The sequence below is a fragment of the Diceros bicornis genome, chromosome 8 (assembly GCF_020826845.1).
Source record: "Diceros bicornis minor isolate mBicDic1 chromosome 8, mDicBic1.mat.cur, whole genome shotgun sequence".
Lineage (NCBI taxonomy): Eukaryota > Metazoa > Chordata > Mammalia > Perissodactyla > Rhinocerotidae > Diceros > Diceros bicornis.
Genome location: NC_080747.1, coordinates 49,262,593 through 49,550,950, shown reverse-complemented (window position 1 = coordinate 49,550,950; position 288,358 = coordinate 49,262,593). Strand labels below are relative to the sequence as shown.

Genomic DNA, 288,358 nt, shown 5'->3' with positions numbered 1-288,358 from the left:
AGATATTCAACTGATAACATTGGTTTCTTTCAGACTTGGGATTTGGGTAATTTCTTTTGCTGAGGAGGAATTCTCTTTTAATACTCTCTTACTTTGATTTTCAAATTATGTAAATGATACAAAATAACTGAATAAAATAAAATTAAGAAAGAATTTCAAGCATTTATTTTCCTATGATATAAAAATGTCACCACTGAGGTCCCGCTCAGATGAAATAAAATTTCATGTGAAGAACAATTTTATTAAAGATCATTATATAAGATATTCATGTAGTGAAAAGAGAACAAAACTTGAAATTACAGCAACTATGCTTTAGTTATAGTTTTCTTTAAAAAATTTATGTCTTTTGATGAGTCATGTGATTTATTTTTAAAATAAAGGATGAAGTACAGAGTAGTAGTCAAATGCATAGATTTTAAAATCAGACAACTTAGCCGTGGAATTAGCTTTGTAGTTTCAGTTTTCTGAGTCTTATTTTTCTCTCTGTTAAAGTACAGATAATAATGTATCAACAGATTGTTGTACGAATTAAAAGATATCGTTTACATAAAATGTGTGGTATGATGCTGTATAGAATTATCCACGCAGTCAGCTTAGATCAATTTATGCCATGACCCACAGTCTTGGTAGCAACCACACTCATGCTCGTCATGGGTTTTCTTTCCATTTTCAAAACAAGGCTGTAGGAGCATGTAGGTCTCAGAGCACAGCAAGAAGACAAATGTATAAACCACACAGTGGCTCCTATAATGTGTTCATGACAGTTTACACACACATTTCATTGACCAAAGCAAGTCATATGGTGTAGTGAAAAGACTAATCTTCATACTGGGGCAAGTCTGATTGGGGATGGGCCATGAAAGAGAGCAGTAGGGAATATTTTGACAATAATACAATTTATCATACACAATAAACAAATAATTATTTCAGCACTGTGTTGTATTTTAGACTCTATCATATATAGTCCAAGTTAATAATCTATATATGTGTAGTCTAAATTATGTTAGTTCATTATCTCAATTCTCTCTAGAAGAAATAGGAAATATAAAATAAAAACGAATACAATGGTGAGGATTTTAAAAGTCTATCTTCTAAATTGGTATTGTAGTAGCATAAGATTAGTGAATAACTCATATTGACTCAAACTTTGTAAATGTCCCTGTTGCATAAGCAATGCAGACTTATTAAAACATCTAGTTACGAAAAACTTACCTGTCAAATTCATGAGTTTTAAGAGAAAACACAGTTATAGGTCATGCCTCTAGTGCTTTGCAAAGCATCTACTATTTAATAGGCATGAAATAATGAGAAGGGAAAATAGTCACTGGCACATATGCCCTACATGTAGGTGGAATTTTGGTTATTTAGCCTCTCATTTTTTCAAATGAATTGAGGCAAAATAGAATACTGAATGGATAAAGGAGAAGAAGAAAGACCTGGAAAGGCATAAAGTTTCTGAGTATCTTTCTCATCCTTTTGTTTAAGCCTATAATTAAAGGTACATGGTTCCAACTTTGTTGAGCTCCAAGGACCCTTGGAACACTCTCTTCTGGTTTTTTTCCTACTATACAGGTCTGTATAAGGATGCCCTAGGACACCCAAAATAGAGAAAATATATAGTATGTTTTGATTCTGTTTATGGGGAAAGATAAATTGCCTTCTGGTACTATTTTCATCTGTTTATGTTTATTTCCCATCCTGTCTCATCAAGACTTGTCTCAGGGCTTCTAATTTTATTTCCGTCAATTAGGTCAAATAATATATCAAATATACCTTAGGTTTTGTCTCTAAAAATCCCAACAGATCTGATTTATTTCATCATGCTGTAATGACAGGTGTTCATATTGTGTTATACAATTTTAAAATAAATACATTACATATAATGCCACTCACTAGAAAGCAGATCATAGCAGAACAAAAGACCTACTGCAATTGCTTTTGAATATAACTTATGTTTTGTTTTGCTTTTGTTCATTTGTTTCATATCAGTGGAATACACTCAGCTTCAAATAATATGTAACCTAACCCAATTTCCCCAAAATGTATTGGATCATGTTGTAGTAAGATGGTTGTAGCAATCTTGCTCTTTAATTCCACATATAACATGGCTCATTTTCTGAACCTTAACAAGAACAAAAGTTTGCCAATATTTCTTGGTGAGCCACCACTTTGGACTCAATGGTTTGGGTTACATGATCATTATAAACCAATCATCGGCAAGATGGATAGAATTACTTGTACACCAATCAGACCCACCTCAGGAGCTGAATGTGCAGTCACCTTTAGCTGAATACATGGACTGAGTAAAGCAGAAGCATAAAGTTGAAAAATATTAGCTTTCTGCAGAGAATGAGGAGGAAAGAAGACATGCAGGGCAGACAACCAATAATATCCACTCTGATATGTTTTAAAATATTTCCCGGGGCCAGCCCCGTGGCTTAGTGGTTAAGTGCACGCTCTGCTGCTGGCGGTCTGGGTTAGGATCCTGGGTGCACACCGACGCACGGCTTCTCGGGCCATGCTGAGGCCGCGTCCCACATACAGCAACTAGAAGGATGTGCAGCTATGACATACAACTATCTACTGGGGTTTTGGGTGGAAAAATAAATAAATAAAATCTTTAAAATATTTCCCTTCTTTCCTCACCACTTTTAGTCTGATTTTTATTTTTAATGCTTCCACAGTAAGGGAGAGTTGTGTTATATGAAATATATTAATCCAGATAGTCTGTAGTGTAAAAGGCTGTTAGGTACATTTTAATTGGCCCCATATTTTGTTGTTTAGAGTATCAGATTTCTGTTGAAAACAACTTTTTAAAAGAGCAATCCATCAACCTCTTCTGTACCAGAGGAATGTGCATCTTTGAAAGTAGTGTGTGAGTCATAGTTTTCAATAAAAGGACAGTACAAACGTATATAACGCTGAGATCAGACAACTTGCAATTTCTGCAATGACAGTGACACAGACTTGGTAGAACTATCTTCTCTTGTGTTCCATAAAAAACACTAACAACTGTCTAGACCAGTTATATTACTTGGTTCTCATGAGACATGCACTGTGTCAGGTAAAAATAAGTCAAAATAGTATATTCTGCTTTTTCTTTTCAATACTAAACGTGTTCAGGGCTATTTTCATTATTTGGAAATGCATGTTATACAGCATATATGTAAACACTCTGCACACATTTCAAAGGTACATTAACCCCAAAGCTAATTGCTAAAAATGCTGTGGAAACTGCAGATATGATAATATCATAATTTAAATCAAATATATAATGTGGCATAGCAGGTCATACCAAGCAAATTTATTGACCTAATATCTCAATATTCTTCACTATAGGCCTATGAATTAGATGAGGGTAGAAGATATTATGGATCCCATTTTGCAGGTGCTTAAACAAACTCATATATGCTGAGTTCACATGATAGGTAGGTAAAGGGCTGGGGTTAAAATAATCTTACTTTCAGTCCATCATGCTTTGCAACTAAGAAAGGATGTTTTTGAGGTAACTGATTTTGTTAGAATATATATATAAAAAAAAACCTGAAGTGTGATAAAAATATAATCAATGGCTCTAGTTTATCAAAGTGAATTGAAATAAAAATATTTTGTTTTATGGAGCCTGTATATTCTACTTCTAAGAAGGTAAATGCCCAAACGGTGATTAGGTCAATAACTTTTCTTCTTTATATCAGTCTTTTTAATGATTATTGATATAGCAAATATTCATTAAAAATGATTAGAAAAATGGAGAAAAAGCATGAAAAAGATAGTAAAACCACACAAAATCACTACACCTACACAAAATCACCTTTTATATTTTGGTGTTTTTCCCATGTTATCTAAACATATACAATGCATTTGAATTGTCTCTTTCAACCAGATGTAGTGACTAAAAATGTAATTGGGCATTGCTTTTGTCTTTGGAATTTGTTGAATCAATTATGTCAGATCTTTGAAATAGGATACTTAAGATATTTTAGTTTTCAATTTTATACTTTTTATATTATAAATATTGTACATACCATCATTATTATTTGTGTCTCTGATTATCCCTGTAAAATAAATAATTAAATATGGAATTATTTGTCGTATATATCACTCAATTAGGTTCACAGCAAAATCAAGGGGAAGGTACAGAAATTTCCCATATACTCCCTGCCCTTACACATGCATAGCCTCTCCCATTATTACCATCCTCCCACCAGACTGGTAAATTTGTTACAAGTGATGAACTTACATTGACACATTGTAATCGTTTAAAATCCATAGTTCACGTTATGGCTCACTCTCAGTGTTGTACCTTCTATGGGTTTGGACAGATGCATAATAACATGTATCCACTATTATAGTATCATACAGAATAGTTTCACTGCCCTAAAAATCCTCTGTGTTCTGCCTACTATCCCTTCCCCCACCTCCAACCCCTAGCAACCATTGATCTTTTTTCTGTCATCACAGTTTTACCTTTCCCAGGATGTTATATAGTTGGAATCATATAGTATATAGTCTTTTCAGTTAGGCTTCTTTCATTTAGTAATATGCATTAAAGCCTCTTCCATGTTTTTTCATGGTTTGCTAGCTCACTTCTTTTTAATACTGAAAAATATTCCATAGTCTGGATGTACCCCAGTTTATTTATCTATTCACCTACTGAAAGACATCTTGGTTGCTTCCAAATTTTGGCAATTATGAATAAAGCTGCTATAAACGTCCATGTGCAGGTTGTTATGTGGAGACAAGTTTTCATCTCCTCTGGGTAAATACCAAGGTGTGTGATTGATTGCTGGGTTGTATGGTAAATGTATGTTTAGTTTTCTAATATACCGGCAAAGTGCCGGCACCATTTTGCATTCCCACCAGCAATTATTGAGATCTCATGTTGCTCCATATCATTTGTTCATTTTTGTACTAGATTTCTGATGTTTTACTTAGTGATTTGAAAAAAGATATTTATAAATTCAGGAAGTTATATCTTTGCCTTTTATATGATTTACAGACCAATTATCAAACTTTTTACTTTAGTTTTTGGTTGTTTTTTTGCCATATGGATTTTTTTTTTTACTTTGGTCATATTTTTATCATTTTGTCTTACAGCTTCTAGGTTAAACGATTAATTAGAAAGGGTATTATCACTTTGATTCTATAAAATAAATTTTCTTTTGACTCATTTTTGTATTACCTTGATAAATTTTATTTTAAATAATTAAATCATTAGGTGCTTATCTTGCTCTAAGATGTGCAGTATAAATCCAAATTTATTTTTTGTAGGTATCTACTCAGTTTTTTCAATAGGTGCTTAAATAATTCATTCTTGATGTGGCAAAAGTGCAGTTCTAGAAATTCCATTCATAGGCCTTCATGTGAATAAATTGACCAGCTGTATCTACTCCCAATGTAAAAGAGAAAGGGATGGTAAATTAAGTATATATTTGTCAAAGTGTTAGTGGACATTCAAGAGCAATTTTTTTTTATTCACAACAAATTGTCTGATGTTTTCTATTTTATGGAATTAAACATTTAAAACTTTTGCAGATCTATAGCAAAATGAATGACTGTTTAAGTCATCCTCAATGCCTGTCAAATCATTGCTTTTAAATCATTGTTAAAAAATGATTTAAAAAATGGAAGACTAATTGGTGTTGACATTTGATATTTCTATGGTTTTGAATGAATGTTTTCTGGAAATCTCAAGTATTTAATTTTGATGTGTGTGCTTGTCTGTGTGATGGGAAGGTGATGTGGTTACGATGCCAAAATAAATTAATAATTATAATATTAGAATATGTGGTTAACTAATAATCTGAGGCATGCCAAAATAAGTCCCATGTTTCAGAAATAATTTCAGATTTCTTTTTTAGTAATTCCTTCCAAGAAGAGTCATTGTTTGTTGAGGATGGTGACTGGGAAGGCAGGAAATACTAAAGATGCATCTTCAAAAATGAAGCTTCATCATTTAAATTGTGTATTTTAAACAATACCTTATTTTTCTCTTTAGAATGTAATCTGTGATATCTGCTAAAGCTCACATTTTGTGTTAATATTCATAACCCCCCCACATTTTCAAAAGGCTAACTAATATATTCCTAGAATATGTGAAAACTATGACAACTCTCTTAGCCGTTAGCAAATCTCCCAATTGTGAATATTAACCAGTTAATTATAAAAAAGAAATGTTATTGACAAGTTTTACTCCGTCAATATTTTGTCTGCGAATACTTTTAATGAGACTCTTTGGGAGCATACTGCCAGAAACGTTCTTCAAAAGTTTGGAAAATGAGTGCCAAGTTTACATAATAGTGGTATATTTTGTGACATGATCAATTGTCAGTTTAGAGAAAGTGAAGACAGGCAGCAAGGCTTCAAACACATTACTGATTTTTCCATGAGTGTTGCATGGTTTTATTTCATCGGCCCATATACTTCTGTTCACCAAGTCCATCAGAATTATAGTGGAAATAGAAACAAAAATAATGAATATTTAAGAATCTTTATAGCAACACATGCGGGAAGTGTTCCTGTTCTGGTGGCCAATGTGTGCACACAACACTGGGGAAGAAAGAGAACATTCTGCAATGTCGAAAAAGTGAAGGTTTAGCAAGAAAGATGACATGTGGTCAGTTCATTTCAATTTTAACCATAATGGCACTCATTCGAGAGTTTTATCCATAACAATAACCGTAGTTATTTTCTCCTTCCTTAGAGGAAAATTGTATTAGAATAAAACTAATAGCAAAAGAAAGGATAAGCAAATGATTCTCATATTTATATAAGTCACCAAAGAACTCTGAAAAATAAGAAACCTTTTATTTTCTGTTTTTAGCTTTAGGTTTTCTTTAAAGGTGTACAGCTTAGAAATTGTTTCCAGAAAGAAATGGACTAGGATTATTTTTATCAAACACAAAATAAGAAAAAAAATAAGAACATCACAAATAAGTAAAGTAGTATCTGAGTGGATTAAAAAAAAGTATTTTCAAGATTAATGCAATAGGAAAGATAAGTACATTTTGAAATGATGTTTGTTAACTATGATGGCTAATTTTATGTTTCAACTTGGCTTGGCCATGGTACCTAGCTATTTGGTCAAACACTGGTCTGGATATTGCTGTGAAGATATTTTTTAGATGAGATTAAGATTTAAATCAATAGGGGCTGGCCCTTTGGCTTAGCGGTTAAGTGCGCGTGCGCGCACCAACGCACCGCTTCTCCGGCCATGCTGAGGCCCCCGTCCCACATACAGCAACTAGAAGGATGTGCAACTATGACATACAACTATCTACAGGGGCTTTGGGGAAAAAAAAAAGGAGGAGGATTGGCAATAAATGTTAGCTCAGAGCAGGTCTTCCTCAGCAAAAAGAGGAGGATTAGCACGGATGTTAGCTCAGGGCTGATCTTCCTCACAAAAAAAAAAAAAAAAAGATTAAAAAAAAGAGATTTAAATCAATAGACTTTGAGTAAAGCAGACCACACTTCATTAGGTGGGTAAGCCTTATCTAATCAGTTGAAGGCCTTAATGGAAAAAGACTGACCTTCCCAGTAGAAGAGGAAATTATGCCAGCTGACTGCCTTCAACCTTGAGCTGAAATATCAACTTCTCCCTTAATCTCCAGACTACCAGTTTATCCTGTAGATTTTGGACTCGCCAGCCTCCACAATCACATGAGCCAATTCCTTAAAATCTCTCTCTCCCTCTCTCTCTACACTCACACACACACACACACACACATATGCACACATCCTAGTGGTTCTGTTTCTCTGGAGAACCCTGATTAAAACAACAAGGATGCTAGGAAAGTAATCACTTACTCTTTTAAAACAATTCAAATTATACATTTTAAATGTGAGATAGTTCTGAAGGCACTTGGAAGTTTAATAAGCAAATGTCACGGAGTCCCAGGCTGACTCATACTGACAGGATGTCACTCTTGCCTCAACATCCATGATGTCATGGGTAAATCCTTTTGAAAATTTAATTGAGGTGGGACACATTAATCCTAGTTGTAGATGGCTATAATTTCTAAGCCGGTACTATTTTTAAAGGGATAGCTGTGGGGTTATTCATTCACTCAGTAAGGGGTTCTAATGAGCAGTGGAGAAGGAAAATCTCAGTGGATAGAATTTCATATTTTATATCTCTTAGTTTTTGGTTTACTGCATTTCTTCCTCTACCAAAATACAACTACCATACTGAAGGTGAACTCATCTCTCTTATTTAAGACTGTATCCTTAAGGACTAGATCAGTTCCAGGTAAATATTAAATACTCAGTAAATGTGTGTGAATTGAATAAATGAGTAAAATAATATGAGATAATTTTTATAGAACATCTGGCAAGATTCATATGGAAATACTTCTGTAAGCTTGTTAGTAAAATTTTAAACAAAAAAAAAAATTACACTGATTTGAGTAAGAACAAATGTAATTTAAAAATTCAATTTGAAGAGAGGACTAGCCCATCACAATCTAACAACGTCTCTCTAAATTTTCAGTCCAAACTATCTTTTTGTTTGACTGCCTTAGCTAATCTTTGCAAATATTGTAATGTGGTACTCATTACAGTCTGTAATTATAAATTTATTTCACTGCTCATTTGATCATTCTACTTAACTAGAATATGAGTTCCAAAACTCCCAGGACTATAAAAGTTTTACCCACCAATATGTTCCTAGCTCCTAGCAGAGAGTCTGACACATAATAGATATTCAACAGATAACTTTGAATGGCTGAATAAATGAAATACTTAGTAAATATTTATATATTCGAATAGGCAGTTAGTTATCAAAATGGTTGAAAGGATTGCGCATATGGATCTTTACTACACTATTTATTAATTTTATAACTATTTATATGTACCTTAAATTTTAAGAGAAAGTGGATACTACTTCTCAAATATCTACTGTGTATTAAACAGTATACTGTGAATCACATATACACATATAATTTAATCATTTAATAATCTAGTTTAACAGATATAGAAAAGAAATAAATTTGGACTTCTTTCTGAATATATACAGAAGATAGCTTTCTAATGTTACACACTTCTGTATGCAGATGAGAAACAGTGTTGATTGGATGAACTTTGAACAGGGATAGCATTATAACTGCCCTGACACATTCTGAAAAATCTTCAAATCAGTATTTTTTTTTTTTTTGGTGAACCCACATAAAGTAAAATTATTAATACTATTGGACTTATATTCTGGCAATTCTTAATAACATAGATAGCCTATGCCAGAAAGTATTCTGTTTATTCCTTTTTAAATTGTGGGATACGTGTTAGATGATAAGTGATCTGTAATTAAGTGATAGTAAAATAATCCCCAAAATGTTATATTAAATTTTTGAATACATTTTTGAACATCTGAACATCTCCAGTGTTCAAAAACTAATGTAGTTCTGAGATTATACATTTAATTGTGGGATTATCTCTTCAAATACCCTTTGTTATGATAACCCAAACACTAACTCCTTACTGATGGTCCTACTTCTGTTCTGCAAAGTCACACAGAACAAATCTAAACCTTTTGTACCTAAAGTGGTGTAATATATTTCAAAATGAGTATCATCTTCTTCATGTTAAATGGATCATCATAAATACTTCATTTCTTACATGTAACCTTTAACACTCATTCATCCCTTTATTTACTTTCTTGAAGCAATACTGCCAATTTTCAATGTCCATTTTTAATTGTAATAATCAAACCAAACAAATATTTCAGATATTTCCTGGCCATCAATCTTGTCATTTATCATTTTACACTCACACATTGCTTAATAACAGGGATGTATTCTGAGAAACGTGTCATTAGGCAATTTTGTCATTGTGCGAACGTCATAGAATGTACTTACACAAACCTAGATGGTATAGCCTAGTACACACCTAGGCTATGTGGTACTAATCTTATGAAACCACTGTCATATATGTGGTCCACCATGGACGGAAATGTCATTATGTAGTGCGTCACTGTATTATGTGTTTTGAAACCAATTTATCTGAACAAATTTGTAACACTAGAAAAGTTCAGAATCAACCCTGGTTTAAAAGCTAAGCATATTCCATATCCAACATTTTACATTGAAATCTATGTTGTCACAATTCTGAGGCCACAGAAGTTCCGTTAGCACCCTGCCAAAGTCTTCTAAAGCTAGGAACATCAAAATAATGCATAGCTTTCAAATATTTATATTCATAATCATTGCATAATGCATTATTGAGGATGTCATATTATGAAATTTTAAAATGACTTATTGAGATAAGAAGAAATAAAAAAGTAGAAACTGAAATTAATACGAGAATAAAAAGAAAATTGTCTTAATCTTTTAATAGAAATCGAAATATAACAAAAGTAGATATGGTTCTGTAACTCATGAATAAAAAAAATAGTATCACTCCAAAATTTGCATATACAGCTGCTATGGACTGAATGTTCATGGTCTCCAAAATTTATATATTGAAACCCTAATCTCCAATGTGATGGTATTCGAAGATGAGGCTTTGAGGAGTAATTAAGTCACGAGGGTTGAGGTCTAACGATGGAATCAGCTATAAGAGGAGACTCAAGAGGGCTTGCTTCCTCATTCAATCTCTCTCCATTGTGTGAGGATGCAAAGAGTTTGAAGACAGCTGTCTTCAAACAAGGAAGAGGGTTTTCATCAAATCCTGAATCTTCTGGTGCCCTGAACTTGGACTTCCCAGTCTCCAGAACCATAGGAAATAAATTTCTGTTGCTTAAGGCACCCAGTCTATGGTAGCTTGTTATAGCAGCCTGAACTGACTAAAACAGAAATTGGTACTGAGAAGTGGGGTGCTGCTGTAACAAGCATTTAAAAATGTGGAAGCAGCTTTGGAACTGGATAATGGGCAGAGACTGGAAGAGTTTTGAAGCGCATGCTAGAAAATGCCCACATTGCCATCAAAGGACTTGTAAAGGAGATTCTGATGCAGACTCAGAAAGAAAACGGAAGAGAGCTGTAGAGAAAGTCTTCATCTTCTCGGAGAATACATAATCATGTACAGAATGCTGGTAGAAATATGAAAGTTAAGTTCTGATGAGATCTCAAACTAAAATGAACATTTATTGAACAATGAAGAAAAGACAATCTTTGCCATAAAGTGGCAAAAAACTTGTCTGAATTGTGTTCATTTTCTAGTGTTTTGTGGAAAGTAGAAATTCTGAGCAATAAATTTGGTTATTTAGCTGAGGAGATTTCTAAACAAAGTGTTGAAAGAGCAGCTTGGCACCTCCTGACTACTTTTAATAAAATGAGAAAAAAGATAAATGAATTGAAGAAGAAATTATTAAGCAAAGAGGAATCAGAACTTAAAGATTTAGAAAATTCTCAGTCTATCCACACTGCAAAAAATGAGAAAACGTGTTCTGAGGAGAGCACTAAGGCGTGGCCAAGCAAACATTTGATAAGGAGATTAGTATGGACTTAATAAGCAACCCCAAAATGAAAATTATCAGTTTGAACCAAAGGAGAAGGAGATGGGATGGAATGAAGACGAGCTCTTGGACTTGTTTGATTCTACAGGACAGAATGATAAAACTGTTTGGCTGTGAACTTGCACTATTCTTCAAGAAAAGGGAATAACAGTCTCGAAGATGATTCAGAGATTATCATGGACACTGCCTAGGTTTCAACAAGGCAGGTGGCCTCCAACAGAAGCCGTGGGGGTGGGGCTGCCTGGAGTCATGGGCATGCAACCCCTTCCTGGGAGGGCCCTGGGGCACAATCCTCCCTGCCCAGCATGGGCAAGGCCCTCACAAGCAGTAGGCATGATGTTGCCACCACAGTAGGAATGTCTTTCCTGTGCCTGTCCCACCATTGTATTTTGGAAGCACATAACTTTTTTGGTTTCACAAGTTCACACCTGAAGAGAAATTTTGCCTCAGGATGAATCATGCCTCAAGTCTGACTCATATCTGGTTTAGATGACATTTAGAGGAGATTTGGGACTTGAGAGTTGATGCTAGATTGAGTTAACATATCTTTTGGGTATGTTGGGGTGGAATGAATGTATTCAGCATGGGAGAAGGATATGCATTTGAGGGGGTCAGGGGCAGAATGTTATGGACTGAATGTGTTGCTCCAAAATTCATATGTCGAAACCCTAATCCTCAGTGGGCTGGGCTGGTATTTGGGAGTGGGACCTTAGGAGGTAATTAGGCCATGAGGGTAGAGTCCTCCTGATGGGATTAGCATCTTTATAGGAAAAGACAGTAGAGCTTTCTTTCTGTCTCTCTCCCTTTCTGCCTATGAGGACATAACCAGGAAGAGGGCTCTCACCATGAACCAAATTAGCCAGCACCTTGATCTTGGACTTCCCAGGCTCCAGAACTGAGAGAAATAAATACCTATTGTTTAATCTACCCAGTCTTTGGTATCTTGTTACAGCAAGACAATATGACTAAGACAATGACCTAAAAAGTGGCAATTGTTAAATATTCTAATCCATTGATGCATAAAATAGCAAAGATAGTAAGCAAAATTAAAGTGAAAAGTGAATGATAAATTAGTGAGAAGAGATTCTATTTTCTGCATTATTACAAATTAAGCTGTTAGAGAAGCTAAGTTATTAGCAAATACATATCACATGAATACATATATATCTAAGCATAGCTATGTAAAATAATTTAAAAATAGAGGTAATAACTTCATGGAAGAAATGAGAGCAGTAGACTTTTTGAATAATAAATTATTTGAAATATAATTTTGGAATTATTTCATGGACAAGAAACATGTTTGATACATGTTTCAGATTACAGCTAATTACTAGATTTGTTATGGACATTATTAAGAAATCATTAAAACCAGAAAAACCCTATTAAACTTCATCTTTGACAGGCTTATTTTATTAGCATATTGAGACTAGAAAGATACTGATCAAGTTGTTATCCATGTCATAAATCAAATAAAGATTTGACTCAAGAAGATTTAATGATTTATCTTAAAGGACAATAAAATGATTTAAATTGAGAAAGGCTTGAAGAACTTTTCTTTTGCGACCCCAAAGATGCATGAGCTATTTCCATTACAAAGGAAAATGACAAATATTCTTATATATAGTGAAAACAAAATACTAAATACATTCTTTTTTTGCAGTCATTGCCAAAGTTTGTAGTTACTTGATTCCTGTATAATTTTAATTAGTATTATTTCAAACCACATTTAAGTATATTCATAAAATTTTTTTAAATGTAATTCTGGCTAAAATTTTAATTAAAGTAGAAAAAATGTCAACTAAAATTTTAAACTAGTTTCTAATGAAATGATACTCTTGCAGCAAAAAAGTACATATTATAAAAGGTATTAAAAGAAATAGCATTTCTTGTCATGAAGCAAAGAACAGATTTCTTGATTTCTGGCGAATTAGCTTATTTGAGATCATGCACAGATACATGGCTAAGAATGAAAATGTAAAACAAACTTTAAAATTTTAGGTATTTTTATATTTGTTTACCTTTTTAAGGTTAAAAAAGTAATTAAGTAACATAATTCTTATGCCTTTGAACAAATACATATTTAAAGTATATAAATGAACACAAGGGGTGATAGGGCGTATGTGTACAGGGATAGATGCTAATTAGTCTTTGGGTGGTGAACATGATGTAGTCTACACAGAAATCAAAAAAAAATGAGATACACCTGAAATTTATAAAATGTTATAAACCAATGTTACCTCAATAAAAAAATAAACAAAAATAAACAAATTAACATGAATATTTCAGAATAAGAATATTCTGAGTTTTTCCCCAAACTTTTCAAAAACACTTAAAAGTAAATTATTTCACTCCTTAATAGATAGTAAAATGAAATTGTAAAAATAGTTTTATTTGAATAATAGTTGGCCACCACAGCTAGTTACAGGCCTGAAAGATAAAATGAAGTGGAATGCTTACTCAAGTAGAAAGACTAATAAGTAAACAGTTGTTCAGTTAGGTTGACTAATATGCGGATGTTTCTATTTGATCATTCATTTGTCTCCTCTCAAGTACTTCACTCCTTTGTCTCATGTAACCTGAATTGGCAACCTCTTGCTCTCTGATTATTGTCATTGGCTTAAAGACATGTATTGGTATCATCAATCTTGAAAAAAAAAATCAAACAAAATACAAATAAAATTGCTTTGAGCCTATGCTCCTCCAAATGCTGTTCCATTTTCCTGCTCCTCTTAGTGACTTTAATTATTGTGTTGTTTACTCCTGGTGATTTTATTTCAGCACACTTATTCTTCAAACAATCAAATCTTTTTTCTCTCTACATCAAATTGCTCTTTGTGAAGTCACCAATAACCTGCCTGTTGTGAAGTCCAATAAATATATTTTTTTATCCGCTGGATATGTTCTCTCTCTACACACAGAATTCAACAAGTTGACTAATCCTTCTTCCTTAAAATTTGGATAACACACAACTTTGGTTTTCCTTTTAGATCTGATTTTTCCTTCTTAGTCTTCTGTGCCAACTCTGTCCTCTTCACTGAACTACTAAATAATGAAGCTCTTCAGAGCCCAGTTCTAGTCTCATCTCTTCTCTCTCTCTACTCTATGCCCAGATGATCTTACCTATTTCTAGGAATTTGAGTAACAATTTATCCACTGATGGTATTTAAATGTAGAGCCCCAGGACAAACATATTTATTGAGCTCAGTCATATTCTTAGTGGCTTACTAGATACTTCTACTAGAATGATACAGAAGTATCTCATGTGCTGAATTCTTGATTTTTCCCTCAAGCCTTCTTTAACCCCAATCTTCTTTATTTTGGTGAATAATATCATAAATTTTCTTTGATCCTAGCCAGTAATCTAGGCATTTTATTTAATAGCTTGGTGATTTATTTGTTTACTATTGTCTGCCTCTATTCCATCTAGACCAGAGTTTCTTAGCCTTGGCACTGTTATCATTTGGGCCAGATAATTCTTCATCAGTAGGTGCTGTCCTATGTATTATAGGATGTTTAGCAGTATGCTAGGCCTCCACCCACAAGATACCAGTAGTATCTTCCCTGGTTGCAATAACCAAAAATATGTCTAGATATTGTTAAATGTCACCAGGGGACAAAATTTTCCTGGTTGAGAATTACCACTGAGATTGTAAAGTCCATGAGAACAGAGATTGTTTTACTTCTCCACTGTATCTCCAAAAACCTAGAACAGTGACAAACCAATAATATACTTTATAAAAACATTGCCTAAGGGCCTGCCTAAGGATGGCATAGTGGTTAAGTTTGCGTGCTCCACTTCGGTGGCCTGGGATTCACCTGTTCGGATCCTGGGTGTAGACCTATTCACCGCTCATCAAGATATGCTGAGGCTGCATCCCATATAGAAGAGCTACAACTCCACAACTATGCTACACAACTATGTACTGGGGCTTTGGGGAGAAAAAGGAAAAGAGAGGAAGATTGGCAACAGATGTTAGCACAGGGCCAATATTCCTCAAAAAAAAAAAAAAGATGCAAAGAGACTTCCTTAATTAAAAAAAAAAAAGATTTCTCGGAAAAGAAAAAAGCCTAATTAGTTGTCTAGATTTCTTGACATACTGTTGTCATAACATTGTGTATAGAATATAGAATGTATTTTGATGATCAGTAAAAAGTTAAAAAAATAAAAAAACACAGTACAGTACTAAGTGTTACTTTTTTTTTTTTTTTTACTGTTTTTATGTCCATCTTTACTGGTTTTTCTGTATCATATGCTGCTGGTAGAAATGGAAACATGGGAATTCGGGGGCTTTTCACTGTTGGCCTTAGTACAGTATCTAATGTATGAAGATTTCTCTCAAGGTTAGAACTGTTGGCGCTCACTTGATGATTCAAATACAATCAGTGTACAAAATATTATTTGTAAAACACAATTCCAAGGTACCTTCCCTTCTGTTGCTTGGCAAAACTTCTAAATTATAATATTATTCTTATACTTGTTGTTGCTGTTCCTGCTGACCACATTTTTAGATTGTCAAGAAGCCTCTCAGTCTGTCAGTGAGGGCCATACGTTTCTGCAATATGCCCAGATTTCAGTGTTCACTTTCAAATATTGTCTGACCAATATTTTTACCATTTTATTCTATTTTTAACAATAACAGTAGCTATAATCATAAATTATTATGTCTATTGGAATTAGAAACTATGATTAAAACTTACACAATCTTCACTATAAGCCTGCAAATATTTAGTATTATCCCCAATTTAAAAATAAAGAAAATAAAAACTTATAATGTTAAATGATGGCTGAGCTAGTTAACGATGAAGCAGTTAGTGAGTGATAGAGCTCAAATTCAAACCCAATTCTCTCTGACTTCAAATTCCATTAATCATTATCTCTATACTGCTTCATGTAACTAGGCAGTTTGACTCATGACATCAGGGATATTATAATCAATCAAAAATTCAACATGGCAGAAAAAAATGCCCAACAGCCAGAGACCTTTAAAAATGACTAGTGGAATATGACGTTGCTAAGAATCAGATAGATGAGCAGCTAAAAAGTGACTGCAATATTATGTATGTTCAAAAAAGTTCAAGAAATAAAGAAGAGGAGTAATCACACAATCATCTGAATAGATTCAGAAAAAGTACTGGACAAATTCAATAACCTTTTGTTATAAAAACTCAACAAACTAGGACTAGAAAGAAATTACCTCAAAATGTGAAAGGCCCGCAGATAGACTTCATGATGAAAAACCGGAAGATTAGGAAGAAGGCGAGGATGCTCACTCTCGTCGCTTTTATTCAATATGACACTGGAAGTCCTAGCTAGACCAATTAGGTGACAAAAAAGAAATAAAAGGGATCCAAGTTGGAAAGGAAGAAGGAAAATTATCTGTTTGCAGATGACTTGATCTTATACATAGAAAATCCTAAAGACTCCACCAAAAAAAAAAAAAAACTATTAGAACTGAGAAATGAATTCAGTACAGTTGCAGGACAAAAATTAGCATACAATAATCAGTTACATTTCTTTAAACTAATAACAAACAATCTGAAAAGCAAATTAAGAAAACAATCCAGTTTAGAATAGCATCAAAAAGAATAAAATATTTAGGAATAAATTTAATTAAGGAAGGGAAAAACTTGTACACTGAAAATAATAAAACATTTATGAAACAAATTAAAGAAGGCACAAATAAATGGAAAGAAATTCCATGTTCATGGATTGGAATAACTGATATTGCTAAAATGTCCATACTACCTAAAGCAATCTACAGATTCAACACAATCTCTATCAAAATTCCAATGGCATTTTTTACACAAATAGGAAAACAATTCTAAAATCCATATGAAAACACAAAGAACTCTAAATAGCTAAAACAATCGTGAGAAAGAAACAAAAAGCTGGAGAATCACACTTCCTGATTTCAAATTATATTATAAAGCTACAGTGATCAATACAATATGATACAAAGAATGAATTTGGACCCTTTACTTACACCATACACAAAAATCAACTCAAAATGGATTAAAGACTTAAATGTAAGACCTCAAACTCTAGAACTCCTAGAAGAAAATATAGGGGAAAAGTTTCATGTCATTGGTCTTGGCAATGACTTCTTGGACATGACATCAAAAGTACAGTCAACAAAAGCAAAAATAAACAAATGGGACTCCATCAAACTAAAAAGCTTCTGCACAGCAAAGAAAACAACAGTGAAAAGACAACCCATATAATGGGAGAAACTATTTGCAAACCATATATCTGATAAGGGGTTAATATCCAAAATATGAAAGGAACTCCTATAGCTCAATAGCAAAAAACAAAACAAAACAAAAAACAAACCTGACAAAACCTGATTAAAAAATGGACAAAGGACATGAATAGACATTTCTCTAAAGAAGACAACTGGCCAACAGTTATACGAAAAGATGCTCAACATTACTAATCATCGAGGAAATGCAAATCAAAACTACAATGAGACATCACTGCTTATCTATTAGGGTGACTATTATTAAAAAAAAAAAAGATAACAAGGATTGGCAAGGATGTGGAGAAATCAGAACCCTTGTACACTGTTGGTGGGAATGTAAAATGGTGCAACCACTACAGAAAACAGTATGGAGGTTCCTTAAAAATTAAAAATACAACTATCATATGATCTAGCAAACTCACTTCTGAGTATTTATACACAAGAATTGAAATCAAGATCTTGAACATTGCATTTCCATGTTCATTGCCACATTATTCACAATAGCCAAGTTGTTCAAACAATGTAAACGCTTATTGATGGATGAATAGATGAAGAAAATGTGGTATATACATACAATGGGATATTACTCAGCCTTAAAAAAGAAGCAATCCTACCATTTGAAACATGAATGAATCTGGAGGACATTATGCTTGCTATGTCAAATAAGCTAGTCACAGAAGGACAAATACTGTATCATTCTACTTATATGAGGTATCTAAAATAGCTGAACTCATAGAAGCAGAGAAGAGAATAGTGGTTGCCTGGGGATCGAGGGAGGGAGAAATAGGGAGTTGTTGTTCAATGAGTATAAAGATTCAGTTACGCAAACCGAATAAGTTCTAGAGATCTGCTAAACAACGTAGTGCTTATAGTTAACAATACTGTATTGTACACTTAAAAATTTGCTAAAAGTATAGATCTCATGTTAAATGTTCTTCTTACAGTTAAAAAGAATGTCACGATCCCTTACCAAATTCCTAAACCTGAGACAGTTCTCTATTTAGAAACCATTGACTGAAGAGATGTACCTTGCAAAACCAGGACAAGAATACAGGTAGTGAATCCCTCAGTTCTTCCCACAGAGATCTATGATCCTTTTATCAGATAACAATGCAATGGGGAAAGGAAAATACCCCAATGTTTTGGATAACTGTTGTTTGTAGGGATCAAGTTGCCACTAATACGTGGGATACCAGACTATCATAGTTTTCTGGATAAAGCAGGAGATCAGTTAATAAATAGATTACAGGCCCAGATCTCTATCACGGTGTACACTCTGGGTCCATGGACCTATCCAGTCATTATTTCCCCATTTCCCTAATGTATATTGGGATGGACATAAAAACCATTGAGCAGGTGAAAGGAAAACTTCCAGTTTTGATGGGGTTCCAGAGAAAGAAAGAATTCTGCATGAGACATAAACTATGATAAAAATAACCATGATGTTTTGGTCCATCAGATCCCATGGAACTAGAGTTATTTGTAGTAAGTAAAGATACTGTATGGAGCCTTTTGCAAGCCTCAGTAAGAGAGTCACAGAAAAGAAAGCTTAGTCTTTTGGAGGAAGTTTACACCACTTAGAGTAGAGAACTACATACTGTTTCAAAAAAATAAATGCTTTCAAGCTACTGTACCCGGGGAAAACCTGAGCATCTGACAAGGGATATCAGGTGATCATGTGGCTAATCAACCCACCATGATCTGGGTAATGTTTAAACCAACAAGTCATAATATCAAGCAGGCCCAGCAACAATCCATTATAAAATGGAAAGAGTGAACTCACTAGCAGGACGGAGTAGTAAGCTCCGTAAACAGGAGGTTTGGATGCACTAGTGCCCTATCACTGTTGTACATAAGTTTCTCCCACATCTCAAATCTTTGATATCGTGAAGCATTTCCTCTGAATAAGCTGTTTGAAAAGAAAAATCCAGAGCTTGGCTCTCCAAAGAATCAGCTATATATTTGGGAAAATGCGAAAAAATAAACTCCTTCTGTGCTGCAGTCCCATCCAAGGATGGCCTTAAAAGATGCTTGTGAGGCTAAACACAAAGTTCAAAGCTTTGGATTATGTATCATCACTCACTTTCTGTGAAGAAAGAACTAGCCTTATATGGGGATATTGGCAAAGTTAAGGGCAGTGGTGAATGATTGAGCTGTTTGACAAGGGGCCTGGAAGATGCAGGATTGAAAGATCAGAGGCAAACGGATCTGCAGAAGAGGTATGTGGATGATACTATGGAAGTAGACAAAAGTGTAAGGATCTTTATATCATACGAGAACTTCAATCAGAAAGTATCCACTGCAGAAGAGGCACTAAATAACTAAATGGAGAAGCTGTCAGCACACCTCGGTTATTATTCACCTGAGTATCACATCAACAGTAACGGATGATGGAGAAGATGGAGGTTATGCATAAACCCAATAGCATGGCTTCAGTCTCTCCAAGACTGATCTAGCAGCTGCTTCTGTCATTTGTCTAATCTGACAGTAAAAGGTAACAACACTATCCCAACTGTGACAGTTCATTTTATGTGTCCACTTGATTGGTCAAGAGGTAGCCAGATATTTGGTTCTGGGTACGTCTGGTCATTTGTTTCTAGATAAGATTAACATCTGAATCAGTAGACTGAATAAAGCAGATTGCCCTCTTCAAAGTGGGTGAGCCTTCTCTGATCCATTAAAGGCCTGAATCCAACAAAAAGGCTGAGTAAGAGAGAATTTGTTCTCTCTGCCTGTCTTTGAGTTAGGACATTGATTTTCTCCTGTCTTTGAACTCAGACTAGGAGCAGAACTTACACCATCAGTTCTCCTGATTCTCAGTCCTTGGACTCATATTGGAACTTACACCACATGCTCTCCTGCTTCTCAGGTCTTCAGTCTTAGACTGGAACTATATCATTGGATTTCCTGAGTTCCCAGCTAGCTGATTCCAGACCTTGGAACTTCTCAGCCTCCATATGTTTGTGAGCCAGTTCCTTATAATATATATATGATATATAATATTCGTATATAACTATATAGTTACATATTATATCTAATTATATAGTTATATATATTATATAGTTATATATATTATATATACATATACATAGAGAGAGAGAGAGAGAGAGATTTATATCCTATTGGTTCTGTTTTTCTGAAGAACCATGACTAATATACTAACAAAGAAAAGTCCAGGACCAGATGACTTCACCGGTGAATTCTACCAAACATTTAAAGAACACCCATTCTTCTCAAACTTTTCCAAAAATAGAAAAAACTTTTTAACTCATTCTGTGAAGCCAGCATTACCCTAATACCAAAGCCAGACAAAGACATCTCAAAAAAAGTAGAAAAATATATGACACAAAAAGCACAAGTAACAAAAGAAAAGATAGATAAATTAGACACCATCAAAATCAAAACTTTTTGTGCAGCAAAGGCTATTAACTGGAAAGTGAAAAGACAACCTACAGAATGGGAAAAACATATGCAAATCATATATCTGATAAGGATCTAGTATCTAGAATATACAAAGAATTTTGCAATTCAACAACAAAAAGACAAACCACCCAATTTTAAAATGGGCAAATAACCTGAATAACCATTCTCCAAAGAAGATAAACAAATGGCCAGCAAGCACAAGACAAGATTCTCAACATTATTAGTCATTAATGAAACACAAATAAAAACCATAATGGGGTACCACTTTACACACACTAGGATGGCTATAATTTTAAAAAAGGAAAAAACAAATGTTGGTGAAGATGTGGAGAAATTGGAAGCCTCATACCTTACTGGTGGAAATGCAAAATAGTGTAGCCACTATGAAAAACAGTTTAGCAGTTCCTCAAAATGTAAACATATAATTATCATAGGACTCAGCAATTGCACTCCCAGGTATACACCCAAAAGGTATATAACAGGTACTCAAACAAATACTTGTACACAAATGTTCTGAGCAGTACTATTCACAGTAAACCAAAAAGTGTAAACATCCAAAATACCCATCAGTGGATTAATGGATATGCAAATTGTAGTATGTATATACAATGGAATATTATTCAGTCATAAAGGAATGAAATAATGATACATGCTATAATGTCAATCAACCTCAAAAACATTATTCTAAGGGAAAGATAGCCCAACATGAAATGTCACATATTTTATGATTCCATTTATATAAAATATCCAGAATAAGTAAATTTATAGAAGCAGAAGCAGATTGCTGGTTTCCTGGAGATAGGAGAATGGGGAATGAGGAATGACTGCTTAGTGGGTACAGGGTTTTATTTTGGGGGTGATGAAAATATTTGGGAACTAGATAGAGGAGGTGGTTGAACAACATTGTGAATATACTAAATGCCACTGAATCATTCACTTTAAAATGGTTAATTTTGTTATGTGAATTTCACCTCACTAAAAAAAAAAAATGGAAAAAAAAGGTAACACCAACTCCCTGATATATTTCCAGGTACTGGATGGAAAGTGGATTCTGTCAGACCTATCCCAACTTGGAAAGAGCAATACTTCACTTCATTCTGACTAGTATCGACATATATTTTGGCTATGTTCGTGCTTTCTTGACCCCCTTGCCTCACTCAGTACTACAACCCGAGGGCTCAGACAATATCTGATCTGCTGACATTACCTTAAATCCAAGAATACATTTACATCAGAGGAAGTGTGGTGATGAGAGAGATTCACTGACCCTACTAAATAGCACACCAACCAGATCTGATGGGTTGATAGGGGCAATAAAACAGCCTTTTGAAGGTATAGATGAGGTTCCAGCTTGGAAATGACACCCTACAAGAATGCGACACAATGCTTTAGAATGAAGTATACACTTTATACTAACGATGATCACTAAATGGTGGCCAGCAGGTAGAATACACGAACTCAGAAACCATGGGATAGGAATAAGAGTGTCCCCATTTACCAACACTCTAATTTGGGGAATCTGTCTCCCCCATTCTTGCAATTTTAGGCTCTGTGGGTCTAGAAGCACTAGTTGACTGGTTTAGGGTAGAGGGGCATTTTCAAGAGGAAAGAAAATGAGATTCCAATCAAATCTAAAACTATAGTCAACTTGTTTATTTCATGCCAGTAGACCATCCAGCAAATATAAGAGTTACCATACTAGGAGAGGTAATTGACTCTTCGTAAAGGTTTTGGGCTGTTGCTCTACAATGAGGATATGGAGGAACATATTAGGCACACGGGTGATCCTCTAGGATACCTCTTAGAACTCTAACATCCAGTTTTAAGTGAAAATCAGCAAATACAGCAACCGTTGTCTGATAGGGGGATGGTAACCAGAAATTTAAAGCCTTCAGAGATTAGTCTTGGTCAACGCTCCAGGCATGCCACCTAAACCAATGGAATTGCAAGTTAAGATAGAAAGTTATCAAGAATAGGTAGTAAAGAAGAGAAGTGATGAATATTAGTTAAGGCTTCGGAAACAACTGAAGTACTGGGGTCTATTGTTTGTCTCACTAACCTCTTTCTTGTATATTTCCCCAAAATTGTGGCGAACCATAAATCTGTAAACCCGAAGAAGCTTTGCCTCTGTTGTGTAATTTAGTAGGAGAAGCAAGTGTATCTACGTGATGCAGGGCATGGGCAAGAGTGGGTATTTGTGGTGCTCTGCCCAAGTTCCTTTTACCTGCTGACGCACCTGTCCCCCAGCTGCTTTTGAGTGTTGGCTGATGACAATTCACAGCTGCTGCCTTTTCTGGAGTATAGCCATTAGAATTAGCCAAATGGGAGGCACCGTGCTCATAAGACTATACCCCATACACACATAGTGGGACATCTCTCAGTCAATGACTGACTATCATGAGGTACATAAGACTGGTCATCTCCTGAAGGTGGGCCTTAGTCTTTGGTGCAATTTGCACTCCAGATTATTCCCAGGTGGTCAGCCTGAATATAGTCTCCAGCTGAAGCCACATTCTTGCTTGGTTTCTTACCTGGCCCTTCCACTATTTATTTACTCAACTTCTCCTGAAGGCACTCCCCCAATACATTGCTTAAACAAGAACCCTAATCTCAGGCTCTACTTCTAGGGAAACAGATCTAAGACAGGGTTAATAATGGTATGAGTTTAGGAAGACTAAAATCTTGTTTGTGACATATTACAAGCAAAATTTGTAGTTCATTTTATTACTGTGAGTAATGAGGTATGTTTTGAATGATGCTTGTTCATGGATTGTCTCTTCCCCAACATGAGTGTTACATTTGTGGTTACTGCCATCGAGTCAATTCCAACTCCTAGCAACCCTGTGTACAGCAGAGCAGAATGCTGTCCAGTCTTTGGCATCATCCTCTAATCTTCCCAGCACTATATCAGACAATGCTCCACTGCTATTTACAGAGTTTTCACGGCCGATATTTTAGGAAGTGGGTGACCAGATCGTTCTTCCTAGTCTGTCTTAGTCTGGAAGCTCTGCTGAAACCTCTCTACCGTGGATGACCTTGCTGGTAATTGAAATACCAGTGACATAGCTTTCAGTATCACAGTAACCACAGTATGACAACCGACAGATGGATAGTGTGGGTCCCTGACCAGAAATGAACATGGGCTGTGGCTGTGAGAGCAACAAACCTTAACCACTAGACCACCAGAGTGTTATATAATCTCCCTTTATTTCTGTTAGAAAACTATCAGTGCGGGGAAAAAAAATTAACCATGAAAAAAATGGAGGTTAAATAAAGGTAAATAGCTTACTCTGAAAGGTCAGTGAGTATTGCTGATTAAATATTGATAGGAATATCTTGAGATGAGATAGGGTTTGTAAATGAAATGAGTAAGCAGCAAAATACATTTTATGCATCATCCATTATAGGACCTGCCAGGTACTGACAACTTTTTGTAAGCTTGGGTGAAAGTTAATTAGCAATATAAAACAAAAAAATGAAATAAAATTACCTGATGTTTTATTTAGAGGAAATGTGAAAAAGAAAAAGAAATCCTAATACCTGGGGTTAGAAGGTTTGGGATGCTCTGACTGCCAAGTGCTCACAACTCCAGTCAATTCATTTAGCCTATTTTGACCTAGGTCATCATATCTGTAAAACATTAAAGTGATTTTCCTCTGTGGTGCTTTGAGACCAATTCTAGAAGAATAATTGTCATTGTTTGCATGCTGTTTTTAAATTTTATTTAAAATCTTGTGATGCAAAATAGAAAGCTAGCTGGACAGAATGAAACTTTTGTAGTTGGTTTATTCTCTATAGGCACAAACAGAAAATTAAACTTTGGCACAAAGGAAATATGGGGTATAATATTATGTTTGACACTATCTTTGTAGGTCTTAATTTCTAAAAAGATGCACAAGTTACCATTCAATTTTTTAGGCAACAGAAAAAAAGAATAAAATGAATTGTAATAAATTTTCTCTTTTTTTATATCCAAGACTCATAGCTAACCTCAAAATCTTAATTAATACATTTGTTAAGATATTCTTTTCTTTTGAATGTAATGATGACTGTCGATGTATAAAATGTGACAACCACAGTCATAATAAATAATCAAAAGACAAATTAAGCAAATTCAATTTGAGAAACAAATTTAGTTATTTCAGTCACTCTCCACTTGTCACAACCGTCAATTCTTTATCAGAAAAGATATTACTATACTGCACTGGCATAATTAATACTAATGAAAATTCGACGAAGCCAGACAATATGAATGGATTTTCTACACAAAGAAAGCAAGCAAGCTTGTAAAAATTCTAAAGAAGAAAGGAGTTAGGCCTTGTGGATTTTATAGCAATAATTATTTTACTGAGTTTTTAAAATGTCTGTGTCAAAAGTCCAGACATGTACTTTGTAATTTTAAGTGGAATTGGTTCTTAAGAGTAAGATCTGCCATTTAGGTGTAAAACAATAATACTGGGATATCAGAGTAGGTAATTATCTGTTCAAAAACTGTGTAAACGCCTTCCAGTTATTGTGTCAGCTTGTGGGAACAAAGCAAGGCTACCAAAAAGAGTCTAAATTCTAAAGCATGCCCTATTGTTTAGGAGCTACTTTCGTCAAGGTTATATCTTTGTAGATTTTTTTAAGCTAATAAATTGGAGATAACATTTTTTCCTAAGATCTATGTAGATGAAATTTCACCATCTTTTTCCCCAAGGCTTTTCTTTCAGAACAGCCTTCCCCTTGCAACAGTAAGAACAGAATCACACAAACTGCTTAGGAAAAAGTTTTCTGACACCCCCTTTTGAATGGGAAAAAGAAAACACAACTCTCTGGAGTCAAGGTGGTAGAGAAGACCAGCAGAAATAACAATTGTGTATACGTTATCCTGGAGATATATTTGCTGTTACCAATAAAAAATGAGCAGCCGCACTCGTATGAATTGTGAAATTATGTCTAGAGTTCTAATACTCTGAAAAAGTAGTGATAGTGAAGACTCTTGGGTTACACAGTAAAAATCTAAGTGTATTTCAAGATGCCACATTCTGAATATATATTTGATGTTCTCTGGAGGCCCCTTTTCAGATAAAATTTGAAATATTTTCATGCAATGTGTAATATATGAAGGTCTTGTTTTAGTTGGTAAATAGTAAAACCAAAACCTTCACCCCATCGCTGTGTGGTTTTGGTCCTCTGTCTCAACTACACTCCATCTCAGTTTCCTCATTGGCAAATTGAAATTAATAATACTATCCTGCTTTCTTCTTGGTGGTTTTGTAAGGGTAATATAACACATTTTATGTAATTATGTAATATAAAAATGTAAAAATATGTTTAATGAACATTACTCTGCTGTGTAAACTATAAGAATATCTTGTACCTTGAACTAGTTTATCCCCATAGTTTAACTTTTGTCATGGCATTATAATGTTTGCATCATTCTGCTTTTTACAGTTTTCATTCAACAATTTATCTTGGAATTCTTTCTGTGCCAGTCCACAAAGTTTCTATTTTATTATTTTTAATTGTGGAAGAATATGAATACACTGAATTTAGACAACTATCTTACTATTACACTGTTGAAATGAACATCTCATTACTAAGTGAGGGGTAATGATCACTTTTGAATTTAATAGATTATCTAAATTACCATATAATGTGACCATACCAATTTAGAGAATCTCCAATAGCATATGAATACCTGTTTTCCACTCTTTGCCAAAAAAATTGAGACTATCAAAAGTTCAAAATTTTAATAATCTAATGTGTGAAAATGGTCCCATTTTAAAAATATTTGATTGATGTATAAAGTACCTGCAGAAAATTGCACAAGTCATAAGAATTCAATGAATTATTACAAAGTAAGCAAATCCAGGTCAGGAAATAAAATGTTGCCGGCAACTCAGCAGATCTCCAAGAAATAGTCCCTCCCGAACATCACCCTTTCCTCATCCCCCGAAATCAAATTATCTCTTGATATCTTGCAATACATTTTAGTCTGGGCCGTTTACAAATTATTTGAGTGTAAAGTATTTATTCTTGGTTCTGGGCTTCTTTTGTTCCATAGTATGATTGTGCGATTTATTGATATTACTGTGATATCATGGCATTGTTCATTGTAATTGCTGTATAATATTTTGTTGTATGACTATGTGATAATTTATGTATTTTACACCTGAAATACATTTGAATTCATAGATATGCTATTGATTTTTTTGTATTGATCTTGTAACAAGCAAGTTTGAATAAATCACCTAGTAATTCTAAATATATAACTATAAGTTATCTGGCATTACCCCAACAAGTTAACTTGGCACGTTTGTTGAAAATCAATTGAACATATAAGTCTAAGTCTATTTTGTACTTTCTTTTGTGTGATTAATCTATCTTTACACCAGTATGACATTATCTTGATTATTCTATCTTTATATTAAATCTTGTTATCGTGCAGTATATATCCATCAACCATGTCCTTCTGTTATAAGATTATTTGAACTACCCTAAGTCCTTTGCCTTTCCAAGTAAAATTTGAAATGATTGTCAATTTCTCTAAGAAGATTGACAGGATATTTCAAAACAACTTTATATGAGTTGTCTAGGAATTTGGTAGGCTTCTCATTGAATCTCTAGATCAATTTGGAGACACTGCCTTCTACAAAATGTTGTCTCTCTCAATCCATGAGAATGATACTGTCTATGTAGTTAAGGCTTTTAAATTTCCATTTGTGATATTTTGTAGTTTTTCCACCAATGTCTTGCACAATTTTCATTATATTTATTTCCTAATATATACAGAGAATGATAATTTGTCCCAAAAAACAATTTTTCAAAGGATGATGAAATAAATTTTAAATGTTCATGTATTGGGCCTTAGTGAAAGTTCCAATGAATTCCATAATGTAGAAATTAGTCAGGCCATGGCCTAATTGAAGACATACTGTTCATGTTACCAGAGGGAAGGGATTATTTACCAAAGTGTTGTAAAGACCCTGCTAGTATGTACTAGCTGGAATTAGCAGAATATACCTGGGACTGAGTTTTGAGAGTGATAACACAGGTGAGGTGTCAGAGTATTCAAGACTGTATATGGGAGTTTATTTGTTTAAGGGGCACTCTTAGAAATCAGAATTTAATAACCTTCACCTTGTATCAATCCCAATTTGCCACGGTAATTAAAAGCCCAGGGAAGCGAACGTGTTAAATTGTGAAGTCAGAAAATCCACCAGATGACTAACTTTCCAGGGAGAGCAGAGATGACACTCCCTTTACTACAGTGATAAGAAATTTGCTAATGAGAGGAGCAACAGCATTATTGAAAATCTGGTGGTGACTGGTCTCTCTGGGTCAGGATTGACCATAGAGGATGCTGGCTTCACTCCTAAGTACTGGGAATATAAAATCCTGGTGGTCTCACTTGACGTGGGGATTTGTGTCAGTGGTTAATAGATCATGGTCTCTAGGGATGAGATAGATGGGAAGCTATTAAGTGCGTTGCTTAACTTTTATAACCAAAATACAAAGAGTGGGCAAGCAGAGGCTGATATCAATTATAGCAATGGAAAATCATCTGTAACTTAGTTTCCAGACAAGAGCAAGTTCTCAGAGTCAATACCCATTGAAACCAAACACAAAAAAAGTAGTCCCCACACTCCCAGGAAGACTGACAACTCATTAAATCTGGTGATATTAAAAATTGTTTTTAAATTATTTAATCAATCAATGCCAACTTTATAGTCATATTAACAAGTAACAAGTAAGCACCAGAATGGTTTATAAACCAGTGTGATCAATCAATGACAACTTGCTTCAGTAAGCATACCTGCCAATTGGTGCAGCCTTACGCTTTGAACTCAGCCAGAGCAGTAGACACTCCAGTAAACACGTTTCTGAAACCGAAGGTCAGCATACACTTATTTTAAACCAACACTAACACACTTCTCTAGACAACATAAATCATGATTTTAGACTGATGTCAATCACTCTTGTGATTGTAACCAATAAAACCCCAAACACACTCTTTCCCTAACCTTTACGTAGGATCAGCAGTTTGCTTTGCTCAATGACTTTACTTCTGATCAGCTCTCCCTTATTGAAGTAAGCTGAAATCCAACTTCAGGATTTTATATATTGAGACATGTTCTTATGCCTTGACAATTCTGGATGTTCCCTATATATGATATTGGAAACCCTTGTTTTGTGTCATTCCATGGTACCCTCAGATAAGAAGAAACTGAATATATTCTCTAGTCCTCTTTACTCAAATTCCTTTTGTCCTTCCAATTTGCTGCCAAGTGAGATGGTCTCAAACATAATCTTATCTCAGATTTAATTCACTGAGTTCTTAGTGCTGGGTTTATTTTGTTATGCAAGACATTGTCACTAACTAGCAGATTTTAAAACTTGGTTTCTGTTAAAATTATTTGATTTTTGTTTGGAGGTGCATCCTAGTTAAACAATTAGACCTGGGTCTTTGTATAGAACTGTATGTTTGTAAGTGTAGCATTTGGTAAATATTTTTGCTATTTACCTGCTTAATCTAACATTGCTTATCTGGATTTTGCTTTTGTTTGACTATTTGTACAAAGTCAAACCTCTTGTGCTTTAGTTTTGTTTCGAATATTTTTTTTTCTTTTCTTTTTTTGTGAGGAAGATCGGCCCTGAGCTAACATCTGCCAATCCTCCTCTTTTTGCTGAGGAAGACTGGCCCTGGGCTAACATCCATGCCCATCTTTCTCTACTTTATGTGGGACGCCACCACAGCATGGCTTGACAAACGGTGCATTGGGTGCGTGCCCAGGATCCGAACCAGCGAACCCCGGGCCGCTGCAGCAGAGCGCACACACTTAACCGCTTGCACCGCTGGGCCAGCCCCTGTTTCGAATATTTTGATTCTTGAATCTTTTGGATTTTTTTTCTTTCTTGAATACTTTTGCTCCATACAATTGGCTCTGTGGACTTACAGTTGAAGGTCGGCTAGACTGGCAAACAATTTATGCAAAGGTAATTGGTTAAGTTTGGACTTGGATCTCCAAAATACCTTTAAGAAGACATTCCTGTTTAACAAATTTTGAAAGAAGATAGCTTTATTTAGTCTAGCTTTCAGAATCAACAATTGGTAGGTCAATGATCATATTGCCCCTTTCTAGCCTCTGCTCAGTGAGGGAATCCAAAAGAATCTTTCTTTATAAGCATCAATTTTTGAAAGACACTAGTTGCCTCTTTCTTTTTTGTTATGGTTTTATCTACCCGAAATCTGCAACCTACTCCCGGCAGAACTCTTCCTTTCTAGATGAATTTTTAGTATAACCAAACTCTTGCACTTATCTTGGAAAATGGCAAAGTTATATTTTTCTTAGCATAACAATGGTAATTTGGGGGAAGGGTTGATATGTCAAAATTAATGCATTTAAGAATAAAAAAATTAAATAATAAATAAATAAAATATAAATAAATTATAAAAATTCTGACAAATAACATTAAAAAATAAGTAGTGTCTAAAACTTCCAGTACTCTGTTGAATAGGAGTGGTAAGAGTCTAAATCTTGCCTACTTCCTAACTTTAGGAAGAAAATATTGAATCTTTCATTATTAAATATGAAGTTAGTTGTAGGTTTCTTTTGTAGATGCTCTTTATAAAGTTGAAAAAGTTTCCTTCATTTTCTAGTTTTCTGAGCATGTTTATCATGAGTAGGCATTGCATATTGTCAAATGTTTTTTCTTATCACATAATTTTTCTCTTTAGCCTCTTGACATGTTGGATTACATTAATTGTCCAATGTTGAACCAGCCTCACGTACCTCCCACTTGATAATAGTGTATTACTCTTTTTATATATTGTTGGATTTTATTTGCTAATATTTTGTTCAGGATTTTTGCATACAATTTCATGAGTTTTCTTTCTTTGGTTTTGGTATTATCTTTGATTTTGATATCAGAGCAATACTAGCCTTATAAGAAACAGGGTGAGAATCTATTTTCTGGATGAGAATGTGCAATATTCTTTAAATGTTTAGTAGAATTCTTCAGTAAAGTCATGTGGACATACAAATTTCTTTTTTGAGAGCTTTATGGTTACTTACTATCCAGATTGTCTATTTTATCTTGATTTAGTTCTGATAGTATATTAGCTTTCTATTCCTACTTAACAAATTATCATAAACTTAGTGGGTAAGAACCACAAATTTAAGGCCCTCTTCATGGCCTAACGGTTAAGTTAGGCTCACTCTACTTCGTCAGTCCAAGTTTGATTCATGGGTGTGGACCTACACCACTCGTCTGTCAGTGGCCATGCTGTGGCGGTAGCTCACAGACAAAAAGAGGAAGACTGGCAACAGATGTTAGCTCAGGGCAACTCTTCCTCAACAAACAAACAAACAAACAAAAAACACAAATGTATTATCTAACAGTGCATATCACACCTGAGCATGTTGCTTTAACCCATTTACCAGGCAACTCAGAAGGCTGTCAGTTTTACTGTGGGCCATTATATCTGAGGGCTCTTCAGAGAATTCAGGCTGTAACATAAATAGCCCTACACTGGTAGATTCAATGGTGCTATGGATATCTTTAGTGGATGAGAACATCCTGTGAAGAATGCTAATAGGAGAGATTAAACTCAGACCTGTAAGGTTTTAGAACAAAGTTCACACCTTCTGCAGCAGAGAAATCTTCACCATTCAAAAAGCAGCATCTAGAATGCCACTGCACCATAGTACAAAGCAAGCATTAGACCATAAACTATGATGTCATTATGTGACCAGAGCTGTGATCTTACTCTGAGTCTCGTGACCCCCACAAATCATTATTTGGAGCAAGCACAGCAGAAATCCATTGTACAACAGAATCTGGTTTTATTGCATACAGAGGGAACAATATACGTGGGTTCCTGCACAGCAGAGAATAGCTTGGGTGGTTGGCTGAAGGCCTTTAAGAAGCAAGATAAGAAGTGTGGAGACAAAGAATTTTAGAAATAGAAATGGATGATTAGGAAATGAACCTAAACTGTGCATGTCTTTGTATCTTATGCCAATGTCCATATGACAGCATCCACTACTGAGGAGACATGGATTAACCAAGTAGAAAAATCGACAAGTCTCTGTCTTTGCAGACTCTAGTACTTGCACAATGAGTTTATACAAATTTTAGCCATTTTGATAGGAAGGGACATAACATGAGGCCATTAGCATGGACACTATTTTACCAGAACTGATTTATATACTGCTGTGGCTGAATGTCCAACCTGCTCACAGCAAATACTAACACTAAACCACAGCCAAGACTATGCTGCCATGATAATGTATCTTGGCCCATGATCACATAGGAGGAGCTGTCAGTACTATTGTAATAATATGGCTTAAAAACCCACAGCCCCCAAATCATGACCTCTCTCCCAAATATGTCTGGCTTTTCTAGGCTGTAGTTGTTCCTCAGAATGTGATGCTTCATATCTGCTACTGATCCTATTTCCAGGAGTTTTTCCCATAACAGGACTCTGGCACACTTGGCGTGTTTTTAATTTTTTGCATAACACTTGTGGATGCTGTTGTAAGTTAGTTTTCCTTTACTTGTTGCTATATAAAGTCTTAGCTGATACAAATGGCCGAATATAAGGTCAAGTCATAATGATAATTCTTATCTTATATATATCCAACTAATAAATGTAATTAATACATCCTGGCTCATAATAAAAATTTAGAAATATTCACAAACAATAAAGTTAATAAAACGCAGAAGACCTGCTTGAATTATGGTCTATAAAGCTTTATTAGACCTGCATGTGTATGTGCATTTGTGTATTGTGTTTACAACTGTACAGTTTAAAGGCTTAAATTCTATCCAAATTAGCTTGTAAATTCAATGAAACACTGTCAAGTAACAACATTATATTTTATGTAACTTGATAGAGCATCCTCACCTTCATTCGGAAGAGACTGTTTGAAGAACAGACATTGTTTTTTGAAAGAGCTACATTACCAGTTAGCAAAGCTTAGTATTTAGCCAGAATGGTATTAGCACAAGAATAGAAAATATAAGGTCTATACAATAGTTTATAGAATACAGAAATCAATACTATGCCAATGTACTATCCTATCCTATATTATTTTCTATAAAGATGGCATTTAAATTAGTAGAAATAATGATTTGCTCATTGTTTTGAGACAATTGTCTTTTAACTTAGAGAATAATAAAATCTAAATTCCTACTTCACAGGATTTTTAAGAAATGAGTTATAGATGGATTTAAGAACTCAATATTTTAAAAAAACAAACTATACAATTATGGTGGGACGTGTAATGAAAATATTTTATCATTTCTGTTAGGCCTTCCTAAGAAAGGCAGAAAATTAAGAAATCATTAAAGATAGATGACACATAGATGGATGGATGGATGGATGGATGGGGAGAGAGAGAGAGAGATATGATAGACAGACATATTTATAGGTAGATGTATACGGACATAGATAGATATAGTGGTACTTCTGAAAATCATATGTTATATGTGTTCCTAAAAAGTCTTGAGTTCCAAAAATCATGCATTAAAATTACAGAGTTTCAGAGAAACAATTTGTACAATTTAAATGCTATGCTGTTTTGTAACAAAAGTACTAACAAAAACACTATACTTCCATAACAAAGGCAGTACTAGTAATGGAGAAGATAATTTGGACCACCCACAAGACTGGAAATAAACAGAACAGGAGAGTGGAAATTCTGGCAGTGCTTTAATTCAAACAGGGCAGATTCTAAGGCAAGGCAGATGGAGATAGCCCCTAGACTGTGGGGCCATCATTAAGGTGGGCAATTTGGCAGAATACTCTCCCACGGGTCCAAAGCTTCCTAAACTTTACGTAAAAGACTCTGAGGAAGGACTTCTGGAGGCAGGCATGTGATTGTAATTTTCTTAAAATGTAACCCAATCAGTTCCCACTGCCAGTGCAGCAACCTGTTTTGTTGTTTTTTTCTTTCCTAAAGAATAATATAATACGATTTCTGCTAGTCTGCAACTATTGTCTATGAAAAACAGGACATATTTGTCCTGTTTATAATGACATATTTTCCTTATATTCTAATCACATGTGAGCTAATTTATATGGTAGGAAATAGCTATTGTATTAGAAAAGACTGGAAAAATAAAGCCAGAGACACAGAGATAGAGACAGAGACAGAATATATATTTATATATATTATACATATATGTACACACACACGTGTAAGGGTCCCTGAAAGGAATAGATGGCACAACAAAATTGGATAATTTAGGATAACATAACTAAAAACTATTTTTAAATGTGTAGGAAGATTAGAGGAAAGAATAAGGGAGGGGGCAGTAGGCTGACTAGTGAGAGCTGTTCCACTAAAACCCTTAAAGAGAGCAATATGCAAATAGGGCAACCTGACAGAAATGGTCGAGATTTTCACAGAGGGAATAAGACAACCCTTGCCCACCTGACAGGAAAGACGTAGTGAAATGTATAAGTCATCTCACTCTTCCCACCCTCTGATCATCAGCCAGGAGCAGGCTAGTGACTGACGGATGTGGTCCCTCTATGTCAGCCTCACGGGTTACAGAGCAAAGTGGTAGAAGATGGACAGGGCATCATATTTATGGGGAAAATATCTGTGTGTGTGTGTGTTATAAACTTCTTTAAGGATACATATCAAAATGGTAATGATGATTACAACTGAACCTGAGAAATGGGACATTCTTGTAAAAGAGGACTTCCAAATGTTGCCTTCTATACTCTCTATTGCATCATATAGTTTAAATTTTCATAAGAGAAATTAAATGTGTACAACCTTTTACTGTGTTTAAAAACAGTCTTGTATATTGCTACTGAATTGTTTTATATACCCTTGTCCTTGTTTCTCGAAGTTGAAGGTTAGAAAGTTCTTTAACTCATAAAATTAAAGAACTTAGGCTTCAGTTCTTTAGTAAAATCTTTTAAATAGGATAGAGAAAAGGTTTATATACATTATCTAAACTGTGCTTTCCAATACTGTTGCATTTTTTTTTAAAAAAAGGAATTTACTGTCTTTTATGGTTTTGAAACTGTTTGCTTGAGTGAAAAGGAAATCTATAATTTTACTGTTGATGTTTTCAGGAGCATATGCACATTGAAGAAACTCTTTCAGTAGAAATGGAAGCTATAAAAATCTGTCTTACATCAAAGAATTACATTACTGACATCTGCCAGACCCTGATTTTCCCAGCTCTCTGAAACAATTATTGTTCTAAGCACATTATTTCCAGTAGAGACATCAACAAAGAAAAAAATACTTCTTTTTTTATAGAATCTTAGTGTTTCATTACTTCTTCCCAAGTGAAAACAGAAATACTACCTCACTACTATTCTTGCAAACTTCTTATCACAGTATGACAAGTCCATTTGTTCCAAAGACGTTTACCCAGCAACACAAAGAGATTTTTTTGCCACCACATTATCAAAATCATGCCAACTTTTAAACTATTTTATTTAAGGCTACTGTAGGAGACAGGCATTTATATCCTGAAGAATGATCATTGTGTTTGTATATAGCTTATTCAATCTAATCCGAAAGAGGGAAAAAGTCACTTCAATGAACACAAATTTTTGTACAACTGTGTTATTTAATATACATCAGCAATTTTCAGCTTTATAAAACTCCTCAAGATGGTAATAATGACTATGCTATTGCTATTACTTGTGCTGTACTCCCAAGCTACACACTAGTACTCGGGTAGAAAATAAACACCCATAGGTTTAATGAGTCATATACAACTTGGATGTAATAAACATGTAGTTAATTTAGACATTGAGATTAGAATGCACCTATCAATTGACACCCACATTTTTCAATAAAAATATAATGGATGTCTTACTATGTTCAAAAAAATTCAGACTGGAACAAAAATAAGATGTAATTTCTAATCCACTATATTAGTTTGGTGAATTTTAAAATATTCATAAAATCTATTATACATGAAGGTTTTCAGAAAAAAGTACTTTAATTCATTTTCAGTGAGTATATTAATAGTTAAATATGGAAGTCATATTATTATATTTTAAATTTGATTTGACCAGCACTCAAAAAATATAAAATAATAATAATGAAAGCAAAAAATGTTATTATACCTAAATATAATAGGATATAATGGGATTATTTTTTGAGTTTTATCATTATGCATGGTACTGAATAGGGAACATGTTCATGTATACATACACATGTGCACACACACATTGTTTATCAGAGATGTTACCAAATGTGTTATATATTGAGCCCTTTTACCAGAAGCTGATTGTGTATTTAAAAAATAGCTTTAGTATTTATGAAGCTAGGTTACTTTTCCTTATTTTGATATTAAAACTGTAAATTATGATTTATATACCTAAATAATTTGTACTATTAAAATGACTTTAATTTTTATAATTTACTTTTCAACACAAAGTACTATCAATTATATTGATAAAAACATTCATAAATTGCATGATTCCCACTTGGAAGTGGCTGAGGCGAATGAGTGGAATTAAAAGAGAAGAACCTCTAGGACAGATTCCTTACTAACACCATAGGATGTGTTAGAACTGTAAAATAAAGAGAATTATTTTGTGAATTCCAGACAAAGAGAGGGACTATAAGAGGATAGGTATAAGAAAATTAAAGGTTTAGAAAAATGCTAAGTTCAAAGAAACGTTTAAAAAAAAACCTGAAGCTAAATACATAGCTTTGGTAACAGCAAGGTAAGGACGTTCTTATTCTCATTCATCTTTTTCTTTGTGACATGCGAAGGAAGTTCATCTATTGAAAATAAGAGGAGAGTGATACAGGCTTTGAATATTGTGGACCTATAGATTTGCCAGCCCACATGATTCTACATCTAAGGTTTAGGTTATGTTGGTAGATAGCCCAGTAAGTAAAACAACAGCACATTGGGGCAAATAAGTTGATCATATTGACAAGAAACCAATTACAGTTATGAAACGTGTAATCTGTGCTAGGTAATGTCAGTAAGAAAAGAGGTCACAACTAGGGAGAAATTATCACGAGATTTAATGACATGAGGTTTTAAAAAGTAGGTGAAATCTAGTAATATGAAAAAACAGGACATCAAAGAAGCAGCAGCTAGAGAATAGGACGGCTGAATTAACTGTTTCCAAGTGGAAGAGATTCAAGAGAAGACAAGATCTACGCCATTGCTGAGGGAATGGGAGGCGGCTAAATTGAAGTGGATATAAATAAGGAGTCCAAGGAACTGATACAGCTTAATATTGCATTTATCCACATTCATAGAACCACTTAGGGCGATGGACAGACCTGGGTTGGAGAGGAAGATTACAGTTTAAGTACCAAGATATTCAAGCAATGTAGTAGATAACGGTAAAACAAAGGAGGAGATGTTCTATGTGAACTGCCTAAGACATCAGACTTATTTCGTCTTTATTTGTTGTATTCAAGATGGAAGAGGAATGACTAGGCTCAGAAGAGACCTAGATTCCAGAAGAGGTCAGGAAATAAAAGTAACGTTCAGGAAGAAACGGAGATTTTTAAATTTGATATTAATAACAATGAAAGAGGCTTTCCAGATGATGCAATGAAAAGCTTTGTAAAGGGAATTAATGGGGAATTGAGTTAGAAAACAGCAAATCCAGAGTAACATGTGAATGAGGGTAATAGAGGAGATAAATAAAAAGATAGTAGGGATGAGAACTGGAGCAGTTAATACCATCACAGTAAATGGAAATGTAAGGCCTAATGGACTTAGCTGGCTTTAAGATAATTAGTCACAACAGTCCTCTAGAAGATAGTATACAGCGGAGGGAGCAAACAAGTTTCCAAATGGGAGTTTTGAAATGCACAAATACTGTTTAGTTCAAATATGACTTTATTACTCTAATCATTTCTAGCACTGGATGCAGTGTTGCAATTAGTTCAGTATTTGAATAAAGTTTTTCCTTTCTTTCTTTCTGGTATTTAAATTTGTATCCTTTCCACACATCATTAGATTCTGAAGTTACAAGTGACTAATGTTTTCTATTGCTTTTTTTTTTCTCCCAGTTATTAGTATACATCTTCTCTTAGAAGGCCTGGACCTTCATTGTTAAACGCAATTTCTTCGTTTCACCCACCATACTTTAATTGTGTGTTAGGCCATTTTCTAAATCCAAATATATGGAATACTCAACTGAATATTATATTTCATTTGAGAAGATTGAACAAAGCATTTAAGAATATTACATCCTTGCAAAATGTCACACCATCCAGATAGCAATATAACTCGTTGAAATGCAAAAATACTAATAATTATGTCCTTGATTGAAACTAAGATTTGTTTGATTGTCATTTCAAAAAATCTTTGAGTGGTAAGTAACTTAGCATTCTCTAGTTAAAAAAGAAAAAACAGTGGAAGCCCAAGATATCTGGAAGTAAATAATATTTTTCTTTAAGCAGAATATAATGGGTTTAGCAACTCAGTGCTCCATCAGATAAATCACTCTTCCGTGTAACAATACCAAGAATTATATAAAGTGTTATAAAAGGTGGAGATCTAAATGTATTTCTTTTAATCATAGTCATTCATTGGCCATTAATAGCTATTTATTCAACTACTGGCCTGATGATCTTCTCTAAAGAAAATTTAGGTCACCCTTGGTTTCTAAATTTCTCTCTCTCTCTCTCTCTCTCACACACACACACACACACAAAATTAGATGGTATTGCAGAATTGTGAAAATTATAAAATTTTTATAAACAGAAACAATTCATGAATCTAAATCTAAGAAAGGTCCTAAATTATATTTTGGTATAATTTCATATGATTTATTCTGTTAGTACAAATCAATAATAATTCATAATTCTATTTCATAATTTGTATGTTCCCCTCTCATTATATTAACTGAAAATGATCATTTTTAGCTATGTAGTAGTCCATTATTTGGATATTCAGAAATACATGAAGTCATTCTGTTATTGGAATAAAGAGTGTTAGCATGCATTCAATTTTGTAGGAAAAAATTGTGAGAAACATATTTTATTCTCATTAAAATATAATGCTTGTTATTAAAGCAAAATGTGAATAACGGTTTTAAAGTCAAATAATTCTATAAGGTCTATTTTACAAACACAAGCTGTCTAATGCCCTTCCTTTCTCCTCTTTGTCCCATTCTGCACAATCAACCATTTCTAACTTGTTAGCTGTGTTTCTGCATTTCCTTCTGATTTTAGCTAGAAGTTTAAACAACTTAATGATACGATTCTTTTTTGATCTTTCATTTTAATAAATTATCTAAATATTTCTCCTGTCATTCATAGAAGAATAACTGTTGTAATAAACAATCCCAAGACCTCAATATTTTAACAAAATAAAAAAATATTCACCATATTATGCAAAGCAGGATTGTTCAAAAATGATTCTTGGAGCTCAATGTTGGTTGGCTAGGCAAAGAGCCAACTGGGACCCAAGACCCTACTCTTCTTGTGGAATGGGCTGCACTCAAATTTAACTTCTCACACTTCAAAACTTGCTAACTTTGTTAGAACAGTCTGCAACATCCACTCCAAGTCTTCCAGAAACTAAGCAGCTGGATAACCACAGTCAACTCCCATTAAGAGCTAGTATCTTAACCCAGACAGCTTAGATCCAGGTGGTCTGTTTGCACGCCCAACAGACCACTTTGTTCCTATGCTTTTCCATTATGAAGGGAAAGCAAGATGAGGGTGTCAGGGAACAGACAATGACCCTTCATGGACAAATAACACTAAGGTTGCCGAACAACGCCATTTCCAGGAGACTTCTTAGGCTACAGCACGTCTCTTGCAAAATTGTAAGTGTTGAGACACTCACATGTCTCCTCTTGTTGGCCCTAATTGATGAATAACCACCACCACAATTATTTTTTAACCCTTATCATCCGAAGTATTGTCGCATATCACCCGTGGATGGTAAATAATCGTACTCATGCATAGTCCAGATCATATGATCCTAGTTGAATAGATCTCCTGGCTGGTTCTCTACTGAGACATGATCTCAAGCAAAAGCTCAGAAGCCTTTGCTGGGTTGTCTATAAGGCGGGCTACTGAAGGAAGGAAGGGAGAGAGGGGCTGGTAAAGCATGACGAGTTTTTAGGGGCAAGTTCAGGACACGCAGTACATAACTTCAGGCCATGTTCTAAGAGACAAAAATGGTCAACTGACAAAACTGCTGCTTAGCTGTTTTCCAGAAAGAGTATATGCTTAATGAAGATCTAGCCAGCCTCTTCCCACATCCCATATGGAAGGTAAGGACTGAACACTTTCATCAGTCTCCTCATATATGCACACAGATGTCAATCACCCACATTTCCCGATATAACTTGTCACAAAATAATTCCAGTAATCACATAATAGTTGTAAGTAATATTTACAAACAGAATGAATAGGGGACTGTATCAGTTTCCTAGGGCTGCCATAATTAGTTACCATAAATTTTGTGGCTTAAAACAACCGAAATTTATTCTCTTTCAGTTTAGGAAGCCAGAAATCTCAATTCAAGGAGTCAGCAGGATTGATTCCTGCTGAAGGCTCTGAGGAAGAACCATCTCACGCCTCTCTCCTAACGTCTGGTAGTTGCTGGCAATCCTTGGCATTCCTTGGCTTGTAGATGCATTTCTCCAATTTCTATCTCCATCTTCACATAAATTTCTTTTCTGTGTCTCTCTGTGTGTCTTTTTCTGTCTCTTATTAACGACAATTTCATTGGAATTAGAGTCTACACTAATCCAGTATGACCTCATCTTGATCCTTAACTTAATTACATCTGCAAAGACCCTATTTCCAATAACATTACATTCTGAGGTTCTGAGTGGACATTAATTTTGGAGGGAAACTATTCAACCCACTACAGGGGTATTATTGAATTAATTTGATCACATAACTTTCATTTTTCTCAAGTTAATATTGCTTTATATTTTTGTTTTTAGTTTTCTACATAATCATTAATAATTTAGTGCCAAGCTCTCCAACAGTTTCTGAAACATGTCTCCATATGATAAAACACATCAGGTAAATTTTCTGTTTATTTTTACTAGGAGTCATCTCTTTTTCAGCTTCCAGACTCCTAATCCAATTTGGAATGTGTGCTACTTTAGTCATATTGCACTGCTGCATTTCTAGAACTCCTTTCACTATAACCAGGGGAATTCACATGCATGTCACATCTTTTAATTCACTTCCACTATCTCCTATAATGCTTGTAAAAGTGTGTGTAGGAGCAAGTATTTTTAAAATTTGCATATGTTTGAACTACTTTATTTTATCGTCACACTTGATTGATATTTAGCTTAATAGGGACTTCTAGGATGAAGTCATTTTCATTTAGATTATTGAAAGATTTGATATTATATATTTTCAGTGTTGGTGTTGAAATTTCTGTGATTGCAGCTCTTCATTTTTTCTACTGTTTTTTTTTTTCTGGAAGCTTGAAACAGACAAAATTCTGGCAGTTTAATTGGATCCCAAATTAAATCATTCAATATAAATTATTATGCATTTCTCTAATTACTCATATAGGCTAAATTCCCACTTGTGGAATTACTTGGCATAATCTCATTAGAAATCTTGATACTTTATTGCCACATCACTTCTGAATAAGTGTAACAATTTGTACTCCAAAGCTGTGGATATGAGGACCTCTACTTAGACAAACATTGTAACATTGTGTAATATTATTTATTTAAATATTTTTTCATTCAATATATTTAAAACGACGTATGATTTTCTTTTACTTTCTCATGGATGCTTTTGATTACCATTAATGTTGAAGATTCTTTCATATTTTTATAATGTAGTTGTATTTCCATACCGTACATAGGCTGTTAATGTGCCTTTTTTTTAAATCTACTAAATTGGAGTTGAATCTATTAATTTGTATATTTCTTTTTTATTTCTTTTTTTTGGGGTGGGGAGGAAGATCGGCCCTGAGCTAACATCTGCCATTCCTCCTCTTCTTGCTGAGGAAGACTGGCCCTGGGCTAACATCCATGCCCATCTTCCTCTACTTTATATGGGACGCTGCCACAGCATGGCTCCACAAGCGGTATGTCGGTGCACACTTGGGATCTGAACCAGCGAACCCCAGGCCGCTGCAGCAGAGTGCACGCACTTAATCGCTTGCGCCACCGGGCCGGCCCCTTAGGCAATTTTATTGTGCTAACATCGTAAAGTGTACTTACACAAAATTAGATGGTATAGCCTACTATACACCTAGTATATACGGTATAGCCCATTGCTCCTAGGCTACAAACCTGTACAGCATTTTACTGTAGGCAATTGTAACACAATGGTAAGTATGTGTGTATCTAAACATATCCAAACATAGAAAAGCACAGTAAAAATATGGTATAAAATGGTACACCTGTATAGGGCACTTACATGAATGGAGCTTGCAGGACTAGAAGTTGCTCTGAGTGAGTCAGGAGTGAGTGGTGAGTGAATGTGAAGGCCTAGGACATTACCATACACTACTGTAGACTTGATAAACACTGTACCCTTGGGCTACACTAAATTTTTTAAAAAATATTTTTCTTTCTTCAATAGTAAATTAACCTTAGCTTATTGTAACATTTTTACTCTAAAATAATAATAAAAAGTATAGTATAGTAAATACTTAAACCAGTAGCATAGTTGTTTATTATCATATCAAGTATTATGTACAAACACATGAGGAATGCATCATGCTATGATGTTACAATGGCTACGATGTCACTAGGCGATAGGAATTTTTCAGCTCTGTTATAATCTCATGGGACTGCCATAATATATGCGGTCTGTCATTGCCCTAAACCTTGTTATGCTATGTATGACTGTATTGGGCTTGGTGTTTCACCCCCTTCTGTTTTGGGTCCTGCTCTTCATCTGCTCTCAAGGCTGGCTTTTACCTCTGAGTGCTTGCTCCTGGATGATCAGTTAGAGTTACGCGCTAACTGAGCTTCTGTTTTAACCAGTTGCTCTACTCTGCTCCATCACTAATAAGTTTTCAAATGCTTTGACTAATGGCTATTTAGATGAGCTCTTTTCAGATACTGAAAAGGAAAAGTACTTTGCCTTGGGAGAATGTTTTCTTCTTAAACTACCGTTTGTTACTCACACTGAATGTGTTTTATGCATGCCCAAGTTGACTTCACTTGTTGAATGAACAAGAGTTCCATATGATCCATTTTGCCTTTTATTCAATACAACAGTTAAAATGACTTTGAAATCCTTCTCAATTATCATTGATAATTTATGCAAGGCATTTTGCATCATAACTGGTACATAACAACACTCTGTAGATTATTGCTGCTATTATTATTTCTAACTGAATTATATAGTCATCCTTGACAATGTCTCACCATCTCTGTGAATTGAGAGATGGTAAAGCAACATGTGTAGAATGAAAGATATTGCAGTCTGGATTTTGAGGCCTAGTTTTGGATGCTAGTTTTGTCTGTTAATAGATGTAAACTTGAGCAAAAACTTGGGCCCTTTCTTTCCTCATTTCTAAAATGCAGATAGTGATAAATATCTCATAGTATTATTATTTAATTAATTTATTCATTAGTTCATTAATTCACAGATATTTATTAAGTGTTTGCTACATGGGTATAGAGTATACAACAGTAAGGAAATATGGCTTTTGCCATTGTGGAGCTTAGAACCATGCATAAAAAATAGACATTTAACAAATAATCAAAAATTATTTGATTATAGTTGTGATTATTATATTTAAGAAAAATATGATACTGTTTTACCCTAGGTGAAAATACTCAGTGTCACATCTTATGGTGATATTATTTGATGTGTTTTAAGCCAAGCCCAGCACTGCTAGAAGGCAGCTTTGAGTTACAAATACTTATGGAGATAAAATAAAATGGTTTGTTGTGAGAAATAATTAAAGTAATGGATATACTTTGCTCCTAGTAAGTATTAAATAATTTTTATTGATTATTGTTGCTTATTATAATCCAAATAACCACCTCAATAATCTCCATTGATATATGAACATGATCTCCCTTCAAGGATCCCCTTCTAGTGGTATAATTGGGATGAAAGGGATTAAAGGCTTTGTCCTGTGCACATTTCTATATTCTGATCTTTTACTCTCATTCACTCTCCTAATCACCAATACCTGATGACTCCTTGTTAATCCAAGATTAGCATTCTTTGTGATAAAATACGACTACCACTATTTCTTCCTCAAAAGAAAGACAATGACCACTCAAGCATGGACATAAATACTCTTCAATTATTCATAGCAATCTCAAGCCCCATTTGTAATGTTTGTAGTGATTAATAATGCTACATTGAATGTTTACAAAAAAGTAAAATAAATAAAATAAAAAGAAAAAAGAATAAGCAAATAAGGCATGCTAAATGTACATAGCTTATCACTTAGGCAATTATATTAAAATTATCTATTGATAAACCTGCTCTCTCTGCCCTCTCTTGCTCTCTATTAGATTACAGGTTCATGAGGTCAGGAAAGATGATATATTTCTATTTGTAATCTTAGCACATAACAGGTTATCAATAAATATTTAAGTAAATTAAACATCAACCAATACAGGATCTGAAGTGTTAATCCAGTGATTCATCATATGCTTCGTATTTCAAGAATCTCCCCTCAGACTCTCATAGTGATGCTCATGAGATGTGTCACAACGTCCTCTGCTATATCTCCTCTAGCCCGGAACTTTCCCTGTATGCTTTGCTATTGGCAGTCTGCTTTTTATCCCCAAGCTACCATCATTTTATTCCTTCCTGTCTTCCTTTTTACTTAGAAAGTAAAGGATGAAAGAGTTGATTATAAATAGAGCTTTTTCTTTATAGTGCTTTCCCCTAAGTATGATTAATTTCTTCACAGGAAAGAATTGTAGTATATGAGGAATATAGATGTTTTAATACTCATTATTCACATCTATGAAAATCCAAGAGCAACTATTATCTGCATAAAGCAATTATCAGAAAGAAAATTATTCAAGAAAGACATGACTTAGGCAAAGAAAAGACAAGTGATAAGTTGTTTTTAGTACCTGTTTTGAATATATGTGTGTGTGCGTGTGTTTGCAATCTTTATAAATCATTTATCTCAAGTGTTTTTAGACAAAGGAATGGATTAAGCTAAAATCTTTGAAATCATCCTGGAATCTCATTTCTCACACTCTATATCCAATCTAGCAGAAAATTCTCTGGTGCCCATCTTCAAAATATATCCTAAATCTGATATTTTCTCAGCACTTTCACCACTCCCAACATCGTGTCTCACTCTGACTATTGCATCAATAGCTATCATCCAAAGCCTGTTATCCAAAGAGAAACCAAGATGATCCTTTTAAATATAAAGCCAATTTATTTACAACGTTCCCATTCTTAACAGTCTTAGTGTGTTTTAAATCCATACAGCACTATACAGTATGTATTATTGATTGTTACTAAAATGAAGGATTTAGAAAGCCTTGAGACCTACATCAGCCTTGTAGTTCTCAATGGTAACTAAAGCAAACTGAAAAATACTGTAATAAAGATAAAGCTTTACTTTTTTCAGTGAACCATAATGGGGGAAACTGAACAGAGATCAAAAGGGTGCAAGATCTTATAGTTGATACTTTTTATAGTCTGTTAAGAAAGAAAAACAAAGCTAGCAGGAGAATTGGTGTTACAAATCTAGTTAGAAGAGGTGAGGCGGTAAAAGAGACATATTCATTGATAAGATAAATAACTGTGATAATGATCAATTTATTGCCTCTCAGCTGTGCAATTTCTTCTTTGCCAGCTGAAGTAATGTTAAGCTTTGCAAGTAGAGGTGCTGGAGGAGGAAGGGGCTCTCTCTTTTGGGTTCTGGTAACTCCTCTCACCCTGTAGCTTTCGTGGTTCCTGGCTTGGCAGTTAAGGCAGCCAGAACTCAGCAACAAGCAGCTTCCCCTGGCATCCCTTTAGTTTGGTTGACAGCAAATTCTGAGGAGCAGCACTTCCCTGTGTGTGGCTTCTCCAGGCACCCCAGGAGACAGGTTTCTAGCAAGTTCCAGAGGGAGGGTTTCCAGAAAGTTTCTCCGGCACAGCACCAGCACAACTTTTCTGCCATTCAATGAGTCATGGCCATGCCTTCTCTGAAGAGGCCTGGATCTCAGCCCTGGGCTGGGGGTGGGGGCAAGTAAGGAGGGAGCACTACCTTAGGTGCTCTCCCTCAGCCATCGAGGTGGCTGTCTTAGTCAGTTGGAGCTGCTATAACCGAATATCATAGACTGGGTGACTTAAACACCAGAAATTTATTTCTCACATTTCTGAAGGCTGGAAGTCAGAGATCAGAGTGCCAGCATGGTTAAGTTCTGATGAGGGCACTCCTCTGGGTTTCAGACTGCTTCAGACTGCTTCTGTCTTCGTGTGGTAGAGAGCAGAGAGTGGAAGCAAGCTCTTTCCTGACTCTTGTAATATAAGGATATAAGGACTCTCATAATCCCATTCATGGGGCTCCACCCTCAAGACCTCATCTAATCCTAATCACCTCACGAAGGCCCCACCTCCTAATACCATCACATTGGGGGGTAGGGTTTCCACATATAAATTTTAAGGGAGACACAAAAATTCATCCATAACAAGGACAGTAAATGAAGATTGTATTCATAAATTGTGATAATATATGTAGCTTGTTTTAGATAGGACAGAAATAGAAAAATTAATAGCATGTTTTCCAGCATTTATATATGGTACTACTGGTACAACATTCATTATTTCTTAGCTCCTAGTTCTATACAGTTTGTCTTTGATGTTGTACTTTCTGTTTTCACACAGCATTTATCCTTGAGGGTCACCTTGTATTCAGTGTTTTGCCTGAATAGCTGAGGTGGTAGAAAGACATTCAACTTTTCTCTCCTCTGATAAGCTGTGTATCCCCTACAACCTCTGTGGTTCTCATTTATCAATGAACAGATAGACCAGAAGCACTGCAGGATTCAGTGCTGTGGTGTTGGAGATGAGGAAGCATTATTTCCATACAAAGGACCACTTTACTAAGGAGTGGTTCAGGGAAAGAAGAAGCATACCTCAACCCAGCATGAAACAAGGTTGTAAACAACCTAATGAAAATAATTCTTTAATATGATAACATCCCTTGTTTTCACTCAAAAGTATATTCTTTAAAAAATCAATACCTTAAATTTCTTTATTGAACGTTTACTGTAGGCATTGTTCCATATGCTATACATTTTGGCTTTACATTGCATTAATTAAAAATTCTAATAGTTTTTACATATTTCTGATATCTTGATATTAATTATATAAGAATCTCCAAACAAAATTAATATAGATTGATTTTATATTATGAAGCATTAGACAAATTTTATTAATATAAAAATAGGTCCTATTTCTTACTTATATTGGATATCTTGCTATAACTATATTATTCAAATGTCAGAAAAAAATAAACATTTAGATTACCTGGTAATTTCAATTTATTCATATATTCAACAACTATTGGCTAAAGGTTTAAAATATAGCAAATACTATGATAGTTGTATGAAAGAAATTGATAAGAAAAAGAGACAAAAGTCTTCTCATGAAGCTTGCCATTTAGGAGGATGATAGATATTGATCAAACACAGGCAAACTTTGCTGTTTTGCGCTTTGTTTATTGCACTTTGCAGATAGGGCATTTTTTATAGATTGAAGTTTTGTGCCAACCCTGCATCCAGCAAGTCTGTTGGTGCCATATTTCCAACAGCATTTGCTCACTTTGTGTTTGGTAATTCTCACAATATTTCAAACTTTTTCATTATTATGGTATCTGTTATGGTGATCTGTAATCAGTGATCTTTGATGTTACTATTGTAACAGAGAACTTAATAAATGTTGTGTCTGTTCTGACTGCTCTCCAGATCAGCCATTCCTCCATCTCTCTCCCTCTCCTTGGGAGAGGCACAACATTCCATGAGACACAACAATATTGAAATTAGGCCAATTAATAACCCTACAATGGCCTCTAAGTGTTCAAGTGAAAGAAAGTGTCATACATCTCTCACTTTAAATCAAAAGCTAGAAATGATTAAGCTTAGTGAGGAAGGCATGTCTAAAGCTGAGATAGGCCAAAAGCTAGGCCTCTTGCACCAAACAGTTAGCCAAGTTGTGAATACAAAGGAAAAGTTCTTGAAGGAAGTTAAAAGTGCTACTTCAGTGAACACACAAATAATAAGAAAGTGAAGCAGCCTTATTGCTGATATGCAGAAAATTTTAGTGGTCTGGTTGGAAGATCAAACCAGACACAACATTCCCTTAAGCCAAAGCCTAGTCTAGGGTAAGGTCCTAGGTCTATTCAATTCTATGAAAGATGAGAGAGGTGAGGAAGCTGCAGAAAAAAAGTTTGAACCTAGCAGAGGTTAGTTCATGAGGTTTAAGGAAAGAAGCCATCTCCATAACATGAAAGTGTAAGGTGAAGCCACAAGTGCTGATGTAGAAGCTGCAGCAAGTTATCCAGAAGATCTAGCTAAGATAATTAATGAAGATGGCTACACTAAACAACAGATTTTCAATGTGGACAAAACAGCCTTCTATTGGAAGAAGATGCCATCTAGGACTTTCACTGCTAGAGAGGAGAAGTCAATGCCTTACTTCAAAGCTCAAAGGACAGGCTGACTCTCTTGTTAGGAGCTAATGCAGCTGGTGACTTTAAGTCAAAGCCAATGCTCATTTACTATTTCAAAAATCGTAGGTCTCTAAAGAATTGTTCTAAATCTACTCTTCCTGTGTTCTATAAATGAACAACAAAGCCTGGATGACAGTACATCTATTTACAACATAGTAGACTGAATATTTTAAGTCCACTCTTTAGAACTACTACTCAGAATAAAAGATTCCTTTCAAAATATTACTGCTCACTTATAATACACCTGGTCACCCAAGGGCTCTGATGGAGAGGTACAACAAGATTAATGTTGTTTTCATGCCTGCTAACACAACATCCATTCTGCAGCCTATGGACCAAGGAGTAATTTTGATGATGAATTCTTATTATTTAAGAAATACTTTTTGTGTGTGTCCTGAGGAAGATGTGCCCTGAGCTAACGTCTGTTGCCAAGCTGCCAATCTTCCTCTTTTTGCTTTGAGGAAGATCTGCCCTGAGCTAACATCTGTGCCAATCTTCTACTATTTTATATGTGGTTCGCTGCCACAGAGTGGCTGCCGACGAGTGGTGTATATCCGCTCCTGGGAACCGAACTGGGCCGCCAAAGCAGAGCATGCTGAAATTAACCACTAGGCCATGGGGCCAGCCCCCAAGAAATACATTTTGTTTGGCTTTAGCTGCTATAGATAGTAATTCCTCTGATGGATCTGGGCAAAGTCAATTGAAAACATTCTGGAAAGGATTCACCATTCGAGATGTCATCAAAAACATTTGTGATTCATGGAAAGAGGTCAAAATGTTGACATTAAGAGGAGTTTAGAAGAAGCTGATTCCAACCCTCATGGGTGACTTTGAGGGGTTCAAGACCTCAGTGGGGGAAGTAACTGCAGATATGGTAGACATAGCAAGAGAACTACAATTAGAAGTGGAGCCTGAAGATATGACTGAATTGCTGCAATCTCATGATAAAATTTAACAGATGAGGAGTTGCTTCCTATAGATGAACAAAGAAAGTAGTTTCTTGAGATGGAATCCACTTCTGGTGAAGATGCTGTGAAGATTGTTGAAATGACAACAAAAGATTTAGAATATTACACAAACTTAGTTGATAAAGCAGCAGCAGAGTTTGAGAGGACTGATTCCAATTTTTGTGAAAGAAGTCTACTGAGGCTACAATGCTATCAAACAGCATCACATGCTACAGAGAAATCGTTCCTAAAAGGAAGTCAATTGATGCAGCAAACTTTATTGCTGTCTTATTTTAAGCAATTGCCACAAGCCACCCCAATCTTCAGCAACATCACCCTGATCAGTCAGTCAGCAGCCATCAACACTGGGACAAGACCCTCAACCAACAAAACATTACGACTCACTGAAGGCTCAGATGATAATTAGCATTTTTTAGCAATATTATTTAATTAAAGTATCTACATTGTTTTTCTAGACATAATTCTATTGCACACTCAACAGACTATAGTATAATGTAAACATAACTTTTATATGCACCTGGAAACCAAAAAAATTTGTGTGACTCACTTTATTGCAATACTCGTTTTATTGCCATGGTCTGGAACCGAACCCACAATATCCTCAAGGTATGCTTGTAATCATAACAAAAATATAAATAAAAATGATAAATGCTATGAGGAAGCTTGAGAGATACTAAAAATACATTAATAGGCAACTGAACTTAAATTTCATCATTATGGAAAGCTTCTCCAAGAATAGAAATGTTGCTTTTAAATATGAAGGCTAAGTAGGAATTAATTAGCTCAAGAGGGTTCTGTGGATGATGGACACAGTGGGTTTCAGGTATTGGGAAGAACACTGGAAACCTCAAGATGCTAGAATAAGCACTGGTATTTAAGAATCTCAATAACATTATCATTGGAACGTAGAGAGAGGCATAGAGTGAACTGAGATCGGGCTGGAGAGATAAACACAGGCCAGAATCTAGAAGAGTCTGTCACCTGGGATGACCATATTGAAGGCCCTTAAGTATTTTGTTTTTTCTTAAAGCAGTGGGAAGACACTAAAAGATTCTAGCAAGAGAATGACATGATAGGATCTAAAATTTAAAAGATCTTTCTGAGTCTAATGTGAAAAAATTGCTTTGAGGAGAAATTGTAAACGTAGTGAGAATATTTTATTTAGAAGACTGTTAGGATAGATAATCAATAACCTCACTCACTTTTGCTGTAAAAATCAGAAAGAAAGCATGTGGCGTCCATATGCATGCAGTCCTATTTTTGACTAATGTTGGACATAGGGAGGAAAATATTGCAAGATTGACTAAAAAAGAAAAAACAATGACCAAACCATCCAACTTTGAGATCATTTAGTGAGAACAGAAGACTTGAGATCTGTTTTAAGAGTCAAAATTGTGGATACAAATCCATAAATTTCGCTCATATTTTTCGTTAACAAAATGGAGATACTAAGTTCTAATAATTTAATGAGGATATTAGATTTATAAATCAATTTTATATTAATAAATTATGAATGGCATTCATAACCATAAGATAAATTCTTGGCAATCTATGAGTCAGAAAAATTGATTATTTTACTATTAAAAAAATCTCAGTCCCCTTTAAATAAACAGTTTTGTGGAAGGACCCCTTGTTAGTGAAAAACTAACCAAATGCTGAAATAATTAAAAGTGTTTTATAATTAAAAGTGATTTATAGTGTTTTAACAATGGGCTACAAAAATGGAATACATATTAAAATAAATAGAGTGGCTAACTGTAGTTTGGAAGGATTAAGAAAATACTTTTACTTGCATAACAGCATTCTGCTGATAAAAGTATATCTAATTATACCTTTAATTATCAGAGGAAAAACTAATTCAAAAACTTCAATAGTTCATAATATGGTCATTCTAAAGAAATAAAAAATAAGAGATAAGAAAGTTTAAAAAATAGAAAAAAAATCAAAATTTTTTTAAGTGCATTGCTTATAAAAATGATAAAAAAAGCTTTTTGGAAAATATTCTCCAGACTGCTTATTCTAAACAAAAAAGACATCTTTTAATTATAAAATATTTAAATGGCAATAGGCAAAAATTATCATTCTCTACAACCCATTTCTAAAATATATCTATCACACAGCAAGATCAATGAGGCAGGCTGTCTGCAGCTAACACGTAACTGCATGAATTCAGATTTTGCACCACATGTTCAAAGAATTTAAAGATAAGTTGGTGATTTCTAATGAGCTTTTTGGAATAAAATTTTTGGCCAGCTGTGCAATGTATTTGATAATTTATCACAAAAGATATATGCATACTAAGCACATAACTAGGCAAACAGAAAATTTAATTACGTTGTGAATATAAGTTAAGTATCAGAATATATTAGAATCCATATGTTATAAAACTTGGAATTAGGAATTGTTTTACCACTTTTTTCTTTTTTTTTCTATTTCACATAAGTGCTCATTCTGGGAAACAATTACTTAAAGAGAACTTAAGGGCCTACTACCTAATGTTTACTGTTCTTTTGTATAAGAATATGGCTATTGTCTCTACCCCTTCCTTAACTTTCCCATATTAGTGGAGCATTTTATTTCACCTACCTATCCCATGCCATCCCAAAGAAAAGGTCCTGACAGTTGCATCCCCAAACTACTTTCTGAATCTTCCTACTTTGCTCCATTTCTATTAATTCTTCAGTACAAGCCACCATCAACTATCACCTGGATTGCTAGTAGAGTTTCGCAGTTTTTCTCTATAATCCATTCTCCACATGGCATCCAGATGGATTTTTTTATAAAGGTGTATTGAGATATAATACACTATGATGCACAAATATTAAGAGTAAACTGCCATTCTGGTCAATACACAGAACATTCATAGAACACCACAGGGCCCCCCTATAACATATTCTCATCAAACAAGCAGTAGTAGGTAACACTACTCTGACTTCTATCACCACAGATAAATTTTGCCTATTCTTGAAATCTATGTCAGTAGAATTGTGTTGCAGGCACCCTTTTGCATCTTGCTTCTTTTGTCACATATTAGGTATACAAAGTCCATCAACGTTGTTGGGTGTAGCGGTTCTTTGTGTTTATTGCTATATAGTATTCCAAGGAATATACCACAATTGATTTATCTATTCTATTATAAAGGGGCATTTGAGTTGTTTCTAGGAATATACCACAATTGATTTATCTATTCTATTATGAAGGGGCATTTGAGTTGTTTCTAGTTTGGGGCTATTTTGAATAAAAATGCTATGATCATTGTTGTAGAAATTTTTTGGTGGATATTGTCTCTCATTTTTGGGGGGTCCATACCTAGGAGTGGAATTGCAAGGTGATAGGATAGAAGTAGGTTTAGCTTCAGTGGGATACCACAAAAAAGTTTTCCAAACTCTATTTTGTATGATGTACTTTTCGGTGGGTTGTGATGAATGAATAAAGTTGTATGTCTACCACCTCCATTTCATGCAGTTTCAACAACCAAAAATCCCCTTGTGCTAGCCCTTTATAGATAATCTCTCTCTACTTCCAACAAACCTCAATTTGTTTATTTTTTACTGATTAAAGATCATCTAGGATGTTTCTGATTTTCATGGTTGTGAATAAAGTTGCTAAAAATATTTGTGCACAGATTTTTGTGTAAACATAATTTTTCAATTAATAGGTGTGGGATTAAATAGGTATGATTACCTAATTACGTAGGCATACAATTAATGAGTCATATGGTAGATGTATGTTTATTTTTATAAGAAAATGCAAAACTATTTTCCAAAGTGGCTGTACCATTTTATGAGAATTCCCACTGCTCTTCATCCTTGCTAGCACTGGACATTGACATGTATTTTAGACATTGTAATATGTGTGTAGTGATATCTTTTTTGTGGTTTTAATTCATATTTCCCTAATGATTATTAATGTTTAACATATTTCCATATGCTTATTTGCCATTTCTTTATCTTTGGTGAAGTGTCTATTGAGATCTTTTGCTCACTTTTAATTGGGTATGAGTGAATCTTATTATCCTTCCTCTGTAGATTAGTTGGAACTGAATCCACTGTGTAGGCAGTAAACTCACATATTACTACTAGAAGTAAAGCTTAGTATATTCTATAAAGTGTAATTTGGCATATCTAACAAAACTACACATAAATTTACCCTTTGAAACAATAATCTTTCTTTTAGAAATTAACTCTGGTGATACACTCTACCAAGCACACACACACACACACACACACACACACACACACACACGATAAGCACAAAGTCATCAGTGAAGGCGTTATTTGTAGTAATAGAATGTTGGTAACAATCTTAATACTCATCCATAGAAAACTTGTTAATTAAATTATGGAACATCTATATAATAATATGCAGCTATAAAAATATTCAGCTATAAAAAAAGAATGAGAGGGGGCCAGCCCAGTGGCTTAGTCATTAAGTTTGCTGCTCTGCTTCAACAGCCCAGGGTTCATGGGTTCGGATTCCAGGCGCTGACCTAACACACCACTCATCAAGCCGTGCTGTGGTGGTGTCCCACATACAAAATAGAGGAAAACTGACACGGATATTAGCCCAGGGACGATCTTCCTCAAGCAAAAAGAGGAAGATTGGCAACAGATATTAGCTCAGGGCCAATCTTCCTCACCAAAAAAAAAAAGAAGAAGAAGAAGAAGAAGAAGAAGAAGAAGAAGAAGAAATATCACACATAACAGTGTAATACTGATGATATATTGGTAAGAAAAAAATGCAAAGTGGTTAAGTGTAACTATATATATAATAAGCAGTACAAAACCTCTTGTTTTAGAAAGGAGGGGAAATAAAAATATATATGCTTACCTTGAAGAGTGAACATAGGAAAGATAAATCAGGATCAAATGGAAATACTGACATCTCTGCCCTCCTGAGTTTTCACAAAGGCCTGGAGGGCAGTGCCTTTCCCAACCTTTTCCAGCACGAGGGAGTCTTTGAACATGGGAAATTAATCTGTGCACCCCCTTACGATGGTAGTTGCCCTTTTAGTATCGTTTGAGAAAATAGATAACCAAGAATACAGGTTCTCAGACCCCCTGCAATAATTCTGGCTTTACCAGAATTATTGAGAGATAAGACATGAGATAGACATGGTAGAGGTATCTATAATTTTTAATGTAGTTTTTATTTATACATAGTTTTGTCTTTTGACCATGATAATATTTACGTATATTAAAATAAAATTAAATACAAATTCAAATAAAATTAAATAAAAATCATGATAAAGTATACAATTGAGAAAAAAATGATTCTACTTTTATACCAAATTGATAATGTAGCTACACAGAAAAACAATAATTCAAGTAAAATTTGAACCTGGTTGGGCCGGCCCCATGGCTTAGCAGTTAAGTGTGAGCGCTCTGCTACTGGCGGCCCAGGTTCGGACCCCGGGAGCACACAGATGCATCGCTTGTCCGGCCACGCTGAGGCCGCATCCCACATACAGCAACTAGAAGGATGTGCAACTATGACATACAACTACCTACTGGGGCTTTGGGGAGAAAAAGGGAAAAAAAAAAGGAGGAAGATTGGCAATAGATGTTATCTCAGGGCCGGTCTTCCTCAGCAAAAAGAGGAGGATTGGCATGGATGCTGGCTCAGGGCTGATCTTCTTCACAAAAGAAAAAAATTGAACTTGGTGGTCTGCCAGGACACTGAGTATAAATCTATCCTATGAAAAAAGGAATGCAAAATATGTTGCATGTTAATAGCTTCGTTTTTGGTCATAGCATAGCTGTAGTAATTTTGAAATTATTTTGTGTGTATTGTAGGATAAAAGAGATGAGTAAATACATTGATGTTTGGGGGAACCAAGGTTCTTACTCTGAGAAAAGGAAGTTACAGTAATGGAAGTGGGGAAGACAAGGAAGAATGTTGTGATTTTTGTATTTAAATTGGAAGTAGTTGTATGAATTCTTCATATTTTAAAAATATGAAGAAAAAATATTTCTTAGTTTTGTCTTCTGAAAGGACTTGAAGCTATGATTCTCCAGTAGCATATATCACCTCTATAATATTTGTTACCTATAATATTTGTTACCTATAATTCTTGACCAAAAGAAAATCAAGACACTTCAAATGAATTGCAAATTCTATGGCAGAGGCAGGAAACATATAAGATAAACCTGGAACACTTTGTTCTGTCGGAAAGCAAGGAAGTGTTAAAAGACTAAGGAAGAACATGTGAACGACACAGGGAAATGCTTGAACTGGCTCCCAATTTTCAGACAATTTGAGCATTAAGAAAAAAGTGGCATGTGGATTATAACGTATCGGATAAAAAAATCCATGAACTCATGGTGACACGTGAAAATTGGGAAGAGGGAGAACTCTTTACAGAAGAATGCTAGCTACCAAATGTACAAAGAACAAGATAATTAGAAAATCATCAGTTAAACGCTCAAAATTATCACTCTTTCAATTACTGATATATGACAAAGGAAATAAAAAGACACCTTTACAGTAGAGAGCTCGGAGGGATACCACTTCAATCAAATAATCAAATTTAGCATCACTAATAATAAGATAAAATGACATAGTGTGCCTTCCTAATGTGATGCATTGGAGAGTAAATTATATCACTGTAGTAGTATTGCCAGAAAAAAACATGTTTAGCCTGCATGTAATTATGAGCAAAGATCCGTTCAGATTCAGATTGTGGCACTTTATGGCAGCTGGTCTCCTAAAATATCGATGTCATTAAAGACACACATACACACACATGCAGTGAGATACTTCAAGCACCTATATTAAAGGAGATTCAAGAGACATGATAAGTAAATGCAGTGCCTTCATGGGTGGATCCTGGACATGAGGAATAAAAACCACGCATACTGATCATTTTTTTAGGACCATTAAAGATAAATGAATAAGAATTTTTAGAACTATTAAACACAATGGAATAAAGATTTGTGCGAGGCCAAAGATTAGGACGTATAAGAGTAATATAATAAAAAAGTAGATGATGATATTTCTAAAGGGGTTCAGGAGATAGATCTGATTTCTATTTATTTCCCTCTCATTAGCATACATCTGTTTGCTGGAAAGGAAATAAAATTATTTATACTGAAGTTTTCAGAAGTGACTGTATTTGTTTCTAAATTGCTTATGAGTGCTATTGAAATTTAATAACCTAAGAGCTATATTTATCTGTATTTTTGCGAACTAGTCAAGATATGGGGATTTCTAGACTCAAGCCATTCTAGGGAAAATAGAAATGAAAACGAGTGCTCCAAAGGAAAACAGATAAATTAACAGAAATCAGAGAAAACAACTTCAATTTACTTTTATTATATTAGAAAGTGAGAATAGTGTGTACAAACAAAGGCCTTTTTTCCCCTTTAAATGAATATACTTTAATATGGAAAACAGTGTATTTATGTTGACTAATATTACATTCCATAATCTTTAGAGAAAATGAAGAAAATGGTGATGTATCAGGTATTGGCAACAAAATTAAAGGATTTATCAATGTTACTTTACATTAATAAAATAAAACATTATTTCTCAGAATGAATATTATTATCCATTGCTCTCAATTTCAAGATATATATTAGAAACAAAAGGCAAAAATTCAGGGCCATAAAATGGGATCTTGGCTATGTTGAAATATTTGTAAATAACATTAAATAAGATAGAGAGTAAAGATCTTATTATCAAATATACTATATTTTGTTTCTCAAAAACTTCTATTTAATATGAAATAGTGCCAAGAGCAACAAAAATAAAAATTGAAACTAATATTGAAAATGCCAATTTGTGTGTAAAGATTTTAAACAAGATGGATCTTCAAATAAATTATAATTCTCACTTGGATATTAGAAGGAAAGATTTTAAAATGTATGTATCATTAAATAAGAATGTATGAAAGCATGTTCATGTACATCTGTGTGATTTCAGGACACCTCATCTTCAAGTGGCCTGAGCTATGACAAGATCTTGGAATATCCCTCTTAAAATGTTTGCCCTTCCTTCTCTACCTAGAGAATTGCATTCATAAAGCTATAAAATAATCTTCTCTATAATATCTTCTGTGATTCATTCAGAAAAAAACCTGATTACTCTTACTACTAAAGTCTCATAATATTTTAACATATTTTTATTATATCATTTAATACTATCTTGGATTGTTCATTTCAGCTAGATGTCCAGAAGAATAATCTGTGAATTGACGACTAACAAGAACAGTTTATTGAAAAGATGCACAATTGTGACGAGGTAACATTCTCAAGTCATCATAGGGCAAAAACTCTTACATCTGGGCATATCACTAATCTGGGTCCTCAATCCAGTGAGTCAGGCACACATTCTATTGGGTTTTAGTCAACTTGTTTCCTGGAGACACAGACACCTCTGATTGGCGATGTCAAGGCCAGTAGCCCCTTGATGGAATACGTTTCTGGGTGGAACATATTATTTATAACATACCATGAAGATACTATAATTTAGAATATTTCTTTCAGTTCCATCTTGCTTTCTATACTTTCAACTCAGAAGTACTACAATTTCTCAGATATCCACAGTAGCTCTTAATGGACATTAGTTAATCAGCAAGGACAGTATATAGATGGAGTGTCCCATTGTCCAAACTTTATGTTAGACTATAGCATAGGGATGGAGTATGTTTGTATGTGTGTGTGGTTTGTATGCATGCACAGATGCATACTTGTATGGACATGTGTTGAGTGCTAAGTAGGCCTTAGGTGACATTATTTTACAATATTTTATACTTTTCTTCCCCATTATACTATGAAAGTCTAAAAAAAGTAGAAACTATATATTCTTCATTTTATATCCATTGCACCCAATAGTGACAAGTGTAACAATTTGGTGAATGAATGAATAATATTTTTTGGCATCATGACCATGCTAGTTAGTTAGAATATAAAAGTAAGTAAAATGGTTCTAGAGATAGACAACTCAACCTAATATTGTGATATATTTCATTAAAGAGAGCCACAATATGAATATGTTAATTATATCTTCTAAACCCTCCTCTAAGAAATCTGGCAATCTAATGAATATTTATTGCTAACAAGATACTAGAGATCATCTACTTGAAAAACAATTTAACTTTTTAAATGAAGATGCTAAGACTCAGAATATTCAGGAAAGTGCTTAAAGATACATGGGTAAAAAATTGCCAAATCAGAATTGCCACATAGGTCTTGTATCTCTGCAACCCTAAACTTCGAGACCGAAAATATTGAAGCCACAGCTGGTTAAAATGAATGCATTAGAAAATGGCTGTTAAAAGCAGATACACTATTGATAGGAATAAAGGTTGATTGCTAAGAATAAACTGTTAGCAATATCAACCATCAAAGAATTAAAAGTCAAGTTTGTATAATAGAGACAAAGGCATAAATACCACAATACTATCCAAAGACTACATTAAAATGACATGATTAATTTATTTTCAGTGTATTCTTTGAAAAGTAAGGAAGTTATTCAGTGGGTTTTTTTTTTTTTTTTTTTGCAATATTTCAACTAAATATATTTAAACAAATGACCTGAACACTGAAACAAAACGATTCAGTTAACTGGAGAAATACACTTACTTTGAATATCTCATTTTATGTTGAAAACAGATAGCATGACCAGTTAATTTACCTTCCAAAATGACCCTTTTATGAAAATGAAAAGAGGACCCTATTAATAATTATTCAGGGACAACAGGCATAAACCAAGCCTATCCCAGGCCAAATAGGACATATGTTCACCCTAATAATAAATAAATAATTTCTATATACTTTAAAGATGCATAATTTTTGCACATAAACATCTTTAAATTTTAGATTAATCAGTGACAGACAGATTGTTTTTCTTAGTAAGAAACTTGTTTTTAAGGTAAATAATTTTATTTTTTGTTGAGATAGAGATAAGCATCATCCTCGATAGAAATCAGTTTTTTTTTGTTTGGGAAAGTACATTTCCATAAAACATTTGTTTATACCAATAAAAAGCCAAAATTCTATCCCTCAGTGTGAAATATTGACAAACTCCTTTTTATAATATTCTAGAAGAATTTTCATATTGAAAATTCATAAATAAAACATTTTTGCAGAGATTATTAGGTTGATTCATTGCTTGCTTATCAGTCCTGAGACTGTTTGAGTGGCAATAGTTACTGACATATTTTAGGTATTATTCTGTTGTTCCAAGAGACATATATTGAGAATTTAATAAAGATGACATATATGTATGCATATAATCTCTATGCTATGCTCTCTCACTGTCTTCACCAAATGCTTTCTTTGTATAATAAAGGGCTGGTTCTTCTCCAGCCTGCACACAGTGGGGCATGAGTAAGCCTACTTTACAACCAGCAAGAGACTGAAAATGCGAGTTTGAGAAAGAAACTTTGGGCCTGCTACTGAAGTCAGAATATCCTGCGAGAAATTGCCCATTTATTGTCTTTTGGGACTGGCTCTCTCTATGGGTCAAGGTGATACACAGCTCCCCGTAAGACTCAGCCTATGGGAACAAACCCTGTCCAAACGAGTAGAACACTCAGCACTCCTAGACCCTAGAAAAAATAATGAAAGATCCATTGTTTTGATTGATCCTGTTAAGGAACACTTGAACAACTTAGAGGGAGATTCTGGGTAGGGAAATTTTGGCTCTTTAACCAAAATGCAATTGGATGGAATCTGATAAAAATTGCAAACTCACTAAGTCAACAGAGTGTCAGACTGGTTCAAAAGACAGCAGAGGAGCCGGGCTTATGTTTGTGTTAGTATTTTTATTTCACAAACACATGTAAGTACATAAAAACACATATAAGTACATAAAAAGGCACATACTATTTTTAAGGTAAGAGAGAATAGGTATCATGGAAGAAATGTAAAGAAATTGCTATGAGACTTCAGGACATGAGAGATGATTCTAGATTGTAGGATCAGAGTAGGATTCACTTTCAAGATGAAATTTAATTTGAACTTCAATGATAAATAAGAATTGAAATAGGGTTAAGGGGTGGAAAGTGGGACTATTGCAGACAACATTGTCTAATGTGCATGCTCTTTTCCTTCCTTAATAAGAGAGATCAATTTTTTCTTGGGGTGGTGGCCAGCAATGGACAACATTAAAAATATTTAGTTCCCCAGATGCCATTACAAAAAGGGTTGCATATAGAAACCAGTTCCAAATGGACTTCTGGGAATTTTTATCAGATAGGATTTGTGGAAAAGCTATTATTTTCTTGGTAAAAGAGACAAACTCAGCTAGAATGTCCGTTTTGCCTATTTCTGTTTCTTCCTAACTAGAGTATGATTCATGAAGGCACCACCTTCCAAACTTGAGGATAATGACCATCAGTTAAGACTGAGAAGTAGGTGATGAGTTTGGGAAAAATTTAATAGCTAATCTTTGTTAACTTTCTCAAGCAGTAGCACAAACCCTGTACTACCATCCTCAGGCCATCTTGCTATGTGAGTAAAATAAAACTCATATTTTGTTAACAAGACTGTAGTCAAGAACTTGCTACAAGCTATTTGAACCTAATCTTAGTAAATACAGGGCATCAATGAGGATATTCCAAAAAGAGAGAACAGCATGGAAAGTCTATCATGGAAAATAGAATTTACATAGCATCTACACGAACAGGGTAAGTCCTGGAGTAAATGATATGTGACCAAAGAATATGCAAAATAATTTTATAAGAGAAGGTTCTGAGATTACAACTATGTCCTGAAATCCTATAGGTTTACATTTGATTTTGTAGGCCACCGAAGCTCTGGAATACACAATCAAAGCTGTGTTACAGGAAGATCACCCTTGTAGCATTTTCAAGGATAGTTTTTTGATGGGAAAGACTGCTGAAGTGAGTTTAGCTGAGATATTGAGAGCTTGCATTAGGATATTGGCCATGTGGATAGAGATATAAGACAGGCTGCAGCAGACTATGGAGAGACAGAATGGTTTCCTCTAGGCAAAGGTGTCAGACGAGGCTACATTTTATCTCCCAATCTGTTTCATCTGTACACAGAACATATCATACAAAAAACTAGGCTACTGAGACGAAGGAAGAATGAAAATTGGTGGAAGAAATAGCAACAATCTAATATATGCAGATGATATCATCTTACTGGAAGAAAGCAGCAATGACTTGAAAAGATTTCTGATGGAAGTAAAAGAAAAAAGTGCCAAAGCAGGACTACATTTGACCATCAAGAAGACAAAAAATCATGACTACAGAAGAACTACACAACTTTAACATAGACAATGATGACATTGAAATTGTCAAAGATTTTGTTTGCCTTGGTTCAGTCATCAGTTTAATGGAGACCGCAGCCAAGAAATCAAGAGAAGACTATGACTTGGAAAGGCAGCAATGAAAGAATTTGGAAAGATCCTCAAGTGTAAGGGAGTGTCATTAAAGACTAAGGCCAAGATTACCCACACCCTCGTGTTCCCAATTACTAGGTACAAGTGCAGAAGCTAGACAATGAGGAAGGCTAACAGGAAAAAAAATCAATTGATTTGAAATATGGTGTTGGAGGAGAGCTCTGTGGATACCCTGGCTTGCCAGAAAGATGAACAAGTGTGTCCTAGCACAAATTAAGCCTGAACTAACTATCGCTGGAGGCAAAAATGATAAAACTGAGGCTGTCCTACTTTGGGCACATCATGAGAAGGCAGGATTCTTTAGAAAAGACAATAATGCTGGGAAAAGTAGAAGGCAGCAGGAAAAGAAGACCAAATATAAGATGGATTGACTCCATAAAGGAGCCATAGACATGAGCCTACAGGAGCTGAGTAGGGCTGTTCAGGACAGGACATTGTGGACATCACCCATACATAGGGTCGGCAGGAGTCTGAGTTGACTTGACGGCACATACCAACAAGGCAACAGGGTAAATGGAGAATAAGGAATGTGAGCCAGGGAGGAAGATACACTGAGTAGTCAAAAACAACACCAGGAGTATCACTGTGTTATTCACAGACACAGGAAACACACAGTAAAACAAATTTGGAAATTAAGACTAATTGAGGTTTGAATGTTGAAGTTAATGGGGCATAAACTATATGTTTTGTGACATAATAATAAACTACAGCCTATTTTATCAGTAAAAATAAGTTAGAACCAAAGCAAAAGCGACAGGACAAGGATGCGGGTGTGATAACGGGGTAACTGTTCATCGTGGATAGATATTCACTGTAATGTTTCAGAGTAATAGACAGGGCAGGGCTTGAAGTCATTGAAATGCAGAATCAAACTTTAGTAAGAATAAAAGAAAGCAAATCTATTAGTGAAGTCAATCATATTATTTTTTAACATAAACCTAAAACACATTGTTTTGAGTTGCTAACGTTTCAGAATGTGTATTATTGTAACTTTATGACTTTGATCCTTTCAAGGGAATCTTTCTCCTAATAATTACTTCCAATGTAAAGAAGTTGAAATAATTGCTCAGTAAAGCAATTAAATCTGCCAAGAATGCAGAGCACATACACTTTTATTGGTCAGACTCCAGTTGTTGAGAATGTACTGAGACCCAGGCAGGCTGAATTAAAGGAAGGAAGTATAAGTTCAAATTTTGATCTACTTAGAAATATAAAAGTTTTATTGCATACTTGTAAGAGTTTTCTGGGAAAAATTGTTCTCCAATCTACTAGTTTGAAAATAACCTGAAGACCCAGAAAGGCAAGTTTGGAATATAAATTTTAAAAATCCAAACTCAAAGCAGTACTTGTTTATAAACTTTGACAAGGACAAAGAATATAAGATGAAAAGGGCTCCTGTCCAATCTTTCTTGTCCATCTTTTTGCTGGATGCTGTTAAATGGCTAAAAACTAGAAAAATGTCTGCAGTCAAATAAACTTCTGTTTGATTACAACAAATTCCTTCAACTTACATGAAAATCCACAAGATTACATGAGAATTTTCATATTTTATGGCTTTTAATATTTCTTACAAAGTTTAAACTTAACACCATTTACCTAATTTTTTTGATCATGAAAAGTTTTCTCCAAATTTTTAACAAACATTTACATTAGTTCCATTACTTTTATAGAATCTTAATATTTTGCTAAATATCATTTATAAGCAAGGTTAGTCAGGCAAAGTAGAAAAGTAGCAAAAGAGAGGCTATTTCCAAAAACTTTAATGCAATTATTTTTGATACACAAAATGACATAACCAACGGTATTTTCTACAATCACAGTTCCCTTTGCTTCACTGAAGCCTTAATATCCCCGAATATTTCTTTCTCTTGAAAGGCTCATCTTTTCCCTATGATATTTTCAGGACTCCAGTTTTCCTCATGCCTCTCCAGGTCCCTTTCAATGTCTCCTCTTCCTTTAACACCTCCAAAAAGGGACCACTCAAGTTTTACATATATATGAAGTAGACATAAGTATAAAGGAGATATATAGATATATCTATATATCATGTGTATAATTAAATGTATTACTACATGAATATGTCTCAAAATATCTACATCCCCATTTCTCGTTTCCTTAAAGAGCACCAAAGAGTATACAAATGCTTTCTACTTAGTTTTAATTGGCTGTCCAAATGTACCTAAAACCACCATGGCTAAAACTGTTCTCTCTATCCTTTAACTATAGTTATGTCCGTGTGTTTAATCATTTATTCCCCAAACTGAAGAATCCCCTTTGCATTTTCCTTCCCACTACTCTAACATATGCAGTCGTGCCTCAACATCTAAAATTCTGCTCTTCCAACATCACTCACATTTATCACTTCCTTTCCAATCGAACTCTGTTTTTAAGGCATTAATCTCTTCATATCTATATAATTATAGTAGTGTTCTAAATGTTTTATTGACGTCCATTCTAATTTATCACAATGACACTCCTAGATCAGTCTTCATTAAATATCACTTTCATTAAAATTACTACCCATCTCAATGTGATGTTTTCAGTTACCATAGACTATAAGATTAAATTCTTCTCTATAATCTAGTACTTAAAATGAATCACAATCTTATCTCAAGCTTTCTGTCTCACTATACTTTATATCCAACTATTCTTCAACATCACCCTTCTAAAACTGTCTTTATGCTGTTTATTTTCTCCTGAATATGTCTCATCTACATGATTTTTGTACAAGTGGCAATCTAAAAATGATCTGGGACAGTAAATGTTTTGACATTTTAAAAATGTAATAGTTATATATTTACTTATGTATTTATTAAAATCTATACAAACCAACACATTAACTATGATTTTACAGATAATATATTAGATAACTATATTACAGTTCAATTCTCTGGGGTGATCCCAAACACAGTAAAAGCACTGACTGAATTTACATTCTAGATGTTTTGGAGTCTTCCTTTGCATTCTGTTATGGAAGTTCAGCAACAATGATTGTATTCTTGTCTAGATGAAGACTTTTTCTATATTTGTATGCATGGGAATGGGAGTCAAAATCCTCTTTTTTCTGTTTAACATCCTCTCCTTTTACAAATGATAACTCTATTCCTGCTTTCATCATGCTGCCACCTGGATAAAACTCATAACATACATCACCATGGAATTTCCCTCACTTCTTAGCAGTACTCAATCCAGAACTGGCTTGTAATTACTGAATCCCTCCTTAGCCCAGTAAAAGCTCAAAACCCTATAAGAGGCCTGTGTAGTCAGAATAATGGCTCACTCAACAATTTTCACTTCCTAATTCCTGGCACGTATAGGCATATTACCTTACATGACGGAAGGAACTTTACAGATGTGCTTAAATTAAGGATTTGAAGTGAGAAGATAATTGGATTATACAATGTTCCCCATATAACCACAAGGATGTTTATAAGCATGAAGGAGACAAGAGAGTTAGTGTCAGAGATGTGACAACAGAAGCACAGGTCAGAGTGATGTGATTGCTGGCTTAGTAGAGAAACAAGTCACAAGCTAAGGAATGCAAGTCGCCAGTAGAACCTAGAAAAGGCAATCCCATGGATGCCTCAGGAAGGAACACAGAGCTGCCAACACTTTCATTTTAGCCCAGTGAGACCCATTCGGAATTCTAATGTCCAGAAAGGTAAGATAATACATTGTGTTGTTTTAAGCCACCAATTTTGTGGTAATTTATTACAGCAGCAGTCGGAAACGAACATAAGGCCCCTCTCTATCGCTCTTTACCAAGATGTTCCCCTGGTTTCTCTGCAGTGTTATCCCTTGCTGTGGTAGGGAAATAAACCTAGATTTTTTTGACTACACTTACTTTCCTACTGAATTTTTTAGTTAGTCAATTTTATGAAAAGTAGAGATTACACTGGACATGATTCCCATCACTATGGGCCAGAACAATTGAACAAGTGTCCATCTGAGCTCTCTCAAGGCTGCCTTACTCTGATCAACAAAGTAAGTTTTCATTTCATTTATTACATCTATATATTTTTTAGGCTTAAAAAAATCTCTCTAAATTAAAACTCAATTATTTAATTGTTGAAGTTACATGTAGAACATGTAACTTGTTTTAAAGTAGATACTTCTTTTCCTCAAATGTACTGTGATATAAGGAAGAATACCAATATAGACATTAAATTTGTCAGAAATCAGTAACAAATTAGAATAAATATCTGAATCCAAGATCAGAATGTACTACATTTTCTTCTATACTGAATTCACACTGCAGTATTAATTTGGACATGGCTACTTTAGATAGCATCAGTTCAAGTTGGACAAATACTGTGGCTAGTCCTGCCTCTACGTTTACGTGGATTAACATTCTTAAACAAAAATAAGACATTTTGTTTCTGATTATTATAAATCTGTACTTAGCCAAAGTTAGTGATTAGTGAATCAATATGCATTGTCTAAAAAAATTGTGTAACCAGTGTGATAGTCCAATTGGAAAAAAGGAAACTCAGAATTCTGAAACAGAAATAGAAAATGCTAGTAGTCGCCCACACAATATACTTCCTAACTCTGGAACTATGGAGAAACTTCTGTCACACAAATTCTTCTCTTCAAAAAGGAAAGAGGTGTAGCTCATATCTGTGCTGTGCAGAAACGGCCCAGAAGGGGCTTTTTGAAAGAACACATTTTTCCTACACTTTCTATCAGTCCAGATGGAGAATATCATCTGTTTATTCTCAAATATGTCTGCAGAGTGAGTATAATTGCATGGTGTTTTTTCCTTTTACTTTTGTCTCTTCAGATGACCACTCTTGATATATATTTCAATTGAAAGGTAATAGAAATAGCATTAAAAAGTGCAGGTAAGAATATCACATAATATACTAACACTCAGTGTATTTCTCTAAATGGAGTCATCAGATTTTTTTAAAGGAAGTCATTGTATTTATATATCAATGCTTTTTTTTCTTAAGAAGATATACTGAATACAGATAAGAGATTATAAACAGGTAATCAGAAAATACCTGCTCAGAAAACTATTCTCAAATTATTAAAGAAAGTAATCTACTTGGTGAAGTAAAACACATACCACTCATGACCTAACAAGTGTTATTAATTAAATAAATGTGAGAGTAGGTCCATAACATTTAAGTTAGTGAAAGTATTTCAGAACAAAAAATGTATGTTTTGATGTTGTCTCAGAAAATAATAGAAACAAGTGTATTGTCTGTATGTTGTTAAAAACAGTATCCTATTTAAGCAATATAAATATTCCAAAAATACTCCATCCCCTGTTATTGATGCATTATGATGCAATAGATTAATAGTTTCTGTTAAAGAAACAAATATTGAGACCTTTCTTTTCAGGGTACAAGCAGGAATAATCCTGGTTGAATACTGCTAGGTGTTTCTGACCATCAATGGAGTATAAGGGTCATGGTCAGATAATCCCAAATAATAGGAAAAAGAAATTGTATGGAGAAATTGTAAAAATATATATATCCCTACAGATTTACATTCTACTCTTCTTTTCTAAATACCTTGTTTATATACATTGTCTTATACTAATCGAGATTCAGTTTCTCTCGTGTTTTCGTTTCATTCCCTGAATGTAGTCTAAAATTTATATTTATTTATTTATTTTTTGTGAGGAAGACTAGCCCTGAGCTAACATCCAATGCCAATCTTCCTCTTTTTGCTGAGGAAGATTGGCCCTAGGCTAACATCCATGCCCATTTCTTCTACTTTATATGGGACGCTGCCACAGCATGGCTTGACAAGCAGTGCATCAGCGCGCGCCCAGGATCCGAACCTACGAACCCTCGGGCAGCTGAAGCAGAGCGCGGGCACTTAACTGCTGCGCCACCCAGCCCGCCCCTAAAATTTATGTTTTTTCTTTGTCCATCTATTCTCTAAATATAAGTCTTTGGTCATCTGTTCCTTTAATTTCAGCTTCTCTTTTATCATCACTGACTGTATTGGAGATTGTTTGCTTTCTTGTTATACTGATCAATCCATTGCAGAGGCAAGTATAGCCATAAATTAATTGTTATTTATCTTGACTCTGACCATCTGAGGACTAAGATGGTGTACTGTGTAATCACAGTATTTGGAGTTAGACGACTCAGGTTTATATCTTTTACACCTTTATTGTCACGTTCTAGCTGTATTATTTGGGCATATCATTTAAGCTTCCTAATCTCCAGATGTGCTGACTGGTAATAATGCCTAACTCAATGGGTTAGTGTGAATATTACACCTGACAACATATATCTAAGGGCTTAGCATAGTGTTTGATTCATTGAATTTTTTATTGATTCATTAACTACAGAAATTACTGTGACTCATACTAGGAAGTGTTATTTACTCAAGCTCCTTCCTACGAATACAGTTTTGGATGGTAAATAACAGAATTAGCTTTTTCTCTAGCATAGTACAAGTAAGAAAACTATATAACCAAGATAAATAGGCTTTCTTTTTAGAGGATTTTTTTGCTTCTCACTTCAAATAATCTATTTTCCATAGTCACATTTGATAGAAATCAAAGCAGTGCATAGGTCAAGGATTTTGTTTTCTTTAGCTTTTCAGTGTTTTAAAACAGCAAACTCTTTCCTGTTTAAACCACGTGTGCTTGACAGCCAGGCAATGCATTGATAAGAAATACCATTATCATTCATAAGAAATACCATTATCATAAAAAATTCCTAGTAGCATCAGAAAAACGTTTCCCTGCTTATTGGAAAAAGAAATTATTTTCAAAAAGCATCGGGCATACAGAGAATACCACGTCATACAGTTATTTTATTTTTCGAAATTAAAATTTAAAAAATAGAAATAAATCTAGAAATGTGAAAAAAATTTTCATAAAAGACTAATATTAGCGAACAAAATTGTTTAAAATGTCACATCAGGAATATAAACTGCATTTAGCTTGAATGCTCTGCCTGAGTGCTTAAAATAGATGATAGGAAAGTAATGCTGAAACCAGATTTTAGAGAAATTTCACTTAGTCCATGGGAGTCGAAGAAAAGATTTTTTTCATATTAGTTTTCTATTATAATAGAAGACCACACAGGGTTATTAATTTACCTCAATTTTATAAGAGTTCCACTCAGTTGAAGAATTAACTTAGGCTGGACATAAAAATATTTAATTTATTTAGAGAAGATATGCTGAAAATGATTATTTCACTGGTTTCAAATTTACAAATCTATCTGTGATACTTTAAAGTGACAAATTCATATCTTTGATACATTGAGAAAGAATTAATTCTATGTACTTAAAACATCATATCTTAGCCTTATTCTTGACCTAGTCTTACGCAAAGTAAAATTCTTTTCTTACATCTTAATCTCAGACTAGCAGATTCAAAAATAAAAGTGATGGTTTCCTATTGATTTTGGGGGAAACAGGAATTGCAGACGCAGATTTTATTGAAAAATTATGTCGCCTTTTCAGAGAGGTGAAAAGCAATATTTCACTATTATGATGCTGAATAGTAAATACGCTCGCTTTGGTCTTAGATATAATTAACATCTTTCTCTTACATAAAAAGGTTATAGAATATTCATAATATAAAGTTACTTAGGTTCCTAAAGAGTTTTCTATAATCAATTATATATCATAGACCTTAGTGCCCAACTTTCCAGTCAGAAACACTGACAGACTCTGCCCTTTAGTACTGGGCTGGTTGAGAAAAACCCCTCATTCTATTTCCTTCTCTGTGAAATAAGATTTTATTAGCAGCTTCCTCAAACATGACTGTTAAATGAAATATTATATGCAATAGTGCTTACAGTACCAAACAACTTTCTTTCAGTTCTTTTTCCCTCAAAATAGTTTTTGAATAAATGCCTTAATTCTTCAAGGAAAAATAAACTACCGCATAATTGTTTGTCAGGAAATTTTTAATTCAAAATTGGGTTCCTGCTTCCTCTGCCTTTTTCCTTTGGTATCTTCCTTCATTTCAAAACAATCTTATGGAGTCTTTATTTTGGACAATTCTTTATCAGAAACTTGATGAAATAGAATTTACTATTATATGGAAAGTTTAGCAGTCAGGGCCAAGAGAGAAGTTTCTCTATCTTTTCAGACTGTCTTTTGGTGTGGGAATATGTCATTTACCCAACCTTAACAGATGAGATCAAGAGTGAACAAACAGGACTGGATTTTAAAAGTAAAAACAAAAATCAAAGGCAAATTAAAGTGAATAAGTAAATAGATATATCCTGACCAAAAATAAATAATAATAACTAAAATTCTTCAGCATCATTCAATGAGTGTGTAAAGTTAAGGAATTGTTTTTTGTTCTAACACTTTAAGTTCTACCTCATAAATTTACCCTAATGAATCCAGTAGCATGTAGCTCAAGTCTCAACCTTCCACAAAAAAACAAAAATTAAATTGTCAAAAGAAATTCAAAAGCAGCTTAATTTTTTTAGTTTTAAGACTACAAAGGGGATTCAGTTTATGGCCCCATGTTAATATTTTGCCAAACTACTTCCCATATTTACCAGTTCTCCTAACTTCAGAGCTGCTGAGATAGCATCCTCCATAACCCAAGCTACCTTCCACATGCCTCAGTGGACAAGACTGACACCTCCCCAACTCTTTGTTAATCTTTTGTTAGATCAATTGAAATAGTCTCTCCTCCAGTAAGCAAGAGTCTTTCTTCTTTAAGTGAGAAGTAAGGAAACTATGAAGAAAGTAATATTTATTTATTTCAATTAAAATTTATTTTATTAGTGGACAGGCAGAAAGAAGAATGTTTGTCTCAGATAAGCAGGTAAAAAATATTTTTTGAAGGGATGTTTTGGACATTTTTGAGAGAACATTCTTCTTGATTAATCACATATGAGAAAAGTTGGCCAAGAAATCTTACTGAAAACTATGACCGTCTCAAAACATAGTTATAACTCTTGTCTTCTCCAAATATAACAACTTAAAAAAATTGACAAATGCCATGAGACAAGCACTCCTCACCCTGAAAACATAACTATAAATTAATGCAACAACTCTGCATGTGTAAAATATTGTTACAATGTGAATAGTAAGCAAAATTCCACAATTACCTACCTAAAGGAAATAATTAGAAATAAAAAAGGAACTCATATATAGATATTCATTAGAGCATTATTCATAACAGAGAGTGAATAAAAAGTCCTGTGAAATCAGGGAATACTAATTAAGTAATTGTGACGCTTAAAATGGGATTATACACGAATTTTAACAATTGCTGTATAAGGTTTTCATAAGTATTGGGAATTAGGCTAAATTTTAAATGAAAAGCGAATAAGGAGTGATATTTACTATGAAGTTATATTCAATCTTCCCAGTTATCAGAAAACATGACATATATACTCATCTCTAGGTGAAAAAGAAAATACTAAAAAGCTTGGAAAATTCCAATGGTCACAATATAGAGAAATGTAAACGGTGTTACTGTTGGTGAAGGTGTAAATTGGTGCAGCCATTTTAAAAATTAGAGGCAGCAGTTAATAAAATTAAATATGTTAAAATTCCATAAATCCCCACTTATGATTATATGTCAGTGTAACTCTCATACAGGCACAGAAAGAAACCTGCATAAAGATGTTCTTCTCATAATTATAGTATTAAGGAATTGGAGGTAACCTGGGTGCTTAATACTGGATATATAAATTAGCAAAGGTTAAGTAAATCAAAGGAGTATTACAAATCTATCAGAAAGAGTAAATTGGTTTTACAAGCATTACAATTGGGGGGGCCGGCCTAGTGGTGCAAGCGGTTAAGTGCGTGCGCTCTGCTGCAGCGGCCCGGGGTTCGCTGGTTCGGATCCTGGGAGTGCACTGATGCACCGCTTGGCAAGCCATGCTGTGGCGGCATCCCATATATAGTGGAGGAAGATGGGCATGGATGTTAGCCCAGGGCCAGTCTTCCTCAGCAAGAGGAGGAGGATTGGCAGATGTTAGCTCAGGGCAGATCTTCCTCACACACACACACACACACACAAAAAATTGGTAGAACTTAAAAGACATAGTTTTGAGTGTAAAAGTAAGAAGTACAATTATATCTATAGAACAATAATATTTTTGTAAATTAAAAACACACTTGCACATAAAGCATTTTATATTTTCAAATATAACACACATTGAATGACATCTTTAATATACATGGCTCTTAATAAAAGAAATATGAAGAACTTCATTTTTAATTATAGATATTAATTTTTGTAGGAATAAATTATACTTTCTGAAAAATGACAGATGCAAAAGATAAGCGTCATACCTTTTAGTTATAAACCCTTGCTTTGTGGTGCACTTAAAGTTCATATACAATGTATCTTCATCTACTATGTATACATGTAACTTCTTTTAACAACACTTCATTTATGCTTTAACATTCTGTGTTTGATTTATGTTGCCCTACTCTTGGTAAGATACATTTAATTCAGTTTGTAAATGCAGGGATTCTTGCCAAAGCTGAGAACAATTAAGTTACTTAAACTAAGTGATAATTTTCTAATTAATTCAATTAAATACTCATTTAAGTGTATTTGGCTTGGGGGAGGATAATGTTAAAATCTATAGATGGACTTGTAATCTGGCTGTGTGCCTAGAAACACTGAACTGTGATATTAAGTAGTCACATGAGTATCTGGGAACAAACGGTAAGAAAAATTAAGCCATTGTGTCTAAGAGCAAAAAGCTTACACTTTGAGTAGTAGAGTTATCAATTTGTCTTTAACTCACAGTTGTTTAAAAGTGTAACAGATCTGTGAATACTAAGACATAAGAAGTGAGATTTGGCACTTTTCTTGCAGAATAGAATTTCCTGTAGATCAGGTTTGCTGGGAGTCAAACTTGGAGTTAGGGATTTGCATGCAGGGCATTCACCGAGGCAAGTCCTTGGGGTTGACACCTGTGAGGGAGTGAAGGCAGCAGAGGGAGCTCTGGAGCCGGCCTGACTTTACAGAGTTGGTCCCCACTGAGGCTACAAGGCCAGACACTTATATCCCCACACCAACTCGTCGTGGTTGCGGATTATTTAGCCGTGGGCGTTTCTTGGAGAGGGACTCAACTGGGTCCTGGTAGCAGCCGACATCTCCAGGAGCTGGGGGAATGATTGCTGGGAATCTAGGAGGTATGCCATATCTGAATACATGTTTTTAAAAACCTACAGGAGACTTTGAACATAGTGATAACCATTAACAGTTATTTGTGTTTTAAATCAAAAAGTGCTTTATCTGGGTGGGCCCGGTGGCACAAGCTGTTGAGTGTGCGCGCTCCGCTGTGGTGGCCCAGGGTTCGCCGGTTCAGATGCCAGGCGTGCACCAACGCACTGCTTGGCAAGCCATGCTGTGGCAGAGTCACATATAAAGTGGAGGAAGATGGGCACAGATGTTAGCCCAGGGCCAGTCTTCCTCAGCAAAAAGAGGAGGATTGGCAGATGTTAGCACAGGACTGATCTTCCTCACAAAAAAAAAAAAGTGCCTTATCAATTTTTCAAATTTAAAACCTGGTTTTTCTTGGTGTGGCCCGGTGGCACAGTGATTAAGTTCACGCGTTCTGCTCCAGTGGCCCGGGGTTTGCTGGTTTGGATCCTGGGCATGGGCCTACTCACCACTCATCAAGTCATGCTAAGGTGGTGTTCCACATAGAAGAGCTACAACTCTGCAACTATGATACACAACTATGTACTGGGGCTTTGAGGAGAAAAAAGAAAAAAGAGGAAGATTGGCAATAGATGTTAGCACAGGGCCAATCTTCCTCCAAAAAAAAAAAAAACAGTTTTTCTCAAGCCGAAAATTTTAAACTATTTTTTTACTTTTCATAACTCTAGTAAAATAAAAATAATTATATTCAAGGGGCCGGCCCTGTGGTGTATCGGTTAAGTGTGCTCACTCTGCTGCTGGCAGCCCGGGTTCAGATCCCAGGCGCGCACCAACGCACCGCTTGTCAGGCCATGCTGTGGTGGCGTCCCACATAAAGTGGAGGAAGATCGGCATGGGTGTTAGCTCAGGGCTGATCTTCCTCACAAAAAAATAATAGTAATAAAATTATATTCAAATTTTCTTTAATTAAGCATTGTGTTTTTACACCTTTGTCAAAAATAACTTGACCATCTAAGAGTGAGTCTATTTCTGAATTCTCTATTTATTTGATCCACAAGTCTATCCTCTCACTAATACCACAGTGACTTTATTACTATAGCTTTGCTCTAAGTGTCAAAAACAGGGGTATAATTCCTTCAAACTTGTTCTTCTTTTCATATTGTTTGGCTATTCTAGATACTTTGCCTTTATACATACATTTTAAAATTAGCTTTCTTCAAAAAAGCTTACTAAATATTTTGAGTGGGGTTACATTGAACCCTTTTGATCGATTGGGAGAATTGCTATCTTAACAATATTGAATCTTCCAATATATAAACATCTTTTATCTCTCCATTTAATTTGGTATTCTTTAATTTTCCTTGATAATACCTTGTAGCATTTAGTTTATAAGTACAATCCTTAAATAGATACTATGTTTAAATATATAAGTAATCAAAATTATCTATATAGAATATTGGCGCCAAGAGTAGATCAATTTATTGCTTTTAATGTATTTGTCTCCATATTGACCTCTAAAAAGTCAAATTTTTTTTCATTTGCTATTGCATTAAAATTACATGATGTTAATGGCGTCACTCACACATCTTATTCCTCAGCTTGAATCTGGAATGGATAAGATGGCTGACTTCTCTCCCTAAGTGGTCTTTCCACATGGGATCACGTCCTCAAGAAAGGTAGACCAGGTTTGTTGAGAAAGTGGCAGTGTTCCCAGAGTTAAAGCCTTATAAGCTTCTGTTTGCATCGTGCTCATTGATTTCCCATTGGTCAAAGTAAGTCATGTAGCCAAGCCCTGAGTAATCTGGAAGGGAATTGTACAAGGGCCTGGACACCAGAAGGTGTGACTCATTGGCAGCCATTAATCTAGCAATCTTATAGGAAAACAACAAATGACCCCAAATCTCAGTAGCTTAGAACAAAAAGAGTGTTTTCCTCATTCACATTACACATCCATTATGGTATGGCATGGCTCTACTACATGAAAACATCACTCTGGGTATCTAATGGATAGAGTAGCCCCAATCTCAAATTTCACTCATATTTCATAGGCCAAAGCAAATCGCTTGACCATACCTATTTTAACAGGAAAGGGATGTTTTATTCTACCTTGCAGAGGGATACTGTGTAACAAATATGTGTGTACGGTAACACTGTATAACACAGTTTATATTCTCATTAACACTTGACAAGGTCCCATTTATTAATGTTTAGCTATCTAGATGCAATAAAATGGTTTCACACTATGGTAATACTTTGGATTTACCTGATAACTAATAAGTATAAGAGTCTTTTTATAGATTGATTTCCATTTATATTTTCTTTGCTGTTAAATGTCAATTTATGTCTTTTGCCTATTTTAATTAGGCTTTTTATCTTTTGCTTATAAATTCTTTTCTTTATTGTTATTTTTTGTTATGTACTTTTGATATCAATTCTTTTTCAGATATATGGGTTTCTAAATGTCTATTATTTTTCACATTTACTTTATAATGTATTTTATTATTAAAGTTATTCATTTGGATTAATTTTAGTTTATTATTTTTTTATGGCTTGCAAATTTGTTCCCCGTTTACAATATATTTCTGTAACTTGAATTTAGATTGTGAAAGACTGTTTGCAAAAATGGTTACAATTATTCCTCTCCCTGTATCCATGCACTTGCAACATGACTTTGTAATTGCTCCCAAGAAATGGCTGAATGTATATCCCCACTTCTTAAATCTGTGCTGTCTTGACTTGCTTTGTTACTTTGAAAGTGACAATATGTCAGTTCTATATCATCTAGGCAGTAAGAGGCTTTGGATTCCTCTAGTCATTCTCTTGGAATCCTGCCTTTCTGTCATATGAACAACCTCAGGCTAATTGATGGATATTGAGAGTCACCTCCACTTGCCCCAATCAATATCCCCAACCAACCTCCAAAAGCAGAGCCTCTTAGCTGACCAGTGACTGACTGCAAATGTATGAGTGCGTTTAACTAAGATAAGAAGAAACAGCCATTTGTGTCCAGCTCAAATATCTGACAAGAGAATCATAAAACAAATACGTAACTCTTGGTTGAAGCTGCTACATTTTGCTGAGGTTTGTTATGTAGCAAAACCTGACACAAGATCCTAAAGACATTCTTCTATATTTTCACATTAAAATTTTATAGATTGGCATTTTTCACTTAAGTCTTTAATTTAATCATTGGAAACAAAATTTTGTGTACAGTGTTATATAGAGATCTGCTTTTCTTTCCATGTTTCCTACAATCTATCATTAAATAATCAGGAGTATCATACTGCAATGCCACGTTTGTAATACAGCAAGCGTTCATGTATTTCTGAGTCTATTTCTGGAATCTCTGTATTTTTTTGTTGATCAATTTATCTATCCTGAATCCTACAGAGTCTTTTTTTTTTTTTTTTGGCGAGGAAGATTGGCCCTGAGCTAACATCTGCCAATCCTCCTCCTCTTGCTGAGGAAGACTGGCCCTGGGCTAACATCCATGCCCCTCTTCCTCCACTTTATATGGGACACCGCCACAGCATGGCTTGCCATGCGGTGCATCGGTGCGTACCCGGGATCCGAACCGGCGAACCCCGGGCCGCTGCAGCGGAGTGCACACACTTAACCGCTTGTGCCACCGGGCTGGGCCCTACAGAGTCTTAATAAATATGATTATAAAATACTTGAAATCTGGTAGAACAATTCCCCTAACTTTGTCTTTATTCTTCTTCAGGAGTATCTTGGCTAATATTAGTTTTTGAATTTTGTCAAATCCATCCAAAAATTATTGATATATTTGTTTTAATTTCATTAAATTTATAAATTAATATGAGGAGAATTATTATTATAATACTTGGTGGTGAATTGACACCTTTAAATATTGTGTATTCACATCAATGAACATGATATATCTTTCTAAGTATTTAGGGTTCTTAAATTGTTTCTTTAAAACAATGTTTAAATTTCTCCATAAAGGTCCTACAAGTATATTATTATATTTATTCTTGAAACTTATTTTCATTGCTTTTTTAAAGAGTATATTCTTATAAATTTATTTCCTAAGTGCACATAGAAATATAATAATTAATTTTAATTTTAATTTTTATCTAACAAAGTTGTTAATGTATTGTGTTAATTCTAAAAATTTATTTATGCATACTTTTGAATTTCATATGTATACAATCATATCATTTGAAAATAATGAAACTTTTGAATCAATTGCTACAAATGTTATAATTTATAAAATAATCTTGTCTTTCCAAACTGACACTGACTGTTCATGTCATAGTGGTAATATTCACCTTACTTACAATGAAAAGGAAAGGTTTTCAATGTTTCTCTGTTAAATATGATATTTGCTTTAATTATTTACATATTTATTTGCCAGGTTAAAGAGGTCCACTTCCATTCCTAATTGTGAGAGTTTTCATTTTTTATCATAAATGGATATTTATTTTAAAATGTTTTCTATTCTTTTATAAAAGTGGTCATATATATTTTCTCATTTGTGTACTAATAGGTAACTTACATTGATTTTTAAATGATAATCTAATTTAACATAATCTGGAATAACTTGAACGGAGTCATTATGTAGTATTTTTTTCATACAATGGAAGATTTATTTTGATATTTCATTTAAAATTAGAATTTATATTATGAACGAAATTAGCCAGTAATTTCATTTTTAATGCTTTTAATTTTTTTAGTGTGAAATTTATCTGGAATCAGTTAAAAAGTAAATCAAAAAGAAAAAAATCAATCTGTCAAAATAGAAAACAAATTACGCAAATGAACTTAACTATATATTAAGTAAATGGGATAGCTACACAAGTACATAAACTAATATCTAAAACATACTTAATTTCCATTGAAAAGGCTAAAAAATTAATTATTAAGCAGCTGTTTGCATTTCTAGGTCTTAGACAAAAACCTCTAAATATGATTCCCAAATAAAAAGGGTCAAGGATCTTTTAAGAAATGGTTTAATTCAGATCTGGCGAAAAAATGTCCCAGATGGGCATCTTCTTGGACTAGAAAGCAAGAAATCTATCAAACTTTAAAAGTACCATGTCCAAAGAATCCAGGAGACTACTCAAAGGCTCTGCCCCTGGCCCAAGTTGAGATAATCTGAGAATCGGAAAGACTACAGTTGATTTTTCAGAAATTCACAAATTCATAATAATATTAGTAGATACGATATTGGAGGTTGTTAGGGCAGCAATGCATTACACTGGAAACTAATAATATAAGATAGAACCAAGCATTTTCTCATCTACCCTTACTGATTTTATTTCAGCATGACCAGATAGTTAAGGATGGAAATTTTTCTTAACAGAATAATTTATCTAATAAATTCAGAAGGAAAAATAGAATTTGAATATTACCATTTTGCTGCTTATAATGGAGCAATAAATCTAAACGATGATCAAAATGATACTAAATGATTTTTATTTATTTATTTTTTTTTGTGAGGAAGATCATCCCTGAGTTAACATCCATGCTAATCCTCCTCTTTTTGCTGCGGAAGACTGGCTCTGAGCTAACATCTATTGCCAATCCTCCTCCTTTTCTTTTTTTTCCCCAAAGCCCCGGTAGATAGTTGTATGTCATAGTTGCACATCCTTCTAGTTGCTGCATGTGGGACGCAGCCTCAGCATGGCCGGAGAAGCGGTGCATCACTGTGCGCCAGGGATCTGAACCTGGGCCGCCAGTAGCAGAGCGCGAGCACCTCACCGCTAAGCCACGGGGCTGGCCCCTGATACTAAATGATTAAGTGAAAATTTGGTGAGGAATTTTATAGTGGAGTCATCAGGCTGACCGTAGTCTATCCACTGATCAATGTTTTCATTAATAAAAGTGGAACACCCAACATTCTGTGCTTCATAATTCAATACAACAGGAAGCACAAAGAATCATTATTATTCTTGTTCCTAAATGTTGACTATAACTCAATCAAACCTCTAGTTATAATTACCATTTTACCATTCACCAATATGGTGAATAGAGTTATTAAGTAAATGACACCACAAAAAGGCAATTTACCACATCAAATTTGTGTCACTCTACAAGACAAGTAACTTAGAATTTCCAGCAAGTTAATGCTACTTAATAAAAACATGTCTAAAAGAGTTTTTATGTAACTTTTTGCAATATACTTAGAGTCTACATGGAAGTCTTCACTACTTAAACCACCTTATCAAACAAGTTCATGCATTATCAGAAAGACTTGATGTTTTCATGTTAAACCCAGATGAATTTTTAGCAACCACAGTCATGAATAAAGAGATAAGAGAGGAAGTCACTACTCTAAGATCAAATAAAAAAAAATGAAACCACATATCTTATTTTTACTGATGCAATTTTTAAACTTCTGTAAAATATTCTTGCTTATGGGTCAAATAACACAGACTTATAAAAGGTGATTGTTCTCAAGTCTTCAAAAACAGTGCTGGTATGTAACACGTATTCAGCAGATTTTAAAGTCACCATAAATATGTTTCTGTTTCCTATTTTCCTGCAGATTATGTCATTTGGAAACTAATTTTTGACTTATTATATCACAGATCCAAAATCACAATTTGAAAACATAATGGAAAAATAATTAGAACCAATAAAATATCTGGGTTGCATGCTCAGAGACACACGAAAAGTATAGAGTGCTTCCCCATGACAATTGATATCCTTTGTTTTACAAAGATTGTAAATCCCGTTCAGCTCTTACATCAATGACAATAGCAATGCTGAAGAAAAGATGCTGTTTACTGGAAATAGAGCAAAACAGAAAATAGAAGTTGTTCTTCCTCTATTTGCTGACCTGTTTTTAAATTGATATTAGTTGGTAAAAGTCAAAGTCTATTTTTTATATTAACTTTAGGGTACACAGAAATATAACATTTTCTAAAATAAAGTTTTTCTAAGACATCCATGGTCTAATCTGTGTGTATGTACAGTTAGTACTACGTATAGTTCTATACATAAATAAAATGAGTCGATGGAGATTGTGACTTGGCCAAGATCACAAATATTTTACTATATTTTATATGTACATTTATGATGTCAAATGTGTTTATTGCATTTAAAATGTTTCAGGAAATATTTTATGTTGATTTATGAGAAGAATGATCTTTACAGGTAATCTTCTATGGTAGAAGGAGAACAAATGTTGACCTCTCTGAATTGTGCTACAAATGTGTGAATAATACTGAACAGTCAGAAATTGAACTTATGCAGCAGGAATGCTGAGTCACAACTAAAAAGTGATATATGAAACTTTTAATGGCCCTCAGCAAGACTATCTCTTTTTCCTTGTGCCAATAACCCAAAAGATGAAATGTAACTCACTGTGAAGGACGAAAATAAATGTGTCAGATATGATATGTTAGTCCTGAAAATGAGGAAAAAGTGCACTTTTTTTGAATATCATATTAATAAAAATGATTAATTCCTTTCATCCCTTCCCCACCATATCTAGAACAGTAATTCTAATGCATACAAAATCAGAGGTTTTGGCTGGCATCAGTCATTTTTCTTCACATAATGAATTCATCGAAACTGAGTTATTCAGTTTTGGAAGCACTAGTGATTCACCCAATTGTATTTTGTTTACATAATTTTATTTTCATTACTGAAAAGAATGGCGACAACCTAAATTCTTATTCATCATAGGTACTACACACGACAAAATGACAAAGAAATATCAACTCATTGTGTGACCTTGGATAAAGCATTCTTCCTTTTATAAGACAGACCTGATTTTCATAGTTTCCAAATTTAAAGAAAATATGTCAAGTTATATCAAATTGATCAGATATCTTAGGCACTGTTCCATAAATGTACTTATGTCCTATATTAATAGCAGTAGAATAATAGATTAATTAGAACTATCACATGAGAATGTAAATTAACCATAATTAATCCTAGGGCATTTTTCCCCCCTTAATGACAACAATAAAATAGCTTTAAACACAGAGTGAAGAAAGGATTCTGGGAAGACTGTGAGCCCAGATTCTCTCCTTTCCTTTACCCTAAAAACACAATAAAATCGGCCTCTTCTGATTCAAATGACGGTTTGAGCTCACAAGGAAATGAAATCTTGAGTTCTAGGGAAAAAAAGAGCTGGTGTTTTGCTTTCCCCCCCCAAGAGTTTTGGGTAGGTGTCTGGAAAGTAGATTATAGAGCTTTGCCTCTTGTCTATTCCCAATCGAAATTTTAATATTTAACAATAATATTAAGTGGTTTTACTAACCCACAAAAATGAGTTGAATAGGTTAGCTGAATCCTCTCTCTGTATGTAATTCTTGGTGAATGCATGGGAAAGAGAGAGGTGGGAATATTCCTTTATGTACATCTACAAGGGGATACAGTCTACCTTCTTATGGTGATTCTTGCAGGGAGTGCTTGGGTTTCTACCACTGCAGAACCATCACAACTTTAATTAAAATTAAACCCCAATATGTAGGCAAAGAATAATAACAGTTCAAAAAGAGACCAAGAGATAAAATGAGAGATAGTAATACTAGCTTACATAAATATTAATAACAAATTTATAGTAATGGATAACATATCTGTAATGTAGATATTAAGCAAAGAGTCCTTATATTTTGAAAAGAAAAAGACAAAAAAATTAACAAAAGATAATGGTCAAGTGATATGAATAGGAAATTCACCAAAAAAGAAATCCAAATAATCAAATACACTAATATTCAAAAAAATGCAAATAAAGATAATACATGTCGATTCGTTATTACTTTTTTTATATTTTATTTGTTTCAAACTGTTAAATATTTTAAAAGACATAGAAGTGTCATTGCTGTTGGAGATTACCAGAAAATGACACTCTCACATATTTCTTGTAAAAATGTGAATTGTTTTTAAGACAAGCAGTTGACCAGCACAAAATAAAATTTATTAAAATAAATTTTCCTTTCTAACACACAATCCTTACCACAATATCTATTCCATAGAAATAAAGCACCAGTATATAGTGATATATGTATCAAAAGTTTAATTGCAAGCATTGCTTTTAGTAGATGAAAAAATCAGAAATAAAGTAAATGACTCATTTGAAGGATAACTGAATAAATGTGGACTATCTCCACTATAGAGTATTATTCAGTCATTAAAAATAATTAATTGCACATAAACCAGTAAGCATGGAATGATCTCCATAAAGTATTGTTCACTGAAGATAGCAGAAAAGGTCACGAAAATGATTCCATTTAAATGTCATAAGTAAAAAACCCTATGTATTGTCTATATCATTAAAATAGTTAAATTTATAACGGCTTCATACTAGATTGTTTATGTGAGTTATTTGGTAGTGTATTGGTTGGCTGAATGGATAAGAGTTAGCAAAGTCAAAAGAAAAGAAAGACTGTACAAAAATAATCAGCAAGTTTGGTATTTGCATTTATGTTAAATATATATATATATATATATATATATATAAATAATGTGCACAGCCCATGGTTTTGAGATAATTCATTTTTAAATATTTGCTGATACTCATTTGAATAGGCAAGTGTGGAGGTTTCACCTTTTTAAATTCCCAGTATACTTGAAGAATCAGCAAAAAAATTATTTTTGATAGTCAGAGGGGCCATAAAGGTAGAAGGTGAAACCCCAATTTGACTACTTAGGTGGAACTGACCAATAGTGAAATATATTCTCATAGAATTTACAGATATACTCACAATTTTTTCAAAATCATTGAGCATCATTTATGTGAGTCCTAGTCTAATTACAAAGCTACAGACTATTGACAGCCAAGTCACCATGAGGCCAGAAATCCAACCCTGAGGCAGAATAAAAATGAAGAGAAAGACACAAGAGAGTCAGTAGAAAGAAGAAAGGGAGAGATAGGGAACATTTTTAGGTCATCTCTGGAAAGCATTTTTTCTGAAAAGCACAATTGCTTTTCAGAAAAAATTGAAGCCCAATGTGAGTCGCGGTAACTCAAGCTACGATGTGTTGGCCTGGGCTATGATAAAGGTGACTTTGTTTTAGAGAAGAACTTCAGATTTGTTAAAAATAGTCAGTAAGGCACATGCAGAGAGAGAGAGAAGGAGGAGGAAGAGGAGGGCAGAAGAGAAAAGTTAAAAGAAAGTAAGAAATTGTCTCACTGTGGTATCTAAGGTCAGAGTTCTGGGAAACCAGAAAGTGAAACCATGCTGTTAACTCCAGACACCAGGCTCCCTTGGCACCAGTTTCATTGTTAAATCAGAAAACTAAGACCAGATTCTAGATTATGATTTTTGAGTCAAAAAAAAAACATGGTTTAAGATTGGGATTAAGGACCAACACATCCTTCTTGTTAAGTTTAAACAAATGCAGCTAACCAAGATATACCTAATGTTTTTCCTGGATTGAAGAAGTTTTAATAATTTATATGGATGAGTTTAAGGTGGCTAAAGGTTGAGCTTCTAGTTAGATTGGAAAATGTGGGAGGAAGTGAAGCGCACTGCGGAGTCCTTCAAAGGAGATGCAAAGATTTAAATACTCTTTTAATAACAATTTATATAACTTACACTAACAAATGCTAAAATATATTTAGTGCTTGTATGTGAGGCATCATTATAAGCCATTTATTGAACTCATTTCATCTTTCAATATGCCTATGAAATAAGTACTATAATTATCTATATACAGACAAGAAAATTGAGGCACAGTTAAGTGGCGTGACCAAGATCATATACCTAATAATTGATGGCGCTAGAATTCACCCCTAGGCAAACTGGCTCAAAATTCTATGCTCTTCATCACTAAGCTGAATTCTGTCTGCTATGATGGCCCAAAATTGGATGAAGAAATATATTATATTTAGAGAAAGAGTATGATGCAAGAGAAGGACAGGGAAAAACCTCTTTCTGACCAAGATAGTTTATGGGAAGCAGAGAAACAGAGTTGGAGGCGGAGATCAGATCAACCTGTCCCAGCTTCCTCACTTGGGATTCTAAAAAGATATGCAGGAAGCTCAGCAACGTTGGGCTCTGGGAGAGGGACCTCTAAGTGCATTGTTCCTTGCATGTATCTTGTGGATACGCCAGGCTTTCTGGAGACCCGTCACAGGTTAACAACCAGCCTAAGGTGGTGAGAATTGTGTCACTGTGGTGGAGGGAGATGGATGCATAGATGAGACTCAGGGAGTAATTCTGGTTTGCTAAAGGACTGTATGAAACAAGAATAGGATTCAGAAATCCCTGAAGCCTTGGTGAGGGAATAATGAGGTGCTATCAGAGTCAGGGTCCAACAAAAGCCTTAAGTCACAATACATAATGAATATGTCACATGTAGGGAAACCAACGTGAAGACGATCATCAGGGCCAGGGAGTCCAGTGATGGGGGTTAATATAACACTTCAAAAGACAAGATGAGATGAGTCACAATTCAGAGATCACCAGTCCACGAGGATGATCATATCAGCCATTTTCTAACAAAGACTAAACATTCAGAAGATACCACAGGGCTTTATGGTCCTTGTCTCCCTCCACTGCCAGAGGCCTGACCTGTCCATTAAAAGAAAAGAAAGAAAGAAAAATGAAGGAGAGGAAAAATAAAGTCTAAGTGACAGAGCTTTTACCTCAAAGAGATGAATCCATCGATAAGAAACTATTTAAACTAGGAGGCATTAAGATCCTATTATTGCAAAGTTTGAAGGATTGCATTTTCTGTTTCCATGATCTAAATAGCCACCTGTTGGCTCATGAGAATATCAGCATAGTTATGAGCATAGAGAAGCTATATTTATTTTACACATCTGAGTGTAATGTGAATAATAGTCTCAGTCTTGCTGCATATATCTTAACAAGATTAAATTTTAAAATAAACATTTAGGTAAATAAATAATTTGGGGCCTGTGTGTTTAGCAACTTAAAACCAATATTTTCCTCATCCTCCCCAAAGTTAATCAAATAAACAATATTACTGTAAAACTTCAAATTTTGACATTTCAAATTCTTTATGCTAGGAAATTAATAAAAATGATTTCTGTATCTTCACACCAGGATTATCAGCAACCGTGAGAAATAATGATGACTTGACCTCACAGTTAAACCCAGTCTGAAAAGTGCTTAATCCTTATTCCATGCATAATCAGGAAATAAGTGTGTTTCTCATATTCAGCCAAAGCAAGTACAAAGCACTTCTGGAATTCTGAGAAAATGTATGTTCATTTCAGCACATGTCAAGAAGAAAAGTATGTAAATGAGGCATAATATGTAAATAAGGAATAATATCACAGTAAACTTGGATCTATCATGTCTGTATGTCTGCATAGATCATGCATCTGTTTAGGGGAAGGCAACCACACCTCAATATTAAATGTAGGCTGTATATAAAAGCACAGCTGAGGTAAGATGAGGCATGCTGTCAGGTGAAAGCTCATCATCCCATGGAGAGACATTCACAAGCCAGGGAACATTTGGACTCTCTATAGGTTTATTCCAAGAGAAGAACCCCATGTCTCACATTTCTGCACACTTAAAGAACAAACATGAATGCAGCAAATCAGGGGAGTTATATATTTGCACAAGTTGCCTAGAGACCTTGTGGAATTTGGGAGTATGTAGCCCCTCTCTATTGGGGGAGAAGGAGTCCCCTGTTGCCACAAAGAAGAGACAGCATTCAGCATCATTCAATGGAAATCCTCTCTCTACAAGTATCAAAGTCTTATTCTTCCCCTTCACCAAAGCATTATGATATCCCCGTATTTCTTATCTTAGATATAGACAGAAAAAAATCACCTACATTATAACAATGATCAGAAATAGGATGAGTGAATTCCACTCAATAATGGAAAAGGTAACCACATCAGTTTTCCTAATTAAAATAAAACAAAACAAAAAAACTACCTCAAATTGCATTGCAGTTTGTACCCCTAGAAATCTATACCCCTAGAAATGTATCTTGAAGAAAAAAAATTTTTACCACAATTTTTTTGTTTATCAATGTTTTCTTTAGTGATGTTACCACAATAAAAAAAAATTAAATAATAATTAAAAAAAGATTTACTTTGAGGTCATGTATATTGAATATCATTTCATTCACAATGTTTCTGAAAGCAACAAAAAAATACCCATTTCATCCTGTGGGTTTTTTTTTCCTTAATAACTACCACTCCTTCCCAGACTCACCTAACTAGAAGGGGAAAAATAACTGATTTTCACACTATGAAAAATAATTTCAGGATGCTTTACTTATTGACACATTTATGTATTCATTCAGTCAAAAATTACTTATTAACCATTCTGTGCCAAGAGCAGTGCTGGGTTCCATAATTAGAGTAGAGAGCAAGGTAGAATAATCCCTTGTTTAATGTAGCTCAAATTTGGGGTACAAAAAGAGACGTAAAAACAAATCCTGTTTTGTTACAATAATGAATATTACAGAATGTTATGGGAATATTAAAGAGCAAGTTTGAATCTAAATTCTCCCTAAAAAGAAAAGAAAAGACATTTAAGGTGTGACTTGAAGTATGAATGAAAGTTGACTACATAAATGGAGAATGGGAATGAAAAGAGTATCCCTGACATAGGGAGGAAGGACCCATGAGCTAGGAAGAACACTGGTATTCATTGGTATTTCAGAGATCTAAAAGGGTCCCAGCATCATAAAATGGAAGTGAAGAGGTGGTGGGGATGTTAATGATGGAGCTGGAGAAGTAGATAGTGTTTTTAAGACTTTTTGTGTGTGTGTGTGTGTGTGAGGAAGATGGGCCCTGAGCTAACATCTGCCAATCCTCCTCTTTTTGCTGAGGAAGACTGGCCATGTGGTAACATCCATGCCCATCTTCCTCCACTTTATATGGGACGCAGCCACAACATGGCTTGCCAAGCGGTGCGTCGGTGCGTGCCTGGGATCCGAACCGGCGAACCCTGGGCCGCCGCAGCGGAGCGCGTGCACGTAGCCACTTGCGCCACTGGACCAGCCCCTAAGACTTTTTAAGGAATCTGAATTTGTAGTAAGAACAACATGGAAGTTTTGAAGAGATAGGACATGAAGATACATTCTAAAAAGTGGTTCTCTCAACTTGGAGCAAAAGTTGAAACAGAGGAACAAGAATATATATTGTCATAGATGAAGTAAGTCTTTGTGCATTGAGCTAGAGTGGAAGCAATGAAAGTACATCGAGTTGGAAGTTTGCAAGAGACATGTAAGAAGTAGTATTTATAGGGTCAATTGTATGGGAAGTTTGAGTGAGAGGGTATTTTCTTATTTTTGAAATAAAGAATGAATGGAAAATTGTTTAAGAACTGTAAGTACTATAACAAGAAAGGAAAACAACTGCTAACCAGACCAGAAGACTACGTTAGCCGCTACTGTTAATAGAATTTATCTACTTATGCAATATAAAACAGTTGAGACAAGGAGAAATAAGGCTTCACTTCCCAGGAGAGGAACTTTAAAGTAATCAAGCCTATGGGAAATAAGACTCTGCTTCTGATGTAACATTCTACAGAAGAGCGGAGCCAATAAGAAAACCCTATTTCCAATTACAAAAGGAGGTACAAGACCCAGCAGCAAAAATTCTGGATTGAGACAGCTTGTTAGGATGACTTTTGAGACCTAGCTGGGCTCGTTAACTTCTTCCATTTGAATAAACAATTAAGGATAGAGAGAGAGTAGATGTCAAGCCATGGTTCAACATTAGTCACTGACACTGCCAACCACAAGGATTAGCCAGACCAAAATATTAACAGTAATGATAGCAAAAATAATACCTAGACAATGAAAACATACAGCCCTGAGAATATAAAGAATGAAAATATAACTAATGGGAGTTAAAGGTGGTAGGTGGTACCACTAAGTCAGCTCTTGTGGGTCAGTTGGGGCCATGGGCATAACCTGTGTTCTCTATACCCACTTTCCCTCTATCTACCTACCCTCTTAAAAAAACAAAACAAACAAACCAAAAACAACTGTCCTACATTGCCCTTCAGCTACCATTCCATTCTCTGCTAAACTTTTACATCAAAATTTAGATTTGTCTATCCTTTTTGTTAACAATTTATTTCAACATCTTCTCTCTTGAATACACTTGGATCCATATTTTATCCATCTCTCTTCACAAAATCTGAAGCTGTGTTATCTTGTTCTGGTCAGCACTGACACTGATGATCCTCCTCATCAGTTTCCTTGGTTAGATCCCCATATCCTTTGGAGTTCTGAATATTAGAGTGTCCTAAACGTTTGTCACAAAATAGATTTTCTCTTTATAAATTTTTTTATGATTCATGATTAAAACATGAAAAGATGAATGCATTCATAAATGAATAAACACACTCAGTGGTAAATTAGAATAGCTCAGCATATGCTGAGTGTTTTATACAAGATATATCATTTAATTGCCAAAATAAACCTGTAAGGCAAGTGCTATTATGATTTGTCTTTAAGGTTGGCCACTGTAATTGGTACTTGGTTCAGACATATATTAGAATGCCTAAATTCTGCCTTAGCCCAGTTATACCCATTTTTACATTCTCTGGTAAGATATATTTTAAAAAAGCAATGCAGATATTAAGCAAGATACCAATTTATTAACAGCTGGGATTGTACTGGGAGTGCAGGATTAAGTTAAAGGAGAGACTCTCTCACAGAGTATAACATGGCTGATAGATCAAGTGGAAGCCAAAAAAATATGAGGCAGCATCACTCCTGCTTTTGTCCATGTCTAAAAATGAGCGAGTGGAAAAGCAAGATGAGTTGGCCTTTGTCCTCTCTTGGAGAGAAGTATGTGGAAAAGAACGTCTCTCATCTGCGTGCCTAGTGATTCAACTCACACATAGTCATGGTCTAGTTATTGTCTTAAAATCTGATGAAATGCAGATTATTAGCTTTTCCTCTGAGGGAAGAGTAAGAGGTCTTCCTCTTACAATAATTTTTTTTTTTTACTTAGGAGGTTAAGTAACAACTTACATACTTGGTAATTCAGTAATCATACTCAAATCTAGCTGATTCCAGACCTTGGCTCTTTAAATCATTACGTGAAGACAATGGCACACAAAATAAATATTTAAACATCTGAAAGTAGATGATATTTACTATAGAGACATTGTTAAATGAGTGAAGAAGAGGATCTAGAATATAATTCTAAGGATTAGAAGTAATCTAAGGAGTACAAAAATTTAAGGACCAGGTAGAAAGATTAGAGGTGGAAAAAAAGAATCAGCACAGAATAAGTGGTCTGAGACGTGGGAGAAATGCCAGGAGCGAGTGTTGCTCAGGAGACTGGGAAAGAGATTTTTGAGAAGAGTTACCAGCCATGTCAAATAACAAGAAGTCAAACAAGATGAAGATTTTTAAATATTCAGTGGCTTTAAAGTGCCAGAGTTTTTGTTTGGTTTGGTTGGTTTTTTGCAAACATAAGAAATAACGGGAAAAATGTTGGTTATAATAAGTATTGGTTATATAATACCTTATTAAGTTTAAATTCCTATCCCCACATCCTTCAAAATCCAAGTTAACAGTATTGTTTTTCTAAAACAATGCCAATATCTTAAATGTTACCAGTTATTGTAATTATTTAATGTATTCATACTAGTATTCTTATTAGCATTTTAATATATTTTATAGAACAACTTGAGAATATATTGATACAAAACCTAACAACCACCTACTCTTGTACATTATTTCACAAAGACCTGCTTTATTGTTTAGTTCTCTTTGAAATTCCCACATAGAACTATTTGTTTGCTCACTGCATTACAGTCTTAACTATGACAGCATAACATTATCACCTCTCCCACTGATTCTCTCTTATTTATTCTGCTTAAAATTATCACTCTATTATTCTGGAGCTTATCTTAACATTTTAATACACTTAGCTTGCTTTTACATTCCTCACATGTGTATGCACTTCCTCAGTATAGTCAGTTGTCAAAATCTATTTTCTTTACCCAGAAAAACAACCAATAGAAACAAACATAGGAGATTTATTTACTGCTCAACTGAAGAAAAATAAATTTGTCCCAAAATGCAATGTCAGGAGATGGTACAAAAATGCAGTGATCACTGAGATTGGGCACTATTATAAAAATTCCCATGGGAGCTGTAGGTTGAGTTATGTTCCCTTCTAATTATGGCATTCTATTGATTTCCATTTATGTCATCTATATTAAAAAGTCATCTTGCAGAAATTGTTTACTGCTACTTTCATATCCATAACTTTAATAATAGGTTAAATATTTAAAATTCAAAAACACTTTATCTCCTACCTCATTCAGTTAGAGAACAAAATATATTAATATTTGAAGAAGTGAAAATTAATTAGCACCTTCATAAACTTAGTTCCTATTTACCTTCCTTTCACCAAAGTTTTCACCATTTATTTTAAATTACATCTGGGAGGCATTCCTGTGCAGTGAACTCAGTGTTGACTTTAAAGAGAGAGCTGTTCCAACTCTGCTTGTACCATTTTGAGCAAGTTTTGTGACCTCTCTGAGCTTCAAGGTTCACATCTGTAAAATGAAAGTAACATTTCTAACTTATGGTGGACTTAGAAAGCTTAAACTAGATTATTTATATAAAACTGAGCTCTCAAAATATTTGATGAATGTTAGCATAGAGTGAGTGACCAAAAAACTAGGCAGAAGGTTTCATCTAGTAGAAAAGCCAGCAGAAAATTTAGAAATCCCATGGAGCTTCACAAAAAGAAAAGAAAATCAGACTTTCTGATTGCCAAAATAGCCAGAACTTGTGTGGCCAAAATCCCAGGGAGAAAGAAGACACAGGGAAGTGAGTCCAATGCATTGTTGAATCCTTAACCTGTGCAGGTGAAAAATCACAGAAATGAGCAGAAAGTGAATGAAAATTAGAGTGAAGTTTTCAACAGCATCCTAGTCCTGCGGGATTGTTACCGGATACATACCCAGGTTCTTTACCCGCCACACAAGAGAGGCCAAATAAAACTAGAACAGCCGGCTTACGGCGAGGAAAGAGTTTTTATTTCGGGTGACGTCAGCTGGGAGGTGAGAGCTCTCAAATTTGTCCCGTCTCCCGGAAAGATGGGAAGCAAGAGGTTTTAAAGGTTGTGAGGAATGTGGCTGCTGGTAGGGAGGGGGAGCCTGTGGCCTTGCTGGTCGGTGCTTTCCCACCAGTCCGCCTTTGGCCTTGTGAGGCTGCTTGCAGAGAGGAGGATGGCGGATAAGGGAATTGCAGGTGAGTGTCCTTCAACTGTCTGTCTGCCTGGTGGATGGTGGATTCCAGTGCCAGGAAGACAAGGAGTTGAGGTCTGAGAAGCTTTAGCTTCTTGACATCAGTTTCCCTGTAACAAACCTCAAGAACTGGTAATTAGCCAAAACATCAGTGTGAGCCCAGCTTGAGGCCACCTGGGCTTTTAACAATGAGTAACTTCTATCTTCCTCGTGAAGTTCAGGGATACAAAAAAAAAACAATTTTTACATATGAATGTAACTTAGAGAAGCAAGGAAAAAAGATGAGTGCTTTTGGTTTTAACTCCATATATTCCGGGTTTAATGTAGGGGAACTGATATCAGGTCCAGTATCAGAGTTTCAGACTATCAAAGGAGGAGGAGGAGCTCTCAGGCTCTCAACTGGAGAGCTGCATGCCACTGTTGGGAAAGCACCTGTAGACTGAGCCTTACCAAAACCGAAACAAAGCACTAGGTCAACTGGTGAATTGACTGGATTAAAGTAAATTTACTCACTACAGCTGCTTACCAGTGTATAAGGTGAACCTTCTCTGGAGGAAGATAAAATGTATCCACAATCTGTATAATTTTTCATACGCAATGTTAAGCATTCAAACTCAAACTACCAGACATACCATTAAGCAAAATCCAGGGAATACAGATAACATAAATTGACTCACTGATGACCCAAAGATTGTGATTATCAGACACAAACTTTAAAATGAATATCTTTATAAATAAACGTTTAAGAATAGCGATGCATATGTTAGCTTTCTATTGCTGCTTTGACAAATCATCACAGATTTAGTAGCTTAAAACAACATAAATTCATTACCTTACAGTTCTGAAGATCAGAAGTCTGAAATGTGTCTTATGAGGTTAAAATCAAAGTGTCAGCCACTTTCTTTCTAAAGGCTTCAGAGGCTTCTAGAGTTTCCCTCTAGAGGCTTCAGGATAGAATCATTTCTTGCCTCTTACAGCCTCCACAGACTTCTGGCATTCCGTGGTTTGTGGCCACATCACTCCAATCTTTTCTTCTGTTCTCTCATTGGTTTCTCCTCTCTGACTTCCTGTCTCCCTTTTATAGCCTTGTGATTCATTGTGCCCACCCAGATGATCCAGGATAACCCCTCTTTCTCATGGATTTTAATTTAATAACATCTACAAAGTCCCTTTCACCATGTAAAGTAACATATTCACAAATCCTGGTATTAGGACATGAACAACTTTGGGGAGACATTCAGACCATCACAGGTGCTAACATGGAAATTTCTTCTGAGAATAAGAATTTATAAAAGAAAAATAAAATGGAGAACTAAAACTCAAAGATGCATGAATTGGAATTAAAAAATAGAAAATAGGGGCCGGCCCAGTGGTGTAGTGATTAAGTTCCCATGCTCCACTCGGTGGCCCAGGGTTCCCCAGTTCGGACCCTGGGTGCAGACCTACGCACCGCTCATCAAGCCATGCTGAGGTGCTACCCCACATAGAGCAACTAGAAGGATGTACAACTATGACATGCAAGTATCTACTGGGGCTTTGGGGAGAAAAAGGGAAAAAGGAGGAAGATTGGCAACAGGTGTTACCTCAGGGCCAATCTTCCTCAAAAAATATAAAATAAAATAAAAATAAAAAATAGTTGTAACAGCATATCGGAAACAGCAGAAGAGAGGATTAGTGAAATAAAAGGTCAATAGAAAATGTCCAAACTGAGGCACATAGAGAACTAAAAATGGGAGGAAAGTAAATATAAACAATGAGAAGGACTTACATATCTGTAATAAAGGTTGGAATCCATGAAGAGCAGAAGAGAAAATGAAGAAGATGTTTACTTTAAGAGATAATGCCCAAGAATTTTTCAAAGAAAAAAACAGCTACAGATTCAGAGAAATCTATGAGATATATATATAGAAAAGTCATTTCCAGGTGTGTGATAAGAAAACTAGTAAAAATCAAATACAAAGAAATAGCAGTGAGAGAAAATGGAAAATATATTACCTAGTGTCTTGACATGAGTACAGCCATGTTTGGCCGCTCCATTGACCTACAGCCACCAGCACAAAAAGAAACATAAAAGCTGCTTTCTGTGTGGTGGGAACTGGCCCTTCTCCCACGGAGAGAGTTGCAAGTTGTAACATTTCAAGACTCTTGGAGTGTCGTAGCACGGGATGGACTGGCCGTCTGTGCCGGGCTAAGACGATAACCAAAGAAAACAATGCACGTACACAACTACCGGGCTGGGACGTTAGCCAAGGGGCTCAGTGCACGTCCGCCACTGATAACCATTTGTGCATGGGAACACTGGATGCTTGCTCTGTAAACTCTGTAACTGCTTATATAAACTGCTGGAGACTGAGACCCGGTAAGAGTTCCACCTGTGGAAGGGACGCCTTGCCCAGGATGTGTGATTCTTGCCCAGCCGTGTCGATTGACACGACTCTCCCGGCAGTGGGGCGTGGATGTTGTAATTGATTTACTGTGAAGTAATTGATTTGATGTGTTCTCTTTTCAGTCAAGCTGGTGTTTCTCTTTCCGGTTGATTTGTGTCATTTCCCTTCAGTCGATCTGGTATTTCCCTTTCTGATCGATCTGATGCTTTTCCCTCTTATTATATGACCTATTCAGATCTGCTGCTATCTCAGCCAATGTGGATGTTTTCCCTTTCCAGTCGAGCTGGTGTTTTTTCCTTCTTATTATTTGACCTATTCGGATCTGTTTGCGTACTATCGCCTTTACTATCCTCTATATAATAAAATATACCTTCAGTCCATTTGTTTGGAGTGGAAAGTGTCTTTTACGTCTCCGATTGAATCCCCGAACCTCTCATAACACCTAAAAATGGGCTAAGTAAGACGTTACGGTACTTTTAACAAAAAATTATGAACGCCAGAAAAAATGAAATTGAAGTCTTAAGTCCTTAAAGACCAATCTAGAAGTCTATTCTCGCTGGGAATATCCCTCCAATGTTGAAGAAATAAAGAAATTTTCAGACAAAATTCAACATACAATCAAGAAAAAATCATTATTTTTAATCATATATGTATTCAGCATAACTTTATTACTAATATGACAAGCTCACTATATACATATAAAAATATATATTTTATACATATTAAATAAATGTTATATATTTTATACAAATATATTTCATATAAATATATATGATAATTATATATGATATATAGCCATTCTATCTTATGAAAATATTAAGAAAAAATTATGAACAGATTTTTAACAAACTGAATCTAGTTTATCTAAAAGAAAATACATTACAGTAAAGTTTGACATGGTCTCCAAACAGTTTAACTGAATTTTTTAGAAGAGATAGATTTTATTGAACATGACTGGAAAAAAAAATTAATTTTGAAGCAGGTAACAATGTTTTTTTTTCCAGGTATGCATAGACAGATATACATTGATATTATTCATTCAATAAATATATTTACATATTTATTTTCACATTCAATAAATATAAATTGCAGGTATAGTAGACATCGGACACTGTATTCAGTGCTGCATATCTGCCTTAAGCAAGATTCATTTTCTGTCTTTGAGTAGCTTGTAGTGTAGTGAGAATATAGTTGAGGGATAGTGATAGTGGTAAGAAAAGAAAACACAGGGAGGAAAAAACAAAGTGTATTTCCATAAAAGTGAATAAATAATTCCTAAGCAGGTACTAGTAAGATATTAAGTTAGAGTGACTAGTAAATCATAAAGTACTATTATGTTTTATGTTGTGCTGTCATGTTTTTTTGTTTGTTTTTTAAAGAAATACATGGGATTAGGAGATTTAAATATCTTCAAAGAGTAATGATCAGAGTGGAAGATTGAAATGAGGCAGGAGACAAGGATAATATTTAGGTCTCTGGCTTTCTCAAATTTTATTATTAAGCTGTGAACAAGTATCTGGAACATTTGGAGAGATCTTTTATTTCCCTTTTCTTCCTCTGTCATCACATCTAAGACATACTCCACACTTATACAAGCTCTTTTAACTGAGTAAAAATGATAAGAATTCCTATGGAAATAATAATAACAACAAAAATAATAATAGCTATCATTTAAGGAGTACTTTTTATGTATTATGCACTGCACTGGACTTTGTGTTTTACATTATTTAATCTATAAAATAACCTTTTGATAGAGAAATTATTTCTCCTATTTTACGGGAGCCAAGACTGAAATTTATATATATGTCATATATAAAAAGTCTCAAGCTGATAAGTGGCAAGATCAGAATTCAAACAAATATCCTATCAAACTCAGTCTTTTGAATATGTGTTTATATCAATTATATTTCTGGGAAAACACATGGAATCTTCCTGTCTTGGTACCTCTGACCTCTCTACTATTATCTTCTGCCTCCATAATTAGGGCAACATTGCTTGTAACCCTTGTCAAGTTTCCAGGTCTTCTAAAGGATGGGTTCTTGAATCCGGCTGCCTGAGTTCAAATCCTGATTCCTTCCACTTACTGAACTTGAGACATTAGCTGAGTTATCCCTGTGCCTCATTAGCTCATCTTAATGACTGTAAGTTTATTGTAAGGGTTAAATAGTAGCAAAGCATTTAACATAGGATCTGGCAAACAAAAGCTCAGATAGCTGTTTTTGTTTTGTATTAACATTATTCTCACCTTCATGGACCTTTTAAATAAACTACTCAAAGAATTAACAGATCTCCCATTGCACATCATTAATATGATGGTGGGGAGAGTTCAACTTTCCTTTCTCAAATTATTATCACTGGGCCGGCCCCCTGGCTTAGCGGTTAAGTGTGCACGCTCTGCTACTGGTGGCCCAGGTTCGGATCCCGGGCGTGCATGGACACACCGCTTCTCCGGCCATGCTGAGGCCGAGTCCCACATACAGCAACTAGAAGGATGTGCAACTATGACATACAACTATCTACTGGGATTTTGGGGGGGAGAAAAAAAAAAGGAGGAGGATTGGCAAGAGATGTTAGCTCAGAGCCGGTCTTCCTCAGCAAAAAGAGGAGAGTTAGCATAGATGTTAGCTCAGGGCTGATCTTCCTCACACACACAAAAAAAAATTATTATCACTTTACTTTAGGATATTCTGGAAAGATGAGCTTACTAATAAAAGAGTTGACTGTGTAAATCAATACCTTAAATGTGTAAAGTAACATTTTGTAAATCTGACAAATAAGTGAATATTTCAGAATAGTTAAATTGAACAGTTTATAGTAACAGGAAACACTGACATAATACAATATGATAGAGAAAAGGACCTCTCTAAGTGTTTTATATGTGTTAACTAATTTTATCTTCAGCATAAGCCTGGAGGTCCCTGCTATAATTATGTTCATTTTATAGGTAAGGAAACCAAGGTACACAGATGTTAAGTTACCTGACCACAGTCATTCAGCTAATAAATGGCAGAGCTGGGATTCCAGTGGAAGCCCTCTAGCTTCACTGTGCTCTTAACCACTGCACTAACATTAACTATTATTAATAACAATGTATCTTAAATCCTGAATGTATGGACTAAAAATAATAAACAGTTTTCTATATAGCTCAGGGTATTATAAACATCAGTTACCATCCTGAGCTTTAACCCAAGACAATATTATTTTAGCTAGAGAGAGATAAATCTTTAATGGAGAGAGTTAGAGCTGGAATCCTACCCACTAACTTACATGACCTTGGTCACTTTCTCTAAGATATGAGCAAATGCGTCATATAAAACAATGAGTCAAATATACAATATTTAAGACTATGGGATTAAAAACATCTTTAGGTAGAACTCTTAGCCTCTTGATGAGATGGCCTGGATATTGTGATAAAATAGATGACTCCTTCTTTGCCCTATCCAATACAAAGCTTCATATCTCCTTCACTCAACAAACTCACTAATATTGGCTCTTGTTTCTTGGGAAATGTATCTCAAACAAAAGCAATCCCAGGAAGGTCTTATTCCACACATATTGCAGTGAGCATAAAGAATGAGAAAAAAATACAAAAAGGGAAAAAATATCTGAATGGTATATATACAAAACTAAAAGAAATTTTCAAATATTTGAATAAAAAATGCACACAGATAATTTGAAATTCTTTATGTTCATGCAAAATTGTTACATCTAGTACTAAGGCCAGGTTGGGATCTTGCCTTTAGCTTTTGTCCTTAAATGTTCCAACTCCTTGAGGATTAACGGCAAAATCGGGAAGAATTTCTACTCTGGGATCTTTATTTTTCCCATAATATATTCCTCCAAACTGGTGTACTTGCCGGGTTCAGAGGTTAGCTTTTTATCTTATTTTCGTCTCCTGCTATGCTTTCAGAAAGCATTTTTATTGATGTACGGGTGTATTCAAATATTTCTAATTTATTGCTTCTAATTTGCCATGCTCTAGCAAGTGGGGGATAAATAAGCAGGGTATAATTGGGACTAGAGTAAGTATAGTTTATTATGCGTATCTGCAAAATTTTTCATCTGCATTCTGTCTAGATAAAATGGTCTCCTAGGTAACTACCAGATAATTGACACATTTCTCTAGCAGTTTTTGAACATTCCTATAATGTTCAGTTTTTAATAGCATCTGACCGGAAGATAGTTCTCTACCAGAAATCCTAAAGTTTGTTTGCTTTTGAGCTTCCAATCTCTGTGTTTTATAAACTTCAAATGATTTTCAAGACTCCCAGTCTTTTCATTGTTCAGTATGTTATGTCTGCATTGCAAATCACATATATATGTGTATATATGTATAATTATATATATATATTTAAATTATATATATATATAAAATTAAAAGAAAAGTGACCTTGATACATTTCTGTCTGCTCACTTGCAATTAAAAAAATCGCACTGGGAGTCATTTAAATTTGTAAAACCACTTCTCAAAATCATTCCATAAGAGGCAATTTGATGACTACAAAGTAAAATTATTAATATATTTTTCTATTTGAGTGTATGAAGAGAATTTTATTTATATAAATTAACATGACTTGCTCTTCAGGAAAATCAAGTACATCTTTTCATAGTTTATATTTATGCTTATAAAAATAATATTTTGAAATTTTACCTTATTACTAGCAATATTGTTCTTTTCAACCTTAGTTTTAAGCTGGTAAAAAAACAAATTATTCTTTTAAATAAAGGATTTGATGGGAAAATATTCAAGGTCCACAGTTATTTGGAATTCACAAATAATATTGAATCTGGCAAACAGTTAGCCATTGATGATTAGGTAGCTAGGGACTAAAGTTTTTTTCCTTTTTGCAATTACTGGTTATAGCTTTTAGCTGTTTACCCACCATTGTTAACTGTGCTGTGTAGGCAATATGCTCTCTGACTCTCACTAGGTTCTTGTGGATAACATCTCCCTGGAGCCTGGGTCACCATTGTAATGGGTGTTTGAGCTGTTTTTCATGAATTAGAACCCCTTGTCCACTTCAGGCTGGTTGAGACCACCAACCCATCAACTGGGCCCACACAGATTTCCAATAAGCGACCTTTTAGCGTCACGAGGCTAAAAACTCCACCCTCAGGTCATGCTAGCACCACCATTTTGTGAACATGCATCCTATGAAGAGGCGTGAAGTCTGACTACACTTGCACAGATCATCAATTACCTCACGTCTCCTCACCTCCAATGATCTATCTCCACATTTCAGACTACCTTGTCCCCTACCCCATAAATATCCCTGAGTCCCCATTATCGAGGAGGCAGATTTGAGACTCATTCTCCCATTTTCTCACTTGGCTGCCTTGTGGTTAAACCCTCTCTGTGCTGCAATCTCATCGTCTCAGTGTTTGGCTTTCTGGGAGGTGGGCAAAAACAAACCTGGTTTGGTAACAACCAAGTTCTTTCCTCTTCTCTTTCATTAATTGCTCTAACATTCCCCAAAGTATCACAGAAGTAGCGACTGTAGATATTTGCCTCTGAATACAATTTCAACAGTGGGTGGGGGGTTCCCCCACACAAGCAAGCAATGCTCTGACACCAGCTGGGTCCTACAATTCAGCTCAATTCTGACACTATCTACCCAGAGATAGCATCACATTCCACAGGTTAAGGGGTCAGCCCTACAAGACTGCACACCTGCCCCCCCCCACCTCAGACGCCAATCCCAAATGCAGGTTATCACCTGTGCTTCTCACCAACGAGCTATAGAATATAGGTTCCAATGACCTCCTCCTTGGATTTCAGATGCCAGTCACTACCTGTACTTCTGACCAACTGGCTATAAATCAGAGGTTTTCACAATCCCCTCTTTCGGTTCGATTAATTTGCTAGAGCATCTTACAGAATTCAGAGAAACATTTATGGAAAAGATGCATGGGGTAAGGTATGGGGAAAGGGCGCAGAGCTTCTATGCTCTCTCTGAGTGTGCCACTCTACCCGAATCTCCACGTGTTCACCAACCCAAAGCTCTCTGACCCCTTCCTTTTGGGTTTTTATGACGACTTCATCACATAGGCATAATTAATTAAATCATTGGCGCTTGGCAATTCAACTCAATCTTCAGGCCCTCTCCCCTCCCTGGGGAGGTGTGGGGGGTGGGACTGAAATTTCCAACCCTCTAATCACATGGTTGGCTCCACTGGCATCCAGCCCCCCATCCTTAGGTTATCTAAGGGCTTTCCAAAAGTAGCCTCATTAACATAACGAAAGATATCTTTATTGCTTTTATCACAGGAAATTCCCAGGGAACTGGAATTTTTTTAGTTGTTGTTTTTTTAGGAACTGTGAGCCAGGAACCATAGACAAAGACCAAATATATATGAGAAATATATTTTGGTCATCAAATGACCAAATATATAATATATATTTCTTATGAATCATAATATCTCAGATATATAGAGAAAGTTCCATCAGATATGTAAAGCTGGCACTAAAGCTCAATTTCCATGAAGGAAAATTTTCCTATAAATCTCATATAAATCCATACTTAACAACCTAACGCCTATACTTTTAAAATTTTAGATGCTATTATAATGTAACGATATATTGCTCATACACAATGGAACAATTATGACTATCTGAGTTTGCCACTGGGCAGAAACAGTGTGCTTCGGGTAAACCTACTTTCTTTTTGGTAGCCTATGATCTTCGACTTGTGTTCCCTTAAACTGCTGGAAGAAAGAAAGCCTACTACCTTGTAGCTAATTATAGGTTTTATTAATGACAGTAATATCGGGTCAAGACCAGGTTGACATAAGGGAAGCCATAGTGTAGAAAAGAAGCTCTCTTGTAACTTTGAATGACCTTTGACAAACTAACACTGCTGGATACGTGCCCTCCACGAGATCTAACTGCTCTGTAGATTTTACGACCCCTGCCTGTGCATGTACCTCCCAGCTGTGATAAGATGATAGCTTTGTTTTTTTGAGTTCCTTAGGAATGTGAGGACCCCTGAACAGAGAATCTATGGTGATAGCCATCATCAGTGAAAGCTGAAAGATCTGGTGTGGCACTCCCAGTCTGTAACACCAGTCAACATTCCTAACCCCTCCCCAGTAACACAAGGGCCTATATAACTGCTGTAAGATTTCGTGCCCTCTTAAGATGGTTCTTTTGAACATGAATTGGCCATTTTCCCTCTTGCCAGCAAGCTGTAATAAAAAAGTCCTTTTCCTCCTAGCACCTTGCCTCTTGACTATTGGCATGTCTTGCGGTGAGCAGAAGGCCCCACGTTGGGCAGTAACAAGAGCATATTTACTTACAATGAGCTCTTGAAAGAACTTGGTGTGCTTTGTAGATAATCATATCTAAAAAATTCAGATTTATAAGAAAAGGAGACAATTGGCATGTATTCTACATTTTCTCTATATTTATTCAGGGCAAAATTTAACTTTTCAAGTGTCTAATAGTTGGTGTGCAGGGTTTAGAGTTTTTGTGTTTAGTCTGGGTTATTCCTATTCAGTTTGGTATAAGAATTATATCTGCAGGACATTTTAGATATCTTCAATAATAAATCCTCCTGTGTTTTTAATATTATCTAATTTGAAGTGAGCTAATTCTTTTAATTTTTTAAAAATATCTGTTCCAAGTTAACTGAATTGAAAAATGTGGATGCCTGGGGCCAGCCCGGTGGCCTAGTGGTTAAGTTTGGTACACTCCAATTCAGTGGCCTGAGTTCGGTTCCCACACAGGGATTTATACCACTCATCAGCAGCCAGGCTGTGGCGGTGACGTACGTACAACATAGAGGAAGATTGGCAACAGATGTTAGCTCTGGGTGAGTCTTCCTCAGGAAAAAAAAAAGTGAATGCCAGATATATGTCAATAGGAAAAAAACAGGCAAATAACATGAAAAAGATATAATAACCCAAAAACACCCATACAAAAATTATCTATCTATAAAAACACCTCTTCACTGTAAAGGCAAATATCACAGGAATTTTTATGCATTTTGTGATAATACTAATGGGTAATAATCCCTCTGGAGGAAAATCTGCATCATGTTTCAAAAATTTTAAATGCTGATAACCTTTTGATCCATTTGTTCTACTTACAGAAATTTATGAAAAAAGAATAATTAGACAAGTGTAAAAAGATGTATGCACAATTACCCACCCTGGCACTTTTTTTCTAACAGTTAAAAACTGGAAACACTCTAAAAAAGCAATTAATAAGGGATTGGCTAAATATTGGGTGTACAGATGTTAAAAATGTAGTTGCAGATCTCAAACAATTATCACAGAAAAATACTCAAGGATTATGAATGAAAAAGTTAGGTTAAAGATGTTTACTGTGTCTGCTATTCATTTCAATGAATTATATCTTCTTAGAGTGATGAGGAGGGACTACTGAGCCTTGCTGCTCAGGGGGCATTCTGACACATCTGCTGCTGAAGTTGCAACCAGGATGTTTTGTGTGGTGGTCAGTTTTCTCAGCATTATTAGAGTCATTGATTAAGAAAAGTCTGAGTTTTGACCCTCACTAGAACCTCTGAGCCTCCATTGCTTTCTCCATCTCACCACTGGCCCAAGGGGTGCATCAGTCCATGTTGCAGTGTCTGTCTTGGAGCCACTTTTTTTTTTTTTTTTTAACCACAGCGATCATTTGCCAAGCCTAGTGAATTAAACTATAAATTACATTTCGTTTCCTTCAATAGGAGTACTTTCCAATGCCTGCATCCCTTCCTCACCATAGAGCAGTCAAGGAGGATTCAGGGGAGCTCTTTCTACCTGAATACATCAATGTGTCATCCCAATCAAGGGCAGGCCAACCTTATTGGCTCAGGAACACATTGTGAGTTGGTTCCCTAGAAACGCATGGAGAAAGATGAACAGAAACCCCCTTACCGGTTCATTTCTTAACCTATTTGAAATTTTCCATAGCCTACTCTATCTCAAGGGTCAGTAATACTCAGAGGTAGTAGGAATCCTTATTCTTCATACTCTTTTCTTCCTGTGGACTTCTGTGAAAAGAGGGCTTTCCCTTTCACTTCTTCTTGGTTGAGAACTGCTTATATCAACTTCTGAGATCTCAGTATCCATGACTTATACCAAAATTTGGAAGTTCAGATTTTCAGTTTTTCCTTTTGATATGTAACAGAAAACTTATAATTTTCACTCCCAACAATCAAAGATGGATAATATGTTCTCCTTCTCTAAGTGACGAAATTATGGATAGCATTAATATTAATCTGGAAGGTGCTTTTCCAAACAAATCAAAAATAACAAATAGACGGGCCAGCCCCGTGGTGCAAGCGGTTGAGTGCACACACTGTGCTGCTGTGGCCGAGTTCACAGGTTCGGATCCCGGGCGTGCACTGACACACCGTTTGTCAAGCCATGCTGTGGCTGCATCCCATGTAAAATAGAGGAAGATGGGCACGGATGTTAGCCCAGAGCTGATTTTCCTTACAAAATAAAATAACAAATAGGAATCCTGCACAGAGTTTCAGAGAAATATTCAAAAGATTGTTAGATGTATTCTTTTGAACAGATGTAAGACCTCATAAGATTAAAATCTTACATATCTTTTATATATGTATAAGTATATACATATATGTACATATTTATATATGTATATTAAGATTTACATATACCTTTTGCATTTTGATAATACAATCACTATATAAACACAATATAATAAGCTATTACGTAACTTTATTTGTATTTTTGTTTTCTCTGATAAACTCTGAGTTTGTTGCTGGCAGCAAGTAAATTAATTCACATTTCTCTGTCCTAACTGTTCCTAGTTCATAGAAATGAGGTGTTGAACGGATGGTTGTTGAATAAATTACCAAAATAAAAGCTACTAAGTACCACAAAATCCTAACTATTCTTGAAGAAAGAAATCATCTTCTGGTTACATTACAATTTTAATTGGTTAAGCCAAATATGTAGTGGAACTGACATTCAAGATCTAAATGAAAATTTGGGGACTATATTAAAATATATTTTATCAGCATTGGCCAATGGAGCAGCATACTGAAACATTTATCTATTATCTATAGTATAGTGCTATAATATGATATAGGTATGATCAGACATTGGAGATTAGCTAAGTATGGGTTTCATCTAAGACCCATCATTTACAAGTTGGAAGAATATGAACAAACTATTAAACCCAACAGAAACATTCAATTTCTTCATCTCAACATGGGCTAATAACACTAACTTATAATTGTATAGTTTAATAAGATATTGTATAATAAAAATGCTTGTTGTTCACATATTTCTCTTTAACTAGTAATATGGGTATTTTCTCTGTGTTAGGTACCTGGAAGACTAAATAACTCACATAATTGGGGAAATAGTGTCAAAAAATTCAGGATAGCAATGCAGTCTAACTTCATAGTTATAACCTTGAATTCTCCACTATATTTGACTCCGGTATCTTAATAACAAAATTTGAGTCCATGTAAAATACATTAGTATTCTCAATTTTCTAAATTATATATGTTAAATTGCTTGGCAGAAATTTCATATTGATTTTTAAAATAGCCCACCAATTTATGTTCTTCATCTAGAACATTAAATATTTTTATAGGCAATAAACAAGAATTTTTAATTTATGAATAGAATGAGTGAAATAAATGGCTGCTTTTATTTAAGTCAGCATTCCTTCCAGCATCAGTTGCAATTCCACACCAGATAATTAAGCACACTTGATTACTTTGGAAAAGATACAATTTTGTAGTAATTAAATAAATGCAACATGACAGCAAAACATTTAGTTTTGGCAAAGTGTTAACTGTTTAATATTCATTATAAAAATTGAATAAAAATTATTGATATAATCTATCTTTTCATTATCATTTCTTAATGGTAACACTTCATTCCACTTTCCTATGTTAATCAACATAGCAAGGTACAATATTCAAATAACTAGAGGTGTTTTTTCTTTTTGTAGCATTGTACAATGATAATTAGGATTCACTGAATACTTACCTAGTTAAGGAAAAAAGTAATGTGAATTAAAGCTTATGTTATGTAAATGTATTCTATCCATGTATTTTTGGAAAGTTTATTGTAGTTTCTATGGGTGATATCTCCTCTAATACACACTCCAATTTTTCAAAAGTTATGAGACTTTTTGTTCATGGAAAGTAAGGGCAACAAGAATGAGATACCACTACACACATATTAGAATGGCCAAGATCTGAAACACTGATAACACAAAATGCCGATGAGGATTTGAAGCAAGAAGAACTCTCATTCATTGTTAGTGGGACTGCAAAATAGTACAACCACTTTGGAAGACAATAGGTGGTTTCTTTCAAAACTAAACATACTCTTACCATACAATCCAGCAATCATGTTCCTTGGTGTTTACCCAAAGAAGTTGAAAACTATGTCCATAAAAATCTGCACATGGATGTTTATAGAATCTTCATTCATAATTGCCAATACGTGGAAGTAACCAAGATGTCCTTCAGTAGGCGAATGAGTAAATAAACTGTGGTACAACCAGACTACGGAATATTATTCAATGTTAAAAAGAAGTGAGCTACAAGCCATGAAAGACACAAAGGAAACTTAAATGAATATTATGAAATGAAAGAAGCCAATCTGGAAAGGCTACATACTACTGTATGATTCTAACTATGTGACATTCTGGAAAAGGCAAAACCATGAAAAGAGTAAAAAGATCAGTGCTTACCAGGCATTGGGGGGAAGGGATGGATGAATAGGCAGAGCATAAAGGATTTTTAGGGCAGTGAAACTATTCTGTATGATACCATAATGATGATTACATATCATTCAACATTTGTCAAAACTTATATAATGTTGCCTTGACATGAGTACAGCCATGTTTGGCCGCTCCATTGACCTACAGCCACCAGCACAAAAAGAAATATAAAAGCTGCTTTCTGTGTGGTGGGAACTGGCCCTTGTCCCATGGAGATAGTTGCAATGTGTAAAAATTTCAAGGCCCTTTGTGCACCGCAGCCTGGGACAGACTGTCGATCTGTGCCAGGCTGGGACGATAAACAGGATAAACAATGCACGTACACAACTACTGGGCTGGGATGATAACCAGGGGGATCAGTGCACGTACACCACTGATGATAACCATTTGTGCATGGGAACACTGAATGCTTGTCTGTAAACTCTGTAACTGCTTATATAAACTGCTGGAAACTAAAGCCTTGTGCGAGTTCCACCTGTGGAAGGGACGCCTTACCCAGGACGTGTGATTCCCACCCAGCCATGTCGATTGACAGAACTCTCCAGGCAGTGGGGCGTGGATGTTGTGAGTAATTGATTTATTGTGAAGTAATTGATCTGATGTGTTCTCTTTTCGGTCAACCTGGTGTTTCTCTTTCCGGTTGATTTGTGTCATTTTCCTTCAGTCGATCTGGTGTTTCCCTTTCCGATCGATCTGATGTTTTTCCCTCTTATTATATGACCTATTCGAATCTGCTGCTATCTCAGCCGATGTGGATGTTTTCCCTTTCCAGTCGAGCTGGTGTTTTTTCCCTCTTATTATTTGACCTATTCGGATCTGTTTGCGTACTATCGCCTTTACTATCCCCTATATAATAAAATATACCTTCAGTCCATTTGTTTGGAGTGGAAAGTTTCTTTTACATCCCCGATCGAATCCCTGAACCTCTCATAACAAATATACAACACCAAGAGTGAACCACAATGTAAACTATGGACTTTGAGTGATTATGATGTGTCAATATAGGTTCATCAATTGTAACACATGTACCGCTCTGGTGGGGGACTTTGAAAATGGGGAAGGCTGTGCATGAGTGGGGGCAAGGAGTATATGGGCAATCTTTGTACCTTCCACTCAGTTTTGCTGTGAAGCATAAACTGCTCTAAAAAATAAAGTTTTAATAGAAAAAAAAAAAACGCACAAAAGATTATCATAAAAAAAGTAAGAACTTTTTTTTACTGCTGGAAGTTACAGAGAAAATCACATTATATATTATTTACACTTTTCACTTTACATAATTAAACTCATGAATTCCTGAAAACATGTCCTGTTTTGTTTATTTTAATTTTACTTATTTACTCCCTGGTTGTTAATTTATTATTTTTCATATGTAAAAGAATATTATGATGTGAAAATACACCTACAAGTATGCTTTTAAGAAATTGCAAATTTTGTCGGACAATTTAAAATTCTACTTCTTTTTATTCCCTTAAATAATAAGCCTCCATGGGCAAAAGCAGTTGACAGTCTGACACAATCAGTTAATTCCCTCCCAAAAGTGGCCTGGTTTCATGCTTAACTGGTATTCATACAGAAAGTATAACTGGGCTTCTTTGCATAGAAGAATCATTAAAAAGGAGATCAAATATTCAGTAATAAAATATTTAAAGTCAGGTTAAAGCATATTGTTTTCAATCAAGTTCTACTGATAAAAATCTTTTCTTGCTTTTATAAAGTCAACTGACAATTATATAAATATTTATCATATTTACTACAATTTTAAAATGCTATGCAGATGACAGAAAGTCATTAACCTTGTTGATGTTATGCCATTTATATGTACAAAGTAAATTTAACTCAACAAATATAAATGGATGTTTCTGCTATGACACAATATATGTATTCCTAGGAAACCTCTCATTCTGCAGAATTTTGTACTAAAAATGATAAGGGAAGAGTAGTGTAAGAACACACTTCTCAAAACCTCTGCAACTAATTACAAAAGCATTGACAATCTCAACAAAAGAACCTGCAGGTTTAAAAAAATATGTATTTAAATTCCTAATAAAAATGAAATTCCACAAAATAAAAATATATCTTAAAAACTGTGAAGGCAGCTTGATAAAAAGGAATGTAAGGCATGCTTACAAATATTGAGATAGTTATAAGGGCAAAAATTGAAAATAACCACATAATAAACTCTTCTCAGACAGCATGTAACAAACTGAGACAGGAAGGAGAGCACAGGGTGCATGACTTACATACACTGTCCTGAAATCCTTCATAGCGCTCACTTGCATTCACGTAATTTGTGTTCAGTTGCCATTACCTAGTGGTGCAAATATTAACAATGCATACACCAATGTGAGTTTCATGTTATACTGACATCATGTCCATATTTACCTAAAATACACCAGCTATTTTTTTTTTTCATTTTGGAAACTCACATTATCCTAAAACAGACTACAGAGTCCAATCTAGGTGCAAGATATTTTAATAGGGGCTGGGGGATGCAAACACAAAATACTGAATAATGAAACTAATATGGCGTCAATGGAAATTACAATCTAGCTATATACATATATATATCAATATCTATATTCATCTATCTATATGTATTTACTTTACTTTGTTATATCTATGTTTATAACTATTTCTATGTCTATAAAATGCCTTAAGTGACATAAAAGCAGTGCATACAAAGCAATGTGTGTCTAAGAATAAATCCTCTGTTTGTCTCTATTATCCTAATCCTGATTTGGCAGATTAAAGAAGGATGCAAATGCTTTGATACTCCTCCTGTGAGAGGTAGTGTCTATCATCCCTCCTCTTGACTATGAATGGACTCTGTGGTTACCTTGAGTAATAGAACACTGTTGAAATGCTGTTGTGCCAATATTCAGTCAGGCGTTAAGAGACTGGCAACGTCCACTTCCTCTTTTTCTTCCACTGCACTCTTTCTGGGAGCCTTGTAAAGTCTGACTATCCTGCTAAAGAGACTAAATAGAGAGGTCTTGAGGAAAAACGGCTTCCCACTGTCTTCATCAAGGTGCCAGACATGTAAGCGTTGGACCTTCAAAGCCACCAGCTGAAAAACAGCAAGTGATCCCAGTCACAGCCATGCAAGTAATGGCTGAGTTCCTCATCAAAATACCGTGAGATATAATGAAACAGCTTTTATTAAGCCACTAAATTTTGAAATAGTTTGTTATGCATCAATAGATAACTGGAAAACATAAGTTTGGGAAACATTAAGGATGCCAAGGAGCAACCTTGAATAGATTGATGTATTAGGATATTATGGGTATTAAAATAAGACTAGTTATAGTTAAGTTTAATTTTTTGTACATAGAACTAGCTATATAATTTTCAGGTCAGGCCAAATGAAAATGTGGTTCCTCTTCTTAAAAATTATAAACTTCAAAATGACAACCGTAGAGCATTAAAGCAAGCGCAGGGTCCTTCTGAGCAGGGGCCCTTGTGACTGTACACGTCATATGCTCACAAAGCCTGCTTGCAAATAAGTTTTAAAGAATGTGGACATAAAATTATCTAGTAACATAATCATGCTCCCTGTGATACACTAGAAGCACTTTAATTATATTCAATTAATGTTAAATCATTCTTTAGCAGCCAGACAATATATCATTGAATAAATTACCTTTAACTATAATGACCATTTCCTTTTTATATCAATATAAGCCTTAAATTATAGAGGCATAGAAAAAGCCTTCTGTTACAGCTAAGAAAACAAGAGCAGAATTAGAATATAAATCAAAACATGGCAAAAATCATATTGACCAGCCGTGAAAATCACAGGAAATGTAAATTGTGTTTTCTAGGAGAAAAATATATACTGCCTTTGAACAGCTCCATCCACTTTACTTTGAACTATAACTTGGATTTAAATTACATGCAGCCATGAACATATTTAAAGATGCTTTGTCCTTTAAATATTATATTCTGTTATTTTTTATTCAGTATTTCATGATGTCAGAGCAGTGTATTGTGGAACCAAAGGTCTTAAAACTTTGTTTACCCATACTAAATCCCTTTTTTGATTCCATATACTTGTGTTTACTTGCTGTGGTCATTTTATGTTCAGCATCAGCTTTGTCATCAACCCCCTATGTTACTCTCCCAGACTACTCTACCTCTGACGTTAGATTCCGCATAAAGTGAGTTACAAAACAAACAAAAAAACAAAATTAAAAAACATATTATTTTATAGTTATTTGTTTCTTCAGAAAACTTTCTACGTAATCTTTTAGAATTTTATCTATAAAGGGTTCATAAATATAAGTGAGCAATATTAGTTTAAAACAGATCTTTTCTGTTTGGATAGTTGGAAAAAATCTGAAACACAACACTGCTTATTCCACTAAAAGGATATACAGAACCAGCCAGGTAGTCAGAACATTCCAGCACAGATGATCTCCTCCTGTTAATCTGTTTCCTGCTAATTTACTTCCAAAATAGGCAGATAAGAAGGAATCCATATGAGTTATTTTATACTTTTCGCCTCCTGGTTACAGAATTTCTAGTTAACTATCTTTTTTTAATTTAAAACCTTTTTTTCCCCTTAAAATAACATCAAAACCAACATATAAAACCCATGTATACTGTGGAAATACTGGAAAATTGAAATAAGTAAAATAAGGGAAACACCCATTTTTTCATTAAAGTACATTTCAACAATTATTACCTGATGTATATCCTATCAGAATGTGTTCTATGCATATAGGAGTAAATGAATATACTGCTTGAAAACATGTTTCAACCTTATAATAGATTGAGTCCATCCTTAAAAACAAGTGTTCATCCAGCACATAATTTAATGGCTACATATATAAATGCATCCAGTTTATTTAACATATGCTGTTATTCAATGTTTATGTTATTTCTATATTATGAATATTTTAATTAACCTTGTTTCAGCTAATCCTTTGCTAAGAAACACAAGTATATCTTTAGAGTATCTACGTCGAAGTGTAAAAATCTGGGGCAATATATATATAATTTTTTAGCTTTTCAAACACATTACTCAATTGACCTCCAACATGAGTTTTAATTTTTTCTTCTTTTTAAATTTTAAACAGTCATTAAAGTTAAAATTTTGCATACAATTTATATCAACACTGTATATTGTAATCATTTTATATAAATGTCCTTATTAAACTTGTAAAAAACCTATGAGATAGGTATTATTCTTATTCTCATTGTATAAAACTATAGCACAGAAAACTTGAACAATTTGCCCTTGGTTATGTTGCATTGTAATTGGAAAGGGATTTGTGATTTAAATCTATGCAGACTTAATCCAGAATCTATACTCTTATACACTTAGGCATATTTTTAATACATACAATTTTTATATACTAAGATCATGAAAATATTTTAATAAGACACAAACAAGCTGATGTCAGAGCTACCAGAAATGATTACACATTATTCCTAGTGACTAGTGCTCTTACTTCTACACTAATTCAACATCTCTGAAAGAGCAAATATGTTGCTACTAGCTAGTCATTATACTAAGTATTTAAAGTCTCTTAGCAGTTTTGCGATCTAAAGCTTAGGAAAATGACCTTTGATGAATGATAGATGGTGGAACATTATTTCTAATATGAACAGAATGTTTTCTCTATGAAAGTCAAATTTAAGTGAGCATTTTTCCCTCTTGCATGGCATTTATCTCACTAGATTTTTTTATGTTATTATCTGTGTCCAGGTATTTTTTCTCCACTACACTGAAAGCTGCTTAGCGATTAGAATTATTTGTGCTGATCATTGGATCCCCAGGACTTGGCAGACTGCCTCTCAAACATTCATGTTTTCATTTATTGATTAAATAAAAATCTGTTTAGCACCTATTATTTGAGTAAAATATGGTTGACACTGGGGATTAAATAGAGTACAACCAGACAGACCCTGTGTACTCGCTTGTCTTGTGCTTTAGTGGAAATGCCAAATCAACTTATAAATAGTTGAGTTGCCAAGTATATTCTTAGAATGTACTAAGTTGACTTACCAAGTAACTTGGTATCAACAAAATTAGGAAATGTCCTGGGTGTGGCAAAAGTTTGTTGACCAGATGTCCAGACTCAAGGATTGACCTGATATACAGATTATGACCATATTCTAGTGGAAGGGAGATGGAGAGGTGGAGGGGGGCTATTTTAGACGGTACAATCAAGAAAAGCTTTCAAGTATAGCTTTATCAGAGTCCTGTAGCATGATAAGTAGCTCACATGGGAAAACACAGGTAAGAGCAGGCTGCACCAAGGGAACAAAAAGCACAAAAGCCCTGAGGCAGAAGATAGCCTGATATAATTCAGAACTAATAGAAGACAAAAGAGACTGGAAAGTAGTAAACATTTAAGCTTGATGGGGAGATTCATGAGCTGAGGGTTGGTAATGAAGTAGAAACAAATTCATTCAGGTATTTCAAGCTAAGGAATTTAGGGTCTAACAAAAGTAAAAAGACAATGAAAAGTTTTAAGCAGATATAAAAGCCTTGTGATCTAATTTATAATTTAAAAAATATCATTCTGATCTCTCCATTTGAATAGATTGGAGGGAATGCTATTCATTGAAAAGAAGGGCACCATTTGAGAAGTTGTTGCATTCAGCTAGGCTGATGCAATGGCTATTTAAACTAAGATGGTAATAGTGGAGATGGCATCAAAGAGTCTATTTGAGACATATTTTGGAATGAAAAATAATAGAATTTTGTGAATTTTAAATGATTCTTTTGTTCTATATAGATTTTGAGCTTTTTGAAAGACTAGACCATTTTTAAACTATCTTTTAATGCCTCATGTCTATAATAGAGCCTGACCAAAGTGCTCAAAGATTCCTTAAAAAAAAAAAATGAATGTTTTCTTGTAGATAGTAAATATTAAAACTTACCTGTAACTAAAGCTTCTCCTTGGCCCATACATATAAATCTTAACTTCAATTCCCAAATCAGCACATTCTATCTCTTTCTTTCATTTCTGATACCAAACTTACTTTAATTCCAACAGAATTAAGGAAATTCTATATTTCAGACATTATGTTATATGTTGGAACTCAAAGATGAATAAACCATATAGACTTTTTCTCAAGTTCATAATCCCCAGAGAAGAGAAACTTGTAAAATTTAATTGTATATAATTACCTTTCCTTCAGTATCAGACTTGGCTTGCTTCAAACCAAAATTCTCTGAGAAAAGTTGAGCGTTTAACAAAAAAAAAATCTAGTTGAAGGTACTGGACTACTGCCAAAAATGATAGAACTTGCTGAGTGGAAATCCCAGAGAGAAGGAAATCTCAGAGAGGGCCCAATATTTGGTGCTACTTTTTCCCTTGAGGTGTTGGTCTATTCAAAAGCCATGATTAATATGCTGAGAAGCTTAACAGAAAGAAATAGCAGCAGAGATGCTGAGAACCAGAGCAGCCTGAGCACAGCTCTTGTTAGTTTCATGCATCTGGAGGGACAAAAATTGGATTTCAGCGCTTGCCAAGATGGAGAAACGCGGATAAACATCCCACATTTTCGGTTGTGATCATGAAGGGATACACCGTAAGAGTCAAAGCGAACTAGAGACTGACCAGTATCAATTAGTCCTAGACATGTAACAAACCACCCCAAATATTGGTAGCTTTAAACAACAATCGTTCTGTAGGTTGGCAATTTGGTCTGGTCTCGCCTTGGCTCACTGCGGTCAGTGGATGATTTGGCCGGGGCTGCAAGATGTAAGTTGTCCTTGTTCGTTTTTCTGGTGGTTGGTTGGTTGTCAGCCAGGCTGTCTGGGTTATTTTCCACAAGTCATCTCTAATAGGCTACTCAAACTTCCTCACACCATGAAGGTTGGGTTCCCCTCAGCAAGAACAGTCATGCTCAGGGTGCAAGTACATTTCAAGCTCTCCTTGTATCCTATTTGCTAACACTCTATTCGCCAAAAGCAAGTCATATTGCCAAGGCCAGATTCAAAAATTAAAGAAATAGACTCCACATCTTGATGAGAAGAGCTGCAAAGAGTTTGTGGCCTTCTCTTTTTTTCGTAGTCTGCCACATTTCAAAAGATTTAGGTCCAGGTTCAAATCAGGTTGATTCCTGATTTGTTTAAGGTAATCTCCCCAGGCCGCTGGGAATGAGGGTAATTTCTCTCTGGGTAAAGACAACATCATCAGGAAAATAGAATTATCTCTACCATTTTTCATACATGGTATCTGGAACTCCGTAAAACATCACATGACATCAAAAAGACAATAATTAAGAGAAAACCAAAAGGAAAAATTAAGGATAGAAACAGGCCCACAGGAGATCTAAATATTAGTGTTATTACTCAGAGACTCTGAAATAACTATAAATATTCAAGAAGTTAAAATAAATCAAATTATTAAAATTTTAAAAACACAGAGAAAACAAGATACTTATCAATTTTAGACATTCCAGGCAGAATCTGAGGGCAGTCAATAGGTGGTCCTTGTTTCCTGGACTCAGATAAATTGTTAGGGATAGTAAAAACGTTTAGAAAACTATAGAATTAATTTGTAAATGACACTCAGGGCTTTACAAAGTCTCCATGAAAATTCTGTATTTTAGTCCTAATATTTTATGTCTAGTTTTGTTAACTACATAGCAAAAAGGTGTTAATAGTTAATTAATCATATTATAATTAATTAAAATTAAAATTTAATATATTAATCAACACCTCTTTTGCACGCATGTAAATAAAACCAGCCAAAAAGAGAAAAATATCAAAGTAATGAAAAGAATCACAAAATTGTGGAATAACTATATATTTGATTAAATCTATGCCTTAAGAAAGGGAAATAAACCAAAGAAGGAATGAAGAAAAAAGCGAAAGACTGTCATCTTGTCCTCATCTCTCTTGTCTTCCATCATGGCTAACATATCATATCCAAAAACAAATCCTATACAAAACATACTATATCAAATTAATGTTTAAAAAAAATCTTGTATTCTTCAAGCCTTGCATACTGAAGTAAGTCATGAAAAAGAGAAAACGCTTAAAACCTTTGCATCCTGAGCAAAGCTAAGAAAAGAACGTCTTGTCTTCAGTTTTATCAAATCTAATTTAAATTTCATACAATCAAAATTTATAACTTCCATGTAACCAACTTGAGGTTTTGCCTTTAATTTCTGCCTGGGTATTTTAATTCAAGGAACCAGTGCTATAATAATTGATCTCCCTTGCAGGGACTCAAGTAAAAATTTAACTCAGTACTCAAATTTGTCTTTGAGTTTTCTTTGACGCAGGTTATTAGTAAATATTCAGAACAGCACACACAAACCTAGCAGATGCTGCTTCCAAAGTTCAGTAGGGCCTACCAAATATTGTGCTCTTCTCTTACTGGTAGTGAATACAAGATGCATTTATTCACCTTTCACTAAGGGGATCCTCTAACACATCTCAGACCCTAAAAACTTCCCGGAAGTACAAGCCCTTGAAGTTTCATTGGCTTTATCTGGAACCTCTAACATTTTGTATGTGCCTAAGGCATCTATGATACTTGTTTCTTCAAGCTCGCCATATCCTATAAGCAAGATGTCATCAAGGTAACAGACCAGCATGAGGCCTTTGGTCTTGAAAGATGATCAGCTTCCCTGAGAACCAAATTAGGACAGCAGAGGAGTTGACACAGACAGATAGGAGAGTGAAATTTTACTGCTATGACTACTGGGTGAAAACAAACAGTTACTACCTTTTCCTGCTTATTGCTTGCAGAGGGTGGGGGTAGGAGAGGATTGCCAGATCACTGGCTTCTTACCAGTTGTTGTCAGGGATCATTTTAATTTTCTTCATTAAATAAGTAATCATATTTTGAACAGAACTCCGTTTAGAGTGATTAAGTTTGTAATCCAATGTTATTTTTTTTCCTGATCCTTCTGTCCTTAGCTCAGGATAAATCAAAAAATTAAAAGGGAATATGAGGGGAATCACTAATGCTACATGTTAGTCTTTGATTGTGGCACCAATCTCCATATTGCACAATATGGTTTTTGGTTCACTGTTCTGGTAAGGAGAACTAATGCCAGTGCTCTTGTTCACATAGTAGCTGTCACTCCATTTGTCAGAAGTGGTTTGCCGCTGATGTCTATTTCAACTGTTTATTCAACACTTGGAAACATAATCACAAGACTGGACCTGAAGGATAACACATGGTGAAATAGTTTTGGTGAAAACCCCACTTATTATCTGATCCCTGAGCTCTAATCTGAAGCATTCTATGTCTCCAGTTCAAGGCAGCGTCCCATAGATCCTGAAAGTTCTTATGCCATTTTCTCTAGTGTACAATTGCCCTAGAACATGACTGCTGGAATCTTTGGAGGAGACTTGGAGGAAGATTTACAATCTTCTAGTGGAAACAATACTCAGTATGTCCACAGGGCGATATTGACCCCAGGCACCGGAATTGCATCCTTGCCTTCTCCTCTTCTTCCAGATCCTAGCCTTGAGGTTCCTCATGGGTTTTGATGCTTTGATGCTTTTAAGAGCATATTTTCATATATTTTGTCCTGATTTTTTTCTAGTCTTTATCAAGATCTTAGTTCAAAACTATTAAATTTACTTAAATCTAAATTAACTATTGGTCATTCCAAGGATTTTTAAATCGGAATACTAATTAGAATTTTTAAAAATAAATTAATATCAGAGGATCCAACATATATGTACTATATCAAATCCTCCCTTTAAAATCAGTCTATCTCCACGTGGACTTTAGAGTTTTAACTTTTTCAATAGATCTTATAGTTTTATATATATAAAACCTTTCCTCATGTTTCTCAATGGTATTCTTTGGGATTTTAGTTTAATTTTCATGAAAGGTATCTTTTATTTTTACTATATTTTGTAAGTAGTTTTTGCTTTTACAGGAATTATTTTATTCTCTCTTTACTAAACTTTATTTAGGATAGGAGAATAAAATTTTATCGTGTTATATTAATTTATGTTAAAATGGGTTATAGTTTGGACTGTAAAAAAAGGCATAAAAGAAATAGAAGAAAATATGAATATATATTTAATTTTAGGATAGAGTAGGCCTATTTATTCATACAGGCAAAGGAAAAGTTGGAAAAGGAATAGATTTTGTTTATATAAAACAACAGCATTCCTTAAAGAAAAAAATGAGAATGAAGATAAGTCACATGAATTCAACTTATGTGATCAGCAGCAAGAAAATGAGAGAGGAAGAGATTAAAATACTGTGAATATTTTCCCTTTGTTCCACTTGAATATTTTCCCTGGAGGGTGAGATCTGAGGTATGAGTTTAGTGTTCTCTAGTGCTATGGCTCAAACGTTTGTATTCCCCCAAAATTCATATGTTGAAATCCTAATGCTCAATATGATGACATTAGGAAGTGGAGCCTTTGGGAGGTGCTTAAGTCATGAAATTGGATCCCTCGTGAATTGGATTAGTGCTAACAAAAAAGAGACCCTACCAAGCTCCCTAGCCCCTTCCACCATGTGAGGACAACAGCAAGAAGTTGGCAGTCTGCAACCCGGAAGAGGGCCTTCCCCAGAACCTGACCATGCTGGTCCCCTGATCTTGGACTTCTAGCCTCCAGAACTGTGAAGAAATAAATTTCTGTTGTTTGTTAGCCACCCAGTCTGTGGTATATTGTTATAGCAATCCGAATGGTTTAAGATATCTCGTAAGACTCAATTCCCTCTTACCTTTCTTAGTATGAGCGTCTCTTAAGACTGAAGGTGATTTTAGGAGATAAAGATGCAAAAATGATTTATGTAACTGATATAGCCCTAAAGGCATGCTAACTGATCATTTTTGAATGACTAATTGAAAAAAGCATGCGTCTTCTCAAATGCTGAAGGAAAAATGTTTGTTCTGGACTCATTAAAAGGTAGTACTGAACTACATTGCACTTTATGACAAGAGAATTTAGATTATTGGAAATTTTTATTTTGTGCTCAGATAAAGAACTTAAGCACTATATATGCTGATATCATTGTATGTGTAAAATAAAAGACATCCAAAATCCTGGTGAAAATATGCACTCTATGAAAATTTATATGAAAGTGATATAAAGAGATTGTAAAAGAATAGGAAAAGAACACCAAATTTAAAAATTTTTAAAGCTATGAATACTAAGTTAACAAAGGAGATGCGTAAGTTGATAACTGACGTATGAAAACAAGTATTTGGTTTCAGTAATTGTCAAAGAAAGGTAAATTAGAAGAAAAATGAGAAAATAGTATTTTTTGCTTCTGTCTATAAATAAACTCTACCATAAAGTCACATTTTGTTGGTTCAAGGTTGAAAACTGACGCAAGTTGGAATAAGTCCCTGCTTAAAAATTTTGGGCTAATTGACACCTAATACTCTTTTTCACAGATTTCTAAATCTTTAAGATATAAAGTTTAAAACTTATGGCCATCATAAATCCAGCCATGTGGAGAAAGCTGGATTATATTATGAGAAAAAGTTTACTACCATGCAAAGAGAAACTGAGATAAGAACTGGGAGGAAGTTCCCATGATATTTGATTTATTGGTTCCAAACTTTTCAGAGCCTATAGTAAAGCTTGGTTGTATAAACCAACATTGGATCTACAACCTCAAAGCCTTCTTCTTTTGATTAAGCCATATTAGTTGAGTTTTCCTTCTTCTCACAATTTTGTTCTAAAAGTTGATGGAAGGAAACAGTTTGTAATTGTCTCTCTGAGAAAATCAGAACTTCTGCTCTTCTATATCTCTGATGAAAAGTGAATTTCTTTGAGATCAGAGACAAAGATATATTATTATGGACTTTAAAGAAAAGATTTTGAATTAATATTTAATGGAAAGCCAGATTAGCACCAAAAGTTCATAAAAATCAGAATTTTCCACAAGATACTTCTGAATATTTTGCTCTGACAAAAAATAAATAAATGTTGATGTGATGATCACATGCTGTCTCTCTTTACAAAGCTTTGCAATCCTTTATGTTTGCATATTCAGAATTTTATTATATAAAAGACGCCTGGCTAATATTTTTGTGCATCGAAGGATTCATAAAAATATCATTATAGTGCACACATATATGGTCTGTTATTTTATTTTTGTGATGCATACTGAATATCAGGCTGCTTTTGTTAGTCTGATTTCCAGAATGCTCCCTAGGGTTTTAATAATACCACTTTCAATAGAAAAATCAAGTAGATCAGCTGAATGCTGCTGAGTTTGGTGTTCTTCCAAGAGGGCAAGGTACCAGGATGTAGACCTCTGTGCTCCGTTGCCAGGCTCAGTGGTGCTCTTTTCAGTAAATAGAAGGCAATCTTCAAATTCATTTACTAAAAGTGTGTACTTTGCCCTTGCAATAGATAATGCAAGCAGGGCCCTTATTATTTTGAATGTTTTACCCCTCAAAAAAATTTTTTCAAAAATTTATTTATAAATTAAACAGAAAACTAAAATATAAATTGCTTGTACTTTATGATACTTCAAGATCCCTTATGCATAGAAACCTGGTGCTTCTAGCAAAATCTGATCTGTAAAATGCATATGTTTTTTATTTTGTTTTTCTTTTATAGCTGGTTTTCTTTTGTTTTGTTTTACAGTTAACAAACTTGGGAAACCGTTAGGAAACTATTCATTAGAGCCACAGTAGCAGAAATTTGTAAAAAAGAACTCAGTTTATTTCTAGTCATTTTAAGATGCTTTCTTTTGGGCCGGCCCCGTGGCTTAGCAGTTAAGTGTGCGCGCTCCGATACTGGCGGCCCGGGTTCAGATCCTGGGCGTGCACCGATGCACCGCTTCTTCGGCCATGCTGAGGCCACGTCCCACATACAGCAACTAGAAGGTTGTGCAACTATGACATACAAATATCTACTGGGGCTTTGGGGGGAAAAAAAAAGGAGGAGGATTGGCAATAGATGTTAGCTCAGAGCCAGTCTTCCTCAGCAAAAAGAGGAGGATTAGCACGGATGTTAGCTCAGGGCTGATTTCCTCACAAAAAAAAAAAAGATGCTTTCTTTAGAATAGAAATCTATTTCCAAATAGTCAATTTGCATGCAATCTGTGCTGTGCTTAATTTAATGCATAATAAAATCATCCAATATAAAACAGAGCCAATTTTACTCTTGAGGGAAAATAAAGATACAAATCTGCAGGAATCATGGACAATATCAAGATATGGATTCAGTCAAATGATATAGTGACTCAAACAAAAGTGGCCTAGACAAAATATAATTTTTCTCTCTTTCTCACTACAAGACCAAGATAATATGGCTTTACATATTTCTTGTGACCCTTCTCTCTTCTTGTAAATCCATCTCTAGAATATTACCCTGATCAGCAGAATCCAAGATGTTTCACGATTAAGTCCATTTTCCAGCTAGGAGCAAAGGGAAAAAAATGGAAGGGGAAGCTTATCTTTTGTAGTCTTAGAGAAGACTTAGCTGAAAATCTGAGGTAGAATCTGATCTTGGGAGTTGCTACGTTACAATATATATTAAGTTCACAATCTGTTCAGGTCATTATGTGAAATACTGAGCATTGAGTGAGATTCCAAGAAATGCAAAAGGGACTTTTTGATATATTTGGCTAACTAATCTGGTAATCTGGCTAATCTGAATCTAAATGCCACTGAATCTTCCTTGGAAGCAGAAGGAACAACTTCTGTATTCTGAATAAGGTTGTTTGCGCCCTGAAGACTTGTGAGAAACTCATTTGAGGTAATTACCTTGCAAGGAGAATGTCAATCTTTTTATGTGTAATCCCTACTACCCATTTTTCTCTAGCTCAGCGTGTCTCAGATGGACAAGTATTATATCTGAACTCTAGTAAGATTTGTACACCAAAATATTTGTAAGATTTTCATGATTTACTGCAGTAGAAACATTGGAATTTTGTGTGGAATTGGATACTGATGATAGTGGACCAAGGAGGAAAAATATGATTTTCTATTGAAGTGAATTAACTGACAGAGCACATTTGGTAGTGAATCTGGATTTTATGTGGTAGCTAATTCAGCAAAGGGTAAGTTTCATTTTTAGTCAGCTGGTTAAATAAAACTTGTATTTAGTTGCAGCCTATACTAATTCAAGCTAACATGCAAACTATTCCTTAATAAATGTAAATGTTATAAAGTGTTAAGAAGAAGAAAATTAGGGGCAGATTTAAAGCGCTCTTCCCAATCACTAAGTCTTCAATTATGTCTGACTTTATTTACCATCACTGAGATATGCATTGGTGCGAGTACGAGCATTTTTGATATGTCCTACTGTGATTGTCCTCTGTAGGGTATGAATGAAGATGGGAGATGCTGCCATTAAAATGGATTCCCTAATTTCAGTGAAGATGGCAGGATCCTAGAATGTCAGAGAGAAAGTGGTAGCAATTAATACCCAGAAGCAAAGGGAAGGTGATGAACATAATCGACAGTAAGGTAAGAATGGCACTCAGAATAGCTAGCAAACAAGGATCTTTGGTGTGGTTAGAAGAATTTCTAAGACTTAAATATAGACATCTGTCTTAACTTGGATACCTTGAAATCTAAGACCAAGACAAAATCTTAGGTGTTAATTCTTTACCACAGGCTGCAATCTCAGGGAAGCCAAAATGAAGGAAAAAACCACAAAGTGAAGATGTCTATTTCACTACTTCTATTCAGTATTCAGTATTTTGCTGGACACCATAACCAGTGCAATAATGAAAGCAAAGACATAAATATTGTAATGATCATAAAGGGATTAATAAACCTGGCATTATTTAAAGAAAAAAGTAAATATATAAAATAGAAGAGATTCAAAGCTTGAGAACCAAGACACCTAAATGTTTAGAAGTTGAAAAGTTTCAGAGAAACCAGAAAAGGAGTTGGAAAAGGAAGAAAACCAGGAGAGTGAGGTATCTATCCATACAAGTGAAGTATGAATTTCAAAGAGCAACAGGAGATCAAACATAATAAATACTGCTTATAGTTCAAAAACATGGAGGATTTTACTAAAGTGGAGATCATGAAATCAACAAAAGCACTTTTTGTGGAGTGATGGGACAAAAGTCTGAATGGAAAGGGTTGAAGAAAGAATGGGAGGAAAGCAGTGAAGACAGTGAGAATTAGGGTTAGTATGTAATTCATTATTTAATACTAGACCATTTTGTCCTGGAAAAAACATGTATTGGATGGGACAACATATCTAAACTGTGACTATCTCAGATACACTAAGATGTGTGATTCAGCCTAGGAAGAATACACAAGTCTTTAAATGAGTTTTGCTTTAAAGGAGAGAAAGTAAACATGGCGGCAGAAGGAGAGAGTGGTGGGGTCCAGACGTGTCTTTGTTAGTTTTGTTTGTTTTTTTGTTTTCAGATGGCTGATGTAAGTGTATGTTTGTAGGCTGATGGGGATGAATCTGTAAAGGGGGAAGAATTACAGATACATGGCAAAGAGGGTAGAATTGTTGGGGGCATTGCCAGGAGTAGTCAATGGGGATAAGGTCTGTGGACATGAGGATATTTATTGGACAAGGTAGAAGCATGAGTAATCCATCCATGATACGAGAAAAGGTAGAACATTGAGCACAGGTATGGGTTTGGAAGATGCAGAGGTGGAGACATGTGGAAGTTCTCGGTAAAGCAGGAATTAAAATCATCACCTAAAAATAGAAATAGTGAATTAAATAATGGTTTTTTTAATCAATATAAAATAGATGTGTTTAATGCAGTCAATAAAGGTTTAATTAATAAGATGGACATGTAATTAACCGTTAAAAATTAAAACCTAATTCACAGTATAAAGCAGATCGCATTTTCCGTAGTTTGAATAAAAAATGAAAATATAATGCTAGAAATAATATTATAAAATATTGTACTTTTATGGAAAATAATATATTAATATCTTTTCTAAGGAGAGTTCCTTTAAAAACTATAATGAAAAGGAAAACATTGTTATAAATATGTGCATATCACATAAATAATGCTAATGAAAAAATTGCAAAAGAACACTAACTGTAATGTGCAATCATACTAGTAAACAAAAACGTTTCTAAATTAGAGTGTTTGCATATTTAATCAGCAATAACTTTTTAATAAATTACTTTTGTCAGGGTATGTAAACACAAAGAAAACACACAAATTGCTGATAGGCAATTAACCCTGGGAGAAAAGTTCTGAAAGTTTATCAATAACATTCATAATTTTTGATCCAAAAAATTCACTTGTAGGATTTTGAGCCTAAGAAAGTAATTTGTGATGTACACAACTCTTTGTCTTTAAGGAAATCATCTATAGCACTCTTTACAGTTGTGAAAAATTAGAAAAATAATCAATATTTAACAATAGGAAATGGGTTAAATATGGTCTATCAATATATCAGAATATTCTAAAATTTTAAAATATTAAAAAAAAAAAACACCTAATTTAGAAAGGGGCAGAGGATCCAAATAGACATTTTTCCAAAGAAGACATACAAATAGCCAAGAGGTACATGAAAATGTGCTCAACATCACTAATCATCACTGAAATGCAAGTCAAAACCACAATGAGATATCACCTCACATCTTTTACAATAGTTATTTATCAAAAAGTCAAGAAATAGGGGCTGGCCCAGTGGCGTAGTCGTTAATTTCGTGTGCCCCCCCTTCAGTGGCCCAGGGTTTGCAGGTTCGGATCCTGGGCGCAGACCAACGCACCGCTTGTTAAGCCATGCTGTGGCGGCCTCCCGTATAAAGTAGAGGAAGATGGGCACGGATGTTAGCCCAGGGCCAAACTTCCTCAGCAAAAAAAAAGAGGAGGATTGGCAATGGATGTTAGCTCAGGACTAATCTTCCTCACACACACACACACACAAAAGTTAAGAAGTAACAAATGTTGACATGGATGTAGAGAAAAAGTAACCCTTGTGCACTGTTGGTGGGAATGTAAATTGGTGCAGCTGCTATGGAAAATAGTATAGAGTTTCCTCAAAAAATTAAGAATAGTGTAGGTGGACCTCATCAATCTAATTAAGGCCTGAATAGAATAAAAAAGGCTAAGGGACAATTCACTCTCTGCCTGTCTTTGAGTTGGGACTTCGGTCTTCTCCTGCCTTTGGGTTCAGACTTGGACTGGAAGTAACACCACTGGCTCTCCTGCTTCAGACTCGGGGTGGAACTTCTTAGCCTCTGTGATCATAAGAGCCGATTCCTTACAATAAACCTCTTTACATGTATATCCTATTGGTTCTGTTTATCAGGAGAACCATGGTTGATACCACATAACATAGACAACTTGTGATATCTATTAGTTTCCAGCAGAAATGGTGTGTTTCTGCCTCCTGGAGTGCTTCTCAACTCAATTAAACAAGTTGAATCAATAAAAAAAATTAAAAATAGAACTACCATATGATACAGCAATCTCACTTCTGGGTATTTATCTAAAGAAAACAAAAATACTAACTTGAAAAGATATCTGCACCCCCATGTTCACTGTAGCATTATTGACAATAGCCAAGATATAGAAGCAACCTAAATCTCCATTGATGGATGAATAAAGAAAGAAAATGTTTGGTATACATACACAATGGAATATTGTTCAGCCATAAAAAAAGAAGGAAATCTTGCCATTTACAACATGGATGGACCTTAAGGGAATTATGCTAAGTGAAATAAGTCAGACAGAGAAAGACAAATACTGTATGATCTCACTTATATGTGGAATTTAAAGGAAAAAAACACAAAACAAGCAAACAAACAAAAAAAACGAGCTCATGGATACAGAGAACAGATTAGTGGCTGCCAGACGGGAGTGGGTGGGCAAAATCAGTGAAGGGGGTTAAAAAGTACAAACTCCCAGCTATAAACTAGATAGGGCATGGGAATGTATGTACAGCAGGGGGACTATAGTTAATAATACTGTATTGCATATTTGAAAGTTGCTAAGAGAATAGAACTTAAAAGATCTCATCATAAGAAAAAAAAATTGTAACTATAAATGGTGATGGATGCTAACTAGACTTATTGTGGTGATTTCACAATATATACAAATATTGAATCATTATGTTGTACACCCAAAAGTAATATTATTTTATATGTCAATTATACCTAAATAAAAAAAGAATTAAAACAACAGGTTATATAAGATTTTATAAAACTATCTGGTGAACCTATCACTGTAGTTTGTATGAATATACAAACAAAATAAAATGTAACTAAACAAATGAAAAAAATAAAATATTTAATGATGTGGGAAACTGCTCACAGTGTTATATATACTGATCTGTGTCCCAGTTAACTTTATATGTTGAAATCCTAACTCCTGGTAGACTTCAAAATGTGACTGTATTTGGAGATAAGGCCTTTACAGAGATAGTTAAGGTTGGGCCGGCCCAATGGCTTAGCGGTTAAGTGTGCACGCTCCGCTACTGGCGGCCCAGGTTGGGATCCTGGGCGCGCACTGACACACTGTTTCTCCGGCCATGCTGAGGCCCCATCCCACATACAGCAACTAGAAGGATGTGCAGCTATGACACACAACTATCTACTGGGGCTTTGGGGGGAAAATAAATAAATAAATAAATAAAAAGAGATAGTTAAGGTTAAATGAGGTCATATAGGTCCGCCCTAATCTAATATGACTGATGTCCTTATAAAAAGTCAAATAGAGGGGCTGGCCTGCTGGCGCAGGTGGTTAAGCATGTACGCTCCGCTGTGGCGGCCCGGGGTTCGCCGTTTAGGATCCCAGGCGCGCACAGACGCACCGCTTGGCAAGCCAGGCTGTGGCCACGTCCCATATAAAGTGGAGGAAGATCGGCACAGATGTTAGCCCAGGGCCAGTCGTCCTCAGCAAAAAAAGAGGAGGATTGGCAGATGTTAGCACAGAGCTGATCCCCTCACAAAAAAATAAAAAGTCGAATAGACACCAGGGCTGGGTGTGCACAGAAAAAAGACCATACAAGGGCAAAGCAAGAGGGCTGCCATCCGCCAGCCGGAGAGACCTCAGAAGATGCCTTTATCTTGGACATACAGCCTCCCGAACTCTGAGAAAATAAATTTCTACTGTTTGAACCACCCAGTCTGTGATATTTAGTTATAGCAGGCCAAGCTAACTAACACATAGTCTATTGTTAAATTTTAAAAAATGCTAACTGTTTCAACAGTGTGATCACAATTTTAAAAATACATTAGTTATTCTTTCCAACTATCTATCTGATGTCTAGACTGATGTCTAGATCAATGAATGAAAGGAAGGAAGGAAGGAAAATGGAAGGCAGGAAGGAAGGGTAAATAGATTTATAAAATATATATCAAGATAGTAAGAATTAGAGAAAGATTATAAATTGTTTTTTCTTCTTAATATATTTCAAGTATAATATCAATAATATTTATACATAATATATAAAATAATTTCAAGAGCAAAATATATTTTTTCATGTGACATAATTCATTTTAAATTTTAGTAATGCTAATCTCCACTCTGCATCACTTTTCTTTTTTTTTTTTTTTTTTTTAGTGTCAGGCATTTAAGGGCAGATCACCACAATGGAAAAAGACACCAAAAAATTATTTCAGTTAAGTAATCTAGATGATTCCTGGAAAACACTAAAACTTTTACCATTCTGTGATGTTAGTAGTAGACGAGAATGGTATCATGTTAGACCTAAATAAGCCTTCTCACGTTTTGGTTGGGGTGAAATATTCTAATCAAGAACATCCATACTCCATTTTATATGCCTCACTCAGCTGAGATTTATTATAATGTTATTTATTTCTGAAATATTTATCTAAGAAAGCACAAGTCTTTGTGCGTGCATGCATTAGATTTGCTTTTCATACTCTGGCCATCAGAACTAGCTGAACAGTCTCTACGTACACTTGGTTCCTGAATACTGGTGTGTTGCCACTTAAGCACTCAGTGAAAATGAGCAATCTACAAAGCATTTCTGCGTTGTGTGTCTTTAGCAATTCGTATTCTGTCACTCATATTTATGTTCAGGCAAACAGCTTTGACATATAATGACAGGCACCTATGACAGCACTGAAACTGCTACAAAACATCAAAGAAAGAATGCCATTTTAGAACTTAAAATTCATGTTTTGGGATGATCCAAGATTCCTTCAAGGGAAAAGTCAAGGAAACAGAGTGAAGATCAGCAGGTTATTAGATCTATCTGTGAGTCTTAGGATGTTATAAACGCATAAACATCATTGCCTTCTAGGAGTGCAGTCCAGCAATTGAATCAGGTCTAACAGTGGCCAGAGATAGGTCATGATTAGAGGGTTAGGAATAACAAAAGAAGGGGTAATATCTGTGTAAAAATATCTGAAAATATTTCTCTATGAATGTGACATTAAGATTCTTATAAACGTGTGAACATGCTTTCAGGAATATTTGTGGTTGATGACTAGGTTTTTCAATGTGAGAATATAATTAGGAAGACTTTTCAGTTTTCACTAAGATTTGCTTCCTTTTCAAAAAAAAAGAGAAAAACCTTAATATTTACTTACATTTTGAAGAACCTCCATTATTAACTTGAAGTTGCCCATCCTATTTTGCATCCTAAATTCATTTGAAAAAAATGGAAACATATGAGGAAAGTAAATTACTGAAATAATCAAATTGTATTTAATTGGAGATTGAACAAACATTTCTCCTATTTATAATAAAGTAAGCTCCATAGCTTAATCTAAAATTCCTTTTGCAGAAGTAGAAGAACTAGCTGCAAAAGTATAGATTGAAAATGTGGCACCTGATGGTCCCATCATTCTAAAGCATTGTGTTATGATGTGCCTATATTTAATGATAGTTCTTCGGAGGCTCATAACCCTTTTTGTGATTTACTGTGGTTATCCCTTACACCACCTGTGCATGAAATTAATTAAGAACTTGGGAGACAGTGTTATAAAAATGAAAAATTTTCTTTGTCATTGGGGAAAAAAAAAAGTACTGGGTCAGTTCTTTGAGCATCAAAGTTTGGTGATGCTCCAACTACTCGTCCCAAGGCTAGCATTTTATATCTCCACAGCTTGAAGCAGTAGCGCAGCTGAAAGATAATCTTGCAAGGTCACTAACTGGCTTGGATATATAATCATGTGTTTCTGTCCACTTGAATTAAATGTGCTTAGAGACCTGAATGTGGTTAGTGCATCCTTTCAAACCTAAGACTGAAATAAACAGCATGGACCTAGCAAGACACCATGCTAGCTGTTAATCTACTAAATAGGCCGCTAGTATCCATCACTTTGGATTAGCTGGGCGTTTTTGTGTTTATCATGTTTTTAAGCGCACTGACTTATAGATAGATTTATAGACGGATTAAATGCTCTTTCTTTAACTAATTCCCAGAGAATTTTATAAATTAAAAGTATTTTTCTTCACATTAAGTCCCATAAAATGGGCTTTTCCATGCCGAACACCTAGAATGATGTACCAGGTTTAAAGTTTCTAGCTTACTAGTACTTAAAAAATGGAAAAACCAAAATAGGAAGTCATTTAGAACAAATTTTATTAATTAACTTTTATTGTTTAATAACACTGCTTTCGTATGCTTCTGAACAAATGTGTTAATCCCGCAAACTGGAACACTGTTCATGGTGGTCTATATCGCTTTAAAAAAATTCAAAAGTAAAACAATATTTTTGTAACAGTTCATATTAAACCAAAGTATAGAAAAATATAGTCTTTCTCTTCTCACCTTCAATTTCCTACTCTTAAAGTAATCAACATTAACAATTTGAGGTATAATTTTTCACTTTTACTATGTGTGTGCAAAAGTAAAACCTACGTATAACACATATATTGGACTTCTATTTGCATTTTAACAAAAATGAGATCAAACTACATATATAGTATCATGAAAAACTTTATAGTTAATACATCTAACTTATTTATTTTAATGGCTGCATAATATTCCATAATTTATATTTAATACATTTTCTATTGATTTACAATCAGATTTGTAACAATGCTGAAAAATAAACTATATATGTGCATGTGTTTGTGCATATATATATTCATACTTTTATTTATTTCTATAGGGTAGATTAACCAGGTAGCAATTGCTTGGTCATAAGTATTCATTTTTTTGTGTGTGTGAGGAAGATCAGCCCTGAGCTAACATCCATGCCAATCCTCCTCTTTTTGCTAAGGAAGACCGGCCCTGAGCTAACATCTATTGCCAATCCTCCTCCTTTTTTTCCCCTTTTTCTCCCCAAGGCCCCAGTAGATAGTTGTATGTCATAGTTGCACATCTTTCTAGTTGCCGTGTGTGGGATGCCCCGTCAGCATGGTTGGACAAGCGGTGCGTTGGTGTGCACCCTGGATCCAAACCAGGGCCGCCAGTAGCGGAGGTCACACACTTAATCACTAAGCCACGGGGCCGGCCCCAAAAGTGTACATATTTTTAATAGATACTGTTGCATAATTTTCAAATTTACTGAGAAAATTTACATTTACCAGAATTGTATGAGAAACTTCATGTCTTCACATTTACTGAAGTACGAGAAATATTTTTAAAATTTCCACACTCTCAAAATTTGCCATTGGTAGAGCAGCATGGAATTTATTCTGGTTATAAGACAGAATTTAAGAAAAAATATAATAGCTCAGGTAAATTCTGTATTTTACATAAAATTTTGTTATGCAATTTAAATTTTATCCAAATTTTGAGAATTTTACACTATATTAAAATTTAGGAAAATTAAGGGGGCAAAAGTGGAATGATTTTCATCACTTTCTAGCGTGGGGTCTAGAAAAACAGATGGAAAACATTATCAAACAAGGCTTATCATCTCAACTGAAAAATTGGAAACAAAAGCATTAATCTGTATATTCTCATCATCTACTGAGAGATTCATCATAACAAGGAAAGATGGCATTTAAAACAAGTACAAAATTGTATATGTTAGAATGAAAACCTGTTGGTGAATGTGAATAGAATAATATCCAGCAGCAACTTTGTTGATGCCAATTACTTTATGGAATGATACTTCCTGTGGAGTAGCTTTCGTAATTCTTCTTTAAAATGCTACTAGAGGGTTTCTCAATTATAACGGAGCAGTTTGATTATAATTATAGAACTTCGGACCGGGAAATTCAGACAGAGGACATCAAATTTATAATTGGAAGATAATTGTATTTGACATTGCATTTTAGTCAATAAGGATAATTATTGCCGTTAAAGTGACATTAAGGGCTGGTCTGGCGGCGCAAGTGGTTAAGTGCGCGCTCCGCTGCGGCAGCCTGGGGTTTGTCGGTTCGGATCCCGGGCTCGCACCGACACACCGCTTGGCAAGCCATGCTGTGGTGGCGTCCCATATAAAGTGGAGGAAGATGGGCATGGATGTTAGCCCAGGGCCAGTCTTCCTCAGCAAAAAAGAGGAGGATTGGCAGACGTTAGCATAGGGCTGATCTTCCTCACAAAAAAAATAAATAAAGTGACATTAAGACCACAAAAATTCTGCAATTTTAAAGGCATAATTTTCAAATTCGGATATTTTGAGCATTTTTTCCTGAATTTGAAAAAAACTATTTCTTTTCTTTTTAAATTAACATACATAGTAGTACAGAAGCATATTTACTTATTTCAGGATACTAAAACCATACCAACCTTTTTATGAAATTTCAAGTTAATAGAAATCTAATTGTCACTGGGATCCAAGCAGTCATTCCTTTACTATAACTTAAATGAAATGTAACAGACTTTTTTCTTGGTAATAATCTCACACACTGTATTATGCCTATTCTAGAGTAGTAAGATGTTGTGATGGTTTAAACATAATTAAATCTTTCTCTTTTATACATCTGCTATCAATATGAAACTCTACTTGTTCTTAGAATGAGTGCCTCTTTAAAGTAACAACTAAAAATGAACTAAAATGATATTAGTAAATCTGATTATGACACTTCTCGGTATGGTAGGGAGTTGAGCAGAGATGCCCATCCAGATCCAAACTGAAATAATGAACATATTATAAAAATATAGGGAAGAGGGGAAAAGTCTGTGTCACCTTTTATAAATTTTAGATAGATGTCATTCAGATGCCAGCAACTTCAGAGGAATTTCTGCTTAAAAAAGGAGATGGAACTTTAATAGAGGGAGATCTGAAAAATGAATCATTCTTTTTCATTCTAAGAAAGTGATTCAATGTCAAAAGAAATAATTTTAGAATAATATACAACCTCTCTACGTAATTTAGGAGGACCCACATTAGATCAGAATATGAACTCTGTGAAAGTTTTTGAACACATCAGTTAGAATAATTTTCAGCGTGTAGCAATATGTTTGAAAGGATTTACTCCTAAAGCTACAAAAGCCGAGCAAAGATTACCTAGACACAGTGCCCATTTAATAGGGTTGTTCCTAAACGTGTCAAAGGTTGTTCTTTGATATAGGGAAGCAGAATTGCAGAGAAAGCCAGATAAACCTGATGTTATATTTGCATGACTAGGATGAGATAAAATGATATTCAGCATATGTGTCGTTCCTACAAAAACTATTATAATTACCTCTTCATCATCAGGGCCTATGCTCAACTTCTATAAAATACCACCCTAGACTTGATAAAATTTTATGTCTCCTTCACTTAAAGTCTTGGTAAGCAATCGACAAACACCAGGAACCTAGATTGTATAGATACTCTGGCTTTTCCATCTCCAACATGTGGCATCCATTTCATCATCCACAGCAAATGTTCCAACTCCCACCGTCAGTGCCAGCAAACAGAAAAGAGCACGCAAATCAAGACAAGGGTGCACCCCTTCCGTTGGAAGGTAGGACCCAAGATTTCACATATCACTTTAAAAAAAATATATTATATAGTGAGAACACTTAACATGAGATCTACCCTCTTAAATTTTTAAGTGTACAATACATTATTGTTGATGGCAGATACAATGTTGTACAGCCGATCTTTAGAATTCACTCATCTTGCTTAACTGAAATTTTATCAATGGACACATCACTTTTGGTCACATATCATTGGCCAAAATTTGGCCCCACAGTCACAATTAGCTGTAAGGGAGACTGTAAATGTATTTTTGTGGGGAGGAAGGAAAGGGTGGTGTAGCCATGTGGCAAGCTCATATTCATTTTTTTTTTTAAGTTACAAAAGGCATATTACGGAGTAAGCTGCCAGGGATCAAGTCCTAGCTCTACAACTTAACAGCTGTTTGATTTGGGGAAGTAGCTTAACCTCTCTGTGCTTCAGTTTCATGATATGTAAAATGGGCATGATAATAGTACCCATTTTGTAGGATTGTTATGGGAATTAGATGGAGTTATTATTTGTAAAGATCTCAGAAGAGTGCCTGGAACAGCATCTGCCACATCACCATTGGAAGAAGAGAAATAAATGAAAAGTAAACTATTTAGTTTATTTGTTAGTGTGGGTTTTTTTGTTTGTTTAGAATATACCAAAACTCATAGACAACTTTGTGCTGTTACTATGAAATAGTGCTTCAGCTGCTAACAACCCATATACACATACACAGTCACACACGTATACACACACATTCATCAGTCTTCTTATTGAATCTTAGGAAAAACCAGTCAACAATGTAATAACCTTATTATTTAGGATTATACTTGTCTCCAGTAAACAAACCATAGGCACAGGGAGACAGGGCACAATAAGAAGACCAAGTTTTGGACGTGTGGTGTATCTTTTGGCTGCTTAAATCATGCTTTGAAATCTAAGTTTGTGCCCCTTCAATTCCCTAATGAAAAAATAAGCAAATAAAAAAAGGGAGTCCAATGTTATTCAACTCATAGTCAGAAAGAAGTTACTAACATCACATCCATGGTCTGTCAAATCAATCTGAAGTGAATGTCTTCCACATTGGGTGGAGGAGAGGAACATTAAGTAGATGTTTACCTGACTTGGGTTGTATCTTGGTTTAATCAATGTCACCTAATAAATAAGCATCCTTTCACACCTTTGTATAAGAGCCTGATGTTAAAAGTTTCCAATTGTTAAAAACCAAAGAGATGAGCTAAAAAGTTAGTAGATCAGCTGGTCTCAAATTTTTCAAAGTTGACCACAATTCATTCCGAAATAAAAGTATTAAATGAATAAAGGGATTTCATTTTTTGCAATTATTTTTCAACAAACACATAGTACTCACTGTGTACCAAACACTTTTCTAAATGTTTTACAAATAATAACTTCTTTCATAATCATACGAGTCCTATAGGGTAGGTATTATCATTATCTCCATTTAACATATGACAAAATTAAGGCCCAGAGAGACTAAGTAAATTGCTTCAGGTCACCTAATTGGTTTGTGCTGTAGCTAGCATTTGATTCCTAGCAGTCTTGTTCCAGTGTCTATATACTTATCCACCAGGTGATGCTGCTTTTTTTGACAAAAAATATAATCCATATTGGCAATATACTTATGATCTTCCTATATGTGTCTTACTATATAATAAAGAAACATATAAAATTATTTCCTGGAAATCAAAATAATAAAATAATCCTGACAGATATTAACGCAACATTATTATCTCATGTTAGATCAAAAAGAAATTAGAAGCCACGATATGAGACCTTTATTAACATCTTGCTAACAAACCTACCTCTCTACTGGGATCTGAACTCATCTTCAGTTTGTCCCTTTGTTGCTCATCCTGTCTAAGCCAAGTCGTTCCCTCTAGATTCTGAAACATTTCCTTCCACATTCCTAGAAACTTCATGTTATTGATTAGTGACATGATATAGTTTCCTTGATATAGTCTACATCTTTCACCCCAAGCAGAATCTTTAACCACTAGCATCTAAACATAAATTCTCCAGATCCTTTCATTTTGGGGAAAATCTTCCTCACCCTCTCCAAAAATTTCTTCTCTTCTTCTCCTCTCTTCTCTTTATTCTCCCCTCTCACCTCTTGTCTTAATCCATTAGGGCTGCTATAACAAAATAGCATAGATTAGGTGGCTTAAACAACAAACGTTTCTCACAGTTCTGGAGGCTGCAAAGCCCAAGATCTGAATCTGACAGATTCAGATGAGGACCCGCTTTCTGGTTCATAGATGGCCATTTTCTCACTGTGTCCTCACATGGAGGAAGGGGTGAGAGAGATCTTTGGGGTCTCTTTTTATAAGGGCACTAATCCCATTCATAAGGGCTCCATCCTCATGACCTAAGCACTTCTCAAAGGCCCCTCATCCTAATACCATCACATTTTGAGTTAGCATTTCAATATGTGAATTTGTGGGTGGGACACAAACATTCAGTCTATAGCACCTCTCTCTTTCTCTTTCCTCTCCTCTCCTTCCCCTTCTCTCTCCTCTATCTCTATCTCTATCTCTCACTCTCACTTTCTGGTGCCTAGGTCCTCTCCTTCTTTCTGTAACCAAACTTCATGACACATCTGTCTTTACTCACTGCCTTCATTTCCTCACATCCAGCTCACTCTGCAGTCCACTACAATCTGGTTTCTGAAATAGAATTATCTATACGTTACTGATAGGTTACTGATTACCTCCTTACTGATAAATCCAATAGAAACATTTCAGTTTTCATTTTATTCCTGTATTCTGTATTATCTGACATGATGTACTTCTCCCTCAGAAACCATTTTCTCTTATTATTATGATACCATGTCTATCTTTCTTGGGCACTTCTTCTCTGTCATCTTTGCCAGATCTCCATTAACTAGCCTTTATGTAACTCCATTCACAGTGGTCTTTTGGAGAAAGGATAGACACGGAAAAGGGACAATATCCAAAATTTTAATTCTAAGTCACCATAGCAAATAGCAGTCAGAAAAAATGAAGGATTCAGCAAAAAAGATTGAAGACATGCAGACAGTAAAATAGGGAAGAAAGAGGTAGTTATGCTGCTTCCAAGACCAAGTGAATAAAGTGTAGAAAGAAAGAGTGAGTGATCAACTTTGTTAAATAAGATGAGAACTAACACATAAAAATGATTAGATAACTTGGAGGTCATGTTGACCTTGATAATCACAATAACAATGAAGTAGGGGAAATGCTGACTTAAATGGAGTGAATCCAAGAGAATGGGAGGAGAAAAGGTAGAGATAGTGAGTAATTAATCCTTTGGAATTGTTTTGTTTTAAAGAAAAGTAGAGTAATTAAAGTTGTGGAACACATGGATAAAATGGAAGTTTTTCTTTTCTATTTTCAATAGGAGATAATATGTAATTTGTGTACTGATGAAAACGATCCTTCATAGAGACAAATATTAGGATTGTAGTGACATGTGGTCTTCAGATATAAAAAAAAAAATAAAATGGGGGGCTGGCCGGCGGCTTAGCAGTTAAGTGCACGCACTCCGTTACTGGTGGCCAGGGTTCGGATCCTGGGCGTGCACTGACGCACCGCTTGTCCGGCCATGCTGAGGCGGCGTCCCACATACAGCAACTAGAAGGATGTGCAACTATGACATACAACTGTCTACTGGGCCTTGGGGAGAAAAAGGGAAAACAGAAAGGAGGAGGATTGGCAATAGATGTTAGCTCAGTGCTGGTCTTCCTCAGCAAAAAGAGGAGGATTGGCATGGATGTGAGCTCAGGGCTGATCTTCCTCACACACACAAAAAATAATATAAAAAAAAATGGAACACCGTGCGCACTAGATGTATTTACCTAAAATAGTAACAAAAGAGTATCTATAAATGCTTTTCATAGGAGACAATGCCAAAAGTTTAGAAGAGTGAAAGTAAAAGAAGCCCGAATCTGAATCTCTCCACACATTCTTCCCCTACCCAACTCAAAAATAAAAGCCTGAAATCAACAAAGAGCTCAGAGAAAGCGGTACATGAAACGTGCCATTAGCATTTCTCAGAGATGGAGAAGATCACAAATATCAAATTACCTCTAGGTAGAAAAACAAACAACCAAATTTTACTGGAATTCCCCCTGCTGTTGAAAACTTGTGAAACTTAGAAAGTAGGGAAGAAGAGACTTAAGAGTCACAATGAAAAAGGAGGAGAGCAGCCTGGAAGACACAGATAAGTCATGGGGGGAAATAGGAAGCCTAGGGAAAGAAAGTCCAACAGTAAATGCCAGAATACTAGACACAGATTCAAACTTGGTTGGTCATAGCATCAGTTGTAAGAAAGGGGATTGAAAATGAGGAGGACTAGAACAACAGATTGGAAGTAAAATTACTTCAGGGGGCCGGCCTGGTGGTGAAGTGGTTGAGTTCGCATGCTGCGCTTCAGCGGCCCGGGGTTCACTGGTTTGGATCCTGGGCAGGGACCTACTCACCACTTATCAAGCCACGATGACTTGGCATCCCATGTAGAAGAGCTACAACTCTACAACTGTGATACACAACTATGCACTGCGGCTTTGGGGAGAAAAAAGAAAAAGAGGAAGATTGGCAACAAATATTAGCGCAGGGCCAATCTTCCTCAAAAAAAAAATTACTTCTGGGAAAAAAATCAGAGAAATACTTAAGGAGAGGTGCTCTTTGGGATGTGGTAACAAAGCACAATAAAAATAAAAAGGAAAATTAGCAATCATAAGGAAATTAAAATAATTTTTTTTTTTTTGTGAGGAGATCAGCCCTGAGCTAACATCCGCCAATCCTCCTCTTTTTTTTTTTGCTGAGGAAGACGGCCCTGGGCTAACATCGGTGCCTATCTTCCTCCACTTTATATGGGACGCCGCCACAGCATGGCTTACCAAGCAGTACTTCGGTGCGCGCCCGGGATCCGAACCAGCGAACCCCGGGCCGCCGCAGCGGAGCGCGCGCACCCAACCGCTTGCGCCACCGGGCCGGCCCCTAAAATAATTTTTTTTGAAAAGACATTATAACCTTTTCCTTCTCTCACTAACACCATCAGAACTTAAAGAATCTGGAGTTCACCACCGTCAGAAGAAGGCGCTCTTGAGCTAACCACCCAGTCCATAAAATACCCTGAAATAGAAAAAACAAAACAAAAAAACTTCCATGCAAAGCTGCAACAGAAGAAAATAGAAAATGAAAATCTAAATATAATAACTGAAGAAAATTCTACCCCTACCTCCAAAACACAGACACACACACATACACACGAAGCAGAAGAAAACTGGAATTCAATACTCCAAACTGGATTAAATGACCTAAGCATGGGGATAAAACAAATTTATATACAGCTATAATTATTGAGGCTGCCTTCATTCAGAGAGTTTTTTCCTTGTGTGGCTTATAATTTTGAATTGTATACTCATGCTAACTAGAATTTAATTTAGGAATCCTGACAGTCCTAGTTCGAGCCTGTTCTTTCCAGAGTGGATTTGCTTTTCCTTTAGTGAGCTATCAATCTAAGACCCGTAATTCTTAATTTAATTTCATGGATGTGTCCTGACCACACAGCTAGTATACATTCAAACCCATACCCATTTCCATGACGTTTGCAATCAAAATTCCTTGGGATAGCATCTTTGTTTTCCTTTCTGACCTAGAAAAGATGTATAGGTATGTTACATAGATCCCTGTTCAGTTAAGGGATCATGAATCATGAAAACATATGAAAATGTATGTGAAAGGAACAGGTACATACTGTGTGTGTGATAAAAAGAAAGTCTAAAGATTTTTTTGTTACATGAAGGAACTGTATTTTACTTAAAATAATAAGCCATGAGTTAAAAACAAATTAATAAAATCATTTTTACATTCATTTTAACAGTTATAATGCATGGTCATTTCCTATATTCTAAATATCAGGGGTACTGAATCAGTATTAGATGTTTCAATTATTTCATATAAACTAAGGAAAAAAATTATGACTCTAGAGAAGATAATAGATACAATATTCATGAAGCACAGCTGTCTTTTCAGGTATCAAGTGCTTCTTTTGTGTCATAATTTTACTAAGGCAGAAGCTTTGTAACTGAAAAATCTACTGGCATTAAACTCTTAGAGATGAAAATTACTTGTTCTCTTTGAACTAGAATTTTTAGAATAATGGAGTTTTTGTGAGATTGCTGGTATACTCCAACAATACTTGAGATGAAAGTTTTACAAGAAACAAATTTTCCTATGTTCTTTGAAAACTTTTGATGCCAAGAAGAATAAATACATGAACCAGATTTCTCCAGACCTTATCAGTCCAGGGTACAAAAAAGGTCACAATAATATTAATACACAGGTGAAGGGGTAGTAATGGAGTTCTGTTGATGTTAACAATGAAAAAAATTAAGTCTTGCTGCTGCAGATCTTTGAGAAAGCTGTCAGAGTGCATTTCCCTACATAAGAGGTACAGCCAGAAGGTCAAAACTGAACAGATACGGTAGCCTTGAGGCAAGATGTTATCAGATTGAAGCAAATTGAAGATTTCACAGAAATGGCCATACCAAGTTCAGCTGAAATTGTAGGTAAAGCTTACTGGATGTGAGTCAGGACATAGGTGACCAATCAAGATGGGCACCACCAGATCACCAGAACAGGATCCTGGGTGTCCTTTCTGTGCCAGACACAAATGTTTCACTTGTTGTACCAAGGGGAGGTGGAGATGCACTAGGGCAAGCGCTCAGAAGACCAGGGTGGTGAAGGTGAGCCAGCTACTGGAGAAGCTGAAGGCATGTGCTATTTTCAAGCTGATGTGGTGGGAAGAGTTTCAATATTTAACCCATCATATAGCCTTTTCAATCTAAATATATGTGATTGCAAAAGCTTAACTATCTCTGGAAAGATATATAAGAAACAAGTAAATGATTGCTTCTGAGGAGAAGGAAGTGGCCAGAAAACTGAGATACCTGACCCTTGACAAGCTAATGTAGAACAAGTTCTCCCAAACTTTGCATATAGATAACTTCTTAAAGTCAAAATATTTACTATCTCCCCAAATTGATACTAGCTTTCTTTATTCTGTGTTGATTGATACAAAAGGGTATTGTAGATCTAGGATCTTTTAAAATGTATCAAAATCAACGTATATTTTATACATATTGTTATATGATGTATGATTAATTTTGTCTCTTAAAAACACCACTCCTGGGGTTGGCACCATGGCGTAGTGGTTAAGTTCACGTGCTCCCCTTTGGTAGCCCAGGATTTGAGGTTTCGGATCCTGGGCATGGACCTACATACTGCTCATCAAGCCATGCTGTGGAGGCACCCCACATACAAAGTAGAGGAAGATTGGCAATGGATGTTAGCTCAGGGCAAATCTTCCGCACCAAAAAAAATAAATAAAAATAAAAACACCACTCCTTGCTTTCCACTTCCAGGCCCTCATAATAGATGCTATAGCAATGGTAAAACATATATTACTGCTTAAATTTGACTTGATCTCTCTTATGTAATCTCACACTAATTTATATTGAATAAACTTGAACACACACATTTCACTTTGAGACAAAAATTAGAAAATCTTTAAAACATACAATAAAAATTCTTATTATGAAAGATGATGTTAAACATTGTATTTCTTTTTCAATAATATGTTTATTTTGGCACATTATTTAATCTTCTTGCAATTTAGTTGCCCTATGTGTAATCACATCGATGGATTTGATTACCCACTTTTTACTTATAACGGGCAACAAATCTAAATTCAGGCATAAATACACTTCTGTTCCTAGGCATCCACCTCTGAATACAATGTAAATGCTAAAGGATGTGATACACCTGAGGAAGGGTCATTCCCCAACAATGACATCACCAACAAAAGCCCTAGTAACCATGGAAACATAACTATAATTACCTTTCAGTATAACTAGAGGTGGAAAATAATCTGTTGTTGTTGTTGTTGTCATGTGGAAACTCAGTAGTAGAGGGAAAAACAGACTAGAACCAGAGGACAAAGACAGACCCTTTCCAAGAAATGTATTATATATTACTTTCATGCACTCAGTCATCAATAAAAAATTCACACTTGTCTAAAGTTTGATAGTATACAAAAATGTCTCATTATAATGTACTTTCTCAAATAATGCAAACATCAAACAAACTCAAATTGAGGAATCTTTTAAAAGATTGGCCTTAACTCTTAAAAATATTTACATGACAGAAATTAAAAAAATGCAGGAGAAAAGTCCTATATTGAAGAAGACCAAAGGCACACAATGATTAAGTGTGGTGCATGATTGGTTGTTAGATCAGGAAAAACCAAGTGAAAGAAAGCTACAAAGGACGTTTAGGAACAATTGAGGGATATTTAATAAGGGTTGTATATTAAGTAATAGCTAATGTTAAATTTCAAGTGGGTAATAATTATATATTTATAATATAGATTATTATGTATATAGTATATAGAGACAAGGCAATTCAATTGTAAGAGAACATCCTTTCCTCTCATGGGATACATTTGAAGTATTTACAGGGGAAGTATCATGATATTTACGAATTCATGTCTCAAATCAAGCACAAGAAAAAGTTTGTACATGTGTATGTACATAGTGAAAGACGTACAATCTAGAGAACACGATAAAGTAAGCATGCCAAGTATGAATCTAGGTAGAGGAAATACCTGTGTTCATTGTACTATTCTTTCTACTATGCTGTGGGTTTGAAAATATTCAAAACAAAAAGTTGAAAAAGAGATTTCCCAAAAATTAATATGCTATTAGGGTAAAACAAACTAGAAAAGAAAGAAGGAAGGAAGCATTATTATATGAAGATTTCTGCTTCTGTATATCTGTATTTCTGCCTCTAGTGATATATATATTCAATAAAATTCTGTGCTGTTCTTTTTGGATACACCCAAGATTGATAGAAAGTGGTAGCGATGGTTGATCATTTCGAAAAATGTATTAAACGTTTGACGGCTTTGTAATGTGTTAATTTGATAGGATGTGTTAATTTGTACTAAATTTTCCAGAATTCTCTTTTTTTTGCATGTTTCTTGTTTGGGCAGGCCACAAGGGAGTTCATGTGAGATTTGGAAAGTGTAAGGGAAGCAGCAGCTATCTTCTAGCACGTAAATGTGGTTGCTGATATGTCTGATGGGAAGCAGCAGCTGGGCCGGCAACTGCTTTATCCACACCCGGATTCCCTTGTAGCTTCTCGGATTCTGGGCCCATCGTGGGTGTTGAGCTCCATGGCTCCAGCTCCTGCAGGGTATCCACGTCACCAAGGTCAGAAGCAGTAAGAATGGACAAAGGTTTCAGTCCATTCCGCTGGGGTTCAAGCACATGTTTGTGGGTTTCATCCTACTCAAGATCTTCCCTTCCTGACCCCCTTTCCTGAGAGCTTTAAGCTCCAGCATCAGATAAGACAACAGTCTGACAGAGACAGTTTCACTAGCTCCCACAGTTGGATAAGTCAATTCCCTGTAGCAAATCCTTTTGTAGATAGATAGATGGATAGATAGATAGATAGATACATACATACATAGATGATAGATAGATAGATAGATAGATAGATAGATAGATAGATAGATAGATAGATATAGATATAATTATAAATAAAAATCTCCTATCAGTTCTGCTTCTATGATAAACCCTGACTGATACAGTCATTTTAAAATAATGAGACACAATAATGTTGCTTATATTTTTAACTTATGTTTTGAAGATACACATAACTTCACCTAAAACACATATTTTGAAATGAAACATAAGAGAAAGATTATAGTACCAAAATACCTACAGCAAACCCCAAGCCAGTAAAATACTTAGAGATGTTGAAACACAAATTTGAGAGCCTAAAATTTAAAATTACTTTCCAAACCTGCCTTGCTGTTAATTAAATGGTGTGTGTGTGTGTGTGTGTGTGTGTGTGTGTGTGTGTGTGTGTGTCTGTTCATCACTTGCGATCATCTCAAGACAAATTTGGCAGACATTTGCATCTCTACTTCTTTGTACAAAACTCCAAAAACAGCTTAATAAATAAAATAATCAAAGGTGTTTCTTTTCATGTTAGCTCTGCTCTCTTTTTATTTGCATAACTAGTCTAAAAGCCTAGAGCGCAGTTGGCAGCATAAGTTGGTTAGGATATATGCCATCAAAGTTAAGCAGTATTTAAGAAGATCCAAAATATTCTCTATGATCTTCTGTCTGAGCTAATAAAAGAGCAGTCAGATGAGGTTCAAATGAAATACTCTCCCGTGCTTATCTCAGAGTAAGTCAAACATAATCTCTTATCTGATCATTTTATCTTTTACATATTTGGAGTAAATGGAGATATTAAGACTCAGAGACAAGAGCAAAATATAACATACAGATATTACACATCCATAGTAAATGGCTCTCCTGTGATTTCAATACCAGAATCCAAACCCTGCAATCACGTTCATGAAATCTTTACAGGTATCAAGGGACATGGAAATAATTTTGCTCTACCCCGTCAGACTTATCTTTAAGCATCCCCTCTAATGTTATGTAACTTCTAAAATGCAAAGAAAAAAAGTGGGGAAGTACTTACTATACTTATTTTCAGAAAACATTTGAGTGAGTGATTGAAGTAAATTAGTAAAGTTTTAGAATAGACTATAATATTAATCTGATGATAAAAATATTGCTACTTATGCTTATTTTTACTTGACTAGATTTGTTATTTTATTTCAGATTTTGTAATAACTATCCATTTTGGAAGCTAGTGATCTTATTAAGTTTTGGTTCACAATTCATAAGGGCCTTCTTGTTGCTGTAGTTTGTAAGCTTGGGGTAATTCAGATGAATTATTAAAAAGAAATACAGATAACTTATAAGTTATACAGGCAAGAGGCTATAATATTACTAAACAGGAGTATCACCAAAAAAATTTTCACTGCTTCAAACAATAAAAACTAAATGTTGCTGGGCCGGCCCGTGGCTTTGCGATTAAGTGTGTGGGCTCCGCTGCTGGCGGCCCTGGGTTCTGATCCTGGGCGTGCACCGACGCACTGCTTCTCCGGCCATGCTGAGGCCGCGTCCCACATACAGCAACTAGAGGGATGTTAAACTATGACATACAACTATCTACTGGGGCTTTGGGGAAAAAAAGGAGGGGGATTGGCAATAGATGTTAGCTCAGAGCTGGTCTTCCTCAGCAAAAAGAGGATTAGCATGGATGTTAGCTCAGTGCTGATCTTCCTCACAAAGGAAAAAAAAACTAAATTTTGCTGCTTATGGAGAAGAAACACAAACCAAGAAATTAGACCTGGAATGATTATAACTCAATAGCATGTTGCCAAAAAGATCTCCAAGTGATCCAGACCTAATAATCCTTTTAAAATGTAGAACTGTGTATTTCCCTGACTCTAATTTCTCTGTTTGAACGCCCAGTAGGCATCTCTAACTTAACATTTCAAAAATGAACTCTTGATCACCACACCACACTCCATCACTGCCCCATGGTTTCTCCTACAGTCTTCCCCATTCAACAAATGAAAATTCTCCCTGAAATGCTCAGGCCAAATACACAGGATGGAAGTATTTTTTTTTTTGTGAACAAGATCAGCCCTGAGCTAACATCCATCCCAATCCTCCTCTTTTTTTGCTGAGGAAGACTGGCCCTAGGCTAACATCCGTGCCTATCTTCCTCCACTTTATGTGGGACGCCATCACAGCATGGCCTGACAAGCAGTGCATCGGTGCGCGCCTGGGATCCGAGCCCGGGCTGCTAGCAGCGGAGCGCGTGCACTTAACTGCTACGCCACAGGGCCAGACCTGGGATGGAAGTATTTTTGAGTCTTGTGTGTTCTTTTACATTTAACATCCAATCCGACAGCAATTCCTCTTGACTCAATCTTTAAAATATATTCAGAACTCCACTAGTTTTTATCCAGTGAAGTAATACTACCCTGGTTCTAACCATCAACATTTCTAGCATGAATTTTTACATTTTAGCACTTGCCTCTCTACTATTCTTAATACACATTTGTTTGAGTTTATTCTCAATACACATTTAAAACTTAACTCAAATCATTCCCTTCAGTCCCAAAACACTCTATGGCTTTTCATCTCACTCACAGTAGAAATAAAAGTTCTTGCTATGGCATATTAGGGCCTACCTAGCCTGTCATCCTCCTGTAATTACTCCCTTACCATCTCTGCTGACCTCTTACTTGACATGACCTCAAAGTCCTCCTTGAAATTCTTGAACAAGCATATTTCCGTCAAAGAGCCTTTGTACTTACTCTTCTCTCAGCCAGAATGATCTTCTTCCACATATTTGCTTGCTTGCTCCCTCACTCACTCAATTTTCTGTTCAAATGTCACTTATCTGTGTGGCCTCCCTCCAGATATATAGCCTTCCCACCCCTCTTCCAGGATTCTTAACCCTGTTTTCTTGTTCTTACCTATAGCAATTATTTTGTTATCATCAAATATACTATATCTTTTTCATCTTTTTTATTTTTGACTATTAAAATGTGGGCTCTCTAAGAGTGATGAATCTTGCTAGTTTCATTCACAACTGAATCCCCAGTCTACAGCAATGCTTAGAATATGTTCAAAATTTTATAAATATTTTTAAGTAAACTATTAATTAATATATTCCTGAGTACAAAATAAAGATAGCACAATATTTAGAAAGATTTCTGCTCAAGAAGTTAGAAGTCCTATATCAAAATCCGTGCTCTTTCATTTGCTATCGAATTCCTCAAAGCCTCAGTTTCCTCACCTGAAAAAAAACCCTGAGAAAATGATGACCATTCTGTCATGTTAACTACATTGTTTTGAAAATCAAACTGATCAAATGAGCTGAAATATTTGGAAGTGATTTTAAATAATATTAATGCAAATGTAAGCTATTCTTTCTAAAAGATGTGCATATATAATTTCCTTAGAAATTTGTTGGGAAGACATTGGTCATGCTTAAATTTCTTTCACTTTCCCAAATAAAATGATTCATTCACTAAATAAAGGATGGAATCTAAAGTCAATAATCTAAGCTTCCATTTTAGAAAACGGAAAAAGAAGAGCAAATCAAACTTAAAGTAAGAAGAAGGAAAGTAATAAAAATTACAGCAGTAATCAATGAACTTAAAACAGGAAATCAACAGGAAAAAAATCAACAAAGCTGAAAGCTGATTATTTGGAAATATCAACAAAATCCACAAGCCTCTGGCCAGGCTAAGAAAAAAGGAAAGATACAAATGACTAATATCAGAAATGAAAGAGATGACATCACTACAATTCTCAGAGACATTAAGAGGATAATAGAGGAATACTAGAAACAACTCTATGCACACAAATTTGATAACCTAGGTGAGATGGACCAATTCCTTGAAGACACAATCTGCCAAAATTCACAAAAAAAGAAATAGACAGGGGCCGGCCCGGTGGCGCAAGCGGTTGGTTGCGCGCGCTCCGCTGTGGCGGCCCGGGGTTCGCTGGTTCGGATCCCGGGCGCGCACCGATGCACTGCTTTGGCAGGCCACGCTGTGGCGGCGTCCCATATAAAGTGGAGGAGGATGGGCACGGATGTTAGCCCAGGGCCGTCCTCCTCGGCAAAAAAAGAGGAGGATTGGCGGATGTTAGCACAGGGCTGATCCCCTCACCAAAAAAAAAAAAAAAAAGAAATAGACATTCTGAGTAGGCCTATGTCTATCAAAGAAATTGAATCAATAATTAATAACCTTCCAAAACAGAAAGTACTGGGACCATATGGGTTTACTGGTGAATTCTACCAAATATTTAAGGAAGAAATCATACAGATTCTCTACAATCTTTTTCAGAAGATGGAGGCAGAGGAAATACTTCCTAACTCATTCCATGAGGCCAGCATTACTCTAATATCAAAACCAGGCAAAGACATTACACGAAAACTACAGAACAATATCTCTCATGCACATAGATACAAAAATCCTCAAGAAAGTATTAGCAAAATAAATCCAAAATGTATAAAAAGAACTATACACCACAACCAAATGGGATTTATCCCACGTATGCAAGGCTGGTTCAACATTCAAAAATCAGTTAATGTAATCCATCACATCAACAGTCCAAAGAAGAAAAATCACATGGTCATATCAATAGATGTACAAAGCATTTGACAAAATCCAAATAAAACTCTCAGTAAACTAGTAGAGGGGAACCTCCTCAATTTGATAAGAACATCTATAAAAAACCTACAGTTAACATCATACCTAATGGTGAGAAAATAGAAGCTTTCCCATTAAGATCAGAAACAAAACAATGATGTCACTTTTTACCACTCCTTTTCTACGTTGTACTGGAAGTCATAGCTAATACAATAAGACAAGAAAAGGAAATAAAAAGCATACAAATTGGGGAGAAAAAAATAACCTGTCTTTGTTCACAGATGACATGATTCTCTATGTAGAAAATCTGAAAAAATAAAAAAAAATCCTGAAACTAATAAGCAATTATAGTAAGGTTGCAGAATACAAGGTTAATACACAAAAGTCAATCACTTTCCTAAAACAACAATGAATGTCTGGATTTGAAATTAAAAATGCAATACCATTTGTATTAACACCCCAGAAATGAAATATTTAGATATAAATCTAACAAAATATGTTCAAGATCTATATGAGGAAAATTACAAAACATTGATCAACAAAATCAAAGAAGAACTAAATAATGGAGAGATATTCCATGTTCATGGATGGAAAACTGGGCATTGTTAGGATGTCAGTTCTTCCCAACTTGATCTACAGATTCAATGCAATCTCAATCAAAATCCTAGCAAGTTATTTTGTAGATATCAATAAACTGATACTAAAGTTTATATGTAGAGGTAAAAGACCCAGAAGAGCCAATTCAATATTTAAGAACAAGAACAAAGTCAGAGAACGGACACCACCCAACTTTAAGACTATAAAGCTAGAGTAAACAGGACATTGTGGTATTGCTGTAAGAATAGACAAAGAAATCAATGGAACAGAACAGATAGCCCCAAAATAGACCCACATATATATAGTAAACTAATATTTAACAAAAGAGCAAAAGCAATACAGTGGAGCAAAGATAGTCTTTCCAACAAATGGTGCTGGAACAACTGGATATCCACATGCAAAAAAAGAATCTAGACACAGGACATACACTTTTTACAAAAATTGACTCAGACTGGACCATAGACCTAAACATAAAACACAAAACTATAAAACTCTAAGAAGATAACATAAGAGAGGGCCGGCCCGGTGGCGCAAGTGGTTAAGTGCATGCACTCCGCTGCGGTGGCCCGGGGTTCGCTGGTTTGGATCCCGGGCGCACACCAACACACCACTTGTCAAGCCATGCTGTGGCAGCATCCCATATAAAGCAGAGGAAGATGGGCACGGCTGTTAGCCCAGGGCCAGTCTTCTTCAGCAAAAAAAGAGGAGGATTGGCAGATGTTAGCACAGGGCTGATCTTCCTCACAAAAAAAAAAAAAAAGGAGAAGAAGATAAGAGAAGAGAAAACCTACAGGACATTTGGCACAGTGATTACTTTTTAGATACCACAATAAAGGCACAATCCATGACAGAAACAATTGATAAGCTGGACTTCATTAAAATTAAAAACTCCTGCTCTGCAAAAAACAATGTCAAGGGAATGAGAAAACAAGCTACAGACTGGGAGAAAATATTTGCAAAAGACACATCTGATAAAGAACTGTTATCCAAAATAGACAAAGAACTCTTGAAACTCAACAATAACAAAATGAACAATACAATTTTAAAAAACGAGCAAAAGACCTTAATAGACACCTTACTGAAGAAGGTATTTAGATGGCAAATAAGCACAAGAAAACACGTTCAATATCATATGGTGATAGTGAATTACAAATTAAAACACCAGTGAGATACCACCATACACCTATTAAAATGGCAAAATCCAAAACACTGACAACACCAAATACTGGAGAAGATGTGGAGCAACAGAAACTCTCATTCATTGCTGGTGGGAGTGCAAAATGGTACAGCTACTTTGGAAGTCACTTTGGCAGTTTCTTACAAAAATAAATATATTTTCGGTATTTAAACCAACAATCACACTCCTTGGTATTTACCCAAAGGAGTTGAACACTGATGTCTATACAAAAACCTGCACTTGGATGTTTTTAGCATGGTATTCATAGTTGCCCAACCTTGGAAAGTAACCAAGATGTCCTTCATAGATGAATGGATAAATAAACTGTGGTATATCCAGACAACAGAATATTATTCAGCACTAAAAAGAAATGAGCTATAAAGCCATGGAAAGACATGGAGGAAACTTAAATGCATTGCTAAGTGAAAGAGGCCGATATGTAAAGGCTATATACTGAAGGATTCCAACTATATGACATTCTGGAAAAGGCAAAACTATGGAGACAGTAAAAAGATCATTGGTTCCCAGGGGTTAGCAGGGAGGGAAAAATGAATAACTGGAGCATAAAGGAATTTTAGGGCAATGAAACTCTTGTGTGTGACACTCTAATTGTGATTACACGTCATTATAAATTTATCTAAACCCCTAGAATGTACAACGTCAAGAGTGAACCTTAAGGTAAACTATGGACTTTGGCTGATAATGACGTGGCAATGTAGGTTCATTGATTGTAACAAACATACCATTGTAGTGAGGGATGTCAATAGTGGGGAAGTTGTGTGTGTGGGGGGACAGCGGGTTTATGGAAATTCTGTACTTTCTACTCAATTTTCCCGTGGACCTAATACTGCTCCAAAAAGAAAGTCTATTAATTAAAAAATCTAATTAAGAATTTAGGCTGAATTAACCTGGCCCCTGTTCCTTCAGTGATTTGTGTGATGAGGAAACCAATTTATAAAACAGAAGACAAACATTGCCTTATTAATTCCAAGGGCTTTTGTGAAGGGCATTTAGGTGTCCTGACTTCCTCACAAGAATAGAATTCTACCACTGACAACTGCTGTTTATAGACCAAAAATGTGGACCTAACCAAAACAGCACAAAATGAGTTGATGGAAATAAATATTAAAACCAACAAACTCAAACATATCTTAATTTTAAAAGTTTCACACTTCGTCTTTTTTTTTCGTTCTTATTGCTGTACTTTGGCATAAGGAGTCATTAATTTGTTTCTTCATGTGTACATTCAACAATCATTTACTGAGTTCCTGCTTTATGTAAGACACGAGGTGCTGAGAATATAATAATGAGTAAGCAGAAATGAGTCTGCTTGTAATGAGTTCAGAGTCCTCCCAAGTGGGTTGAGTTTGCCCAGAGGATACACAATTTATTGGGATGGGAGAAGAAAATATTAGAACTTTGAATTGCATATAGTTTTGATTACCTTTCCTAAAGCCTTTTTTTGTTTATGCTTCGTGAGATAAGAAAATATATATCAGAATTTAGGTGGCTGTATACAGATATAAATATATATATGTAAATATATACATATTCATAGATGGGGATTCATTTTTTTTCTCTGTGGGATCAAACAAGTTTGGTCTTACATAATGAGATAGACCCTAAAACAAACACACAATACACATAATTACAAATCGTGACATGTTCCATGAATGCAAAGAACAAACTGTTCCTACAGCAAGTGTGAAGAGTGTGGCAAAGTGTTCCAGGCAGATGGAACAACATGCATAAAATCTCTGAGACAGGAACAAATTTTGCTTGTTGATGGAACTGAGACGCCCAGTGAAGCACAGTGATCAGGGAAGTCGTTTAGGCAGGGCTGATGAGGCTGGCAAACCGGGAAGAGGCTAAGTCACACAGGGGCTTGGAGGATGGGGTCATGAATTTGAATTTGTTGTTAAGTACAAAAATATACTGGTAGTTTTAAAACTCAATGACACTATCAGGTTTACTTGTGTACAAGATAACTCTGACTGCTCTTTATGTTATCTTTTGGGGGGCAATGGAAAAAGCCAGGAGTCTAGCAGACACAATAAATTTTCTTCAAATCTCACTGTAAAACATTTTTCTCAAAATATGATGTGAAATTAGATGATATAAAACTGGGAAACGGAACAAATTTCTAGATTTGCCCTTTTAGAAGCTGGTTTAAGTCTTTAAGGTCTGCCATTTAAGCTCTGACTAAGTGGCATTGATGACTAGGTCGTTGAACACGTATAAAGTAACTAGGTTGCCTTTAAATTTAGGGATTCAGAACTTATCTCCTCTTTCCCCCCAAACAAAGAAAAAGCTGAAGAAGAAGGAAGAGAAAGAATAGGAGAGGAGGGGGAGAAGGAGAAAGTAAAGGAGGAGAGGAGGAGGGGAAATTAACAAGCTAAAATTGGTTAAATTAGTATAAAAATTTTGCCAATACTTCAAGTTTGCTACCCCATTTATTCTAATATAAACTGACCCTAGCATCAGACTTCATTAAGTATTAGTGTTTATCTGACAAGTTGGCCTGTAGACATGACAAATAGCCTTGAAGTGGGCCTACATAAATAAAAGCTTTGCTTTGATTTTAGAAATCTCTTTCTATTATTTAACCATCTTATTTCATTAAAGCCAGACAATGTACCTGTAAACATTTTATTAAATGATCTGGATCCAGTGAGATGAAATCATGGCATAGTTTTATTTGTGCTGTGATAATGGTTATTTCATTTTTTCTGTTCCTTAATGCCATCTCTACTAAGCCAAATAACATTTATTTTCACTTTATGAAATAACACATTCTCTTTTTTTAGGCGTGAAAGAATCTGGGATAATATAAAACAAGTTCCAATCTCTTGTTAGGTTTAAATATTCACTCTTCTTCCTTAACTAGGCTTAGAAGCCTACATTGAAAATGATGGATGTGGTCTGTTTTTCCTTCTCACTCTCTACTTTCTCTCCTACACCCTCTATTCAGAGACATTACGGCAGGACTAGAGATAAGCGAGATAAAAATTTATTTAAAGTTCGAAGTTGTAGTTTGAATGGAAAGGGTTTGGAAGACTTTAAAATCGTTTTCTCTGTTTAATACACACACACCCATACCCCAGTCTCCTGCTTATTTTTAAAATAATAAACATGAAAACTTACCACCTCAGTCTGTTCCATCTGGCATGCAACCCTTGGTTATATGTTTAATTTAACGGCTTAGCAAAGTCCTCACTTTATATTGTTTCTTATACTTTCCTGGGGTTTGAAGTTTATAGAAGAAAACATGTTTCCTAAACTGCTTTCATCCTCTGTCTTTCTATCTTGCTTCTGCTTGTAATTAGATCCAACATTTTTAAACCCTAAAATAGAAGAGATCAGTCTTGGCAGGTTTTTTTTCAATTTGAAAGACTCAGTAAGCCTTATCCTTGATTATTTTCCAGCTTTCATTATTTTGACTAAGGCATGATATTAATCTTCTCACCCCTGAAGCACTCTTAAAATATCAGCGAGTAGATACAAATTTTATCTTCATCAATCTTTGATTCTTTTGCTGATACAACTTAAAAGGTGTTCGATTTTTTGTTTCTCCTATAAACATTCTGAATACAACCTGAGTCCAAAAAATATAGGTTCATTCATTTGCTTGCTTTGTTTTGGCATAAAAGAAAAATTTTCTACCCAAAGGGATTTAATTGGTAAATGATTTTAGAAAAGAACAGCTGGAAAATACAGAAGAAAAATTTCACAGATTTTTAAATTTTCCTAGGGTTGGCTCATAAATGATTTTCTATCATCGTTATATTTGGAGAAATTGGAACTATCTCAACATATTTATTAATATATTTCTAATCCCAGTCTAATAATTTTATAGCTTTGTTATCTGGGGAAGAATATATCTCTCTCTGTCTCAGTTTCTATTTTGTAAACAACCTATGTTTTAGAGCTCTTAGGAAGATTGTATGAAGTAATTTATGATATTGTAAATTACTGCAGCACAAATCTGTAACTGCAGTACCTCTGTCATTTACATGCCTTCTTCCTTTCATCAAAGCTCAACACTATATGGATATCCACGAGGCAATGTGCTTTGGGGGAGTGAATCCTTATTCCATCTTTAAGGGTAATTCCTGACTGGTCAAATCCAATCATGGTACTCCCATTTTGCTTACCAGTGACTGGTATAGGCCTAAGTATATGACCTAATTCTGAGTAGCAAATATGATGGGCAACCTGCAGTGGAGTTATGGGAAAAGTTTCTTTCCCCCATAAAAGTGAAGGTTTATAAATCATATTCCATTTCCAGATATGTTCTAACTTCTGGATATAATGCCTAGGGATACTGCAGCCATCTTGCTATGAGTCTACAGATAAAATCAAACTGAAAATGGAAGAAAGATGCTGGGATTCTTCCTGTTATCATTGATCATCTAATTAACCATTGCTGGAACCACAGGAACTTTAGACTTTTTATTACAGGATAATAAATTTTCCTTTAGTTTAAATAGAATTAAGAGTTGCTGTTATTTACAGACAAAACCATCCTAACTTTTACAGTGATGACCACAATATGTGCTAGGTGGTAAGTGTTCAATAGACATTATTTTCCTTATTTCACTCCATTTGTCCCTAGAAGGGTTACACAAGGTATACCTGAAATTATTCTGCTTGATACTAACCTAAATGCTGTATAGAAAAAGCAACTGGTTTTATCAACTCTTAACCTGTTGAATCTATAAGGGAAATTTGTAACCAGTGCTAATTATGTGCTAAATTCATCCTCATTTAAAAATAAAATTAACATAATTTGGCTAGATATCTAAAAGTGTAGAAATGAGATGAGAAACCACTTTATTTTGCCCTTTAAAATACAACTCTATGTTTTTAGAAGTTGTTATTAGTTAAAACTAAAAATTAGATATTTCATTACTCCAAAGTAAAGTCAATATAATATTGATAAAATGAAAAGCATACCGAGCATCTAGCATACCCTAAGGGATCAAAAAATGCATATTTCATTCTTACAATAAAACGGAGTTAAAGGACATATTTAAAAGCTAATGAGGGCAAGAATACAACAGTTATCTACATTTTTCATCTGGAAAATATACTAACAGAGCTAATTCAGCTTGTATGAAATGAATTGTATAATTAAAATCGGAGTTGTTTCCATAAGTGGAGAAAAACAAGAGGAGAAACTTAACAATAGATGGCAATTAAAAGCTTTCCTTTGATTAAATTGGGAACATTCAGAAGGGAAAAAAAATCTCTCTAATGGAAGGAAGCCATTGACAGATGAGAAAGTTCACTTACATGGATTTTTGACACCAGGCTGCCCTGAATAAGTACCAGGAAGAAGTTATTTTTTACTTTGTTGAGAAAAATAGAATGAGTTACAAAAGAACATTCTAATTAAGGACTGGGAATAAAGTAAAAGATTTGGATAAATTAATGACCACTAAGGGACTTACCCTCATTTGAATCTTTTAACAATTACTATCTGAATCATATTTATGGCATTTATTTTTAACTGCATTCCTTTGCACTCTTTTTTTTGTGTGTGTGTAACCACTTTTATCAATCCTAGCGTATTGTAATTTTAAATAGCTAAGATATAGCCTCTATCCTTGACCTTCCTATTTTTTTCTTGGCACAGAAGAAAGTTTCATAAATAGTAGGCTTTTGATAAATTTCTTAGATGAGTGAAGGCTAAAATAGAACTATAATTTATAATTTTGATTACTTTTAAGACAGTTTTTTATAACGTTTCTTTTGTGCTTATGCTGAGATGTTTTGTAAGAAAAAATATTATGACTGGAAAATCACCCTAATAGCCTATAATTACTACATTATACTATAAATATACATTCAAAGCACAGGTTATTAAAAAGTCACTACCTGGTAGTACTGCATCCTGTTTGATAGTAAATTTTTGAGGAAAAATAACTTCTAATTTACTGAATTAAAACTCTATAACCATGGGCAGATCATTTCCACTTTCATGACTGCCCCAAATCCAATGAGGGAAACCTTTAATTTGATCCAAAAGCATGTTGTTATCCATTTCCAGGGCTAATAAGGCTCTCAATGGGAACAAACAACTGCTGTATAACTAACACACATACATACACAAACACATTGCACCAATAGTCACAAATCTCTGTTTGCATCAAATCTCTAGGCATAATCCAGCAGTTAGAAAGAAACTTGAGTGATCACCCCAAGAGCCAGGTTTATGTGTTATTCATTTCTGTTTTCTCCAACGTGTGTCCCACACATAGTATTTCTTTCTTAATTCTTTTAGTGAATGAACAACTGAATAATTGTTGGAACACTTTTTAAGCAATAATTGCTTCTTAAAAATAAAAAAAGAAGAAAGCAACAACATGTAGATATAATTCTGATTTCAAGATATTCAAGTCACCTAGAGATACAGTCATGTACTGCATAACAACATTTGGTCAATGATGGACTGCATGTACAACGGTGGTCCCATAAGATTACCATAAGATAGTACCATATAGCCTAGGTGTGTAGTAGGCTATACCATCCAGGTTTGTGTAAGTACACTCTGTGATATTTGCACAATGAGGAAATCACCTAATGATACATTTGTCAGAATGTATCTCCATCATTAAGCTACACGTGACTGTAATCCTTTACCAACCATTGCCACGAAGTCAAGAGTCAATCAAATTCCACTCAGTCAAAATGTCACTCCAATGTATAAGTAATAGATGTAAAGCCCATCAAGAGCAGCTAGGTTAACCTAGGACAGGTTTTCAGGTAAGTTGAAAAGTTTTGGTAAACATCAGTCAGAACAAGAAGGGGCAAAGTCTAAGTCAACTGGCAAGGAAAACAGGGAGAAAGGGATTTAAATATTGGGAAGAATAAAGATGAGGTAGGCAACTTCTGGCCTCTAAGCAATTTAACAAATTCTGTTAGGTCAAAAAATCTTCAGTGGTGACATCTTCAACCAAGTTTAACTTAATTCAAAGAAGAAAGTTCTTATTTCCTGGTCTGTTTTAAATTCTCTTTGGGGGTGGATAATACTAAGACCATAATTGTAGCTTCCTAGGCAAATCCTGATATTGATTTAAGAAAGATTTTAAAATTCTGAGTAGATGGAGAGTAGCAAATGCAAGAAATCTATCTCCCCGCCTAGACAATAATTGCACTTGTAGAATCTGCTTGATGTAACTATTTTGGAACTCTGGAGTCTATTGAAGGCTTGCAACTTCCAGGCAAAGGCTTAGAAGGTAACTTGAGGTTAATTTTAGTCAAGGTCAGCTCTTAGCTTGACAGAGCTATCCATTCCCCACTCCCCCGCCCTGTGGCAGGTAGCTGTGCACTTGTTCCTGGAGCAGCTTGCACACAGCTTATGGGAGCCAAAGTGAGCAAAAAGGGCCTGTCCTCATACGCAGCTGGTGGGAATGCAAACTGGTGCAGCCTCTATGGAAAACTGTATGGAGATTCCTCAAAGACTTAAAAATAGAGATGCCCTATGACCCATTACTGGGAATCTATCCAATGAACCTGAAATCAACAATCCAAAGAGGCCTATGCACCCCTATGTTTATTGCAGCATTATTCACCATAGCCAAGAAGTGGAAGCAACCTGTGTCCCTCGACTGATGATTGGATTAAGAAAATGTGGTATATATATACAATGGAATACTACTCAGCCATAAAAAAAGACAAAATCGTCCCATTTGCAACAACATGGATGGGCCTGGAACATATTATGTTAAGTGAAATAAGCCAGAAAGAGAAAGACAAACACTGTATGATCTCACTCATACGTGGAATATAAACAAACACATGGACAGAGAAAACTGTACTGTGGTTACCAGGGGCAGTGGGGGTCGAGGGTGGGCACAAGGGGTGAAGGGAGTCATACATATGGTGATGAACAAACAAAAATGCACAACCCAAAATTTCACAATGTTAAAAACCATTAAAACATCAATTTAAAAAAAACAAAAAGGGCCTGTCCTTCAAATATTGGGTATTTGTGCTTTGATCATTGGTTGCTGCTTCTGGTCTCAGAGGTGCAGACGAAGGGGCTGGTGGTCATTGCCGTTGCACCTCCCCGCATTGTTGCAAGCCCTTCCTCCCACTGAAGTGATGGCCAGGGGCTTTAAAGGGGCAGTGACCTTTTTCTCCTCCTTCATTTTTATTTTTTTCCCCCTTTTGAGAGCCAGACATTAATGAGAAGAGCATTCAAAACAACTTCATATATGGGGAAAATTAGAAAGTCCCCATGCATGCCCAGGGAAAAGTGCAGGCTCAGAAAAGAGTGAGAAGAGCATAAATTAACTCAGTCTGATCTTTTATACAGAGACAGCTTATAACAATAAAAAAAAAACCCAAAACAATAAACAACAAAACCTAGCAAACCCTAGGAAACAGAGAGAATATGATTTCAAGAATTACCGTGTTACTAGATTCAAAAGTCCAGTTTTCAACAAAAAAATTACAAGGCATACAAAAAAAAAAAAAGAAAAAAAGAACAGGGCCGGCCCTGTGGCTTGGTGGTTAGGTGCGCGCGCTGCGATGCTGGTGGCCCGGGTTCGGATCCCGGGTGCGCATCGAGGCACCACTTCTCTGTCCATCCTGAGGCTGAGTCCCACGTACAGCAACTAGAAGGATGTGCAGCTATGACATACAACTATCTACTGGGGCTTTGGGGGGAAAAAATAAAATAAATAAAATCTTTAAAAAAAAAAAAAAAAAAGAACAGTATGACCCATTCAAAGGAAAAGAATAAATCAACAAAAACTGTCCCTGAAAAAGACCTAATGGCAGATGTACTAGCAAAAGACTTTAAAACAACTGTCTTAAAGATGCTCAAAGATCTAAAGGAAGATGTGGAATAAGTCAAGAAAATGCATATGAACAAAATGGGAATACCAACAAAGAGATAGAAAACCTAAAAATAAACCAAAAAGAAATTCTGGAGCTTAAAAATATAATAACTGAAATAAAAAATTCACTGATGAGATTTAAAGTCAGATTTGAACAGGCCAAAAACAAGTCAGCAAACTTGAAGAGAAGGCAATGAAATTATCAAGTCTGAGAAATAGAAAGAAAAAAAAAGATTGAAGAAAAATCAACAGAGCCTAGGGACCTGTGAGACACCATTAAGCATAGTGTGAGAGTTCTAGAAGGAAAAGAGAGACAGAAAGGGTCAGAGAAAATATTTGAAAAAATAATGGCTGAAAACTTCCTAAATTTGGTGAAAGACACATATATAAACATCAAAACAAAAACTGTAAACCAAGAATCTTATATCCAGCAAACTGTCCTTCAAAAGGAAGAAATTAAGACATTACCAGTTAAACAAAAGCTGATGGAGTTTGTTGCTATCAGACCTGCTCTGTAAGAAATGCTAAAGGAGTCCTGCAAGTTGAAATGAAAGGACACTAGCCAGTAACTCAAAGCTGTATAAAAAAAGATCTCAATTAAGGTAAATACATAAACAATTATAAAAGCTAATATTGTAACAGCAGTTTGTAACTCCACTTTTTTTCCTATATGATTTAAGAGACTAATACATTTTTTAAAAACAATAATTATTAATCTAAATGCTAGTATTATTGTAACTTTGGTTTGTAATTTCAAATTTTATTTTCTACATATTTAAGAGACTAATATATTTAAAAGAATTATCAGTTTATGATTTGGGGCATATAATGTGTAAAGATATAACTTTGTGACATGAAATACTGAAAGCAGTGGGGAGGGAGGAGTAAAGGAGCAGAGTTTATGTATGTTATTGAAGTTAAGCTTGTATAAATTCAAATTAGAGTGATATAACTTTAGGATATTAAATGTAATTCCCATGGTAACCACAAAGAAAACAGCTATGGAATATACGTGAAAGGAATTTAAACATTTCACTACAAAAAAAAATTAACATAAAATAAGACAGTAATACAAGAAATGGGGGACAAAAAAGCTATAAGACATATGGAAAACAAATAATAAAATGACAGAAGTAAATCCACACTCGACAAACTAGGAATAGAAGGAAACCATCTCAACATAATAAATTTCGTATATGAAAAACCCAAGGCAAAAACTGCAAAACATTGCTGAAATAAATTAAAGAAGACATAAGTAAATGGAAACATATCTCATGTTCATGTATGGGAAGACTTAACATTGTTAAGATGTCAGTTCTACCCAAAGCAATCTACAGATTCAATGCAATCCCTACCAATGACATTTTGTGCAGAAATAGAAAAACTCATCCTAAAATTCATATGGAATCTCAAGGGATGTTGAGTAGCCAAAATTACATTGAAAAGGAATAACAAAGCTGAAAGACTCACACTTCCTGATTTCAAAACTTACTACAATGCTACAGTAATTCAAACAATGTAGTATTGGCATAAAGACAGACATACAGATCAGTGGAAAAGAATAAAGAGTCCAGAAGTAAACTTTCATATATATGGTCAAATGATTTTGACAAGTATGCCAAGACCATTCAATGGGAAAAGGACAATCTTTTCAACAAATGGTGCTGGGAAAATTGGATATATACATCCAAAAGAATAAAATTGGATCTTACCTAACATCACATACAAAAAGTAACTCAAAATGAATCAAAGATTTAAATGGAAAAGATTGAATTATAAAAATCTTAGAAGAAAACATAGGGCAAAAATCTTCACAACATTGGATTTGGCAATGATTTCCTGGATAGGACACCAAAGCCAAGGACAACAAAAGGAAATATGGACAAATTCGACTTCATAAAAATTAAAATATTTTGTTCATCAAAACATACTATCAACAGAGCTAAAAAGGCAACTCACGGAATGGGAGAAAGTATTTACAAATCATATATCTGATAAGAGATTAACATCCAAAATATATAGAGAACTCCTAAAACTCAACAACAATAAACAAGCAACCCAATATCAAAAATAGGTGCAAGACTTGAATAGACTTTCTCCAAAGAAGATATACAAACAGCCAGTAAGCACATGAAGATACCCAACGTCACTAATCACTAGGGAAATGCAAATCAAAACTACAATGAGATACTACCTTACACCCATTAGGATGGCTACCATCAAAAATCAGAAAATAACAACTGCTGACAAGAATGTGGCAACATTGTGCACTATTGATAAGAATGTTAGAAGGTACAGCTGCCGTGGAAAGCAGTATGGTGGTTCCTCAGAAAATCAAAAATGAAATTACTACATGATTCAGCAGTTCCACATCAATACCCAAAAGAATTGAAAGCAGAGTCTTGAAAAGGTATTTATACACCCATGTTTATTGCAGCATTATTCATGATATCTAAAATGTGGAAGCAATACAAATGTCCATCAATGGATGAATGGATAAGCAAAATGTGGTATATAAATACAATGGAATATTATTCAGCCTTAAAATGGGCACATAGCTAAATATGTATGACATATACTACAACATAGATGAACCTTGAGGACATTATGCTAAGTGAAATGAGCCTGTCTCAAAAAGACAAATACTATATGACTCCACTTATATGAGATATCTAGAATAGTCCAAATCATAGAGACAGAAAGTACAATGGTGGTTGCCAGGGGCTGGAAGGAAAGGGAAAATGGGGAGCTATTGTTTAATGGGTGTAGAGTTTCAGTTTTACAAGATGAAAGAGTTCTGGAGATGAATGGTGGTAATGGTATCACAACATTATGAATGTATCTAATCCCACTGAACTGTACACGTAAAAATGGTTGAGATGGTAAATTTTATGTTACGTGTATTTTACCACAAGGAAAAAAAGAAAGATAGACTTTAACACCACGCTCCCAAATGTTATGTTAATCTGCTGACATTTCACAACAAAGAATTTTTAGAATTTCTCACAAGTCAGGAATTAATGTCAGAATGGAACCACTGGTTTTGGGGTCCCATGACCTCTCTGACTGACTCACAATGAGGGCAAATGGAGTTTATTGGCCATGAACGCTCCTCTGGCTGACAGACTGATCTACGCAGGTTACCATAGAGCCAGAAAAAAGTTTGGGTCCTTGGCAGAGAAAGGGGTAGCAGGAATTAAAAAAAGTAAAATGAAAATTGAAATTCACAGTTACAGAGAAACTTCTCTGAAAATATTCTCTAACACACATAGATATGCTAAAGGAGTATTAGTGAGTATAGCAAGAGGAAGAATCGATTGCTAAAGTTTAGGCTAAAGAAAGCACGTGCTAAATACTCTACATTGAGAAGTAGTCTATTAGGTGAAAAATGTTACACATTTGATACTTAAAATAAGTATGATACTTAAAATGACATGGCTCCTTCCAGTCTAGGAGAGGCTGAATTTTCAGTAAGACAAAATCTTCCTTCTCACTGCCTCAACTTTCACAGGCCTATATTATATCTTTAAAAAATCAATAGAACCTACATTGTCTTTGAAACAGTGCCTGAAGTTGCAAAATTTGTCCCTAGTATTCTAATACATGCTACCTTATGACATATGAAATATTCTCTTTAATAAATTTTCTTCAGTTGTTTCTTCATATTTCTAATCTCACATGAGTTGCCAGTATCATAAGTGTACCAGACTTTTATGGATTTTGTATATTATATTTGTATATATACATAGTAGACAAATATTATCATACATTATATAAATAACAAAAATATAATCATGTTTGCATAGTATACAAGTATTATAATACATTACACAAATAACAGAAATAAAATTTTTACAAAATTATGATACCATTTTATATAATTATTTTTAATGTTTGTAGGTCTGTTATGTTTTCGTTCCTAAAAATTCTGTACCTATTTTTCTAGGTCTGATTACATGTTAACGCTTCTCCATTCAAATTCCTTCATGGTTCTCCAATTCATTCAGAATTTTAGTACATTAACATTTAATGCAATTCTTGACATAACTGAGTTTAATTCTACCATATGTTACTATGTGTTTTCTTTTTTTTTTTTAATTTTTTGTTTATTGCAGTAACACTGGTTTATAACATTGTATAAATTTCAGGTGTACATAATTATACTTCTATTTCTGCATGGATTACATCATGTTCTCATGTTCACCACACAAATACTAATTACAATCCATCACCACACACATGTGCCTAATTGTCCCTTTTGCCCTCCTCCCTCCCCCCTTCCCCTCTGGTAACCACCAATCCAATCTCTGTCTATATGTGTTTGTTTGTTGTTGTTATTATCTACTACTTATTGAGTGAAATCATACAATATTTGACTTGCTCCCTCTGCCTTATTTCACTTTGCATAATACCCTCAATGTCCATCCATATATTTGTCCCACCACTTCTTTGCTCATATTTTCGTAGTTTACAGCCATTACTTACCGTTAAGTTAACCAATAATTACCACAATTAGTTTTTTAGTTATGCATTTTTGTATTATTATTTTAGTGGTTACAATAAGGATTACTATAAGCCCCCTTGAATTATTATAGTATGCCTTCTGTTCACAAACAAGCAAACAACTACAAGTCTTAGAAGTCAAGATAAGGTATCTGTACTCAATATATTATATTCTATAGTATAATATATTATCTCAAATGTTCAGTTTTTTAAAAAAATGAGAAATGCAAAGCAATGGGAAAATGTGATCCATGCACAGAAAAAGAAAAAGCAGACAACAGAAATTTTCTTTGCAGGAATCCAGATGTTAGATTTAGCAAACAAAGACTTCAAAGCAGCTGTTATAAATATATCCAAAAAGCTAAACATTTAGCAATTGTAAGAAAGGTATGATGACCATGCCTTATGAAACAGAGAATATAAAAAAAAAGAGATAGAAATAATTTAAAAAAGAATCAAATGGAAATTCTGGAGCTAAAAAGTGCAATAATAAAAAAAATTCACTAAAGGGATTCAGCAATGGATTTGAGGTGACAAAAGAAAGAATCAGCAAACTCGCAGATTCATCAATAAAGATTATTCAGTTTGAAAGGCAGAAAGAGGAAAAAATAATAAAGACAAATATAAAGATCTTCAGAGAAGTGCAGGATGCCATTAAGTGTGCCAACAGACATATAATGGGAGTATTGGTAGAAGAGGACAGAGATAAAGCAACAGAAAAAATTCAAAAAAAGTAATATAATTGCTGATACAAATATAAATCTAATGATAAAAGGGGCAATCCATTGTGAAGATATAACAATTTTAACATATATGCATTTGAAAACAGAAAAATATTTCAAGAAAAACTGACAAACTTGAAGTTAAAAAATAGATAATTCAATAATAATAGTTAAATATTTCAATACACCACTTTCAATAATTGATAGAACAACTAGGTACAACAACAAGAAGGATATGGAAGACTTGAACAATGCTATAAACCAAGTAGACCTAATAGACATTTGTAGAACACTCCATTCAACAAAAAAATAATACACATTCTTCTCAAGCACACATGGAACTTTCTCCAGGATAAACAATATTCTAGGTCATAAAAAAAAAATCCTCAGTAAATTTTAAAAGATTAGAATCATGCAAAGTATGTTGTCATACTATCATGTAATTAAATTAAAAGTCAATAACAGAATGAAATTTTGGAAATTCACAAATATGTGGAAATTCATTATACCCTTAAATAACCACTGGGACAAAGAAGAAACACAAGGGAAATTATATATGACTTGAAATGAATAAAATGAAAATGCAACAAGCCAAATTTGTGAGCTGCTGCAAAAGCAATGCTTAGAGAGAAATTTTGTAGCTGCAAAAGCCTGTGTTAAGAGGAAACTTCTCAAATAAATAAAACAGCATTCCACCTTAAGCAACCAGAGAAAGAAGAGCAAGCCAAATTCAAAGTTAACAGATAGAATTAAATAATAAAGATGAAATTTTTTAAATTCAAAAAAGCATAGAAAAATAATAGAGAAAATCAACAAAAGTTGATTCTTTGAAAAAAAGTGAACAAAATTGATAAACCATTAGCTAGGCTGACAAAGGAAAAAAGAGGTAACCCCTGAATTATCAAACAAAAACAAAAAAGAACCAAGAAGACAAAAAGGACACCAATTATTGGCCTTACAGCAGTAAAAACCATGATAAGAGGATACTGTGAACAACTATACCCCAACAAATCAGATTAAAACTTAGATACAGTGAAAAAAATTCTCAGATAAAGACTATTGCATTAGTTTCATATTGTTGTTGTAACAAATTACTAGAATGTAGTGGCTTAAAATAACACAAATTTATTTCTTACAATTCTAGAAATCAGAATAAAATGGGTTTCACTGGGAAAACATTAAAGCGTTGGCAGGGCTGTGCTTCTTCTGGAGGCTCTAGAGGAAAATTCATTCTCTTGCCTTTTCCAGCTTTCAGAAGCTTTCTGTATTCGTTGGCTCAGGGCCCCATCCTTCATCTTTAAAGCTAGCAGCATAGCATCTTTCAAGCTTTCTCTGACTATGACTCCTGGTTTCATCAACACATCTCTTCATCTGATTCTCTTGTCTCCTCTCCCTAATAAGGACCCTTGTAATTATCTTGGGCACACCTGGATAATCCTAGGAAAATCTCCATCTCAAGGTTCTCAATTATATCAATTCCCTTTCTCCAGGTCCCAGGGATTAGGACATGGACATCTTTAGGGGGCTATTATTCTGCCTACCAAAACTACTAAAATTAAGAAAAAATAGGAAATCTGAATATACTTAAAGCAATTAAAGAGATAGAATTAGTAATTAATTTCTCTCAAAAAGCCCAGGCTCGGATCATCACAAATGCTTGGTAAGTTATATTTAAAGAATTAAGACCAATCCTTCAACTCTTTCAAAATTAGCAGAAGAAGAGATATTTCCCAACCCATTTGATGAGGCCAATATTACCCCAATACTAAAACCAAAAAAAGACAGAACAAAAAAGTAAAACTATTGAACAACAATCATTATAAATATAGATACCAAAATCAACACAGTAGTAGCAAACTGAATCTAGTATCTTACAAAAATGGTTATATACTATGACTAAGTGGGATTCATTCCAGAAATGAAAGGTTGTTTTGACATCCAAAAATCAGTTAATATGATATACCATATTAACATAATAAAAGACAAAAACCACATGGTCATCTAAATAGACACAGAAAGACATTTGACAAAACACAAAAGCCTTTCATGATGAAAATATCAAGCAGACTAGTAACAGAAGGAAATTTCCTCAACCTGATAAAGAGAATCTACAATAAAACCACAGCTAATATCGTACTTAATAGTGGAAGACTCAATATTTTCTTCCTAAGATGAGGAATAAGACAAGGAGACACACTTTCATCACTTCTATTCAACATTGAAGTATACTGAAGATAATGGAAAGTGTAGTTAGGCAAGAAAATAAATTAAAAGTATCAATATTGGAAAGGAAGAAATAAAACTATTTCAATTTCAGAGGATATCATTTTTTATACATAAAATTCTAAGAAATTCTCTAAAATTATTATAACAGATTAACAAGTTTGGCAGCATGGCAGGGTACAAGACTAATATATAAAAATCTATATATTTTAATACACTAACAATGAACAAACCAAAATAAAATTAAGGAAACAATTCCACTCACAAAAGTATTAAAAAAAGAATAAAATACTTAGAAATAACTTTTCAAAAGAAGCACAACTTGTACACTAAAACTACAAAACACTATTGAAAGAAATTAAAGAACATCTAGTGGAAAGATATCTCATGTTCATGTATTGTAACACTTAATATTATTACTCTCCAAGTTCATCTACAGATTCAATGCAATTACAATCAAAATCCCTGCTGGGTTGTTTTATCTTTTCTAAATAAATTGACAACCTGATCCTAAAATTCCTAGTGAAATGCAAAGGACTTAGACAATAGTCAAAATAATCTTGAAAAAGAAGAAAAAGTTGAATGAATCACATTTTCCAATTTCAAAAATTACTGTAAAGCTACAGTAATCAAGACAGCATGGTACTGGAATGATAGACAACAGATCAATGGAATAGGATTGAGAATCCAGAAATAAACCCTTACATTTACGGTCAATTGATTTTCAAGTTTGGACACCAAGACAATTCAACGGAGAAAAATAGTGTTATCAACAAATTGTGCTAAGACAACTGGATATCCACAAGCAAAAGACAAAATTTAATTCCTACCTCATATAACACAAAAAAATTAACCCTAAATGGATCATAGATCTAAATCTAAGAGTTAAAACTATAATAATCTTAGAAGAAAGTGTAGGAATAAATCTTCATGATCTTAGGTCAGACAGTGTTACTTAGATTCAACATCAAAACCATGAGCAACAAATGAAAAAAAGATAAATTGGACTTCATTAAAATTAAAAATTTTGTGATTCAGTGAACACCATCAAGAAAATGAAAGAGATAACCTACAGAATAGAAAAAAATATTTCCAAATCACATATTAGGTAAGAGACTAGTATCCTGAATACATTAATTAACTCCCAATTTAAAAATGGGAGAAGGATTTGAATAGGCATTTCTCCAAAGAAGATATGCAACTGCCCAATAAGCATATGAAGAGATGTTCAACATATTAGTCACTAGGGAAATGTAAATCCAAGCCACAACGAAATGTCACACTCACTCTCATGGCTAAAATAAAAAAGACAGCAATAATAAGTTGCTGGTAAGGATGTGGTAAAATTGGAACCCTTACACACTGCAAACTTTAAATGGTTTAATTATATCGTATGTGACTCATCTGAATAAAGCTGTTAAAAAATAGTACAGAGAATTCTAACATACCCTTCATCCACCTTCCTTTTGTGTCAACATTAACAATAAAAAATATGTCATACATAAGCACAAAACATATAGCAAAGCTAAGAAATTAACCTCAGTACACTATTATCAAGTAAATACAGAACTAATTCAGATTTTATACATTTTCCCACTAATTTCTTTTTTCCCTCTGTTCAAGGACACAATCCAGGATCCCCCATAGAATTTAGTTGTCTTCCGATCTGTGACAATTCTTCAGCCTTTCCTTGTATTTTATTACTTAAACAATTTTCTGAGTTATTATTGCCAGAGTAACTGGCCAATTATTTTGTAGAATACTCCAATTTGGATTTTTCTGATGTTTTCTGAGGACTACCTTGAGTTATGTATATTGGGAAGACTACCACAGAGATGATGTGCCCATCTCAGGGGGCTATACAATAACAATATGATTTATCCCTGGTTGTATTAACTTTTATCTCTTGGCTAAGGTGTGTCTGAGGTAATCAGAATGTACTAAAATTAGATCTTGGTGATGGTTGCACAACTTTGTGAATATACTAAAAAGCCATTGAATTGTACACATTAAATGGATAAATTTTATGTTATGTGAATTATAACTAATAAAGCTATTGAAACAATGCATTCATGCCCAGCTATATTAATAGGGGTACATTTCCCAAGTTAAGTCATAATAGTCCCAAATTTCTTTCTATTATCAAACATCATCTAGTGAACTGCTAAGAGTTCTCACCATCATAGTTAAGAAAACAGAGCCATACAAAAATGTACAGTTCAAGTCTATCCTGAAGAGAGTATTTAGAATAGGATCTGGTAAACAAATTGCATTATAGTAAGGCAGAGGTTCCCAAACACTTAGCCATGCATTAGCTGACTATTCTCTAATGGAGAAATTTTAAAATACAAGTTCTTTTAGCCCACTCATAGAGATGTTTATCCAGATGTAGAATTAGGCCCAAGAAGATCACCAGAAATGATACTATTGTACTTTATTAAATCTTAGATAATCTCCCTACCAAAATGACAGCTTCTTTTTCCATGGATCCACATACTTAATGCCCTGTCCTTCAGTACTCTCCTGAAGAATTAGGAGATTCTATTATTATCTAGTAGATATCTATATATCTATTTATATATATATAAAGTATATCTATTTTACCTAATAAAGTCCTATTATTTTCTGTGACCTTCTAATGCTATTTTCTCAAGATTCCTGAAGAACTACTCAAGCCATCCATTGCTGTCCAGGAAACATGCATATTTCTATAACTCGGGTCCCTTCTCCTCCATACAAAGTGAACACCCTAGTATATACCTACAGCTTTCTCCACTGAAAGAATTTCCCTTAACTCTTGTATTTCAGGGTCATTCCTAAGTGTGTTTATTAGGTGGCAGCCATTCCATTTTCAGCCAGGAAATCATGGATTGTTTGGATCTATCTTTGAACCAAACCCACGCTTTTCTCTTTTTTCAGTTAGCTATACGGAATTCCTGGAAGAAAACAGGTATAAATTAAAGGATAGTTATCGGTGCAAGAGACGAAGGTGACATGATCATCAGTGCTATCTGTACAAGTAATTTATTCATACCACCTGGACCATCTGGGCCTCAATTTAAAATGTGCCACTCCTACATTGTGGTGGATTGCTTCTCTACCCACCTAAACTTATGTTTTGTAGACTTGATAACACCCATTTAAGGATGGGCAGCTCCAGCCACATCGACATTTGCTGTTTCATGATCAGATGCTCAATGTCACTTAGGTTTCAGTAATGACTTTTTAAAAGCGTGATGCAGAGAGCATGGCCTTGATTTATAATGCTAAGGATTTGTTAGGAAACCTCTCCTGCTCGGGACTACACTTCAGTCTGGCAGATTCTGAGTTACTCAATAAATAAATCTAAGTATTGCAGTTGGCTAAATGCTGCTTCCAAAATTTAGAGGTGCCCAATAATCACTGTTAATCTTTCTTGTTGGTAGTGGGTGCTAGGTATATTAACTTGCCTTTTATTTTATAGGGGGTATCCTGTCATGCCTCAAATTATTAGACTCCTGAAACTTTATCAGTGTAGCAAGGGTCTGCTAGATCACATGGCACAAGTGAAAAAGCAGCTTGTACTAAAGTTTGTACCTTTCAGTACCCTCTCTTTTTCTGAGCTCCATCAAAAATGGCAGCCCTTTGAATTACCCATTGTGTTAGACTGAATAATGGCTTCCCAAAGATGTCCATGTCCTAATCTCTGGGACCTGTGACTATGTTACATTACAAGCCAAAAAGAACTTTGCAGATCCTTCAAGCTAAGGATCTTGAGATAGGAAGATTCTTCTGGATTATCTAAGATCACAGAGTCTTGATAAGAAGGAGGCAGGAGGATCAAAGTCAGTAGCAAAAGGTGTGACAAAGGAATCAAGATGTTGGAGTGATGCCAGGAATGGATCAGGAGCCAACGAATGCAGGTGATCTTGAAAAGCTGAAAAAGGTAAGGAAGCATATTCTCTTCTCAGAAGATTCAGAAGGAATTAGCCCTGCTGACACCTCAACTTTAACCTAGTGAGAATGATTTGGGACCATTGATCGTAATATAATGAAATTGTATTGTTGTAAGCCACTAATTTTGTGGTAATTTGTTAGAGCGGCAATAGGAAAGTAATATACCCACTTAATGGTTTGGAGCTATATTTCTAAGTACAGTAGAAATTGGTGTCCAAAACCCTAAGAAACTTTACAGAAGCTGTCTTTCTCTTTTGATGTTAGGAAAGGGGTTCATTCTTCACCTGAAGGGAATATCTCAATGTCCAGATCTTTGGGCACCTCAAATTTTATCTAAAATGAAATCTCTCTTAATTGCCTGTTTTGTACTCCGGAACATCCAGAGTACTTGCCATTTTCTGCCATCAATATACTAGACCAATGTAATGTTCTTGGTAAGTGTCAAGACAATTAAGGTTCTTTTGAACTATATTGTGACAGAAAGCAGGGGATATAACTTACCCCTCGGCAAAATGTAACTATATATATATATATATATATATATATATATATATATATACACCACGCTTCATCCCAGATGAACGTGAACTGCATTCGATCCTCTTTGCTGATGTTGACTGAAAAGAAGAACACATTCACCAGAGAAATAGCCATATATTAGATCTAGAGGATCTGCAATCAATTAAAATAAACAATTGTGATTGGAGCTCCTTCTTGGTAAGTCACAGTTGTTCAACAATATCCACCATGATTTACCTAGTCTTTGTGGTAGTAGGAATAGTGAATTAAAAGGGAACATAGGGTCCCATTACTACTGTATCCTTTAAGTCTCTGAGATTGTTAGAAATATCTAGCATGCATTTGGGATATATTACTGGTTCGGACTTACTGTCTTGGCCATGTGGAGAGTACAGAGTCAGCACTTCCACTTAGCCTCTCCTGCCTCAATGGCTCTTTACTCTTTACGTCAAGGATTTCTGCCAGCTGCTAAGAATATCCATGCCAAATATGCACTCCTAAAGAAGGGAAATAACCCCTAGAAGACAAACGTGGTTTAAGATTCATTATCTCCTGGACTCCAATCACCTCTGTACTCACAGGGGACTATAATAATGGCTTTTTTTTGTCCCCTGATATCAGTGTCAGTTCAGACTTGGTATCCAACCCCTATATCTAATCTGGATATTCTTCTTTTCCCAGTGTAGACTAATGGAAAGAAGAGGGTACATGTATTGTATATACTTACACTGGTATTTCAGAGTCCTTCCTCTTGGGGATTGACCTCTCCTTTAAATTATAGCCTCTAGAAGTGAGTACTGGCTCAGATTTGAAAACGTTATGCAGTAATATGGTTTTTCATTGTGGTGTCCAATAACAACTTTCTGCTCATCACAAATAAGTAATTTATCCAAGGTTACTCAACTGTCAAGTAGCAGGGCCAAAATTTGCACTCTAACAGTCTAGATTTAGAGCTTCTGATCCAAATACTACTTTTCCAATATGGGAAAAAACAAATAAACAAAAACAGGAAGAATATAGCATATTCACTATGGTACCGGGAAATATAGTACTATAATTATGTACCCATGAAAAATAATAAGAGTTCTAAATTTGCTGTAAAGATGTTCAAACAAATATTTCAGTGAAGAGAATCAGGGCTAAAATGTTAAGGATATTATAAGCTCATATTTATAAATATCTATAATTACATGTGTATGTGACAATGTATGGAATCTTCTATAATTGGTGATAAAAACTGTAATTTTTAAAGAAGTTTGTCTGAAGAAGGAAAAAAGAGAAGATGAGACATCTTGTAGGTCATATCATCAATAAATGATAGGGAAAATTCACACGATTGTAAGGAGAGGAGAATAAGTCAGTCTAGAGGAAGCTATCAAGATTCAATAGCCACAATAAAAGTAATAAGGAATTACTACATGTGAGGCATTTTTTCTCAATGTTATACATATAATAATTTATTTCAGGGGCTGGCCCGGTGGCGCAAGCAGTTAAGTGCGCGTGCTCCGCTGTGGCGGCCCGGGGTTCCCAGGTTCGGATCCCGGGCTCGCACCGATGCACAGCTTGGCAAGCCATACTGTGGCGGCGTCCCATATAAAGTAGAGGAAGATGGGCACAGATCTTAGCCCAGGGCCAGTCTTCCTCAAGAAAAAAGAAGAGGATTGGCAGATGTTAGCACAGGGCTGATCTTCCTCACAAAAAAATAAATAAATAAAAATAATTCATTTCATCCTCATAATAATCCCATTAAAGAAGCTCTTATCTTTATTTACTAGTTAGAAACCTTAGTCTCAAAAGGAATGAGTTACTCACTCAGGCACTTTACTTCATGAGCCCATGTTTTGCTTGACTCTATTCTACTATAGCATATGCTTCCTCTACCTGTAAGAGACAGAAGATTGAAGAAAAAGCACTTCTGCTTACATACTCCAACAACGCCAATTCCTTACCCTCAAAATCCAAATCTGTCATCCATATCTGCAACTTAATACATCATTGCCAAATTATTATAGGCTCTTTCCAGTATTTGATATTTTGAAACACTATCAGTGAAATTATTTTGAACATTCAGTTAACTTGGACCATAGGATATCACACCAAAGAACAATAATAATTAATAATAGTTTTATGTAGATATTAACTACACATTGGTATTTACAAATGCTTTAAAAACAGTTTTAAATGAAATGCTTTAGATGGGTGATTTAAATGTGATCATTAGAAAGATCAAACACATAGTATCACAGGAAGGAGTTCTAAAATTACACACTTTGGAAATCAATGCTGGATCTCACTTTGCTTCCTAGACTTAAGAACAGCAGTTTCTGTCTTTAGATTGCTGTAATTAGCACTAGCCTCAGATGCTCATTTACACCTTTGGCAGTCAAGGATAGGAAACTTGACTTTCACTGATGGTGTGTTATAATCACACCATCTTGGAGCTTTTTCTTCCTTATAATTTTTGTTGATAACATTCACAGCAACATTTTAAAAAATCAAAGTACATTTCTCTTGAGTTAAATGCTTTAACTCAAAGAACCACAGGAGTGCATGGATAATTCATAATAAGATTTTAATTGATTACCTTTTGTTTCTTTGTTGTTGGTCTTACATAGACAAATACTAAGGAAAAATAAAACAAAGCAAAATAACATATGGCTGAAGAAGAGTTTCCTCATATGTCTGTAACCTAAGAATTTCCCACAAATGCAGATTATTATGAAACAAAAAGTATTAACACCTGGAGCAAAAATCAAAGAAATCTCACTATACTATGGCGAATATAGAATTTGTTACATATGTTAATATTATACCTTAAACAAGAGAATTTAGTTATCAAACTCCAGTTTCAACAATGACGCAAGCTACATGGTAGTCATACTCTGAAAAGTTGGGGTAAAATGGAATGTCAATGCATAGTGAAATCTTAAATAGGCCCATTTGCTGAGAAAATGTATGTTTATCTGTTTATCATTAAGTCTTATTCCCTTCCTAACTAACATGATCATAATCAGTTTTTTTTATTTTTAAAGGTCAGTTCCTACTGTTTTTATACAATTGTGGAAGCCTGTATAAATGGGTATATTCATCATGTCATTCATTTGACATTCATTCATGTCAAAATAATGTTATCTGTTTACAAGCATGGTCATTAATCTTGTGTTGGAATGTATTGCATATACTCAAAGTGGCTTTGGCAGGCATACATAATTGTAGCTGCTGTTCTCAAAAACAAAATACTTGTTATTTAGAAGAACAGTAGATGATCAAGAGGATAGAGATTAAAATACTAGAAAAAAGAACAGAAGTGATGTCTTTAGTAGATAACATATTGCAGGCCTATTTGCCAGGTGCACAGATGTGATAGATTAAGTCTTTCTGCCATAGATCGTTAACGCTCTAAAACCTGAAATAGGAGTAAAGTGTAATAATGATTTCCACTATCTGCACATCTTTACTGTAACTCATTCACCAAAAGATAGATCAACTGATAAGCCATTTACTCTCCCTTTGATAACTGAGTCTCCTAGTGGGGAGAAAGAGAAACTGAAACACTGCTGTTCTGATTCTAATTCTAGCCATTTTTCTATTTTGCCAATTGAATTGAAGAAATAACTGAGACAATTTCTGCCACTTATTATATTGTATTCCTTCTTATCCCCTCAAGGTTAACTTTCCTTTGACTTTACTAAAGTAGATTGGGGTTGTTGTTATCATTTGGTCTGAATAAAATCATATGTCAGAATAGATATTTCATTTCTTAAGAGCCAGAAAGGGGCTGAAAAAAAGTGAACTGATGTTCTTAAAAATGAAGTTGTCTTGGCAAGTCACCATAAAGTGAGTTATAGTTTGGGAGCGTGAGACTAGAGAATAATGAGATATCTGAATTCCAGACTTTAACAAAATAATTTTGAAATATCAGAGAAGTGATAGTGTAGAGTACAGAAGCCCATGAAGAGGAATGAGAAGCTCTTAGAGTTCTGACTGTATTTATGAATGATCTACAAGAGAAAACAGAGGAGAAGATATCAAAAGAAAACATGGTGGTCATAAAAGAGGTTTTCCAGTGACAAAACATATGAAAAGTATATTAAAGTATGGAGGGCACATAACCAAGAATGAAAGAGTTACATCAATCACTAAGAAAAATGTAAGGAAATATAGATCTCAAATTAATCTGTTGTTTTTAGTTGTGGTCTTATTTTTAGCATTTATCACTGCTTTCTTTGTTTGTTTTTGTTTTTTTTTTTTTTTTTTTTTTTTTTTTGTGAGGAGATCAGCCCTGAGCTAACATCCGCCAATCCTCCTCTTTTTTTTTTGCTGAGGAAGACGGCCCTGGGCTAACATCGGTGCCCATCTTCCTCCACTTTATATGGGACGCCGCCACAGCATGGCTTACCAAGCAGTGCGTCGGTGCGCGCCCGGGATCCGAACCAGCGAACCCCGGGCCGCCGCAGCGGAGCGCGCGCACTTAACCGCTTGCGCCACCGGGCCGGCCCCCTTTGTTTGTTTTTTTGTTTGTATTTTAGTTACATTCAGAGACAGAAACTGACAGTACATAAAGGCCTATTGTTCTACGCTGACCGTTTAACCCTGAATGTAAAGTGAAGAGAAAACATTTCTATTTAACTTCTTTCTTTTCTATCAAGTGGACAACAACTCAGACTTAAAAAATTATTGGTGGGGCCCGCCCGGTGGTGCAAGCGGTTAAGTGCGTGCGCTCCGCTGCGGTGGCCCAGGGTCCGCCAGTTCGAATCCTGGGCATGCAGCAACGCATCGCTTGTCAAGCCATGCTGTGGTGGTGTCCCCTATAAAGTGGAGGAAGATGGGCATGGATGTTAGCCCAGGGCCAGTCTTCCTCGGCAAAAAGAGGAGGATTGGCAGATGTTAGCTCAGGGTAGATCTTCCTCACACACACACAAAAAAAAAATTATTGGAGAAAACAAAGCTCTGCTAAAGTGAGCCCCTGTGCCTAATACTCATCAAGTGGACGAAGACAAAAATTCTTTGTCCAGTATAGGTGCAAATCCCTTTGTCTAATCTGTGTTGGCCAATAAAGTAGCCACTTTTCACATATGGCTGTATAAATTTAAATATTAATTAATTAAAAGTAAATAAAATTTAAAATTAAGTCCCTCAGTTATACTACCCAAATCTCAAGTGCTCAACAGCCACACATGACTACTGCTTATCATGTTGGACAGAGCAGTTATAGAACATTTCTATCATCACAGAAAATTCTACCATCAGAGCAGGTCTAAATTAAGTATGATTCAGGATACTAAGGTGCTAAATTTTGGGAACTGAGATTTTTTCTGTTTATGAGTATTAGAGTAACAGGTGCCCTATCATTGTATTGAACAGAATTTTTCCTATTTTCATGCTTAGTCAAGAACCAAAATTATTGTTTTACTAATTTATTTTGTAAATCAAGTCACTAATCCCAGACAAGATTCTAGAATGGATTATTACAAGGGCAGCTCTTATGTACCTGAACAAGAATCAGTGTTCTTAACCCACGTTGTTTTAGATTTCTAGATCAGTAGATGAGGAGATATATTAAATGTAATGCATTGACACTTCAGTAAAACATTAAATTATACTTGTGGGCAAGATTTAGAAAAATAGAATGGATGATAGAACAATTGGTGAGTTACCTCCTGGTTTAACAATTCTATTCAAAGTAATGTTTATTGAACTCCTACCAATTTCAGGACTTGTTCCTGAATATGGACTATTATTATCCCAACTTTGAAATGATGAAACTCATACCCAGACAGTTAAAGTAATGTGCCCTTGGTCGTACAGCTAGTAAGTTATGGAAGTGGTTTTCCAATTCATATGATAGGACACAATGGATATGCTTTTGTGGATAAATCATAGGAATCTTTAGTTATCCTACTTGTCAGCATTTTTATTAATTACTTAAACAAAATGAGGAATTTTATCACTTTCATGACATGAAGCCGAAAGGCTAAGCCCATTATATGACAACGGATTTAAGACTCTAAAGATCTGGACATGGAAAAGCAATGGGTTAAATGAATATAACAAGAAAAAATTAAAAGGAAAATTTAATGTGTTGTTATTAAGTATAGATATAGAGCATCTTTTAAAAAATAAAGTAAATCTGAAAAATTTTTAGTGCATGTTAAATTAAAATTAACCAAAAATATGAATTTAGCACTTAATATAAAATTACATATTTAGGGTTAGTCTTCAGATTAAGAAGTTTCATAGATTTCATTCACCCCCGAACCAATTAATTTTGTTAATGTAAGAAGAAGGAACATCACCATAGTGCGGCCAAATTTAACTAATTTTACTGGGACACATCGTATAGAATGTGGGTCCTTAAAATTTGGAGTGTAACCAAGCTCAAATGCCAAATACAGGTCAGTTTGAAAACCTGGGGTTTTTGAAATTGAAATATTAGGGAAACTGACATGATATCCTTGATGAAAGTTGGAAAGGTGATCTGTGAAAGAAAAAGTGAGTTTATTCAATATGAACACAAGACGTAGAAAAATTAATGTGAACATTTTCATGGGGACAGAATTTGTCTCATTACAAGCAACATTTTTATCATGCAGTTCAATTACGTAATAGGCATATTTGGAAGGTAGTGACTTTCCCATTACTGAACGTGTTTAAAAATATAACCTTACAGATATTCAGAGAGTTTTATTGAGAGATTATCTGCATGTGAAGTGTAGTTGGTCAGTTTCGTTTAAAAATTATTGTGATTTTATTTTGGTAGGGAGGTATTTTTAGAATGAGCATGTCTGCCTATTCAAATTAAAGAAGGGACTGGTTAGATTAAACATAAAATGCATAAACTACCCAGAATTTCTTTAGATTTTTGTCAAAATAATTTTAAATACATGATTAAATTACAGTGCCATGAATTATCATTTTTTGCACCTATGGAATATTTATTAATTTATCTTCATTGCATCACTTTATTATATATGATGATTGCTAGAAATCTTTTGTTTCTATTGAAGATCTCCAAGGTTTACAAAATTGTACATAATTCCGGAAATAGTTCACGGTTTATTGCCTTTATAAACAGACATTGTTTTAAATTATAATGGGTACCTCATTTGCCTCATCTGGCATTGAATATTCCCAGTGGTTTATGAGTAAAGATTTTAGAAAATATATAACATTTTAAAATATTTTTTAAAACAAATTTAAATGTTCATTGTATGTACAGAACCATGCTATTGGTAATATTGAAAATACCCAAAAGTGGGGCAAGAGGAGGAGGGGATGTTGAAACAAGAAGGCCAAACACATTTTTGCTTGATGACAATAAGACAATTCCTTGAAGATAACTTGTGCCCAAGAAAGACACTGAAGTGTACTCTAAAATACATCCTCATTTCCTACATGAGATAATAGAATCAATTATCTCCTCAAATATTTTCTTATATTATGAGTAGTACAAAGAAGTAAAATATAGTGTCCCACTTCTTTCCTCTCATAATTATGACATCCTTAAGTCAGTTCATCAGTTCTGCTCCAGTTTAAACTATTCTATTTCCTCCAATTCTTTCTGTACCCCCAAGCTATCTAACGATTTGGTGTAACCAACTGGGGAAAGTGTATTAAAACAAGTCATGCTTGCCAGTCAATGCTATTCAGAAAACTTCTGTCACTCACAAATAAAAGGGACAGTATTGATTGTGACCCTCTTAATATCTTTCTTTTTTTCTTAATATTTTCTCCAGACGACTATTTCATCAAAATCCCAAAACTTTCTTTGTTATAGCTATTTCATAAGAAGCAGGTTTTATCATTTAATATTACAGTCAATAAAACATCTTTAAATCTCTGCCATAAAGTAGTTACACTGCCCTTAATTTTTACTAATGAAGATATAGTAAATTCCATTCAAAAATTTCATATTTTGGTAAGTGACAATCTCCCAATTACGTAACATCTGAACATATCATATTAGACATTATTCTCTGTTTACTTCTCAACAAAGCTTGATAAATGGTTCTACAATACAGAGGAAGATGTTTTATGTTTGTTATGCTTATTTGATCCTTCTTACGTATTTTTTCTTGGACTCTATATTCATATTAATTTAAAACTAGCATATAATTAAGATTAAAAGATAAAGTCTATCTTTTTGTGATAATCATCTACTCTTTATTTTTATTTTTATTTCTTCTTTATGCTCAGGCTTACTTAAACAGTACTATGAGCCAAACTGCCAGACTTCTAGGTCTATACTGAACTAACATTTATTAAAATCTTGATAATACTATTTGTTTCAGGAGCAAATATTAAGTCATTTTTAGAAAGAGACAGTGGATAGAGCATCTAACTTTATACCCATTAGGTACCTATTATACGTCACGAACTGTTCCACATGATTGACATACGTTAGCTCATTTAATCTTTAATACAGCCCCATGAGCTATTTGTTATTATCATTCCTTCATGATGTAGGCACAAATTCATGGTGTACTTTGACTAATATCCCATAACTCTTGGAAAATGAAGGAAGGATTTGAAGCCATTGTTCCTCTACTAGAAAAATTTTAATCTTTTGTCTCGGCCATATCAGAAGCCTGTATTCGGTATTAGTAGAAACATAAAAATTTCATTTTGTATTCTTTCTTAAAAATGATTAGGAGAGATAATATTAAATAAATAATTGAAATTAAAAGTGAGAAATAAAGAAGGACAAAGGAAAATAGTGTGCTTTCAAAGTTCAAAGGAAACAGATGGGATGATGTGGGAAAACTTCATGGAGGAGGTGACGTTCGAGCTTCACTTTAAAAGGAGAAATAGAAGAACAGGTGGGACGGACAGTATTATTCTCTTAACTCTTCTTTGTTTGGTTTCATTTCAGGCCTTCAATTCAAATAATAACGTGGTTAAGGCTCAGTTTTTCTGACTTACCTAAATACAGCTAAAAAATTACAGCCATATACATATCACTTTCCTGCTAAAATCTTAACCACTCTCCATTTCCAGCTTAATCAAGTCTATTTTCCTTAGTCTCACATTTTGACCTTCCAAGCAATAATAAGTCCAACCTAGCTTTCCTTCACTACTACTTCTCAAAACATTTACACCCCAAGAAAATCAATCTTTTCCCCATATTCCAGCTATACCTACATTTTCCTGCTTTTTTCGGTATTCTTGCTACTAAAATCAATCCCACCATCTATTCTTGTTGAAATCCTACCCAACATTTAAGATTCAGTTAAAATGTCACTTCTTTAATAAAACATTACCTACTCCATATAATAGATTAATTTCTTTTGTTCTCAACTCCTATAAATACTTCTGAATCTTACAAAAGTCTTTATCAAATCTTGATATGACTACAGTCGTTTGTAGATCTCATTTATACTGTCATTTGTTGACTCCTTACTTCAATTACATTATAATTTTCTTGTGGTCAGAGCCTTTGATCTTTTTTTCAGTCTCTCATATTATCTAAAATATTGCTTTAAATTTGCCATATGCTGACTGAATTTTTCCTAATTGAGTGGAATTGCAGGTGAAGAAAAGGTGTGAAAAATCACAGTGAGCCAACAAAAAATAGAAAGAACCTGCTTATGGCAAAGCATACAATCCACTTTGGATGGAAGTCAGGATGACTTAAAGGATGGGTGAGAAATAGAATGATCAAAGAACATACTGGAACCTGAACAGAACTGTGGAGAAAAAGGGAGCCAATGTAAGTTTATTGAGAGAATATTTAAAATAATAACAAAAAAATAAATTTAGGAATAAACAAGATGAATTTAAACTATGATACATTTGTTTTTATTAATATTTTACAAAATAATTTTATCAAAAATTAGAATAACATACTTTAGGTAATTTTTTATCATCAATAGATTATTGATTTTTTTCATCAAAGTACCCCATATTAAGCAGTTTATTTATTTATTGAGGTAAAAAGAAGTTGTGTAACTTGCTCAATGTTTTATGGTTAGTAACTGGTGAAGTTAGGAGTGCTTTTAAAGTATATGCTTTTTCTAGGTCTAGTATGTTTTATATTAAGCATCACATTTACACAGTCATCATTTTATATATCTGGTTCATATATAACTGATCTCGTTAACACTAAAGGTGAGCATGTGACTCGGACTTAGGCCATGAGGCTAGTCCATCTCTATCGCAAAGATCGAATCAGATATGAATATATGCTTTTGACTTGCCTCTGATATTTCTATTGGTGCTAAAGGAAAAATGCCTATTCTTTCTCTGTATTCACAAATTTTAAGGGCCTGGAGCTTTGGGTGACAAGGAGAGGGGAAAATCTTATCACCATATGTACAAAGTCTAATAAGAATGAATTATAGCAGAAGTGAGAAGAATTAAGCCATAAATAAAGAGAGGAGGGGAGAGCTAGAGAAATATTTCTGTGCCTCAAATCTAAGATATAAGTCATGCGTATAACAATTACACCCCTTGAAATTCCCAATTGTAGTAACCAATTAACTCCTTTTTTGTTTAAGTTAGTTTCTGATAGCTACCCAAAGGAGTCCAGAATTATAAGGCACACTGTTAGTTGATAGACTCAAATTACTGAATGTCCAGCAGAGTACTGTGCACAGGTTATCAATCCCAGGGGAGGACTCCACGTACTTCTGCCCATGGCATCTTGGTATCAGAGTTGCCAAGGAAACCACAATGCAGTCAAGCACTGGATGGAACAATGCTTTACTTACATAGAGAAGATAAAGAGCAACATCAGCTCCAATAGAGGGCATTGGTCCCCAGTGGCCACTGGGCAGCCCCAGCAGCTGATGCAGGGCAATTGGCCTAAACACACCCTTCTTGTGCCTGCTGTTGGGCTGTGCCCCCTCGCACAAATAAAGCAGTGGGATTGGCTGGGTGCCATGTGATGCACACATTTAAGCAGAACAAAAGAATACTCATTGAGTTCAAAAGGGGAAAGATATTCCCATACAAGGTGATAAGCCCATAGGCTATTTGGGTTCTTTATCTTTTTGTTGGTAAGGAAGTGTTCCAGGCCCAAGGCTTATTCATCTTTCTTTTTTTAGTGAGGTCATATTGGCTTATAATATTGTGTAAATTTCAGGTGTACATTACTATATTTCAATTTCTGTATAGACTGCATCATGTTCACCACCAACAGTCCATCAGTTATAATATAATAGTAGCCATCACCATACTTATATGCCCCTTTATCACTTTCACCTTCCCCCCACCCACTTCTCTAGTAACCACTAATCTGTTCTCCTTATCTATGTGTTTGTTTGTTCATCTTCCACATATGAGTTAAATCATATGGTATTTGTCTTTCTCTGTCTGACTTATTTCACTTAGCATAATATCCTCAAAGTCCACCCATGTTGTCGCAAATGGCACGATTTCGTCTTTTTTATGGCTGAGTATTATTCCATTGTGTGTATATATATATATATATATATATATATATATACGTATATATATATACCACATCTTCTTTATCCATTCATTTGTTGATGGGCACTTGAATTGCTTCCACATCTTGGCTATTGTGAATAACGCTGCGATGAACATAGGGATGCATAAATCTCTTTGAATTCTTGATTTCAGATATGAACAGGCATTTTTCCAAAGAAGATATGCAGATGGTCAGCAGGCACATGAAAAGATGTTCAACATCACTAATTATTAGGGAAATGCACATCAAAACCACAATGAGATATCACCTCACTGCTGTCAGAATGGCTATAATTAACAAGATAAGAAATAACAAGTGTTGGTGAGGATGTGGAGAAAAGGGAACACTTGTATACTGCTGGTCGGAATGCAAAATGGTGCGGCCAATATGGAAAATAGTATGGGGATTGCTCAAAAAATTAAAAATAGAAATCCCATATGATCCAGCTATCCCACTACTGGATATTTATTCGAAGAACGTGAAACCAAGGCTTATTTTTATGCAGTCGAGTGGGGCGGTCTAAAGACTATGTATATGAGACTGCCTTTTCCAAAACTGAATATTATAATTTTAGCAATGACATGGTTACTAAATAACTTTTAGAAAAAAACATGTCTGGCATTTTAACTTTCTTTTAATATTTTTGTCATAAATTTCCCTTCCTCAGACCACAATATTAAATTCATCATCTAAGTGTATGATGCAGCATTCTACATGGCTTTAACAAAACCTTACTAATAAGACATAAAGAGATGGTAGACCACACTTCTGGAAAAAAAAATTACATAACATGTCACAATATTCTTAAAGAAATGCTGTATTTATACTTTCAAAATCATAGTGCTACATGAATATATAACTATATATCTGTCCTTCCAATAAACTATAGATTTTTTGAGGGCCATGGCTGAGAATTGTTTATCATTATATCTCATGTAATTAGCATAGTACTTATATAAAGTATGTGATATTGCTAAGTAGAAATAACAGAAAAATAGCATTCTATCAAGGGTGTTCTTTCTTGAATTTTGTCATCACTGCATACCAGATTCTTAATATTAATAGTCTGGTAGGATCCACTTGTTCAGGGAACTGTAGGACACTCTACCTGAAGGGGCTTCATAATGTATAATATTTAAGTGATTCTTCCCAAAATTGATTCATTAAAAATGTCACAATTTTAAATGAGAGGCATTATACATATAGTTTAATGAATAAATGAATGACTATAACTTTGCCTACACTCAATGATATCATCTTAGAATATATCCCAAATCAGACATGACCCTCTTCTCTTTCCTAAATCAAGTTTGATTCCTTAATATAAGCAATGTGCAGAAGTTTCAGTACACCAAGAAATACGGACCAAAATTTGTTGTTGTTTTTTCTCTGTTACCCTCTACTTTATTTTATAAAGGCAGCTGTAACGGAGGAAGAACTATTTCTCTACCCTCTAGGTCCTTCTGGCTAGTCTAAGAATTAAATTGAGGTGAGAATAACACGAGAAAATCAAAGTTTAGTAACATATATACATGGGAGAAATCCAGGAAAACTGAGTAACTCACCAAAATGGCAGAAGCCACTACATTAAATACCATCTTTAGCTAAAGACAAAGGAGGATGTTGGGGGTAGTGGTTTGGGACTTCAAAGGGGAAGAAGGCAATTTACATGGAGACGGAAAAGCAAGTGTTTGATAAACAAATGTTTGCTGAGCCATTTATAGACAATGAATCTCGAGAAAGGACTTTGATAAAAATGGGTTTGCTAGTGCCCTCCTGTCTATCACACCTAGAGTTATCTATGGTGATAGCTCCTTCCTGGGACTGGCCATCTATCTCACATTCTTTTAGGCAGTTAGGGGGAAGGTCAAAGTTTCTTCCTGGGACTTTTGTTCCCCAAAATAATCATGCCAGAGAGACACATTTTGGAGTGGCCAACTCAGCCTTAGTCAACATTCAGATATTGTACACACAGTTTTTCCATGCTATTCTAGTGAGGTTTTTCTTTTAAAGAATAGTTTAGTAAGCAAGCTCTATTGATTGATGGATTGAAACAAAGGGCTTTAACCTGAACCTACAGCTAAGCTCCATAGGTCCAAGAAGTGATTGCTTTGAAGAGAAGAGGTATTCTCTCTCATTTATTGCCCCTCTTGAAGCAGAAATGATGTCTTTGTTAACATATACTCATAACTATGTTACTTCATTTGAGACAGTTTCGCCAGACAGACTACCTCTAATAGCCGTATTAGCCAGCAAATAAGAGTAATTTCTACACAGAGTGATATTTCCCAAAACAATTACACAAACATTACATGTTCAATTTTTGTAATAACTGTATGTTGTTATCTGGAAAAAGGGACACAGCAAATCTTACTGTAGTTTATAATAGTCAAAGATGACAATCTGTTAGTTCTATTTATTCCTATAAGAAAGGAAATACAGGCATTGTGTTGTAAGTATAAAGAAGGCACCAGGCTCATAAATGGAGTTGAATAAATATTTTTCTAGGATCTAGATATACAACAACGCCATTTTGCTCAATTCTGTATTTATTTTCTTCTAGTTTCAGATACTTTACTTTGTCAAAGCTATTTTTTTGTTTGTGGTTTTTCAATCACATGGGAATAAGTTCTTAATTATTAAATGCCGAACATCTTTGTCATTGAGTGTGAAAATGTTCCAAGTCTGTTAAGTAGAATCTTTATCACTTTAATTCTCTGGAAAAATTTCCTCCAAATTCCTGGCTAACAATTTGATTTGTTAAACTGGAAATGACTTTTGACTCTAATATGAACATTCTTTATCTGATATATGTTTGCTGCTATATTTTTCTTCCCATGGTGTTTTAAGTGTTGGATAGATTAGTATTATCTTACATTGAATTACTTTTTTATTGGATCCCAGAAGAAAACAGCTTCTATATTAGGTAGCACAATTTTCTTTCTGTTTTGTACCGTTAAACTTCCTTCCCATCAGCCCATCATAATTCAGGCATATTATGATTTAGTCATTTTACATCCATGGTTGTGGGAAGCATACAGGAATATAATAGCACTTCAACAGATAATTAATGATGAACGAAATAAATTTTAAAATGAATAAAAAATAATATTTTTCCAGCTTATATTCCTCAAAATTCTAACTTAATGAATAATTATAACTAATTATGGAACTATGGTCTTTTTTTGTGAATTAAATATAGTACTGAAGTGAAATCATCACATTGATAGTAAGAGTTACATTGATCAAGTCCCACAATTTAAAAATGAAAAGAGGGGCTTGCCTGGTGGCGTAGCAATTAAGTACACGGGCTCCGCTTTGGTAGCCCGAATGTTCATGGGTTCGGATCCCGGGTGTGCACCGAGGCACTGCTTGTCAAGTTATGCTGTGGCAGTGTCCCATATAAAGTAGAGGCAGATGGGCATGGATGCTAGCCTAGGGCCAATCTTTCTTGGCAGAAAGAGGAGGATTGGCAACAGATGTTAGCTCAGGGTTGATCTTCTTCACAAAAAAATAAATAAATAAAATAAAAATGAAAAGAGTGACCCAGCAATTCTACTTCTGGGTATATATCCAAGGGAATTGAAAGCAGGATCTTGAAGAGATATTTGCACCCCCGTGTTAATGAAAGCACTAGTCATGATAGTCAAGAGGTGGAAAAAACTCAAGTGTCCATTGATGGATGAATGGATAAACAAAATGTGGTATATGCATATAATGGAATATTATTCAACCCTAAAGTGGAAGGAAATTCTGAGAAATGGTACACTATGGATGAAACTTGAGGACATTATCCTAGGTGAATTACGTCAGTGACTAAAAGACAAATGTCGTATGATTGCACCTGTGTGAGATATCCAGAGTAGTCATATTCATAGAAACAGAGAGTAGAATGGTGGTTGCCAGAAACTAGGGGAAGGGCAAAATGGGGAGTTGTCATTTAATGGATACAGGGTTTCAGTTTTGCAAAATGAAAAATTGGGGGATATTGCACAATGATGTAAATATACTTGACACTACTGGACTGTACACTTAGAAATGGTTAAGATGGTAAATTTTACGTGTTTTTTACCACAATTTAAAACATAAAAAAAGTGAATTCATGGGCTTAAAAGGTTAGAAGTCTTAATTCTGAAGTATGAGTTCACAACACCTCAGATGCATTTGTACTCTTAAATATATATATATTTTTTCAGAATTCTGTAATGTCAGCCTCTCATAATCAATTCTCATTGAATTCTAAATTAGTTTTCAGGTTTCAATTCTTTTTCAGTTTTATTAATTTTCTTCAGTATGAGTTAAATTTAAAAGACCCCTTACACATTCCGTGCAGTAAGGTTCTAAGATTTTATTGAGGGTGATTTTAAATTTTCCATAGTATTAAAAGTAGAATATTGAAAACATTTTATTGTGATGAGGTGATATTAAAGCACAGCAGAAGTGGTTTGATTGGCATGTGTATTTCAAGTTTAAAAACGATTGTTATAACACTTGATTTCAGTGCATTATTTTCTCATCAAATTAAATAAAGAATACACTTTTATAGGATCCGAGATTTACTTAATATCTAGCTCTAGGGAATTAATGCAATGTGTTGAGAGTAATCTTTAAAAGCTAAAGGCTAAATTGCTGAAAACAGTCATCTGGACAGCTCTTCTAATTATCAATATGTATGAATAAGTAAGTTGAATGACATGAACAATTGTTTACTTATTTAAACTCGTTCCAAATTTTTCCATATTAATAGTTGTGATTAAATAGGTCATGTAACGTTTATTCACCTGTCAATTAAATATGTTTTACTTAGTTATAATTTAACTTTCATCAGAACTGAATAAGGTGCCATGCAATCTTTCAGTATATTTTCCTTGCGCAGGGGAATCAAAACCACATGAATAATACAACATATACAAGATGAATAAGAAAATAATGAATAATACTTTAAACACTTGAAAACTAATTTGAATTCATTTAAAAAATGAATTTAGAAATAGTTTTCTTTTGTAATTCCCTTCTTCTCTTAGAAGGACAACTGAAAATAGTTGAGAAAATAATCAAGTGCCTTCAATGTTTTAATAATGATAATTATGTTTTCCACAATAACGGTTCCTATTAAAATATGGCCTTTATATAAGAGCCAATCATTAGCATGAAAGATAAAGTCTAGCAACAACTAATTGCAAGCTTTATGCAATTATATCATAACTGGGATAATATATCTCTATTATTAAGAGAGTTTAGGAAAGCTCTATAGGAAAACAATTGCTGCATACACTTCATATCTATTTCTTCCACAATTACTACCAAAGATAAAATTATTTCATAAGTTTTATATCTACAATTAAAGAGAATTATTTACTTTAGTAAGCCAGAATTTGACTAGTTAAAAAATCATAAAAATGCAAAGTATTTGATGTATTTTTCTTAATTTATTACAAACAGGGAAGAGATAAACATTTCTGCTTCCTAAAATTTTTACTATCAAATTTACATCTGATAAAAAAAATATTTAACCCTATCCCCTCACTCAAACTTCTCTAATTATTTTGCACCTGTTTGGCTAGAAGGCATAGTTTCTTTTCCAAATCTTTCCAATCCTATTTTTTTAATTAAGCACACAAAAACTTCAAAAAACATCTTTCTCTCAAAAGGAAACCTATTAGAACACTAAAATTAAAGTTTGCTAAATCTATCTGAAGATCACTAAATTTTTGATGTCAGGAGCCATTTCAAAAGTGTCTCCTATGGAGCTAAATTAATAAGTGGATAGCACAGTACACATAGCAAATTTCTGAAAATGCTATGATCACCAATAAACATAAAGTTACAGTTGCGACGTTGTATCTGTCTTTAATTGCATAGATTTGCAGGGAGGGCTAAAGCCCAATAATTTAATTAAATAATAGTAAGTAAATGGAGAAAGTAAATAAACATTGGAGAAGGCTTTTAATATTTTGGCACAAATCCTGAGATTTTGGAAACCACAATGACAACACATTAATCCGCAACTGGAACAAAAGAAATGATTATGGAAAAAAAACAGATCGAAAACTAAAAGTTGATTGTGCAAACTACACGTAGTTATAAATTGAGGCATAGTTTCCTCATTTAGAAAATGAGGAAATATTGTATACACATTAGTTCTTCATACATGAAGTATATTTTGAGAAATAGAAAATTACACATAATTTCAACATTATTTATAAATTTTTTAAAATCACATTTAATAATATCCTATTTTTCCTCCTTTTCTGTGTACTCATAGTACTACTACCACTTTATTGTGAAATGAAAAGATAAATACAGTTTATATCTCTAATGATCTTACTTCTAGCTAGTCAGCACATGCACAGCATCTCTAAGACTTTTTGTTGTTGTTAATATTTTTTATTGCGGTAAGATTAGTTTGTAACATTGTATAAATTTCAGGTGTACACCATTATACCCCTATTTCTGCATAGATTACATCATGTTCACCACCCAAAGACTAATTACAATTCATCACCACACACATGTGCCTAATTATCCCTTTCACCCTCCTCCCTCCCCTCCTCCCCTCTGGTAACCACCAATCCAATCTCTGTCTCTATGTGATTGTTTCTTGTTGTTTTTATTTTCTATTTATGAGTGAGATCATATGGTATTTGACCTTCTCCCTCTGACTTATTTCGCTTAGCATAATACCCTCAATGTCCATCCATGTTGTCACAAATGGCTGGATTTCATCATTTCTTATGGCTGAGTAATATTCCATTGTGTATATATACCACATCTTCTTCATCCCTTGATGGGCGTTTAGCTTGCTTCCAAGTCTTGGCTATTGTGAATAATGCTGCAATGAACACCGGGGTGCATGTATCTTTATGCATTGGTGTTTTCATGTTCTTTGGAAAAATACCGAGCAGTGGCATAGCTGGATCATATGGTAGTTCTATCCTTAATTTTTTGAGGAATCTCCATACTGTTTTCCATAGTGGCTGCACCAGTTTGCACTCCCACCAGCAGTGTATGAGCGTTCCCTTCTCTCCACATCCTCTCCAACACTTGCTGTTTCCTGTGTTGTTAATTATAGCCATTCTGACAGGCGTGAGGTGATATCTCATTGTAGTTTTGATAGTTAATGATGTTGAACATCTTTTCATGTGCCTATTGGACATCCGTATATCTTCTAAGACTTTCTTTTCTTTCAATTCAAAGTGTAAATTCCAATCCTTTACCACATCCTTATCTGGTAGAGATTGGAAACTACCTCTGCTGCCTGTTCCACTGTTTTCCTCTCTCCTAGTTTTCCTCACTGGTGCCTGGGCTCAGTTATTGACAATAGGGTCTCAAAGGTTTTCCTCCTCCAGGTCTTCAGAGCAACCTCTCCCACTCTGGAACTCCTGCCTCTTTTTCTTCTTCTCCCTAACCTATCTCCTTTTGTGATTCAGACTTTCCCTATGCTGTTTGTCCTTTGGCTTCTTGGTTTCCTATTGGATGCCACTATAAATCTGGTTCCTTGGGGATTTGGGAAGGTATAGCATAAGGAAAAATAAGCCATCCCAGTGGCCAGGTATCTCAGGAAAATATTTCTTCAAGATAATCATTAGCTACTTGAGTGTTCATTATAGGCCAGGCACTGTTCTAACCAGTTTACATGAAGTGACTCATTTAATCCTCACAACTATATGATAGGTATCTTATTTTCAACTCCATTCTACAGATAAAAATATTGGGGCTCCAAGAAACTAATTAAATAGGCTGAAGGTCACAGATTAAATGGCAAATCCAATATTTGAACCTGAGAAGTCTGTCATTGCTATGCAAATTCTTAACTACTATCCTATGTTCCCTCTAATAGTGATCTTTCAGACAGCCTTTGTTAACCAACATGTGGGTATTTCCTCTAATTTTATAATGAAAGATTGCTTGTCCACAGCTTTCATGACAGCCTGATATTTGCAGGATTGCCAAGAGGAGAAAGGGAAAAGAAAAAGGAAGTAAATATGCCACATAGAGATATCTCTTAATGAGAAGATCCGTTCAACAGTTGTCAAGCAACTGCGTTATTTGAAGAAAGATTTGGCGTTTGCTGTCTACAATGAAATGTCAAGGTGCGATGACTTTCACATCTTAATTTAGTTCATGTCTTGGGAAGTAAATAAAATGAACTCTCACTTTTAGTTATTGTATGATATTTCATTACTTTTTGTTTTCATATAACTTTAAGGTTTTGTACTTGAAATAATATTTTGTTCATTAATCAAACATTTGTACAATATCCCCACTCTTGTCAAACTATTCTATCCTAGCTATACACCAAAGCCTACCAAAAGCACAGGTTCTTTCCATTTCTTCCCAGACATATCACCATAGTCCTTAGTGCCCTTTCCCTAATATTCACTTGTTTTTATATTCATTAGCATTTAGCTAATGCTTAGTGTGCCTTTTGTATAAATCCCTTATTCAACTGATATATACAATTGCTGTATAATTTTTCATTCTTATATACATACATATAATATTATGTTCCCACAGGACCATGAGATGTCTGAAGTCATAAGTATGGTCTTATACATCAATAGTCTCTTACAATATCTACTTGTATTATATGCTCAATACATTCCAGTGGTTAGAATGATTATAAATTATAACTTTCTTTAAATAAGGTAATAAAAAAAGTATTTAGTTTAGTATAACTCTATATGTGGATAAGTGATATTAATTGTTTGTTATTATTATTCAGTATTTGTAATAACTTTAAAAATGCAAGATATATCATAAATACGTGTTTTATAGAGGCTCCAAACATTATGAATAACTTTGTTTACCTTTTCTTAACTAACTATAGAATTCCTGTCTATATCCGTTACTGTGTCAAATGAGGGAGATACAAAATTGAGGAGGGAAAAACCTTAAATTTTTGATCATGTAATCAGCTTGAGGAGGTAGACCTATCTAATATTTTTTAAATAAATGCAAAATAATAATTCTGGTAAATTCTATAAAGAGGAGATATATGACGTTATAAAAGTACGTAATCGTAGATTTCACAGAGAAAGATCAGGGAAGGCTATCTTAACCAGCAAGTAATGATTAAGCCAAAATTGGAAAGTAGGATAGACATGAACGAAATAGGGAAGAGAGCCTACTATGCACAGATGTCCTGTGTCGGGAGGTGCCACATAATGTGAAATCCGAAAGAAGCCCATTGTGGGTGGAGTGAGATCATGAAGTGATGATGAGGAGAGAAGTAGCTGAGACTGTATCTTGCAGGCACTCTATATCATGTTTAGGGTTTTGAACTTTGTTCTAAGAGTAACGTGAACACTGATATATCTAAGCAAATGGTTACAGAATCGATTTTACATTTTGACAACAAACATTCTGGTAGCAGAGTAGAAGATGAATTAGGAGTGAAGGAGGCGCCGTTGGTGCCCTGTCCATACCCCTTTGATTGTTGCCACTTCAGTGCAGACCAGCCAAGCTTCTCATAGCCAGTGCCTGCATTTTTTCTTCTTGGCCTGAGGGCGTCCTCTTGCAGTTAGAACTCATCCTAATTGCAAGTTTAGCCAGCTGGAAGTTCTAGAGAATTAATGACCAATAACTGACAGGAGTTAGTGTCCCAGAGCCTTTATTGTCTAGGTGGGATAACACTGAGCACTTTTTTCTACACCGTTTCCCGGAATTCCCTGTGGGATTAAGGTTCAGCTGGCCACAATGGCAACTAGCTTGAGAATTCATCCTTTTTTGGAGTTCCTGCCACACTTCTTTACTCCCCTGAAGGCATTTCTTGAGATTACCTCCCCCCAAAAAACTATTGGCTGAAGTCTTTATCTCAATTTCTGCTTCTGAGGAGAGCTAAATCAATATGAGGAATCGCAGGAGTCGAAAACAAGTGACAAGTTAATACACCTTTGAAGCAACCTTGAATAGATGTAGAATGACAAGAAAGAAGCATTTAAATATGTATCTGTGAGCAAGCCTTATAAAGTTTCCCTCTCTGTCCCCTGTCTTCAAAGTTAAAGAAGATGATAAACAGAGTAAATGCTATTCTGAGTGGCATGTAGAACCTGGTGGTTTATGCTTTTTGTTACTTTGATCTTTTTACAATTCCCTGTAATGTAATACCAACCAAGTTGTTCCTTGATCTAACATATAGTGAGCAGTTTTTTGCCCCTCTTTTTCTCATCAGCAGTTTCTTACCATCAGAGTGGCCTTCATTAACCTAAATTCTGGATTTTAATGAGATGTATCAGTCAGAATCCCAACAGGAAATAGAAAGCATACTCAAAATAGAATAATTTGAGCAAAGTTTTTGTTAATTATAAATGTGTGCACCACTATGGATGGTGCATTATACTACGTCGATTCCAACTTGTAACTGCCCCGTGTACAGCACAGTAGAACCCTGCCTGGCCTTTGCACCATCCTCTTACCTTCCGGCGCTATATCAGACAATAGTCTGCTCTGCTGCTATTCACAGGGTTCTCAGAAGCAGGTGGCCAGGTCCTTCTTTCTAGTCTTCCTTAGTGGAAGCTCTGCTGAAACCTGTCCACCATGGGTGACCCTGCTGGTGTTTGAAATACTGGTGGCACAGCTTTCAGCATCACAGCAACAAGCAGCTGCCACAGTATGACAACTGACAGACAGGTGGTGTGGTTCCCTGACTAAGAAGCAAACCCAGGCTGTGGCCCAATCTTAACCACTAGACCACCAGGTTTGACACAGCTGTGGTTAATGTTACCATAACTATATAGAAAGAAATTCCAATGAAGCAGGCTACCTTGAGAGGACTAGTGACCTTCAAGCTAGTGACAGAGTCAGGCTGACAGAGTGGCATAGACCAGACAACAGAGGAATAAATGTCCTGACCTCACTGTCCCTCCACCCTCTGACCTCCTGCCCAGGGCTCCAAGTTAGCTGAACCCAACAGGAATCTAGAGAGTGGGGAAGCCACTGATGCAGTCCATATAGTCATCCTCCAAGGGCAGAGATCTGGAAGGAGAAGAGTGGAGAATGACTCTGGAAGGAGAAACCAAAAGTACCTAGTATATCCGGGAAGCACCAATGATGGCTCTTACTACATCACAAAATGTATCACATCTCAGGACAACCACATGAGCTGACACTATGCTACTTAAAAGTACTGCCCACATTCTTCCCAAAGAAGTTTGTTCAGTGACAGAAGCTTCAGAAAGCAGGGATTCTTTGTATAAAAAAGAGAACACAATATGCATTATATTCAAATAACAAATCAAATATAATGATTTAACACTGCGTGATGAGTTAAAGAAGCAAGAGGGAAATACCTGGTCAAAGTCATCCGTCAAATAGATTGTTACTTAAGGGATGGTTTTTTCAATATCTTAGTGATTTTTATTACGTATCTATTGCTATGTAACAAATAACCCCCCAAACTTAGTGGTTTAGAACAACACATTTACTGTCTCATAATTTCTGTGAGCCAAGTATCTTGGCATAGAAATAGAAAATCACAAATAATATTTAAAAACAAATCTTAATATGTCAGTTATAATAAATTCACTAAATTTTACAGTTAAAAGACAAAGAGTACAAATGAATAATAAACAAACTCCTTCATATATGTAAATTTGCTATTTATAATTGACCCACAGTAAAGGATTAAATTACATATACATTCATTGAAATGGACTAATATCCAAAAATATAATATGGAGTAGAAAATCATTTATGAACACATACAGGATGATCCCAGTTTATAAAGCCTACGACGTTTTAAAACTGAACAATATATTCTTCAGGGATATACAGAATCAATGCAAGGAATCAATGAATGAATAAAGACTAACAGAGTACCGCCTCAAAACTAGAATTTCACTCAATCAATTGTTTTTAAATTGATCAATTGAAGAAATGCAGTGCTAAATTAGAGAAGGCAGGTGTGCAAAAATATATTCAAAAGAAATAAGAAGTTTTCACAGTTTAATACTGAGCAAGAGAATGCAACTCTATCTGGCAAACACAAGCCATTGTGAAGATATATACCTCTGTGGAAGATGGTTGATTCATCAGAGTTTTATTACATTGAAACACTCTAACTTCTTGTTCTGATTATAAGTCTACAAAACGAAATTCTAATCTAACATTAAAAAGAGGCTTATCACACCCAAACATTGTCACATAACCATATTTTAACTAATAATGACATATTTCATCTAGCTATTTTTATTTGTTTGTATATTTTTGCCTTTTTCTTTCAACACCCTTACTCTCTCCTGTTAGATTGATTTTTACACTCCACATATTTCAGTCTGCTACACATAGTATTTTTATCTTGTATTTTTGACTAAGCTCTAGTCTTAAATTGCTTCTTCCCTGTTTTTCACTCCACAGACTAAGAGTAGGAGAGCTGTTTATGACCACCACAACATCTGACTTCATCCGATAACATATTTAGGTTGTGTCACTCCTTTATTATGATGACAATTCAAAAATACCCTCCCCTGCTAAGCAGTCCAAAATATGTCACTTTCTTATTAGGACACTATTTTATTTATTTTATGCTCATGTGAAGTTTAATGTGATTCATCATTTCATTCTTGCATTTAACATTGACATTATCTATAATCATTATTACCTGATATTACTTGGTCAACATTTCTATATGCATTATAAACATTCTTAGATCAATTAAAATTTTAAAATAGGTACATTTAACATCAAATATATTATTCAAAAATGGCCATAATAAAACTTCTTTAACTATTAAGAATTAAATTGATTGCTATCATACAGTATTATCATTATAAAAGTATCTTTAAAATGAATCATTTTAAAATGTCATTCTTAAAAACCTTTTAGTTTTTATTACTGCTTGCCCTATGTGAAAAATCACAGAACCATAGAACATTGAGCAGACAATAGTGTTAAAATGCTGCCTGACAATTTTCATTTGGCTAAGGTTGGCTGGTTCAGATTTAGTCCAATAAAATGCTGTCCCTTTTGGAATTCATATATGTAAATAAAAAATTGCATCTCTTCCAAGAGCATCGGACACCAGTCTCTAACTACCAAAACAACGACTTCCTCTTCATCGAAAAATATGATAAATCCTTCACTATCGTGACAGAGCACCCTTTGCACTATCCAAACAATTGGTGTTTGAAGCTCCTTTCATTACTTCAGGTATTTCTGTCCCCTCCCTATTTAATGGCAGGTTAAAGTTATTGTCAAAATCTTTCCCACTCTCTGTTGGATGTGGTTCTAACATTCCAAGCCTATAGATTGTATTAATTGATGAGGGAGTAAAATAGAAGTGAGGAGAAAAGCAAAAGAAGCATGTTTATGACCCATTCTTGAAAAAAAAAATCCTCTAGCTTCTCTCATTTTGGTTATTTATTTACAGCAAATTTAGGAGAAAAAAACTTTTAAATTTCCATTTTCTTTCTTTCCAAAACTTTTCCTGAATATACTTACATGCTCATTAACAACTTTTCATTTAGTTCATCTCACCTTTTGCCCTTGTTGCCTTCTTCTTGTATCATTAGATGTGTGCTGCTCCCATGACAAGTGATCAGGATCCTGAGCTGTTCTTCATAGAAAAGAAAGAAAATAAAAAATACAGTCATTAGAAAGGTAACATTTATAACCTCTCATATTTTCTTGAGAAAGTGTTACCTGCCTGGGGGTCACACAAAAAATATTGATCTGTCTAGAATTTACAAAATAAATGAGCATATTTTAATGTCTGTTTTGAATAAATATGATACACATAAATTTAAAATATCTTGAATAATGTCTTGCAACAGAGAACATAGCAAGTTATGTTGCATGTCAAAAATTGAACTGCATTAAGATTGTATAAAGTCGAGCTCATTAGAGGTGAGAGAACAAAGTTGTTATGCCCTTGTGGTTTTGTTCTTTACTGTCTAGTCCCAACAATATTATCTTATGAGGTAAAAAGTTAAAAGTTGGTCTTGAAAAATGCATCCATACTTTTTTATGCCATATATCACTTTCTATTTTGTAATATAGCTTTTTATGTGCATAATTTAGCTTCCATTCAGAGTAGAGCCTATGCTTGGAATCACTTCAAATATCCAAGAAGTGTTCATTTTTTAAAAGAAGACAATCTACTTCCTAAATGTTGTTGGTTAAATTTGGCTTGACTCCCTATCTGAATAGCCAGTAAATACTTGATGTTTTGAGAAGATGGGGTTTCGAATTCTTCCTCTTTCACTGTACTGATTTGTAATAAGGTACGATGATAACTCTTTTCTCAAGGAAAATGGGAGATCAGCAAACAATCAATAATAGAAGTAAATATAAAAGAACCTATGTCGTCAGCCAGAAACAAGGAATAAATGAGCAGGTTAAAGTAAGTTCATGTGTAGCTCACTACACTCTCTAGGGCCTAGTGGGTTATACCCAGACCCAAATAAGAAGTTATGAGATAGATTACAAAGATATTTTAGATTACAAGATGAACATTGGAGTCTTCACCTTGAACATGTCATAGATATATTGACAAAAGTGCTCTATAATAAGTTTGGGATTATGTGCTGTAACTAATTAGAAATTAGAAATAAATGTATCACCAACCATGGTATGCAATAAGAATGGAAGAATGAATTGGCTGAGGGCATGGTTTTGGAGTATAATGAGACTCAGTCTCCCACGACAGAGCATTTAAGGGGTGAATTGGAGCAATAAACCTTCATTATCAACTCATAATGTGTGCTTAAGAAGCTGTTGGATATTGAAGAATGGAAGGACAAAGTACTATCAGCTATTCTTGTAGCAGGTTCAGATGAAGAGTAGCTCAGACAGAAATCCCACATCAAGACTGTGTCTTATTACAGGTTTATATCTTTCTTTTTTAGAATCTGGTGCTAATTAGCAGACAAGGTTACTTTTGCCTGAAAAAATAAAATAAACTCTTTTTCTCCCTTCTAGGGAGTTCTTGGGAAGGAAAGCATTTATTAACAACAGCAAGACTATATCTAGTGTATTATCTGTGAGTAGACTAGGTTAGCATCTGCTCTTCTACATCCCATTATGAACACAGGGGTAAGGGAGGATGATGTTCTTAACTTACCTTCACTCTCTCCTTATATTCAAAGGTTCGGAATTAATGGCCAGAATTAAGGTCATCTCAATATCTATACGCTTTGCCCCGTGGCTTTGTAGTCCTCTCCCACAGTGACTTGATGATTAGCCATGTGACTTAGTTTGCTCAGTGGGTGTCAGCAAACGTGATACAAGCAGAGGCTTGAAAAGTGCATGCTTCCCTTTTTGCATGTCCAGTCTTCTCACCCTTGTAATTCTGTCACTAGCATGAGATCAAATCTGAGCCTACTGGAGGGATGTGAGGGACATGTGGAGGAGGACCGAGGCCATCCTAGAAGAGCAAGCCCTCAGCCAGCCTGGCAGCTGACTGCAAACACGTGAGCAAGGTCAGTTGAGATCACCCTAGCCTAGCCCAGATCTGCAGAACAATCCAGCCACCCCATGGACGTATGGGAAATGACTGTCATTTTAAGACTATGAGTTTTGGTGTGGTTTATTTGATACACTTTTGAGGCTAAAGAAAACTGAAATATTTACACACACACACACACACACACACACACACACAAGCTTTGCATCATCCCAAATGGAGGTGGAAATCTTCAGGAGTCTTAATAAGTGATTTCCTGTCAGCCTCAATAACCTGGAGTAGAGTGAGTAGGAAGGATTTTTCTACATCCACAACTCAGAACCATACATTCCGGGAGGCTTGCAATTTCGTATTGTTTTAAAAAGCAGCTTACTCCCCCTGGTAGATTACTTGAGGAATCTGAGCTCTGAAAATGTTTTGCTACTTGTGGATAGCCTGGAGAATAGAAGACTGCTGCTCAATAAACGTTAAATGATAATGGTGTTTATGATCTCCTCTCCTCCCTCATCTTCCACATCTGCCCTTGTGCTGCTCGGTTTAACTTTATGGACTATCCTGAAAACTAATGATTCCTAAAGGTTAAGGTTTTTCAATGAATATAAAGTCAAGAATATTAGTTTTCTACTTTATAGGCTGGTTCATGATCTATAATGAATTCCAGCTTAAGTATTTTCCTTTACTTAAGAACAAGGAAGGTTAAAGGATCTCTACTTTCTGTCAAGGCCTTATCAATAAAATTATAATGAAGAACAATCAAGGCATATCAAAGGTTAGAAGTAGGGTATTGGTGATTCTGCAGGAGCCTTCTCTCCTGAAGGTTTATTTGAAACATAAGGGAAGTGTACTTATAATTGATAATCTTTTATGGAATAATATAATTTAAAGTGTTCCCTCATTCTTAATTGAAAGACTGGATTACCTAGTACAGGTTAATCATCTGTGCTCAGTTAATTAAATTGTCTTCTCAGTTAAATAGTTTGATTGAAAAGCGCTGGTTTTATTAAAGCGCTGGTTTTATTAAACTGGACTTTTAAACTCTTCTTTTTGCAAAGAGAACAATCATTCTGGGCGTGTTTCCATTCATTGCCTCTTTATATTCTTACAAGGTACTGAAAAGCAGATGTATATTTTTCCCCCATTAAAGACACAGAAATTGTGCCCCAGGACTGTAAAGTGATGTGCTCAAGACAATAAAGTTAATAAGGAAAGAACTATGGTGATATACATTTTGCCTTTGGGTCCCAAAACTCTCTCTCTTTCCATGAAAACATATTGCAAACTCAAGTGTTCTTTATGACAAAATGAAACTCTTATGATTTAAAAACCTAAATTTGTGGCTGGTCTATATTGGTACAAAATGTCATTGATTAACTTAACTATGTGCTTTAGAAGTATAGTTCTGTAATGAAGATTTCAGGGAAACAGGGGAAAGAGTTTAATATCCCAAGCTGGCTAATCACCTTCTAAATAAATAACCCCTTTTTTTTGCTTTGAATTTGGAGGCAAACTGTTCAAGTCATTAAAGGTCTAGCTTTGGAATCTTAAGAATTGGAATTAAATCCTATGTCTGCCACTTAGTAGCTGAGTGACCTAAACCAAATTACTCAACTTCTCTATGAATCAGGGTTTTTTTATTTGTATGTTGAGGATAATAATGATACTTATTTCATAAATTGCCATAAGGAATAGATGAAAAGTACAGGTAAAGTGACCATCACACTGCCTGACTCCTAGTAGGTATTCAATAAATGGCAGCTTTTACTATATTTATTGTTACCCTCTTGACTTTATTGCTCAACATAGTTGCAAGGAACACAGGTTAAGATTTCACTTCCAGTGTATTGTTTGCAGATAATCGTGCTTCCTATAAATTAAATTTCAGTAGCCAAATTTCTTTCTCAAAATTGGGTTATTTCTCCCTTCCCTCTGTCTTTCAAAACCCAGGAATTTGGCTCATGTTATAAATATTCTCATGTAAAATGGAGTATGTCTTATTAATAATATGCCTTATTAACCATAGGAAGCACATAATATTAATCAAAAGTTAGCAGTGGGTAACCAGTGTTACAGACCACAGTTGATCTTGGAAGTAACACAGACTCAGCCCAGGATATATGAGAGTTGATATGGTTATTATGGCTGCTCTTGAATCTTCCTGCTACATATGTCTTCTGGCACAGGTACATATTCTCTTTGTGACTCTTAGCACTCTTTGATCCTGTCAACTCCCCCAAAATAAGATACTGAAGCTCCTTTCTCCCTAGCTCACCCCAAATCTTACTCTAGCCTTCAGGACCTCCAGCACTGACATTGAAAACTCCACTACCTTTTCTGGAGACCTTAGTAATTGACCTCTGGATCGCCTGTCCTCTTTTATTTAGTGATCTCCGTATTGTTTTGTTCTGAAATTTCCTTGCTGTTTGTTAACATAGGTTGTAGCCATTGAAGAATTCCTACTTTTACTTTTATTACTCTAAGGTAAGATTTTCTAATGTGTACAGTTCTATTCCCACATTTTGCTTGAAGAAGTTTCCATGCTTAAGAAATATTTAGAAATGCTTAATTATCACAATGCTCAATAAAGAATTAAGAATTCTGAAAGGTCATATGAGATATATATATATGCAAATATATTAAAATATAGTATATAAATATCATAATATATTTATATATTAATTAATGTTAATAAATTCACATATTATGTCAGAGGAATATATATATGTATGTATACATACATATTTCTGTTTCAGATTTACTCAAATTTATTTGAACTCAGAATTTATTTCTTTTTTATGTCAAATTACGTATTATATCGTGGCCCTCCCTTCCTATTTCAAAGATTACACACGATTCTGTATTATCCCTAATGTTCTCTTCCCCAGTGGAGCACCAGCTCATATTGTAGCTACACCAAGTACAGCGAACAAGCAGGACATTTTCTGAATTTTTGGATCATTTTCCAGATTTTCTGACTCATCAATTTCGTGATGCACTTCTCTGCTCCCAATTTACTTGAGAATTATTATCTAATAGCCTGTCTTTGTTTTGATTTTTGGTTGTGGGGTTTTTTTGCCTTGGTCCTCTTTGACAGTCTTGTTTAGCCTAAGGCCTCTTTCTCAGAATAATGTTTTTATATAATTCTCAGAAAAAATATTTAAAATAACAAAGAGTTTTTGTGTTTTAAATTATATATATAACAAAAGAAATCAATTATTACAACATGTAGTTAGAATATTAGAAGCACACTATAGCTAAATATATGCATCTTGATTAATGTATTAAATAAACAATTTATTCGCAGATCTAATAATTGTCATAATTTCAAAAAAATAATAAGAAAAAATATTAGAAAATATTTGCAATTATTGTAATGGCTTATGAAAATATCTCTGAATTCTTCTAGCAAAAAGTTGCAGGCATCACTAATATTACCATGTTTTATTGCCTAATAAACATAATTAAAGAAAATGTAAATTTCAGTTGGATGCTAGCGGGGGGAATATATATATATATATAATTTTCCTCATCCAAATTGATGGTCTCCCAGAATTCTCTCTGTTATCTGTGTTTATCAGGTTTAGTACTACAACCTTATAGGAAACGTTTTATTCTTGTTATTGTGTTTGCGTGAAGATTTCAAAGAGGTATTCTTTGTTTTTTGGTGTTTTTAATGTAAATCTTATAGTTCTCTTGAGGTATGCTGACTTTTGGTGCAGCACCTGTTAACGGTAAATAATTTTTTAATTGAAATATACGTGATTGAATTACTTGAAGCGGTCTCATTCTGTCATCTTAATTTACTATGAACAACATTAAATATCCTCAAACTGCAGTTTACTCCTAAATAGTGGTAGGCTAAAGTAAATCAGTAAAATCTATACATTTTACACATATAAACAGGCATAAATTAATGCCTAATTATCATATTTATATCCCATTTATATGTATTTATTTCTTGTTTTATGCAGGTTGATTGCAATTATGCAACTTTATAACCATCACAGAATGCAATTTTCTTTCTTTTTTTCCAGCCGTAGAGAAGAATGATGTACTAATTGTTCTCACTATTGTAAGATTTAGAGTTTTATTTAAGTTTAGTAGACAGAAAAAGTAAACATGGGTTGCTAGATCAAAGTTAATACATCAGATAGCAACATCAATAGCCTATATTTGAATATTTGAATTAAAACTTTTGATGTTATTTATGTAATAAGTAAAAACTTCATCTCTTAAGTCATAAACATATATCTAAAACCATTACAACTCTTAATAAATCTAAAACCTGGAAGTTCACAATAAAATATTATAATACTTTAAAGAAACTTTGCAGTATATGTTTGTATACCTGATCATTTGACTTCCATTGACTTTAGTTTCTTAGAATATACCTGGAAAATGGGATAATGTAAAATTTTTAAAAATCCAAATTAGAGAAAACTAACTTTCACAAAGTCACAGTGAAGTACGTAGACTCATTAACAAACACTGTACTCATTATTGTCATTTTTCTTTAGACAAAGCTAAGTGTAAAATAAGATTATCACATTTTCTTCATACTGTCCCTTATGTCTTCCAGTTTCAGATGAAAAGTAAATTAAAAGTAACAGAAAGGCATATTCACCAAGGATAAATACACTGATAAGTAAAATAAATAAAAACTGGGGTGATAAAATCAGCAAAAAATATATGTAATCCTACTTAGTACATACAATAATTCATACTAAATATTTATTAGCAATTTCATAGTGGTTCGCCATCCATAAAATAATTTTACATAAGTTATGTGAAAAGAGGCAAGGATTGATGTCGTCAGCAAATTTGTTATTATATGTTATATCAAACTTATCAAGGTCCTTTCAGACCAAACTTTGACAAACAGTAGGAAAATTAGCTTAGTCCTAGGACCAGATGAGATGTGAAATTCTTTCCTTCCGAAGTATAATGCAAACTGTTTTTGACACTATTTATTGATGGGGATAAAAAAGAACATACTAGATTATTAAGTGCATTGCCAAAGCCAACAGCTGTGTGCATCTGATATGGTAAAGATACTAGGACAGCGGCTATATTTGGGACTACATCTTTTTTAAGTGGTACTTACTATCCTAGTAGGGGAGGTATTCTACCATTAACTGCCATGACCCTTCTGTGTGTTAGATGCTGTGCTGCACCACCCAGGAGCCCTTGAGGAATGAAGGCCTTGTTACATAGCTACTGGTGTTGCTGCTGGCAGGTATCTCTTGGTTGTCACTCCACTTTGGGAATTGCCTCAGTCAAAGAGCATTGCCTCACCATTAGTCACAACCCCTTCCCAGAGGAGCCCACTTCCAAAGACTTAATAATATGACAATAAACACTTGGCCCTCTTGCAATCTGGAGCATGAAGGGCAATTCATTTTCCAGAAATGTCTGTGGGGTTGCCTGAGCATCCCTTTAGCATTGCAAAGGAGTTCAACTTCTTCCTTTGCTCAAACTAGCCTCCTTCCTCTCATTTCCACAGACGTTAATCCTAAAATCACTCCATACTACTCCTCTTGCATAGTTATCCCAGGCACAGTGAAGTTAGAACTTTTAGAAATAAGAGTTTCAGTGAGAAAAAGTTGACACATTCAGGCGTTGTTGAAAGGATAGGTGTCCTCTTTTAAGGACCCAGTCTGTCCAAACTTGAGTAAATATTTATCCCTTTTGAGGGGACAAAAGCATCAGGTTATCAGTTTGATGTCGTTAGTATTTTTGCCGTAAAACTAAGTCCCCTTTCTCAGACACTATGATTACCAATCACTCTTCTGATTTTAATTTGTTTTTCCAAACAGATTTGTTTTTTTTTTTAAAGATTTTATTTATCTATTTTTTCCCCCAAAGCCCCAGCAGATAGTTGTATGTCACAGCTGCACATCCCTCCAGTTGCTGCATGTGGGACGCGGCCCCAGCATGGCCGGAGAAGCGGTGCGTCCGTGCACGCCCGGGATCTGAACCCGGGCCACCAGCAGCAGAGCGCGTGCACCTAACCGCTAAGCCACCGGGCCGGCCCCAGATTTGTTTTTAAAGAGAGACTTTACTCACTAGAAGATATGGAGCAATACTTTCCTAAGCACTAATGGTTGTAATTACAAATTAATAAATTGCCTTCCAGTTATTTATAGTTTGTCTAGGAGCTTGGTTAATTATGGTAAGAATTATTATATTTACAAACTTACTATGTTCCTACTATGAATATTTCCTGCCATGCACGGCCCCGGTGCCTTATATGTGTTATTTTAGTTATTCCTTACAAAAATTATCATGAAAACAAAGCAGATATAATGATCCCTATTTTGCAAACAAGGCTGATAAAGGTTCAGTGACTTCCCTAAGGACACATAGTTAAGAAGCCTAATCAGATCTTACAGTCAGGTCCATAGAGTGCTCAAATCCACATGAAGAACTAATCTTTCTTGGTATAAAACAATCTTGTTAAATTTCTCAGTTGACAAAAAGAAGAAACATGAAACAAAAAGAATAACAAAACCAGAATGTTCCTGGCAACAATTTTAAAATTCGTGTATATCCAACACATTTTTTGTTAGGATTAAGTTTTGTCTTCACATCAGAGACAGCACATGTCATCAAACCTCCATGAACTTGTTTTGGCGTTCATTCATCTTATCTGACGCACTGAGAATACCTAATAGTTCTTATAAACGTGCGCGCGCGCGCACACACACACACACACACACATACACATGCACACTTTATTTTGGTATCAAATGTATCCCTCTCTATTGCTTGTTTCATAGTCTTTAAAAAGGAAGAAAAAGGCATGAATAAAATAATTAATGATAACAATATTAGCCAATATTATTTAAACACTTAGCATGTATGAGGCACTGGTCTTTGCATTTTAATATATTGACCCAATTAATACTCACAGCAGACCTACCAGATATTTACTATTATTATCTCCACTTTACAGATAATGCAGCTGAGGCATGGAGATGTTAACTAATTCACCAACGGTTGCAAAGCTATTGAATGGAAAAGCCAGAAGAGGGGACGAAGTCAACTTAAAAATTAGAACATCCAACAGAGATAAGGTGGAAAAAGGGAAGATGAGAGGACCTAAAAGAGTGTACTCTTTTTATTTATTTTATTTTGTTTTATTTTTTTGTGGTAACATTTGTTTATAACATTATATAAATTTCAGGTATACATCACTAAACTTCTATTTGTGCTTTGATTACATCATGTTCACCACCCAAAGACTAATTACAATCCATCACCACACACAGGTGCCTAATCAACCCTTTCACCCTCCTCCCTCCCCCCTTCTCTTCTGGTAACCACCAATCCAATCTCTGTCTCTATGTGTTTGTTGTTGTTTTTATCTTCTACATGAGTGAGAACGTACGGTATTTGACTTTCTCCCTCTGACTTATTTTGCTTAGCATAGTACTATCAACGTCCATCTCTTAACAAGCTTCCCATTCCCAATCCCCTCTCACATACGTACCCTTTTTTCACTCCGTTATCTCTTCAGTAGTCTAATCCCAAAGTTTCAGGTAGACTCCATACGTAACTGGAAAGGAAGATATCTGTGTTGTGATTTAAGTGCTCTAGAAAGTTAGGTACATTCAAGTTATTTTCCTACTGATTTAACAGGGGTATTTTTACCGTCAGGATCACTTCCTATTGTTAAGGTATTATAGCTAGATAATATCTCTTAAACACTGTAAGACAGCAAATCTGATTGATGAAAGGAGCAATTGAATCCAAATCAGTGTGTGCTACACATGCACCAAAGATTAACAGATTATTGTGATTCATTCTCTGATTTAAGTTCTTACAGTCTAGGAGGAATGCTGCTAAAACCAATCAGAATTTTTAGAGCATATAAATGGATTTAAGCATACAAAAGGGAAAACGGAAATTTAGAGAGCATCTTACATCTCAAAACAGAAACTGGCAATTTAGTGTGATAAGTACTAAGAGAAACCTAAGCACAGAGTTCCAGGAACTCTCTTAGGAGAGATTCTTTCCACAGCCTGGGACAGAGTAAGTTTTATGAAAGAGAAAGTGTCTGGCTGAATCTTGCAAGACAGGTAAATTGAGCAAGAGTGAACTTTACAGAAAGAGAGAAGATCATATGAGGAGATATGGGGATGCAAATATTTGGTGAGTTCAATAATCTATGAGTATATAAGTATTCTTGGGCTTGGAGTTTGCATGTCATGTTGCCTTTATAATATTATACAATATGATATTGTATAGGCAACATACAGGGTAGCTTATACAATATTCTCCCTCCTCCTGTTTTTCTGTTTGTTTTTGTTTTTCTAATGTGGATCTGATTTGTTCAGGTTATGGATGTGTACAATCTCCTTTCCAGACTCCCTTGAAGCTGGAGAAGACCATGTACCCAGTTCTGGACAAAGTAGAAGTGTATTAGATAGGACTTCCAGTAAAGCTATGATTTTCATGACAAAAGGGACAGGTTCAGCTGTCACGTATCTTTTTTGTAACACTCTTTCCTCCTGTTTCCTGCTGGAAACTTAAAAGAAATTTCTGGAAATGCATTAGCCTTATTTGACCTTGAGGATGAAAACTATATAGTGCAGAGTCCAGAGCAGAAAGATAGGAAGAGCTTGAGCCCTCAATGTCTTCTTCTCCATGTCAGTGTTCTACAAGGGCCCTACGGTTTATAAGTTCAGAGATCAAACAAAAGATAAAATAAGGAGAGAGAATAGCATTATCACCATTATTACTGATAGATGTGATATTGGATTATATTGCTGAATGTGAGAGTCAAAGAGTTTGCTAACTGAATCTCATGATTAAGCACTTACTCATCCAGTCACAAGCAATACCGCACCAGGGCAGGTCTCCATGATCCAAATCCAGAAGGCAATGGAATATATTGAGCTACAGCCCAATAGTGTGAGTGGGCTGAAAACCTGTTTTGGAGACATCAGCACAAAACCATTGGGTGAAATCATGAGAGTACTTGAGTTATCTAGGAAGAGTATGCAGCACAGAACAGAAATAGCATGTAAGAGAGAGGTCAGAAAATGATAATAAGAATAACCTGCCAATGAGATAGCAGAAAAATCCAGAAAATGTCATGTCAAGGAAAACAATAACATTGTTTAGAAAAGGGTGTTCTGCAGTAACAATGTGAAGTAGGATCAATAACAAGGAAAGGACTGAATGAATACTATCGCTTTCCTTTGCATCAACTACATCAATGGTAACCATGGTGGTCAAAGTATCCTTAGCAGAGACTTCCATGGGTGGGGCATAACAGATGGCAAAACATTGAGGAGCAAATGGGAGATGAAAAAATGGACTCTGAGTGCAGTCCACTCTCTGAAAAAGCAAGCACTTGGATGTGAAGAGATACAGTGGGTAGAAGGAGTTTGAAAAACATACTTTTTGCTGTGGTTATCATTTTGCTATTTTGTTTATTTCAAAATTATGAAAACTAAAACTTTTTAAAGTAATGATGAGGTATAGAGCAAGATAGGTTTGTGAAAGGGGCTTGAAGATAATCAATGGATTGTCATTCCCTAGGAAGGGATGACATCCAGATCAGAGGAATGTATTCTGAGAACACACACAAAAGGGGACCCATGGCAAAATGACAAAGTTAGGACTTTGGAGAGACGAGACAAAATAGGAATCAAAACTATTTTATTTCATACTATTGTCTGGATGTCATCTTCCTTTGGTTTAACCGGATTTTTCTACTTACAAGTGGTGGCCAGCCAGTAACTCAGAGTCACATGTAATGATTTAGGGGCAAGTTGAAGATAAAAAATAACCGACATTCTAAAATGATTTAACGCTCTCATGAAATCCCTAATCCTATGTGTTAAAAACAGGAGAATTTTTTTGTTCAGATTGGGAGTTCTATATCCATGATAAAATAGTTGTTTATTTCAACTTTTTCTCTTCACCTGACACATTGTTTTGGCATGATGAAGGATAGAATGACTGAATATAAAACAAACAAACATGTTAAGCACTATGGGGATGTGGTGAATGAGAGATAAACAATTATGACACTGATATTTAACAGCTAAGCTTGAATCATGAGCTAGTAGAGTGGGGCGCACTTCAATCTATTTCTCTAATATTGTGGCTGATCAAAAGTATGCCAGTTCAGCATAGGTTTGATTTTCTACAGTTTATAAAGAGCATCAGACCATGAATATCCAGTTTCAGGACATTAAGATATAAAATTAAATAATAATGTAGAGACATAAGAGACTACCTTAAATAACTTGAAATAGAGACTGTAATGCAGGTAACAAATAATGTATGGCATACCCAACAGGTAAGTGACACTTCCTGCCACATATTTTAGCAAAAAGAGCAATCTTCTTTCTGGGAATATAATCAAATATGTAGGCAGCTTCAGACAGAACACATGTAGGGGTGAAAGAAGTGGTACACTACCTTGTCACCTATAAATCTCTCGCAACCAATACTGTGACACTTATCACAATATTGGACAATGTAGTTTGGGGAAAATTTATGGTAGCCCTTCATCAATGACAGTAATAAATTCTTGCAACTCTCTCCATGCTGAATTCTGGCTCTTTTCTTTCCTATACATTTTAGGTAACAGTAAGAGCATGGATTACGGATTCAAATAACACAAATAAAATAAACTGTTTAGATACATGGTATTTTGCCAGTGAAATATTAAAATAGTTACATCAAAACTTATTCTCAATATACTTGTTACCTTAAAATTAACTTTGTGCTAGGAAGGTTCTGTTTTAGATAAAGTAGACCATGAGTATGTCCAGCCTAAATAGCTATCTATCTTTCATTTCCCTTTATCAGTTCTTAACTTTCCCCTTGTTCATGACCCAGACTTTTGTATCCTCTCCATTGTAGTTTTCAGAGCTCTGAAATGGCTCTTCTCTGCAGGCCAGGAATGGCACTAGAAACTTCTCAAAGATGATAATGGGATCCTGGAGAGACAGGGGCCAAGTGCCAGTACTTAAATGCCGTAGACAAGGTTGGTATGATTACCATAACGCTCAGCAGTCCAAGGTGTTAATCAGAAAGTTCTGAGAAAGAAGGATCTTTGGTATTGGGTAATGTATCATGATGTTCCCAGGATTGAAATAGATAGGCTACCTACTAAACTCTTACCAGATTTTTATAAGCAGCAATGTCCTGGGTCTGGTGAATAGAAGTATAGATTCAATCACCAAAATAGAGAATGATGACCCCTCCACAAAGTCTCAGAATTGAGCTTTGAGTTCAGAGATCCAGAACCTCTTAAATGCAGGGGAAGTCAGGTCCTCTTAAGGAAGGACCCTGCTTAAATTCTAAAATATTTTGCGGTAAATCTTACCCTTAGTTTCCTCCAAAAACCTGTGGACATTTACCAGGGTGATTGTACGTGAAAGAATGGGAAATAACTAGATATTCAGGGAGTACTGGACACTAGGTCTGAAGTTATATTAATTCCGGGATGCGAATGCCACTATGATGCATCAATCAGATTAAGGAATTATAAAGATCAGATGATTAATGGAGTTCAGTAAGAATCTGTCTTACAGAGGGTACAGTGGGTCCTTGAAACCACTTTGTGTTTATTTTCCCGTTTCTGGAATGCACAGTTGTAATTGACATACTAGGCAATTAGCAATCTCTAAATTGTTATCCTAGCCTTGTAGATTGATGGCTATTATGGTAAGAAAGACCACTGGAAGCTTCTATTACTGCCTCCATCTTCCAAAGTGGTAAACCAAACACGTATAACATTCTTGGAGTGCTTGCAGAGAACAGTGCCACCATCAAGGACTCACTACACGTGGAAGTGGTGATTCCTTTCATATCTTCATCTAATTTGCCCATTTGGAGTGTTTAGAAGATTGGTGGATGTAAGAGAATTATTGTAATTACTTGTAGGCTCCAATTGCAGCCTCTTTTCCAAATGTGGGTTCTCTGCTGTTGCTCTTCAAAACATCCCCTGGCATCTGGTAAGCAGCTATTAATAGGGAATTTATTTTTTACCTATACCTCTTAATATACACCATCAAATTTATCCCGATACTTTCATGTTCTATTCTCCAGCTCTATTTCATAATCTTGTCTACAGGAACCTCAATAGTCTCTTCATTCCACAGGATATCACACTGGTCCTCTACATTGATTATATCACATTGACTAGATGTTTTAAACAGGAAGTAGCAATTGTCCATGACACCTTGCTAAGGTACATGTACGCTAGAGAATGGAAAACAAATTCCACAAAAAAATTGGGGTCTTGATACCTCAGTGAAATTTTTAGACGATATACCCAGTCGTCTAGTGTATATCAAGGTAGCCCTTCAAAGGTAAAGGACAATTCTGCATCTGGCCTCTCCTACCACATAAAAAGAAGTATGAAGCTTAGTGAGCCTCTTTGGAGTTTGTAGGCGACATGTACATAATTTTCACTTGCTACTTCCACCTATTTATTGAGTAAATTGAAAGGCAGCTAGTGTTGGAAAGAACTCACAGGAAAAGAAGTCTCTTAAACAGGAGCGTACTACTCTGACACTTGTCATTATAACTGAAATAATTTGATGGTGTTTGACAAATCTGCAACTGATAGAGATGCTGTGTGAAGCCTTCAGGATTTTGGAGCAAAACTATGCCGTTTTCTCTAAAAAATTATTACTTTTCTTAGAAATAACATCTGGCTTGCTACTGGGCCCTAGGAGAGATTGACCCTTTGACCATGGGTCTGATGTTATCATGAAAACTGAGCTTCCTGTCGTGAAATGTGATGTTATCCGACTACTAAGGGATAAATTTTGGTGTGCACAGAAGTAAGTGTTCCGTCGTCAAGTGGAAGTGGTATACACAGTATGAGGCCAGAATGGGTCCTAAGCTGAATGAACAATTGGCTCTGATTCTCATAGCTTCCATTTCTCCTACATTTCTTCCCCTCTCAATTTGCATTATGGTTTCATGGGAGGTTTACTATGATCAATTTACTGGAGAATAATAATGCAGTTATAGTTTACAGATGGTTGTACACAATATGTTGTATGCTGAAAGCAGACAGCTGCTTTACTACTGTTCTACTCAGGAGGCGCCCTAAAGAGAAGTAGTGAATGAAAAGCCTCCCAAAGAGGGGTATAGACTTTGTGAAGTCTACCTTGTTCCTTTTTTTCTGCAAGAAAAGATCTCTAGAGGTATGAGTCATCAATTCATGGGCAATAACTAACAATTTGGCTAGATGATCAGGGACTCAGAAGGAACACAATAGAAAATTGGTTACAAGAAAGTTTGGGAAGAAGTGTGAGATTATCTGTGTCCCATCTGAATGCCTATCAAAGATCAACCTCAGTAGAAGAGGGTATTAATGATCAGATGAACACAATGCCTCAAACTGTGGATGGCAATCAGGCACCCTTGCTCTTACCCAATGAACAAAGTGGTCATAACAGGAGGGATGAGATTAATGTCGGTTGAGCAACATAAATTTTTTAAATCCTAAATAACTGAAAAAGACAGCATGTTTTTGGCTCTTCAGAATAGTTCTATCTTATTAGGCAGAAGCATGATTTTACAATTGTCTTTATTTATACGTAAATACTATTAAGAGAGCTTGTATGAATTCCAAGTTAACAAAAGATAAATTGTTCTGGATTGTACTTTATCAAATTGGTTAAGCTGGAATTTACATTTCCCCAAATCTCCTTTCCTATGTAGCCCCGGGTTAGATTGATCCAGGAAAGGAACTTGTGGAGACGTCAAAAGAAGAAGTGAAGCATCAGCCATTATTCTCTGAAGTTCTTTGCAGTCAGATAGGTTGAGGAACAGATGCAGAAATGTCTGGCAGTTCTGGCTTATCCTCCCTCATCTCTGTTTTTGTCCAGCTGTTTTCTTAATGGTTGGTCCTGCTGGCCAATAGCTGCCCCAGACCCATTGACAAAATCTTATTTGAAAACTCATGGAGGTGATACACACATAAAAATAGCAGCTTTACAAAGACCACTCTAGTAGCTCTAACTTTGTGGAATGCAGTTAAGACAATGCTGAGAGTGTGTATTCATACCATAGAACTCCACTCGGCAGTAAAAGAGAACAAAGTGTTGATACATGTAACAACCTGGATGAATCTGAAGGAAAATAGGCTGAGCCAAAAATTCCAATCCCAAAATGTAGCATATTGTATGATTTCATTTATATAATATTCTTGAAATGGTAAAATTATGGAAATGGAGAACAGATTAGTGGTTGCCTGGGGTGAGGAAGAGAATGGGAGGTTGGTGTTGCTGCGAAAGGGCAACTGGAAAGATCCTTGTGGTGATGGAACTGTGCTGTGTACTGACTGTAGCAATGTCACTATCCTGGTTGTGATGATGTACTATTAATTTCTCTATCTATTGTCTCTTTATCTCTCTTTATTGTACTATCAGTTTCTCAATACGTCATTATTGTAGGGGGATCTGGCTAAAGGGAACACAGGATGTATCTGTATTATTTCTTACAACTGAATGTAAATTATCTCAAAATAAAAAGTTTAATTAAAAAATATACTAGCAAGTAAATAACTAATTCTTTGAAACTCTCCTTTACTTGACTGTAGGAACACCAGACTGATGATTTTCCTCCTGCATCTCTAGTGTTCCAACTTGGTTATCTTTCTACATTACCAGTTGTTCCAACTATATTTTCTTTAATTATTTTCTTCATCTCTCTGACTTCTAAATCTCTGAGTACTTCAAGATTCAGTCCTCATACCTCTTATCTTTTCTATTTATATTTACTCTCCTCCAGTAATTAAGCCTTAAATAGCATCCATGTGCTGAGGCCCAGATATCTATCTATCTACCTATCTATCTACCTATCTATCTACCTATCTATCTATCTATCTATCTATTTATCTATCTATCTATCATCTATCTGTGTGTCTGTCTGTCTATCTATCTATCTATCTATCTCCACCCCCTGCATTCAAGATAGCTGAATTCAGCTGCCTACCTAATATTTCCACTTGGATGTTTGAGAGACATCATAAATACAGTCTTTCTAATACTGAGCTCCTAATCTTTCCTCCAAAATGCCCTCTGCTAACAGTCTTCCCTAGCTCAGTAATAGGCATCTTTAGTTTTCTAGTTGATTTGCTGAGAAATTCTCAATTTATCTCTGATTCTTCTCTATCATTCCATTCCTGGAATTCAATCAACTAGGAATTTCTCTTAATTCTTAAAAGGAATTCAAGCATCCTACCACTTCATACCACATTCAGTGCTATCACTGTGCTGATGCCACCATTATTTTCACTTGGATTCTTACAACAACCTTGAAACTTTTCTTTCTGCTTATTTCTGCCTTCTCTGGCTCCACTGCTGCCCCCCACAGTCTATCTTGATACAACAACCAGAGTAAGCTTTTAAATATACATCAGATATTTTAAAAATTGTATTTCATCCCACTTCCCTCCACCCCTGCTTCTCTTCCCCCTACAGATATCATCATCTGATAGGCCACACATTTTACTCACTTCTCTAACTTTTAAAGTTCTCTTTCCCTGCTACCAAAATATAAGCAGTGTGAAGGCAAAGGTTATCATCTATTTTGTTTCCTGAGACATGCCCATTGAAAAAACATTTCCTGACATGTGGTAGACATTCAATAAATATGTAAGTGCACGAATGAAAAAAATAAATAAATAAAATATAAAATTAACAAGACCTGAAAATAGTCTGAATATAAAATACATGTGAAAGAATTTAATACGACACTGAGATTTCTTGTCTGAGTAACTATGAGGATTGATGGTTCCATTAAGCGAGAGGTAATGTAAAACATTGAGAGTCAGAGAAAGACAATGATTTTTAACATGTTGGGTTTTAGTCATATTAATGAATCAATATCAAACTAGCAATTAAAATTTATTATAAGAAGGAAAGCTAGCCTAAGATATAGATTAGCAAAAAGGTAGATCATTTTCAACTTTCTTAAAATATATAAACATTTTTACTTTTCTGCCATTTTTTTCTTCCAGTATAATGCACACATAGTGGGACAGATTTTAATCCAATCTTGGGGTGTATTTGGGATCGTTACTTAAAATGTAGGTTTTGTAATTTCCTGAATACCCGCCTTAGGAAACCTGATGAGAACCTCAAAGATCTTTGCAACGTTCCTCAAAGACAGGTAGAACCAATGACTACCTAGAAGTACATCTGGCTATTGAATGGGAGAGACATACCAATATGTATTTATATGCTATGGATAAACAAAACACACATGGTTTAAAATAGATTCTCCAAATAAAATTTGCAAACATAGATGCTCCAAATTATAGTCACTGATTTGCAGTCAAGCCGATTCTCACACAAACAGCTCTAAATGTGTGCTCCAGGATGAGGAGAAACAGAGATTTATTAACATTCACTAACGATTCTTTCAATAGGCCAGCCAGTTATTTAATAGAAGAGTTTGAGAAATTACATAATTAATTTATAGCTTATAGCATTGGAGAAGCAGTTGACTATCACAATAATTAACTATGAGTTTCAATACTTATGGATAGATTTTGGTTATTGAGTCCCACCCATTAGAGTCTGGCCACATTGCCTCTACGTGGGTCCACTGCCACCACCTGAAGTGTAATGCCTTAGTTGATGCACAGAGGGGCTACAGGTGGGACTTTTCTTTGGTATAATATGATTAGTTATTCTCCAACAAAATTGTTCTTTTCTTAAGCTGCTTTAAGGAGGGCTTTTAATCTGAAGCCTCTGATGTTTACAGCATTAATAAACCCAGGTTGTAGACACACTTCCTAGCCACCCAATTTACCTTTCTTGAATTTAACATTTCAGTGCTTCAGAAATACTTGATATCAACACAGTTTGATCACCTACTTTACAATTAATCAGAGAAAAGACATTCATTTACCCATAACACTCTAGCGCTCCTCCTGTGTGACTAGGCAGTCAGTGTCTGTCCAGACTACCTCTTCTTTTCTTCATGAAAAAGAAAGAAAAGTAAGATTTAATTAACAATGAGCATGAATAATAGAAATGCTAAAGAATATAGGAGATCTTCACTAACAATATAAAAATAAAGCTAATATGATGCCTTAACGGCAATAATTTTGATAAAATAGACAATGGACTCCATTAGACCCAATTGCAGGGAAATAGGTTTAGGGGAAAAATGAAAACATCAAATTTAGTGCACAAGATTTTTACTTCTCCCTAGAAATTTAACTTATTTATTGTGCTATGTTCAGAATATGACTCCTTTTAGTATCATTTGAAAATTATATTTCTACTCTATGGTACATAATAAAAAGCACAAATTTCTGACTCTTTCACAAATAACACAGAGTGAGAAATAACTTAAAGGATTTTGCTGTCAAAGAAATCTAGTGTTTAATTGTGTTGCAATATTTTATAAGAATCCTTGACTTTGTGAAAAGGCCACACTGCACAATTTTAGCTCCTTTAAATTCTGGGATTTTTGAGGTAATGATTATCAGGGAATGGTTAACATTTAATATGTCACTAAATGCTAGAAATTTGGAATATATCCAACATTTGTCAAAAATGATGTTTCTTTTAGCTGTATCCTACAAAAGAGGGAATTATACTATTCCTAGGCAGAGAAATTCCTTGTCATTACTGTGACTCTCTAGTTTTGCCCTTACCCATATGTGTGACCTTGAGCGTACTACTTAATATTACTGGTATTCACTTGATTCCATTACCTCAAAGTTTATTTCTAGTTCTCAAAATAATTCTTATTATATGTATGACCTTCTGATGATGATAATCATTTCAGCCTCTATAATGACTTTTGTTTAATATAATTACTGCTTTTTCTGGTTATAAGTGAAGACTAAATGTTTAAATATGATACAAAGAAAAAGTGTGGGGGTGTAAGTTCTCCTAGACTACTCCGGCAAGTGATATTTTAAAGATGATACCCCATCTTCCTTTTCTTTTTTTTTTTTTTTAAAGATTTTATTTATTTATTTTTTTACCCCTAAAGCCCCAGTAGATAGTTGTATGTCACAGCTGCACATCCTTCCAGTTGCCGCATGTGGGACCCGGCCTCAGGATGGACAGAGAAGTGGTGCCTTGGTGCGCGCACCGGGATCCGAACCCGGGCCACCAGCATCAGAGCGCGCGCACTTAACCACCAAGCCACAGGGCCGGCCCCCCATCTTCCTTTTCCTCTGGTATTTCCTCACATTCTCTCCATGCTTTCAAGCTGATGGTGGGTTCTCAATCCCTCAAAAGGGGAATAGGTCACAGCCCAAAGAAGAAAAATGTTTAAGTCTTACTTCATGTTTGAGTGTTCAAAACCTAAGCCTTTGTGGTGGTACGTTGGGGGTGGGAGAATTTGTATTTGGAATCTAAACAAATTGTCTCACAGAAACAAAAAATAACATTACTCTTCGGGGCTGGAGAGACTATGTGAGCTAAAGAATGGGGCCAATCATATTGATATAAGAATAAGATATTGTGTCATATTTCCTGGTCAGTTTTCTAAGAAGTCTCTAGAGATCAGAGAGACAATGGATATGGCGTATATCTAGGCAAATGAAGTCACAGAGCACTCAGTAAAATTTTTGTGCCCTATAATAACAAGGAAAGAACAAATATACCTGCCAGATATCTGGTCCTCTGCCACGTAAAGGCAATTGCCACTTGTACACAGAATTTTGAGAAGTTTTATTATTTATTCACAATTATTTCTTCCCATTTTGCCCTTACCATGGTTCACTGTAGAGGCAATTGTGAACCTATATTACCTTGTCCCAGTTGTTAACTTTGGGCTTAAGTCAGAAGACTTGCTTTGACGCATGACATGAGGGTAGAGTGGAACTTTCCAGTTCCAAGCAGAAGCTTTAAGAGGCATCGTGTGTTTGTCCTTGTCTCCCTTGTGCCGTACCATCAGTTACAAAAAGACCACTTTCCAAGTAGCTATTGCTCCTACAACCTGGGTCCTGGAATGGAGAAGACTTGATCTGATTTGTAGCCTGGAGTTGGGTCCAGTTGAGCCCAGTCAAGCCCAGCCAAGGCACAGCCAAGATAAGATCTCTTGGATGGCTCTTTATTGTATTGGTGTACAATAAAATTTTGGTAGTGTTTAATCACAGCAAAGACTAACCACTACAAGAAGTGACAGAAGACAGAAGAGATACTGATTATATTAGCGGATAACTACATGGAAAATGACCTATGAATGTAACATATCCCCCAAAACAAACAAACAAACAGAATACTCTAAAAGCTCCTTGGGACTTAGAAACAATCCTGGAAACTTGTAGTAGTACCCAAAATTGACCAAAATTAAGTTTCTTTTACCCAAGTGAGAGAGATTGGTAAGTAGAAAGAAGAGAGTAAAGTGAGGGTTGAAGAAAAACTGGAAGTTGGAGGATTTTAGGCGATAAAGTTCAGAGATTTGCTGTCCAATACAGTAGCCACTAGCCACATGTAGCTATTCAAATTTAAATTAATTAATGTTAGACAAAATTAAAAATTCAATTTCCCAATCACTCTCCAATGTTTCAAGTCTTACTAGCCACGTGTGGTTAATGGCTACCCTATTAGAGAACATATATTATAAATTATTCTCATCATCACAGAATGTTCTATGGGACAGTGATGGTCTAGAAGTCTCAGTGATTTATATTTTATACGGATAATAAATGAGATAAAATAACTCCCATGTTTCCATCTTGGGCAAACAGAATATTATGGTACATTGTATTATTCTTGCAAATTTTCACCTTTACCTCCCTTTCTGCTAATATAAGGCTTGGCCTTGTAAATTGCTTTGGTCATACGAAAAGAAGTACATCTGACACGTGTCATGTCTGAGCAGAAGCTTTAAATATGACTGCATGGTTCACCTCCTCTCTTTGATCTTCCCCTTTGACATAAAAATCTGCACGTCTCAAATGAGAGCTCCTTCTTATTCTGAGTCCTAGAATGAGAGGCAGGTGGAGCAACAAACAGATTAGAGCAGACCTGCACTCCAGAGGAGATCCAGAGGCACTCGTAAAATGTGAAAAATAAACATTTGCTATTGCAAATCATGGAAACTTGGATTATTTGATTCCTCCAGCAAACCTAATCAATACCAAAGTGATTCAGAGAACAAGGGAATTTTGTAATATAAAAAAAAATTGAGTATGTTGGGTCTGAGCTGCCAGTAACACAATTTGGTGAAGACGCCTGGTAATATGTCCAGTAGACATTAGGTTCTGGAGCTCAGGAGAAAAATTGAGGCAGGTAATATAAGATTTGGGCATAAACTCATAGAGATGATCATTGAAACTTGGGAATGGATGCTATTATCCATCTGGAACTCATAGCATAAACAAAAGTTTTAAAAATGAAGTCTTATTATAGTAGATGCATTTTGTCATTTCATAAAGCTCCAAATATGTATTAGCCTTTTGCTAGGTAAAAGCTTATAATGATTGCAATCTGGAAATATGCTTCAACCTTCAACCTGGTTTCAGTGGGTTTAGCTCTATCTAGCACTCCAGAGGCAGGCTTCCTCTGGCTGAACCAATCGGAGTATCCTTTTCCCTTATATACGATGATCATTACCCCTCATGATCAATGAGACATGAAAGGTGTTTGTGAGGCTCCTGGGAAATAGATCTCTTTTTCACATGAGTGGAAATAGATTCTCTTCCCCTGGATGGTGTAATGTGACTGTGTGAGATGCACAACTGCCATAGCAATGTGTGATACAGACGGATTTTCTGAGGATGCTGGAGTAAGAGTGCCCTACGTGGAGCCTGAAAAGGAAACTAATACTATGATGGAAAAGAGTGAAGGCTGAAGGCACAGAAGAAATAATCAGGACGCTTAATGGCATTATTTGAGCACTTCATAAAGCTTCACCTCGAACAGCCCTACTGCTTGTCTCTAATTATGTGATCCAATACATACACTCTAGTGATAGAGTCAATTTGATTTGGGTTTTCTTTGTCTTGCAACAGAGTCTTAGCTGGTATACATAAAAACCAAATATATTAATAAATGGCAAAAAAAAAAAACATTTAATTAAGCCTTGAAAGGGCACACCATAGAAAACAGACTAAAAGCAGTGTAGTGTCATGGATGAGCACTTCAAGTAAAGGGAAAGATTGATAATTCAGAAGCTACTCGAAGATACAATAAACAGAAACTGTAACATTTTCAAAGTTTTCACTGAATTTAGTAACAAGAACAGATTGTGAAATAAAGCATGTTATGGACTGAATGTTGCGTCACTCCCCACCCCCAATATTTATATGTTGAAACCCTAATCCTGAATGTGATGGTATCTGGAGATGGGGCATTTGAGAAGTGATTAGATCATAAGGGTAGATCTCTCATGATGGGATTGATGTCCTTATAAAAAGAGACACAGAGAGCTTCCTCTATCCTTCTCCTGCTCTCCCTGTCTCCCTCTCTCCCACCTCCATCATGTGAGGACATGAGAAGACAGTCATCTGGAAACCACAGAAAGGGCTTTCACCAAGAACTTGACTTCTAGCCTGCAGAACTGTGAGAAATAAGTTTGTTGTTTAAGCCACCCAGTCTATGATATCTTTATTATAGCAGCTCCAACTATATTCAATGGTATGAATAAATTGTATTACAGGAATAAAATTGAGATTTCCATACTTTGGGGAATGACTGGAAATTTTTGAAGTAGAGTAAAAGTAGACAACATTCACAAAGCAATTTGGCTATGCAGGGGGAAAAACAGGTAAAGTAATTGAAGGAGTAGTATATGAATCTGAAGCAAGCAGCTTTTTAACTTTGTTTTTTAAGTTTTCATACCTACAATTACTTTTAAATATATGATAACTTGTCAATACGGAGGACTGGACAAACTGAAATATATGAGAGAGTTAGGATAGTGAAATGGATCAATATCACTAAGAATGTGAGAAAGGAGAGGAGACAAAGTCTTATATCAAGATAAAGCCCTATTCTAAATGTGATATTAGGAATTTAAAATTTTTTCATTTAATTATTCCTATTTTCTCTTCGAAGTACTGAAACAAGAACTCTACCAAGAATAAGTGAAGAGGTGGTTGCTATGTGCTTGAAAAGAATGATAAATTTTCTAATAGTCTCTGCAGAAAAAAGAGGAAATTATGAAAACAGAACATTTAGGGGATTGTAACAAAGGCTTGTTTAATATTGGAAAACAAGAATTTGTATTGTGTTGTATGGTGTTAGATATATAGTCCATTTGGATGTGGTAGTCAAACAGAAAAATGGTTGAATTTAGAGCGCAGAGGACTCATTCGTGCTAGGTACTGCACTCTTCAGTAAATGAAAGGGAGTTGTAATATACTTGGTGAAACAGTAGTGACTAAAATTGAGTAGTTGGAGGAATAGGCACAGCCAGATGGTATAACGCTCAAAGGAACAGATGCTTTTAACATGAGGGAGGAGCAGTAATGATCCTGAAACTACACGCAGGATGTAATCTCTGTCTCCCAGCACTACTGTAGGTGGGATACAAGATCATGAGGAAGCTGCAATAGGAGTTGTACTCTTAGCAGATAGCTAGATTCAGTTAGTGCAATGAGATAGAGGTAGAGTATATGGAAAACGTTCAGATTGCGGGAGAGTTTTATAGCTTAGAATGTGAGTTCCAGAAGTCAGAATGATCCGTTTTGGTAAAGAGAGCTACAATAGGAAAAAGAGTTGATACAAAGGCAGCAAGGCGTAGAATGAACCTTGGGAATATACATAATAAAAAAACACTGGATTTTACACTTTTTAAAAGAGTTAATGTTAGAAAGGAGAATTATATCTCTATAAAAATAATAATTATTAAAAATATGGAGAAGAGAATGGACTAAAGTTACTTTCATGGATGATGAAATGTTAGGGGGAAAATATTAGAATTATCTGGACAAAATTTATCCAAAGGAATTTGTTCCGTCCATACCCAAGAGAAGGAGGTAACTCAGGATTCTTCCCACAAAGAATCAGCAGCAAATAATCAAAATCAATGTCTAGATATATTTGAAGAAGGAGACGTGTTCGCTCTTATCTGTAGTGCTGGCTCAGCTGGCGTGTAAGGAAATTGGAGCACGGACAAGCACTAGTGCACATCATCATGGGACACAGAATAATCTGTTCTGAAGGGGGTCAGGAAGAAGAAAGAGTCAAATAGACACACACAAATGAAGTAACAAAAATATTATTGACATAGCACCATTATCTCCCCAAGGGTAGATGAGCTCTTGATAGAAGCAGATATTGTACATCCTATGAAATACATAAACCTCTCATTTTTTTTCTTTTGTGTCTGTTATAGATTTTTACTCTCCCACTGGAGTTTATTCTCCATAGATAGGATTCAAGTCAGAAAAAAATAACATAAAATAAAAAAAAAAGAACAGGGACTGTGATGTTCTTCTTTATATATCATCTATTATCAGCAGAAGAAAAATGCCTGTTCTGTTCTGGGCTTAGTGTTGAATTTTGAACAGTAGAGAAAAACAGAAAATGAAGGCAGTCCTCACTGACAAGTGTTCCACAGAAATAAATCTGAGATGCTACAATATGGCAATTACGTTGCTATAATAGACGACAAAGCCCCTTATAACAAACCCCAGGGGCCTCAAAAGAAGGGGGGAACACTATGTCATCAGGGTGAGATTCACTTCATGTGAAATTCAATGAGTCCAATGGGCTGCGTGTTGAGATTCTGTTGTCATTTTAATATAGCTAGCATTTTTTAGAGTTATTTTAAAGGCACTGTATTTTATAATACGAACAGAAAAGATTAAACAAGATGATTTAACAAGATGAAATAGTAATTAATGACAGACATATCGGAATCTGAGAAGATGTTGAAAAAACTGATTTTAAGCAAGAATGATCTGTATTATAGTTTCTTGATGTTTTTCAGGGCGACTGGCAAGAGCTGGACAGGAGAGAAAGTTAATAGAGTTTAAGAGAAGAAGGAAAAATAAGCATATACATTTCTTGGAGAAAAATTAAGCAGCCTGATTACGTCAATTATTTATGTCTTAACAGTTTAAAAACATTAAATCATATACATTAATAATTTCTAATTAAGAGAGTCTTTGTCAATCTTATAATGTGAAAAACGTAAAAAGGTTGTCAACTCCATAACCCATTGTTTAACGCCCACTGGAATTATAGTTCATGTCTTGAGTATTGATCAAAAGACTCTGACTTTGATTTTCTTGTTCTGTAGTGTTAAATTATTCAGACTCTTTTTATTTTGATCTCAAAGGAAGGCCTCTACCATTCACAGGGAAATTTCAAGATTTCTCTCTAGTACTTCTTCGTTTATCCTTGTCTGTCTCTGATGTGCCGAGGTTAGAACAGAAAAAACAATTCAGAACTGCATGTGCCTAATGCTCTAGTATTTAGATGCCAGCACACAAGGTAAATTTCAGACATACCATTTACAGTCTGAGAAATTTAATAAGTTATTAAGCCTTTCAGTATTTTCTATTTTTCAGTTGTAAAATTTTAAAGATGACATTAAGTGTAATAGCCTGGGTTTTCCATTTTGGGGACAGGAAGTAATAACATTTAGACTTTTGTGAGTGGTAGAATTACAACAGGACCATGGTGTGAACATTTGTAATGTAGCAGTGGTGTAGCACTCCACCAACAGAACGTTGATGCAAGTGAGAATGAGAAATGTTGAAGAAACATACCCTAGTTTTTTATTTACATGACAACCATTATTGAACTCCTACGTGCATGTTAATATTCTGAAATTATTAATAAAACCAAAGAAAAAAGAAACACTGAAGCACATTGTTTTCTAATGACCAAACAATAAAGTAGAAGGAGATATAGCTAAATATTGTGAAATGGAATAATAGCAGTGGGGGCAGAGGTGAAATCACGGATAACTCAAAACTCATGACTAACATGAAACTATGACCAACAGTGATACCCAGAGAAGAGAAACAATTTTGAACTGAATTCTGGTTAAAGCTTGGCTGGGAAGCTGGGTTAAGATAACTTTTCCACCTGAGTTCATTGAGCAGTAGTTAATTAGGACACTGTCTTACCCTTTTCCAGCCTGCCCCCACTCTGAACATGCTGAGAAAGAAATGCAAACTCTTAGTCTTGTTTACCATGGAGAAGGGAAAATAGAGGATGAGCTGGTAAAGGAGTAATTCATAGAAAAGAAAATTTGAGAGGAGTCAAGATGGCGGCGTAAGCAGACTCGGAACTCACCTCCTCCCCTAGACACAGCCAATTTACAACTACTCGTGGAAAAATTACCCCTGAGACAGAACTGAAAACTGGATAAGAGGAACTCCTGCAACAACCGACAATCCTAACTGAGGTGGAAGAGGCAGAGACTCCCGTCTGGAGAGAAAAACGCCGCCTTCACAAGCCGCCAGCTGCACGGCCGCCGGGAGCAGCTCACAGGTACGCAGCCTCCCTGGAGGCGCGGGGCCCTGAGCCGGGAGCGCCCCTGCTGTGGGCATTGTGTGGACCCAGCACAATCGAGACCAGCGGCATAATATCTGACTGTGCCTGCTACTAAAGCATTGGGGGGCACCCCCAGAAAACCCGGTTCACAAAGAAACTAAAACTGGCTCTTAAAGGGCCCGCGCAAAAACTCACCCGTTTCAGGAAGCACCCTAAAATCACCAGAAAGAAAGGTGTACAGTGCTTTGGTGACAAGAGACTCACCTAATAGGCCCTGAGTGCATCTCGGTGAGGGGTGAGACCTCTCCAGGGACTGGGACATTGGCGGTGGCCATTGTTGTGGCCCCGTGTGGGCGTGCTGACACAGACACCATTGGAGTTCTCCCTGAGGCCTGCTAGCCCAGGGTCTGCCCCACCCGCTAGAGGACCGCTTTAATCCAGCTCAGCCAGGGCAGGCAGCCCACCCTAGAGACTGGCCCCACCCAACAACAAGCCCTCAGGCAACTTGTGGGCCTGCATAGATTGGTGACTGGATTCTCTGCAGCCTGGCAACTGAGCCAACTTGAGCAGGGCAGGGTGTGCACAAGGAGTGGGTGGAGAGTGTGGGGCAGTGGCAGAGTGTGTGGGGCTCCCGCCATGGAGAGACTGGGTCCGCTTGGGGAGGTCGGGGCACTCACACGGGGCAGGACTGTGTTGACTGTGTGTGTGGACCTGTGGGTGGCAGGGCTTCTCAGCCACAGAAGACTTGTACTTCTCAAAGACCCACATAGGAGGTTTGCTCCACCTTCCAAAACCTGAAACAATTGGGTGCTCCTGTGCCTGAGGCCAGCCCCACCAAGCTGCAATCCTCAGAGAGCTGACAAGCGACCTAATAGGCTAGAGGCTTACAGCAATTGTAAGGCCCTGAGCCTAACAACCTGCCACGCTGGGGGCCTACTCACTTAAAAGAAATACTGCAACACAAATGTGGGATTAGAACTTGCAGCCAACTGTGCTGGGGCTCCCCACACCTCATAAAGAGACTGAAGGGCCCACAACAACTACAAGCAGCTGAGCATTACAACAGCTGGCCAGGAGCATAACTCAGCCTCCCTGGGCGCCTACAGGGAGAGCAAACAGGCCACAGCAGAAGGATACACGTAGCCCACATAGGGGTCACCCCTGGAACATTGAGAACTGAGGGAAGCACACTGGAAGCCTCCTAAGCCATGACTTACATAAGGTCACCTATCCAAGAGCAGGAGATGTAGCTGACCTACCTAATACGTAGACACAGCACAGGGAAAGAGGCAAAATGAAGAGGCAAAAGAATACATTCCAAGTAAGGGAACAGGACAAAACCCCAGAAAAGGAACTAAGTGAAACAGAAATGAGCAACCTACCCAACGGAGAGTTCAAACTAAGAATGTTAAGGATGCTCACTGATCTGGGGAGAAGAATAGATGGACTCAGTGAGAATGTCAACAAAGAAATGGAAGATATAAAAAAGAACCAATCAGAAATGAAGAATACAATACTGGAAATGAAAAATTCATTAGAGGGACTCAAAAGCAGAGTACAGGATACAGAAGAACGGATCTGTGAGCTGGACAAAAGACTAGAAGAAATTACCTGAGGTGAACAGGTAAAAGAGAAAAGAATTAAAAAGACTGAGGACAGTCTAAGGGACCTCTGGGACAACATCAAGCGCACTAATATCAGTGTTATAGGTGTCCCAGAAGGAGAAGAGCGAGACAAGGGGTCAGAGAATCTATTTCAAGAAATAATAGATGAAAACTTCCCTAACCTAAGGAAGGAAACAGACATCCAGGTACAGGAAGCACAGAGAGCCCCAAACAAGATAAACCCAAAGAGGCCCACACCAAGACACATCATAATCAAAATGTCCAGAATTAAAGATAAAGAGAGAATCCTAAAAGCCGCAAGAGAATGTCAAGTTACGTACAAAGGAAACCCCATAAGGCTATCAGCTGACTTCTCTGCAGAAACCTTACAGGCTAGAAGAGAATGGCACGATATATTTAAAGTGCTAAAAGGAAAAAACTTACAGCCAAGAATACTCTACCCAGCAAGGTTATCATTCAAAATGGAAGGAGAGATCAAAATTTTCCCAGATAAGCAAAAATTAAAGGAGTTTGTCACCAAGAAACCAGTGCTACAAGAAATGTTAAAGGGACTGATTTAAGGGGAAAAGAAAAGACCACAAATAGGAAAAATTATCTATTTCCATGATTAGAACGTAATGGATACAAATGCACAACAAAGAGGTTAGATATGATATCAAAAACATGAGGGAGGAGGGGAGTTAAAGAGTACAGCTTTCAGACAGAGGTCAAACTAAAGTGACCATCAATTCTGTATAGAAGAAGAAAGGAACAGAGAAGGACTACTAAAACACTGAGAAAAAAAAAAAAGTTAAAAAATGGCAGTAAGTACATACTTATTAATAGCTACTTTAAACGTCAATGGACTAAATGCTCCAATTAAAAGGCATAGGGTGGCTGACTGGATAAAAAAACAAGACCCATATATATGCTGCCTACAAGAGACACACTTCAGACCTAAAGACACTCACAAACTGAAAGTGAAGGGATGGAAAAAGATGCTCCACGCAAATGGCAATGAAAAGAAATCTGGGGTAGCAGTACTCATATCAGACAAAATAGACTTTAAAACAAAAACTGTAAAAAGAGACAAAGAAGGGCATTACATAATGATCAAGGGAACAATCCAACAAGAGGATATAACACTTGTAAATAGCTACACATCCAATGTAGGTGCACCTAAATATATAAAACAATTATCAACAGATATAAAAAGAGAAATAGACAGTAACACAATAATAGTAGGGGACTCTAACACTCCACTTACACCAACAGATAGATCATCCAAACAGAAGATCAATAAGGAAACATTGGCCTTAAACGACACACTAGAACAGATGGACCTAGTAGATATATACAGAGCATTCCATCCAAAAACCGAAGAATACACGTTCTTTTCAAATGCACATGGAACATTCTCCAGGATTGATCACATATTAGGCCACAAAACAAGTCTCCATAAATTTAAGAAGATTGAAATAATACCAAGCATCTTTTCTGATCACAACGGTATGAAACTAGAAATCAACTATAGGAAGAAAATCAGAAAAGCCACAAATACGTGGAGATTAAACAAAATGCTACTGAACAACGACTGGGTTAACGAAGAAATAAAAATTCCAAGCCTCTAATCATAGAAAGCTTGGTCTTTCTGGTGACCAGCCCCCATCCAGGAGCCCACCTAGAGTCACTTCATCAAAACAAAAGATGTCCCTAGTGCTCTTATCACTGAGGAAATTACAAGGGTGTCAGGAGCTCTATGCCAGAAACGGGAACGAAGACCAAATATATATTTCTTATTATGAATCACAATATCACACACCTAGTCTCACTTTTTTTGTAAGGGGTCGTGTTACTCTCTTTACTCAAACTCAGTTTATTGTCAATCAAAATCCGTAAGACCTTAAAAAAAAAAAAAAAGAAGAAAATTCATCTTAACAAAAGGGCTGAATATTTACCACACACAGAAAACAAGCAGGTAATATGAATTAATTAATTCCAGCATAAGACAATAGGGAGTCAAGGGGACTGTCAGAAACAATAGTATACAAGTCCTCATGAAAGGCACTGAAATTTAAAGAAAAATGACTATGAGAGCCAATAAAGACAAACAAATGAAAAGCAACAATAACAAAATGCGTGTCTGTGGCCAGAAAAAGTCATTGTGTCACCAATCTGTTTTTTCTGCATAAAATGACAAAATAAGTCATAGACCAGATCAAAATCTGGCTTTGTAAATTAATTAATGGAATAAATATATCTAAAGATAGCATATATCAATAAAAGGAGGGAGAGTAAAAATAAAACACAAAAATCTGAGTCAGAGAGGCAAATATTGGTAATGTCCATCAAATCACTAACTTTTAGAGAGGTTGCCCAGACAAATTAGCATAAATATCTTTTTCTAAGATGCGTAAATCAGAACATTAGAGACTAAAGTTTTTTATATCCATATCATTTCAGCTCCCCAAAGAAAAATAATTTGACTTCTCATATTTACTTTCCAACAGAAAAGATCCTGACAACAGACAATATTAAAGCCTGAATGGTTTTTCACTGTATAGCAAAAGAAGATGTTTTCACCCAAAAGTTTTACAGAAGATTAAAAAATTAATTATGGACAAAGTTGTGCTATAAAAGGCATTTTATGTATGCTAAAGGGAATCTAAATATGGACATATATGTTGAAATTCATTTTAGGATTGATTTTAAAGGCAAAATTAAGGAAAGGATAAAATGTGTCGTAGTCGTATGATAAATATAGCAGTTGAAAGTTGACAACTGGGTCGGCCCCGTGGCTTGGTGGTTAAGTGCGCGCGCTCCGATGCTGGTGGCCCGGGTTCGGATCCCGGGCGCGCACCGAGGCACCACTTCTCCGTCCATCCTGAGGCCGAGTCCCACATACAGCAACTAAAAGGATGTGCAGCTATGACATACAACTATCTTCTGGGGCTTTGGGGAGAAAAAAATAAATAAAATCTAAAAAAAAAAAAAAAAGAAAAAAAGAAAGTTGACAACTAAGACTATTTTAGTCGACATAGATCTTCAAAGCACTGGGGAATACTAGAAGGAATTGCAGCATTATGCAAATTGTAGGGCATTTATGTTAAAAAAATAAAAATATAAATTTTCCATGGCCATGTATTAATGTTTATAATTTTTTAATATTACATATGGATCAGTTACTAGCACATGCCTCTAAAAGGGAGTGGTGTTCAAAGGAAATTTTATTTTTAAAAGAAAGTTATTATTAATTATATAACAAAATATTCTTAATATTTAAAGAGCAAATGCAATCAATAATTAAATATAAAATAGCCTAAATATATAAATGGACAAAAATAGACATAGATAATTTAATAAGGAAGAAATTCAAATGCCTGATAAATATGAACAAATTCAAAACCACTTTCAAAGACAACACCTTCCTTCATAGTAAACTGATAAAGTTGTTTAAAATCAGAATAACCTATACAGGAAAGGCTGATTTATATAGGTCCCAAACAAAAAAGTCTACTCTTTTCCCCTCTAGATGAAAGATAAGGTGGCAGAGTTTTGATTGAAAAAATTGCCCAAATTTATCTATACTCTAAAAGTTCATTTTCTTGACTCAGAAATTACTTCTAAGAAATCATCTCATAGAAATATATTTTGTATATCATACAAAATTGGAAATAACCCAAATAATAAGCACAAGAGAAAGCAAAATCTTTATAAGCATAACTTCAAAAAGGATCTTTTATGGTTATGAATATCAGAACATGTATTTAGTAATGTAGGTAATTTCTTATTATAAAAAACTAAGTAAAAAAGCACATAATTTCATACGTTATTATTGCACTATATTTAAAGTGTATTGAATAGTAAATTAGTAAAATTATCCCCAAACTTTGCATCTGGGTAAGCAGGTTATGGGTGACTTTATTCTTTTCTGTTATATAGTTATTTTGACACTGAGCAGACAGTATTTTTAGAATTAGAACATTCAGAAACAAAGGAGTGGGAGAGGTAGCACACAGAAATTATTCCTGAAACCTAATTTTCCTCAGGCCTTGCAAACCTGCAGATTCCTAAATTTCAATCACTCATTTGAGGAAGCATTACATAACATTACACAGCCTCCTATTAACTAGTGTCTATCCTCAAGTTTCTGCTCAACAGGGACATTCTCAGAGTGTCTCCAGCTGATACAACATAATAGTTGTCTGTCGCCGCTCTCTCCTAGAATTTTCAGACATACCCTTTCTATTCCATATGCTTTTCCAATACTGCCTTGTCTCTACTTCATTGAGATCACTTCTATTCTTCCGGTGTAGCTATCTGGGTCAGAAATTGTTATTCTAAGTTATTCAACCTATGCCATAGTCTCTTACTTCTCCACTAGGCTTAGAATTTCTTTTGCCACCAACAAGAGCTGGAGCCCAAAATAAATGACTCAGAACCATGTCCTAAGGAATAAACTGGTTTTTTTTCCCACCTTTATTGAGAAATAATAGACAAATAATGCTGTGTAAGTTTAAGGTGTACAACATGTATACTGTTTTAATTAACATTACTGTATCCAATTGGACCAGCAAATTTATGCATCTGAAGAGACTTTCCATTTCAGGCATTTCATTGTAGAAGAGGAGTTATTTTGATTTTTTTTTTTTTGTCGACAATATTTTTTTCTAAAGCTTTTTCTTTACTTTCGTATATTCTGTAGCCAGTATTTAAGTATTCCTATGATAAATAACCAACATTTGGTTACCTGTCACATAAAAGGCAACAATGCCAGATTACAATCTCCCTCAGGAGAAGCAAGAAATAGACACCTTCTCACTCCATTCCTATTGTAAAATAACAATTCTGAGCCAGGGATAAAGGGAATATCTTTATATTAGATATGAGACTAAAGTTTAGATTGAACTGAATTTCTTATTACCTAAATTAGAGACTGCTTTTATATTCCAAATTGACTGTAAAAGCTCTGGAAACTTTCAGAGGTATTAATCAGTGGTGGGGAAAAGAAAAAGCCAAGAATCCAGCTCCAAGATGATAACTGATGGAATAAGAGATGAACAGTGACCACCCTTTGGTGGGTAAAATTATGGCTAATAATTCCCCATGGCAGGTATACAGTAACAATAATCCTCTACCACTCTTACTGAGAGAACAGTCTATGGGGACATAGTCAATCAATATTACAGGTCAACATAGCAGACAAGATCAAGATCAAGATCAAGATCAAGAATGACTTTGTCATGGGGAGAACCAGAAAGGGGCTGGTGCCTAGGAACAGATGAAAGTATTGTCAAATTTGAAGTTGGAGAGTTGGATTCCTGTAAGCCACTTATAGGTCATGGATTTTAATCTTATAGGTCATGGAAGAGTTTATATTCCTAGATTTTCCCACCATGCTTATGTTAACCTTTTCCAACTCCAGCTCTGTAAAATATAGGGAATTTTCCTCACTTCTAGATGTACTAAGAGTCGATCTATTGGGGTATGGTATCCCTAACAGAATTTAACAATCAACAACAGTTATTTTGCTATATTATTTATAGTTACTCTTAAAATTTTTTCCCAAAAAATAATACAGAAATATGTTTTTTATTCAAAAACTAATGAAAATCTCCAAATCAAAATATTAATCAAAATCAAAATCTCATCATTCATGTTGTTACATTTAAATTTCTCTCTATAGTGTTGCTAAATTTTTAAACCTTTCAATGAAACTCATTCGATATATTAATTGGAAATTAGAAGAGAGTACATCAGACACTACTAATTTACCATAGAAAATATGCTCTTTCCTCTTTCAAAATAACCTCTTTGAGAAAGAAATTTATGTCTTTTATTTATTTTTACCCTTCTCAGGTAAGAACATAAGTTTACAACAAGATTATTGATAAGCCTTTTTGGTAGATTTCATTGCAGTCAGACTTGTAGAGATGCAGATCACACAATTAACACATATTTTAGTGTCTATCATGTCCCCGAATGTCAGAAACCATGGAAGAAGGACATCAAGATACTTTCACTTGATTTAAGGGAAAAATAAAATAAGGATTTGTAAGCAAACTGTGTATGTGGCATGATTCATAAATGAATCTGAACTGGAATTTGTCCTTTAGGAATTAGGGTAAACTGACAAGGCAGAAACAACATTATAAGTTACAAGAATATAAGTTATTTATAATAAGTGATATGCTAATTTTAATAAAATTAGGAGAAATTTTAAGAAGGAATTATCTAGAAAGGAAAGACATGGCATTTATAAATTTGTATGTAGCCCAAACAATGATATTTATAACCCTTTGCAAGTCAATGGAGTTATTGATAGAAGTGACATATTAGGTATGGTATTTCAGAAGGTTGCTTGTAATTTCTAAAAGAAACTTTAATAAGATTTATTAAAACACTATTTTTTATACTATTTTCACTTGAATTATATGCTTTCCAAGCACCTGGGCTGATTGGTCGATTGATCAATTGATCTGTCTATATATGCCAGCTAATCAGAGACATTTTGCTTTATTATCCACTTGAATGTAAATTTCCAAAAAGAACACCGCATTTTTATGGATACGAACAGAAAATATTCTGTTCTCTTATGCTGTACCATCTGATCCTTGGCCAAAATGAGCATCCAGAATAAAAAATTCTTCCCTCTCCTTTTTTTTTTTTTTTTTTTTTTTTTGGTGAGGAGATCAGCCCTGAGCTAACATCCGCCAATCCTCCTCTTTTTTTTGCTGAGGAAGACGGCCCTGGGCTAACATCGGTGCCCATCTTCCTCCACTTTATATGGGACGCCGCCACAGCATGGCTTACCAAGCAGTGCGTCAGTGCGCGCCCAGGATCCGAACCAGCGAACCCCCGGCCGCCGCAGCGGAGTGCGCGCACTCAACCGCTTGCGCCACCGGGCCGGCCCCTCCCTCTCCTTTTTGTTTCTTAATTTTCATTGTTTGTTCCTCATTATACTATCTTTTTCCCTTTTTTTCCCCTTTCTTCCACACAACACTTCAAATTTCTATTCCACTCTTTCATGTTCTGCTTTATCCAGCAGCAATTTATCCAAGTTTAAGTACAAGTCATGCTAATTTTTATTCAGCGAGCTATAAATGACCTAAAGATTCAAGACTTATGTCTATGATGAAAAAGTGTAAGGCAGGAATTCTTAGATGGAAAAGAAGATAAAAGAAACTGAAACATTATAATTTATTACCTATATACTGCAAAAAACTGCTGAGGAGGGCTGACTTTATTGAAATAAGAGTTGAAATTCTTTATGCGTGTTCCTTAAGAACAAAGAGAAAATTGCCTTTGGTAAATATTATACAAAAATAGCTCATTGTAGGAAATGAGGAGAAGTTAGAAGTGGGATATCTTTAAGGAGTTCATTTTTGTATTCGTCTATATTAAAACATTTCCTTACTGGCCTTCAAAGTCATAGTCAACTCTGGAAATGAACCACTTCCATTCGAATACTAATTCTTCCACACACTAGCTATGAGCTGTGGGGCAAAAGACTGCTCTATGTGTCAACTTCATCACTTTTAAAGGGAGGATGGTAGTATTAACCTAGGTCATAGTGTTGTAGTTAGAATTAAACGAGTTAATACATGTAAATGTTTTAGAGGAGTGTCTAGTACTTAATAAGGCACTGTGTAGAAGAATGTCTAGTACATAATAACTATAAGCTATTATTATCATTGTTGCCTAATTTGCAAAAATTTTAAAACAATCAGATTGTTCATATTATTTTTAAATTGCCTGGTTCTAGAAAACATATTTAATACATTTAAAAAATTTATGAAGAGGAGCCGGCCCAGTGGCATAGTGGTTAAGTTTGCACATTCCACTTCGGCAGCCCCGGGTTTATGATCCCCAGCATGGATCTATGCACTGCTTATCAAGCCATGCTGTGGCAGGCATCCCACATATAAAGTAGAGGAAGATGGGCCCAGATGTTGGCCCAGGGCCAATCTTCCTCAGCAAAAAGAAGAGCATTGGCAACAGATGTTAGCTCAGGGCTAATCTTCCTCACACACACACACAAAGGAATTCATAAAGAGTAATTAACCCTAATGCCAATGAAAATTAGATATATAATCTAAAATTAGATAATCTAAGAAAATTAAACTTGAAGGATTTTCCCACTTTCCTTCTACATTAAGTCAAAATAATTTTGTTTTACTATGCCAAACACAAAGTTTTATTGGTTCTAAATATTCTGGTTTAAGTTGGGATCTATCGTGAGGGAAGTGTTAGACAAAGAACAGAGCTATATTTTATTTTGAGTTTCTAAAATCAGAAGAAAAAGAATAAATATTGTAAATTTCAAGTGCATTTATTTTGAAGAATAAAATATCTTCTTTTAAATAAAAACATAAGTCCCAAGCCCTGAAATTTATTTTTAAAGTTATTTTTTCCAAGCCAGTTTCAAAGTATCAAGTTTTCATGAAACAGTAAACTTCAAAGTTTTAGTTATTTTTTTATTACCCACACAGCAATTATTTTTTAGTAAATGAAATATATACCCTGATTATGAAGAAAATAAAAAGTTAAAATGTGACTTTCAAGGCAAGTCTAACATCTAACGTTAAGTAAATAGTAACTTTTTACTAGTTGTAAATATTATATACATATATACACACATATACATACACGCATGCACACATATGTAAAATCTTTATAATTATATATTATAAAATATATGTAATCTGTTCTTTGATGTGTACTTTGTTGTCAAATGTATAAGTCATCAGAAAACCATGTAGTAACCAACTTTTTATGATGTTATCAAGGTTAACATTAGTCCAGGGAGTTTTGAACAGAATGAGAAGAGTCACTGCATACAGAGAATTAGACTTTCAAATATGACCTAGAATCATTCTCTGATATCAGATTTCAAACCAAAGCTTCAGTTCATGGGTGATTTGCCAATTTCAACCGTAATAAGCATATAAAATATCTAACAGAAGTTTGTCCTTGAAAGGAACTCTTCTCTGCTCAGTTTTATTGCATATGTTAAATTCTCCGCTACCTATAAAACGCATTTTGATAAAGTGAAACTTCAAGATGTTAGAATATAATCTTGCCTATTTCCCAGCACAGGAAGTTTTGCCCCTATAGAGGCATGAGTATATTAAAGTCATATGCATTAATATATTTCACAGCTACACATGTTCATATTTGATACATAATTACATTCATCCCTCTGATGTCTAATACATGATTAGTATTTTTGTGATTATAGGCTCAAAAGAAAAGAAAAAAAGTGAGTATCCAGCTATTCGTTCTAGGCATCAGAGGATATTTTCTTCTTAATGAGAGAAACTAAAGTTTCATTGTCAGACAATCGAATTTATCAGATTATTTATAAATGAGCAGAGCCTTGCTCATTTCACATAATTTATTTTACATATAAATTTGAAACAAATTTATAGAAAGTTAAACCTTCATCAGAATACCATTTATTTACAATAAAAAGCATAGTGGAATAATTATTAGTAAGCCAAGATCTCCTTTCTGATTTCAACGTATCTGTGGAATTCAGTTAGCAACAATAACACTGTTTCACTAGCCTTTTGTCAGAATGAAGGTAGATGAAGATTTTGTAGAATATCTCAGCTCCCAGGGAGTTAACGCTGCTTGTATCTAGACTGTCTCAAGATATCTATTTCTATACTTTTAATTTCACTGTCAAAAAATAATATATTGTGACCATATTTCCAATATTTTAGAATGACTCTGTTTTAAATATCTACCCTCCTTTCCATCAATGTACTGACTCCAAGCACTTTAACAGATTAATTTTAATTAAATAAACATTTACTAAGCACAACAGATGACTTCTTACCCAAATCAATAGAGTTGGCTCACCAAAAAAAAGTTCAGCTAGCTGAAAATCGTAAAATAGCCACAAGATTTTTGTGTGTGTGTGAGGAAGACTAGCCCTGAGCTAACATCCATGCCCATCTTTCTCTGCTTTATATGGGACGCCACCACAGCATGGCTTGATAAGTGGTGCGTAGGTCCATGCCCGGAATCCGAACCCGCGAACCCTGAGCCTCAGAAGCAGAGCACGCAAACTTAACCACTACGCCACCTGGCCAGCCCCAAGATTTTACATCTTGTAAATGTAAACATATAATGTTTACTAATATTTGTTTACCAATATTTCATTGCAGGTATAAATTATTTTCTTTGGGCTTGGGTCTACCAATTGTCATTTGTGTTTACTTTATTTCATATATTACACCCATAATACGTCATTTTCTATTTTCAATAATATTTTCTTTCAAATGAATAAAAAAAATGCCAAACTTCTATCAAAACTAATGTAGGCTGTGATAAAGTAGAATAAAGAGAATGTCCTAGGAACATATAAGAGAAAGTACTTCACTATGACTGAAGACCCCAAGTAAATCTTCCAAATAAGCAGATATTTTGAGCAGAGTCCTGAAAAAAATAAGACTTTTCAAGAAGGTCAAACATGAGAAAGTCATTCCAGTCAACATAAGATGTTCAAACACCTGGAGATGATCAATAAATAACCCACTCAGAAAACTTTGTGACATATTTTCAAATACCAGTAGAAAGTTAGCTGAAGTCTATTTTGTAAACATTTGGTTTAATCTAGAGACAAGGGACTTTTTGGAGGACTTAATCAGACAGGTTTTTGTCTGTTTGCTTAATCAAATTTGTAGTTTAGATGGATGCATTCACATGTAAACTCAATATCTAAAATATGGAAATAGAGGAAGGTCCTACTTTCCAATCTGTGATCTGACAATTTCTAGCTGAGTGATTTAGGGCAAATTTCTTCAGTGTGTCTTGGATATCAGCAGAGATCTCATTCTCTTTCCTTAACTCCAGCTCTTGGGCAAAACTATTCCAACAGGTCTACGTCAAGTTGAAATTCTATGGTAACTCACAGCCTTGGAAACCTGCCTCTTTCTCCCCAGCCCCTTCCTTACCCCACCGTTTCAGGTGTGCTCAAGCACGAGCATACTGACTGAGACATCATCGTCTAAGAAAAGCACGGTGCCTACACACCAGAGCATTCCTGGCCATGGGGTTAATATTTCCTCATCCTTTTTCAATTTCTTAACCTCCAAAGTTTCTTCTGGCTCTCTGAAGCTCAGGATGGCTATATTAATTTCAAAAAGTGGAAGTGAACACAGAAGAGAGTTTGGTCAATCCTTTTAAATTTTAAAAGTACATTTCTTTATATATGCCATATAAGTAGACATCAAAAATGTCTGTGCACCAACCATATATTCCATAGGTATCACAAAACTATTTTCATAGCTCAAAAAAGGTTTATAGAAGAAATTTCTCAGTATTATAGAATAGCATATAGTCTAAACAATATAAATTTCTTTTTCTTTTTTACCAGCCTTACCAAAATATCCAAACTAAGTTTATCTGTCTTTGTCTATCTAACTATCCATCTACCATCTGTCTATCCTCTGTCAATCATCTATCATTTATTTCTCCCACTCTTCTCTGACTCTTGCTCCTACCTACAATGGATACTAACCTCCAGAAAAGTCCTTCCTATGTTGCTTGAGGATGTCTCACATGAGCTTGTTAATGAGAACCTGAAGGTTCAGTTACTATGAATCATCTATAATTTTTCATCTTTGTTTGTTGACAGACTCTTCCATTGGGCACTATAACGTACTACGGTAACATACCTGTGTATATTACTGCTCCCCATAGGCACACTTCTCTTCCCACTGCTACTGTTTTATTTTTTTCCTCTTAACCAGGCCCTGGCACTTTCACTGGGATCACTGGCATTCATATGGTGGAGACTTTACACAGCAGAGTATAAAACACTTAATATGTAGAATGTGTTAAAGGTATAATATGTTTCCTGCAGAAGTCAATCAATTATATTCTTCTATCATTTTGTGTTGCAATTTACTTCAATAGTACCAAAACACAAAGATTTTGGGGAAAAAAAACTATGTGGTTTCTCATATATCTTTAAAAAAAATCTCTCCATACATCTCAGATGTGTGGGATGGGAAGACCACAGGGTGCTGGATAGGAAGAAAAGTCCTATTGAGACTTTCAGAATGCTGCATTCACAATCACCCAAACCTTCCTGTCAGGGAATAATACTTGGTTACTTGATCATGTATGAATTTCTCAGGAGAATTTTCTCCAGAAAGCTCTTGAGTCCCTTAATTAGCTCTGGCAGATCTTCCCTACCAGGTCACCAGACATTGTCAGATACGACCAAAGCCCAGCACTGACATCACCAAGGATCCAACTAGAACTCCTCTCTGAAGCTCAGAGCTATATGCTCTTCTCGGGTAGGATTATACTCTCCCACATGCTTATTCCTTGTCAAATCTCACTTGTGACTCACTTGTGACCATTTTACATATTCTCACCTATGTTGATGGACTAAACATACTACTGTTGGATGTACTCTTAGCTATCCAAAGGCGAGGCAATACCTACCTAGCAGCTGTGTATGACTGCATGCACACGGCTGCATTTGTCAGGGTTGGGGGAAGGGGCCTCGCATGGGCACAGGAGCTTTTTAAACTATAAAAACTCCGTATGTACTCATATACTGAAACAGGTCCATCCTCCAAAATGAACTATCTTACTTATCTTATAAAATCACTGCAGGAAAGAACATTTTCTAGTTTAAAAGGTGAAATATAACTATATTTCCTAGAAATATTAAGCATGTTTCCCAGAGTTCTTTTTTTTCTCCCCTCACCACCGACTTCTTAATATAGTACACTAGAAAATTTGCAAATGTGCTCTTTTCTACTTGGGCATTCCAAAATATTTAGTGTATAGTGGCTACCTATGAAAATGCTAGTAATGTGTACACTTGTATAGTGTAATATAGAACTATAGTTCTTCGGTGGTTTTTTAAAAATAAATTAAAGAATGTTTTGAGAGAAAACAAAGCTTCCTACGTATAGAATTAAAGACGAGATATGCAAAGTGGTTAGAAATAAATAAATGAAATCCAACAAAGGAGTAGAATAATTTAAAGTGGGAAAAAAAGGGAACTGTTTCTTTATAAACATAAGCCTCTACCTAAATCCTCTTGGAAATTTACTTGGCATTACTATCCAGACTTTGAGACCCAGTATTAATAACACAGATAAAAAATCTTGGATTTGCTATTTTAGAATAAATAAAAATAATAAAATTCAAACATGGAAGTATAGAAGAAAGGAATAAATTAGAAAATATCAAAAGAATTTTAAAATAAGTGGTAATAGGAAAATATACAAATGGAAAAGTATAATACAATAACAATAAAAATGATAAGCTATGAAAACCAGTAGGTACTAGAAAGCTTTAAAAAATCTTTTAAAGCAGAAAAGACTAGCTATTAAAAAAATATATATATATCTCCAGGGGGCCGGCCCGGTGGCGCAAGCGGTTAAGTGCGTGCGCTCCGCTGCGGCAGCCCGGGGTTCGCTTGTTCGGATCCCGGGCGCGCACCGACGCACTGCTTGGTAAGCCATGCTGTGGCGGCGTCCCATATAAAGTGGAGGAAGATGGGCACCGATGTTAGCCCAGGGCCGTCTTCCTCAGCAAAAAAAAGAGGAGGATTGGCGGATGTTAGCTCAGGGCTGATCTCCTCACAAAAAAAAAAAAATATATATATATATATATATATCTCCAAACCATTACTTCCAAACAAACATTGTATAGCAGAATTAAACCTATGGTGATGAAAAAGCCTGCACAAAATATTTTAATGATACAATATCTGATATAATACAATATATTTATATTATCTCAAATATAAATGGATACTTCATGCTACACAAATTAATAACCTAATTTATACACATATAGCTATATTTTTTCATTGCCATAATTATAAATGAGTGTAAAATTATATATTTTTCTTGATCTACTGTATTTTCATATTGTGAAGTAAGAATCTGGATTCATTAACATGAACATAAGCAATTCTAGTCAAGAGTTCACAATAAAAGAAGTTAGAATAAAAGATTCCAAACAAATGCCTATAGTCATTAATCTCTGACAAGCTGAAAGGACAAAAAATTATCTCGCCTCAAAATACACTTTATTTATCAGTATGCTCATCTAGTCCAAGGTAGATAGGCTCAGCGGGGCCACTTTAATCCTCTATTTGAATGAAGATTTCTAGATGTCAGATTTAGAATATCTCAGTGATGCTAATTTTCTTTACTTAAATAGCACCTTACAATCTGAAGTTCCTTTACAATTTTGTGACTCCTATGAATGGAACAGTCTCTTTAATATGACTTTGAAAATAGTTTCTAAAATAAACATCTCAAAGCTAAACTTTAAAATTCAGATTTGAACACTTATCAGTATCTATTATTTAAAAACTTCTTTGAATCGTAAATTGTCTTTATTTTACAAATATGTTTTTCTGATAGGTTAAATAATCAAAGTAACACAAAAGTATTATAATTTCCTTTACAGCTATCTGGCAGCTTTCCATTTGATAGACTATTTTCTTTTCCCCTAGTTCCTCAAGATGTTAATACTTGTAATTAGATAAAGAAAAGGTTTAGTTTCTAGTATAATGTACTACTTATATTTTCTATCACAAAGCTGCTTGCATATATGCAACAGATCTAGCCTCAGTTAAACAATATGAGGTAAATAAATGTCCTTTTCTAAAATATCCTGCAGAGAAGAAAAAACAATCTATTAAGGTTTTGAGCTGGGCACAATACCCAAATCATGAAATCACGAGTTGTCTTCGATGCTTCATTTCCATTTTAGTATCTCCCTTCTCTCTCCAGGAACACCTGTCCACACTCCGTCCCTTCGTGATATTATATTCAACAGAGTATCAGCTGATTTTGGTTAACTAAGCGATAGAATTAATGGTGATCAGCATTCAGGTGGATGAATATAGGTAGCAGCTAGTAAAACCTTAACATGCACTTTTCATGGATATTGTGTAAAATATTCAATGATATAAGGAAGAAATATTTAATTCTGAAAGCTCTAACATGAGCCAGAGTAAAAATATTGGTATCTGCTATGGAGTGAATTGTGTTCCCCATAAAAATATGTTGGCACTAACTCCCAGTATTTGTGAAGGTAATCTTATTTGGAAATAGGGTCTTCGCGAATGTTATCAAGTTAAGATGAGGTCATACTTGATTAGTGGATCCTAATCCAATATGACTGGTGTCCTTATAAGAAGAGAAGAGACACAAACACACAGAGAGGAGATGCATCTCTAACTAAAAGAATGCCAAGGATTACAAGCAATCAACGGAAGCTAGGAGAGAGGCATGGGACAGATTCTTCCTCTGAGCCATCAAGAAGGAATCAACCCTGTTGATATCTTGATTTTGGACTTCTAATCCCCAGAGAAGTGAGAGAATAAATTTCTGTTGTTTTAAGTGACCCGGTTTGTGATAACTTGTTACAGCAGCTCTAGGAAACTAATAAAGTGTCCTTGTTTGGTACCCTCAAAGAAAATCATTTGATATATACTGCTGCTCCATGGAGAACCCCTGGAAAAACAGTAAAGATACACTTTCAACAAGTTGCTAACCTTTTACATTAACAAATGGAAATTATGTTCACAAACTAAAAGTCTCCAAGAGAAGGGAAGAGTATATTCCAATTTAACCTCTCATAAAGTATTATTTTGATGCCCCTGCTGTCTCTCTATGTGGGAATACAAGCCAATGCCAGTCTAGCATCTCTCTCACTACTTTCATATGTGAAAACTTGCTTAAAATGATTTCAAAAGGAAAGGTATTCATACTTAAAGTCAGCTTTTTGGTTGGGCAGTTCAAAGATGAACTGGCATTGGAAAAGGAAGTGGCAAATGTAAGTTACCCAGGAGTTGGGAGTCCCATGTTTAGTCTTGGCCTCTCCATCAACTAGCTGTGTGAAAATTTGTTAAGCTTTCTGAGCCTAGGTTTCCTTATCTGGAAAATGAAAAATTTGACAAGACACATTGGGCATCTACATCCTGCCTAAATCACTGGAGGTAACCAACCTGCCTTTGATGTATCCACTTCTTCAATCTTCTTTCCAGTCTGAGAGACAGGAGACAATTTATCTTGACTTGTTTAATACTGGAAAGACAGCTACTTGCAGCTAACTTTTAACAAAGTTACAACATGACAATGCTTATTGAAACTACATTAAGATTTTAATTTCATCCAATCACCAAATCATTTCTCTCTGCTTTAAGCCCTAATTTCTACTTTTGTCTAAAGACCTTTCTAGGCACCTCTCTCTAAGATAACATAATTCCTTCAAGAAGAAAAATATCCACTTAAAAGAATTCCTGAATTTTATAGTTTAACACCAAGGTCATGGAGTGGGAAAAAGGAGTAAAACAACTTTCACCAAATATCACACACTGCTTCTTCTTGTATTCATTTCTCTCCAGTTCAAAACTAGAATTAAAATAAAAATGGACAATTTATCTCATATAGCATGTGAACACTGAGACTAGCACTTTGTTATGTTTCTAAATATTCTCGCAAGTATTACTATCTACTAAGAGTTACTTTCTGATTATGTAGACATTTCTTGTATATGTCCTTCTTGGGAGATTTTCTAGGATTTTGAATCTCTTTCCTCTGATATCACTAATCAACATTGCAGGCTAAGCCTTAGTTCTCCTTGTGGGAAAAATTCCATCTCTATAGGATTATAAGAGAGTTTAAGGTGTGGGAGGTGCTCCTCTCCCTTGCCATCTTGCCTCCACACAATAACACCCCAGATTGCATAGTCAAAATGTAAATAATTCAGAAAAAAAAATCCAATGCCAGAGGAACAAAGGTGAAATTTCTAACAAACCTGAACTTTTCATTGAACATTTTTAAGGAGTGGATCCTCAAGGCATGCCTGCACACCCTGGGAATTTCCAGTGCAAGATTTCCTTTGCTCCTAACCTTGTCCACACGTCTTCAAGTTCAAGTTCTCTGCTCCATCCCATAAACCAATTTTATTCCAAGCCTCTCTCTGCGAGGCTCTAAGCAGTTTCTTTTTTCTAGAACGATATTATCTATTCTCTTTGGAAGAGAGTTTTCTTCTTAACTCAGTCCTATGTCTTGTGGTCTTAAGTAACATCCAGAGTTTCAGTCAATACATCAAGATTTGCTGTAGATATTTTTCATTCAATGGAGGAGAAGGCTTCAAGCCCATAAGCAAAGATAATGAAGTACTGCAGTTTTATTTTATTTTTTAATATTTCCACAGGAAAAGCAGCATACCTTCAAGTTCTGAGTCATCAATAAATAATGTAAGTTTCCCTCATGTATTAAATAGGATGGATCCACTATACATAGCAGAAACTCTGACTTAAAATCATCTATAAAATAAGAATGTTCTTATATAACAGGATGTCCCAAAGTAGGGCAAATTTCAGATTTAGTTGATTCAGTGGCTTCATGATGCCATCAGAGACACAGATTATTTTCATTTCCTTGCAGTGTCATTCTCAATTTTATTTTATAATCTGTGTGTAGAACAATTCCAAGCATCATATCTAGATTTGAACATATTCTGAAAAAAACAGAGACTTTCTGTTCATGCAGCAAATTCTTTTCCAGAAGACCCTTCGCAGACTTCCTTCATGAATTATTTGCTCAATCTGGGTCACATGCCCATTTCTGAACCAAATACAAACAAGGGAAATTGGATTCCCCTTAGACCAATCTGACCCCATCTGAAATGAGTTGGGGGGGATCAACTTCCTCTGAGACGGTAGCTGAGCAAAATTGAGGTTCTGTTGGGGAAAAAAAGAATGAAAGCAGCAGGTGCCAAGTAGGCTTAATCATTGCCTTAAAGAAAACTTTTGTTCTCTCTCTTAGAAATGATAGTTCTTCATAAATTCAACACCAGGATAAGGTACCAGCTTTTCTTAAAATTTTCCATTTGGTAATTTCCAACACAGCTAAGAGAATAGATGAAAGAAACCAGGCACAAAATGATGTCCTCAGCATATTAGGAACCTATCTGCCCCTCAGAAGTTAACAGAGATACTAAACTAATATCTTACTCTCTTATTTGGAAATAATAACAAGTAGATAAATAGTCCTCACGTTTATCCAACTAAATCAGTTTTCTCTCATCATATGAGGGCTGTTGGCTTATTTGAAACTTTCAGACTAAATTAATATTTTCTCAGTGCTGTTTGAAGCAGGTTTGAAAGACTCTGCTTCATCATTCAATTTTGCCAGCCATGTCTTCTACCTCTTGATTAATGTTCCAAAGACATATTCCAAATGGGGCATCTGAGAAACCCATCCAGGTTGTTCTTTTCTAGTGTCGCTTCAAGTCTACTGCCTGGATTCAGAAGCAGAGAGCCATTCTTGCCTATCTCTCCAAAGAATAATACCTGTTTTTTTTGTGTCCTATAGCACCTAACCTTTATAAGCAATTAGCATTCCTAGTCTGATCCTGTTATTGGAGCCAAGTTCTGATATCTTTTTATCAATTGCAGAACTTTAAAATAGTGCTATTTCCCCTATCAATGGCATTACAGAAGGAATGAATAGAATCAACAAGCTTTTTATAGATTATCTCGTAGCTTAGCTGAAATTTGAGTAACATAATTTGCCTTCCCATCCACAGAAACTATACTAAAATCAATAGACAGTCTCTAGATAATTTTCCTTATTTATTGAAATGCTGATGTCTTTAAAATTTTAATTTCTTACCCTAGTATCTCCTCATTCCAATAGTTTACTTGACAACTTCACTAGTTGACTACAGTGCATCTCAAATGCAAACCATGCATATTAGTATCCTAGGGCTACTGTAACAAAATATCAGAGAACAGGGTAGCTTAAACAACAGAAATTTATCTTCTCATAGTTCTAGAGACTAGAAAGCCAAGATCAAGGTGCTGGCAGGATTAGTTTCTCCTGAGGCCTCTCTCCTTGGCTTGCAGTTGGCCGTCCTCTTGCTGGGGCCTCACATGGTCTTTTCTCTGGGCACATGCATCCCTCCTGCCTCTCTCTGCATATGACACCAGTCATATGGTATGAAGGCCCTATCATAATGGTCTCATTTTACCTTAATTACCTCTTTAGAGGCCTTATCTCCAAACAGAGTGATATTCTAAGGTACTGGGGGTTAGGACTTCAACATATGAATGTTGGGGGGACACAATGCAGGTCATAACACACAAAACAGGTGTCTCTCCACCTCAAACCTTCTCTTTCTCTACTTTTCACGACTGTAGAGGCACCACCATCTATGTAAAGCTGCTCAGTCTCAGTACCTTTCTCTGAACTCTTCTCACCAGCTCTGCTATCTTGAGCCAAGCCTCTAATGCCTCCCACTCTGGACTATCACCCTTCATATGACTCTCTTCATCATTTGCCAAATTCCACCACATTAACTACATCTCCATTTCTCATATAATTGAAACTTAATTCTGCCTAAAGGTATTGGCATGAATTTTCCTCTACTTAGTGTTCTCTCTCCAAATCCTCAAACGTATGGAATTATCTAATCATTAATCTCTTCTCAAAAGTTAGAAGTAACTATACTTACATCAGACAAAATAGACTTTAAAACAAAGACTGTAATAAGAGAAAAAGATGGGCATTACATGATGATAAAGAGGTCATTCCAACAAGAGGTTATAATATTTGTAAATATTTATGTACCCAACATAGAAGAACCTAAATATATAAAGCAAATCTTAATAAACCTAAAGGGAGAAATAGACAGCAATAAAATGATATTAGGGGATTTTAGTACACTGCTTACATCAATGGACAGGTCATCCAGACAGAAAATCAATAAGGAAACAGTAGCCTTAAACAACACATTAGACCAGATGGACTTAACAGATATATACAGAACATTTCATCCAAAAGTAACAGAATACACATTATTCTCAACTGAACGTGGAACATTTTCCAGGATATATCATATGTTAGACCACAAAACAAGTCTTAATAAATTTAAGAGAATTGAAATCATATCAAGCATATTCTATGACAACAATAGTATAAAACTTTAAGTTAATTACACAAAGAAAACTGGAAAATTCGCAAAAATGTGGAGATTAAACAACCAATGGGTCAAGGAAGAAATCAAAAGAGAAGTAAAAAAATACCTTGAGACAGACAGAAACGGAAATGTAACATACCAAAATTTGTGGGATGCAGAAAAAGTAGTTCTAAGAGGAAAGTTCACACTGATAAATGCCTACCTCGAGAAACAACAAACAATAAAAAACCTAACTTTACACCTCAAGGAACTAGAAAGAGAAGAACAAATGAAACCCAAATTTAGTAGAAGGAAGGAAATAACAAAGATTAGAGAAGAATAAATGAAATAGAGCCTAAAAAGACAATAGAGAAGATCAATGAAACTAAGAGCTAATTCTTTGAAAAGATAAACAAAATTGACAAGCCTTTAGCTAGACTCACCAAGAAAATAAGAGAGAGGACTCAAATAATATCAAAAATGAAAGAGAGGATGTTATAACTGATATCACAGAAATACCAAGGATCATAAGAGACTACTATGAAGAAGTATATGTCAACAAATTAGAGACCTAGAAGAAATTGATAAATTCTTAGAAACACACAACCTATAAAAACTAAATCATGATGAAACAGAAAATCTGAATGGACCAATTACTAGTAAGGAGATTGAAACAGTAATCAAAAGTCTCCCAACAAACAGAAGTCCATGACCAGACAGTTTCACTGGTGAATTCTACCAAACATTCAAAGAAGATTTAATACCAATCCTTCTCAAACTCTTCCAAAAAATGAAAGAGGAGAAAATTCTTCCAAATTCATTTTATGAGGACAGTGTTACCCTGATACCAAAACCAGACAAGGACACAACAAAAAAGAAAATTACAAGCCACTATCCTGGATGAACATAGATGCAAAAATCCTTAATGGAATATTAGCAAACTGAATTGGACAATACATTAACATGTATTATACAAGAATTAACATGTATTAACATGAATCATACACCATGATCAAGAGGGATTTATTCCAGGGGTGCAAGAATGGGTCAACATCTGCAAATTAGTCAATGTGATACACCATATTAACAAAGTGAAGGATAAATATCATATGATAATCTCAATAAATGCAGGAAAAGCATTTAACAAAATTCAACATCCATTTATGACAAAAAGTCTCAAAAAGTGTCTATAGAGGGAATGTACCTCAACATAATAAAGCCCATATATGATAAGCCCACAGCTAACATCATGCTCAACAGTGAAAAGCGGAAAGCCTTTCCTCTAAGACCAGGAACAAGACAAGGATGTCTACTCACTTCTATTCAACATAGTATTGGAAGTCCTAGCCAGAGCAATTAGGCAAGAAAAAGAAATAAAGACATCCAAATTGAAAAGGAAGAAGTACAGTTGTCACTATTTGCACATGACAAGATATATATAGAAAACCCAGACTCCATCAAAAAACTGTTAGAACTAGTAAGTGAACTCAGTAAAATTGCAGAATACTAAATCAATATGCAAAAATATGTTGCATTTCTATACACTAATAACAAACTATCAGAAAGAGAAATAAAGAAAACAATCCCACTTACCATTGCATAAAAAAGAACAGAATACTTAAGAATAAATTTAACCAAGAAAGTGAAAATCTGTATATTGAAAACTACAAGACATTAATAAAGGAAATTGAAGATACAAATAAGTGAAAATATATTCTGTGCTCATGGATTAGAAGAATCAGTATTGTTAAACTATCCAGACTCCCCGAAGCAAACTAAAGACTCAATGCAATCTCTATCAAAATTCCATTGGAATTTTTCAAAGAACTAGAACAAATAATCCTAAAATTTGTATAGAACCACAAAAAAAAAAAACAACAACAAATCACCGAAGCAATCTTGAGAAAGAAGAACAAAACTGGAGGCAGTACACTCCCTGACAACAAAGCTATAGTAATTAAAACAGTATGGTATTGGCATAAAAATAGACACACAGATCAAGGAAACAGAACATAGAGCCTAGAAATAAACCTACACATATATAGTCAATTAATTTACAACAAAGAAGCCAGGAATATACAATGAGAAAGGGATCGCCTCTTCAATAAATGGTATTGGGAAAACTGGACAGCCACATGCTAAAGAATGAAACTCGATCACTCTCTTACAGCATGCACAAAAATTAACTCAAAATGGATTAAAGACTTGAATGTAAGACCTAAAATCATAAAACTTGAAGAAAACATAGGTGATAAGCTCCTTGACATAGGTCTTGGAAATGATTTTTTGAATCTGACACCAAAAGCAAAAGCAACAAAAGTGAAAATAAATAAGTGAAACTACATAATACTAGAAAGCTTCTGCACAGCAAAGGAAACCACCAACAAAATGAAAAGGCAACCTACAGAATGGGGGGAAATATTTGCAAATAATATATCTGATGAGGGGCTAATATCCAAAATATATAAAGAACTCAACTCAATAGCAAACAAAACAAAAAAAAATCAATCTGCTTGAAAAATAGGTGGACGATCTGAATAGACATTTTTCCAAAGAAGACATACAGATGGCCAACAGGTACATGGAAAGATGCTCAACACCATTAATTATCAGGGAAATGCAAATTGGTGGGAATGTAAACTGGTGCTGGCACTGTGGAAAACAGTGCGGAGATTCCTCAAAACGTTAAAAATAGAAATACCATATGATCCACCTATTCCACTTTTGGGTATTTATCCAAAGAAAATAGAAACACTAACTTGAAAAGATATATGCACCCCCATGTTCATTGCAGCATTATTTACAATAGCCAAGATATGGAAACAACCTAAGTATCCATCGATGGATGAACGGATAAAGAAATTGTGGAATATATACATACAACGGAATATTATTCAGCCATAAAAAAGAATGAAATCTTGCCATTTGCAACAACATGAATGGACCTCAAAAGCATTATGCCAAGTGAAATAAGTCAGACAGAGAAAGACAAAAACCATATGAACTCACTTATTTGTGGAATCTAAAAAAAAAAACCCAAAACTCAAGCTCATAGATACAGAGAACAGATTGGTGGTTGCCAGAGGTGGGGGTAGAGAAGTAGGAGAAATGGGTGAAGAGAGATAAAAGGTAAAAAAAAAAAAAAGACTGCCTAAAATAAAATGTGACAATAAAAGCAAAAAATATGTATATTTACTTAAAATTACATATGTATATATTTTTACATAGATGCATGTCATAGATACATATACAAATATAATTATAGATTGTGCACATTATAAAACATACCCTAAAATTGAATTTTTTAATACAATAACTAAGAAATTTGAGGATACAAGGAGTGTGTTAAGAGAGTTCAGGATTGTTATCCTTGATTTTTCCTCATGAGACAGAAGACCAAGTGACAAAGACAGAGAAGTCTAAGCCAAGAGTTGGAAACTTTTTGGTCACAGATCAGATAATAAATATTTTGCCAAACAAACAAAAGAGCTCAATAAATATTTAATACATTAAGCAAAACAGGTCATCTGGAATGACTCTGATCCATGTGACAGACTATAGATTTAACCAAAACCACTTGCCTTTCATGAGGTCTGTAGAAAAGAGAATATTTCAAACCAGGCCTGCACCTGCCACCTTGTCCTCCACTTCCATCTTTCAGACAGAGAAAAATTCCTGAATTTCAAACTGACAATTTATCTGGTTCTCTCGTGAGGCACCAGCAAAGGAAATAAAGCGTAATATTTATTTCTGAATAATGAGAGTTATTTCTGGACTCTCTTGACTAGTATACACTGGTACATAAAGCTTGTTGATGGACTATTGCTCAGTTCTAAAGTCCAGACTGTGACACTATTGCTTAAAGTCTAAAGAAAGTTAGAATTATTCTGATTGAAAGAGGTCCCAGTGCCAGCACACACTGATCATTTCAGACACGGAACTGAGATACACTATTGCCTGGTTCATCATATGAATATTGAAGTCACTCCAAAAACTGGCAGAAATTAAGGTGAAGACTCTGTGACTGGTTCTAAAATTGTTAAGAAATCAGAAAGGTTGATATGGGGTCCATAGATGATTGCAGAGGGTAAAGAAATGGCAGAACTGAATAATATATGCCTCAAAGAGTCAAATGTTCTTTGGGGTAGCAGAATAATGTTCAAAAATGGCAAAGGAGGGCAAAGAAGACACTGACCTCATCTGGGAAGTATACGTAATAAAATAGAGTCCACTAAAATATGATTTTAGATAGGATTTTTCCCTACGTCCAAAATTTAATGAACTATTTTGCTCAAGTTTTCAATTAAAGAGTTATCTATAATAAGGAACATTCTTAGCTACAAAACATTCTTAAAAAGTAATTGATATATCTACAAGTCTGTTAAATGATTGAAAGTATGCCAAATTTTAAAATAAAGTATCAGTTACTTCTAAATGGAAGTGTAGCCTCTATTAGAAAGCTCAAATTCAGTTTTATTTATAATTGAATATAGGAACAAAATCTCAAAAAGATTAAAGATATTTTTGCAAGAAAAGACCTCAATCTGCACTACCTCAATCTGCAACTACACCACAATCTACAATTCAACACTAAAGAGAAGCGTCAATATCCAACTCAAAAACAAGGAACTCCATATATAGGCACTATCTTAAAGAGATCGACTCTAAGGTGTCTATCTTCTGAAGTCTGTATTTACTAAGAGTGAATAATTTTTTAAGAGTTGGTGATTTATTGCAAAATGATCACCACAATAAATCTAGTTAACATCCATCAGCACATAGTTACAATTTTTTTCTTGTGATGAGAACTTTAAGATGAAATCATTATGCTGTACACCTGAAACTAAGATAATTTTATACGTTAATTCTATCTCTAAGAAAGAAATCTTAAAAAAATAAAATAAAATATTATTTGATAAACACCAAAAATTATGAGGTAATCATAGTAGTCACTATCATGTCCTTTCACAGTTCAGTAAATTGGGGCTGAAAGAGAGTAAGAAGACTTTCTCATCCGAGGTCACACAACCGGTAAATGTCAAGCCAGGCATGAACCCAGGTCTTCTGATTATACCTGGTATAATCTCATTGTCAACTGGACCTCCATGTACGTATACTAATAACAGCTGCTAAGAAGAAGTGGTCTTATCTCTGAAGTGTCTTTCACAAGATATTCTTGGCTAAGGATTACTCACACTGAATAAGCCCAGGAACTAGATTTATCCGCCAGGGTTCCCTTTGTCTGTGTCAACTTAGTCAGTCCCAGTAAGAATTCTGTGAGATAGTTACTGAGGAATTTAAGGTTTAGAGAAATTATTACTTGATTAACTTAGTTAGTTAATTATTAACTAATACATATTAGGTGTAGTTGACCTAGGTTCACATATCAGGGGCAGAGCCAAGATTTCTAGCAAGCCTGACTCTGAATCCTGTACTCTTAACCACTGCTCATCCTGCCTCTCCATTCAGCACAGAAAATAAAATTTCTAGAAATTTTCTAAAATCCTTCCAAATTCTGAAAATGTATAATTTTCCAAAGTATTCTGAACATGAAATATTTTAAAAATTTATTTGATGTGACATGTTTAGATCCATAATACAATGCCTTTTCTTTAAACAGATTCAAGACACTAGGACAAAATAAATCACATTAAGTTATAAAGGCAACTATGTATTACAAGAATCCAAAGAATATTTTTGTAAATAAGTTAGAAGAGTGCTTATCAGTCAAAGTTTCAAATGCTCTTCTGCATTAGTTAGAAATTAAACAACGAAAGAGATTTTTCCAATACAGCAAGCTCATGACCCCCACATATTGCTTAACTTGATCTAAATTAGGTTTACAAAACGCTAAGGAGAGACAAACTATCCTTTTTACACTATCATGAAAACTCAAGTAGAAGAACAATAATGGTAAAATGATTAACATTTAGCAGTTTATATTTATTTATTCTGCAATCCCAAAATGTGGTTATTGTGGATATCACATGGTTAGAAGTTGATTTTGATAATAACACATAACGATCCTGGCAATAACACAAAAAATGGTAATGTTAAAATAGTCAAAAAACCCATTTACTTAATGTTAAGTGACTGAGGAACAAGCATTGTGTTATCCCCTTTAGTATAACAGTCAGGAGTTTCACACATTGAAAATTCTTGATAGACGTTATCACAAAACTGGTCTTACATATTCCAGTTATTAAATAATGTTTAATCTGAAAAGTAACCTTATTTTAAGTTATCAATGTTCCTGAGAACATACTAGATAAACCTTACATTCTGATATTACATATATATATAATTAGTGAATAGTTCTTTTAAATGGTCCAGAAAGGTAAATATTTAAAATTGGATATTTTGGACGATTTTTCAAAATCAAAACTTTTTCTATCAAAAATGCTATAAATATTTCTATTACTATTTTGTCCATAACCAATAATTTTAAATCCCAAGACCTAATAATTCATTTAAATATTTAGTTTTTTCTTGAATTATATACTAGATTTTGTTCTACTATATGTCTAATGCCAAATTAAACCTTCTGAGTTATAGCATAATTTATGTCAATTTATACAAACTCTGGCTAGAGTCATTTATGAAAAATAATTATGATATCATTCATGGAAACCATTCATCCTCCTTAGTAAATTCTATTACCAAATTATAATTTTACAGATAGTCTGTTGTGGGATGAAGCAAGAGATGTGGAACTCTGATGAAATAGGTTTTCAAAATTTTAATGATTGTGATTTTTCTTCATCTAGAATGTGAAGTTCCTGCATAAGTATATGTGAAGGAAATGAAGTAAATCACACACACACACACACACACACACACACACACACACACATTATGTAATAATAAACCCACGACTTATTAACAGAAATGCAGCTATAGCTATATTTGAAATACTGATGATCATCTCACTTCTATTGAACATCCTTAAGCAATAATCATGTCTGATTTATTGTAAATAAAAACATACTAAATATTATATAAAGGAAGGAAGAATTTATCTTTAAGATCAAAAGCCTTCAGAAACATGCTGTTGGGTAGAAATAGAACTTTTTTTTTCAGCTAAGTTGCCTTGAGCACTAATCAAAGGAAATGATAGAGATTACCACTCTACGTCTTTGAACAAACTACTGAATTCATTTTTGAACTTCAGTTATCTGAATTGACAATATATATTTCCAATTTAAAGTTGCTAAATTGGTTATTTATATTTCCAAAATTCACCCAAACCACTGTTTATTTTTTAACAAAATACTAACATTAGATTTATAAACTGAGTTCTTATAAATATAAACCCATAAGAACTCCGTTGACTGTAACCTTAAAAAATACAAAAACACACATTTGACTTTTCCTCTTGTAATATTGAATTCAATCCTAAGTAATAGATAACAAACATATGGAGTGCCCAGGCAAGGGAAAGACAACACAGAATGTATAGAGAAATTTTATCTTAAGGCACATAAAAGCTTAAAATCATAAAGCTAAGTTTAGGGACAAATTACTCAGTTGTGAATCACCATATGATTATCATCATGACTGAAGTTTAAATGCTGTTATTGACTGAGTGTTTTTGTCCCCCCCACCAAATTCATATGTTGAATCCCCAAACGCCAAAGTGGTAGTATCAGCAGCTATGGTCTTTGGGAAGTAACTAGGTTCCGATGAGGTCATGAGGGTGAAGCCCCTATGATGGGATCAGTGCTCTTATAAGAAGAGAAGTGGACACCAGAGCTTCCTCTTTCCACCATGTCAGTATACAGCTAGAATACACCAGAACTGTGAGAAATAAATGTCTGTTGTTTAAGCCACTCAGTCTATGGGATTTTGTTATAGCAGCCCAAGCTCACTAAGACAAATGCTCACAATGATTCAGAAGATTTACATACCTCAACGCTAGTCTAGACAATGCCTATCATTAATCTCTGTGAGGTCAGAAATTTCTGCCTTTTTATTTCCTGATCCCACCCTACAGCCTAAAGCAGTGCCTGGCACATATTAGACATGAAGAAATACATTCAGGTGGGAATAACAGCCAACTTAACAGCTGAATAAACTGAGATTTATACATATTAAAACAAAGCAAAAATAATATGAGACCAAGGGATTAATAAGGAAACATTTACTGTGTACAAGAAACACCTCAGCCAGATAATGATGGATGAATTTCACTACTGAAAAAAGGAAGAAAAAGCATTTTAACCTAAAGAAATATAAAGTACAAAGTCATAAAATCATATTGAACACCACAGGCTGTGGAGGAGAAATATAAGCCTGTCCTTATTACTAGACTGTAAAGCTCACCACGGGGGAGGAGTGGTGATAAGGTGGAAAGATGGGAAAGGATATGAGAGAGGATTATTTCAGTTCTCCAGGCAAAGGTAATGAGTACGTAAACTATGACGTTGGGCTGTCTTGTGCTGGTAAATGTTTACAAATGGCTCTTCGATAAAAGGAGACTATGTATGGAATGGACTGTGTGTTGTGTGTGCGTATGTGCACGTGTGTATGTATACCTTATATATGTTAGTAAAATTCACAATACCACTTGAAGGTTAACTTGACTATTTTGGTTATTCCTTTCTTTACATAATTTTATAAATAGCAAATTTTAACAAAAATAGTTACACTGTTTTTTAAAATTTACTCCTATAACTTCATGTGTGATATCTATTTCTCATAATATCTGCTACAAATTTTTGTCATTCTGGCACCAACGATAATATCACAAAATCAGACTATGAATAATACTTGATTACTAATGAATTAGGAAGAAATCAATCAAGTCAGTGATTAATAAGCATAGTTCCAACATAAATGTTGTTTGATGTTTGCATTTAGATTAATAGGTAAAACAACATGAAACAATGAAGACTTATGTCAGAACTTCCATTGTTAATGACACAAGTGAATTCTTTGCTAAATCAGATCGTTTTGAAAGTGAGGTGCAGTATTTCCCCAATTTTTGGTTCTATTCACAATATAATATCTACAGATATGATAGACTTTAATTTTAGTCTGCATTAACGTGTTCTCCATTATTTTTGTAAGTCTAGACCATCAACAAAACAATAAATCAAGCCTTGACTTATAATGTTTGCCTATTTCCGTGGTGTAAATACTGCAACCATGCCAAGTTTCAAGCTACCAAGAGTGCTGTCATTGAACACAGATTTGGGAAGAGATGTGCAGAACTACACCATTATATAGTATTTCCACTAAACACATACAATAGACATAACCCCAAGAGCACAGGCAAAAGTACAATTCAGTAAAATAATTAGGAAGTAATGATAAACATTGAATACTTATGAACTTTGTTTATAATATAAATTTTAATTGTATGTTTATACAATTTAATTTTAGGTAATGGCTATGTTTAACAACCAGATTACAAAATAATTAGAATTAACAATTGGCTTTCATGAGCAAGCTCCAGAACATCAGTGATTGGGGTTACAACATTTTGGTTGTAAAATCACTACATTGGGGCTTTCTGTTTTAGAAAACTGTAACATTAGTCATATCTATTATAAACATATTCAGTCAACTCTTCTAAGGTCTTTCTCTAAACCAATAGAGAATTATATTTTAAGTAAATAGGAGGTAACTCAGATACTAAGAAAGAAATTAAAATAAATATAAAAATATATAAGTGAAATTTATTTGAGCACAGGCTTGGACATAACTAGTGCGCAAAATATTTTCTTTCTCCAAAGAATTTAGAATTCCTTTAGAAAACATATTCAACCAGCTTTCCAAGTAAATTATTATTAATTTGCATAAATTGAGTTTCAAATAAAAAATGTGAATTTTGGGGGGCCGGTCTAGTGGCATAGGGATTAAGTTCACACTCTCTGATTCGGTGGCCCAGGGTTCGTGGGTTCATATCCCAAGGTTTGACCTACGCACTGCTCATCAAGTCATGCTGTGGCGGCATCCCACATACAAAATGGAGGAAGATGGGCACAAATGTTAGCTCGGGGCCAATCTTCTTCAGCAAAAAGAGCAAGATTGGCAACTGATGTTAGTTCAGGGCCAATCTTCCTCACCAAAAAGAAAACTGCTTTTTTTTTGAAAAAATATGATATTTGGATTAAACATCTAATTGAGACAAAACAATTGCTTTAGAAGGCCAGAGATATTAATTTGAAAATATTATACATGATATAGAAAAGAAAAATGGCGTGTATATTAGACATTCAGAATATGATTACATCTTTGTCTTCTCCTGTGCTGAAGAAGGCTAAGACTAGTTTTTAGGAAAGAAAGAAGGTCCACAGATATTTGACAAATATTTTTAGAAGAAAAAGACGTTATAGATAATCTTTACATACATATTACTTATATATGCCTGTGTGTGTGTAATATGCTTTATTTTCCCCTAAAAACAACTGTTAGGTATTGTAGCGAATTTATAAGACTTGCTTTTATATGGTTTTTCTCTAAAATTCATAAGGAAGACAGAATAATAGACTAAAGTTTTAACCCATTATGGGCAGAAATTCCTTATATTTTGTGTTCTTTCCTTATTAATAAGAATAAATAATTAAACTGTTTTGTGTCGTCAGGATAAGTGGTTGAGGTGTCTATTTCAAACTCAAGCAGTTCTATTATATTTTGGAAAAGAGTTCATGAGTCATCATGGTTTGACAAGATTATTATGAAGACAGTCAATCACTTAAATTCTTTATATTCTTTATTTAGCACCAGCGTTGGTGGTATAGTGGTGAACACAGCTGCCTCCTAAACATATTCTTTACTGGGAATTTAAATTGATGAGGTTTATTAATCATCCTGCAAATGACAAAAAAAATGCTATACTGATAGGGACATACTAATTTTAATTATATATAAATGCAAAATACCATAATGTCTTCTGCGACTAAGAATGTCATACACTAGTGCTTTTTATAGTAGAGATCAAACTTTCTTAATTCGTAATTTAATCTGAATTAGAAAGATATTATAAGGAAGATGGTATCTTTATGTCTATAAATTGATTTGCTACCTGCTTATTGTGAACTAAGAGATAAGTGAGTCATTTTTTTTTAAATAAGAATGGGAAGCTCCAATACATCTTAAATGTTTTGAACATATGGATCATTTCAAAAGTATGCAGATATTATGATATTGCTAGGGTAGCATTTTAGAACATGGCTTCATGGAGATTCAAAACAAATCTTAAAAGATTGACAACCCTGAAAATTAAGTGTCTACAACAAACTGTTGCCATGGAAAATCAACTGAAATGAATCAAAGATTGTAAAATTGTATTGAAGCAAATTACATGGTTGGGCTAGAGTCTGGCTTCCCACTTAGATTGAAAACCTCATCACAAACTTTTCTGTGAGGTTTGGCTTTCAACTTTTTCAGGAAAGCAAATACACGCTTATGTTTTGACAGCTTTGAAAAATAAGCTTTTCCAAGAGTGAGTACTAATTAGGTTTTTGTAGTTCAGTAGTCAACAATTATTTTTGATTAATTACTAGATTACAAAATTCAGTGGAAGAAAGAAATAAACTGTGTAAGTTCTATATAAAAAGTGTGATGGATGTCTAGGGAAAGAAATTGATGCATGAGAAAATGATAAAAAGTAGATGAGAGAAAATGACAGTTTAGCCTATAATTGAAGAATAAATGTTTTATTAATAGACTGATAATAATAGAAGCATGTAATAAATGAATCATATGTAAATATTTAAAAATAGTTATACTAAAATGCAATACTTAAATACTTAAACTCATCATGGATATCTAAGACATATTTTTTAAGTTTTTCAAAATATATCCATACTAAGGCACACATTGTAAAATTATCTTGAGTACCTGAGTTATGCAAATGAATATCCTCATCAAGATCTCCAGAAAAAGTAGGCATTCAAAAATGTCTGGCTCTGTGTGGAAGTTCATCCCACATACAGAATCTAAGAATGGAATACATAATATTATATCAATATTTTTCTAAAACAAAAACCAAAAACCCAAGAAATAGAAGTAAATTCAAGTCAAGTCTTCTTCAGTTTAAGTTTAGCCTTGACTAGTCTAGCCAAAAACAAAAGAATCATTGGCATATAAACTTTTTGAACAATTACTCCAAATATAACTAATTTAAATCATATAAACTTACATGCACTGCCCCTCAATCTCCACTCCTGTGAATTAAAATTTCTATGTGAGAGAAATGTAGTACATCAACTATAGTGAGTATTCATTTATATGATACATTTTTTGAACACCTGCCATATTACAGCACTGTAATAAACACAGAATATGAAAATGACTAGGATATTGTCCTTGTCTTGATATGTAATTCTCTGTCATATTTATAACAAAAAAAGTGATGTGTTAAAATTGATTCCTGTCACAGGATCAAGAAAACAAAAAGATGAATGCCAGCTGAGAAATCATGCTGCTATTTCAGAAGTATCTCTGGAAAATGTTATCTTTTTAATCTATATATTAAATTATAATCTTAGGGATATTAATGAGTTTTCAACAATAGTCACCATTAAGACTTAAACATGGTATGCGATCTCTGGGAAAGTAAAAAGCACAGAGCAGACAATATAGTAAATCAGACTGCCTTTTCACTGTGTTGGTGGAAAATAGAGAATGACTAGGAAAATGAGAACACAGAGAGAAAACATGACGTTTTCAAGTTGTTAGCAAAAAAAGGAATAGACTTTAATTTCAAAATTATTTAGTCCATATAAAATATGAATGGGAGGATAAAAACAAAATTTTTGTAGCAGATAAAACCAACAGTTTACATAGATTTCATTTCTGCTATATCCTGTCATCTGCTTCAACACATGACTACTCTAAAGTTTCTTTAAAAATAAAGTAAGTACATACACATACACACACACACACACACACACACACACACTCTTAATGGTACAATATATCTGTAGTTAAAAGAGAGTTGGTGGGTACATATTTCTACATCATATAGCAGTAAATTTATGAGAAAATCAGTTGGAAAATGCTAGTTGATCAGGGGAGGGGTTATTTTTCATCTAAATCTTGTTCATGAACCCTTGGCCAAAAATCATGATTCACCTAAATTCAAGAAGGGGGAGCTATGCAGTTCTTCTATGTTCCAAGAAAAAGAGGAGAAATAGATGAAGGTGAACATTAACAATAGTATTTATTGTTATTTCTTTTTTTTTACTTAAAAAAAATACAAGGCCCTTTTCTAGCATGTAGAGGGTAAATGCCCATCAGACTCCTCTTCCTTTTACTGAAAGACTTGCTATTTTCTTTTTGTCAGGAAAAAGCAGTATAATCGGGAGTCAATATAATAAACAAGCAGAAATTATGAGGTAGAGAAATAACATGTAAAATAGAATCTGAGGAAAGCTGTGCTGGTGGGAAAAGATGCGTAAAAATGCAAATAGAGATAGAGCTCCTAAAACATGCCATGGCGCTTACAATGTGTGTAATAGGTTTTTGATTTTTTGTTTTTCTATTTTTTTAATAATTGGAAGCTGAGGGAGTAGATATGTCACATTAATGATACAGATCCCCTGAGAAGATGCATGATCATCTGCAATTGACATTTAACGGTCTGAAGCTACATTCATTTCATGCCCAATTGAGGGCTGGATATACTATGATGTTTCTTGTTGGACTCATATGACATCTTTGTGTCCCTTTTTGAAAAGAAACTTTCCCTCTTTCTGTGGGATCCTTGCAAACAGAGCTGGAGTAATTAAAGTGTCATGACCTCTCAGTTTTCATTTGTGCATTCTAAATTCCTAAAAATTCTAAGATTGTGCCCTAAAAACAACTGACCCAAGACAACAGGAAAATGATAAGATTCTATAAGCCATCTAAAATCAGAAAAACAATCACACCCTTATAATATGCTTCAAGTAACAGAGGTGCACATCAATTTAACAATCCCAGGTATTACCTGCAATACAGTTTTCTCGGTGTAATGTTAATAGTGGAGAGCTTCTTAGGGTTGCATGATGGAGGATAATGTTCTCAAGTTCAGGTTGTCAAAGTTAATAGTAGAGATGAGAGATATACGAATAAAATGAAACAGGATACAGAGCCATGCTGATTATCATCAGAGGATAATTAAAGGTGGTCTGTAGTCAGGTGCCTTACATTAAATTACTGGCATTAAGTGACATATATTTTTTAAATGTAGTCAGCAAAGGTTACATTGCGATGATCTAAAAATAAATTGAGACAAGAACACATATCTGACACTTTTTCATTGGATTTTGGTGTCACTTGCGAAGTTGGGGGAGGGGGAGGGCAGGGGTGTGTTGGGGTATAAGAGTGAAGAGGTGAAAAAAGATGGACTTACCTTTGGGGAGGAGTCTTTTCGGGAGAATAATTTCCCGTTAGAGCTAAGATTTGAGCAGGGGAGCTAACATTAGTGGGATAAGGAGAAGTATGGTTAGATTAAAACACAAGGAAAGAAAATTGACTGGAAGGAGTGAATGGAGGAGAATTAAGTTAGTGAGTGGGACTGGCAAGTGTAACTCATAGTGTCCTAATCGATTACGGGCCACCTGTGGGTGCCCCACCTCCATCCCTCCAATCCCATCTACTATATCTGTGTGTCCTTCCCCAAGCTTCTGTGGGGTTTTGTTTTGTTTTTTGTTTGTTTGTTTTTTAACATAGAGTGTGCCTATGACTTTCTTTGGTAAGCTGTCCTCAGGCTGCAGAAACCCAGCACCTTTGCTTCCAGTGGCATCCATTACTCAAGCCTAATTTACATCAAGTTAACTGATAGAGTGGGGCTGAGACGTGTAATTGGGCTTTGCTTGGATTCTCCTTCCCTGTCATGCTTCCTTCACTTTCTCATCCTTTTCTTCTGGGAGCATCTTCTTAACAAATTAATTGCGCAGGAACCCTGATCTCATAGTCTGCTTCTGGGGAATATGACTGGGATTAAAGATCAATTATGGTGTTTTGGAGGATGGGAAGGGTTGGTTGGGGTTTTTTTACCCTAAGCTGAGCTTGGATAACTGATAAGGAGGAATGCATTACATAAGTGTCTTAACAAATTGAAAAGGTTTGTAACATGTCTCACAGTGAATCAAGAACTGAAGAACTGTTCCAAGAAAAATATAAATAATGGGAAAATGTTTGGAAATCATAATTTGTCATTAAAGATGAAATTATTTATTAAAAATCTAGTGTTTCACTTATAAAGCATCTTCAGATTATTCTTTAAATGGTAAAGAAAAATTAATGAGACAAAGCATAACTGGAATAGTGCAATAAGTGATTATGCCAAGGCCTGCAGAGTTTAAGAAAAGTACTCCTACCCCTGGAGTTCCGACAACTTTTTTTCACATGTTTTGAATTTCTCAAACAAGGGCTAAATTAGAGAAATGTCTAAAAGTCAAATTTTTTTTAAAACAGCACTAAAGGACTTTAGAGCAAAATAAATCATAAATGATTGGTATTAAATTTAGCAAATAGTGTGATAGGTAACTTTTAAGGTGGCTGTCAATGCCACCACCTCCCCTCATTCATTCACGGATTTGTGCAAGATCCTCCTCTTTGTATAACTGGTTTCTAAGCAACAGAATACCTCAACCTTGAGGGAATGTCTCTCTGCCGTGATTAGACTGTAAGGTGTTGTAGCTTTTGTTTTGCTAGCAAACTCTCTTCCTCTGAGTACCTCCTGCCAATAACCAGCAAGAAATTGAGGCCCTCAGTCCAATAACAGTAAAGGAACTAAGTCCTGCCAACAACTGAGTGAGCTTGAGAGTGAATCTTTTCCTACTCAAGCTCTCAGATGAGACTCCAGCCCTGGCTGATACATTGATTACAGCCTGATGACAGACCCAGCAGCAGAGGACCCAGGTAAACCATGCCTGGATTTCTGACCCACAGAAACTGTGAAATAATGTGTGTTTTTTAAGCTGCTAAATTTGTGGTAGTTTGTAGTGTAACAATCAATACCCAATACACATATTGTATTTCATGCTATGTGGAAGTTACAGAGGACAAATAATAGCCCACACCTCCAAATCGCTATCTAGCTAACGAATGAAACCATTAGAAAAATACTAGGCAGACTGACAATAAATATTATAAAACAAAGCTGTTAAAGACTTTTGTCACTCAAGCAAAAGAGGGAGGGAGACAACACAAGAGCGAGAGAGTGAGAGAACATTTAATTTGATACTGGCTTTTTTTCTTAATACTAAAGACTGGAAAACATGTTGCCAAGTCAAGTGAAAGAAATATCACTCTAGACGGCAATGTTAATTTAGTACTAGACTCAAGAATTGGCAGAATGTGTTAAAAATAGGTAGAGTGGCTAAGTGAGCTGTGGGGGAAATTAGGATATAAAATGTGATTGGATCGGAAAGACTTCAAAAGTCATCATCGTCATCATCATCACCACGGAATTTATTCTGTGCGCAGTGGTGCTTTATCAAAGTTTTGAAAGTGGTAATAGCACAGATTTTGTCACCAAAGAAAAGGAAGATGTTTCAAAAGGGAGGAGTACTGGTACATCAACGATAAAGTTGATCGATCTCATAGGTGTGCTTAGAGCTGGCACTAAGTTCTAAGCAAGAACCTAGGACTATTTTTTCTATAGGTTGTATTCCAGGGTCACATAAAATCTTCAGAAGAACAAACCCCACAGGACTTCAAAAAGATTATAGAATAAAATTTCCTAATAAGAACATATATACATACGGTTCTAGATGGTGCTTTATTTCAGCCAAGGTTGAAGAGCATAGTGATATTAGTTTTCCATCTATAAAATTCCCATAAAACTCAAAAACATTGTGAAGTAACACTAAAAAAGGACAAATACTTTATAAAACTCTTCCTTAAAAAGATTTTTTTTTTAAATTTTAAATCCTACACTTTTACCTGGGAGTTAGTTTTATTTTATTTTACATTCTACATTCTTTTCTCTATGGAATTTTCTTGCCAAGTTCTGAAGTTATATACGTGGGAATGATTTCTTTCGTCTGACATTTTCCCACATGATTTTCTTAGAAGACATCATCAACAGGGACTAGAACAGCTGCTTGTTCATCTCCTTTTTCACGCATTCATTTATTTTTCCTGTTTAATATTAAAGAAATAAATATTTTGTGCATTATCTCATCTCTGGAAAGCATACCAAAAGGAGCCTCCCCAAGATAATTTGGCTTAGGCCAAGAAAGAGTAAATAAGATAATGTGTCATAATGAAGAATACAAAGACAATAGAGATATAATAGAGTTACAAATATTTTCTGGCTTTGTGTATATCCAGTTGAAACCTACTCTCATGAAATTTGTCTGAATATCTTAGAACATTACATGTAATTCTGATTTTTCTTAAGCCAAATTTGCCTCATTACGGAATTTATAAAATCCTCACTATGACGTAAATTCACTTAAATGTTATTTGTTTCTGTGAATTTCTGCCATGCTTCATTGAGATTTGGCCCTGATTCCTATATTTTGAGATAGACAGTTTATTTAAGGAAGATATACTCAAATAGACTGAGATTGAATAACTGCATTACTCTGACAGAATTTCCAAATGATTAGTCACGTTTTTCTCTAAATATTTAATTCTAATTCCAGTTATTATGAGAATCATACCCATTCTTGATACTAATTATTTCCCCTAAATACATAAATATGCTAGTCTGTCCCATTTTACATTTTTACATTCAGAGAATTCTTCTATTCATTGTCTCTCTCTGTCTCTCTCCTTCTTTTACAGGAAATTTACCCATTAGCTCTATTTTTTTCACTTTGCCAGATGACTCTTCATCCTTGATAATTCAAGATGGTTTCTTACTCAGATTAGAACATATATATCTTTGAAATGTGTAGTTGTGAACATATATAGCTCTGAAAGACTGTATATTATTGTTATAAAAACACCTTAGAAAATTTGTATCTTCTCTTAATGCTAAATTGTTGTCTTTGAAGACAATATAGAATATTGTTGAGCTTGTCAAAGATAGTAACAGGTCAACATACTTTCTGTCACTGCTGAATCATTTAAGAAAGTATATTATTTTCTGATACTGGTACAGATAGTCCCAGTATCAACACAACTTTGCCAAAGATCAGCATAGTAACATTTAGAATGCCTTCTCAGAGAACTCAAATCCCCTGAACATAGAACATAAGCCCACATTTTATAGCATTGCCCATTTGGGAAGCATATTCAAATTATTTTTATTTATAATATTAATTACATCCTTAGTATAAATGTTTTTATACTAAGTAAATTAGTGTCATGCATATTAAACTGGTTCTTATAATAAAATGATTGTTTGTAAGTGCTTTTGTTTCTTATCCCTTTGCTATTTAGCTGATTATTACAACACATCTATCATTTTGGGCAAAAGGGAAAAATCCAATACTGCCTTGGAAAATTATGCTCACTTTGAAATTCACATTCTCCCTGCAAGTACAATCAAAATAAATTACCCTACTTAGCCTATAAGTTGATTTTTTGGACCACTTTAGAGGATTATATCTCTAGTTTTTTATCATTGACTTTACATGAAAAGAGCGTTGCATTTAGATGTTATAGTCCATGTCTTTACTCTACGGCAATTAACACTCTCCACACCCCCACCATGTATTCTAAATACCAGAACACTTCACTTTAATAACACTTCAGTTGTACATGGTTCTTCATGGTCATTGAGGGAAAATGACTAAATTAAGTAAGAAACACAAGTATTCCTATGAACTAGATTAAGCACAAACCACTTGGTCTTCAGAATCTCTTTAACTGATGGAAGTATAGAAAATTTAAAAAAAAGAAAGTAGGACTTTGGTATTGACCACACAATGCCATTATAGCTATACAGCATGAAAAGATGAACTTAATAAATAAATATAAATAAAAAAATATATAAATAAGTAGTTACTCTCCATTGAACTAATGAGATAGATAAAATATGAAATAATTTATCATAGCAAAAATTAAAAATAGTTTAGAATAATAAAAGCAAGCATTTGTAAAATTTAATTGTCATTGTTACTAGGGAAAATTGAATTTCACTCTGAAAAGAACGGTTTTATTTTACCAGTCAGTGAACTGTGTTGAGACTGATTTTAAAGGATATCTATTCTAATTACTCCTTTGACCTTTGTACTGTTATTTTTCTTCTAAAAAATCCTACCAAAGTTTATGTTTGAACATTTATAATAGTAGGGACTCAGTACTTCCCAAGAAAGCCTACCTTATAACTGAAAGGCTATTGGAAATAATTTCATAAATGTATTGATATGAAATCTTTTAATTTTAATTTCCAAAAGTTTGGCAAGCTATAAACCTGGAACCACGTGGAAAAAACTTAAGACAGTACACATTAGATACCATCAAATACACAAAGAAGCATCTGATATATAATTTACTGTCTAACCTTCCCAAATTTAGTTGCACTACAAAATTAAGCATTCAAGTATGGTTCTAACTATGGCTATCTCTAGATAGCACAACTTACGAAGAAAGCATTTTTACCTACATACTAGCTATTAAATACTATAAAATATATTTATAAAAATCTCATCTTTGCTATTTTATTATCTGTTTTACTTTTTATGTAGATCTGAATGAAAAACATGTTGAAGTCATACAACAAATAGAATCTATACCCCTGTACAGTCTTTCCTACCTAAGCAAAAAATAAGGGTTCTAGAAAGTCAAGAAATTAACAGAAGCCTTTGAAATGAAGAAAACTAGAAGTGTTTAAATGAGGTGGTTCTTTTCCCTCTTTGAGAGGAAGTTTCTCGTGATCTTTGCTCCTACTGTGGTATTTGGATTAAACTTCTCAGTTTTATTATTTTACATTTTCTTATTTTCTAGTTAGTGTTGGGGTCATCGTTCTCTGATATATTCCCCTAACCTGGGAATAAAATAATTCATTAGGAAGTCTCTAATAATCACACACAAGTAAGTTAAAGTATGGATATTCAAAATTTATAAAAACTATGTCAAGTAAAATTATATTAACTTGTTAATAAATATTGAGGCCATTTTTGTATCCATACCTCCAGTGATGACAAAAACAGAACAAAACAAAACAAAACACACTGAAATATCTAGTAATCTTTTCATTTTCTCTAGGTAGTTTTAATCTCCAGTCCCATTCCTCGACTACCCATGAACACCTGTAGAAGGTTAGTAAATTTTTTTATAATAACCATGGCTCAGATGTTTGCATAAAAATTAGTTCTATATAGAGCAGAAAGACTGAGGTATAAAAGCATCCTATTTGCTTTTAGATATACCTAATAAGAAAATATTATACTTGAAAAACTAGTCACATAGGAAAATGGGCTGACAATTATCAGAGAGTACAAATATTCAATTTCTATATATATTAATTTCGTGAATGAGTTGTCCAAACATAAAGTATCATTCTAAGTAAAGCTAAAAATACTACATTATGATTACTGATAAGAGGTGTTCTACCTTGTAGCAGAAATGCATCTAGCAATTTTTGAACGAATCCACGTTGTAATTCAATCATACTCAGAGCCATCCCTAGTCTGTCATATCGGGAAGCTGCCAACACCAATCTGATGATCAGTAGTAATCAAATTATTAAACAGGAAAGAAACAGCAGAAAAGAGATTCTGGATGTCTAAATGTAAGGGATCCTCACATTTCCTCTTTTCCTTAAGCTTCAAATGGTAAAGAAATTTTTGTGGGATTATATGTTCCCCACATTTTCAATTCTGGCTTAGAACTGGCTCCCTTATATCCTTTGCACTTATGTGACATTTTGTAACAAACATTAACTGGAACATGTTTATATAAAACTAATTCTCACTACATCCGCTATCATCATTACAAAGGATTGTTAATTTTACACACTAATACACAGCTTCCCGGCACTTTCCAATCTCCAGAAATGGAGAAGCGAGAAATGGTATAACTGTGTTACTACTATGTGAACACACAGAATTCATGTTCTAGATGACATTCTGTGTAACCCAGCTCACAGCCACCCCAGGTGTTCTATTTTAGTTCTGGAATAATGCTGGTGATTAGAAAAAATAACTTTTACTCTTTGTTTCTTCTTCATCACCTTAGGAACAGTTCTCATTACAATTAATATGAGATAAATTAACCAGAAAAAAGATAGGGAATTAAACATCCAGTAGACATTTTAACTTGTAGTATTCTATATTGTGTTTACAAAAGTCAGAAGAGAGTACACAATGTATAGACGATAATGTCTCGGGCTTATTTTTGATTGAGACGTTGTTTGAAAATAGTTGATTCAAACTTGTTAAATGGGAATTCCTTCTACCCAGTTCTAAAAGTTATGTAACTCTTCCAGTCCACATAGTATCTAAAATGCTTTAAATTCTAACCATACAAACATATGCACACATATCACACACATGTTTATACATATGTACATATATACACATGTATATGTGTGTATGTACGTGTGTAATTGAAAGGTTTATCTTTGTAAATAGCCTTTTTTTCTCTTTAAATTGAACAAATATTTATTTAATATGAACATTATGCCTAGGACTCTTTTAGACATACAACAGCAGTATAATACATTGTGTGTGTGCGTGTGTGTGTGTGAATGTGTGCAGATAAGACATAAATAATAAAGCAATAGTATGAATTACACAATAAATTCTTAAGTTGTGTACAATAATATGAAAAAAAGCTGTGCTAAAAATAATTTTAAAAGATAACACGGCAGTGGAAGGAGCATGAGCTTTGGATTTCAATCCATACTCCTTTTTTTTTTAATTTTGCTATTCAGCTTTGTAAAAATTACCTAACATGTCTAAGGCTTCAGTATCTACATTTACAAAGTGGTAATAGATTACTAAAGTCATATATTTGTTTTGTGAATTACATAAATTGATGTATATAAACATTTGACAAAGTGCTAGGTACATGATATCTGCTCACATTTTGGTGGCATTCTTAATGTCGTTAGTGTTCAACATGCTTAGTATTTAATAGTTTGAGAACATCAGGAAGGGAATAATGTTTATATTAAACACTAACACTGACACCACTAATAGTATCAATAACAATAACAATTGAGCACCATTTATTGAGCATATGTGGTTCCAAGAAGTGTTCTATATTCTATCTCGATTCTGATAGAATTCATCAATATTTTTAATATAAATCAGTATTTTAACTTAATGAAAACAAACATATTCCATTAATTTTGAAAATTATCATAATATGTTACTCAGAAAGGAATATGAAAATGATTTTAAAGTATTGCTAACGTGCTTTTAAACACTGTTACTTTACAGAGATTTTTTTGTTTATTACTAATTTAGGCTAAGGTGAATTGATCTTTTAATTTTCTTTGTAAAAGCACAATCTTTCAAGGGAACAAATTATCCATTTTGATAATATAGCGCAATCATATCAGTTTATATATAAAAGATGTTATGCAAATATAGGGTTATTATTAAGCTAGAATAACTTTTGTGTGTGGGGGGGGTGGTTTCTCCCTGAGCTAATATCTGTTGCCAATCTTCATTTTTGTTTTTTTCTCTCCCCAAAGCCCCAGTACATGGTTGTATATCCTAGTTGTAAATCCTTCTAGTTTTTCTATGTGAGCTGCAGCCACAGCATGGCAACTGACAGATGGGTGATATGATTCAATGACTGGGAAAGGAACCTGGGCCACTGAAGTGATGAGAGTGCTGAACTTTAACTGCTAGGCCACCAGGGCTGGCTCAAGCTAGAATAACTTTTTAAAGTGAAATTTCTTATAAAAAATTAATATCAATATTATGTCTTCTATTTTGTGATTTCTGAATTTTATCTTTCAAATTTAAATATATACATCAAAGTCTTTGAGTCACAATTTTATGAAATTTTCTCTCAAGGAAAAATAATAAAAGACAAATATTATAACTATGTATTCCAATTTTAGTCTGGTCACTTCCAAATGTATCTCCTCTGCTACAACCAAACATTTAACCCTATTCTAAAATATGAGAATACTGACTCATGCACATAGAAACATACTAGGAGTGTTCTCCCTTCCCCAATCTTGCTCCATCTGGGCCTTCCACATCACAGTTACTGGCAGCCCCGTTCTTCTAGTTTTTCAGGATTTAAGAACAGAGGTGTCCTTGTCTCTTCTTTTTCTCAATCTCCAGATTCAATCTATGAGCAAATCTTGTTGGCTCTATTTTCAATATGCATCTACATTCTAATCATTTCTCACTATTTCCACTATTATAACTCTTGTGCAAGTCCCCATGTTCTTTCTCCTGCATTATTGAAATAGTCTCTTAAATAGTGTCCCTGATCTATGTCAACAGAGCAGCTAGAAGTGTACTTTAAAAATTCAAATCGTATTAAAGCTCTCCTTGAATCAACACGTTCCTTAGCAGTTCTTTTTTCTCAAAGTTAAAACCATTCAGTTGGACTCCTTTACCTCTGTAACATCATCCCCTACTACTCTGAACATTGCTCATGGTGATCCAGCCACCCAAACTTCCTTGCTATTTCTTGAATAACCAGATACATATGGCCTCAACCTCTTTCCCCTATATATCTACTCAACTTACTCCCTCCCCTCTTTCAAGTCTTTGTTTCAATATTACCTTCTCAGTAGAATGTACACTGGTTGTCTTATCTAACATTGTAACCTCCAGTCTTAACCTCCACTCTATCCTCATTGATGCTTTAGTTTCCTACGTAGTACTGATCACTTTCTGACATAAGGAATTATTTGCCTATTAATTATGTATACCGTTTCTTTCTGTCTCTACTAGAATGTAAGCTCCTCGAGGGCAGATTGTTTATCTGTTGATTCCTTACACCACAGCACTAAAAGCAATGTATGGCAATTAGTAGATGGTGAAAGAATGAATGAAATACATAGGTAATTAATTTCATCTCTGTCTTAGATACAGATAAAGCTAGTAATTAAGCAAATTGCAATCTATGTGAGGTAGCATTTCAGAGTCAGCAGGAATTCTTTTAAAGAGTTAATTCATTAGATTCTTTAAGGTAACATGTCTGTAAACAAAGGAGAACATACAACAAATTTATGGATCAGGATGTTGACGTATGCAACCTGGGAAGGTAAAGCTTTAGCCTTTCTATTTTTATTTTACTCATCTTTAAATTTTTTCTTTATATATTCATACTTTTATTTTTATGAAAAAAACATAATTATTTTATTATGATTTAATACACAGGAAAATCAATGTATCATTTTTTTAAACAGTAACTAAGTGAGGAGATAAGATGTGTAATATTGAAGCTATTTAAGGTTACTAAGAAAAGTAGTCTTAAAGAGCTCATTTTAAGAACAATCACTTAAACCACATCTTTACCTTTTCTATCTAAAAGTTGTACACAAAATGTCTCCTATATTATGTACATTATAAAAGTCATAGGTAAATTTGCTGTTCAGAGAACTCTAAAACAATTATTTTATTTAAAAAAAGTACACATTTTCCAACACAAATAATCCCCTTCTTCATTGTTCTATGGTCAAATGTTTTAATATCAGATTTTCTTACCGTGACATGGGCTTTCCAATTTGCTGTAAAGGTTTTTGATACAAAAGAGACCTCTAAGTAAATTTACATAGTTATAAAATTAGCATTATAAAAAGTGATTTTTTTTTTCCTCTTTCTCTTAAACATGTCATACTCATTTCTGGAGGAATTTCCTTTTCATCATATAGTAGAAGACTTCCGTTTGGAATATATGAATGAACATAATATTTTAAGAAACTGATCACAGTTCTATTGGACCCTTCCCTCCTACACACAGGCTAAAAAGCAATATTTTCATACAGAATATATTTCTAGTAAACTATATTAGTTAGTTATATCTATATGCTTGTAGAAGCAGTATAATTTCCAACAAACGAGATCAGTTTTAAAAGACCCCTCAAACTTAGTAGTTAAGGGGTCAGAAGCAAATATGAAGACTGAAAGTGTAGTAGGCTCCAGATAAATATACTTATGCTCACAGATTGATAGACATTGCCTTTAAACACTCAGTGGCAACATGACTCCAGCACACAGTGTTCGGACAATTCATTACTAGAACTCGTGGTTTTGAAATGTTGTCCTTGTAACTTCATTACAGTATTCTGTTTGGTAAGAGGTTGGGTGCGGGGACAGCAGAGTGGACAAAGATCTAACAGCCCCATCCATGCTTCACTGGACAACTTCAATTTCATCTCAAAAAAGAGTTTCACAGGTTGCAAAATGTTTAAGAAACACAATAGCATAGAATTCTGAATTTACTTTTCTGCTGTACATGCTGACACTACCAGCTCATAGAAATCACAAGGGTAGGAAAGTTGGAATACATGTCTGTTTGTTTGTCCTTTGTTTGCAGCTGTGACGGAGAAAGAAAGCAAGTTTGAAAATGAGACCTAGGGGCCAGCCCCATGGCGTAGTGGTTAAGTGCGTGCGCTCCGCTGCTGGCGGCCTGGGTTCGGTCCCGGGTGTGCACTGATGCACTGCTTGTCAAGCCATGCTGTGGTGGCATCCCATATAGAATAGAGGAAGATGGGCATGGATATTAGCTCAGAGCAAGTCTTCCTCAGCAAAAGGAGGAGGATTGGCATGGATGTTAGCTCAGGGCTGATGTTCCTCACAAAAAAAAAAAAAAAGAAAATGAGACGTAGAAAAAAATGAGAAAAGAAAGTGAGTGAGAATGAGAAATCACCACTGATTATTTCAAAACTAATATAAGATGATTTTGGTGTAGTCTGTTATTAAAATCTATTTGGTATAATGCATATGATCAAATGCTTATTAAAATATTATATTTAAAAAAACGAATACTTTGGTCTACACCATGGTATGTGTTTAATTTTGTGCGAATTCTTATTCAAAATATTTCAGTCATTTAACAAAATAGAAGCTCATGAAACATCCTACAAACTCTTGACTCCTAAATATACACATTCTTTCCCTCAAACTTGCTGAAATGTTTTATCAAATGTATCGGATGGCATTTCTTGAAATGTAGCTGTGTCTACTCAAACACGAACACCAATTTTATAATGTAATTATGTGGAAAATCTATTTTGCTTTATCAGACTTTCAGCATGTCAAGACAAAAAGAATAACTAAATAAACAGATGGTGCATTATGATCAAGTTTTCTCAATACCCAAGGCATCTATATTTTTAATTAATCCCACTTGATCCTCTAATCATATTAGGAATGAGGTTGTTGAGTGTTAGTATTGATGGTGAGAGAGATTTTTTAAACTAACTTAAAGTAGACCCAAAGGAGCTACAAAATTTGTCATGTTTTCGTTTTTATAAAGTAACCAAATAGATAAAATGATATTGTGGCAAGGAGAACAGAATGCCACTGAATATATCTACAGAAATAACTGTAAGTAAATATTTTAAAGATAGATTAATAGCATCTGTACTCTTTCTGTGTCTTCCAGATTTCAATTGATCCAGATAGTGAGGGAAAAAAAGAGACGTATATAAGGATTATTGTGCATACATTTTTCACTTACACAAAATGAAGGCAGGGCTCTATTAAATTTACTCTCTAAATTTATAATCTAATTTAAATAGATTTACAACCTATTATCTTTGTCATTTTATCATTCAGATGTATTCTATTTTAATTATTCAAGCCCTCGATTACTTTTCACTTCCTTGATTAATTCTTCTTACACATTTTAAAGACATTGAACTTATACTTACTTATGTAGACATCTCCATTCCAACATGGCTTTTCTCTAAATATCCAGTTAATAAGAAAAATTGTAATGATTATAATTATCATTATAAGTAAGATTCATTTCTATGAATTCTTATTCATTTCTATAGAATCTGTGCCAGGTTTTTGGAATATGTGTTATTTTGTTTTAAAATTATAGTTAAAAAGTGTGGAGTCTCAACTTACATCCATTTTTCTCCTCGCAGCTCTTAATAAATGTTTCATAGATAGAATATGACTACGGAAATGATAAACCAGTATTAAGAACAAACATAGGTAAGGAGTCTTTGATTCCATGTTCACTATAAATCATGTGACATTTCTGTCACTTATTTTTTTTTAGTTGGTAAATTCATTTCTAAGAAAAATAATTGTTACCTCAGGTATTTTGCTTAACAGTAAAGTATGCTGTTTTGAGATTTCATGAACTAAACATGTTTTGAACAATAAACAGCCGTGCCACTCAAAATTGTATGTTATGTGCTATCAAGTCAGCTCTGACTCCTGGCGACCCTATGAATGAGTGATGTCCACAATGTCCTGTCCTCAACAGCCCCACTCAGCTCCTGTAGACTCAAGTCTATGGCTTCATTTATGGAGTCAATCCATTTTACATTTGCTCTTCTTTTCCTGCTGCCTTCTACTTTCTGAACATTATTGTCTTTCCCAAAGAATCCTGCCTTCTCGTGATGTGCCCAAAGTAGGATAGCCTCAGTTTTACCATTTTTGCCTCCAGTGATAGTTCAGGCTTAATCTTCTCCAGGACCCACTTGTTCATCTTTCTGACAGTCCAGTATCCATAGAGCTCTCCTCCAATACCAAATTTCAAATGAATCAATTTTTTTCCTGTCAGCCTTCCTCACTGGCCAGCTTTCACATCTGTATGTAGTAACTGGAATACAAGGGTGTGGGTAATCTTGGCCTTAGTCTCTAATGACACTTCCTTACACTTGATGCTCTGTCCTAATTCTTTCATTGCTGCCCTTATAAGTTTCAGTCTTGTCTTGATTTCTTGGCTGCGGTTTCCATTTAAACTGATGAGTGAACCAAGGTAAACAAAATCTTTAACAATTTCAATATATTCCTTCATTGTCTACATTAAAGTTGTGTAGTTCTTCTCTAACCACTCAAAATTACAAATATATTATTTAGAATTACATTATTGAAATGACAGAAGCCCAATTCAAAGCATCTTAGGCAGTAATGGGAATTTATTGGAATTAACTCACATATCCACAAGTAAGGTAGTATCTAGGTTGGATCTAAAAAGCCACTACTTTTGTTGTATTTTTTTTTTTTTTTTGCGAGGAAGATTCTCCCTGAGCTAACATCTGCTGCCAATCTTCCTCTATTTTGTATGTGGGTCACTGCTACAGCATGGCCACTGATAGACGAGTGGTGTAGGTCCACCAAAGCGGAGAATGCCTAACTTAACCGCTAGGCCACCGGGGCTGCCCCCCATTTGTTGTCTTTAACTAGAACCAAAGGAAGAAATTCAATCCCTGAAAAGTGAAGCTCAGAAGCTGACAATGGTCATGTTTGTGACCAAAAAGAGAAAGCAGATCTGGGAAAATTCCCTTGCCTTCTTTGACCCAATATTATTTTGGTGTTCCTCATTATTCTCCTGGCTACTTTTCTAAGGCACCCAGTTAGCTCATTCCCTCAATGTAGATATCAAAAGTTGAATTTCATTAATTTTGTTTCTTTTGTATTTCATTGTCCACATTTTTCCTCAGGAAATCATTTTTCACGTGGCTTCAATTATCATCCATACCCAGATAAGCCATATCTTTCTGTCTCTAGCCCAGTATGCTCCACAGAGTTCCAAAAATTAATATTCAACCATTTAATTGACATTATGAGTTATATATATCAAACAACTCAATATCAGTATAAGACTTGTGATATTTTCCTATTCCAGCATACCAAAACACACACACAAAAAACAAAAGTTACTGGCCATCTTTCAATGATCTTCAAGTCAATAAATAGATTTGTCATCCATGTGATGAAGTCACTTGAGTCAGGGAATCATACCTGACCCTTTAATGTCCCTTCCCTGAGCCCAATACTCCTCTACACTCACACACTTAAATCCAAATATCTAATTCATCACCAAGTATTGTCAAATGCCTCCTAAAAAATTTGTTTAATTCCTCCAAATTTGTCTATTTCCACTACCACTACTTTAGTCTATTTTACATCAATTCTCAGTTATGTAACTCAAGTAGATTACTATGCATTCTACGTGTATCCACACTTATTCTCTTCCAGACTTGCTAAAATGCAGATATTTTCATGTGAAACATATCCTTTGGACCTCTATTTAAAATACTTGAGGGGCTGGCCCGGTGGCACAGTGCATAAGTTCATGCACTCTGCTTCGGCGGCCCAGGATTCATCAGTTCAGATCCTGGGCGTGGACCTACTCACCACTCATCAAGCCATGCTGACGCAGCGTCCCATATAGAAGAGCTACAGCTCCACAACTATGCTACACAACTATGTACTGGGGCTTTGGAGAGAAGATGGAAAAAAGAAGAAGATTGGCAACAGATGTTAGCACAGGGTCAATCTTCCTCAAAGAAAAAGAATTGATTGCATTGACTAATTAAAATAAATGAATAAATAAATAAATAAATAAATAAACAAAATACTTGAATATTTCTTTCCCAACATCTCTTAATGTAAAGAGAAATCCCTTAATGTGGCCTCCAAAAGACTGCACTAGTTAGCCCCTCTCCATCTCTCCAAATTTATCTGGCACCATGTCCCATTTATGCTTCTCTCTACACAACTTGTCTTTAATTCCCTCATATAAATTATAGCCAACAATAGTCTCTTGTTGGTTCTTCCAGGTGGAACGTTCTTGACTCCCTTTAATCTTTGGTTAATTCTTGCATCTCTAAGATCTCAGTTCAAATGTGATATCCTCATAACTTTTTTCCTGCCATCCTGGCCGGGTCAAATTTTCTGTTAACATTGGCACCATATCCCACTCTGTCACAGCTCTTATCATGGTGAAATATTGTATATGTTTTTGTTATTACTTGACTATTGTCTGTCTTCATTCACTGGAGTGTGAGTTTCATAAAGGCAGCCAAAACGTTCCCCTTTGCTTAATATTTTATTCGCAGCTCCTAACAAAGTGTTCAACACTATTTTCTGCTCAGTTAATATTTATTGAATTAATAACCAAAAGTAGAATGACTATCGATATTCAGCTATAAGAAAAAAGATAATATTTTTCAAAAGAGTGAAGTATGCCTCCTTTAAGAGAAAGTAGCTACTAATCACAGTAGTAGCTGATTCGTTTAAATGCACTGGTTCAATTAACAAACAGCTTCTTTGACAACAACAATCAAAACTAGAATTTAAAGATTTAAAATATTCTCACTTCTACCATATAGAAATAAGGTACTATATTTACAATAATTTAGTATAATTATTTTAATAATTTTAATTATTAAAGTGTATTTCAGTACAATTTTAATTTTTTTCTCCAACTTTATCAATTTTATTGAGCTCTAATTTTTATACAATAAGATATCCATATTTTAGGTGCAAACACACATATTTTAAGTTCAAGGTGATTTGACAAAATCTTGTAAGCACCATAACAATCAAGATATAAAATATTTCTATCTTCCCAGGAAGTTCCCTTATTCTTGTTCACAGTCAGTCTCCACCTCTCTCACCCACACACACACCAGACAACCACTAATCTGATTTATATTACCACAGCTTGTTGCCTCTTCTAAACATAGTATATATGAAATCAAACATTATTTACATTTTTGGGATTGGCTTTTTTTCCTCAACATAGTGTTTTTTGAGTTTTACCTATGTTGTAGCATGTCATTATTTTGCTAATTTTTAGTGCTGAGTGGTAGTCCATTGTATGCATTTATCACAATGTGTTTTTTCAGTCACCTACTGATGAGCATTTGGGTTTTTTCCAGTTTGCTTGGGACTATTACTAATAAAGTTGACATGAACATTCCTGTACAAAGCTTTTCATGGACATGTACATTTATATCTCTTAGATGAATAAGTAGTATTAAAATTGCCAGTTTTCTGAAGTTGTTGCACCATTATACCCTTCCATCATCAATGTATAAAAGAGGTCCAAATAATATAGCAACATTTTTGGAAGGGATCCTACTGGCAGAATCTGGGAAATTTGCACAACATAGTAGGTTGTGAGAGGAAGAAATGATAATTTATTGAATATAATAGGAATCCAGGAATCCATATTGATATATAAATAAATAAATAAATAGATAAATAAATAAATCAAAGAGAAGGGAAAGCTGCTTCTTATGTAGAACACTAACTGAAAAATGCAGAAGGAATGAAGGAATTAGAAAATCATCATTTCGTAACAATGAGAGTAATAATTTGTTCAAGCTAAAAATCATCACCAGAGGTTAAAACAAATGAAACGATGTTTATTGAGGGATAGGATTTTTACATATTCTCAAATTATCATCACATGAAAAAATCATATTTACTAAAAATGGAAACATTATAACTTTATAGTGGAGAAATCTGGTAGATTACACGTTAATCACATGATCAAAGTTAACATTACCTATAATAATAGGACACATTGACATTCTATGCCTGATGAGATGATACACTTTGAAGAACACCATATACTTCTGTGGTTTTCCCGCTAAAAATGAATATTCCTAATGTGATTATGGAGAAATATCAGATAAAATCTAATTGAAGGGTATTCTACAAATCAACAAGTCTGTGCTCTTTAAAAATTTCAGAGTTACATAAGAAAAGAATTGTCTGAGAAAAAGTTTCTATTAAAAGAAACTAAAAGATATCACAATGAAATGCAAAATAATATTGTTAGATTCTGGACAGGAATCTTTTTCTTTGAAAAAAGTTGGTGGCATTATACTACTTGATCAAAAGCTGCGGTAATCAAGAGTGTATTATTGATATAAGAATGGAAAAATATATCCACAGAACACAGTCTAGAAATATGTGTTTGTGTACGATTATTCAATTGATTTTCCACAAAGGCACCGAGGTGACTTTATGGTGTAATGACAGTCTTTTCAAGAAAAAATTTGCTAGAACAAGTGGATATCCATTTGGAAAAAGAAAAAAAAAAACGTCTTGACCTCTACCTCACAGTTTTCCCCAAAATTAATTTGAGATGTGTAATACATCTATGCATAAAAACGAAATATGTCAAGCTTCCAGAAGAAAACAACTTTACAACTTTGAGATGGGCAATGATTTCTTAGATAAGCTAAACACTGTGAGCACTTCCTTACTTCTTGGCACAGCAAGATATCCCAAGCTCATCTTTTCCTTTTCCTGTCTCAGTTCTGGGATCAGCCATATAGGATCTCAGTTTCCATTTTGTGGAGAATGGTACTTAGGAACCAAAATCTAGGTATTAGTTGTGCTCCTTGCTATTAGGCCCTGTCAGCAGAGAGAATTAGAAAATACATACATATGTATATATGTATGTATGCGTATTTATATTTATATCTATATGTCTGTGTGTACAGTATAAAACCATGATTTCACCTTGATATCTCCAATTCTAAGCCAACACTACAGTTTTCATTTATTCTTTGTCTTTTCCTTACTTGTATATTCTTCTATGATAGTGAAAAACCTGGTTCCCGTTATCTGCACTACATTTTCTGATTTGGTCACACACACGACCCTCATGTTCAATATATCCAGTCTCCCAAAATCACCAGTCCCCTCCTGGGCCCCAAAACACCTAAACTGTGGCTTTGCTGACTTTACTGGCCTTCTCAGCCCAGACTGCTTCTCCTGCCGGGGCCCTGTCAGTTCTGCCATTTCCAGCAGCCAACTTTGTACTTCTCCACAGATGTTGCTAGTGCTGGCATCTGAAGAGAAGAAAAGAGACAGGAAGAGAGAGGAATAAAAGAAAACAAATAAATATTTTTAAACAATGGGGATGGAGAGGGAAAGAAAATAGGAATTTTTTACTAATCTTTTTTCTACTGGTTTTTTCAATTGCTGAGAGAACTGTGTTTAAGTCAATTTTGATTGTGAATTTGTCTTTTCTCCTTTTAGTGCTGTCGATTTATGCTTCATGTACATTGGCATTCTAATGTTAGGGGCAAACATCCATAAAACTGTCAGATTTTTTCCTTTAATCCTAATGAAATGACAACCTTTACCTTTTATAGCGCTCCTTGTCTTACAGTCTACTTCAACTAATAATAGTATATACACATCAGCTTTCTTGCAGTTACTCTTAGCATGCTATATCTTTTTCCATCCATCCCTTTACTTCCAACTTATGTGCCTTGTTTTAATTTGTTTTTCATTATTTTTGATTTTCAATTCTTTTTCTTCTATTAGCTTTTAGCTTTTGCTTTTGGTATTTTTTTATTTTAGTAGGTTCTTTCTGTCTACTTAGATCAAATATAATACCACTTCATATAATAACTACCCAACAGTATAATTCCATTTCCAGCCTTTCCTTATTTCTAATGTAGCCATATATTTTATTTCTACCTATCTTATAAATACAATAATACAATTTTATAATTTTTGATATGAGTGGTCACTGGTCTCTTATAGCAATAAACACAAAAAGCAAAGATCATGTTGTGTTTTTCAAAAAAGAAATTATTCACATAGTTACCTTTCTGGTGCTTTTCATTCTTCTTGAAAATCTGAGTTTTTATTTGGTATCATGTGCCTTTAGGGTGAAGAAATTCCTAAATCTTTTCTTATGGTACAGGTCGATTAGTAACAAATTTCCTCACATTTAATTTATCTGAAAATATCTTTATTTTAACCTCAATTTCAAAGGATACATTTATGATTATAGACTCTAGGTTGACAGGTTTTTTTGTTTGTTTGTTTCAATGCTTTAAAGACGTCGTTATATTGTCTTCTGACCTTCATCCTTTCTGACAAGTTAGCTAGTAAATGTATCATATTCCCATTTGCATAACATTTCTTTTTTTCCCTCTGACTGATTTTAAAATGTTCTCTATTTGTGGTTTATAACAGTTTCACTATAGTGTACACTGGTGTGATTTTCTTTGTATTTCTTTAACTTGGTTTAACTATGCTTCTCGGATCTGTGATTTAATATTTTTCAGCCACCTTTGGAAATTTTAAGCCATTATTTTGTTCTAGTGTTTTTTTCTGCTTCATATTTCTTCTCTTTCTGGAACTCTAATTATGCATATGTAAGAATGCATGATATTGTCCTGTAGGTTACTATGAGTCTGTTCATATTTACTTTTTTTTCTATTTTCCAGTGGGATAATTGACACTGATCTGTGTCCAAGTTTACAAACTTTTTTTCTCTCTGTGGTCTCAATCTTTGGTTAAGCCCATCAAGTACATTTTTTTATTTCACATAATGTAATATTCTACTCTAGAACTTGTATTCTGTTCTTTTTAACAGTTCCATTTCTCTGCTGACATTCCCTACCTATTACCTCATTGTGTCATCCTATTCCTTTTATTCCTAGAATATATTTACAATGGATGTTGATATTTAAAGTCTTTGTGTGCCAATTCTAACAGTAGGTCATATTGGGAACTTGATTAAGGATCTTATTTTCCTCTTTCTTTATATGCACAATAATTTGTGATTACACGCTGGACATTGTATGATAATTGGGTGGAGCCTGGATATATGACCTTCTTTTAAAGCATATTGAATTATATTCTGCTAAGCAGTTAAGTTACTGGTGGATTCTTTCCTAGTTTGTTTGTTTGTTTGTTTTTTAGGTCTGGTGTATTTCAGTTTGTTCTTAGTCTTAGGTACATCATTCTTTCTCTTAAAATATGGCCTTTATGGAATCTCAACCAAATGCCTAGGAGACACAGTAAGATCTCTCTACTCTGGTTTGTCAGAAGTGCAACATTTCTGAGCACTGTGCAGACTTGAGTGTCTCCACTTACCTCTCAGCTTTGTAGTAACTGCTCTGTGCTAAGTGTTGCAGGTTCTGTGCATACATATTGCAAACTTCTGCAAAAAATCTACAGTGTACCTCACACAGCATCTGGGGTCTCCCGCTTCACAGTTACTTTCTCTACAATATGCTATCTCACAAATTCCAACCATTTTAGCAGCCCCTAGCATCCATCTCTGCCTCCTCACCTCAAAATACTACCATGCTCTGTTTAGGTTTTATCTTCATGTGCTCTGGACTAGAACGTGCCTCCAGGGGCACATTCGAGGAAGAGGGAATAGAGGCAAGCATGTAGTTGTCTCCACAAGAACACAGTTTTTTACTGCCTATTTACTAATATCTGAAAACAGTTGACGTGTATTTTTGGCCTAGTTTTATAGTTGCATCAGAAGGACATGTCTGGTCTCAGTTACTCCAGTTACTCCATTACTCCAACTCCATCAGTTACTCCATCCACAAGCAAACCACTTTTATTTATTTTTACGATAAAAAGATTATGAGAGTGAAGGGATTATTTTCCTCCCATATAAAATCCTAAATAAAAAATAAATACACCTCTGTAATTTAATAATATTTAAAAATCCGTTTTGTCCATTACTCTGCATTTTCCTCAATTTTTATGAAAATTTTCAGAAGGAAAGAATATAAATAATTATACAAATAATATTAGTATACCAGTTTACCAATTGTTAATAATTCTGCCATTTTTGCCTTCTGTCTTTCTAGAGAGGGAGATACATAGAGATACAAATGCGTGTATGTATTTGGTGAGCCCTTTGAGAGTACGGAAAGGCATTGTCCTCCGTCCATAAAAAAAGAAAATGCACATATACCGACACACGTAGTATTGCCTAAAATTTGTTAAAATGGACCACCTGGACCCTATTTTAAGCACACTTTATTTAAATAAATCATCTAGGCAATTTTGAGCACATCTCTCTTTTCCAAAATCTGTATCACGTGAACATAAAACATTTTTAAAACACTTTTAGTAAAAAAAAATTTTTAATTACTCTATGAGATATAGTCTATCTGCATGTTACTCCTATTATAAAAAAGTTTCCCCTTCACTTGAATTGACATTGATCTCCCAGTATGTTCCATCATCTATATGTCTATTTTTTGAGGACATCAAGACCTATAGCTAACTCCTCATTCATGAAATAGCCTTTCAAATACTTGAAGATATCTCTTAGAGTCTCATCATTAGTTTTTTACCCATTACTCACATAATGGTATTTTAATTTACCTCTTTGTTCTATGTATATTCCATTTTGTGTTTAAATTCTTATAAGGAGCCTCTAAAACTGATTCCAAAAATCTAATAACATGTCATAAGTACACTCTTGTGTTCTGGAAATACTGATTAATTTTGCTTGGCTGGGAATATATCCTCTATGAAGGAGAATAGTTAGAAATAAATCTAGAAATTACACTGAGGTAAATTGCTGAAAGGGCTTTCATGCTTTCCAAGTTATTTATATTCTATTCTGAGTCTAAGAAACCTTTTTTGCTTTAAACAGGATTTTCTTATGATTACAGCCACACTTTGGAATAATTACTTTGACAGTGGTATGCAATTTGGATTTGAAAGTTTAGAGAAGGCACTTAAAAAATACTGAGTGAAGAAAGGCAAGCAGAAGTTCAATTAAGAGGCTTATATAATTGTATTAGTGAAAAACAATAAGATTCTGAACTACACTGATGGTGGTGGGAATATAAATTACATAAAAATGATGGAAATATCAAAGAGAGAAAGTCTATAATAGTTAGTCAATTACTTGAATGAGAGTAAAAAATAAAATAAAATAAGAAATTATTTTATATTTTGAGTGTTTTTACTGACGCCACTAACAGAAAAGGTAAATCAGAAGAGGATTGGGTGTAGGGGAGAAAGATGATGATGGCTACAGTAATTTTCTTAACAGCTTTAAATATATTCTTGAAAATTAGGGTTTTGTTTTTTTTTTTTAGGAACTATTTGACTAATAAACCCACCTAGTCATATAAAGGCAGCATAGAGTAGGTCAAGAGTACAAACTTTTGCATTAGATTGTATTGAAACCCTGCTTTATGATTTACTGCCTAGATGAACTTCAGCAAATTTTTTGATCATGTGTCTCAGTTCCCTCATCTGTGAAATGGAGATAATAATGGTACTTATCTCATAGAAAAATGTGAAATTTACACGAGTTAATACTTATAAAGTACCTAGAACTGTGTCTGAGGCATATTAATGTTGATGTGGTTGTTATTATGATTACATAGAATCACATTTACAAGCAGTGTATCCCATGGTATATTTCTGACTCAGATATAAGTCTCTCTTTAAACAAGGTTCATAAGTGAAGATTAACCTCTTTAATGATGTGAGTCAAGTAGCGTAATGGAGTAAAGTGGGAAAATAGTGAAATTTTCCTCATTCCATGCAAATGAGTGAAGTATTTCTTCTGTTTTCATTAGTCTTATCCAGAAAATATTAATCCTGTTTATTATAAATTTCCTTTTTTCACCAAATGTCCTAAAAATATTACTACCAACTATCTGAGCCAATGGAGTGAGAGAGCTCTTGGTAAGTGGAAACAAGAAAATAAATTATAGAAAGAATGTCCCAGGACAAAAGAATAGCTCATTAGCTGCAATCAATGTTAATTCAGTAATATGTTGGTCTCACACTTTGCATTAGATCTATGTCAGCCCCAAAACTCTATGAAATGAGGTGCAGAATATTTTACATGAGTTAAGAAACATACAAATAAATACATATTTGAATGAATAAGCCAACTATAAATCAAACCACTCACTATTTTGGAATTGAAAGGAAGATGAGTGAGGCAGAGTCTAAATAATGTTAATTATGCCCTCTAAGTATATGGATATATGACCAAAATTAATCCACTAATTGACTGCTTAATTAGTTAAATTTCAACCTTCATTTCTCAGTAGTTGTATAAGTACATTACATGTAATATCTAATTTTATGCATAATACCAACAACAACAAATAAATTATGAATTATTAGCAGTTTGTCATTGATACGTGATGTGAGTGAAATGATATTATCCAGATGAGACCCAATAGCAAGCTAGCAATGTAACACAGTCATTAATTTTTTCCTTTAAACTCTCTCTCTCCACTGGTTCGTTACACTCATTACACACATATGCTCAAAAAACGTTTTTCTTCTTAAAACATATACCCATAAAGACGTGCACAGATGCACGTGCAGTCGTCATGTGCACGTGCACACACACGCCTCATTGTAATTTTGGTTTCCTTTACAGCCAACCTCCTAGAATCTGTTGTCTAATCTTTATTTTATCTAGTTCCTCATCTCTACTCATTCCTCAACCTGCTCCTATCAGGCTTTTATACATTATTGTGTTGGAGCTGGCTTACGGCAGTCCAGAGCCTGTTGGTAAATATTACAGGAATATTTTGAGCTACACACAGCATTATTAAAATTGCTCGTAGGAAAGGTTAGCCACACCTCGATGAAAAAGTTTGATTGATGACTGAGTACAAGACTTCTTCAGACCATTGAGAACAAAAATATAAGACCCTTAACTTCCAGTATCCCTCACTAGGCTACAAATTTTCTTAGAACAAGGATTATTTCTATCTTGTTCACCATTGTATTCCCAGTGTTTGACTTGTAATTGCTCAAAAATGTTTAACACATAAATTAAAAGGATGATGCACGCAACGGACAGAAGAACTCCTAATGGAAGAAGTGAAGTTAAACAGAAAGGGGAAAAAAAGTTGTTTCTTCTTTTTCAGTATTGATCAGGTTTCTCTCTAACAATATCTGCTGCAGCCGCAATTCAAGTCGAACATTTATCCTAACACTACAAGGCTCAGGGTACCACGTGATTTTTTTTATATTTGAGATAGAAAGCCTGATAAACTCTAGGATGATGAGAAATATAATCTCAGTTGATATTTTAAGTTTAGCTCTTTTTTAATAACTGAAGAAAAGAAAAAAAATTATTACTTTTACTCCACATATAGGCAATTTCTGAATTGAGATAAGACTATGGGCTGAGAGCCAGAAACATTAGGTAATAATATATAGCTTATAGCAATTTGGAAGGTAAAGGGCCACACTGAAAGCATCTAAGTTTTTAGGAATGAAGTAAGAGTGTTGTAATTGCATTATGTACATGAATTTCAAAAACTCACAGTAAATACACGGAAGGTATGCTCAAATATGGGGCATGGAATAACTGAAATCATATTGAGTTACAATATGCTACATCCTGGGGAACCTACAGAAATTTTTGTTTGGGTGGTTTTTAGTTTGGTTTTGTATTTTAACCCAAAGATGAGTTGCTTATTCTGTATCCAGACTCTAAGAGAAATTTCAAGTCAAACCTTTTCCTTTATGCTCAATTTAAAAACCCAGAATTCCTCTAGGCAAGTGTACCATGTTTATTTAGCTATGAGCATTTCCCTTCAATTTGCATTATTTTTAAAAATTAGGTCAATTTATATGATTCATTTATCAAATATGACCATAGGATACTTTACACAGAACTATAAGAAAAAACTAAAATTTCCAAAACCCTTACTCTTCCGTCTCCCAAAAACTTTGCATGAGTACTGGGAATTTTCTCTCTCACCCCCTCACTCCCCCTCTCTCCGCTCTCCCTCCTTTACCCTCCTTCTCCCTCTCTCTTTATCTCTCTCTATCTCTCCTTCCCTGTCTATCTGTCTATCTCCTCAAGCATACCCTTTAAGTTGGATTAAGAGTAGATAGTGGCAAAGCCACTATCAATTCTCCTATTTTTCCTGTTAAAAGAATCTTGAATTTAGGGAGATGAGAATAGACCTAGCTAAAAATTCACTTTTCCAGACCACCATATTCTGGGGGCAGAGAGGTCAAGAAAGTGAGGAATTTGACGTAATTCTGGCCAATCACATGCAGCAAAATACGTTGGATATTTCTGTAAAATTTCTAACTTTTTGTTAAAAGCTGACAAATACAGGCGTTGCTATGTTTTTCTCTTCTTGTCTTGAGCATGGACATGATGATTAGATCTACAACAGCCATCTTGAAATCATAAGGAAAAGGACTAACGACTAAAATAAAAAGTAACTATTAAATAACAGCAAATTTTAAGCAAAATAGTGAAATACTTATGCAGATATATAAATCATTTATATGGGAATGTTTGTCGGCAAGGAAATGTTCACAATATATTGCAAAAGTTTTAAACGGTGTACAAAATATTCACAAATGTGGTACCATTCTGTAAATATATGGAGAGGAAAGAGAAAAATGTAAAGAATCTGAGTATTCCCTGGCAGCGGAATAAAAAAGGTGAGAATGATGAAAGTGGTCTATACCAGATGCAGCCAGTAATGGGGTTGCCGTCTCTGTTATAGCATTTAAGAACAATAAGAAACCAACTAAAAGCTAATAAGTGATTTCTTAACATGTATCAACTTACTTTTCTGTTCTTTTATTTACTTGCAGAAATAATATCTTCCAAGGATAGAAAACTTGAAAAATAAGAATATAATAAAAAAAAAGTCTGTTATAATCATTACACCAATTTTTGTCAAACTACTCAAAATGAAGTGGCTTAAAACAACAATTTATTATTATTTTATTTCAATATTATGTGAGTCAAGAATCTGAGCAGGGCCCGGGGGCTTACCTCAGCTCCCCAACATCTGGGGCCTCTGCTGGGAAGATTTGAATGGCTGGGCTGAAACAGCTGGTACTGGTGGAGCTTCTCTCTGTCTTCCTGTCTTGATCTCTGTCTTCTTCCCCTCGTGGCCTCTCCATGAGGTTGCTTTGAACTTTTGCATAGCCCGGACAGAAGATGGTCTGACTTCTTAAATGAAAGCTTGGGGCTCCATGAAAAGGAAGTAGAAACTACCAAGCCTCTTCATGGCTAGGCCCAAAACTGGCAAGCATCAGTTCTGTCATACTCAAAGCCTGGCTTCAAGGAGTTGGGATACGGCACTCACCTGTCAAAGGGAGGGATGTCAAATAATTTGTGGCCATTTTTAATCTGTCACAATATTTACATAGGTGTTGATTTGTGTACATGATTAAATTGACAGATATCTTTCAATTAAAATGAAACTCAATACAGCTTAAGAAAAAAAATTTTAAATAAAAAATGAAACAGTATACAATAAATTGTCAGATTAATAGAGAAGAAGATTCAAAAGAGACGGTAAATGCAGTGGCTAATTTGACTGAAAAATCCAGTTAGTTTTCAGCAAGACTAGACACAACGTTCAAACCATATCACAACTGTCTCTCTGTAGCGCATGCTCTCACTCTTTCACCTGCTCAAATATTCATGGAATAGCTCGAATAGACAGACTTTGTCACCAGACAATACCTATAACAACATTGTAGCTTGGAAAAAAGGGTGTCTGGTTAGCCAGCTTGGGCCACATAACCATTCCTGTGGCTGCAGAGATGGAGCCATGTAACTTGATTGCCAGCTCCATAAGGTGGGAGAAGTATATTTCTCAAAAGGATGCCTTAGACAATTATTATAAAAATTTGTATCTACTAACTTTAAAAGGAATATAGGTAAAGAAATTGCAATGAGATTATCAATAATTTAAGGGAATTTTCACCATCTATATGTGTTTCCTGTGTGAATTATTTGTGTTCTGAATTTACACTGGCTATTAACTAGAATTATAGTTATCTTAAATATAAGAACATTAACATACTTATTGAAGTTTAAATAATAACTGTGACTTAAATATATGCCAGGAAAAGATATCTGAAGATTCTACGTAATGATTTTTAAAATGCCATTATAGCTTGTTATATGTACAAAGAATGAAATCATAGAGATAGAGAAGAGCATCTGAACATTAGCCCAGGAGGCCAGACTGTCTACTGACTTTGCTCTATGTTAGACTTGAAATAGTCTTCATAAACTATTTAGTTAAAATCACTCCCTGTCAGCCGTTACCGATCAGCACCAATATCAAGCCCAGGACTGATTATTGAAACGGTGTCTTCTGAGCGAAACACACTTGTTGGGATATGGATTCTTCTCGATACCTCCCCTGGGCAGAAAACTATACAGTCCAAGGGTGGATCCAGCTTCTGGGTTCAGCCCAATCAGCATTTATGTTGCAGTCACTGTTTCATACTTTGAGGGGACCTATATGCCAGAGGATTTCCAGAAATATCTTTCAAAGGAAGGGAGGTCAGGAAATAAAACGTGGCATGCCTGAATTTGTTCACATAATCTCTATAGATGGGTTTCTGTTTTAAGAATGGCAATTTTGATCAAACTTAAATTTAGGAATACTAGTGAGTGTCAAAACTTAAGCTTTTGTTGGTGGTTAGTAGCTCACAAACGGGACTATATGCGGTAAAGATGTTGCTGGGAAAAGGAAGAGTGAATTGTTAGAATACAGAGGAGTGAAAAAGCAGTTCCAGGAATGGAAGATAAAAAGATGCAACTGATGGAACATGGCATGTATGCCGTTACCCAACTGAAAACAACCTTTATTTGTCATTTAGATCAATGCTCTTCAAACTGTGCTACCAGGATCCAGGGCTTTCCAGCTGTTGAGAGGAGACAAGGAAATGGGCGCTGAGTGATTGGGATTTCTCAAATATACTCCAAAGCCCAAGCAAATCCATCTTGATCAACATAATTTTGTTTTTTATTAATGTATGTGGTTGGATTTCCATGAAGATTTTGTTTGAAGGAAAGAGTCCATAGCAATAAAGACATAGAAATTACCTAGCTAGACCAGTGGTCTCTTCAAATATTAATATGGATTTAGTTATAAATGTCATGCCATTGTAAATATCATATGCATCATAATGCATGTATATCAGATAGAGGTTTTAAAAGGATATATAACATATTTTAATTTTAATTATTAAACAAGGTTTTAGGCCTCATTAAAATCTAATACTGATAATACTTTAATGAAAGAAATAAAATTTATTATGCATCTCTATTTTTGATCATCTTTGTTTAGAAATTTGTGATTTAACAGCTTATGAGCCTTGTTTAATATAAGTATTGTCACAAATGTGTTTTAATGACTGTCGTACTTGAAAAATACACCATGGAAGATGGATAGGTCTAAAAGGAGGAAGGCTGTCGGTGGTTATGATGACTTTATGCTGATCAGCATATTTAACCCAAATGACCAACTGTTCATAGGTTTTTATTGAAATTCTCATAAGAAATATTTAGAAACTAACAGGAATATTTTAAAATTGTTAGTAAATTGGTTTAAACCTCTCCTGAATCTCTTCATTTAGAAGATTTTTAAAGAGGTAAGAAAATTCTCTTTCCAAAAATTTTTTTATTTTTTATGTGCATTATATGAGAGATTTTAAAGGTGTTATTAACATCTTATTGTCTTATTATGACAATAAAATCACATAATAACTGGCACAATTCCAAACACCTGTTTTCAAAAGGACACTGTCTATAGTGCAGGTTTCTTTTGAAAAGCCTTAACTTTCTCACTTATTGTAAAAATGTCATCTTTATGTTGAAAAAAAAGAACTTTTATATACTTCTATATTTATTTTTAATTTTATAACAGCTCATCAGTAGGTTATTACTGATAGTTACTTGTTGTTCAACAAAATGTCAAATTCAGAGGAATACTTTTGTAAAAGAAAAATACATAATTCATCCTTAACTTTGACAACTCTTTTAAGGACTACATGGAGGTAACTAGTAAAATGTCGGGCTAAAGAGATTTTCAAGTAACTTATCTAGATAGAAAATATAATAAAATTTTACATTTCAAATGCATTTTATTATAACACTATCCATATTTAGGATTTGTTGGTACACAATTATAGTATGTCAAATAAGCTGAAAGCATATGCCACTGTGAGGGCAAAGTGACAAACCATCAGCCTCCCTGAGAACACATGCTCTGTGAAATGTGTGAGGGTTCCAATGACAAACCATATATTAATTTATAAAAAGGAAATGTTCTCATGATTTGGATCAAATTTTAGATAAAGACAATCTAGTATTTCTCCTGTACTTCTATAGAACATCTGATTAACACCCTGAGGTATATGCTTGCCACTGTGTAGAAAACGTATCCATATTCTGCCAATAGTATATACCTCTTTGATTGCTGTTAGAATTCAGTCTATATGCCGTTACCAGAGAAATTAAATCTCATTAGGTCAGTGCTGAAAAAGCTTTACGTGCTCCCCTTGGCTACAGATAATGTGCGGATGACTCACCATGGCAATCATGGATTACTATTGTCATATCTAAATCGGCCTTTCCACTTGATCTTGCCCAGAAAAATGAATTATATGCATCAATCATGTTGAGAGACTTGCTTTTTACTGGATATGGCCTGTTTTCCCATCTTAGGGATGTCCTATTTCATTTCGTTCTGCCTCCCTCTTACCACCATCACGATCTCTACAAACCCTACGTCTATCAAATCCATTTCATCTATGACTCTTTCTTCATTTTTTTTCCCCTGATTTGGGACTATTCGGTGTGTGTGTGTGTGAGTGTAGGGCTGTGTTTGTGTGTGTGTGTGTATTTCATCAAGTTTGTGTACCGTCTTCAGTTTTATATGAATATGGGAATATGCTCTTTCTGTCCCACTATATTAAAGGGAAGGATCGTGCCTTGCTTATGTTATATTCTTTTAAACACAAATATCTGGATACATTATGGGCTTAATATATTTACTGAATTTAAATTTTGTTCATTAATAAGAATCTTTGTTCATTAATACAAGAAAAATAAATCAAAACCAGTTTCCTAATATCCTTGGATCAGTAGTAAGTAAAGAATAACTTGTCAGTTTCTTAGCTTTTTGCCAGTCCAGCTTCAGGAATAATATTAAATTGTCTTTTCTTGTTTATTTACTTTCTTATAAATTGTATATTATGCTAATTTAACTTTTATAATTTAAAATTGTGATTATTTTTTTTCCTAAATGAGTTACACTTAACATAAGAAACCACAAATATTTTTAATAATTTGAGACCATAAAGCAAAAAAAGTATAAAAATCCTTTATTATAGAAGAAAATGTTCAAGTATAGTGTTTATGCACACAATGAGAGAAACATTCTATACTGTAAGTAATTAGTAAGCATTGATAATTTCAATGCACAATTTTTCTAGTTATTCAAGCACTTAAAATAAATAAACCCTGAACTTGACATTCCAGAGACCTACTTACAAAAGGCTGGAAGATAATAATGTATTTTTAAAACCATTTAATAAGCATTGAGCCATATTTCTTTTTTGAAATAAGCTTTTTCCAATTAATCTGGAGAAGTGAAAATGGTTTATGCTTTTGTTTGACGTGATAACCCCATATGTCAGAGTTATGGCATACAATTCCAGATAACACAAAGAAACAAAGACTAGCTCAAGGGTATTTTTTCTGATATACAATTTTATGATATCATAAATATTTCTTTATTAAAATCTCATGTTATCTGTTGATTGAAAGTGCATTAGATCATCAGCAGACATTGAAAGCACTGCTGTAGATTTTAAATTGGGTTGTTACAAAATACTTCACTGACATGAGTATTGAACCTAGAGACTTGATTAAGAAACCCACAGGAAAAACAATGTTTTAAAAAATTTTTCTGTCCTCATGTGTCTCATATTTTTTTATTAAATGGTCCTTTCTATTGACTGGCTATTGACTTATTATTTCTAATGTCAGCAACTAACATTTTGAAAAGCAAAAACACAGGAATAGGAATTAAGTTTTTGGCCTCAACAACAGAATGGAGTTCTTCTAGTCAAAGATTATCAAAATGTTTATTTGACCAGGAAAAATGTGGTTTGTTCAATATGAGCAGTTGTCGAAACTTTGGCATGTGTGTAACAAGGCTTTCTAAAGCTGCTTTAAGAGCATGTGTTGAAATTTACCAAAGTAATTGATGGTGCTAGGCAAATGCTATAGTGTGTTTCAATTCTAAAGAGAAGATTAAAGTGTACAATATGAAAAAGGAGAGCATGTTACTCCCATTTGTCTATAAAAATTTTGAAACATTTGTAATGTATGTAGATGTTCTGTTTCAGTGGGAAACATCTGAAAACTTTTCTTTGGTATATTATACTTATTAATTTATTATCCATTAAATAAGTATTAATTGAGTGTCTAATATACGTCAGCTACAGTGCTTAACCCTGAAGTCTCGTTACCTAATTTCAAGGAGCACCAGACCTAGTGGGGGAAACAAATGCAATGATCACAAACGTGTGCAGATTCTGTGAACAGGAAGAAGGGACGGCTATTCCAAACTGGAGTTGGTTAGAAACAGCTTCCCTAAGGAAGTGACAGCTGGGCTGAATTTCAGTAGGTAAGCAAAGATTATTTAGACTCAAAGAGGAGAAAAGCATTTTCTAGAAATAAGAGATACTAAATGCTAATAAAAGTAGCATGGTGTACCTGGGGAAAACCAAACAAATTTGGGGCTTTGGAAACATAAAATCCAAAGCACTACGTGACTAGATATGTGCCTGGGAAATAGAGAGCAAATCATGGCTACCCTTGAATGTTATGTAAAGTGCCTCGTAAGTGATAGAAAATTCCTGAATGCTTTTAAGCAAAGGAGTAGTGTTGGTAAATTGCATTTCAGAAAGACACCAAGTAGCTTTGTAAACTGTAAATTTGAGTGGGGAAAACACAAAGCAGAAAGACTACTGAAACAGAAAAATAAAAATCAGTCCCTAGATGACCTTACCCTGCCTTCTTTTTCTCTCCTTCCTCTTCCCAGTTTACTCTGCTCTCCCCACGTTGGCCTCTGTGATCATTCATGAACACAATATGTACTCAAGGCCTTTGCACTTCCTGTTCCTTCATCCTAGAGTGCTTTTCTCTCAGTCATCCATAAGGCGTTCATCTGAACATCATTCAAAGCACTTCTCAAATTTCACCTTATTACACAGCCTATATAAGCAGCATGCCCCTCTCTACCACCCGGTACTGCATTCATTCTGTACTCTTTTACTCACTTTCTTTTTCTACATAACACTTATTGCCACCTGCCATAATTTACATTATTTTATTTTCTGCGTTCATCTACTAAAATATAATTTTAATGACAAAAGGAACCTTGTTTGATTCACTGATGTGTAACCAGAACCTGGAACAGTATATGACATATAGAAGGCACTCCATACCTATTATGAAACAATGAAAGGTAATATTAACAATCACTGTTAACATTTAACAGTGTATCATACTAA

The 288,358-nt window shown here is 34.8% G+C and overlaps 1 protein-coding gene across 1 annotated transcript; it reads right to left on the bottom strand.

The window, feature by feature from the left end:
* Nucleotides 1-113,000: 113,000 nt before the first annotated feature.
* Nucleotides 113,001-253,422, bottom strand: LOC131409233 (uncharacterized). The gene is made up of 6 exons (XM_058546328.1): nucleotides 253,329-253,422; nucleotides 192,574-192,652; nucleotides 126,787-126,838; nucleotides 121,738-121,959; nucleotides 120,537-120,675; nucleotides 113,001-113,146 (listed from the first exon to the last, which is right to left on the bottom strand). The coding sequence occupies exons 1-6, from the start codon at nucleotides 253,378-253,380 to the stop codon at nucleotides 113,001-113,003; spliced, it is 690 nt and encodes a 229-aa protein (XP_058402311.1). The 5' UTR covers nucleotides 253,381-253,422.
* Nucleotides 253,423-288,358: the final 34,936 nt, after the last annotated feature.

Bases quoted from the DNA above. Each gene is read 5' to 3' on its own strand.
- LOC131409233 (XM_058546328.1), bottom strand. From the start codon at position 253,380: ATGCCTACTTTTTCTGGAGATCTTGATGAGGATATTCATTTGCATAAC. The intron at 192,653-253,328 runs GTACTCAAGATA...TTTTCTATGAAG, and splicing joins TATTCATTTGCATAACTCAG to AACAGCTCAGGATCCTGATC. The intron at 126,839-192,573 runs GTGAGATGAACT...AAATGAATTTAG, and splicing joins GAAGGCAACAAGGGCAAAAG to GATGCAAAATAGGATGGGCA.